The sequence below is a fragment of the Podarcis raffonei genome, chromosome 1 (assembly GCF_027172205.1).
Source record: "Podarcis raffonei isolate rPodRaf1 chromosome 1, rPodRaf1.pri, whole genome shotgun sequence".
NCBI lineage: Eukaryota > Metazoa > Chordata > Lepidosauria > Squamata > Lacertidae > Podarcis > Podarcis raffonei.
In genome coordinates this window covers 105903221-106116439 of record NC_070602.1, presented here as the reverse complement: position 1 = coordinate 106116439, position 213219 = coordinate 105903221, and the positions used below count along the sequence as shown (strand labels likewise).

At 41.2% G+C, this 213219-nt stretch overlaps 3 protein-coding genes and 1 non-coding gene across 14 annotated transcripts; 1 reads left to right on the top strand and 3 right to left on the bottom strand.

Annotated features, from left to right (window-relative positions):
* Positions 1–306: 306 nt before the first annotated feature.
* On the top strand, positions 307–43546 carry WDSUB1 (WD repeat, sterile alpha motif and U-box domain containing 1). Of its 8 annotated transcripts, none has more exons than XM_053407647.1 (13): positions 307–519; positions 2059–2175; positions 3683–4098; positions 5568–5752; positions 11688–11780; positions 14255–14348; positions 15745–15778; positions 17505–17545; positions 17819–17925; positions 18824–19003; positions 24259–24399; positions 27821–28042; positions 43462–43546. In XM_053407647.1, exons 3-12 carry the CDS (start codon positions 3701–3703, stop codon positions 27997–27999), a joined length of 1452 nt encoding a protein of 483 aa, XP_053263622.1. In that variant the 5' UTR covers positions 307–519; positions 2059–2175; positions 3683–3700; the 3' UTR covers positions 28000–28042; positions 43462–43546. The 8 variants fall into 8 exon arrangements, with proteins under 8 accessions (XP_053263622.1, XP_053263595.1, XP_053263604.1 ...); XM_053407620.1 differs by lacking the exon at positions 43462–43546 and adding an exon at positions 40573–40653; XM_053407629.1 differs by lacking the exon at positions 43462–43546 and adding an exon at positions 38480–40653.
* On the bottom strand, positions 29533–156652 carry TANC1 (tetratricopeptide repeat, ankyrin repeat and coiled-coil containing 1). Of its 4 annotated transcripts, none has more exons than XM_053407574.1 (26): positions 156251–156652; positions 110563–110644; positions 90828–91028; positions 73335–73439; positions 64786–64916; positions 63389–63578; positions 60453–60713; positions 56546–56671; positions 55142–55426; positions 53576–53724; positions 50611–50842; positions 49553–49719; positions 47868–48475; positions 45140–45248; positions 44476–44598; positions 43443–43679; positions 42861–43043; positions 40557–40635; positions 37929–38062; positions 37395–37518; positions 36972–37147; positions 35378–35510; positions 34532–34623; positions 33154–33300; positions 32685–32785; positions 29533–32124 (listed from the first exon to the last, which is right to left on the bottom strand). In XM_053407574.1, exons 2-26 carry the CDS (start codon positions 110621–110623, stop codon positions 30705–30707), a joined length of 5574 nt encoding a protein of 1857 aa, XP_053263549.1. In that variant the 5' UTR covers positions 110624–110644; positions 156251–156652; the 3' UTR covers positions 29533–30704. The 4 variants fall into 4 exon arrangements, with proteins under 4 accessions (XP_053263549.1, XP_053263548.1, XP_053263565.1 ...); XM_053407573.1 differs by lacking the exon at positions 156251–156652 and adding an exon at positions 155726–155761; XM_053407590.1 differs by lacking the exon at positions 110563–110644 and having other exon boundaries at positions 156251–156651.
* On the bottom strand, positions 68683–68758 carry TRNAE-CUC (transfer RNA glutamic acid (anticodon CUC)). The gene has a single exon. It is a non-coding gene; the product is annotated as a tRNA-Glu (tRNA).
* Positions 156653–175873: 19221 nt separating the features above from the next.
* DAPL1 (death associated protein like 1) lies at positions 175874–188460 on the bottom strand. Its single transcript, XM_053407572.1, has 4 exons — positions 188286–188460; positions 184113–184200; positions 181534–181594; positions 175874–177160 (listed from the first exon to the last, which is right to left on the bottom strand). The coding sequence occupies exons 1-4, from the start codon at positions 188344–188346 to the stop codon at positions 177047–177049; spliced, it is 324 nt and encodes a 107-aa protein (XP_053263547.1). The 5' UTR covers positions 188347–188460; the 3' UTR covers positions 175874–177046.
* Between the last annotated feature and the right edge of the window lie 24759 nt (positions 188461–213219).

Below are 213219 nucleotides of genomic sequence, written 5' to 3'. Positions count from 1 at the left end.
AAAAATATTGTCCTATATTACCCGGAGATGACAAACCTCCGGCAGGCTGCGCGCTAATTGGGTAGGAAATTGACAAGGAATGCAATATTTGGCACGTGCGTTAGACTGGGAGACCTTGCATCCTTCTCTCCACACCACCGGAGCCCCAGCAACAGGCGTGAAATGACGAGGTGGGGGCCGGAGAGAGCAAGGAAGGCGACATCCTGGGGGGGGGATGCTATTCCACCAACACCCTCCTTGGCCGCGTTGAAAAGGAAGCAGCGGTGACATCACCGCGCTCGCCAACTCTCTCCCCCCCCCGCCTCAGTTTCCGCCTTCCAGTCGGAGGCGTGTCGCGAGGCCGCAGGTGAGCCGGCGTTCCAGACACGGAGGCGGCGGGGGCGTGGAATTCCCCCTGCGTCGCGCGCGCGCACGTGACCTTCCCGGGCCACAACGTTGTTGTTGTGCTCCGTCAGCTACAAGCTCGCGCAGGCTGCAAGAGGAAGACGCGGAGCCCTCGGCGCAGCCGCAAGACAAGAGGTAAGGAAAATGGGAGAGCGGGCGGGAGAAGGGAGCGGGGCAACCTCCAACCGCCGCCACCGAAGGCTCAAGTTTGAAAAGGCGGCTGGCTGCGCGCGCGGCGTAATGACGGGGAGCAGCGTGGGGTGTGTTGGGGGGGGGGGAGAAGCCTGGCGTCGTTTGCGCAGGCGTCGCCTCTTTGATTCCCCTCAGAGTAGTTAGGGGGCGTTAGGCAAGCGTTGCCTCACTCTCGTCTTCTCCGCCCCCCATTGCCAGGGAGAGGGGGAGCCGGAGGTTTGCGCCTCAGAGTCTCGGGGAGGGGGCTCCTCTCAAACGGATGGCTGTTTTGAGCCCTCTCAAAGCCTGGCCAGTCAGGCTCCAGGTGTGGGGGGTTTTTTTGGGGGGGTGCGCGGTAATGTTTCTATTGGGGTCTCGCCGCTGACTGATACATACACTGAATATAAAGAAGTTGATTTGAGTATCAGCGCGCGTCGCAGGTGCTCAAGGTTGGTGAGAACAAATAGCCAGTTCGCATAAAGCACGCTTGTTAAGGAGCTCAAAATGTAGAATGAAAAAAAAAACGCATATGAAATGAGGACACTAGTAAAGCTTTACCACAACCGGCACAAAGTTTTGTCGCTTGAGATTGTGACAAGTGGAAATCATAGGCTGCAGTCCTGGCCCCACTTATCCCCACGGAATTCAGTAGGATTTCCTTCTGAGTAGATAGGGTTAGGATTGGGCTGTAAAAAAGTTGCCCATCAGCAGTTAAAACCCGGACAGCAGGTTGAAGGGGAACAGTCTTCCCCCACTGTGGTGGGATGTGTATTTCTGCTTGAATTGTAATGTATTTCTAAATTTTCATCCATCCATACAAACTATCATATGCACAATATATGGAACTCAGTACTATCTTTTTGTCTTTTTCTCTCCGTGGTATATGGAAATAACCTTCCAAAGTTACCTTTAATGTAAGGTTACCCGGGACAGTCCCTGGATTTACAAATCAGTCTCTGACAAAATCCTATCATTCCTACTGAAGTTGAAGAGTGTCCCCGAATTGGGGGAAAAAATCTGGCTCCTGTAACATAACGGAGGAGGAGGCAGGCTTAGGTGCCATGCAGTGCAATCCTAAGTATGTTTACACAACAGTTAAGTTCTCAGAGTTCCAATTGATTTACCTCCTGGCTAGCAAGTTTTCTTAGTTAGCTTCAAGACTTACGTACTTTGTCAACATGCATAGGACTGGGCTTAAAAAACTTTACTCACAGGTGAAGTTCTTTAAATGGTAGGTAGATGCAAATGATTCTATATGGATCATAGCTGAAACCTAGTCAGTATTCATGATCAGGTGGTCTGATAAGTACTCATCAGAGTTTGGTATTCTGGTTTTCAAGTTCGATGGTATTACTGTGCCATCTAAATAATTGTTGATAAATGACTGTACAATTTCATCAGACATACAAGACATGTGGAACACATGATGAGTATATGTACAACTGGGTAAGGAACATGAGCCATAATTTGTTTTGAATGTTTATTCTATTTTTATTATTCCAGCAAGGCTTCTGTAACTAGATTTTAACAACATACCAGAAGAATCCAAGCCAGTATTTAATAATTATTTAAGAAGTGTGTGTACTTCAGCTGCTTAGAGGATTCCATTTATTGTCACAGGTATTGAAAATTAAAGCTGTTCTTTTTTTGTTACTGTTCATTATTTTAGACTCTTTTAAAATAAAAATTGTAGAATTGTGTATAGCCATAACTTCAATTCTACTTGCAGCATTCCTGTAAAGTGACTCAATATTATTCCCACTTCTACAAATACGGAACTGAGAGAAGACCTGGTTATTTTTAGACAGTACCATTAAGGAATGTAAGTGGGAGGGGCTCACCTGATTAAACACTCTTTTGTACAGAAAAAGGGGTGGGGGGACTAGTATGTGAGGAAGAAGGCTGGGTAGGCAAGAATCCTTTTCCTTTGAGTCTAGGTTTTTATGTGGAAGGATTTTGGTGTAGATGCAGCAGTTAATCATGGCACATCTCACTCAGAATGAGAAATTGGCTTGAGGAAGAACAGTTCAGCTTCTGCCAAAAACTATATTATTCATGTTACTGTCTGTTATGGTTGAATTTAATGTAAATAATCATGTCCTTAATGAAGTCTTTAATTACATAATTCTACACTGTTTCAATGTAAAGGCAATTTATTTTGATGGAGACAAAATTACAGAAAATGGGGGGAGGGGTGGACACAGTCGTTAATTATGTATCATTTCCAGGCTAAAAAATAAATAGTCAATACTGATCATATTCACATGCCTAATATGTGTTCCTGACCACAAACATGCAGACTGCTGCAATTTCTGCTCCTTTGTCTGCTTAGAGTGGAATTTTCTGCTATCCCTATACATGATACAAAATGAGGAGGAACGCAAGCAAATTCAGTTACCAGCTCTTGAAATTTCATACTCTCAGCAATACGATCTGATCTAGGCAGGTAGTACAAATGCATAACCCAGCAGCCCTTAGATCAGTGTTTCCCAAACTTGGGTCTCCAGCTGTTTTTTAAAAGTTCAATTCCCATCATCCCTGATCACTGGTACTGCTAGCTAGGGATGATGGGGGTTGTAGTCCAAAAAAGCTAGAGACCCAAGTTTGGGAAACACTGCCTTAGATAGATCCAGAGTGTTCTTTCCTTCTGTTCTGTAATCTCATGGCAACTGGAAGTTGGAGCTGAATGTTTTTTTCCTGGAGGGGAAAGTAAATTGCTTTCAGCTGCTCCTTCTCTGCTTGATAAATGGGACCCAGCTGGTCTTCCTTTTGCTGTGGTGTTCCTCCTTGGAGGCAGGTGGTATCAGCGGCCTATGGATAGGGCAGGAGTGAGTTTCTTTTCTGCACTGCAGTCCCAAGAACAAGGGTGTCTTTGCAAATAAATATTCTGCATTGGTGACAGTGTCTACATTTAGGAAATACGATTTATCCTGTACACCTTTTGGAGTCACATGTTCAAGATTCCTTGGGCTGTAAAATACAATTTTTAAAGTGGTTTGTATCTTCATCTTTTTGAATTTTTTGTGGTAAAGATAAATATTTACCTTCTAATCATAATGTCTGATAATAAAAGGGAACATAATCTAGACATTTATGAATGCTTATAACTTTTTCTTCTTTATTTCAGGTCACTTTATATGACCAAATGGTGAAGTTAATTTGCACCTTGACAGATCATAGTGATGATGTCAACTACTGTGCCTTCTCTTCTTCTTACTTGGCTACATGTTCCCTGGATAAATCTATCCGTCTGTATTCTTTAAGCAGTTTTGATGAACTTCCTTACTCACCACTAAGAGGCCACACATACGCTGTTCACTGCTGCTGCTTCTCTCCTTTTGGAAACCTTTTAGCTTCATGTTCTACGGATGGCAACACAGTTCTGTGGGAAACTCAAAATGGACTGAAACTGGCAGTGCTGGAGCACCCCTGTAGGCATCCTGTAAGAATTTGTCGATTTTCCCCTAATTCCACGTACTTGGTTTCAGGAGCTGCTGATGGAAGTGTAAATCTTTGGAATGTTCAGTCTTTTAAAGTATACCGGTGAGTACGTCAGGCCCCAGTAACTGGAAAAGGAGTAGCTAACCTGTGGCCTTCCAGATGTTGCTGGACTACAACTCTTTTCAGCCACAGCCAGCTTAGGCAATGGTTAGGGATGATGCACACTGTAGTCCAACAACATCTGGAGGGTCAGAGGTGAGTCACCCCTGAACTTGACAGACATCACACAAATTTTACATTCTTAAAGTACTTTTAGATACATCTCTGTCTTTGGAAGAAGCCATTAGGCTTTATACTACAGTCGTAAAGATGAAGTAGATATAATTTCTGTTGTTAATAAAAATGGTGATAACTTATTTTCCTTAAATAGCAATTTAGATATCCGCTACCAGAACAATTACAATAAGCATCCAATTGTGTTTATTGATGAGACACTGAAATTCACAGAGCAACAGGTTTTGGTTTTTTTGTGAGGGCTAGCAGAGCCAGAACTTGGGAAAGTGTTTCTAATTTTTAGCACCAGTTTGATGTAGTTATTATTAATATGTTAGGTGTAAGTTCTGTATAGATCCAAAAACCATCTCTGATTCCTTGGTATCCCCCTCAGCTGCTTTCATACTATACTGTCTTGTAATTTGTTTCTAAAGCCACAAGTCTCAGTACCTTCTGGTGCTTATGGGTCCCATTAAAATATAAATTGCTAGAAATTCTGCATTTTGGAATAATGCATTTATGTAGTTGGCATTTAGCTCGAATCTGTTTTTATTACGCAAAGAATGATATTAAAGAATGATCAGCTCTCTTCTATAGCTCATGTGATTCAGTGGTCTTGTTTAGATATGATGATAAACCTTGGTTCAGCATTATGAGAACAAACCACAGTAAGCCTCACACTTGCATGCTTCCTTCTTCTCTTCTGATGCACTTCCAAATAAGAATTAGGAAGTTTTCCCTTTTGTTTAGATTAACCACAACTTGCTATGTTACCTGACTCCTTAGTTAGTCTTAGGTATGATTTCTTGAAAGAGGACAATTTCAAACCATAGTTTATAAAGTTGGCTTGTCTCATTTAGCTGTAGCCAGGATTAAACAGTCTAGGGAACAGACAACATGCTAAATTGGTTGATTTAAAACTGAAGTTGAAGCTTCCAAAGTCCTTCCAGCTCTACCTGAGAAGGAGAGAAGAAAGGTGAAGCAAGCTCAAGGCTAAGTGAAGCTCATTCTTGTAATACTAAATCATAGTTTAATGTTGCAGCTAAACACAGCCATACCCTGCTGCAAGTAAATAGACAACAGGCAGGTCTTGATATTTTGTAGTCAGATGATTTATCTGTGCATTTATAGTATATTTGTAGGTGCATGAGGTGCCAGCAAAATTGCTTTGCATTAGATTGTTTATATTCTCCATTTCAGAATTGGTTTAATTCATGCTTATCTTACTTTATCAGGCTTGTAATATTTTATGTGATTTGCACTTCCAAAGTTCATGATCCTTTATTCTTGTCTTTCAGATCTGGCAGTGTTAAAGATGGCTCTTTGGTAGCCTGTGCATTTGCTCCTGATGCAAGTTTCTTTGTGACTGGATCATCATGTGGAGATTTAACTGTTTGGGATGAGACAATGAAGTGCTTGTATAATGAGAAAGCTCATGATCTTGGAGTCACCTGCTGTGACTTTTCTTCAAAGCTGGCTTCTGGTTAGTTAACTTGCTATTTAAATAAATCCTTTTAATATATTTTCTCTCCTCCAGCCCTACGTCTCATGCAAATTGGTTTTGTCATCGAGGCCTGTAGTATTGGTGCTTCAGATTTCCCCCCTTTCTCTTCAGTTGCCCTTTTTCTAGGCATGATAATGGGGGTAGGCAGGAGATGTCTGGGAAGCTCTGGAGAACTGGCATAGAACTGGACCATCTAGGCTCTGTGTGAAAGAATGTGATAAGGAGAATTAATCTAAGAATTTACGGAATTTCTCATAGTGCTCAAGTTTAGTGTCCTCTATCTCAACATTAATGTTGCAGTCCTCTGGTTCCTGGGAGAGCATCCCAGAAGCCAGCGAATCCATTGGATCTCTCTGTGTCTCTGAGGCTGGAGAGAGATGTCTCCCACCAAAGAGGGAGATCAAACACAGGATATCTCTTCTGTGAGAATGCAGAAAGTTCAGCAGTCAGTTCCTATTTGGTATTGCATCTTAGACATTGGGGAGAGTGGGGATGTGAAGAGGAGGCAATTTGAGGGCATGCCAGAAGACCTCTCACTCCCCCAACATGCTCCTGGAACTAGGGACAAATTATGCCAGTTCTGTAGCTGGCACAGTTTAGATTCCAATGAGAAGGGAATTGCTTTAAGGGGGCGGGGGAGGAACAGAATAAAAAAGGGGGAAATGCTGCTGCCCTTTCTGCCCTACTGGCATGAGCCCAGCATGGCATAGGAAAGGTGATTCATCATATTTTGTTCTCCCTGCAACCCCATTTTAGATTGCTCTCCCTGATTGCAGTCTTATGTAGGCATGCTTGGGAGTAAGGCCCACTGAACTTACTTCTGAGAGGTGTGTGTTTGTGTTGTAAGGCTGCAACATTGTATACTAGTATATTGAGGTTAAGTTACACAAGAGTACAGAAGCGGCATCTCCTGACACTGGAATCTTTTGTGTACCTTTGTGGTATTAATAACATATTGAAATTCATGATTGCTAGAACCTTTCCTTTATTTTTTATTGAAATACTCTTCTGTGAAAGAATACCATCTGCCATATTTAAAAAAAATGCTGCAAACTGTAGTGCCGTGATAGAACTTGAAGTTAATGCAGGAATAAGTTGACTTGAATCTTGCTTGGTCTGTTTTGTTTTTTAGTTGGAATTTTCACCAATGTGTTTTATATTTACAAACACTTATTTTAACCATAACTTACCTGTATTAAGTGATCCTGAATCTACTCATGTTTAAGACTATAGTAAGTGTCATTCTGGGGTTTGGGCAATGTGAGGGGTAGCACAGAGGATTAGGTTAATAAATCAAAGAACCTAGGAAAAGAGAGAGAGAAGAATTCAGAGATTTAACTATACTAGAGAACAGGCATAGGCAAACTTGGCCCTCCAGACATTTTGAGACTACAATTCCCATCATCCCTGACTACTGGTCCTGTTATCTAGGGGTGATGGGAGTTGTAGTCCCAAAAAACATCTGGAGGGCCGAGTTTACCTATGCCTGCTAGAGAGGGTGGGTGATGGAGAAACTCTTCAAGTGTTCATTGTGAGCCAGGGTTTCAGGGATTAGAGTGGATACCAACCTTCTTGGGGCTTTTTTAAAATAAACAACAGGTACTGTGCCCAGTCTGTACACAAAAAAGTATGGTGCAATCTGGATTCTCCTTGAATACTCCTTAATACTCAGTGTAAAGTTTAGCTGAAAGGGGACAACACAAAGTTGTGTGTACCCTTTTAGAAGCCTTACAAAAACAAACACTGAGATGAGGCATTGGCATAGAAAAGTGTGGATGTAAGGATGCCTGTGGTTGCAACATCCTGGAAATCTTAAAGGTTCTGTTTTCTGTAGTGGATGTTACGTAGAACAAAGCAATAGAAAATCATAAACTCTAGGATGTTTAAGATATTTTAAGGTGAATTCCTTAATCTCCCATCTGATTTGAACCTTGAGAACGCTTCATTAGTTTCTACTTCAATATTCATACTATTACTGTTTTAAAATGTTGGCAGTTTATCATGGGATCTAACATAGAAATTGAACTTACTATAAGTGAAGTTTGCATATATCCTGTTTTAGATCATATTGAAATGGTAAATTGGTGTAAAGCGGACCCTGTCTAGATTACACCCCCTTCTCCTTCTGGTTGGGAAGACTGGAGACAGTGCTTTTATATGCCAATGAAATGAATCTGCCTGTTCTCAAGGCATTGGATCAGGTTGCTGCCTGACCCAGCTCTGAGCAACTACTTTTGTGTGTGATGCATAAATGGTGAGGAAAGGAATAAGCCTCCGCTCATCATGTGTTGTAGTCCTAATGCAAATTGCTCCCCTCACCCAGGATTGAATAAAAGTATTATTCGATCTAGTTTGGCCCTCGGTCTCATTGCATCTGGGGGATATACTTCCAGGTAGTTTGCATCAGATTTCAGCTTTGATATTCTGTTATTTTACAAAGGATTGCTTTTGTCATCGTGTAAAGTTTTATAGTTCTTATAATCTAAAATAATGCAAATAGAATTGTTGGCATATTTACCAGTTATTAATTTCATAAATGCAGTGGTTATCAATGTGCTAAAAACATATAAGGTGTTATTCAAGTAAATAAATGCACAAGCGGAATGACATCTGCTTGTGCAATGGGACTTCCCCCTCTTCCCTGCATGCACACTGTGTACCACCCTCAAATCTGCGCCAGAGAGTTGGAAACCCCAGAACATATCCAGACCCCCTAGTGTTCCTATTTTCCAGGGACAGTCCCGGATTTACATGTCCCGCTTTTCCTTAGGACATCCCTATTTTCATCAGAGAAATGCTTGTGGGTATAGAGTTATGCGACCCCCAAGCCAAGAAGATAAGTAACTATGCAATCTTTAGAAGACATCTGAAGACAGCCCTGTATAGAGAAGTTTTTTTAATGTTTAATGCATTATTATGTTTTTATATATGTTGGAAACTGCCCAGAGCGGCTGGGGCAACCCAGTCAGATGGGTGGGATGATGATGATGATGATGATGATGATGATAATAATAATAATAATAATAATAATAATAATAATAATAATAATAATTAATAATAAATTATTTATTATTTAATAGGGCATTCCTATTTTCATCAGGGAAATGTTGGAGGATATGCATATCTAGGGAGAGGAGAAGGGGGGAAAGTTCTATTGTGTGAGTGGAAGTTGCGCAAAATACTACTTAGAATACAACCCACAAAACTGAACTTCTATTTAAACTTTTGATTCAAAGTAATACGAAGATAATTCTTTTATATTATTTTCAATTTAGACAGTTTCCCCATAGTATTTAAATTATGTTAAGTACATATTCTATCCACTATCTTTCCTAGAAGATGAATATTTTAATTGCTTTAAAATACTATTTGGGAAACTATAGTAAGTCTGCAATTGTAATGGCAGTGCAAATCCTGCTCTGCTACTGAAGAGGGAGGCCATTCAACAGAAAGGCATTTATGCTACATGATGTCCCCCAGTTCATCCACAGAAAGCTCTGAAGGCCTAGATATACTACCATCAGGTTTCTGGTGGTGGTGGTGGTAGTGGAGGAGGGGCAGCCTTGGATCTGCGTAATCCAGCACCCACTGACATGAACATGATTGGCATGAAACCATGGTACAGCTCTAGAACTGTAGTTTATTTCCTTCCAATTGGTACCATATCCATTTGACTGCTCTCTAAGTCAGTTAAATTATCTTTATCATGTTTCATTATATTTGTTTGAAGACTTGTGTTGTAAATATATGATTTATTATTTTTATTGTAGCTAAGAATCCCTGTATAATAATAGACAGATTTATTCGAGACAATTTTCTCTTGGATCTCCATTTTCTGTTGATAGGAATTTCTTGCTTTTTGCTTGACGTGTATACAGTCATTATATATATTTTTGCCTTTGATTTTGACAGTGATGCACTCACTAGAGATGTGTTTTTCTCACCTTTTGGGAAAACTACTAAAAGCTATTCTTCATTTTTCCATCTTGCCAGCTACAGCAAATCTTCTCCTTTCCCTGCAGTTGTTTACTAATTGGCTTTTTAGAATTTAATGTGTTCTATAAATAAAACTTCTTTTCATGTCAAATGTGTTGTGGTTCACTTGTGAAACCGTGTTTTGTTTATGGTCAAATATCCTCTGAAAAAATCAGAAGTGAAGAAAGGGTGGGTTGCAAATTGATTCCAGAAGTGACAAGAAAATCTGCAGAATAGGGCTAGTCACAGCAATTTGAGTACTGATAATGAAAAGTGTGCATAATATAGCCTAAACACCCCAGTTTTAGCTGCTTTCTAATTTGTTTTGGAGCTAAGAGTTATTTCCCATGGGGGATTACTGGAATGAAGTCTGTTTGCATTACAGACTTTCTGAGGAATATTTAAAAATAAACGGTAATCTCTCTCTAGTTGCAACTCTGTACAAATTCCTGGGATATTTTAACCTACAGAGGTGATTCCCATCCCAGCACACTAAAACTACTGAGTGGTACCCAACTAAGTTTTACTCAGAGGAGGATCATTGAAATTAATGAACGTGACCAAGGAAGTCTGTTACCGTATTTTTCGCACTATAGGACGCACTTTTCCCCCTCCAAAAATGAAGGAGAAATGTGTGTGCGTCCTATGGGCGAATGCAGGCTTTCGCTGAAGCCTGGAGAGCCCCACCGCCAGCCCCACAAGCTCGGGGGACAGCGGGGAGGTGGAACGCCGCTATCCCGCTGTCCCCCGACTTGGTTAGAAGGCTGGCGGGGGGGAGAAGCCTGGTCCTCCCCGTCGCCAGCCCCGCAAACTCGGGGGACAGCAGGAGAGGCATAGCGCGCCTTTCCCGCTGTCCCCCGACTTGGTTAGAAGGCTGGTGGGGGGGAGAAGCCTGCTCCTCCCCGTCGCCAGCCCCACAAATTCGGGGGACAGCGGGAGAGGCGCAGCGCGCCATCCCGTTGTCTCCCGACATGGTTTGGAGGCTGGCGGAGGGCTTCCTCCTCCCCCAGCCCCGCAAGCTCCCAGAGCGATGCCAAAGCTGTGCGCAGCTTCGGCATGGCTCTGGGTCCCGTTCTGGGGGAGGGGGAAGCTCGGGCTTCCCCCGCCCCAGCCCCGCGCCTGGGGGGGGGAAATAATTTTTTCCCCTTTATTCCCCCCCCCCCCAATCTAGGTGCGTCCTATGGACCAGTGCGTCCTATAGTGCGAAAAATACGGTAATTTCAACTGGTCTACTCCGAATCAACCTTAGTTGAATGCCACTCATTGTGTGCTCCATACCTATTTTTCTACAGTAGCTATAGGGCTATTGCAATAACCCATTGCTGTTAGGCAGCTCTGCTTTCCTTCCAGGCAATCCTCCCAGTTGATGGCAGTGCTCAGTTGCACTGGTCTCTGTAACTTCAAATTCTCAGAAACTGTAGGAATCATGCCTATATAGAACCAAGCCTCATTAAAACTAGAAGGTATTTCTAAGTGACAATGGTTAGGATTCGGGTGAATGACATCTCTTTGTTCCTTACCACTTACTACTTGTTCTGTGCAATGTCAATAGTGTATGTGTGGGGGCTGGGAAGTTATATGGGTGAAGTTTCTGAAGATATGCTGAGCCCATATGATTATGGGCAAGCAGTTGGTATGACTTGAATTGGGCACAACAAAGGAACTCTCCATATTCTCCATACAGATTACCACCCTTTGCATCGTCATATACAATTTTCTAAGAGCATGCTTTTATTTGACTACAGACTTTAGGGTCATAGTAATGGTACATATATACAGAAGTTTTAGAACATATTTTTTATTAATACCTAGGAAACATTTTAAAGAAATTCTAATTGTGTATGTCCAATTTACATGTAGACATTTTTTTAAAAAATGAAATCTTGCTTGCTTTGCTATGTTTCTAATACATTTTTTTAAAAAACATATTTTTAATCAGGTAATAAGCAAGATGTTAACTATTTCCTAATGGCATCTTCTGGTCAGGACAGCACAATTAAAATATGGCTTATTTCACTCGCTGATCATACAGGTATGTATAATAATGATAACAATAATATTAATCTTCTTACACTAAATTGCTAGCTTTCATACTGTTTTGCTTTTAAATTGTTTTCTGCTCAAACAGTAAGAAATATTCAGTTAACAAAAAATATCAGTTTAACATGCTGTGTTATGGGATTTCCATGTTCACTCAAGCGCCAAAATGCTGGGAAATTACTGCAATTAAGGGCCATGCCATTAGGCAACATTGATATGGTATGGTATCCTGTGGTTAGTTCTAGCTTCACCACAGACTTGCATCTCAGTAGCTGACCTGAGTTACAAATTTGTCTGTCTGAATGGAATAGATGCATGCCGTCAATGCAAATGAAGCTAACATTCCTAGTTACAAGTATCCAACTGGCAACCAGTACCATCCACATAGAATGAGAGCACTGGAAGGGACCTTGAAGGACATCTAGTCCGACTCCCTGCTTAGTGTAGGGTAGCCACAGGTGACTTTGGCTCTGTAATTAGAGTTATGATGGAGGCTACTATACGCACAAAGCAAAAAGGAAAGAAAGGGCACTTCCCAAACAATGGAAAGTCACTTTCTAGTGAACAATGAGTGCCCTAGGAGCAATTGAAGCACTGACTGGGAGTAGTTGGATGGAACTGAGGTGTGACTCGGTGTCTGAAGCCCTGCTTCTCATTCCAGCAAGTGGAGGGGGGGGCAGCCATATTATGCTCCTCTCCAGGAAACAAGCTGGCTTTGGGTTCAGCAGCTCCATTGCTTCCCCCATAATGTCCCATTTGGGGGTCTTACTGTGATTGATTACTGCCACACTTTTAGTGGGTACAGCAGGGGCCTCTATGTTGGTGGAGCCCACTCCCCAATTCATCCAGCATGGATTGCAGGTTACATTTCTGGCTGTTTACCTGGAAAAAAACCAATGCTAAGTATACATTTCCTTAAGTAAAGGGAGTTTGCTTCTACTGTATTCAACACCCTTCCACTGTAGCCACAGCGCTCAGGGCAGCTTACAGTGATATAAAGGTACAAAATAATACCATACACCGAAAGCAGTAAGAAGCAATGAAAACAGTAAAATAGGGACAGCAGGTTAAAAACATGGAGGTCTTTTCTAAAGCTGTGTGTTAATGCTGCACCGTGTACAATGACTGATGGAGTAGCATAATAGTCATTGTTCAGTGCACGATGTCTATTCTGTTGTTTCATATTGTATGAAGATAATTTGAGTCTAAAAAGCTTTCTTCAATATGTTTTCATATATTAAAACAGCTTTTTATATGTTGCATAAACATTAGATTTATAGCATGTGTATAACCATGGTTTACGTATAAAAGCATGCTGAAAAGCATAAATCTTGTCATAACACAGTGGAAAGCAGGAAGTTCTTGAAGCAAAGATTTGAATGGCTTTGTGCAATATAGTGAAACACATTCAGCTAAACAAAGGATTGTTTGGGTTGTTGCTAATGTAGCTTTGCAATCTGCCCCATATATCCCATACGTTCCTGCTTTCTTTTCTTCCAGCATACTGAAATGTACCATGCTCTGCAAATATTTGCATATTGTTAATATTCTGATAGCACAATATGATTTTCATACCATAAAACTGGGTGTCTTGTGGCTTTAAAACATGAAGCAATAAAATATTCCACAGTAATTTAGTGAACAGTGTTAGTAGTTTCTAGAATTGCAATGTGGGAGACTATTAAATTTTACTGTTTTGAGACCTTTGATGTGGACTTTTACAGTGTTTTCCCCTAGAAATAAATACCTGAATATTGTATATTCCTCAGTCTTTAAACTATGGATACAGTGAAATAAATATTGTTCCAAGCAAAACCACTGTAATAGTAAAACCCACTTGAGTGAATCTTTGTATGCTCTGTGATACTGTGGAAACTTGTGAGACCTTAGTCACAAATAATGGCCTTTACAATTTGTTTAGCTACCTTTTTAATGGAAAATGTGAAGTGTTACAGGCATAATAATGCTCTCGCATGTCTTCTGGATATGTCATATTTCCTTAGGCGATGAACATGCCCCCTCTCTGTGTGTACTAACCCAGCCCTAGAGCTTGCTAATGTACCTCAGCCATTAATTCTGGAGAATTAAATAAGAGAATTTTTGTTAATGAGGAATCATCATTTTAGGTTCCTGCTAGCATTTTCCCTATGGTGTGGGGTTAGACTGCCAATCCAGCACATATGCGTGCCTCTATTTGTTCCTTCTGTCATAGGGGTGTCAGATCCTTTTGGGTGAATGAAATCTGGTATTAAAGTTGGAATAAAAGGCTGCCTTCTTAAAATGTACTGTTTCCTTCCTAGAGGGGAGACTTGTTGCTTGTCCAGGTATGTGGGTCGAGACACAGAACATAGCCAAGCTGTCATAATTTTAAGTAGTTTCATATTGAAAGGCCGGGTGAATGGTAGTATCAAATGACAACCTTTCCAAACTTGAATTAAAAAATTATGTTCATTTTTAAATGTATAGGCATTGAACTGAAATGTAAATATACATTAAAAGGACACACTGCCCCAGTTCTGGCTTGTGCATTTTCCTGCGATGGACAGATTTTAGTCTCTGGGTAAGAATATTTGTTTCATTTTTATGATTCAGTTTTACATTCGCTGTGCTCTGTTTACTTGTTTTCTTAGTTTATTTGTGTCTGTAATTATATAGAAGCTTCCTATATAATTTAAAATCCATTCCAAATTAATGAAGATGGGCCTATATATGATGTCATAATGGCTACAGTATCACTTTATGAAAATGTAGGGATCTGCATGGTGTCCCTGAGCGCAGTTCGTTTTAACGTGCCACATTTTCAGGACATACACTATTTAAAATAATGGAACTTGCCATTCTCAATGTGTAGCATTTATACTGCCCTCACAACCCACAATGGGCCAATTCCCCTACATTTTTTAATAGGTTTGTAAGCTATACATATACATACAAATGCCACATTTTTTCTGGAGCTAAAGGCCACATTTGCACGTCACACTTAAAATACGTTGTGTTGGATGCAGTCTCAGACTCATGCGCTCCCCCCGCCCATCTGCAATTGAAAGGAGGAATTTAGAAGTGGATCCACAGTTGTGGTTAGCAGTAACTTTGGTTAATTTCAACAAGCTATCTTCGAAGTTGACTTGTTTAATATTAACCATAATGTTAACCACAGTTGATTGCTCTGGACAACATGGCAAACCACAATGAAACAAAAGCGAAAACAAAAAGCTGCTAAACTCTCAGTCATGGGAGTGGGGAGGGCTGTTGCTCTTGCACATCATGCAAAACTGAAATTTAGTGAAACGTGAATTCAGTCAACCTTGCTGCTTGAGCTACATGGGGTGATATTTGCCTTAAGCAAATTTTTCGAGCTGTAGGTAGTGGATTCTTTAACAAATCACATTCATTCATGATGAAACATCATTCTCTATGCAGTAGTTCTGCACACGGTGAATTCCTATTATGAGACATTCTGTAGTATATTGAGTTGCTTTTGCCAAAATTTGGAACACAGACAGCTCTTTCACTACTCCTCTTCAACTGAGGATTAGGTCAAAGCTATCCAGAATATAAGGCTAAATGTGAAGCTGAATAGGCAAAAGCATTTGGGAAATGTTGCTTTGTGTAGCAGAGGTGATTATGCTTTGCTGATACTCAGTTGGATCCTTAAGGCATTGGCATTTAGAACAGCTTGCTCCCAACACCGTTCTTATTCTATCAGCCTTTTTTCATTTTCTTGAAGTTTCAAAGGAAGACAGAACTCCATATGTTAGCGTAAGGTGAAAAAACCTGAATCACTGTCTTGAGTACCACAGTGAGTTCTAATATGAGTGCTAGCATTGCAACTTACTGAGTTGGTAGACGTAAAAGCTGCATATAAAACTGCTGCTTATTTCTGTTGCAAGGCAAATGTTGCTGTATTTCATTTACATTTCTCTTACATATACACAATTTAATTTATTTCTTCCTAGATCTGTGGACAAAACTGTAATGATTTTTGAAACTGTAAGTATGTAAGATATTAATCATAATTTTGCAAGAATAGCAATGTAGTAAAGGAATTGTGAGCTTTTTCAGTGGTGCAGGACTTCTTGCAATTATATAGAGGCTTTACTCTTGGAGACAAAACAGGGCATAAGGTTGGACTGTTAACATATTTTTATTATTTTGAGAAGCTAAGCAAACATAATAAAATGTTTAAATTACAGTAATAGCTCACTGTCTTGTGTACATCTTAAAGTCAACATAGTAAATGGTGCTATTGTGCACCAGCGTATCAACCTCTGAAAATTATCAGTATGTAATTTCAGGTTTTTATTTCATAATTTTGTTTGAACCTGAACAATAAATATGCTAAAGGCACTTCTTGTAATAACCTTGACCCAAAGAAATTCAAGTGAGGCACCTGATTTTTTCATGTGCTTTCCGTGGAGCTGGGCTCCCAAGTATCTTCTAATCCAATCAACACTTGGAAAGATTGAGTTGGAGAAGGAAATAACTCTTTTTTTTTTTTACTAGTTCACATGTCACATTAAACCATAATTTTAAACTTTTACTGCCTTGCTGTGGACATAACAAGCTAGAGTCTTGGGTTATTGTGTTGTCTGACCCTGGGCTCATGGTTTAGAATCAGAATTGGAGAGAAACAAACAATGAGTAGCAATTAAGATTTGGTCTTAATTGGGAATATGACCCTAGCACCCAGCAATTCAATTATGCTGGGATCTGCTTCACCAGTGCATTCCTTTGCTGAGAATATGGTGGCAAAGCAGATCCCTGCAGCCAGGTGCATTAAACTGGTGAGTGGAGGGTTCAATTCTGCTGGGTGCTGCTTCACTAGCATGTTCTCTATGGGGAAAAGCAGACCACTTTCCCCACAGGCCAACTTTGACAGTTAGGTGGGACTACCCATCTATCAGTCACCTGATGCCATCATAGCATCAGATGATTGACAAATGGGAGACCGCCTATCAAAGTTGATCTCTGTGGGTTAGAGGGAGATAAAAATTTGGCTTGCCTGGTCAAAAATGTTTCCCACACTTGTTTTAGAGGGTATGTTCATTAGTCTGTTACAGAAATAATGTTGGGCATATGTAGCAACTTAGATTCACAGATTTATTGTGCCGTAAACCTTTATGGTTAAAAAATATGTGAAGGCATCACTTAGGGAGGTATATGTCCTATGTTTCTTTTGGGAACTGAATCTTGTGACTTCTGAAAATACTGCTTAGAGATACTATTTTTATTAAGAGGAAGGTAATTGTTATAAAACAATGTTAGATATGTTTGTGAAGGGTAGCATCTAGTGGCCAAGTATGCTAACCACAAGGTCTTTATTCTGTAGCATAATTCTATTAATGTTCCAGTTCCTGCTTTTTCTCATGTGTGGCTAAATTCTAGATAAATAATCTTCAGTGATAAAATAAAATAAAATGTTAAGTGATCAGTTCATCTGTAATATTAAGTGGTAGAATTCTTAAGTGGGAAAATGAGGGATGTATATGCATTTATAAAAATTTTATTCTGCCACAGCTAATTATTCTATTGTAATTTCAGGAAAATTGTTCAGACTACCTTGTCCTTAGTTGTAAACATCTGTAAATACATTCCTTACATCTGTCCTTTTGGGACTGTGAAACTTTCAGTAGACATTTTCCAGTAGAAATTTAGATTATTGGTTATAGTTGTATTTTTGTTTGTCTTAACATACACAATATTTTGTTGTTGGCAGAACACTGGGAACATCTTACACATTTTGACTCAGCATACCAGGTAGGATATTAGCATAACAGTTTTCATTATATTAGCCAAGGGGAATAGTTAAAAATGTGGAGGGAGGAATGTTAAGGTATATAGAATTGCACATATGGTTGATTTGAATATGTTATTATTGATTATGTATACCCAATGTATCAGCTGCCTGGGGCGGGGAGGATTTCACTGTTTGTTTCACTGTGTTTTGGTGATTGGTAAAAAAATAAAAAAAATTAAAAAATGTGTTATGTAAAATGTGAAATATATCTAACAAGCTACTTTTGTTTCTAGATATGTTACAACTTGTGCCTTTGCGCCAGATATGCCACTATTTGCTACGGGGTCAATGGATAAATCTGTGAACATCTGGCAGTTTGAACCAAAGCAACATCTGAAAGGTTAGTAAAGGAATGCTTTTGTCGTGTGCTTTATAAACTTTACATCACCATTTGTTAATATACAATCTATATGAAATGTGAATAAACTTATATTGAGTCAGATAATTGGTCCATCTTGACTAGACTACTTTGGCTGGCAATGGCTTTCCAAAGTCTCAAGACAGGTCTTTTCCATGGTGCTGAAGTCCAAGAAATGTAGATTGCAGAAAATCCTTATAAATGTTAAATAAATTACCAATGCAATTCAAGTATAACTGTAATGCGTTATATGTAGGGCTGCCTCTGAAGGAGGTTTGGAAACTTCAGCTTGTGCAGAATTCAGCGGCCAGGTTGCTCACTGGAGCAAGACAGTTTGAGCATATTACTCCGATCCAAGTTCGACTCCACTGGCTATCAGTTAGTTTCTGGGCCCAATTCAAAGTGCTGGTTTTGACCTTAGATGGCTGAGGGCTGCAATACCTCAATGAGCACCTTTCCCCATATGAACGTACCCAGCTCCTGAGATCATCTTCTGAGGCCCTTCTTCATGTGCCTCCTCAAGAGGTATGGAGGGTGGCAACACAAGAACGGGCCTTCTCTGCAGCGGCTCCCCATCTGTGGAATGCTCTCCCCAGGGAAGTTTGTCTGGTGCCTTCATTATACACCTTTAGGCGCCAGGCAGAAACGTTCCTTTTTAACCAGGCCTTGATTTGATTTAACCAGGTTGATTTGATTCACATCCTATGCCCTTTTAAAATAAAGCAGCATTTGTCTTCTAACAAGTCAAGGACACTATGTAACACTTTCTAAAACGTGTAAATGTACACTGAGAGTCAAGTTTAGAGCAATGTTTAAAGGCTGGGCTGTTTCACCTGAAATATGTTCTTCTTGTATAAAATCTTCCTTTGATTTGCTCCAGAAAGGTCAGCAATAGAGGAGCCAAAGACATTTGCAGAGAGCTGGTCAGAAGAAGAGGTTTCATCTTGGCTATGCACACATGGCTTACAAGACGTAGTTGGGATTTTCAAAAGGAACAACATCGATGGGAAAGAACTTCTTAATCTTACAAAAGAGAGCTTGGCTGATGATTTAAAAATTGGTAAGACTGTTAAAATAAATATTTGTTAATACTTTTAAGATTTTTGTGCTAGCCTTCCCCAACATAGTGCCCTGCAGATGCTGTTGGACTCTAACTCTCAGGGCTAGTAGTCAGGGATGGTGGGAGTTGTAGTCCAAAATATCTGGAGGGAACCAGGTTGATTAATGCTGTTTATTCATCTTGTGAATATCACTCTTGAAAAAATATTTGGCAGTACTAGAGATAACATATATTTTCACACTACTGCATACTATAATTTCACGTTAACATGAGATCTCAAAAAAGAGAAAAAAAGTTTTTTCTCCTCTCTTTAAAAAATATGCCAAGGAATCAATCCTGCACAATAACTCTGTGCTGTGCTAGCCATGTGGGGTTATTTTATTTAGTAAATTTGTATTGCAGTAGTGGTTTGACTCTATTAAGCCCAAGTACACAAATTCACAGCCCAATTCATACGTTTAGTGCTTTTTGTAAAAAGAGGCAGAGCTGTTTGGCTCTGCTCTTCCTCTCGTCCAGTGGTTCTCAACCTGTGGGTCCCCAGATGTTGCTGGACTACAACTCCCATCATCCCTGAGCTCTGGCCTTGCTAGCTAGGGGTGATGGGAGCTGTGGTTCAATAACATCTGGGGACCCACAGGTTGAGAAAGGCTGCTGTAGTCAATAAAGGCAACAACTGTTTTAGGTGTGTTCAATGCATGTGCTCATTGCCACAACCTGGAAGTGGCCAGAAAAGGGGATGAGGCTGGCTTACACGTGCTCCACTGATGTGCGTGTGGGTCGGGAATGCAACCCCTGCACAAAACAGTTGTTGCCTGGTTTCCGGTGGCTCTGTTCTTGAAATGACCATATAAACTGATCTTATCCAGGCTGTAGTATTAGAAACTGATTCAAATAAATGAGCACAGAGCTCAAAGTCAGGAGGCTTTTAGCTTCTTCATGAACCTAGGAGTTCATTCCCTCTATTCTCTTTTTCCGAGTCAATGTAAATAGTTTTGCTTTAAATGGCCTACTACTAAGTGAGATTGTCTGAAGAACTAGGAATTTTTTCCCTTTCCCTAATTTCATGTGAGTGGCAAGGAGTGGGGTGGTGATGGGAGAAACCAAGGCAAGGTGGGGTAGCAGAAAGAGAGGAAAGGAGGTACAGTGGTACCTCGAGTTACAAACACCTCAGGTTACAAACTCCGCTAACCTGGAAGAGTTACCGAGTTGAGAATTTTGCCCCAGGATGAGAATGAAAATCGTGTACCGGCGGCGCAGCAGCAGCAAGAGGCCCCATTAGCGAAAGCACACCTCTAGTTAAGAACAGTTTCAGGTTAAGAACGGACCTCTGGAACGCATTAAGTTAGTAACTAGAGGTACCACTATAGTAGAAAAGGAACGGCGCCACCTTTATGGCTCCAACCCTGCATACATTCAGCTTTGGTCTTGCCCACTGCGATCATGCAGACTCCCATCAGATTACCACCAAGGGAGTATGGCTATTGACAAGCGGGGAGGAGAATGTTGTCCACTCAACTTAGAAGAATGGAAGATATATATATATTGAGGACCATTCCTCATATACACACTGAGTTCAACATGGTTTGTATATGCAGCAGTGAGCTACAGCTGACTGCATGTTTGTAGTATTAGATCTGTATTTTCAAACACCCTTTTGTCTCTAGAGTGTTCAAGGAACATTCTCCAGTCTTGTGGCCCGTAAGTTTCATCTTACTCTGCAGCATATGATTTGTTTTGCTTGCTTGTATAACCTGTTTTGAATCAGGTTCCTTTGTCATATTCTACTTTAAGAACTGTTCTTCGATTTCCACTCTTTAAGTTTTATGAAGTAGATTAAATTATGCGTGGAGAATTATGCCATAGGGTACAGCCTTCCTCAACCTGTTGTCCTCCACATGTTGTTGGACTACAACTTCCCTTGGCCCCAACCAGCAAGGGACAGCTAGATGGGACAGGGGATGGGCCTATATGATTGCAAGTTGCTTTCACTTCTACTGTGCCGTGAACATGAGGGTGGTGGCACAAGTTAGCAGACTGTTCTAATGTGCCCTTTTCTTCAGTGCTATAACTGTATGTGTGTACATAGCCTTTCAATGGTCTTGCTTATCTCTCTGGTTTTTGCTCTGCCTAGTAGTGGTGGCACAGCCACTGCCTGAGTGGGAAGCACAAAGTTGTTTGAGTGAATGATCTCATTAGCCTTTAAAATTCACTATTAATCCTTACCTTCTTTCTGTATGTCACCCAAAAGTTGGAACCCATAAAAAATTACATGCTGTATCAAACTTTTTTTAAGAAGTGGAAGAGGAATTGCTTTTGTGTGCATTTATTTATTCAAGGAGGCCAAAAGTTTCCAAGCTTATCAGTTGAAACTAATAAGATAATGCTGATAGTTGGCTTATATGAAAATTAAAAGCAGTGAGACTGAAGATGAAGTCCCTAGCTGGGCTGCCCTCTAGCGTACACACTACCACTGTGGAAAAATCAACATAATAGCTTGTTGCCTGAGTACTAGGACTTTTAATGACACCACTGAGAACTAATTATAAGCTACAAATAAGAAAATAATAGATGTGGCAGAGCATATCATAATGAGACGAGTTATGTGATGTACTGGGTAAACAAAATTTAAAATATTTTAGTTAGCAGAACTCACTGTCCTCCATAATTCATACAATATTAACATAATAAGACAATAGCAGATATTACTTAATGGACTTTCCCATAATGTGATAAATACAGTGTAGAATGTATCACAGGAAGATACAGATATAGGCACATATTTATATGTGTGTGTGTTGGGAATGGTGTTCTGCCCAACCAGATGCTTAATGAAGTATCCAATTAATTAAGTTCTACCCCACATGAAAAAGCTATTGTTATAGCGTAAATTATTTGTTTTAAATCACATATATGCCACCTTCCACATTCCAAAGTGGTTTACAAAACAACAACAATATAATATAGACAGCCATAAGCATTAGGCAGTCTCCTCTGTGGACTCTAGTGGTGTTTGGAAATTAGCAGAGTTGTGCAGACCATCTGCCTCCTGGCTTTATGGTAGAGCAGGACACGTGCTGCTGTCTCAGGTGCTCCCTGAGCTCATCTAATGACAAGATGCTGTGGATAAACTAAAAGCTAAAATTCATGTGTGGTCTAACCTGCCTAGAAGGTGCACCATATTAGCTTAGTTAACTTTATTTATAAGAAAAAGTATATACCGCTTGTAAAAAGACCTCTAAGTGGTTTACAAAAATATTAAGCATTAAATATCTGTTTTAAACCATTTAACAAGAATTCTAAAGATGTTCAAAAGATTCTTAAAATCAACAGTATATAGAGATAAAACATGTGTAACTTCTACATGTTTGGCTAGGCTCGTCCTGTTACATTAGTTTTTTCTTTCTTAATTGAAAAGGTGACCAGCAGATGGTTTACATAGCATTTCATTAGTCTGTTTGATTGTTTTTGACACTTCTTTGGAACAATTTTTTATTACCAGGCAAATAGAACCAGCCTCTCTTCTAAGCTAATTGCCATGTAACTACATAAACATTAGTTAAATTAGGACAGCAAAGGCCATGGAAATAAAATACAGGATTTTCATATTCATTCAAATTCAATGTGGTTACACATTAGAATTAAGAAAAGGTATGTTAATACACCCACCAGCCACTATCTCTACCTCCTTCTACCTGTTGTTTTCTTTCTTTCTAAAACATCACTAGAATATTAATTCCTGTACAAACATAGTTAATGAGTCCAGCTGCTCTTCTTTTGCACATGTGAAGGAGAATCCACATAGAAAGTAATACAAGGTTCAAATAATAATGATTGTGGTGGGGCATCTAAGCAGTTTGGGAGTTCGTTAATAGTTTGCTGACTGAATTCTGAGCATTGCTAATGAGTTGTAATGACAACTTTGAAACAGGCTTGTTTTTTATTTGCTTGAATACTTTTATACTGCCGAAGTTGACTGCAATGTGATTTAAAAGGCTTTCCTGTCAGGTTCTTCACTGGTTTGATATTGGTTGAAAATAGTGTTATGCTGCTGCAGTAGCTACATTCACTCTTACAATATTTCAGCAATAAATCTGCTGGGGTGTGTGTCTTATTTTCCCATCTGCAAGTAGCCTTATAGTCTTTGCAGTTACATTATTCCCCTACAATTACCGCATTTTTCACTCCATAAGACGCACCTGACCGTAAGACGTACCTAGTTTTTAGAGGAAAGCAGGGGGGGGGGAATTCTGTGCAGAGCGTGTAAGCGGCTCTCACTTTTCTTGCTTTAAAGCAAGCAAAGCAAGAGCTGCTTACATGGCCTCTGTCCCGCTTTGTGCAGCTCTCACTTTGTTTGCCCATCCCTCCTCCTGCCTCACTGTAAAGCGCGGTGACTCCGGAGCAAGGAGGTGGCCACACTGGGACAGGTGCTTTGCTTGCTTTACAGCTTTGCTGTGAAGCCAGAAGAGCAAGAGCAAGAGCTGCGCAGAGCCCCTTCCGTCTCTCCTCCCGCCTTGCTGTGAAGCCAGCAGAGCAAGAGCCGCTGACAGGCTCTGCACAGCTCTCGCTTTAAAGCGACAGATGGAAGCCATGGCTCTGGCTGCGGAGGCATCCCTCAGCTTGCTACTGTAGTGGCAGCCAAGGGATCCCTCTGCCGTCCAGTGCATTCACTCCATAAGACGCACAGACATTTCCCCTTACTTTTTAGGAGGAAGAATATGTGCCTCATGGAGTGAAAAATACAGTAATTTATGGGAACATGAGGTGCATCAGAGAATGACAGAAAAATAACTCCAGCCTACCCCTACCCTATCCGCACTCTGTAGTCTCAGGACATCTTTAAAGACTATACAACAGCAGCATTTGGGCCATTCTTCTAATATACCATAATGTTTGAAGGGGCAATGTGTGCCCAGGTATCACAATTGGTACATTTAGACTTTTTCAGTGTTACAGAAAAAGAAGAGATGAACTTATACCAGAAGAGCTCCATGGCCTTTGTGGAAAGAACACTTACAATTTGAATTGTAATACAATAAAATACAATTAAAAGCATACAGCATCTAGCACAGTGCATTACAATTGCTAACAGGCAGAAAAATAATTAAATTGTTCACCAGTGTTTTTAAAATGATCCAGGGGGCGAAAAGTTTGGGAGCCACTGCTTTATGCAATATATGCATAAGATAAGCATTTTCAAGTTTGATTGTGGCACCAAGAAGTCTCTAAAGTGGCCATTATTGTGAATTCCTTTCCAGAATCGCTAGGTCTTCGCAGTAAAGTATTGCGTAACATTGAGGAGCTGAGGACTGAAATGAAAACTGCCAGTTTGGGTATCCCTGATGAATTCCTATGTCCCATAACAAGGGAGCTTATGAGAGAGCCAGTCATTGCTGCAGGTAGGTGTGATGAAAGTGATTTATATGTTTTTATTATTTCAGTTCAGATAAAAAGGCTCAGGTATTAATAATTTATCTTTATGATATAAAACTACTCAGGAAACTTTTAGTGCTCAATATTTTTATAGCATTGCCCCAAACAGCAAGGGAAACCTTTCCTCTGGTAAATACAGCAAAGTCTTGCATGCAGGCTCTTTATGGCTTTGCATAGTCCCTGTGCCCAAGAATGCCATTTTATCTACACGGTTTAGTGGTTGTTCAGATGGTCAACAGCTTGCTGGATACAGACATGTCACAGGACACTGCCATTTTGTCTGTTTTTGCAATCTACTTTCCAGACAAAATGGCAGCCCCAATGAGTTATCCAGAGGCTGGGTTTTGATTTTGCAACTAAACATTTATGATGATATGCAACAAGGCGTATCTTAAAATGTTCCAGAGAATTCATTGCTGTGAAGTTTATATTAACAAAACAATTGTGGAGCTGCATGTGAAATTGAAAAAAGGAATAATGTGCTCAAATTTTCGAAGTGCCAGCACAAGTCCCTACAGAACACAATTGCTCTCATTTAAATGGCCATCATATAACAATATTTGGGAATAATGGGACAGAAAATAAGACATTTATTCTTCTGTTACCAAGTCTAGTTCACAAACTTCAGCTGCATTCCCATATCCACTTGCTTTGGAGTGTTATTGAGCCCAATTGGACTTGCTTCTGAGTCAACCTATAGAGAGTTGCACTATAGGGAGTGCATATGCTTGATCATTCTTGTGCTGCTGTAAGGTTGCGATTTGATCACTGGTAGATCTCGATGGCTGAAAGAGGTTGTTAGTAATATACTAACATGTTAGTAATGTTAGTGGTACCTCGGGTTACAGACACTTGAGTCGTAGCTACTTCTGGGGAGCAAAATTAGCTACTGTAAGTGCTTCAGAGCAGTATATTTCATGGTATCTTGCAATATTTTATGAATTATCACTTTGCTCTCAGTTTTGTTGCCCCCCCAAAAAAAAGTAGTTGTGGGAAATAAAGGTATAGAAGTGAAGCAGGCTGCTACGGTTTGAAAGCATAGATGTGAACTCTTCCATACACGCCTGCTTTCCCCGTTGTCACCTTTCATTTCTCGCACAATGGGAATTACTCACTGTCACAGAATGCATTAGATATTACAGTAAATGTTTGATTAATATTTTAGTGCCTCTTACATTTTCTCACATTGATATCAATCTTATGCTGGAAAGTGCTGAATGCAAATATTGTGATTCATTTCTTCCTCTTATTTCAAAAAGGAAGAGGTAAAGGCAACCAACACACATTTTTTGATGAGTGCTCAGCGAATGTCCAAATAAAACGATGTTCATGCTTCTGGGGAAAGTGTATGTGACTTAAGCAGAAGTAAACAATGGCTTTTACAATAAAATGGCAATGCGTACATTTTTTTTTTAAAGCATCAGTATTGAATGAGGGCTATTAAAATGCAGATTGTCAATGGCAATTTACTGCCTAGTCACGTCACTGTTTCGGTGCTTCTGTTTTATACATGAAAGGCAACGGGCACAAGGGACCTTGCATAGCAGCTCTGATGATTCTTTTGACAGTTTTGTGATGAACTTTGGGAAACCAATTTTAAAGCTCATATTAAAATAAGTAATATAATAGATGTGCATAGAATCCCAGCTTTCATTCAGCAAATGTTTGGAGAAGGTTGGTGGGAGAATGTTTTTCTCTACCAACAGAAAACAGTGTTCAGTCTTACCTTTTTATTTTAATTGTTACCCCTATGAGGAGTGCAATTGCAATCATGGTTCAGGCAACATAAACAGTGGGTGTAAATGTATCTAGTTATTGATCTTATAAAATAGCATTCATATTGCTTTGCAGTATAGTGTCTCAAATGCAAAATGAAAAGAAAAATCTAAATTTTACCTATACAGTGGTACCTTGGGTTAAGAACTTAATTCGTTCTGGAGGTCCGTTCTTAACCTGAAACTGTTCTTAACCTGAGGTACCACTTTAGCTAATGGGGCCTCCCACTGCCACCGCCACCACCACGCAATTTCTGTTCTCATCCTGAAGCAAAGTTCTTAACCTGAGGTACTATTTCTGGGTTAGCGGAGTCTGTAACCTGAAGCGTCTGTAACCTGAGGTACCACTGTAGTTGAGACAATAGAAAGGGGGCAAGAATAAGGAGTGGGGTCCATTTTACAAGAATTGTGACTTGGAGAAGTATTTGCAAAAACATCAGAGTTGCAAAGAGCTCCACTGCCATATTCAATGTACATGCTGAGGTGATTTCAAGTGTGCCTCTGCCTAATGTTGGAAATACGGTGAGGGAGTTCTGTATTCATGCTTACATTGTTTACAGTAGCCAACATGGTTCCCTCCCAATGCTGGGAACTACAGCTTCCATCATCCCTGGTGATTGGTCATGCTGTCTGATGCTGTTCTTGGTTGATTGTGTGATCCAGTTCGATCACCCCCCCCCTCAAAAAAAAAGCTCAACAACTTTGGTCAATCAGTGGGTAGATCACTGCCAGTGTTTTTATAGTGGTGGTAGATCGCAGTCTCTTGGAAGGTGGACATCCCTGGTCTACAACAATCTGGAGGGTACAATATTGACCATCTAATTAATGTATGTTCAAGCAGATAGACCCAAGTGTTGTTTTCGCTGCACGAAATAGCTTCCAATGTTCATACAGTAACAATCACGGGCTCCAACTAGCCCAGGATACTCTACTGCAGAGGTAGAGAATTATTAGCCTGCAGGGCTTCCCTATTAGCTCTTTCCCTGCAGTAATTAAGATTTGATTTTTCAAAACCTCTGTGGGTGTAAGTGGAAGCTTTGTAAGGCCTGTTGCTGGGGGTTGTAGCTGGGGCAAGATCATCTCTTGCCTTCCTTATGTTCTCCAATACTTCTGCTACAAAACCCCCTTCCTGTGCAGCAATTGACTTGGAAGAAAGCCTTCCACTAAAAGCCTAGTTGCTATGTGAGGATTGCAGCTTCCCTCCAAATGACTGCCACCTTGCCCACGAAGATTACCCTTCTGGTACTTAAGCTTGAAAAAAGTTCTGATGCTTTTTTAAAAAAGTCTAATTCCTGCACGAGGAGAGGCAAGAGTCTGGATGCATGTGAGGGTTGGCCCTGGCCACTGCAGGCATGCAGTCCCTGGATGGTGATCCAAATTGTAATGCAGCCCTTGTGCTGAAAAGGGAAAAGGGATTTTCTTCTGCAACTGGCAGTAGCTCTTCAAGGTTTTGGGCACCAACGTTGCCCAGTTCACTTACATATCGGCCTTTTAACTCTGTATTCTGCCAAGGCAATTTTCTAGAATGTCTTTAAGGTTTTATTGTTTGTTTTTTTTGTAGGACATGCATGCATATACCCTTTTCCAGTAAAGTTTGTACTTCTCTTTTCAGATGGCTATTCCTATGAGAAGGAAGCAATGGAAAAGTGGATCACCGAAAAAAGGCATTCCAGTCCCATGACAAATCTCCCTCTTCAGAGACTTATACTTACCCCAAACAGAACTTTGAAAATGGCTATCAATCGCTGGTTGGAAACTCAGCCAAAATATAATGAAAAGCAGTCTCCCTAAACAGTATGATTGTTCTTTCAAATAAGTGGGAATGAAGCTGAAGGTAGGTGAATACAACAGTAAACATCTTTGTGCTGTGGTCTCTCACTGTACCTCTGTATAAATTCAGCCCCTTAATTTAATCTGTTCAGAATTCAAATTGCTACCTAACATGATTTATACTTGCATCTATAAGTTATGTTTTTTTATTTTAAGCATGATCAAGTTGAAATTTTATATATTTATCTGGTAACTTCCATTGATACTTAATGACATGCATGTGGGACATCCACATGCACAGCATTGTGTCCCATTAATTTCAGTAGGAGAGCCATGCGTATGCTGGATTATGTTCAATAATAATTTAAATATAATTTAGAAATTATGCTGCTGCAACAATTAAGTATTTCATTTTTGGGCCAAATGAGAATTATTGTAAAGAACTTTGTCAACAAAAGTTTAATTTTGCAGCATACAGCTAAGTATACTGAGCACTGTGGGGCTTAGTACAAAGGCTTTTCTAAGAGTTTGCATGCCCTGATTAGATGTGGCATGGGTACTGGTCAGCAGTGAATGGCAGGATCATTTTGGCTAGGAGCCAACACTGACATCATGCTTTCTTAATTAGCAGTTGACTATTATATTCAGTGAAGCATGGTCCAAGAACTAAATGGCAAACTTCTCAAACTAGAAAGCCTTTTTTAGTTTGGGTAAAAGTTTTAGTTTAGTTTTTTAGTTTGGGTAAAAGCCTCAGCGCCTAGGGCTTGCCGATCGAAAGTTCGGCGGTTCGAATCCCCGTGGTGGGGTGCGCTCACGCTGCTCGGTCCCAGCGCCTGCCAACCTAGCAGTTCGAAAGCACCCCCGGGTGCAAGTAGATAAATAGGGACCGCTTACTGGCGGGAAGGTAAACGGCGTTTCCGTGTGCTGCGCTGGCTCGCCAGATGCAGCTTTGTCACGCTGGCCACGTGACCCGGAAGTGTCTCCGGACAGCGCTGGCCCCCGGCCTCTTGAGTGAGATGGGCGCACAACCCCAGAGTCTGTCAAGACTGGCCCGTACGGGCAGGGGTACCTTTACCTTTTTATTATATTCAGTGAAGCATGGTCCAAGAACTAAATGGCAAACTTCTCAAACTAAGGCTAATTAAATAAGCACATCATCTTCAGTGCTATTTTGTACAATTCTGATGTTCATAAATACTCCAAGGGGCTTGAAGATGCAGCCATGTGTATGTAGTAGGTACCTCAGTGAGGACTTCTGGAGAACCATCATTGTTAACCGTAGTATTTGGACATGTCAATAACTTTTTATGATATACCTTTGGTGCAGAGAGGTACCCATAGAATAAGGGTGTACTATAGGTCTTCAGATGCTGTTGCACTCCAACTCCCATGATCCTTGACTGTTAGCCATGCTGACTGTAGATGATGGAACATTTGGAGGGTCAGGTGGTTTCCTACCAAAACCTTATTGAAGTTGCATTAGTGATGACTGACTGGCACAACAGCTGGAGAAGGTAGATCAGTGAAAGGGTATGTATACTACCCAACCAGAAATTATATTAATAGTCTTTTATTTCATATGGGAAAATACAGTAGCTGTGCAAAAAATAGATCTACAGAACAAGAGAATAAAATAAGATTGTACAAATACCAAGATAAACAATAAATAAGCTAGAGTAGAGAATAACAATTCATTTTTTAAATTGCGAGTTTTTTAAAAAATCACACAAGAATGCTGTTATAATGTACCTACATACTGTACACATGGAAATCACTGTTAAAGGGCAACAGAATACTCCAAGCTTGTATAACTCCAACCTCACAGGAATGTCCTTACAAACTACCCATCTTGAAAACATCCTTGAAATTGAAAAGAAAGCTTTTCCACTGTGAAACACTGAGGAAAGTATTAGATGTCGTTCCTATAAAGTAAATGCACATGCTATACTCCTCAGACATTTGTTGAGTGTTCTGTAAAAACGCTAGCAAAGCTTGTATTCCTCTTTATCCTCCATCTTGTACTGACATAGCACCTCAAAAGGTGTTTGAATAAACTATGTAAAGTGCTGTTATATGTTGTTAACATGTCATAATTATATACTCAGTGCAATAACCAGGATGTTGGACAAAATTCATGCAAAATATCCTGTAATTTACCTCCTAAATTGCAGTAATGAAAGTCAACCTCAGTTGCACATTGGCTGCTGAATGATTTGCACAGAGGTGATAGTTTACACCTGAATCCTTATGAAACTGGAATACTACTACTAAATCTTCCTGATAAAGAACATTCATGGACAGATTTGGATGTTCTGTGGATCCCACCACCTTGCAGGAATTAATTCATTTCAAGCAGTAACAGATATACATGGCTGTACAAAATAATTGTATTTGCCTTTCTCAAAAGGACTCAGCTTGATTTACTGACCAGTCTAGTTAAGCAGGCAAGCCTGTTTAAATCCTCTCTTAGAAAAAACATATTCTCCTACATAAACAAATAGCTTCTTAACTCTATGGTGGCCACTCATCTCTTGATTAATAGTCACAGGCATGCTGTGGACAGTCTTAGTGTTAAAGAAGTGGCTGGATGATCTGGTTTCTGTTATGCACCCTGTAAAATATTAGTGATTAATATCAGTAACTTATATGCTACTATGCACTAAGTTTAACAACCAGGGAGATGGTTCATCACTATTATTAGTTTGTAATAAAATGGCTAGCATTATTCAGACATTAGATTCTACGAAAGATCGCTTTGGCTTTGTAGAAGTCACGTGACTCAAATGAATGTCTTTATTAAGCTGAGTGTGCTGTTTAGAGAGAACTTCCTGGTACAAATGAGCCACAGGCTTACCTATCCTGCTATCTTGTGAGCAGGCAGATGCTTGGCACTGTAGTTCCTCTAGTTCTTTAGGCTGAGTTCCGTTCTGGATGCTCTCTCCTGGTATTGAAGAGCAAGCTGCAGGATTGCCATAGCTGCCTGCATGTTTGGCAGAGAACTGCTCACAGCTCAAAGTCAGTGTCGTTCCAGCACTTTTCAGGAACCCTTCTGCAGCTTGGCCATGCCAACTGCGATTTGATAGGTTCATCTGCTGCTGCTGTTGCTGTTGCTGCTGGAACCGCACAGTTTTATCCATGATCCCCATGAAGGGAGTATTCCGAGGCCTATGTTCTGCTGTTCCACTCTGACATTGACTACCTTTGCTTTCCTTGAGCCGAATATCTGGACTTTGCCCTTTTACACTCTCGCAGAAGCTGCTGCTTGAGGACAGGCTGCTTGTTGAGCTGGAAGCTACCATGCTAACAGAAAGCAGACCAGGGCAGATAGGGTTTTGCTGCCTTAACTCACCAGTTCCTTGAGATTGTAATGGACCTATGTTTTCGATGTTTGCAGGAGTGTGGACAGCTAGCCTCTCATGCGTTTTGGACTTACTCATGAAGGAATGAGGCGATCCTTTATCACTATGCTGCAAGTAGGGAACCTGGACTGCTGTCGGTCTTTCATTGAATACTGCTGAGCTGTTATTGCCCGTGGTGATATTTCCTGATAGTGTACTTGTCCCATCCAAATGCTGGCTTTTATTGTAGCTTGGATTCGTGAGGTGCCTGGAGGTCACAGGGCTTGGAGGAAGATATTGAAGAGGCTGAGTCTTAGTGCTGGACTGACTAGATCCAGTTCTTGCCACAGACTGGACGGAATTCAGGTGCTGGTTGGTTTTTACTATCTGTGCTTGTTTTGTGGGCTGCATAGTTAAGCCAGGCTCTCTCAGGAATTTACTGCCTGCTCTGTTTGGAGGGGATATGGGTCTAAATTTCTGCTGGCTGCCTTCCTGAGAGTTTCTGCTGCTTGATGTATTAGCCTGGGAAAGTGGCAGCCTCTGCCCAGATGGACCAAGCTCGTCTTCATGCAAAAGTTCCTCCTCTTCTATCTCTTCCAGACTGAAGTGATCCTGAACAAGAGCTTCCCCCTCATTGTCAGAGTCATTGCTCGGTTGGGCTGGCAGAGGACACTGCTGCTTTTGTTGCTGTGTTCTCTGGAGTTGTTTGCACTCCTCTTCAACTCGAGCTAGCAGCCTCTTTATTTCTTGGTTTCCAGGGCACAACTTTATGGCTTCTCGCAAGTCACCAAGGGCTGCATGAAATTGCCTAAGAAGTTGGGGAGGAACCAAACACATTTTTTTTTTTCAACAAAAGATTACCTTTGGGGGAAAGTAGTATAGATGACAAAAATGCAAAAACTGTTTTTAGCAGAACTAAACGTGGTTACTTCATGGCCCTAGCAGAAGGACTGCTCCCTTTCTTCTTTTTTAGCACACTTGCAAGCCATCTGATGCGAGGGGAAGGAATTGAATTTAAGCTGAACACCATAGACAATGTGCTGGTCACAGTAATTGTTCCCTGTTCTGCTCTTGTGGAATGATACTTGTTCGTGGCATTTTTACCAAAAGCCACCACCTTGTACAAAATTATCCTATTCCTGCCCCCTATTCTATCCAAAATTAGTGTTTAGGTAATCGTGAAGTTACCCCCCCCCCAGATAATCATTTAATAAATATCCATATTTGTCCTACAACTGCAAACCCTTTCCTGGTATCCCACAAGACTGCAGTTTCCATTACCATAAATATAAACATATTGATTATACAATTATCATAAAGAGAATGTTATTATGAAATAAACTGTTGCTGCATAGCAACTGTCAGTACCTGCTGTTCCTCTTGGCTCTTGCTCTAGCATAATACGCTTCATAGGATGTGGGTTTGAGATCAAGTGCCTTGGTAGCAAACTCCTCTGCCAAGCCAAAATCCTGCCGGAATAACCATAAAACAGTTTCAATTAAAAAAATTACTGCAATGAAACATTACAGTGCAGAGGAACTGCCTGGCCATTTCACTTTTGCACTGGGCAAGAGAGTCCTCATGGTAATATCCTAATCAAATTTCTGCTAACTGCTCTTGAAATTTGTACTGCTGACATGTTTTGATGATGTGTAGTATTAATATTGCTTATTCACATCACTTTTAAAAAAAGTTTAGTCATGATAGCACACACTGACTGAAAAGCTATGCAAGCACTCTTTAGCAGATCTATTCACCTAAATTGGTACCATCAATTTTTCCTACAGTCTCCATGTAGTCAGTCACAATGCATAAAAACTTGGACAAAAGAACTTACATTTGTTTTTCTGCGGCACCTTGAGAGGTTTAGATATAAGGAAACTCTGAGCTCATTGAAAGCTTTCATTTCTTCTCCAAAACTCTCTCGAGGAAACTTCCGTAAGGCATACTGGTACCGCTGTGCTGCCTCTTTCATCTTCCCTTTCTGCAGGGTGAAGAGCATAGAAGTGTGACAATTTGATTCTTAAATGTTGCTTTCAAATGAAAAATAAACTGACTTGTTAACAGATGCCGCTGGCAAGAAGATTAACAAATTTGAATGTTGGATTTCATGGTTAAATAAAAAGAGCAACATTTTATTCAGCTATTTCCCTATGTTAGATCCGGCTCTTCTTTTGCCAAAAGGACCTGCCCCTCCTGCCATAGCATATACAATGCATAACAGTTTCTTGAACTGGGACTTGGTGTGGAATGTATATCCTGGATACTAATTGTATATTCGTTTACTAGTCAATAATAAAACCTAGTGCCTGACTCTGTGTAAGCGAAGATTTGCCACATCACATATATGGACCATGAGGGATATAGGTAAATGCAGAAGACGCTAACAGTGTTCTGGATTTTCATGAAATTTACCTCATGCCGCAGGTTTATTTCTTTGCAGTTTAGGCAGTGTCCTGTCTTGCGCCTTACTGTTAAATAGCAATAATACACAATCCCCTAATGTGCAACTTCCCAGTAAGATAATGTCAGAAACTACTTGGAATAAAATTTAAAGGAACTGTGGAAGTTTAGTTATTTAATGTCTCTACTCAGAAGTAAGTCCTACTAAGTTCCAAGAGTTAGATCCAACAAAGTTGCCCTGTTCACACAGGAATTTCCACTTCTGCAACAGAACTCAGTGCATAATTGTCCCCAGTAAAGATCCACAAATCAGTAGCTTTATAGACATTGAGTAAGTTAGGGGGTTCATGTGAATGTATGTATGGACAGGAACTGGTAACAAGAGCTAAACCTGAGAGGAAGTGTCAGGGATAGCATACAGTATTCCCTTTCTTATTATTATAGTCTAGAACATTATGTTCTGTGGTGTGCACCTGAACAATTGTAGCGGTATCACTGCAGACACCACTACATGAACAACCATTACAGCAAGCAACTCTGTTCTACTTACACATGAAAGTTTGTTTTCTTTATTTACACCCTGCCTTTCCTACATTCAGGATGATTTACAAATACAAATTATCATTTGCCCAAGATTACAATCATAAGCACACTTACATAAGAGTAATTACCTTCCCTACATTTAAGTAAGCATGCATGGAACTGTGCTGCAAGAGTAGTTTGGCACCTGACGCACTGGTATCTGCCATCATGCAACAGTTCATAAAAACTCAAATTCTTAAGGTTATAAGCAAAAGCAAGGATCCACTTACTTTGTACATCATGTTTCCTTCCTCAATTAGCTTTTGTAGTAGGATAATCAAAATATCAGGTTTCGAAGTAGCCATGGCCCATGCTGCATTTCCTGGAATTAGAAGGGTTAACATTTAATGTTATACTGGACTCTTCAAATGATATTTAGCTGTGAACAACCAGATAGTTAATGATTTGGACTGAATTTCTCTTCTGTAACAGTGTCACTTAAATATAAATCAGTATTTATTGTGGCAGCACCTACACTTTGGAACTCCCTGCCTATTGATGCCAGGCAGTTGCCTTCACTACACTCTTTATGGTGCCTGCTAGAAATATTTTTGTTTAGACAAGCCTACCCAGATATGTAGAAGGTTGATTTGTGTTTTTAGTTTATTGAGGATTTTAATTTTTTTAAATGTTTTAAATAGTTGCTTTTAACTATTTTACTGATCATTTTATTGTCTTATTTTTATAAACCACTGTTAGGTTTTTTAACAATCAAGTAGCACATAAAATTTAGAAAATAAATAAATACATATTGTTTGTTTTTTAATAACGTGGAAGGATTTGTATATTAAAAGGTGAGCTATAAACAAGTGCAATAGAAAAATATTCTGTCTACACTATAGCTGTTAATACTTCAACATCTCTAAGTAAGCTTAAATTACTACAATTTTAAATAAAAACCAGTTTTGCTGGAAAATGTCAATGTTTTTAGATGGCCATTTTTATTAGCACTAAAATGAATTTATATATTATTAGGATACAATGGGACTTTTAATGTGGTGGTTTAAGAGTCAGCAATTGTTTTCTTCCCAAATAAAACCATTCTATTTGGCCAGTACAAGTTATTTTCCACTAACCTAATTTGGCTCCTTTTCGAAGCAGTGTGACCACCACTGATGTATTTCGACATCCAATTGCTCTGTCCAATGGGCGCATCCCACTATTGTCAACATGTTCAATCACTGCACCCTTCTCAACCAAATACTGCACCTATAAATGATCAAACACAGAGAAATTACATTTAAAAATAAAAAACATGTTTGTGGCAGTGGCTGCAGCACACCAGGAACTTCTCTTGCACAAGCTCTACTGCAATAATACACCCTTGAACTGCTCTTATTTTCCAGCTGATGCAGACGTTCCTAATGGATTATGTCCATTCGTATACCATCAATGTTTAAAGGCTCTTAGTGCAGCTCTTGAAATAAAAACATTAAGAAAACACCACCTTCAAAGATATACATAAATTCATACAGCTCAAGTATGAAATCTGGGAAATCTAGTACATTTAACCTATAAAGGAACCTTTCAGAATAGAGGGGGGGTGCTCCTGCTTGGCCCCTTGGCAGTTGTGCTGTGTATGGCAGAGTGCCCATTTCCAGCTGTGGCCATTCCTAAATAGAAATAGTCTGGTTGCAGAGATCCATGCTTTAGTAACTTCCCACTTAGATTTTTGCAGTTAGTGCAAAATGCAACCACTTAGGTTTTAGTTTTGACATCAAAAGGCCACATACTTCCAGCTCTTAAAGATACGCACTGATATTTCCTTTGCAATCAAGCCAAATTCAAGGTTTGGTTTTCGCATCTAGAGCAATAGCATTCCAGCTGTGCAACACACTTGCTGCCCAAAATAGCCTAGTGTTAATACCATACAACTTCAGGTGCTGGCTGAAGACTGTTCCTATGTTAAAAGTTTTTTGGTTTTTTTAAGTTGTAATGCTGGGACTATATAGTGGGAAACAGGTTCTTGGTGTGATAATTCAATATTTCCTTAGTATGGGTCTCACATGTTTAGCATTTTTCACATTATAATTTTAATTATCCCAACAAGTGACATTCTAGTGCAATTTAAATGCAGGCCGTTGGGAATCTATTCATTAAGTTGTAAGTGAGCACATGTGAGACTACAGTGTAAATTATTGCTTATATAAGGTGCAAGGTAAGCCCAACTGACGGATCCTGTTCTACTTTGAGACAGAATCCATTTATAAGAGCTTTTAACTCTTAAACCAAAGATTTCTTACATTTCAAAGTATATTAATACTTATCAGTGCTGAAACATCCCTTTACCTCTCACAAAGTAAGGCAGTAGAAAAAGCCATATGCATCTATGCTAGATTTTGATAAATTTAAATAAAAAATGTGAAAGATTTTATACTTTGACCAAGCATTGGATATGTTTGTTTAACAGAAACTATTTAGAATCAAAAGGATCCCCCACAGACTCTTTCTACACAGTGAAGACGAACAGGTACCCAGCATTAGGTATCTCTTACATTAAAAACATAAAAATAGTTTTTTCTTGGTGAATCATCTCTAGTGACGCTCTCAAGTGCATGAAAAGGGGAGCTAGTTTGCTTAATTAGCATTCTAGTTGGCAAGATCTCAGTGCTCTGGCTTAGTTTCAGAATGTGAAAGCTTATAGCAAGCCCAGTATTTGACTTGACTTACAATATCCGAGTCTCCATAGAAAGCTGCTAAATCCAAGGGGGTTCTTCCATTCTTGTCCGTCTGGTCTATTGTGGCATCTTTCTCAACCAAATACTGGACCACACTCTTGTGTCCTTTGAGGCAAGCCCAACTCAGTGCTGTCAGGCCCTCCTTGTCCAGCAATGAAATGTCTGCACCTAAAACACAAACCAAAAATACATTATTTTGAAGGGGGAGACTTAAAATATGCCCCATGTTAAGCCAAAAATTATTGAACTTTCTCTTCAATACTATTGAGATGGTGTAATTTCAGCATTAACTCATAAAACTTGCATCACGATACTTTCAATGTTGAGCTGTCAGGCTCGCTTATCTATCTTAAAAGGCATGAAAAGTGAATAGGGCAAGTTAAAAGAAAAAATTCTTGAACAGTGTGTTCGTTACCTTTGGAGATGAGAAATTCAACAGTGCTCAGATGTCCTTCACAAGAAGCTACCATGAGTGGTGTCCTGCCTTGCTTGTCACTTAAATTTATATCAGCTCCCTTTTCCAGCAGAAGTTTTGCAATCTGAAAAAAGTGAGTATATTCCCATCACAGTACTGTAAAGTCACAACCTTAGAATAAATAATGGCAATATGTAACCTGATCCTTATAAGAGCAATTCACACTTCAACCATACTCCATACCTAAGTCCCAATAACTGCAGGAGAATGCTTGTGGACCAAATGCCCTAGGGATTAATAGCTTTTTCAAAACAGTTCAAAAACGTCTGTTGCCATCTAAAGCAGAGATGGCAAACATGTGGTCTTTTAGATGTCATTGGGACTACAGTTCCTATTATCCCTATCAGCCATGCTGTCTGGGTCTTACGGGACTTGGAATCCCACAACATCTGGAGGCCTGCAGGTTAGAGAAGTGTCCTTCATTTAACAAATTAAGCTGAAACTGGCCATTTTAATCATAAAGTTTCATCCTACCTGCCAATGTCCCTGACGCACAGCACAAAAAAGGGGAGGGATGCCTCTCCTATTAGTTCTCATTACTAGAGCACCATGTTGAAGTAATAGTTCACATGCTTCCAGCTTTCCTCTCCCGGCAGCAGCAGTCAAAGCTAAAAAGAAATAAAAGGTTTTAGTTTATCAGATTTAAAGAGAAAACAAGTTTGAGAGAAGACATTAAGCTAAAAGCATTCTATGCATTCCTCCCGAGAGTTATCAGCAGTTAGTCCAACAACCAATAAATGTTTCCTCTTGTACAACCCTCCCCCCTTTGTATTCCCAGATACTAACATTCATTAAAATGACATGGTACTGGATACTCAAAATTTTCCTACAGAGTCAAGAATGGCAAGACGTCCTTTTAAGAATGTAAGAATAGCTCTCTTGAATCTGACCAAAGGACCATCGAGCATCCTTTCTTGCCACCACCCAGGGCCACATGCCAGAGCAATGAATGCAAATTTTACCCTTGTGCTACTTCGTGCATACATAACACCCACCCACCCACTCCCTCTCTATTCTCCACCTAGGCAAACAAGAAGCAAGATCAGTTCAAGGGTGCATTCCAGCCAAACAAACCCTTGAGAGCACGAAGCAGGGTCACTGGGAGTCTCAAGAGCCAGGAAGAGAGTCCCATAAGACTACATCTGACCCCTGGGCCTTAGGTTCCCAATCCCTGGGAAAGTCTGCAATATGCAAAAATCCCCCTAACTGCAACCTGTAATGCTAGTTACAGCAACGGTTGAGAATTTCTTCTCTACTCTCACAACTGTTAAAAAAATAATGTAGGTTACAATCCGTCATGGATGCTTTAGTTTAGATTTTTGCACTGCAGGGTGTTGAACTAGATGGACCTTGGGGTCATTTCCAACTCTACAATTCTATGATTCTACAATTCTAATCTCTTCGTTTCACTGTAACCCCGGCAGCAAAGGCAGTCATCTGCTGGTCCACAGGAAATAAGATTTTTGTTTAATGGCAACTGACACACAAGGTAGCACCATTAATTTAAGGATTAGGTTGAGCATGTAGACCCAAACAAGCTGACAGTTTTGTTTTTGTTTTTAAACAGATTTTTTATAACTGCTGGGAATATAACACGAAGGTTATAGCTGTGTTATAAAAACAAAAAACAGCCCTGTGCCTTATCTCACTATCACCCACAGCTCCTGGGGTCACTTAAGATACAAAAAGCCAGTGTGTCTCAAGTATACCATATTCGGAAATAAGCAGGACTGAAGAATAGCCTGCAGTGGGCTTAAACAAACAAGATCCTCAGGAAAGCTATGTTAAGGAATGCTGACCATTCTGAAAAGGCCCATCTCTGATATGTCTAATGTACCCAACAATAGCTTGCCCCCACTTCTAACTTTAAAAAGTAAAGGGGGAAAAACACTAAATGAACAGCAAAACTACTAATGGAAAATGGAAAATATGAGGCCGGACTACTACCCTATAGGAAAACTAATATGATCTTTGGCAGATCTTTGGTCTATTGTCAAAGATGTTGAGGAAAGTGCTAACTGGGGAAGAGAAATTTTGGAAAACAGGGCAAACAATGGTTGGAAATGTGTAACAATGTAAGGTGGCTAATACATTTTGCTGTGCACAAGGTGACACTTCTAATGTGATTCTGTGCCATAGGCACTTTGTCTTTTGTGCATTGACATCTGTGTGAAGGATTTCTGTAAATCCAAAACACACAGTTTAGGAATATAGGAAACAGCCTTCTACGGACTCCTAGCTCCATATTGTCTGCACTGACTGACAGGGACTCTCTGGTTTTCAGAAAGGAGTCTTCCCCGGGGATTGAATATGGAATGTTTTTGCATGCAAAGCATCTGCTGCACCACTAAACGGCAGTCCCTTTCCAATCCTAGTCTATGATTAAAAATGTAAAGGGGGAGGGGAAACAGAGCTGCCTTCTGAAAAATCTGTCCCCAGATTGCAAGGCACAAATCTGAATTTATCAGATTTTAAGGACTTGTAGACCATTTTTGACAACGTGACAATTCAGCCCAAGCAGCTCTGCTTAACTATAGGCATTGTGATCTCAGTGCAACCCTCAACTAGCAATCTCTGCACTCAAAATGCCACTGTTGGGAGGGAAAGCGTTCTGTCCAAACTGCCAGAAGGAAATGGCAGCTCAAATGTGTAGCTAGGCATGAACAATCCACAGAACAAGGGGACTACTAGCATTATAAGCACAAGAGGGGAAAACAGGAATATGCCAACAAGAACAACCAGAGAATGTACAGAGTTAGAGTAAGGCAAGAGCGCAACAAAAGGAGAAAATGCAAAGGAGTCTACTCTGTATTAATGCATCAGAGACAAAGGGTGGCATCTAATGTTGCACAAAGGGTCGTCTTTGCGTGTCACTTCTCCCTCCTCTTCCCAGTGCAGCTCATTGTAACCTCTTGTATGCTTTGGCCAGAAGGGTAAACTGTCACAGAAGGGGAGGGATAATACAGAAGCCTCTGAAAAGGGCTTTATTTCTGCCTCCAAAGAAGAGGAGCATAAAGATACCCCACTTGGTGATGTCCTTGTGCCCCCTGAGAAACCCCCTTCTGATGAGTACCAAAAGTTCTCTCTCTCATACACACATACCTGTTTCTCCCCACAGTGTGTCTGTTTCATTGATGTCAATTTTAGGCTCCTTTTCAATCCGCATCAGAAAATGAATCACCTACAAAGAGGAGGAAAATATCAATCAGCTACCATTTAAAAAAAGAAACCCATCAAGGAAGAACAAGCAATTACATAATTATGGACTTGATTTGCCTTAGCACTCTGTTGGTGGTGCACAATACATTTGTAAACACAGTAAGTTTCAGCTAAGAAATTTATGGTATGTCAAACTGTATGCATTGAAGTTACCAGCACAAGTTGGCATAGGAGAGGCACTTTGTTATGTACAAGTCCATTTCTCTTCAATGATCTAACAAGGATATATCCAGGTTCTATGGAATGGCAAACTATAACTAAATGCTTATATATGCGCATCTTCTGAATGCATCAATACTACTAGACTATTTTGGATACAAATTAATTTTCTGTCTCACTCAAGACAAGAGATTAAATGAGTAAAAATGTGTTTCTGTCGGTTTCATTTTTTTTGTCGCAAATTATTTTAACAAGCCGTTACAAGACCCAAATGTGGTTGGGTAAATCAAGGAAAGTACAAGCCAACAAAGCAAGGCAATTCATATGAATCTTCTCAGAACTGTTTCTTTAACTACACCCAGTAAACATTTCTAATGTTTCAACTGAAGCTGAGGTACATGAATGCATACTTCTTCCATACTCCATTTCTATGAAGAAAAACAGAGGCAATGTTTAAAATGTTGAATTGTAAAAAGGGGGGAATATTCCATTTATACAGGAATCCCAATCTGCCTTCATACTAGTATACAGTGCAGAATTTAACTCCCCCCCCCGAAACTGCTTCAAAAATGGCAGTAAAACATAATGGAGGCTAATGTTTGCATGCCAGGATTAATTGCATAAACAATAAATACATTAAGAGAGCTGCTGCAGTCTTGTGAGGCAGATGGAAAACAGTACAAATGTGGTTTCAAGGAATAAACCATTTTCTTGTATTCTATTATGGCCATATAATCCTTTATAGCCACATTGTGGAGACAGAAATCCTACTAGCATTTTTCATCTTAAACAGAGCTGCACTTGGCACGAGTACAGAGTATGCTAAAGCTTACAGTATCATCTTGTCTCAAGTACATGGAGTGCAAAACACCACCAAGCAAGTTGGGACCATTCAACTCCTAACCCCTTACAAGTAATCTTTTTAGTAGCAACAAAGGAAAGAGAGATTGGGAAGCGGTGTTTTTTTCAAGAAAAAATGGTCCTGGAACTCACGATGAAATTGTTAACAGTTAATTCGCTGGGTGACTTGATGCAGCCCTGAACAGATGCCGCTTTGACAACAGCCGCGATCACCGCCTGCAGAGGTGCTAAAAACTACAGCAAGCTGTCTCCCCAGCTGGTTTGGGGGTCACCACTGGTTCTGGTGCAGGTCAAATAAATGTGCCCCCGCCTCCCTCGTTCTCTTAAGATTCAGGCGGATGGCATGGGCAGCTCAGAAGGGCCCTCACTCAAACATGCGCACGTGCAACGGTAGAGGCCTGGTTGGAAAGCTTAAAGCCCGTTGCCATTACATGAAAGATGGATTGAAGAAAAGGAATTATGAACTGGCCCCACCCTGTATCATGGCCAGGAGCTAAGTGGAGTCATAGATCGGAGAAAAGTGTAGACTTGCACACATTTCCGTTTTGACTTGAAATGTTCATTTTGGGCTTCTCAGAAGTATGTGAAGGCTATAAGTGGGCAGTGTGAGTGCCAGCCCGCAATGGCACCCACCTCTGAGGTGTTGGTACTGAACTCCAGCACTCTCCAGCTTAAAAAAAACCAGCACTGTTGGAAAGTATATGGCAAGTGCCACATAATTTGTGTATTATAGTGTAAGGGGGTAGCTATTTTGTCTGATTTCCCAAGAAAAGTGACATTTTCCTGAGTGGCATGATACAGCTATTCCCAGCTCTTTGGGAAAAATACATGATGTCTCATTTGTTTGAAAAGTACTGCCTGGTGGCAGTGAAATTTGATCTTTATTCATATACTCGCCTCATGTTAAATGGGCTTGTAATAGCCTGACAGACTTTGTTATTTATTAATTAAATTTCTATATTGCCCTTCATCTGACAGGGTGGTTTACAATATAAAAACACAAAAATACACACTATAATAACAAATAAAAGCAGTATCACCACCACCACACAGTTTAAAAGGCCATCACTTAAAATGTAGACCTTTTTAATATCAATTGGAGAATAGCAGCGTAGAAACCATTGAATTATTCTAAACACTTTCAAGAAGAGAGGTGGAGCAAGCTACCTGACAATGTCCCATGCTTGAAGATGCTGTCAGAGCCTGCTGAAGTGCCTGTCGCTTTGTCAGTGAATTCTGCTGCTGGGAGGTGCTCCAATCCATGTTCAGCAGATATTCAAGAATATCAGAATGGCCCCTTAGGGCACTATGAACCAAAGCACACTGTCCCTTTTTATCCAAGTGATTGATCTAAAAGGGGAAGCACAGGGAGAGAAAAAGAATATTCATGATAAGCAGGCTCATTGCACATGCTGTTACACCAAAGCTTTTTACAAAGTACCAAATTGGCAGATTACTATATATAATTTGGTGATACTTAGTGTGATTCTGCATAACTATGTATTACCTAAAATCAAAGCAGATTCTGGTTGGTTTGTTTTTTAACTAAACCTAGGTAAGGTATTTTAGTTATGTGTTCTAGAGTATTAAAGCACAGGGCACAAGGAAATTTCATGTTTAACTGATCCAGGACATGCTTCAGTGTCTGAGCTGCATCCTCACAGAGAAAAGAGATAGCCTTTATTTGGATCCCCCTGTTCAGCTCTATAGCACACAAATGCTCCATACTGAGTCTGTTGTCAGGCTTACCTTTGCTCCTTTCTTGCAGAGTAGTGAAACTATATGCATGTGGCCTGCAGCTGCTGCACAGCAAAGTGGGGTCATCCCATTCTCAGACGCACCATCAATGGTGGCACCAAATTCGAGCAGAAGGAGGACCACTTCTTCATGATCAAGATGAGATTGAACACACAATATTGGAGCATTGTTGAGAACTTCTGTCCTGTAGTTTACATTTGCACCACCCAAAATCAGCAGACGACTCACCTAGAGGGATTTAAAAGAAAGGAAATATAATTCACCTTCTTGTTTAGAGACTGAAACAGGATCAGTTTGTATCTCCATTATGTAACAAGATTGTATGGATGTTGTCAGATTGTTTCTTAATTTACATAGAAAAACCTGTTTGCTCCATTCTAAATTATGAATACTTGCTCTCTACAGAGATTACATGTGGCTATTCACACATTAAAGAGAGACTTAAAAACTAATCATTTGCATCTCCCCTTGCTGATACCAACAGCCCTCTTTAAATCACCCTTAACAAATGTTTTGGGATTTTCTTAGAGACAGTGGCAGAGACTGACTATTGGATTTTGAAAGTTTGGGGACAGCACCATGAATTGACATGAGATTTATAAATTGCTTTGAGATTCCTTCGGGTAGTGATAAAGTGGGATATCAAATCCAAACTCCTCCTCTTCTCTTCTTCTTATGAATGTTATTGGCTAGTTTTTCAGTCCTTACATTCAATGGCTATAAAGCGCTTTTGGCTAATCTTGATTGGACAAGTTTTCAAAGCAGAGAAAGAACACAGGAGATTCAAAGAGAGTGAGCATTTCCCCGTTTGAACACATTCTTGCCACTGTCAAGCCTCCTGCTTTTCCTTTCTTCCTTGTTCTGGAACTGACATGCTGTTGTCCTTAAGAGGAAAGTTAGTTCCTGCTGCCAGCATATAAAACCCCACTTGCCCACAGCCTGTAACAGTGTGGAACTGCTTTCTCTTAAGTTTAGAACTACCACAGTGAAAAAGTGAAGTATAGCTGATACTTAGTTTTCTTACCTTTACATTGGGTGTATAAAGATTTCTCAAGGATGCAAGAGCTGCTGACAAACCATCAGTGCTATAGCCAATCCACAAGGCTTGAAGGTGGCTGGAAGAAATTCCAGTCTTTTTGCTGAGCCCCTAGAAGACACAACAAATAGAGATGAAAAAAGAGGAAGCAAACAGATTTTCAAAATAATATTACTATTTGCACACTGAAAATTGTGATAGCTTTTTTCTTTGAAAATTAAAATCCTCAGACCTTTGCTTGCATAGAAATACTTTAGCTGTGTATTTACATCTGCCCAAGATTTGAAATGTCCCTTACAAAGTTCCTGCAGCAGCTCAAAAATACTAGGAAAGTGTGCAGCCTTCCTCCATACATAGTTCTACCTACTGGGCAATGAACATTTTGAGAGTGGCTAGGTATTAAACTCTAAATACAGTGTCATGTGACAGGAGATTAGTTCTGGGTTACTTAAAAAGCTTTAAAACAAGATATTAATAACTGCTGTGAAAATAACATTTATGCATATTGTGAACGTTTTCCAAAGCAAAGTTTAACTTTCCATTTTCTAAAGTTTCTGGATGGGGACAAAAACAAGAGGACATAATGATATTATGGCACAAAAATAGACAAACTGAACACATACCAGAAGGCAAAATAAAATAAAGGTTTTACCTTGAATATATGTGCTTTCAGAATGTGATGCCCAAGCTCCATTGTTTGCTGACGGTTAAGCTTTCCTTCCTGCCTTGAGAACATGAAAGCCAGGAGTGCATGCCCATTCCTAATCAAAGAAGCAGAAAGCCACACAGAGAGGATTTTAAACTGTACTAATCAATGTTATGTCACCTTTTTGTCCTCTGAATACCTAACGTGACAGATTTCATTCTCCTACCCCAAAATCTAAATATCAAAATATGTTGAACTAAGGAAGACAGAAGATATTTGCAATATCTCATTCTCAGACATGACCAATCCTTTTTGTGGAAAAGTGTGTGCTGTTCCTATTATGTTTAAATCAAACCAAGTCATGAGAAATGTAAACTAGTGTCTGGTAAGGTCAACCAAGGTCACAGACACAGAGTTTCTGGTTTTCATTATAATGGAGTACGGGTGGTGATTTATATGGTAAGAGTGCAAGATTTTGCAAAACCACAGTGACACTTCCGTACGTTATTCTGAAACAGTGGGCAAATAATGTGTTCAGATGCTTCTTTTTCTGTACAGCAGTCTTCCCATTTCTTTTTAAGTCAATAATGAACGCATCACCCTCACAAACAAATACAGTGGTACCTCAGGTTAAGAACTTAATTCGTTCTGGAGGTCCGTTCTTAACCTGAAACTGTTCTTAACCTGAGGTACCACTTTAGCTAATGGGGCCTCCCGCTGCCGCCGTGCAATTTCTATTCTCATCCTGAAGCAAAGTTCTTAACCCGAGGTACTATTTCTGAGTTAGCGGAGTCTGTAACCTGAAGCACTGAAGTACCACTGTATAAAATAATTATCTTATGTTATCACGGTAACAGGAAAAAAGGTCAGCTTCTAATGCTTTTTTTTTTTTTGGGTTACAGATGCTTCAGGTTACAGACACTTCAGGTTACAGACTCCGCTAACCCAGAAAGAGTCCTCGGGTTAAGAACTTTGCTTCAGGATGAGAACAGAAATTGCGTGGCGGTAGCGCGGTGGAAGCAAGAGGCCCCATTAGCTAAAGTGGTACCTCAGGTTAAGAACGGACCTCTGGAACAAATTAAGTTCTTAACCCGAGGTACCACTGTACTATGTTTTTCTGCATGTTTGAAAATGTAAATTAAAAACAGTGCACGTTATAATACTTTGTACACTAAAGAGCACTGGAGAAATTATTAATACTAAAAATTACATGATATAATTGTAGGTAGCCAAAATAAATCTACCCAGCACAACTATTATGTATCTTTGGTTCTTTCAACAGGGATATTCTTACATGAGTTGAACCTTACCGCAACACTGAAGGGCTTTTTATTATTTATCACTTTCTACAAAAAAATAAAATAGGCTCAAAGTGATTTACAAATCCATAAAATACACAATTGCTTACAGATATTTAAAAACATATGCATTAAAAATGCAATAAAGCCATTTTTATTTTTTGGTAAAAGTGTGTGTGATGTTGAATCCAGCCCAGTAAATTAATGGATGTACATGTATCTTGGTGGCTTACAGGCATAGAATGAAAACATCCAAAATAGTTTTAAATACAGTACAAAAAAACCTGATGAAATGTGTAAAAACAATACAAAATGAACAACTAAGCGTGATGGCACTCAATGAAGAACAACCACATAAAAAGCCTGTTAAGTGCTTTCATCCACTCGACGAAACTTTCATGGTTTTCCATTGACCAATAACCTCCTCCCCAAGTCACATTACAAATTGCTCTTGAAACCAGCCTGTGTTTCAAAAGTTGCTCAAGTGTGCTGTGTCAGTCAGACTACAAAAGTCCAAAGACCCACTCAGTGCATCAAATCAGTCCAATTATTCTCTAGCTGACTGGTTTTCCATTAGTGGTCCCCCCTAAAACTGGATCTCATTCTTCCCATACTCCACTGGTTTTAACCAGCTCCTGCATGCAGTTGACATCTTGGCCTAGCACAATAGCCAAGCACTACAGCAGATGAAAGCACATTTCCAGCAGCCAACGTATTCCTCTCCCTTGATTAAATTTTGAACTGGTTCTAATTTTAGAATGTCAAACTGCACGATTCCTTAAGCCTCAGATGCTGAATCTCTTTTTAAATTATATGAATGTCAGTGTAAACAGCAATAATCCCATTACAGGACCACTCCCATTTCTACTTATAGGATTCCCAAATGATTAGTGGGGCAGGATAAAAGACACAAGTTACTGTTGAACAAACAATCTGAAATTTAAGAACATAATAGATTCCCTATGGGTTCCACCTACCACGTTATCATGTCTCTAACAGTGCCCATAATCTCTATAAGCCTGAGAAGGATTTGTTGTCAAATAGGGAGGAATAAGAATGTAAAGAGTTTCCAGGGCTGGATAGTTAATTCGTAAGGTTGCGCCTGCAGAATTATAAAGAAGCTTCATAGCAGATAAATAAAAAGTCACATTCCTCCATAGTGTACTCTCCTACCAAAGTAATGAAATGCTTAGCCCAAATGTTACTGAAAGTAGTAAATTCCGCTTTTTAGATATGCAGTCTCATTTCTGATTTTATTGTAAAATTTATGCTTCAGTGCCTAAACAAAATGAAAAACCTTGGCTCTAACAGCATTTTTCCCTTAGCAATGACATGTCCGGTATCAGTACCATCTTCCTCATGTAGCACAATAAAAGAAACAAAAACCATCAGCAATTATTAGCACCCACAATATAATATATACAGCTTCCATTTACCTTGGTTCACACAAGAAGTCCGTGTTTTCACCCTCTGCTCTCCAGACCAGCCACTCCCTGAAGGATGGATGGCAGAACATTCGTGTTTTGTCTCGTCTTTTTATCAAAAAGCCTGAAAGGGACTCCATCCTCTGATGGAACTCTTCCCAGTCCTGTTCACCATATATCTGGCCAGCATTGATGGCCTGGAAAATCTGGTCATCTGTCATTGGGTGAAGTGATGCTAGAGCCACATTCAGCACCGGCAGAGCCCTTTCAAATGATGAGTTCGTCATGAACTTCATGTTGCACTGAAGCAAATAGAGCTCAGAGAGCGAGACCGGAACTACCTTGTAGCTTGCACTTTTGATCACTAGGTGACCCTTCTGAAAGAGATCCAGGGTCAATTTCAAGTAGAGATAGGATCCCATGCTCCTCATGATCAGATGGTTGCTCACTTTCCCAATTATAGCTGCATCAGCTTTTCCATTCAGAGATATATTGTTTACAATATCCTGGCTGGCACCGATCCTGTACTGAATGTACACATTCAGATCAGCCTGTATTTCTTTATTTTCAGGGAAATCATCCAGGGAGATTGTAAAGAAAGGATATGAGCTGATTATTTCCTGTATTATAAAAGAACAGAGAGAAGCACTTTACAGTACAAATGCCATAGGTGTACAGATGAAATTTGAGTTTGCAGGAACATCATATTAAAGGTGGATCAAGCTGGACTAAGAGCCAGCATGAATGAAACCTTGGTATAGATAGGTATTTACAGAATGAACAACGTAACTATTTGGTCTAGATAAAGGTAGTAAAACTGCTTCTGGAGAGTTTTGTTTCAGATTATAACCTGGGGTAAGGGGTGGAATTGCCCAGCTGAATGCTTCTCTCGTGTGTGTGTGTGTGTGTGTGTGTGTGTGTGTAGAACAAATCCCCTCTACATATAAAATTAGTACACCAGGAGGGGAAAAGCTAGCCTAGAGCTTTCCTCCCTGACATCTGGTTTTCTATGTGCAGATAATATTTGTAATACGCAACATTCAACCATACAGTCCCCTACCTGTGCTCTGAAGTAATAGACTTTCACTTAGAAGGACTTTATGGTCATTACTGAATTTGTCCAGACATGGCAAAACGTTTTCTAAAATGTTGGCCAAGTGTCCGGCCACCCAGAGATTAAAAAAGAGAGGGGCAGGACAAACAGGGAAATAGCAGCAGAGCCCTTCTGTTATTCACACAAGTAAATAAGTCTGACCTGGTGGCTTTTATAGGGGACAGAGATGAACTGCTCTGGATACTCTCTGTTTTGTTCCCTCCTTTTGCCAGAGCTGGGAAGTAGTGTAGAGACTGAAATGCTGCCTCCAGTCTGGGCCTGATGGATCTTGACACCAAGTTGTGTTGGCTGACAGTGGTTTAAAAGAGTTTGCTGTTGCGGCTGTGCACTTTTACACCACACATATAGTAGAGCTGCCGCAGGTCTTCAGAGGAGCCTCAGATTACTACTACTTACCTGCCCCCACCCCAACAAAAATGTTTTATTCAGGTTGGTACCCCTGCGCCTGTCTAAGCCACAGCACATTCTCCAGACTATTCTTTTGAATTAAAATTAAAGCATAAACAACTCCTTGAGATTCTTTCTCCTCAATGCAGCATTATTTCAGAACAACGTTTGAAGCTATACGTTTTCAAAACATTACCTGGAAGTTCGTTCTTACAGTCACAATCAGTTTTAGCCAGGGAGGAAATTTAGAAATAATATTTGTGATGAATGAAGAAACCGTGTCCCCATAATCAGGTTTATGAAATTCAGCCTCATTTAGGCCATCTATCAAAATGATATATTCCTCTTCTGGAATTTTCTGTTCTGAAGGGCAAGACGATGAAATACCAATGAAGTATACATTACACACACACACAGCCCAAATCTGAATTTATAAAATGGTTTACAGGAATTGAATAGATAAACATAACCTTTCACTTTGTAATTTGCTTTGGATAACTTTTTGTGAAAAGATGACTAAATGCAATATTGCTAATAATGGTATTAATAATGACCCCTGTATTATCCTAAGAAAAATAAGGATAATAATGAAGACTAACAACAAAAGCAGGAAAATAGTGAACAATCTGATTGTGTAAAAAATTATGCAGTGGGAAGGTTTAAGTCCAGGTTTCCAGACCCATAATTGCTACCAAATGTCTAGTTTCACCTAATAAGTATTCTGAAATGCATGGATAGCAACTGCAGTTCATTATTTCTAAATAGATGCTACACTGCTGAAGTCACAGCTTGTGTAGAGCTGTTTATGTTGTTACTGAGCAAACAACATTTGCCATCACAGCTTCCATTAAAAGTTCCATTTTTGCAAATGGATTCACATTGCTTCATGATTAATATATCGTATTATAGAATGCACTACAGATGACTTGTAAGTATATCAGTAAATGTGTACGATTATAACCTAATAATTTTTATTTTATTTTTTTAAAAATGGAGCAGTTCATTATTTATTTAAGGAAACTACTTCAATATCTTAGCTTTTTCCAAGTGTGTTTTTCATCATACATATAAAATACAGTTGGATTAACACTAGTTTGCATTATTTTATTTTATTGGATGGCTCTGATACCTTATTTTAAAACAAAACGGCAAAACACACCCTGGTCTGCAAGCTAACTTCTGCTAGGCACATCTAAAACACAGACCTTGTCTTGTAATTGAAGTCACTGTAGAGAAATTTTATTTTTGGCCTACCTTTCCTAAGATTTGCAAGTGGTTCCAGCACTCCTCTTCTGAATGCTGCTACTGGATCTTGAACGCAGGACCTAAGGCTAAGCATACTTTGTAGATGTGGTTCCCTTATCAAAAGTTCTCTGTATGCTGTTAACTGATGAGACCGGCAAAGAAGAGCAGCGATACTATGCACAAATTCTGGGACAAGGCATGTATAAGTGTTGTCAGCTTGACAGTAGTGATAGGCAACAACCTTTTTGAAAAAGAAAAAAGAAATGTTTAGTATTTATAGTAGATGCTTCCAGTTACATGAGTAAAAATAATGGGGTCTATTGAATCATTGTAGATTTAGAGCAGGTATGGGTAACATCTGTGTGGCATAGTGGTTAGAGTGTTGGACTAGAACCTAGGCGACCAGGGTTCGAATTCCCACTCCTCCATGAAGATCACTGGGTGACCTTGGGCCAGTCACTCACTCTCACCCTACCCTACCTCACAGGCTTGTTGTGAGGATAAGATGGGAAGGAGGGAAACTATATAAGCCACCTTGAGCTCGCTGGTGGAAAAGAGAAAAGAGAAAAGAGGAAAAAAAAGAAAAGAAAAAAAAGAGAAAAAAGAAAAAAGAATTGTTTTTTTTTAAAAAAAATGTTGACAGACTGCAATTCCCATCCTTCCTGACCAATGACCATGCCAAACTGGGCTGATGGAAGCTGGGAGTCCAACAACATCTGGAAGGCACCAGGTTCCTCACACTTGTAAGGTAAAGGTAAAGGGACCCCTGACCATTAGGTCCAGTCGTGGCCGACTCTGGGGTTGCGGCGCTCATCTCGCTTTATTGGCTGAGGGAACCGGCGTACAGCTTCCGGGTCATGTGGCCAGCATGACTAAGCAACTTCTGGCGAACTAGAGCAGTGCACGGAAACACCATTTACCTTCCCGCCTATTTATCTACTTGCACTTTGACGTGCTTTGAACTGCTAGGTTGGCAGGAGTTGGAACCGAGCAACGGGAGCTCACCCCATCGCAGGGATTCGAACCACCGACCTTCTGATCGGCAAACCCAAGAGGCTCAGTGGTTTAACCCAGAGCGCCACCCGCGTCCCCTCCTCACAGCTGTACTAGAGCACAAAACTCAGGACATGCTAAGACTCAGTTGTGTCAGTCAGGGCTGACACTGGTGAAGACGTAATGAAAACTTCAAAATGGAGAAGGGAAGAATTGGAGAAATTCACTACTGGAGAAAGAGAGAGAAGCAAAAGGAGAGTATGATCCCTTTGTAGCTTCTGATATGCAAACCATAGTTTACAGAGAACCTCCCTATCCTTACAAGGTATATTATACCTTCCCAAATATATCTCCCAGCACCAAACAACGAATTCTGGAAATAGGTAAACACAGATGTACAAATCCTGTAATTCACATAAATATACCCCTCTCTCATCAATAACTATATCACTGCCATATGCAAAGACTGCTGCATATGGCCAAAACTGGTGACTGTCCTTTGACAAACACAATGCTAAAGACCTTAGAAGACCCAGCAGTTCCAAAGCAGACCAGTGTGACACTATACAGTGGTACCTCGGGTTAAGAACTTAATTCGTTCTGGAGGTCTGTTCTTAACCTGAAACTGTTCTTAACCTGAAGCACCACTTTAGCTAATGGGGCCTCCTCCTGCTGCTGCGCCGCCGCTGCACGATTTCTGTTCTCATCCTGAAGCAAAGTTCTTAACCTGAGGTAATATTTCTGGGTTACCGGAGTCTGTAACCTGAAGCGTATGTAACCTGAGGTACCACTGTACTGGCCTCAACAGAAAGGATTCCTGCCAACATGGCAACGAAACCACAAAGTTTCAAGTCCATTTGTTAAACACAGGATGCTACAACAGTGCTGCTTACTCTTCTAAAAATACATTTCTTTAATTTAAAAAAAAACCCCAAACCAGAATTTGTCCCACCTTGCTCCTTTTCTTTCTTTCTTTCTTTCTTTTTGCAGATTCCCAAACTGTCTGGCTATATGGAATAATCCAACTATGAGTTCTAGATCTGGAATGTTGACAAGTTACAGATCTGTATTTTATTTTATATTGCACTAGAGAGATAACTATCATGTTCCTCCTCTTGTAAAAGTTAAGTGCACTGATGAATGGGACATCAGGCTTAATTTTGGCAAATTGAGCATATGCGGAAGTATGCACCATCAAGCTCTGTGCAGCTTAATATTCAGTAAGGATTCATAATCTTAAAGTGGTTAGCGTTGACTTAATACATCTTTATTCTATCATGTTCTAAAAATAATAACTGCTTTGATGACGACAACAATATTAGGACAGTTCTTACATAAAGACTGTACCAAGTAATACTTCAATACCAAAGCAAATCCTCTGCTATTTACAACACTCGGCAAGGCTTTCCTTCTTTCACAATCCTTCCTGCAAAAATAAATGCATTAGAATGTCCCTAGTGCAATTTGCTGGTAATTCCAGCTTATATAACCGTTAGATACATCAGTGACGAAAACACTGTAAGCTGCCTAGATCAAATGTTTGATCCCACTCCCTCCTCCTTGATACATGCGCTGCAGGAAGGTACGTTAAATAAACGAGCTGATGGAGGCAGTCATTTCCTTTGGAATTAGAGATCGCCATCTGCCAAAGTCGGACAGGGGAAAAAATATTCTCAAAATTCAAGTAAAACTGCATCTTTGCCCTTATGCAATCGGGATAAAAAAGGGAAATAAAAAGTGGCAAACAGAAAGAAATCACCACAGATGATGCAATGAGTACCTCCTCACTGGCAATGTGTAGATCACTGAAGTGAACTGTACCATTTATTAAAAGCTGAGAAAAAGAAATTAGTGGCACAGAAGCCTGGCCACTTACCCAGTGCTTCTAAATATTCTGAATTCTTGTAAGGGGGGTCAATACACAGGTAGAATGCGTGTGATTTGGATTATGATTAAGAGCTGTTAAATATTAGGGTGTTACCTTTGACGCAAGGCGTCTAACAGATTCTGCCATTTGGTTCGGATGTTCCTGAGCTGGGGGGCAGCTGAATGTTTTGCTTGTACTGGTACCCGCCGAGGCAACAGAAGCAGGTATCTGGCTGAGAGGAATCTCTTGACAGGGGTCGCTGCCTGTGAGGAAAGAGACCAGCAGACACCAGAGTTATAACCAGCAGTGATCCATTTTGTGATATAAATTATGTATCTGCAATGTTGGTGATGTTTAGTCTTCCAGGGAAAGTTAAAACACTGTTTGAAATCCCACAGCCTGCCTGCATGTGTTACCAGTTATGACTTCATCCATGTAGCTGCACATGCTCATCACTTTGAAGATCTGCTCGGCTAATTTAGAGATGCCGTAACAGCAAATGCCCAAATCAAAAACAGAAGAAAAACATTTAAAATTCCTTTGTAGTAATAAACACACCCTTCCAAATGTACCCCAAGGCTATATTTCGTTTCATGGGCCTATGGTAACAAAACGCTAGCATGGAATGACAGTAGGTCAGGATCTCCAAAGGGTTTGGTTGGGGTGAAAGCACCATAGACTCATAGAACTGTAGAGCTGGAAGGACACAAACATACATTCCTTCCCAATTTCAGTACAGTAAGGCTATTAATTTTGAGAATGGGCACACACACATCACCTGTGCGATAAAATGGAACTCATGGAAGAGGACTTGGGGGAAAAGCCGTGGGGCAACAAAGCAACAGAGTGTGAGTATGTGGGCGAAAAACAGAAGCTGTGTAAGTTAAAGACATACTTACTGCCAGCATTGACGTCAATATAAACATGGAGAATTCAGCAGGGGTAGCCAACATTGTCCTCCAGGTCCACGCTCGCCACCATGACCAATGGTCAGGGGGTATGGGAGTTGTACTACAGCAGCATATGGACACCATATTGGCTACCCCTGTAGCAAATAAAAAAAAAACCCAAAACTTTAAATGCAGCTGATTTTTAATCACACACCAAGTATCTGTTGAAACATGAAGTTCTCTGCAATTATTAGTAGAGTTTACTTATAGATTGCTTTGTCCCAAAGTGGTGAACATATTGGAACCATATGCACAACAGAGTAAAATAAAATGCAAATCAGGAAACAAAACAATGTAAAACAGCAAAATTAACAACAATGGTGGGGGCAGAGAATAGCCTTTCCAAGATAGAGGGTTAAATGGTGCTCTTCTCAACCCTACATCTAACGCACTTTGAAAGATGCCTTAGCATCTTTACCGCCAAAACTAAAGGAGTCTGATGGAGCTTCTGAAGGGTATTCATTCCATAACATTGGCAGCACTACCACCAAGGAGGCCCTGTCCTTTACACCTCCAATAGGCCCCTTGTAGGAACTGTGCTACCAAGCAGCTCATTTCCACAGTCTACCAAGAGAGCAACTTGGGAGTGGGGAAGAGGTGCTACCAATGTTAAGAAAAGCTAATGCAACTTATTTGGCAGTTCGTGTAGCACATATGCATGCAAATACATTGTTGTTTACACTTTTCTGAATTAGCAAAAATGATCTACAAAAATTGTTTTTAAACCTACTTTTGGGAGAAGAATTAGAGCTGGTGGAAGCAATCTGCCTCATGCGACTTCCATGACAGCTAAGTGCCACAAGCTTTGAAATAATAGCAGTCTTCCCAAATCCCACATTTCCAACAACAACAGCTCCCCTGGTTTCTGCCTGCTCTTTATTATTCTTCAACTTTTCCTCTATTGCCTGAAACAGCCAGTCTCTTCCGACAAACACAGAGTCCGTTGTTATGCTTGGCACTTCAAACAATAGTGGCTTAAGCAGAATGTCTTGAGGCTTATAGGGGACAAAACGTGCTGAGAGAAAGGAAAAAACTTGTTAGAAGACAATATTTTAAGCAACGAAAGATCAATTTAAGGCAAAAGCACTCAAACTTTAGAAAATGCAACTAATCTGTTTTCGAACAATTTATTGTAAACAAAGCCTTGAATCAATTTACCGTAAACATGGCCTTGAATCATAAGTACATCAGAGCAGAAGCACACAGCTGATTTCATAAAATCAGCTTCTAAACTTTAAATGGCTTCCATTCAAGATTCATACACAGCAAGAGTGTGGGCTACTAAAAAGAAAAATCTGCATAAATACATATTTTTAGAGCCTCAAAATCTGAGATAATAAAGGTAAGCCTGTGGAGGCATCCTATAAGACACAGACAGCTTCCAAAGTAAAGTCCTGGGGAAATGTTGTTTCTAAAAAACCAAAAGGCAAGCAAGAAAGTTAAGGAAATTGCAATGCACCCTACCTTATACCATGTCCCACTTGAGCAGAATGTTAAATGCTCTGAGTGGAATTATTCTCTGCTTCCAAATCTGTAGGACTTGCTGGGTAATGTGAAGGGGAAGAGCTGTCTCCTTCCCCACCCTAAATGTCCTGGGGCTGCCACTGTCCCCAAAGCCATCACACCGTACTTTGGAGACACTTTGATCAAGGCTGAACAGACATAATGGTTCTGTGAGCCCTGGGAGAGAGGCTGTATCTCACCAGTAGGGCATCTGTTCTGCATGCAGAAGGCCCCAGATTCAATCCACATCTCCAAGTAGTGGATTGAGTATGTCCCTTATCTGCAACCTTGGGAAGCCACTGGCAATCTGTGTTGAAAACAATGAGCTAAATGAACCAATGGGCTCCACATCTCTGGAGAGCTGCTGCTGGTCAAGTATAGTTGCTAACTAAGGAGCTCTTCAAAGTGTTCTATAAAGGCAGACAAGCCTCTAATTTCCACTAAGGAAGCACCAAAACAAAACATTTGCATTTTCCACTAAGGAATAATGCCATCTCCAGATCAGGTCAACACAACATTAGTTATTTATTTCATAGAATCGTAGAGTTGGAAGGGAACCACAAGGCTTATCTAGACCAAACTTTTGCTCAATGTAGGGCTCGAGTCCATGAGTCTTGTGCTTTACCGATACCTTTTATTTCTTGCTGAACTCTCCCTCCAGCAGTATTGTGCCACGGTAAGCGAATTGAGGTCCTCAATGGTGTATTCCTCTGACCATCCAAATAGCTCAGGTCTTCTAGCTTGGTGGAGCTTGTTGCTGTAACAACAAAGAACCTTGTCAGATGGATGGGCTGCAGGAGGTTCAATATTATGTCTCAAAACAGTAGCCAGTCACAGCTGAGTAACATGGAACAATGCAGAGGTGCACAGCAGAAGGTGTGCCTCTACAAAGCAAACTGTGGTGAACTTAAAATGCTCTGCCGAACTCATTGGAGACAGAATGCGGTACAAACATAGTAGAGTTTTTCCTTTGCAATGCCACACTAGCTCTTACTGCAGCCCCATCACTTTAAAAAACACAGCATTGAGCTGCCATAAGCTTCAAGTTAGTTAAAAATTAATTTACTTTACCCTCTCCTTTGGATGTGTTAATCACTACACCCTATGGCCATAAAACGCTAATGATTGATTATGCTTCATGTGAATATTTCCCCCCATTGTTAAACATTGAAAATATCAACTTTTCAGGACACTTTCCAGTGTTTCTTAGAAATTCTTATATGAACGAAAACATTATGCAGTGGAAAATAACTCAGTGCATAGAAACAACCCTAAAGTGTGTGTGATTTTGTATTTCAAAAGAAAGACAATTTTTTGAAATATCCTCCCTTCACCATAAACTGCCTGTCTCAAGGTTCCAGTCCTCCAATTAATTGTCCTCCTTTGTGATGTATATATATATTATATATGGGCAACATTCAGAAGGATTTAAAACTGCTGATTTACTGTTGGGTAGTAGATAAGAGAGGACAAGGGTCACAATGAATTTTTATGACCAGTTTGGCAGCCAATTTATTTATTAAAGCTTCAATATTTCCATGTCAAAACACAGCAAGGTAGCTAGCATGAATCTTCTGCCCCAATGATTTCATTCAGAGTTATTGGCAACCCAAATCTTGCAAGCAGACACTGTCCAAATCTTGGAAGGAGACAAGCAGGCACTTTGCGCAGTATTTCACAGCATCCAGAACATCAACAATCACCCATTAATGGCAGGATTCTCAGCCTCCCTTTTTGCAAAGATATATACATGACTAGCCATAAAAGCATTTAAGAGGCTGTGAAATGTACTGAAAAATAAATCGGTCATCTCCAGAATGCATTAACAAGCGACACAGAAAGAGAGCTGAAGTTAGAAACAGTAGTCCTAATACAAAACTGATGTGTAGAAGAGAACCATACTATAGTCAGGAGTTTTGCTGATGTTTTTAAAGGCATGATCTGCAATTTAAACTAAAAAGTGGCTTGTCTCTTCAGTCCTGTGAGCTTATGCAATGGACACATAGAAGAAACCTATTGATATATTTATCATAACCAACCAGGAAAATCTCCCCAACATAACCCACCGAAATGCAAGGAAATAGGGACTGAAATTTGTGTGTGTGTGTGTGTGTGTTTGTGTGTGTGTGTGTGTGTAAAAATACCATACTTTTACAATACCTGGAAAGGGCTGCAGAACTGTCTACATTACTTTAGCTGGTTTTGAGAAAATGTGTACTGAAATGGGGGTTTTCTCCCATTTAGGCCTTTTCCATGCACCCTACCGCTCCACATACCTGGCAAAATTTTATTTCTTAAAAATGTGTCCGATATAAAACCAGAAGCAAAAGTTCATGAACTGAAGAGACCTTCCACAATTGTATGGACACAGGGCTCTCTACATTCTAGTATGACTACCTTAACACAAAGTCTGGGTTCTTATGGCAAGGGCAAATTCCAGCATCCAGCCATTAGGCAAATAAATATTTGAACCGAGTGATCTTCTAAATCTAGAGAATATTCCCCCCCCCCCAAAAAAACCACACACATTATTCTTTTTATTAGGATATTGCCCTTTTGAGTCAAATCAGTCATTTTGATCAACGTTCTGAAGATTTATATACTGCTTGATTGTAACAAAAACCAGACAAACCTCAAAGCAGTTTACAAAAAGAATAAAATGAATGTTAAAAAAAATTAAAATAACAATTAAAATTAGTGATAAGCTGGTCACTGATTAAAATACACGTTAAAAGTTTACATATCTGGATAGGCTTATCTAAACAAAAATGGTTTTAACAGGCACCAAAAACAGTACAGAAAATGCCTGTCTGATGTCAACAGGAAGGGAGTTCCAAAGTGTAGCTGCTGCCACACTAAAAGATTGATTTCTTACAAATGTGGAATGAGTATTATGTTGCATCTGTAACAGTACCAGTTCCGCAGCTTGAAGTGCTTCAGTGAGCACATATTGGGTAAGGCATTCTCACAGGTAAACTGATCCCAAGTGGTTAGGGCTTTATATACTAATATTTCATATAAGTGTACACATATAGTACACCTGTAGGCAATTGCACATGAACATAGCAATTCCCTTGATCACTGAGGTGCCATTGAAGGAGAATGCCATGATCACAGGACTAAGTTTCACCCGTCTCAATAACCACCCAGATCTCACTGGCATTTGAAAAAAGGGGTTGTTCAGTGTGTACTACACTTTTAAATAACAACCAGTTGAGCCTCCACAATGAATTCCTGCCATCCAAAAATAGAAATAGAGAGAAAACTCCCTAAATATACTGAAGAAGAAAAACAGAAGTCACTCAGAAGAAGAAAGCTAAGTAGGCAGGTAGTTGTCTATTCTCTCAAGGTATTTGCAGACAGGGACAAATCTCTCTGCTTAATAGGATAGCCAGCAGAACTTGGTCTCTGACTAAAGAGTTCTAGAAAGTTACAGTGGTACCTCGGGTTACATACGCTTCAGGTTACATACGCTTCAGGTTACAGACTCAGCTAACCCAGAAATAGTGCTTCAGGTTAAGAACTTTGCTTCAGGATGAGAACAGAAATCGTGCTCTGCCGGCGCGGCGGCAGCAGGAGGCCCCATTAGCTAAAGTGGTGTTTCAGGTTAAGAACAATTTCAGGTTAAGAACGGACCTCTGGAACAAATTAAGTACTTAACCCGAGGTACCACTGTATACAGATGCTTTGTGCAGAGACCCAAGTGCAGGACTGCACAGGGACTACGAAGAATAACTGTAAAAATCAGCACCTTCCATACAGCAGATAATTCGTTTGGGTTATTAATAATGGTCTTACTACCAAAGATCCATAGAGAGCTTTTCCAGATTTTTTCCTGCCACATAAGAATGAGTGTCTATGGAATATGGCTGTGCAAATATCATGGGGCCCCGAATGGATTATGTTCATCAAAGCAGTAGCAACACAACTTCCCCTACCCAATCCCCATGGGTTATGTTCAATGCTATGGTGAAAGTTCCATCAGCACAAGGATTTCTCCATGCACAATGGAATGTTCTCCCCGTCTCCCCCCCCCCCCCCGCGCCCATGCACCCAACCCCCTGGAACAGATTTGGAGATGGTGTCAGATGTGTGTGGGAGACAAGGAGTGAAATCCCATTGTACTGGCTCAAGTATTTAGTTGGACACTGCCCCATGTCTGCATCATTGTATATGCATTTAGAAGCTTAATATAGAGGCTGAGTGCTTCCTGCTATAATCCTTCAAGTCGATGGACTTATATAGCTCTTTACATAAAAAAGCAATGAGCACAAAGAACACTACACTGTCTCTGCACAGCAACATCCCGATCGCTTCGCAGACCTTTGTGATTCAACTGCTTCTAAAAATTACTTCTGTTAAATTTCATGCACTCCCCTTAACCAGTGCTGGCTCTCTAGCTTGCATTTCCATTACGTGGCGATCAGACACAATTTGATGGGAACTGGTCCATGCAAGAACAGTGCTAAAGGAAAAGTGTGTATTAAAAAAAAGGGCTGGAGCACACACAACACTTGCTCCCTTTGGTTGCTCCTTACCTGCAACGGAATTGGGCCGAGGCATTACTAATGAGCCAGAGCTTTGAGTGTAAGTCACAGGGCCATCTCCAGAAGATGCTTCCACTTTTGGCAGACTTTCTGAAGACCCCACCGTCTCCTCTTCTGCAACTGGTGAGCAATTATCTGTTCTCCGTTCATGAATAATTCCTTGATGTGCACCAGCTCTGAGGCTTCCGTCTTTGCTCCACTCCAAACTGGATCCACTACGGTCGTCGTTTTCAGATGAACTTGTTACTGTCGCTTAAAAACAAATAAAAAGGAAACCAATGAATTCTAATGGGAAGAATGCTAGAATAATAAACTGGTTTGCAGTGTTCTTAGACTGAAACTTCGTTCAATAAGGTGATGAGCTCCTCCTACAAGACACACTAAATTAGTGTTCCCTGGGCTGGTTTTAGCGAGAAGACAAAAACACTCATTGGGCATTGTAGTACAGCTACTACTGTTCATGTTCTTAGTTGCAACTACGTATGTCTCTCAGAGCATGACCTCCTTGCTTTAAGAATACTGACAACTTAAATAACGTAAAACGCCGTAAGGATTTTGATGAAAGCCTTGTAGTGTGCTTCCGTATGGCCAAATGATTAACGTTGATTAAAGGCAGGGGGCAAACTTGGGACTTTTGATGTATCATGAACTAAGAGTCCCTTCTGATTTACTCATTGAGGGGAGTGGGAGGACCAGGAAAGATTTCCACTCCAGTTTCTAATAGCGAAAAGACAGCATGTCACCAGTCTGCCTCCCCCTTCCTCATTTTGGCCACTAGCCCAGACCTCTCTTACTTAGCTCACCACAAATGATGAAAATCTGCCCTCACCCCCATTATGTCAACGGAGGCAGAGACAATTTCAACTAAGGCAATAAAAACTTTTTTAAAAAAAGAAAGAAAGAAAAGAATAAAAGCCTGACCCAGCAGAAAGTGCGGGTGAAGGAAAGGGAGAGGAAGGGCAGCTCTCCACTCAAAAAACCTACTGGCCCAGAATAACGTAGCAGGGATGGAAATTACAATGGAAGCCTACTTAAGTAGCATGGAATAACAAGCTATTTTCACGGTTTGGCAAAGTCTGCCAAAAACAGTTACACAAAAGATAATACTTGCCAAACTGTATACTGAATTAGCATTTAATACTCTTCATATATTTGCATGCACACATTGAGTGTACACACACACACACACACACACACGTTAAGGGATGCTTTAGGAAATGCAGTACGTACGCCTTCCACACTTAAATCCTTCCAAATGAATGTAGAATGATTAGATCTATAAATAACTTGGGGGACTTAGGATACTTAGTAAGATACAAGTTCATTTTAATATCCATTCCATTCCCACCCCCCTTCAGTTGAAGACAAATTTGCAATGCATGTGTACATGCTAGCTTTCAAATTAAATGCTGTCTTTCAGGATTTGAAGGGAATGCGTGGGAGGGAGTGTTTTATTTTAAGACGAGCATGTTGCACAACAGAAAATTCTATACATTTTCACAACAGCCTTGAGAACAGAAGACACACAATTTCCAGATCCGTTATCATCCTAGCTAATGGGTTTCCCAGCGGTTTTCTTCGGTGTGTCCTCAAGTCTTCATTTTACCCAGCTCTTTGAGGCTTGATTTCTCCTGTTCTAGTTTTCATTCCCAGTTATGAATTAATCATTCAAACCTCCACATAACACCATCATTAAACTGCAGTTATGATGAAACTTATCAGCCTTTCTTGGTCCAGAACTGAAAGCATTTCATGAATACTTCCGATGTTTGCCCTCACTAGCATAGCTCCTTCACCCTAACTGCAGTGGATCCACTTCCAGGCCCAATTTAAACTGTGGATCTTAAACTTCAAAGCTCTTAATGGCTTGGAACCAGGTTATTTGAAATATTGCCCTTTCCTGCATATACCTCATCTGATCCTCAATATCTTTTTCAGAGGCCCTATTCCAAATGCCCCACCAAGTGAAGTGCGTTGGGTGGCTATTAAGAAGTAGGCCTTTTTAGTAACAGCACCTCAGCCTACTTGGAGAAAGTTATTTGGAACCATTTCTGTGGTCCTTCCAGTAACAGGTGAAGGCCTTATTCCCCCACTTGGGCCTCTCAGTGTTTGACTTGCGATTTTCTCTATATCTCTGTTGCCAACTGGAGTACAGCATGGATCCGTTACTGTTGACTGAAACTCAAATAGCCTCGGTGGCTCTTTCTCTCACTCACACCCCCCACACCAAGTTTGCCTTCTCTCCTCACACTGGAACACTGTGTCATGAACCTGTTTGCAATGATACAAAAAACTGACAACTTTCCAGGCAGGGATCTTTGTTTACAAGGGGTGGAACACTCCCCCCAAATAGTAGCATAATATAAACACTCCCTGGTCCTTAACAAAGTTCTCTATATGCGTCACATGCATTATTTCAGTAAATCTTTAGAACAACCTTGTATGGTCGATCAGTACTGTACTCAAGGATGAGAGATAAATGTACTGCCTAAAGCAACCCAACGAATTCATGACTGTAGTGAAATGTGGAGCGGAGGCTTTATGATCAATTGCTCCTGCTCTTAATCACTGCATCCCATTAGCACTGCTATTCTCTTCCCCAGCAGAACTTCCCCAGCAAATATACACTGTAGTGCAGTGAAGAAACTCGGGGTTCCAGCCCTCTCCCAGCCTATGACTAAATGCCCACAGGAAAGACACAAAAGAACTACTGAGAACGACAAAATTATTTCAAGCGAAAGAGCACTTTAAAAATTTCTGGAGCATGGAGACTTTGGAATTGAAGCCAAGTACTAACAGAAATTAACACAAGAGAGTTTCGGAGCAAACTCCCTGAACGCCTAGTGGCTGTATCGGCTGATGCAGAGAAGCAAGATGCAATAGAGACAGCAGTAAGTCAGTGCATTGCTATGAATTAAACTGCTTACCTATAATTCCACTATCCTTGCTTTCCAACGTAGAGCTTGGGCTGCTAATGGTCCCACAGGGACTACTTTTGTTGGCCGCCGTTTTGCCAGCACAGCTATTCAGAGTTGAGCAGGGGCTGTCGGTGCTTGGCGACGTGGTGCTGCTCGTCAGGGTAGAGCAGGGACTGACTCCTTGGCTAGCTATGGTGCACTAGAAAACGAAGGAAAGGAAGGGTGAATACACAGAGCACAGCGCTATCGGTCCATGGCGGAATCAATACTAAGCAGGAAATCAAACAAGCCTAAAGTTAACACAACTTTCCAAGGCGGCATCGTAAGAGGATTCATTAAGCCCCTTTCAAGAAAGAAGCAGCAGCAACAGCAGATTATGGGCCCTTAGTATTTTAACTTGGACCTGCAAAGTTCACTGTCTTATGCCTGGAACACTGTTTGTTGAGAGGCTGCAACACAAAACCCAGGACTTGTTTGGGATAGTGATCAAATATGCTTCTCTGCAGATTCGAAAAGGAAAGGCGTGGACAAAATTTGGTTTAAAATCTTTTGCCACAGGTGGCTAGAATTCTCCTAGAATAGGTGCCCTCCTGTACTACAACGGAATGCACTGTCGCCTCTAAGCATCTCGCGAGAGTCATACAGATTATTTCCCACGTTCTTATGCCTCATAAACCAAGCAGTAAGGAATGTGCAAGCCAGAAGTGCCTATGGGACAAAAGGCATCCAGTTAAAAATACACATGTGCAAAAACAGATAGGTACAAGTGAGTGAGCCATGGCTGCTACATTAGACAACAGAACGAGAGAAAATGTTGTAACAAAACTCAAATCTGATTCCCAAGGCCAAAAGTAGAAAAATGATCTGCTGTGAATTTTCACAAGTGGGAGATTTTCAGCTCTTCCCTGTATATTGATCAAGCGAAAAGCCACATCTTCAGTTCACTGTGGTGATCTTTATTGCCTAAGACAGAAGTGGAAAACATGTGGCGTTCCATATGTTATTGGACTACAATACCCATCAGCTTTGATTACTGGCCCTGCTGGGAGTTGTAGTTCAACAACATCTAGAAGGACAAGGTTCCCCTACCTTAGGAGAAAATCCAAAAGTTGTTTTTAAATAATCCTTCCAGGTTGCAACTGCCTGAAGCAGCGGGTGAAAAATAACCACTCCATGATTTTCTCACAACCCCATCCAATGTAAAGAATTTCCTTGGAACAGTGAAGATTAAGCCAAAGCTCTTTTTCTTTCAGTGCTTCCTACAAATGTGCACTGTGTACACATTTATGTAAGTGATTTTTGTTGTCTATTAGCATGTTTGCTATTAAATATATTGAAAGCACAGTATTTGTTGGCGTCTCTAGTTTTAACAGATTACTGTTTACAAGTTGTTTCCATTAGCATACCATAGCTTCGCGCTTTTCTTCCACAGAGATATGGGCAGACGTTGGAATCCCTTCTCCCAGTAAAAATCCCAGTCTTGTCATCAGTTCCTGAGCCGCTGGTGAACAGCTTGATTCTTTCTCTGACTTTGTTTCTATGCAATAAAAGAAAATACTGTATGAAGGAGTACAGTGACTTGCTGTGCAAGAGTAACAACAAGTTACAAGAAAAGAGATTCCGACTAAACACCAGGAAGAAGCTTCTGACAGTAAGAGCTGTTCGGCAGTGGAACCGTCTCCCTCAGGAAGTTGTGGACTCTCCTTCCTTGGAGGTTTTTGAGCAGAGGTTGGATGGCCATCTGTCATTGATGCTTTAGCTGAGATTCCTGCACTGCAGGGGGAGGACTAGAGGAACCTCAGAGTCCCTTCCAACTCTATGATTCTAGAAGAACAAGGCTCATTCAAGTCTGAATTCATTCTTGGGCCAATAAGAATATAGATTTCAACAGAGAGAGAAACAATGAAATGGATTATCAGGGTATATAATACTAAAGTTTTAAAACCTACGACACAATCCTGCCACCGTGGGGCCCCTTTAGGTCCCACTGATTGCAAGGGAGACGGAACAGCACACATTTAACTTTCTCATTGAAATCAAAGGGTCAAATGAGATGTGGCATGTGAAATGCGATCTGGTTCTCCGGTTATTTTCTTTTAAATTAAAAAATTAGAGTAGGGCTGCTTTGAAGATATGGGAAATGGTGCTTGAGAAACTTATGTTCACTTGGAAATCTTGAACTAAAGCATGCAGGTAACACATACTAGTTGAACAGGTTCTCAATTGGTGGTCTGTGGAGCCCAGGGGGTATGCGGAACCCACCAAGGGGGCCTGTTGCACACACTCTGCCAACAGTCTAGGACACGCTGCAAACATCACACAAGAGCACAGCGCCCCCAAACACACAAGACTGTGGCACCCAAAAATACTCTTGCGTGGGTCAGGTGACTCTCCTGGAAGACACTCGTCCTGGTTTTGAGCTGGGACATGTTGGAGGGTATAGTGGCACCATTCACATAATAAAACCTACTACAGAGATATCAACATTTTCAAAAATAGGGGGTTCGTGGCTTGGATTTGAAAAACAGGGGGTCTGGCTAATGGGGAACCAGTGGAATAGGGGATGAATATGACAAGTGCCTAAATAATACCTGCAAAAAAACAAAAACATTCCACATGCAAATAGCAGGATAATTTAGATAGAATAAATAGCATGGGAAGAACAGGTAAAAATACCTCCTCCTCCAGTCCCATTTTCTACAAGGCTATTATTAATATGTTTAAAAATGAAACACCTGGGATCCATTCACAAATCTCCCATATTGCATCTAGTTTGTCCCTCAATATACTTTTCTCTGGATGATTTATGTCCCAGGTATTTTCAGAAAGCTATGAAATAGAACAATCTCAGGGAAATGTATCAGTTCCTATACAAATGTGGTACAGTATTAATTTTACTGTTGCTTATGACTGCCTGTGCAACCATCCCAATTATCTCCCAACTTTTCTGCTTTTATGTTGCGTCATATACTACTTTTGTTGTTACTCTTATAGTTATTGAAAATTCAGTAAGTATTTTAAATTGTAAGCTGACTTGAGAACTTTTTGTTATAGGATAGCCAATATAAATAAATAATATTGTTCTTTCAGTAGTGCCTTTTCCCTTTCACTTATTTGTGGGTGAGGGAACCTCAAGAAAAAAAAAGTAGGAACGTCAGTTTTTAAGAACCTGTAGCAAAGAACAGAGGTGCCCTTTAACAGGACAAGTTGAACTGCAAATACATTTGAACAACTGGCTCAGAAGGAATTACCGAAACACAATTCCACTAGCTTGTAGCAGACAAGACATCTGCTTAATCTTGAGCTGAACTAACAAACAGCCGGGGTCTTTGATAGAAAAGATTTAAGTGTTTTTTCCAATATCCTTCAAATGATGAAAACAACTCTGTATTACTCTTCCAATGAGGTCTTCCGTTCAGAGATTTGTTTTCACGGCATCTAATCCTTAAAAGAAAGTAATCTGCCATTTCTTAATGTGACTGTGATAGGGGATATTTGCAAGGGAACTATCATTCAAGTATCATTTCTCTATATTAAAGTTATTTGGTTCATACAAATAGCGGTAGCTGGCACTACATTACTCTTAGCAAATTTTCATCCACTTGTCTTCAAGAATATCTGAACAGGAGCAGTGTGTGTGTGTGTGTGTATGTATGAATGAGAATCTGAATATGATACTTGAAATTTAATTTCCATATGCACTTTTAATAAGAGCTCTGCTATCTTCACAGATTTATAGCTGCTGGATATTCTGCAGTAATGACATTTCTAACAAGAAAAGCTTGGGTTCACCTAAAAAGGCGATCGTGAATCCATTATTAATTACACACAGAGGATGAGGTGAACTGGTAGCTCATTTTTACACTGCTGTAACTTTGGCCTGTTTGTAAATAAAGACACAAGAGCTAGGGCATTTTATTCAACTTGAGTAATTGAAGACACCACAAAGTAGTTTGTCAGAATTTCCATATCCAAGCTTGTTTTCTTCCCTCATCCCAGTTCAGGGAGTTGGACTAGATGACTACTGGAGTCCCATCCAACTCTACAATTTTATGATTCTATGAAATAAATATGTGAATGTGCACAACCTGCAGTGGCACAGAGCAGGGCCTTTAGTGTTGTGGCACCCATTTGTGGAATTTCCTCTCAGCTGACATCAGACATGTGTCGTCATGCTAAAAACTTCTATTTCCCCAAGCATTCCTGGGCTGGTGATTTAGTCACATTTTACTTTAAGTCACTCTGTCATTTCTGGCAGTTTTAAATTGCATTCGAAATAACTCATTGTTTACATTGTTGGTTTTTGTACTTGTTTTACAAACGTTTATGATTAAGTAGTCTATTACTATTGAAAAAATAAAATAGCATCTATATCTATACGCACACATAGAATTGGCAACCCTTGTTTCAGTAACGGAAGCGGAAAGATATCTCTCTGGACTTCTATAAAACTGTCAGTCATAAACTGAACAAACAGGCACTTTCCCTTTCTTTGTGATGGCGAAAACGCTAGTAAAAAGGGGAGGGTGCTGTCTACAGTCTCAGCTGTAAGAGCAGCTGTCAAATCATCCACAAAAAAATCATTTTATAATCAAGATGCTTCGATTCAAAAGCATTACTGTAAATGGATGTTTCCCAACATTGGGAAGATGGATTCCAGGGTTTCTGCTACAGATGAAACAGTCGAGTGGAGTATTCCTATTCTATTCTTCAAACACACACACACACACACACACACACACACACACAAAAACTACAATACTACAGATGTTTACCTGGAGAAAGCCTTATCGGGGGGGGGGGATTCTGAATCAACATGAAAAGTAAAGCATTCTGGGTTTGGGCTAGGTACTGTTACAATACTCCAGAGATTTTGTTCAGGAGGAGGCTGTGAGGGGGCAAGTGGAAGCTTATTTGCATTTGTTTGGGAACCACAAGCATGTACATTGGTACCTCGGGTTACATACGCTTCAGGTTACAGACTCCGCTAACCCAGAAATAGTGCTTCAGGTTAAGAACTTTGCTTCAGGATAAGAACAGAAATTGTGCTCCGGCGGTGCAGCAGCAGCAGGAGGCCCCATTAGCTAAAGTGGTGCTTCAGGTTAAGAACAGTTTCAGGTTAAGTACGGACCTCTGGAATGAATTAAGTACTTAACCTGAGGTACCACTGTATATGACAGGCAAGGGCAACTGCATGAGCCTTTATAATGTTTAAATGTATGATTTGCCTTCATAGAATAATAAAATTGTAGAGTTGGAATGAGGGTCTTCTACATCCAACCCCCGGCAATGCAGGAATCTTCTGACCAATGTGGGGCTTGAACCCACGACCTTGAGATTTGAGAGTCTCATGCTCTACCAACTGAGCTATCCCTGGTCGGCCCTGTGTCCCCCCAGAAAAAAGCACTGCTTAATACTAAGATAAGCCTAATTCCAGAGACAAAAAGGACATGGCAGCTGAGCAGCTAAGGAGTTCCTTGTAACTCTGAGCTGATGTTCATGCATGTTTCTCATTTCTCCCTATAAGTACTAACAGCAAACTACTTCACCAGACTACAATCCACACCCAAAACCTAAGCTTCCGTTTGGGAATTATTATGTTAGACTATTGAACAAAATTAATGTACAGAGGACGTTGGAACTGAAGCCTTTTAAGTATTTGAAATTTCAGATATTCAAAATACACATATAGGAATCCTCACTATATAAGAAATTGATACTTCCAATAGGATGTGGAAGAACAGAAACTACAGTTTGTTACTTTCCAAGAGCACTAACCCTTTGGGAATTCTGCCACCAACTAAGCAGAGAGGTCCAAGAAATTGCTTTTATAGCTAACAGTAGTAAACAACTAAAGAGCACTTAAAAAAAAAAAGTAAACTTCTTCGAGTTTAAAAAATGTTCAGTACACACAAGTGATTATCTTAAACCGAGCTCAAAACATGAAACAGATGCTGTCACCACATTAAGAGTCAAATTCAGCATTTATACTGGTGATTTCTATATAAACAATTGAAAACAATGTGATTTAATGCCTTCAGATACATTACTGGAGTAGTTAAAGAGTTCACACAATACACTCTTGCCCAAGTCCCAACTTTCCCTACACACACATATGAAGACAAAGGTGATGCATTATGAAAGCCAGTGCAGCGTAATGGTTAAGAGTGTTGGACTATGACTTGGGAGACCAGGGTTCAGATCCCCACTCAGTCATGAAACTCACTGGGTGACCTTGGGCCAGTGACTATCTCTTAGCCAACCTACCTCACAGGGTTGTTGTGAGGATGAAATGGGGAGGAGAACCATGTACACCACCTTGAACACCTTGGAAGATGAAGGTGGTATATAAACGTAATAAGTAAATTAATAATAATAATAATAATAAATACCCTGCCCATCTGGCTGGGTTTCCCCAGTCACTCTGGGTGGCTTCCAGTACATATAAAAAACATAATAAAATGGCAGACATTAAAAACTTCCCAATACAGGACTGCTTTCAGGTGTCTTCTAAAAGTTGCGTAGTTCTTTATCTCCTTGGCATCTGATGGGAGGGCGTTCCACATGGTGGGCGCCACCACCGAGAAGGCCCTCTCTGCCTGGTTCCCTGTAACTTCACTTCTTGCAGTGAGGGAACTGCCAGAAGCCCCTCGGAGGACCTTAGAGACCGGGCTGAACGATGGAGGTGGAGACGCTCCTTCAGGTATACCAGGCCGAGGCCATTTAGGGCTTTAAAGGGCAGCAGCAACACTTTGAATTGTGCTCAGAAACATACTGGGAGCCAGTGAAGATCTTTCAGGACCGGTGTTACTATAGTCCCAGTGGCCACTCCCAGTCCCCAGTCTAGCTGCTGCATTCTGGATTAGTTGTAGTTTCAGAGTCACCTTCAAAGGTAGACCCAAGTAGAGCGCACTGCAGTTATCCATGTGATTACGGATATGGCCACCAAGAGACTCCATTCTGGAAGGCTTTCACATTATAGAAGTAGGAATTCTCCCAGCTTTTTTGACATCTGACTCTCCCATCACTGTATCCAATGCAAGATGACCACAGTGTATGAGGATGCCAATAGTTTGAAGAGCCACATGCCCTCCCCCAATACAGCTAAGAAAGAGGTACAGTATGAATGAACCAAGAAACCACTAAACATCAATTTGTTTTTCAGTATAAATATTAATATTTACCTAACCTGGAAGTCAGAATAATCTACTTTCTTGTGGCAAAAACATAGAAACTCTTAATGTGTGATATCAGGGTGATGTTCTGGGAGAATGGCCCCCCCTTCCCCCCATTGCTAGTCATCTATTTGTGATCACTGCCACATCTTTCTAGTTATCTTTTAGTGCAGAGTATCCGTTCCATGTTGTATTATTAAAAATACAGATAAAAGGTTGAGCAGTTTAAAAGAGAAATCCACACATTTCACTTTTTGCTCCTGCAAGAAAACAATCATGTCATTTAGAGACCAAAGGAAGCTAAAGCTGCTCCACAGAAGCGACTTTTTAAGCCAATGTTTCTATTCACTCCCACACAACCACACTCAGCCTGCAGAGACAGCCATTTGAACCTCACACTCTGATCAGCAACCATACAGCAAACACAGAGAACATAGCCTGCCAACAATGAGAAACCAGGGTGACACTTTTCTTGACAGATGCACAAGGCACGACAGTCTTTTTGCCTTTATTGGCCTCTGTGGAAAGGGAAAATAAAATGTGGGCTTTGGTAGCAGACAGAAGGGCCTCAAGTACATTCTCTACCTCATTAAGAGGATACTGTAGCCTCTTCCAGCCTCTTCATGCAATTGTAATTACGAGGAGGAGGAGGAGGAGGAGGAGGAAGGAGGAAGTAGGATAGTGGCTGCAGATCCTGCTCCCACCAGGCAGGGCTGGACTTACCATAAGGCAGAGTGAGGCTCCTGCTGTAGGCAATAAATATCCCGCCTAACCTGGCTCCTACTGCCCTCAGGTACAGCGAAGGATGCTGTCAAAGTAGCATTCAATTGCCTGCCTGGCTGACATTTGTACATAGAATCTCTTGTGCCTGTCACTCTGCTGATCATCCACAGTGGGTGGGGAACATCTCTCAAGGGAAGCCTGCAATACGGACATGGGCTTTCCCCCAATCGGGAGAATCTATGTGCTTGCAGCAAGGTCCCTTTTAGAGAGGTCTCTTCTGCAAATGAAGGTAAGGAACCTGTGGAAGGAATGCCTGGAAAGAACTTGTGTGCACATTACATCACCTTTGAAATTTGATGTATGCCATGAAGGAGTAAGCTGTGGCCTTTCTGCTTGTCTGCGACATGCCACAGCATCCATACAAATGGTTGCTGCTGTGCCCAAAAATACCACTTATTGATACATCTGCCATCTCATCAGTTTGCTTTAATCCATTCAGTAAGGATCTCCCTTTAAAATTAGAAATAGTCTACTCCTTTCCTTCTGAGAATGTTGATTACTGTGGAATAATCAGTTTTGTAGCCAAACAAGAACTATTTATTCACATGAACTCCATACCTAGAGATGTCATTTATTTTATGATTATATTTAGGACACTAGTGTCAAGAAAGGGCTTAAAACGTTAGGCAATCAGTTTCTTTACCATCTCTGATGTTATTGTTTTAATCATTATGGCGATATAGTATGTGCAGACTAATGGCAAAATGGCAGTGAAATTTGCCGCCATATGGGAGTGAGAGGATGGAGACTTAAGCCACCCAAACCAGTGAACAATGATCAGTATTCTCAGGATTTATAACCTCTCTAGCTCAGAAAGCCTAGATCCACTTTGCTGAAGAGAGAGTTACTAATCAGTGGGTCATGAGAGGTGATGGATGTATAAAGCACCCCTATGCAGAAACAAAATGCAACCTTTCCACCACAAAAAGGGGGCTTCCCTATTAAACAACAATACTGTAGCAATATTTGACTGTCAATCCTGCATGACCAGTATGCACATGTCTGAAGAAAATAACTGAGTGAAAATAAAATGTTGGAGGAAGAAACCATCCATACAACATGCATATTGTTAAGTGTTCAGCTCCTTCAATTTGAAACCTACGAGAGATGGAACATACTTGAACTTGTTGCTTTGGAATTTGAGGAGGGGGGGAATGAAACTGCAGAAAGACACAGAATTTAAGCTACAGAAGTTAGACTGGCCTGTAGAAGAAATAGCGCCATACACTTTTGTGTATATCTGAATCAAGATATGCACAAAAATATGGGAAAGGTGCCAGGAAGGAATATTCCTAGAAACTTTCTGCACCTCCAATAAGAAGAGATGGTGAGAACTCAGGTCTTAAATTCAAAGCACAAGAAAAACAAGGGAATATCCAATTTAACTTGATGTTATAGGTTGTTTCTGTTGGTGTCAATTAGGCTGCAAATCTAAAACATCACAGTGAATATGAAATCCTCATTATTATACAAATACTTACACAGCATGTTGATTGTCATTTTGCCCTGACATTCTCTGAAACTGCACTTTGTTATGTGGTAGTCAAATTTAATGAACTAGGAACTTTTCAAGAATACCAATTAACTCCAGGGTCGGGCTGCTACCAGCTTTGCCAACACAGTCATCTATTGTTATTGCTGTCTGATTTAGCAAGCATTTTAACGGCAGTGGCAAGACACAGCACTTCAACATGGCATCAGCATAACGTACTCCGTTGTTAAAACTTGAAAGCAAGTCCAGAAACGGAATTCAAACAGGCCTCTCAATTTAAAAGTGACCCACAACTCTCACACTTAATTTTGCTTGAAGACTGTGTATACATCGTTCAAGAATTTTAGACTGCTAGACATGGCACATAACGAACCTATCACAAGATCTGCAAAGCCAAGATCTGCACAAAGGGCTCAATTCTTACTTGTTTTTGTAGCCGCTTCGCTTTCAAGTCGAAGTCCAGTCATTAAGTCGAAAGGAAAGCACTCCGAACACACATGCTTACCATTCTGGTTGGGATCTGTCGGCTCCAACACTTTCCTCATTGATACGGCGACTGCATCTCCTGGTATCCGGGGACTTTCTACATACTTGGGCTTCCTGATGGGACCTGAAATGCGGAAAGATCTCAAACTTGCCTTTTTCCCACACAGAACACAAATTACAGAGGACCAGCACAACTCTAAAAGCAGAAATGCACGTTGCAGACGGAGACAATACACACACAACACATGCTATAATAAAGACAGTGAACTCTCGTACTTCCACTCTCGCTGTCTGTTGTCAGGGGGAAAAAGCAGCAACAGCAAGCTTTAGTCAGGCTCACTTTTTGGAATGTAAACTGTGCTGTGGAACAAAAGCAGTTTCCTTGCTGCGGTGCTCTTGAATCAGCCTCCAGCCTATGTAAAGAGGGTGACTTTGACATGGTCAAAACTCACACAGCTCTGGAGTTGGCCTCTCTGGGCAGAGCCTCTGTTTTTCTGCTTCAATTCGAAGATAACCCTGTTTACTAGTATAATCTTTGCAGCTGGGAGGCAAGGATTACAAAGCGGACAGCTTGCAACATTAACACTCTAAATACTCCAGTCCAGCAGCTTTATATTACTGAGTACAGTATTTTTACCCAGGCGAATGACGCACAACGTTGATTGTAAGACGGTGGGCAGGGCGGGAGGAAGAAAGGAGAGAAATATCTGTTCGGCTGCTACGGTAGCTCTTCAGTATTTTCAATAATAATAAAAATAAAAGAGGGAGAGATTTTGCTAACTGGTGGCCAAAATCAAACATACTATGTAATTTATAAGCGCGTCATTCACTTTTGAGGTTGGAGTAACTGTTCATCAAAGGAGTTCATCAAATGTAAGAGAATGAATTTAGTAATTTCATTCAACTATTTAAATTATTGATAGCCGTGTGCTTTGCTGAATGCAATTGCAGGAAACATTAAATGCACAACAGAATTTCTGGTCACCAAAACACCCCCCACAATGAGAACAATACTGCCATCTAAAGGTTCTTTAGAGAAACAGAAATTGCTTTTAAGTAAGCCAACAGGCCTTATCCTAGGATTCTGCTTTGCTGGGCTGACACCAGGGCCAATACTGTTCTTAATGTATCCCAGTTCTATTCACTCCCAGTAGCAGAGATGACAAGGGAACAAAAACCATCAGAGATAAGATCCAACGCAGCATCAGCAACTACAACCCCTCACACAAAATCCCTGGCATCTCTACTACTACCCACCAATTTTGGCATTTTAACACTGAAAATTCCTCTACAGCACCATGTGTGGGTTTTTTTTAAAAAAGCCACAACCATAGACATAAGCAACAAACTGGGTTGCCATCGCCACATCATGGGTCTCTGTCATAGTCCCTCACAAACATAAAACCCTCCAAGCATGCTGCCAAGAAGATCCACCCCACAGGAGAGGACACAGTTGCTAGCAGACTTGCACGAAGAACCCATAGGAAGAGGCTCTGGATCTCAGTATGATACTGATGGTTCCATATAGCTAATATAGTTCAACAGGGCTACAGAGCACACACACACACACACACATTTCTATCTGTATGTGTGTGACAGAAATAAGCATTTTCCCATGGAGAGCTACAAAGTCGTCTAAGGAAACAGGGCCTGACTTAGATATTGTGCTGCCTGAGGCAGGGACAAAATGGCAACTGTTCCCCATTCCTAACTGAACTACGAACTGAACCTGGACCTCCACTGCAATTGAGACAGCAGGATAGTTTAGGGGACCCAGGACAGGCCATACAGAACCCACAGAGGGGAATAGCCAGATCCCACATTTTCTGCCCTAGGTGGTTGCCTAATGGTTGAGCCAATCTGAAAAGGAAATATGCACGCACCACAATAGCTGCTCACTGAAGACCACAGAAGGCACTGGTAATTCAGTGGGAAAGGGCAGCACAATTGGGAACAAAATGCAGCCTCCACAAATCCAAGCTTACCCTTTTAGAGGAACTGCTGGCAACAATAATTTTAAATGGGGATGAGGGTGGACCATGGGCAGATCCTCCCAGCCCTTATTTTTACGGATTCTTCATTGAACTGCACTTTAAATGTAAAACTCCGTAACTGATTGGTTGTTATCATTTTATTATAATCAATAATGTACATATTTAAAGAAACCAGAACCAAAACAGTAATTTTAGATGGTGAAAGGAGAGGTAGCAGAACTGTAACAGATGATCTCATACCACACAGCAACATCCCTAAGCGCAAAGCCACAGAAGTATACAAAAAGAAAACTACAGAAGTACAGTATACAAAAAGAAAAATAGGATGTGACTCTTCTAGGGTTCCAGCCTCACTCAGGTATTTGTCTGCAACAGTCCTGCCCTAGCACGCTTGCTTCCATTTTGCCCAGACTCCGTTCATTCAATAGATTCCCACAGCTCTTAACAGTGCCAAAACAATTCTCTCTCATCCAGCTGGTGTAACTTGTGGTTTAGATTGCTCTTGAAATAATAAAGATACCCCACTTTCCAGTAAACTGTAGTAATAAAAAATTCAGCTGGCAAAGTTTGGAGAGCACAGCTTATCTTTATATGGCGAATGACGTATTACAGATCTGTGTGGAATTATAAGACAAAAGATAAAATGGAAGCCAAAGGTTTTATGAAGCACATTATAAATGTGTGTATCTATAAACAGAGGGGGGGAATAGGAGAGCTATACATATAGCTAATTACTATAAATCACCAAGTGCCCTTTAACCATTTTAGGTATACAAAGGCATAATACTCCCAAGAACATTTGAGGAACATAAAACCAAACTGGATTTAAGACAGAAGTGGATAAATTTATTAAGGCTACCTTGTCATTTTTATTATACTATCTTAGTTGTGGCTCACTGGATTCAGAAATCAACCACCCTCGTGAATATCACCTTATTCCTTCCACATCAGGAATTAGCAAAGATCAGGAATGTTAGATGATAAAATAAAGGAGGAACAAATCTACCAGTGGTACACGACATCTTATTGTTAAAGTAAGACGAATGGAACAAGAAATGATAAATGTTGAAAATGTGCACAAACCAAAGATGCTGCCCTCCCTCCCGCCCCTGCCCCCAATGTCTGGTTCAATTGATAAAAATATATGCAAATACTATAGCCCATACAATTGAACTAACAGTAGATTATACCCTTCCACAGAGTCCACTGCTGATATTACTGCTGCTGATAGTATGTGTGGTATTCTCTATTTAAACATTTATATCATGCCTTTGCCATTCAAAATGTTCCAGATCAAATCAGATAAAAATGAGTCAGGAATGCATCAAACCACGCAACACAGCAGGTAATCAGGAGCATAATATTCAGCAGCGAGATTGGAGGAATAAAACAAGCTTGGAGGAATAAAAATGTTTTGGTTTTTCATCTAAAGGCTACAAGAGAAGGGGGTGGTTCTGATTTCACAGGACAAGGAGTTCCACAGCCTGGGAAAGTGGACAGGCAGGAACTTATGGGAGGGGGACTGTGCTGTAAGTAACATGGTGCCAAGCTGTTTATGGCTTTAAAAAGATCATATGCAGGGCTTTGAACTGAGCTTGGAAATAAACTGGAAGTCAGTGTAGGTAGAAAAAACGAGTCACATGCTTCATGTAAAACAGATTATTGTTATTATGTCATTTACGTTTAAGTTTGGAATTAATAAAATATGGGTTTTTTAAAAAAAGACTCTTGCTTCCAAATTTTGGACTAGCTTATGTTTTCAAACACTTTTTAAAGGCAGCTGCTTGTAAAGACTGTTAACAGTAATCCAATTCTTGAAGCAACTATGGCATGCTTGATTACAGCTAGGTCTCACTTCTTGAGCAACGGCTAACGGCTGCAGCTGGCACACCAGCCTAAGTTGGGCAACAGCACTCCTAGTCATAGCGGCCACCCGGCCATCCAGAAACAAAGTTGGATCTAGGAGAATTGTCAATTTGTGGGCTCAATTATTCAGAAGTGAAACCAAAGCCAAACCAAACTGTACCCTCATCCCCAGGAGCAGTAGTCTTAGGACTCAGCACCTTTCGTAAAGATAAAGCACTTTATCTGTGACACCACATGGCTCTGTAGAGTCCCGTCTTTCACCAACGGGACTTCCCTGTATGAAGTTTACAAGGCGTTTAACTGAATCACATTTTTTGATGCATCTAGATCCAGCCTCGCTCACCTGAAGTGTCTCTTTTGCCCTGATTACGTCTCAGTTAGCTAGCTCACATCCAGTCCACTACCAATTCTAACCACCATTACAAGACCTTGGCTGCCTTTCTTGAATATGTAGGAAATGAGAGGTAAAAGTTGGGTGTTGACGATGACACCGCACTTCAAAGTCCCTAGATAATCCCCTCCTCCCAGCAGTTTCTTATAGGTGTACAGGAGACAAGATGGAATGTTGTGGGGCGTTATAGGTCAGAGATCATGGTGCCAAGAAATAGACCCTCCAGCATCACTGTCTCAAAAGCGTCTCTAAAGGAAAGACCAAGTCTATACAAAACAGAACCTCTCACCAAGTCCCATTGTGCCCAGACAGTCCAGAAGGATACCACTAGTCATTAGTTTCAAAAGCTGCCGACGGGTGCCCCAGAACCAACAGGGACTTCATCCAGTTCATTGTGTGGCTCATCCACAAGTTTCACTAAGATTATCTCCATCCCAAGACCAAGTGGGAATGAGGCTGGGCCAAAAGTTCTCAGAGGGGCATTTTAGCTAAATCAGGGCCTGCCCACCACCCCGTTTTGCAGCTGTGGTGCTTTGCCTGGTAGCCAGTGGCTGTTGCAGCTCAAACAGCATGGTGAACATTATTTGGGATGTGGAAGCAAAATTACCTGGTGGCTGCAGCACCCTTACTGGTAAAGCAGGGACTGCTATTCACTCCCTTCCTCCGCCCCTGAATGTTCCTTATGACATGGTGGCAATACTTTTGGAATTGGTACCGCTGTGGCAGGAAGGTAAAGAACATTTCCGTGTGCTCTGGTTTCTGTCGCGATGTTCTGTTGCCCCAGAAGTGGTTTAGTCATGCTAGCCATATGACCCGGAAAGCTGTCTGTGGACAAATGCCAGCTCCTTCACCTGAAAGCAAGATGAGCGCTGCAAACCCATAGTCACTTTTGACTGGACTTAACCATCCAGGGGTCCTTTAGCTTTCATTGTAGCTATTTGCCGCATCGTGCTAAATAATCCCTACCTAAATCAGACTGACCATATCTGTTACTCCCTGTTCCCTTTAGCCTGTAGTCTATAGTTTGGCTCAAGAATTTAAGGACTGTCTTCAAAAACAGCCAGTCATAAAATCAGGGTTCTAATATGTTGCACATCAGAGGTTTGCCCTCTGTGGGTTGGAAGACGACTGGAACAGTGAAGGATGGAGGAGGTATAGTTTATTTTCTCCCGCCTCATGTGTGTAAAGGTTGCAAGATATCTGAACTCCCGAAGAAGACTCTGCTATTCTAGCATTCCATAAAGAAGTACTTAATATTCATAGTTCAGCTCAGGAAAAAAAAACCCAAATCCAAAACATAAAAGACAAGCTGGAATTAACCAAAGAGGATTTTAAAATTAAATAATCCATAATCCTCCTGTACTCTGAATTCATATTATACAGAACACTGTGTTCTTACATTCTTGTCTATGGCTTTAAAACACACACAGTGCATGGAGGTTTTATTATAACAATCTTCTCCTGCAGGAACTTAAATGTCACCCCCAAGGTGTAAAATAAAACAGCTTTATTCTTTGGGTCAGCTTAGCAGTCAATACAGCTTTATTAAAAAAAAGCCACCTCCTCATATTTCTTACCCAAGACACTAACTAGTCTAAACATAACAATTGCTTCTTTTCCCCCCGGACATGAAGGAGGAGGATCAATTTACAAAAATGTAAGGTGATGCTGGTCATTGATAATACCTGTCTGCTTTGATCTATACAATTTTTTTAGAAGCTCTATAAAGTAGGCAAACTATTAAGCCTCGTGCTCTCAACATACTAGTTCCCAATATAAAGTGCTCAGATGATCTCAGAAAAAGGTTTCTTTGGATGAAAACTTTTGTATGTCTTGTTTATATTATGCTTCATGCTATATGTAAACATTTCCGTGTTTATTTGAGGGTCTGTTATTCCAGTTGTATTTTACAATGAGTCTATGACAGGTATAAATAAATAAATCTGACCTGCCTTGATATATCACTTCATCCAAGTAAATAACGTATCATTGAAAATATGAGCATCTCTCATCTTTATCTACCGGAACTAGCAGCTGCAAGAGCCACAGTTCTGCATTCTAAGTTTTCCTCTTGAGTTTCAAAGACTGCAGAAACTAAAATATTCACGTAATTTGAACAAGCTTCCTGACTTCACATGTTTTTTCACATGTTAGAATGCTCCTTGAGTCTGATGGTATATTTTAAACATCCATCAATTTAATTTTACTTGATGCAGAAGAAAGAGGAATCTGAGAAACATTAACAAGGAAGAATAGTCAGGGACTATGTTGGGGGGGGGGGAAGGCCTTCAACATGTGGCAGGAACAATATGCCTGGCAATTTCCCAGTTGTACTCCTGGGACAAAACTTGAAGATGTTCTGTATTCTGAAACATTTTAGAGTACTTTTCTCCAAATCAAATCCCAAGAGTGCCATTCATTTAGTAATTAAGTCAAAACACAGTAGCAGAGCTATCATCACCAACATTACTACAATTCAATCTTGGGTTTAAGAGATTTTCAGAAGCATGAGTTGGCTTTATTTTAAAACGACACTTTTTAAAAGTATGTTACTCATCATTCTAAGAAGAAGACATTTCATAAGAGACTTGTTCGGTGTTTCAACTTCAGGCATCTGGCAAGGCGGAAAGGAGAAACAAACCCACCCCTAGGGTGTTCGCATCTCTCATCAAGCAACTGGCTGATGTCTTCCTTCTAGACAGGTGGGTCAGAAGCTATGCAGGCCTGCTTCAAAGGGAAAACAGATCAGCAGGTGTATATACTGGGGCATATGACCCAACATGCACTGTCCACTAGAATTCAGTGACCCAAGAGTCAAACTGCATGTGGCAATACATTGTGTGACCATTTTCTCCAGGGCTGGATTGCAGGAAGCTACCATCCAGTTTGGAAGACTGTACTTTCCTTACGGCTGCTTCTATTATCTAATAGTAAAGGACCCCTGACCATTAGGTCCAGTCGTGGCCGACTCTGGAATTGCAGTGCTCATCTCGCTTTATTGGCCGAGGGAGCCTGCGTACAGCTTTCAGGTCATGTGGCCAGCATGACTAAGCTGCTTCTGGCGAATCAGAGCAGCGCACGGAAATGCCATTTACCTTTCCGCCACAGCGGTACCAATTTATCTACTTGCACTTTGACGTGCTTTCGAACTGCTAGGTTGGCAGGAGCTGGGACTGAACAACGGGAGCTCACCCCGTCGCAAGGATTCAACCTGCTGACCTTCTGATCGGCAAGTCCTAGGCTCTGTGGTTTAACCCACAGTGCCACCCGCGTCTAATAACATGCACAAAATGAGGGTTGGGAATCTTAGACTAGGGGCCAAACGCAGCCCTCCAGATATCTTTATCTGGCCACACCCTCTCTTCCCAGGCCACACCTCTCACTAGTTCTGCTTCACACTAAGTGCTTTTGACTGGCTGCAATATTTCTTTAAACTGAAATACGCCTCTTGATTGTTTCCATGGAGAGAAATGGAGATGTGTATGTGGAAACCTGTGACTGTTGTGTGGGTGGACTGTAGCCCACTCACAACCACTACCCTGTCCACCTTTTTCTCAGGCTTCACCCAGGATGGCTGTCAAGAAATAATGCAGCCTTTAGGCTGAAAAAGCTTCCCAACTCTTGCAATAACCTAAAGTAGCTTTAGAAGTGATTGGAAACCAGTGATCAAGGAAGGAAGCACAAAGCACTTGTGCCATTAACATTTGATGGAGAACATCCCCAGAACAAATTTCATGAGCAACTGTCAGGTCTCCTTCAGGCTCCAGGTGTTCCAGATCTAGAACCAGAATGGGGAGACATGGGTATACATCCAAATGGGCCAGAAACAGGTATAAAGGGTGTTCAAAACAGTCAGGGATTGGGCTTCAAGATAGCAACAGAGGATCAAGAGGGGCACAGGCTAATGGGTTGTCAAAAACCAAGCAGGGGAGAAGATCCAACAGAGTAGCAGCTTAGGTAGCTTGCTGCACAATCTGAGATTGTTACTTAGCTTTCAAAGTGGAAACTCAAACTCAGTATTATTATTGTTTTTGCTTATATTTTGCATATAAATATGGAATAATTTGTACTGTATAGCTATTGGAGAATTTGTATGGCATCCGGTGGTTTAAAGCAAATGGCTTGTGTTTGTTTTCTTTAAATATTAATAACATTCTTCTTTAAAGAAAAATAAGCCTAACTGTAGAATTCATGGCAGGCAAGGACCCGGAAATTTAGATTTGCATTACCACAGTAAGGGGAAAGGGCTGTTTCATTTCCCCATCACTCAGTGTTAAGGGAACTGGGAAGATAACAGTACATAAAGAATGAGTTTCTGCCTCAAGCACAGTCCTACTCTGGCTTACTGCATCCCTTCCAGCTCAGGCGTTGACATCATGTTCCCCCTCCTACATGATGAGTGTCTGATGCTGATGGTACTGTTTATATATGGCCAGATTCTTCAAGATAATAAATCAAGGTGAGCAAATAAGTCTTGCGTTTGATTCTGCTCAGCAAAATTATTTTGCCCTTGGGTTTACTCTTTGATCGTATAAACAAAAGTTCAAGCTACACACATAAAGGTTTTAAAGCAGATAAAACTTTTCACAGAAGTGCTCCTTCATTTCGTAATACTAGAACTGTTTAAGTTAGCTGAGGCAATTAATGCCACATACACACTATCGTATGTTTAATCTCCTGATGCAAATTATAATCCCCACCTTCATCCAAAAGCATACACTCTGTGAGCATGAAAGATTAAAAGCTGTTAAGAGGCAAGTAATCTGCACTGAGAGATTTTTCAGTTGCGTATTTTCAGTATTTGGACATTCTGATGCAAAGAAAGATCAGTAAGGCAACTCGGCTTTGATCTTTGTACATTTTGCAATGCAATGAAAGACACATGCGAAAAAGACAGGATTTTATCAGCATAAAAAACCAGCAGAGGGTGCTATTCGATACTTATTAGAACATGAATAAAAAGCAGCAGCAAGGCCTGTTTAGAATAAAAGCAACTCCAAAATGCACTCCCTCTAAAATGCAAACCACATCCTTTCAAAAGACAATCGTTCTGGCCTATGTACGGCAAGTAATGCTATAATTAGATACAGTACACAAGAACAATGATGGGCAACCATTTTAAAGCAGGATTACATTAATAAGCAAGAGATGGTGAAAAGGCAATTCTAAAAATGAAAGAGTTGTGATTCTGTCATTTGGAGTTGCGTAGCTTCCCTTTACATGTTTTTCATAGCTGCAGAAACAGAGGAAACGCAGTGCTGAGGTCACATTTTCCTTTAGTTTTTAAAAGCAGCCACTAGCATTCTCAAAGGAATGTATAAACACACCATACCAAGAGCTGCACATACTTGGGGACTTCTCAAAAACAAAAAAAGCAACTGAGGAGGCCACACTCTCACAAATGAAAAATCTGAGATTTCAGAACAATGAAACAGTAGTGAAGGGACCTGAATATACAAAAACTTCCAGAATCAGTCATTAAATTCCACCGCTCAGCTAAAAAGTAAACAGATCATTATATCCCATGTAGGATGTGCAAGCAGAGAAAGGTGAAACTTAGGAGCATCATGGCGACTTTGATTAAGCCATTTACTGTCAAGAAAAACTGGACATGTTCATAACTGAATGAGCCCTGAGGACTCTTGGTCCTGCACTCTCCCCCTTCTTATGTGGCGATTCTTGACTTCTGATTCTGGTTGAGTGACAACTCAGTTTCTGCTTGCACACAGAGCAATGAATCGGCACAATTCAGTTCATCAAAAGGAAGTATCGGAAATCAGGAAAAGCCATATAAAATGACGAGAGGTGCAGGCAAAGAGGGAGCACGCAAGCACAGCTTAAGAGTTACGTCTGAACAGACCCAAACACCACCCTTCACCAGAATCAATCTTTGTGGACTCCTGAAATTGGGAATGTAAAGACCAATGGAGTGTGGGGAACTTTTGGCCCTTCAGGTTTTGTCCGAACTGCAACTACCATCAACCCCTGACCACTGGTTATGCTTTTAGGGCTCATGGAGTTCAGCAATATCTGGAACGCCAAAGGTTCCCTACTCATGCTTTAAAAACACATTTACTGTATTTTTCCGTGTATAAGAGTAGGTTTTCCCCCTAATAAATTATGTCAAAAATAAGGGGGCATCTTATACAGTCAAACCTCTTCTTATGTCTGCCTCCTCTTGCGTCCATTTCGCCCAACATCTACAGCAAGCCCGGAAGTAACCCGGAAGTTTGCCGCTGTTCGCACAGGAGTAGCGATCGCTGTTCGCACATGCGCAGAAGCGGGCAATCGCCACCCACGCCTACGCACAACAGCACCTCTCCCAGCGACCCATTTCAACCTCTGGACAGACCTCCAGAATGGATTATGGTCGCAAGTAGAGGTTCCACTGTACAAGGATAGTGCCGAGGCCATTTTCTTAAATCTGAGTCCCCAAAAACAGTTGGAAAAATATGGTAACTCACTGTTTAGAAACAAAGTTAATGGCCTGATTTTCACACCATGGTAATCCAAACTATGGGTTACCAGGTAGATAGCATGAATGTTCAGGTTCTCAGAAAGGGTCTTGCAGCTGCCTTGCTCCTTCTCAGTTTTTTTTTTTGTTTTTTTTTTTACTCCTGCTCCATGCTGAGCTCTGGTTTGGCTTAACTTGTCAGCAGAACCCTGATGCATGGTTAAGCTCTCTCCTCAACTAACCATGAGTTGGAGCCAAGGAGCAAATTAGCTAAGAAATCCTCTCTGGGAATCTGCATGGTGCCTAACAGTGACTTGTGAACCACATCAATGAGACTTAGAAGTACTGTACTTAACTTTGACTTAATTAACAATGGGGCTTACTTCTGAACTCATGTATAGAACTGCACTGAATCAGTAAAGATTCAAATTAGGATTAAGATAACCTTACCAACATGGTGAACTGGTCATGTGATACATGTTTGCTTATGCATAGGAATTAATGCAAATAGGATGCAGACATTCTATCTGGTGCAAAGAATGGGAGATTTATCAAGCGGTAAGGTTTCTCCGCATTTTTCACTTAGAAAATAAGCTGTCTGTTATTAATACAGAGGAGACACTGAATGTGAAAGGTGTTCTATAAAGTACAGTCGTACCTTGGCTGTCGAACAAAATCAGTTCCGGAAGTCCGTTCAACTTCCGAAAACGTTCGGCAACCAAGGCGTGGCTTCTGATTGGCTGCAAGAGCTTCCTGCACGTAATTGGAAGCCGCATCAGATGTTCAGGTTCCAAAGAAGGTTCGCAAACTAGAACACTCACTTCCGGGCTGCAGCGTTTGGGAGCCAAAACGTTTGAGTTGCACGGTGTTCAGGATCCAAAGTACGGCTGTACTTAGCTTTATAGCTAGAGCAGTCTTTTTAGAGACTGCTCAGCTTCCCTGCTTTTTCCTCATGATTTTCAAACAAGTATTCAGGTTTTGGCTAGGCAGACAACAAGTTTTACAACTTCTTTTTCTAAAGAAAAAGTGGCAGCTTGTTTACTTCAGACTGCTTGACAGGTACTACTTTCTGAAGAGTACACGGAGTGTCTAGTATATTATTTAACGTTTTAGAAATGTTTCTAGGTTCTTGTTGTCCAGTCATGCCACATTAAATGCAATGTAAATATAGTCTGAAGCTCCTAGTGTCCCTTCCTTGGAAGATGAGTTGGTTAGCTACAAGAGACAGAGTCTTCTCTGTGGCATCCTAGTTGTGGAATACCCTTCCCAGAGAGGCTCTTTTATGATATCTTTTAGGTGCCAACTTAAATACTATTATTCTCTTTGGGGTTTTTCATGAGTGATAGACATAGTATTTTTGTTATTTTGCTGTAGCTGGGTCAATTTCTATCTTACTTTTTCTTTTTTTTACAAGTTGTTAATTTAAATGTTTTTTATTGGATATCATTCTATTTTGTTGTGAGGTGTCCTAAAGGCTTTGTAGTAGAAAAGGAGCAGTTTGGGTTTTGTTACGAAGTATATCTTATAGCAACACTTAATAACGCAAATCCAAATATTTTGTAGATGAAATTCAGCAAGGTTCAGAGACTTCGCCTTTTCCCGGACTGTGAAAGTATATCCTCGTAAATTTAACTACATGCACATGAGCAGTCCCTAATTGACAAAAAGGCTGTTAAGCCATGGAAACCTAAGTGCTAAAGGAAATATTTGCAAGGATAGGAACCCATAACACCCTGCCCGTTATGTGGGCTAGATCTCTCACATCCTGTTTGATTGCAACACAGACCAGTACTCCAATAAAAGCAGAAACAATTTTATCTTACCCATGCGGGAAGAAAGGAAGAGTGAAGACAACATCTTCCAAGCCAGCAAATGGGATTCCCCTTATAACCAACCCCAGAACATTGCATACATTTTAGCCAGAAGAGTTGGCCAAAAAGAAAAGTTCAGTTTTGACTGAAGGCTTATGCACACAAGCATGTCTAAAAAAGAATATTCAAAAGCTCTTCTTTTCAGAGGTCTGATGCAGAAATAATTCTGCCAATAATGTAAGCTTCACAATTAGCTAAAGTTGGTGCAATATTAAGCTGGGTGGGGAGACAGCATCAGGATTATTGTTGTTGTTTAGTTGTTTAGTCATGTCCGACTCTTCGTGACCCCATGGACCAGAGCACACCAGGCACTCCTGTCTTCCACTGCCTCCCACAGCTTGGTCAAACTCATGCTGGTAGCTTCGAGAACACTGCCCAACCATCTTGTCCTCTGCCGTCCCCTTCTCCTTGTGCCTCTGCTTTTTAAGATGCTGTCTAGGTTTGCCATTGCTTTTCTCCCAAGATCAGGATTGTAGGAACTGGAAAAGAGAATTTAACTCCTTTTCTCCCTTCTAAAAATCCCCCAATCATCAGGACCACAGTGGGTAGAGGGGTGCAGGAAGCCCTGATGCAACTTTCCCTCTCCCAGCTGCTACTCACATTTCTAAAAACATGCTCATGAATTGTGCCTTCTCTAGTTTGGCCTAAAAGAGCAGGAAGCAGACATGAACTCACACACTCTTTCCCCCTCTGTATTATGAATTTCCTCCTCCTTAACAGCTGTCCACTGAAGTCTGCAAACCCATTTGAATGGCTGGTTTTAAACTATTCTACTTTAAATTATTATTCTTCAGGAAGAATTGTGTATTATGCTATAAGTGCAGGCAATGTAACTATCCAACATTTTGACTTCACCCCAAAGGCACACTCCTCTATAGTCTCCCGAGACAGACGGATGCAAACAATGAACTCAAAGTGAGCGAATTAAAATACTACATAAATAAGATGGCATCTTACCCAAACTAATATAGGTTTTTAAAAGACAAACATTATATTTAACTTGTAAAATACACAAGATGAGACTCCAACGTTGCACCAGTGGATCTCCTAGAACTTGCCTTTCTCCTCCTTCCCCGACCTCCATGTCCCCAAATCTACTCCAGAGGGTCCCCTAATCCTCTGGAGCATATTTTTGGGATGCATGAGGGTTGCAGGGGAGGAGCAGAGGAAGGGTAGGTGCAGTGTAGGTGGAGGTATGTGGTGCAAATGGAACATCGCAATCAAATAATATCTCTAGTATTTTATTATGGCCTAAATATAACAAGAGTCAGGTATACTAAAACTCATTGCTTTAAATAGGTCTAATAAGCTTACCTCTGCGCTGGATTTAGGCCAATAAAATTAAGAGAAATAACAGTAAGGGTGATTTTTTAAAAAAACACAAATTAACAAGAGGTGGGGGGGGGGAATCAAATGTAATGCACTTTCTCTTGGGTGCACACATCAAAAAAGAGAGAGAAAGAAATAGCACAAGTTGGACTTGTCAATACTGGCACCTCAAGGGTGTTGGGATCTGATTTCATCACAGCTATAAATTCTTGTTGACAAGGCCAACTTTTCAAAAGCCAGCAGTTTTCCCCCCACTAAACCGCACCTAATTCAAGTGGGACACTAAAATACAGGTATTAAATATAGTGCTTCCCTTTCATCTTGACTAGAAAAGACCACTTTTATGTTTCAAAACTACATACTTGAATTTTAATATTTTTAATATAAGTGACATTTGCAAAAGTATGCTGATGTAGTTTGTTGGGAAATGCTGTAGAGAGAAGCACTACATGTCCAAAAGAAATAACAACTTATTTATTTCTTATAATAAGTGGTTGCTTAACAGAAATCAGATAAATGAAAATTCAGGACTATATTATGTATAGAGTAATGACAAAAAATTATGCAATCTTGTTAAACAGGGTCCTTGACCCTGGTTGAAAGTGTGAACAACATGAGACAAAGACTTTCAGGAAATCCCAAGTTGTTGGGTTTTTTTAAGTGCTTAAGATACAAGAAGACTCAAATAAGGTCAATAAATAAAATTGATATATGTATCCAAAAAAGTTTTATCGTTAGGAAAAGTAACCAGGGGAGTGAAAATATACTATTGTTAGTGCTAGCCGAAATACAATCCACAAACAGTGAAGGGGAAAAAAAGATTTAAAAGGACATGAAAAATATATAAAACACTATTTTTGAAAAGTCACCTACAGTCTCTTCTATGCATCCTTTCTCCGGTTTCACAATATTTTAATATGTATTGGCTACTTCCTTTCATCAAAACGAATTTATTAATCAAGCAACAAAACAGGTTGCAGCCAAACAGAAACATATGGGCATAAATTAAACCTAAGAATTATACACGGGGAAAAACATGCATAAAAAAACCAGAATCTTAGATCTTGAGGGAGGCCACATGGCCTTGTCTAAGTTGAGTTGCATTCACCGTGAATATAGCCAGACAACAGATATCTTATCCCTATCTCGGTGGGTAGCAACCACTACTAAAGATTGCTTAAAATATTTTTGCCTGTATGCTTCCTGCCATTTGCAGAACATCAAATAGCTTATGGTATCCTCTACTCACGGGCTACTGCAGACACAAAAGTGCAGACCTCTGGGGATTTTCTTAAATCTCCCCAAAATTAGACTTCATAGTCTGAAAATACGCAGAGAGTTGTGGGCACTTTGCAGAGAAAATGTGCGTTTAGCTCAGATAAGTGTTTCTCTTCCCCATGGTGTGATGATTTCAAAGTGGGGAAAGTGCTGGAAAATCTGTATAAAGTAATGGCATCCCTTCCTGTTCTGCAACAGATTTTGGAGCACTGCTTTAATATTTTGTCGGCTAAGTGGGATTTTGGTAGTGAAAAGGGCCTCTGGATCAAATCCATATTTCCTCGATAATTCCTCGATAATAGTTTATTGTTAGCTAGCTAGGTGTTTGGGGAGGATGATTGAGAGTGTTCCGCCATACATTATTTTACCAGTTTATTTACCAAATATCTCCGTTTAAAAAATAAGAAGATAGTCCTTGAAATGAAATATGAAATTGGCACTAATCCCGCTTCTCCCCACAGGTACGCTGTGGATGTTACTGGTGGGAGACCCAGTAAAGCACAACTATACTACTTCCAACTGTGTGGACTCTGAAATGCCCCCAGATTTCTGCCTCATATACCAACCTTAGCAGCAAAAGCTTTTAGAGCTGGCAGCCCAAGATTCCCCACCCTTCACTCTGGCAAATTTCAACACCTACTGCATTGAACTTTGGGCATTCAGTTTATTTTCCTGCCAATGACTGTTCCATAGGCCATTTTGGGCAAACAAACCTCCAGATAATTAAATCTATTAGACTTCTCCAAGGGATGACTGTCTAATTGCCATTTGTTTTTATCTGTTCTGTCACCAAGCACCATTACTTTGGGCTCAGAATAGTTGACACATAACTGTTCCTTATTACTTACTTCCTTTCATTGAAAAAATTCCCCAAGGCTAGATCATTTGGAATAACCAAAACTACTTCATGTCTCTACAGATAGCACACACTTGGCAAAGTTCACCAGATACTCAGGTCCCAGGCCTGGTGGAGTCAAAGTGATGTTAGTGTACTGGAATGAGTTGCGCATAGCTGATAAAAAGGAAAGCAGTAGTCACACCTTATTTAGTAAGATATGTACAGAGACATTTGCTTGTTGCTACAAACAAAAGCTTTCAGGAGGTGTTATCACAAAGTAGAATAGCCTTTCCCCTCCCTTCCTATATCATATTACATTCAGCTAAGATAATAAATGTAAATCAATTCATCTTCAGAATGAAAACAAAGTCTTGAAACCATCTGTAAAACTACAAAGGGTTCAATCTATTGAGCAATGATGCTTTGCAGAGTTTGCATGATATCAGACCTTAAATCAATAGGCCAAATATGACACTGAACCACCATGTTTCCCCAAAATAGCAATCAATATTTTAATATGTAAAGGTCCTACTCTCTGACGCTGCACGCATTCTGTGTTGCAGTCACAAGTTCAATTATGTTCCCCAACTAATGGTGTGAAGGTAGAGAAGGAAACATTCAGGCACTATCAGGTAAGCTCATCTAGACAATGGCCTGGTTCACACATCATGCTGAGCCAAATCATGGCTTAGCATGAGCATGTGGTCTCTGGGAGGGACAATTTCAGCTACTTTGCTCTTGATTAACTGTTCTGCTGCTAAGTTGAGCAAAACTATAGCTTAGCTTAGTGTGTCACCTGGGTTCATGGTTTAGCAATCCCCATACAAACCACGAGATGTAGCCAAGGTTTGTCTCATGGTTTACAGCTCACAGTTTGTTCAAAGGAGCTAAACCATGTACCTGGGTTCAGGCAGCACACCAAGCCAAGCTTTGGCTAAGCGCGGTGCAATACTACACAGCAGAATGCCTGGGCAGGAGCCATGCAATGTCTTCTCCACGTGTCAAATTCAGCCCTCCAGGTCTCTCCATCTGGCCCCCAGGAACCTCCCCAGGCTCCTCAAGTGCTTTTGCTTGGCTGGAATGTGCCCTTGAGCTATGAAAATGCCTCTTGCTTGCTTGCCAGGATGAAACATGGAAAGGCATGTTTATGTACAGAAACCTCTGTCTTTTTGTTTGTGTGGCCTTCTATACAAAGTAAGAATCACATCTATTGCTCCACCCACTTTGGTCTCTAATCCCACTCAACACCTGTATGCTGTTTCCCCAAAGGTTGGAAATGTGGCCGACCGTAATTTGGCTTAGCATGATGCTGTCTCCTATTACTTAGAGGTTACCCACATAAGCCATTTGATCAGTGATACTGTGAGCAGGATATCAGGGAAACAGTTGTAGAAAATGGAGTCTAGAAGGAAATTTATCACTTGACAAAGAACTAGTCATTAACCAAGTAGTCTTTTACTGTACAAACTGAGAATTTTTTTTTTAACTTACCTGGAGATTTTTTGCTTGCTCTTGATTGCATCAAGTAGGCGTGGCGAGGCAGCAAAGGTGATGATGGCAAAGACATTGAAACTCCTTTGGCCAAGTTCATTCTGTAGACATCTTCCGGTGCAGGCTGGATACCACTGGGGAAATCTGCATGGTGGCCAGATGTGGCAATTATCTGTAGTGCACTTTCTGAGCACGAATCACCTTTAAAATAAATAATAAAAAAGAGGGAAGGGGATTAAAGTTACACAGCAAATGAACAGAAAGCTGTATGAAAATACGAGAACAAACTCCATTGTATCAAGCTTTGCTGTGACAGCAATGGAGCAAAGGCTGGTTTAAGTGGCATTACAGACATTTGTTACAGAAAGGAAGCACAAACAAAAAGAGGAATAATGGATAAAAAAAGCACAAATGTTATTTTCAGTTATAACGCTACTGTGAAAAGAGCTGCTTTTGGGCTATTCTATGTGCTACTACGTCACCTCAAGTCCTTGTCTGGTGATTTGATATGTGGCCATTTTTTAATATTTTTTTTAAAATGGCTTTGAAAAGGGAAGCAAGCAAGTTGTCAGTCTGAGTTCCCTACTGGGAATAGGGGTCTATGGCCCAAGAATAAAATAAATAAATAATGAACGACCCTTTTCTGCTGGATTCCTATCCTGTTCCACTTTAGTAGCCTCTGATGGAGAGAAGGGGAAATATTTAAAGATACAGTAGGGAGAAACAAGTGTAACTTGCTATAAAATAAAAGTTGTAGATATTTGCTGGACCTTTAAATAAATACCAATATTTGCTGCTTTAAAATAATCTTGTTCCCAAATAGAAAGCCCAACTTTAGGCATAAGAAGTTTTATCCAAATATAGCATCTCGTATCATGTCTCCCAAAGTGGCCAAATCTGTGATCTCTCATAAGAACTCATGATGGTGGAACCCTGTACCTGTACCTATTGCTGCCTACTTCTGGCAGCTAAATGCCTCTATGTTCCCATTATCACCAGCTACATGCACACAAACAACTCTGTTTAACAAACAGTTTATATGCTTTACATCCTGTACAGTCTGTAACAGGGAAGTCAGACAAGGAGGGAGCAGAAGTATAAACAAACAATTCTCTTAGGAGGATTACATGTTATCCTCAAATAATTCACACATAAATACTACCAGAGTCAGGCCCTCTGCAACCTTTCCCAGGTCTTTCTCTAGAAAGAACTACTATTAAGAACTCTAAAATATCCTCATATATATGCTGAACATGATCCTGCTTGAAGAGGGGGATGTGGGAAACTGTAACTCTACATACAAAATATGCATCAACACTACAAAAACAGTTTTGAAATATATGCTTGCGTTTGAAGAACATAGCCCGAATCACATAACACTGTTCACCTTTACTTAATCAGTTTATTTCTACCACTTCCTTTGAAAAGCAACATGCACTGACAAATGAACATGTAATAAGATTCTGCTGTTGCAGTATGTCAAAAAAGGGTGGTTTTGAAGACTATCACCTAATTTGAGCCAGTTCACACACAAAAATATTGTTCCGTTGTTTAACAATGGTTAAGGAAACAGGAGCAGCCTATGAGATCTTCCCCAAAAGCCTTCCCCTCTTCTTTTTTTTTTTTTTGGTAGCAACAATATTAACAAGTTTAAACAAAGTTTACCAAACAAACAACTAGTTTTGTTGAAGAAAAAAAGGGAGTAAGATAAAAGAGGTGTATATGAGAGGTGTAACACCAAGTTTTTTTAAATGGCTTAGACCAATTATCCAAACAGAGCTGCTGGATTCATAAGAAGGTATTTGAGTAAAAACCAATGTGCTTTGACTATTTTTCAAGTATCTGATATCAATTTTGTATAAAGACTTTGAATACACAAAGTACCAAAGATAGAAGAAAATTGACTTTTCCAAGTTTGAATTTAAGTATTAAAAACTTAAAATACTTCAGAAGTTAGTATTAAAATCCTTCCCCTCTGAAGGAAATTTCATCCATTTCAAACTTCAGATTAGGACATTCCTGTTTATCACAGCAAATCAAGACAACTGCTTTTTCAGGCTTTTTCAATAAAGACCAGCCATACATTGTCCACATTTATACAATATCTTAATAAGCTGTGATGTGAATGAGACATTTGTCCATGGATGCAGCCTCTTCTCTTCCCTGCATACAAAAACAAAATCTGGAAAACTTCAACTCAACATAGTTTCCCGTTTTGTTCAAACCAGGAAACTATGGTTAGCAGGTTCAGAACATGCCAGGATCATAAACCATCTCGTAATTATAGGTTCCTTGCATGAATGAAACGGAAAAGTAGTTCCTGGCCGACTGCGGCACAACGATGAACGGAATGAAAACGGGAGCAACACAAGAATGGAGCACATGGAAAAATAAGCTTGTACATATCTCAGCTTATTAAGCAAAGTTGTGATCATTCAAATAGGGCCAATAACCCTGACAGCTGCAAGCAAGCATTTTATCTTCAAAATATAAACAGTATAGCTTGGTGAGATGTATTATTCCGAAAGAAGCAATAAGCCATTAAACCTACTGCAGATTAAACTTTCATTTCAAGTACAAGCTCAATAGACAGCCTTAAACAATCCTCCATTTCCCAACCTGAAAAAATCCTCCATAACTTCAGGACACTTGTGCTCCATGTAGGATTGTTGAACTTAACACGTAATGCATTTTGAGCATCACTGAAAAGCGCTATGCGAATATTAAGTTTATATGTGGGGTTTATATGTGATGACTATACTCATTAGAAAAAACCCTAAATTTGAAAATACTGGCTCACACAAATGAAAGCGGCCATCCTATACAGAGCAATCCTATACATACTTCCTTGGCTGCAAACTCCCTGAGTTTTTGATGTTTCTGGAGGTTTATGTCCAGTCCTTCCACTACAACTGCAACTGCAATTAAAACAACTGCAAAAAATATCTCACAAAAAAATTACAGGTCCAGGATTGCAGCCTGAGAAATACATCAACAATATATTGTCTAATCTAATTTATTTACTTCCTTTGTTTGATATGAATGCCTTTGTCCGCACCCAGTTTTGTCTCTGCTTGTCTGCCAGGGGATTTCCTGCAACAAATATTCACATGCATCTGTATTTGAGATGTTAGAAGAGCCTCAAAACCAGACAAAGGCATCTAAAATATGCCTTTCTCAGTATCTAAAATCACGTCCCTTGTTGCAATCCCCCTCTCGAGCAGGGGTCCAAGTGAACAGGCTATTTTCTGTCCGAATGTCATTTCTGTCAGTGACACTTTTAAATAAAGTGCTGAGAAAGAAGCCAGCTAGATTTGCAATTCTCAGGAAACAAACAGGCAGATTTAGCCGAAGTATTTGAGGGGAAGAGGGTGTTTGTATGTATATTTAATTCATTCAACATGTCTTGAATCTGGCTGTGCCTGAGTGCAGAAAGGCTCCTAATCCAGTGGCTGTGTCTACTAATGGTGAGGAGGGAAGAATTTTTTAAACTGATTTCCCCTTTCTCCTTACAGGTTAGCATGCCACACTCCTCCAACAACCTGGAGACGGTTGGGAGGGGGAATGTGGAAAGCCAGATCCAGCAAAAATCGCCTCTCCTCCTCTTCTGTTTGTGGAGACACTCAATTGAATTAAGTCCCTTGTATCTCACTCTTTAGTATTATTCCATTAGCATTCCTGTGGGAATCCCTTGCAGACAACCGCAGTGCCTGGAGACAAGTCAGGATGTGTATCCATAGCACTGACCATAGGAGGAATGACTGCTGGGAGGAGCACAGAGAGAGGGAAATGCCCTGGTGGGTCTGCAGCAGTAGAACTAGACGCCCCGGCTGCAGCAAAACATGTCTCTCCTGTATCTGTCTCCGCAATTGCTGCAACCTTCCAACAGTTTGACTTTGCCCCCGGAGGTGCACACCTCCATTGTCTCCCGAGACAGTCGGATGCTAACAAAGCATCCCGTTCAGTTCAATTCAAGAGACTGATCGGGTTGCTTAGCACCAGCAGTACTAGAGGATCACAATATTCTGAGACCACTCGCTATTTTATGGGTAAAACTAGATATAAGTTAATTAATTAATTTAAAAAACAAAACCTGTTCCTTGTGGGCAACGAGAAACATGCAGAATATTTTTATATTTGCTTTGACCTCCACTCCAAACACACACCCAGTTTCAGCCATGACACTGCTACTGCAATGATGGGGAAGGGCTGCACAAAGCTGGACCCGGGTTCAACCCTCAACCCTTTAGCGCTAGAGAACATCTGGAACATTAAAAAGCTTACGAAGAGAGCAGCTGAGCAAAGGTGAATGGAGGCCAGCAAGTATGACACAAAGGGGTGTTGCGTGTATTCCAAGCATTAAAAACACCAGTGTTTGTACAGTATAACTTTCTAACTAAATCATCACTGACATGGGTTGTGATAACCCTAGCAACAATACCAACACTTTCACGTTACAAGTAGCCATATTGGTACAGTCATACCTCTACTTACGTATCTTCGGGTTATGGCCACGGCAACCCTGGAAGTGCATACTTCCGGGTTTCATTGCGCACACATGCACAGAAGCACTCTGCACACCACGCACGTGCACAGAAGCACACCACTATTAACGTTATTTTCGGGGTGCGAAGGGACCCCCGGAACGAATTAAGTTCGTATCCAGAGGGTCCACTGTACACTGCTTACTTGCATGAAAGGGAAAAAAAATACCTTAATGCAAGTTGGGTCCCCCCCCCCCTTTGGCAGGAAATACATATGACTGGTCTTAAAATATGCAGGTATTTTAGCTAAAATTGCTGATTAAAGTTAGTCTCTCTCCAAGATCAGTTTTGTAATGGTTTAGCAGCAGGGGTGGCTAGTCGCTTTTTTCTTTTCCTTCCTTTTGCTCAAGGGCTGCATTTGCCCTTGGCCAACCCTACCAGCAGTGGGTTGGGGCCACCCAAGACACTCATACGGGTGCAGGCAGAAAAGCCATCAGCCTTGACTCATGGTCCATGCAGATCAGGTGAGGAGGGAGGGTTATAATGCTCTTTCTGATGCACTAGTGACAACAGATGCTGAAATACTAGGTGTAATACAAATCATTTAGCAACAATATAGTTTTTCAAATTTGCAGATTGCTCCATCTGCTTATTCTGTCTCAACTATCTTACTAAACACATCCCTCCAAAATACAATAATACTCTTGGAAGGGCTGCCACCACAGGACTACCACCCCATTCTCCATTCATAAAATGATTAATCTGATGGCTGGGGAGTGAGCAATTTGCATCCCTAACGACAGTAATGACCTCCACCCAACACAGCATAGTGTATACAGTAGTCCCTCGGGTTACAGATGCTTCAGGTTACAGACGCTTCAGGTTTCAGACTCTGCTAACCCAGAAATAGTACCTCGGGTTAGGAACTTTGCTTCAGGATGAGAACAGAAATCGTGCTCCGGCGGCGCAGCGGGAGGCCACATTAGCTAAAGTGGTGCTTCAGATTAAGAACAGTTTCAGGTTAAGAACGGACCTCCAGAACAAATTAAGTTCTTACCCGAGGTACCACTGTATTTTTGTTTTCATTTTGCTGCTGCTAGAAAAACCAGAGGTGTCTAAGGCCAGGGGGGGAAGGGGGGGCTATATCAGGCTCCCAAAATGGTAGTTAGCCACCCCTGATTTCAGCACATTTAATAATTTAGTTACACATTAAAAAGCTGCAAACTGAGGAGTATTTCCCTGTCATTCAGTGTTATATGATCCTTCTGAACCAATAATGAAGTGTCAGCAGTAGTCATAACAACTACCCTGGATGACTGGTTTAAACAAACAAAGCAGCATTTTCTGCAGGTTTTGCAACTTCTTCTCTGTGGCTATACTTAAATTTTAATTCTACCCCACACGATATTTAGAGGATTGCTTCCTTTCAAACTGGAAAAAAGGACACGGCAACCGGCAGTTAACACCCAGTTGTAGTTTGGAAGCTATAGCTCAAAAGAATATTACTTTAACAATGTTATGTTTTCATGGTTATTGTTCAGAAGATAGAGGCAGTGCTTGAATTATTGACATGACAAAAGCTAATAATAGTTTCCCCCTCTTTTCCCCTAAACAGGCAATTCTATTAATATTCAGAATACTGGGTTTGGTTTGGTTTTTGTCCTCCCAGCAAATCTCTCCAGAGTGTCCCATGTGAAGCTGCTGTTGAAGTTCTGTTTGGTTCCTGTCTTATCCACTGCATGAACCATACCACTGCCAACAGAAGTTGTCCCCTTTATTTTCTTGTTTTAATGCCTTTATTTTCAACAGTTTCTCCAATGAAGGATATTATCAAATGAAATTAAGACATTTTTGCTTTGTGTGTCCCTCTTTTGATTCTGAGTTTTGTTAGGGTTGACAGATTCTCGAAAGTGAAAATCTGGACAAGGTTCTTTAGCTTTTTTTCCAGTCAAAGTTGTTGAGCTTTTGGTATTTTTCTTTGATTTTTAAAGATTTTAAAAATAAAAATAGCCCAACTTGCCATACCTTGCCAGGTTTTCCCAGACATTTTGCCGATTCAGCAAAAATCCGCACAGACACCATTTTTCCTAGCGATTCCAAGACGTGTTCTGGAAAACCCGGACATATCATAGTCCTTGTTTTGTGCTACTGTCTGTCTTACTGCAACTAGGACGTCGTATTGGGGGTCCAAGTAAAAATTTTATATACAGTCATACCTCATGTTGCGTCTGCTGCAGGTTACCTGTTTTTGTGTTGCGTCCTGCAGCAACCCGCAAGTACCGGAATGGGACGGGCTACTTCCGGGTTTTGCCACTCGCGCATGCGGAGAAGCGCTAAATCATGCTGTGTGTGCGCGCTGACACGGCGCTTCAGCTTGTGTCAGTTCCGTGTTACAGGCGGGTCTCCGGAACGGATCCCGTCCGTAACACAAGGTTCCACTGTATCTGGGGAAATCTTGCAAGTCTGCCCAACCCTGCTCTGGAGGAACAAGACTACATCATACCCATTGAACTGTTCATTACCAATATACAAGTAAATTTGTTTCATAAAGCTATTATCTATATACACATTTACCTATATACAAGCGTTTACAAATCTCCCAATGTCATTTTAACAGTTTAACAGCTATATTCTCTACTTAATGGTAGGACTATTTTCCACCTAGTCATTCTGACACGCTGGCACCCTAGTTGCAAAATTGAACAGTTCCAAAATACAGACTTGCTTTCATTTATGCTAGATTAAACATACTGCCTTCAGCAGTACTTGAGGGCTGATTTCAAAAAATTCCGCTGGAAAAACACTTATGCCCACGTGGAGATGGCAGTATTGAATCAGTAGCTCATGTGCTGTTAGCTTGTACTCTTTAGAAAGATTTGAGGAGTGAAGTTATTACCCCTCTACTATCCATACCAGGTCGCTCAACCATTGCTACTGTGTCTTTTCTTCTAGCAGATCAGGATAATCAGGTGACAGTAAAAACTGCAAATAAATAAATAAATAAATAAATAAATAAATAAATAGCAGAGGCAATTAGAAAAAGATCTATTATTTGATTATTGATGTAAACCTCTAGAATATATTTTGTATAGCTAAGCCTTTAGCTCTATCTTCAGTACATTCTATTTTGTTGCTATGGCTAGTGATTGGTACAAATAAAGATTCTCCTGATCTTCTACTTAATTTTTGTTTATGCCTGAAAGTATTTCAGATCAGTCACTTACTATCTGGCACAGAGTCCCATTAACCTAAAAGATAAGTGGTGTTAAATGTATTAACACAGAGATTGCTTTATAAGAAGCATGCATAATAACAACCTGCTCAAGGAGTCAAAGGCTTTGGTAGCTACAAAATAAACAGCAAGAGTTGATGTCTGAATTATCTACACATACTCTGAAGTATTATGAATTCAGTTAATGCAAAATGAGTAACCAAGATATACCAACCAAGACGCAAAAAAATTAAGCCCAATATAATTATTGCAACTAAGCCAGAGTGAGCCTTGGCACAGACTGTCCACTTGTATCACTTTTATCTCCTGTCAGTTCACATGCAAAAGGAGAGCAAATCCTCCACTTCTACTTTTAATTAAGCCACAATGCTCCATTATATAAAACTTAGGCATCCATGGTGTGTTTTAAATTTAGCTGAGGGATGGCGAACCTGTGGCCCTCCAGATGTTGTTGGACTGCTGCCTTGGTCACATATGAAGGGCCTCAGGTTCCACATCCCTATTTTAGTTTGATAAAACAAACTATCTAGGAGTTAAAATAAGCCACAGTTACCAGAATTCATACGTAACAGGAAACTGTGGCTTAGTCAAAAGTGAAACTGTGACTCTTTCCTTTGCATGCATGAAGGGATAGAAAGGAGAACACACAAACCTGGGGCTCATCTAGACTATTGTTTAGTGACAATTGTCTAAACTATGCTTCAGAGTTTCATAACATAAGTCAATAACCTGAAGTGCTGAGACCAAGAGTGAATGTCAAATTCTGATTTAATATGCTATTTGAATTTATTTTAAGTGATAGTGATCTGTTAATACTTACATGTATTAAGAAATGTATTAATAAATTAAGAAGTTTCTTGATCATAAACAACCATTAGTAATAGAGATGACTAAAAACAGAAAATAACGGAGTATTTAAGAGAGAACTAGAAGCCTGATTTAGCTATTATTGATCCTCTGAATAAATATAGCTCTCCCACAACTGACCGTACACTGAAATACATATTTGTTGTATTTTATGTACACGCTTATTCAGTCAATTATTTATCTGTAATAAAGTAATTATGAAGTGCCTAACATACTGTAAATCCATTTGAATATTCGCAAATATAAATTTTCATATAACTCCTTTATGCTACAATATTCTTTAAAAACCACTGACCTATAAATCTGATAAAACACCACCTCTCAATCCTGGAGCACCTTGATATTCCAGCAATATCAAATAAACTCCATGCAATCTTGCTTTCTGTTAACTTCTGATTGTCTATACTTTCACCATTTTATCTCTGGCATCCAGCATAACCAGTGAACCAGTGATGGCTCTAAAGAAGGGGCATGTCTTGAAAATGTAACTGAATTCCCAATGGCAAATCGGATGCAGCTAAAGGGCTTAATCAGATTAACATCTTTTAAAGAGAGACAGTATAATGATACTACAAATAATCATTCTGTAAGACATACAAGCTTGAAAACAGAACTCGAATCCCGTATCTAATCCATCAATTGAAAAAGGGATAAGCAACATGAGAAACTCTTAGAGCCTCTGTAGTATATGAAAATCAAACATGATGAAGACAACAGCTTAAAATTCACCACTGTATACAAGACCTGAATGCTGCTCTCAAGTTAAGGACATTAAAAAAATGTTCGGTAACATGCAACTCGAAATGCAACGTCTACATGATTCTATGATTCCAGTTCTTCTAACCTTCAAAGTGGGAATCCAATTTACAGTAATGCACACAATGTCCAACCTATATAGGATTCATGATAAGAATCTATACAAGAGCATTATGTGCTCAAGATAAAATAAGATGGAAGGAGCCTAAGAGCAATATGAAACTGGGACACAGCAGCCATGAAGTTAAAGCAGACAAATGTAGTTGTGAAGCTTGTGGATTTAAATTTTACTTCAGTTACCTACCTCTGCCCCACATAGCTATGAAGTGGAGGGGAAGGGAAGATACAAAACTATTGTGCTAGAGAAGTTAACGTTATTAGCTACTTTGCCTTCATCTGCATGTCACTTTAAATAACAGTTAAACTTAACTATGGTTTAAAAGGTGAAGAATGAAGTGCCAAACCAAATCATGGCTTAAATTCTAGCAGCAACGAAAGCAAAACACCCATGATTTTAGCAGTGTGTATGAGCACAATACAGTGTCACCTGTAAAGCACTGGCTACAAATTAGTTTCTGGGCCCAATTCAAAGTGCTGATTTTGATCTTTGAAGCCTTAAACCGTTAAGGACCACAATACCGCTTTCCATATGAACCTACCCAGACACTGTGATCATCATCTGAAGCACTGCTGTGTGTGCTCCTGCCATGAGAAATCTGAAGGGTGGCAACATGAGAATGGGCCTTCCCGATTTGTGGAATGCTCTCCGTGGGGAGTTTAAGCTGGTGCCTTCATGATACCCCTTTAGGAACCAGGCAGAAATGCTCCTCTTCAACCAGGCCTTTGGCTAATTAACATCCTATACCCTTTTGAATGTGTTTTTTTTTTCTTTTGGGAGGGGTGTTATTCTTTTGTTTTGCTTTTGTCCTTGTTTTATTATGTATTTTTGTCTTGTACTTTGATGCTGAGAACCACCCTGAGACCTACAGATGAAGGGCAGTGTCTAAAAAAAAGTCTAAGAAACACACACAATTATTAAGGCATCAGTTATTAGACATGTGTAAGGATGCACATCATCTATCTTGACCTGTAGTACAACACATCTCCAAATGCTATAATTAAGAGAAAGCCATATATTGTAAAGCAATATATGTCCATGCATGCATAGCTAAAGGCAGGACTAAGCAACATTTATTTATACCACTGAATAACAGAAGGAAAAACTATGTCCTTCCTTTTTATGAGATCCATTAAACACAAACCATATAATGAAAGAAAGACAAAACATTCAGTTCAGTACTCCCAGCAAGACGTTAGGAAATACATCCTTCCTGTGAGATTCTTTTTTAATAAAAACCATGATGTTATTTAAGAATATTTATCTTCTATCTATCTAACTATATCTGACATATGTACAGTGGTACCTTGGTTTATGAACTTAATCCATTCCGGAAGTCTGTTCTTAAAACAAAGTGTTCTTAAACCAAGGTGTGCTTTCCCATAGCAGTGGGGGACTCAGTTTACACATGGAACACACTCAACATGTTCTGCTTCCAAGGCAAACTTCACAAACTTCTTAATCCACGTTGTTCATAAACTAAGCTGTTCTTAAACCAAGGTACCACTGTACAAGAATGCAGAAACAGTGGCCAAATCATTTAACGCACTTCAATGCTCATGATGTGCACACTAACTGTCCGTGTGCATTTTTTTTAAAAAAAAGCTATATGCAAAGTCCAGAAAGCTCTCTTCCACAGATGCAGCAGCTAGAATTTGCCACAACCAAATGTTTCCATTCACTGTGACGTTTGAGGTTAATTTGTTCTCTTTAGTTAGAAAATGTATAATCAGCTTCATTTTTAAAAATTATTCAAGCAGTGTACAGCTAAAGCACAAGAATTTCTGCTTGTGCAATGGAACTTCCCTCTCCCCCACCCTAAATCTGACATAGGGTTCTCCCCACAACCCTCTGGAGCAGACTGGGGGGCGGGGTAGGATGTGCACAGGAAAGGAGAGGAGGGAAGTTCTGTTGCAAAAGTAGAAATCCTTGGGCTGGAAACTGCCCATCACCATAAAAAACAAAGATGAAAAGCTATAAAAATTTAAAACACATGTAAGTAATTAAATCATGCATCTCAGTAGGCTTGTTGAAACAGAAGAGTTTTCAGCAGACATCTAAAACTACATAGTGAGAATGCCTGCTAATGCCAATAGGGAATTCCAGTGCACAGGTGCTGCTACACTAGTGTAACAACTCGTCACAATGCTGAATGGACAGTATTTTTAATGATATATATTTTATCATATATATTTTTTACACAAAAATTTACATTATTCAATTTCCCATTCTGTTGTATTCCTTTATCTGCTGCCGAAACAGCCATTTCATTTCTTTTGCATTATAACTTATATTTCAATCATTTATTCTCTTTCCCTTAATGCTGAATGGACATTATGAGTACCGCAGATCAAAGTCATTGAACAGGCACATATATTAAGTGATTCCTATCCTCAGGAAGAATTTGGGAGGAGGGGTACCGGCAGGGATTTTAAACGTGGGCTCAGCCTACCTAGTTATTATTGCATACTAAGTCAGACCATGAATCCATTGACACCAGTATATTTTTTTTCTCAGACTGACAACAGCTCTCCAGCAACTAACTCAAAGATGTTTCCCTTCATCTGCTACCAGATCACCTTAAGTGGAAATGTCAGGAATTGAACCTGCCAGCTTCCACACACAAAACATATGATCTGTTGCCCAGTCACTCCCTAAAGCAAAAACACAGAGGAAGTTGTAAGGTTGAATCAAATGCGTAGACGAATTCAAGGAAAAAACTAGGGGCAAGGATGGGAAACCAGAATGCTAGCAAGCAAAATATGTATAAGTTAATGGAAGAACATAAACGAAAGGGTTTTTTCAACCCAACAGAAAGAAGTAGATGGAAGATTATTTGTTGTTGTTGTTTAGTCGTTTCCGACTCTTCGCGACCCCATGGAAGATTATAGGAGTTGATTAAAAAGTCACAAAAATCAAAGGTAGCACCCAAGCTATTATAATATGGTATTGTTTTAAAAACAAAACAAAACAAGAATAGTGTAGATATCTGGGAAGTAAAAGTAGAAACTCAGTCTTATTTTGTCTAAGTAAGGAAACATTTAATGTTATTATAAGAACTGCAGCAGTAAAGTTAGAAATATTTGAAAGAACCATAGGTAAAAGTAAGGGATACATCTGCTTGCTAAGTCCTGATGTTATCTACATAATGTGATACTGAAAACCAAATGAAACAATAATTTTAGCGAAAGTGGAGAAAGGGTGAAATGCACAAAGATGATGACCAAGAACATAATCTAATGGTGACACCAACTGATCAAGAGAAAGAAGATAAAAATCCACTAACAGGAACTTCAAAGAAAGCATTAAGAATTAAACCAAGGAAGGACAGCACTTAAAAAACAAACAAAAGGATGATCAAATAAAAGAACAAAGTGATCAAACATAGAGAAAGCAGTGGAAAACTAAAGGATAACAACAGAACAGCAGCCCTATCATTTAGGGAAAAGATTATAATTAGAAATCTTAAGCGGTGAATTTTCAGTGGAACGTAAGGAACAAAAATTGGATCTGTGCATATCTAAGACTAAAGATGTCAGAAACTGAAAACATGCAATTGTTAAAACAAAATCATGACAAACTTAGAAGAAAAATGGGGTCGCTAGAAAAGAATGATCAAGGAATGGTGTCTTAAGAATGGACGTAAATAGTTCACTCCAACAATATGGTGATTTTTTGTAATTACAGTAGCTATATGCTGGTTCAAAGACAAATGGCATTGGCCTCTAGTTAGAAAAACAACACTAACACACTGCAGCTGATACACTAACGTGTTGCAACACACAGTTTGGAAAGCTCTGTTCTAAGTGAAAGACAACACAAAGATAGAACTCTGAGACTTGTCTTGCGCAATAGGGCTCCCTATATCCCCTGAAAAGGCACTTTTGAGGGTCAAATGTGATGGAGCAAAGTGGGTAGCAGAGGAATGGAAAAATTGGGAGAATTTTGGCTTGTCCTGTCTTGCGCAAGCAGAAGTCTTCTCACTGATGCAAAATGTCTCTGGATCCAATGCCATAATTTTGCAACAGTATCAATTATTAGGCCTTCCAGTAGCACTTCAGAGACCAACAAAGTTTATTATTGGTATGAGCTTTCGTGTGCATGCACACTTCTTCAGATACCACAGAAAAGCTCATACCAATAACAAACTTAGTTGGTCTCTAAGGTGCTACTGGAAGGATTTTTTTAAAAAAAATTTGACTACGGCAGACCAGCACGGCTACCTACCTATAATTATTAGGCCATTCTGAAGTAAATAATGCCTATGGTTCATTTAAATATAAAACACTAGTGTTGATACTTAAAGATCTCATTGGAGTTAAAAATATTCCCTAGAAACTGTAATTCCACACAAAATACCTACTGCTCAGCAGAAATGCCACTGTACTGAACTCTTTTATACTAACCAAGAACCACAGAAAAATGGGCACAGCAGCACAGAATAAATCAGAAACAGACCCATATATTCAGTATGAAACAAAGCATCTTCTGTTGAGGAATGTATTTAGAAGAATGACCAAAAGTCAAACTGTAACTTGAAAAGATTCCAGCCCAAGTTCAACATTTAAAACTAACAGATCTGAACTTTTCATGCCAGAAAGTTCTTTTCACTTAAAATTCAAAGTTTATCTGAGAAGGCCTACAAAGCAAAACAAAATCACCAATGGCATTAGCCTATTAAGCCTTAAGATGTCAAAATCTATTTTGTGATTTTGAAAACTAAGGCTTATCAAAAAGCATTGAAAGCATATCATGGAAACACTTACAACTATTGCCTTAGTTGGCAACCATGTCCAAATACCTGTATTTAATCAGATAGCTTCAAAGACATGCAAAGGTCACATCTATGTTTCAAATTAGAAGTCTCAGACTAAGATACAATGCCTGGGTTTGAACACAACACTAAACCATGGCATACCTATAAAAAGGTTAAGGGAGCCCCTGACCATTAGGTCCAATTGTGACCGACTCTGGGGTTGCGGCACTCATCTTGCTTTATTGGCCGAGGGAGCCGGCGTACAGCTTCCGGGTCATGTGGCCAGCATGACTAAGCCGCTTCTGGTGAACCAGAGCAGCGCACGAAAACGCCATTTACCTTCCCGCCAGAGTGGTACCTATTTATTTACTTGCACTTTGATGTGCTTTCGAACTGCTAGGTTGGCAGGAGCAGGGACCGAGCAACGGGAGCTCAACCCGTTGTGGGGATTCAAACCGCCAACCTTCTGATCGGCAAGTCCTAGGCTCTGTGGTTTAACCCACAGCGCCACCCACGTCCCTAGTATGGCATACCTATACAGTACATCAAATCTGTCTTAGTTAACCAGCTACGGTTGTTTGAGACCAACAAACCAAGATCCGAAACTATGGTTTGAAGCTGATGTGTGAATCTTGGTATGCATTGACTGGTTATTTGGCAGTTGCAAACTGGTTTAATCCTAGTTTGTTGTGATGCTCTCCCCCAGATGCCTGCCTGACAACAGATATATGAGGGAAGAGCCTGTAGAAAAAGAACAGCTAATGCAAGAGATGATTGCTGACACTTTCATAGACCTCCCTGTTCCACCATCCTAACTCTGTCTGGCAAAAGGTAAATTTCCCTTTCTACCTCCTCAGTGATAAGCTGTCCCTCTCCAGCCTAGCTCCACAGTAGCCCTTGCATGGATTATATTTTTTTCTTTAGAGATGATGATAATGATGGTGATTTCTATTAGTATATCATTTAAATTTATATACTGTCCTTCTTCCAAAGATCATTGGGCAGCTTACAACATAAAAATATAAAATGAGAAAACAAAATACAGTGGTACCTTGGTTCTTTTAATCCGTTCCATGAGTCTGTTTGACTCCTGAAACCGTTTGAAAACCAAGGCATGGCTTCTGATTGGCTGCAGGAGCTTCCTGCACTCAATCAGAAGCCACAAAAGCGGCATCGGACGTTCCGCTTCCGAAATACATTCGCAAACCGGAACACACACTCCTGGGTTTGCAGCGTTCAGGAGCCGATTTGTTTGGGAGCCAAGCTGTTCGACTACCAAGGTACCACTGTACATAACATATCCCATGGACCAGAAGAGCAAAAGCTCGCTTGAGGTGTAAATGTTAAATGCACACATCTATTCTTAGTCAGCTATACTACCAACAGTTCAAAAGACGCCATTGCACCATTTGATCTAAAACCCTCTCCCGACCACAACCACTGTACTCAGGGGTCAGCAAACTTTTTCAGCAGGGGGCCGGTCCACTTGTGGGGGGCCGGACTATATTTTTTTTGGGGGGGGATGAATTCCTATGCCCCACAAATAACCCAGAGATGCATTTTAAATAAAAGCACGCTGATTCCCGGGCTGGATTTAGAAGGCGACTGGGCCGGATCCGGCCCCCGGGCCTTAGTTTGCCTACCCATGACTGTACTCATTTCCCACTAAAATTTATTAATTAAATTCTATTTCGGCAGCAATTCATCCACTCTCTTTTCTATTCTAAGGATGCAATTGTCACTAATACCTATGCTTTTACTTCCTCTTTGGTACTCATTATTGAAAAAAACAGCTACAGCAAGGAGGAGTTTTGTTTAGGAGGTTTGGGTGGACTGGGTTCCTGTTTTGCTCAGGGACTTGCTAAGAACAAGTGATGATCTCCAAGAAAAACAGCACTCATTTTCTCTCCCCAAACCCTTATATTTTTGCAGATAGCCAGAGGCAATGGAACTGGCAATGTAGTGAGATACCAGTCTTCAGCTGCCCCTTTGGTAAATGCAGGGAAAAGTGGAGTTTGCCATTTATTTTAGGGTATCTACTCCAACAATAGTTGGGTCCATAGACATGAGTGCATACTACACCTGAAATCAATGAAGCACCACAATCGTCATGCTTATAACATGGCAATAAGCATGACATGATTACCAATTAAAAAGACATTTTAAAAATAGTTTTTGGAACTCCCTGATAAATGATAAAATTCTTTTAAGTCTGGTGGTCTGGTAATTAGCAAATCCCATAAATATTAGCCAAGTAACAATTAAGAATTGATAATTTAAATTACAGTGGTACCTCAGGTTACAGACGCTTCAGGTTAAAGACTCCGCTAACCCAGAAATAGTACCTCGGGTTAAGAACTTTGCTTCAGGATGACAACAGAAATCGCGTGGCGGCAGCGGGAGCCCCCATTTGCTAAAGCGGTACCTTAGGTTTCGGGTTAAGAACGGACCTCCAGAACGAATTAAGTTCTTAACCCGAGGTACCATTGTGTTTGAAAAACCGGATCTTATGTAAACCACTTTATTAATGAGACCAGTATCATGATCTTAGGCAATTTTATTCAAGTATGAGATTACCGTGTTTAAGAAAGGGGGAATCTCTTACTTATGGAAGATATTTCAGAGTTCTCAGAATAGCTAGCCTTAGCAACTGTAACTCGCTTTGCTAAAAACCAAGATGGAAATTAGAGACAAAATGATTTATGTTCCGAAATGAACTTCAGACTTGTCGGTTAGATGAGCTACTCCCTCTCAGAGAGAAATGCAAGGCGTAGGTTACACACCTGCTCTGACAACACTTTTAGCCACAGTGGGCGGAAGTAATATTTGACCTACGCCCATATAAAGGTCAGGAGGCCACGATGAGATTAGAAATTGACATCACCGTTCATTTCATTTTCATTTTTTTGTTTTAAATCATTTGAGGATCCCAGAGACAGCTGTGAGGGGCTGCCAAGCAAATTATGAGCAGCTACTGTGGTTTAAAGGGGAATGATCATGGCAAGCATTGGACAATAAATTCTATGAACGGACTTCTTTAAAAAGCAGCTGAATGCTGGACCTTGATATATGTGGTCCAGTTATTTTATGCCTTGTTTCTGGGGTAATTAAAAGACAAGTGTGCTTTGACTTTTGACTTTAAAATTAATAAATTCTCGGTTAATACTTTCATTTAATAAGTAGAGGTAGTCAAAATGGAAGTGCTCCAGTGGTGCCCTCACCATTGGCCAAGCTGGGTGGGGCTAATGAGAGTTGGCAGTCCCAGAGTCTTGAAGGCAGCATGTCCACTATCCCTTTGCTAAGTGATAAGGACAGTAACTTTAACTAAGATATCCTGTGCATCTAAGTGTTAAATTAGTGTATTCTCATAATTACATCTAACTTTCTTAGTCTATTTGAATTTGAATGGTATCATTCTATAAGCATATGTCTGTAAAACACGATTTGGCTTTTAGAACCATATGAGAATTATGTATTACATTTTTATCCCATTCTTCCTCCAAGCGGCTCAGCAACCCCTAACCATGCACCACATTTTACCTTCACAATAGTTCTGTGAGGTAGGTTAGATACAGAAACTGACCCATGCCCTCACTCCCTGTGAGTTTCATGAGTGAGTGGGATTCTCTCCCACCCTAATCTGACACACTAACCCAGGGGTCAGCAAACTTTTTCAGCAGGGGGCCGGTTCACCATCCCTCAGACCTTGTGGGGGGCCGGACTATATTTTGAAAGTAAAAATGAACAAATTCCTATGCCCCACAAATAATCCAGAAATGCATTTTAAATAAAAGCACACATTCTACTCATGTAAAAACATGCTGATTCCCGGACCATCCGCGGGCCGGATTTAGAAGGCAATTGGGCCGGATCCACCCCCCGGGCCTTAGTTTGCCTACCCATGTGTTAACCGCTACAACACATTTGCTCACATTTGTTTATTTGCACCCCTTGAAACTTAGGAAAGTTGTCAAAAATTTAAAGCATTAACACTCCCAAAGCTTGAAATCTGATGTTAAGAGATATTCTGCCTGGAAAGGTCTTGCACAAATATTTCGTCTATGCTGAACATTTCACATGTGCTGCTTTCTGTAACCTGCAGAAGAGCTCTCCCTATGACTCATAATCATGGGACTTCCTATCTTAATTGTTATTTGACATTTTAGACATAATCAGGTTGCTTTGCAATCTGCACTGGTGCCAAAATTCTGTGGCAAAGTAACTCAAATGCTGCTATTAAGCAAACCTGAATTCTGTGTACTGTCTATAAAGTGTGTACATTAAGGAAACATGAATCTGTTGTGCATAATTTTCCTGCTTCTGCAAGAAGCCACAAACAGCACTGAAACCAATTCCCATAAATGCAAATACTTCTTTGCCTGCAATGTTGGTGAACATGGAGCTGGCTTTGGGCGCTATGATGAAGTATGGTTCTTTGTGATGGGAAAAAGCTGGAGTAAACCTCAGGTTTACACACCTCCTTCCCCTCTCAAATAATGGGTCATGAGGTTGGCTTGTTTCAAACAAACAATGGTTAAGATTGCCAGAGTATGTCAGACACACAGCTGTAGTTAATCAAAAATGGAAAGCAAATGTGCCCAGTCTCCTCCTCATAGTCACTGCAGAGGAAGGGAGAAGAGGGGGAGCACATAATGCAAAGACTTGATCCTGCAGCACTGAATGACACAATAACTGCAATGTAATTTCTTTCCTTTGAAACTTGGTGCCATTGTATGACTGTGTACCACTACAGAGTTTTTGTATTACGTTTGGGTTTGTTGAAAATGATATCAAATCTATTTCCCAAAAAATAAATAACTGCTGGGTGCAGTTCATTCCCGTTGGTCATGGGGGTGTCTGAACTAGCCTACTGGGCATGTACATTCAAGCCTACTTTCACAGATGTAAAACCGAGACAATTTTTACATTTATTATAGAAGTGGCGATTCTTATGAAGCTGAATCCTGCCACCATAGTGCTATATCATAAGCAAGGTACGTATAGCCTGAGATATAACAGAGCATTTGTTCTCCTACCACTCCCTTCTACTTTCTCTAAGTCACTTAAACAGAGTTCATTACTGGCACAGTAACACTTATGAAGTGGAGATCAGAAACAATCTCCCACCATCAAATGGATCATCCATTAAAGTAGAAACCAAGACATAAACTGAGGAAATGGGAGGAGCAGAAGGTAAGTAGTGCTATAATGGAGCAGACAGTAGGCAGATCCACACCGTATGTTTAAAGCACACGCAACACACATTTTAAACACATGGCTTCCCACAAAGAATCCTGGGAACTCTGGCTTGTTATGGGTGCTGGGAACTGTAGCTATGTGCAGGGAAACTACAGTTTCCATGAGTTGAGTCTTTGGGGGTAGGTACATGCTTTGAATGTGCATTGGATGTCTTTAATGTATGGTGTGGATCTGCCCAACATTTCTCAATCCAACCCTGCAGGTATTTTTGGAATCACACAGTAATTAAAATTGGTAGCTCACCAACATTTAAATATACCTACCAGATTCCTTCTTGTTTGCCTTTCCACCATCTCTGCTTTTCTTCAAAACGGCTTTTAACATTTTAACACTGTTCTTTTTTTCCTAAAGAAGGGAAACAGAAAGTTCTAAATGACTGTGCATATACACCCAGACACAATGCCAGTGTGTGCAATTTTTGCATGTCACATTCAAAATGAACCTGTATAACAAAATATTAATTCAAAACATGTTCTGGGATCACTTTTACTTTACACAACCATGTTGCATTAGTAAAACCAAACAGTGAAGCTGCAAGGAATGTTTTAATACCAAGTGACTAGGGGTTTACTGTCCTGTTATAAAGAAAAACAGCACACAACATTCTCTACATTCCACATATAATTAAGGTTACGAGGCTAAACCTGGATAAGTTACCGTTAGGCACTCTGGCACAAACATGTCTGGTTTTTGACCAGAGTTCAAGAGGAGGGGGAGATAAGTTATACCACCACAGTAGCTACCATAAATTGAAAGAAATCTGATTTGAGACACTGGAAGATTGAAAGAAAATGCTTGTGTGCTTTAGAACTCCTGGTGAAAAACAGAACTAAAATGCAGCCTGTATTAGGTAAGGATACTTTAAAAAATATATACTTTGGGGGGGGAACGATTCTAGATTCTTACCAAATATGTAACTACTTGCATCATCTGAATGAAAGTCCTGCATAGGAGTGGTCCCTGGCTGGTTTTGAACTAGTTTTGACACCTTGGGAATCTTCTTTTGTTTAAATTTGGAGCTTTAAAGTGAGTACATGCTTTCTTCCCTGTTTGAAATCTTAAGAGCTGCCATTTCCAAGCCTGTGGTATTTTACATAGCTCAACTGAGCCAAGTTCTGCCCATTTTTTCCATGTAGCTTTTACAAATCTCTTGCCTTGCTCACTTCTTCCCCCTTCAATCCACTTTAGCCTGCCCTCATTTACAACATTTCACTTTTCTTTGGGCAGCAACTATGCCAGGGCTATGAGTGTTCACACTTCTCTAACCTACAGACTTTTAACAAGGTCCTGTCCTGTATAAATTCTTCATATCTCTAAGTCTTTAGACCTGGGGTGGAGTGAATAGCAACACCATGGTTGCTATTCAAGACATCAAAATAAAGAGTGCTTATCTCCTCTCAGAATGTAGAAAGACATAGGATTTAACGAAAATGTCCAAGCATTTATTAAAACTTTCACTCTTAAGCATGTTTAATAAAATGAGTGCCTTACATTCATGAGTACAGTGGTGCCTCGCAAGACGAAATTAATTCGTTCCGCAAGTTTTTTCTTCTTGCGAGTTTTTCGTCTTGCGAAGCACGGTTTCCCATAGGAATGCATTGAAAATCAATCAATGCGTTCCTATGGAGACCGTCCGGGGACAGAGGGGAAGCGCCGCGCACCTTCCCCTCTGTCCCCGGACCTGTTTTAAAGCAAGGGGCAGCGGGGAGAAGATTGCTTCTCCCCGTTGCCTGCCCCGCAATCTCCGGGGACAGAGGGGAAGGTGCGCGCGCCTTCCCCTCTGTCCCCGGACCTGTTTAAAGCAAGGGAAGGGGCAGCAGGGAGAATCGCTTCTCCCCGTTGCCGCCCCTTGGTTCAAAAGGGGTCCGGGGAGAGAGGGGAAGGCGCGCGCACCTTCCCCTCTGTCCCCGGAGATTGCGGGGCTGGCAAAGGGGAGAAGCGATCTTCTCCCCGCCGCCCCTTGCTTTAAAACAGGTCCGGGGACAGAGGGGAAGCTTCCTTTTGCAAAGCAAGCCCATAGGGAAATGCGTCTTGCGAAGCGGCTAAGAAAACGAAAAACTCCTTCGTCTAGCGAGTTTTTCGTTTTCCGAGGCGTTCGTCTTGCGGGGTACCACTATTCACAAAATCCGTAGTATTGCTGCAAAAAAACAAAAAATGAATGCGCCACAACATCTGGTGGGCACAAAATCTGCAACCATGCCATCGTTACTCAAATAATCAATTTTCTCTGAAGCCAAGATATTAAAAGTGGGTAAAACCAACATGCGGGGAGGCGAGACTGTTTTGCCATACAGAGAAGACAGCACATGGCTAAAGCTGTGCTGCCAGTGTGGTGTAGTGGTTAAGAGCAATAGACTCATGAACTGGGTTCACTTCCACGCTCCTCCACATGCAGCTGCTGGGTGACCTTGGGCTAGTCCCACTTCTCTGAAGTCTCTCAGCCTCACTCACCTCACAGTGTTTGTTGTGGGGGAGGAAGGGAAAGGAGATTGTTAGCCGCTTTGAGACTCCTTAGGGTAGTGATAAAGCGGGACATCAAATCCAAACTCCCCTTCTTCTTCATAGGGAAAATATTGGGGGGTGGAAATAATGTCTAGTAAGAAGAAGAGACCTTGACCTTGAATCTCAACTAGGCTGGCATTAGTTATTTACCACAGAAGAATTCCACCCATGTGTTGCCCAGAAAAGCCAGTGAACAAAAGGAGTAGAAAAAGGACATACATTCCATTATGCCTCAGGAGTCACCTATACATTGGCTAAGACACACATTTAAAAATGCATATGCATGTACCCTCCTATGGGTGTTTGCCAACCTTAGTATTCTTAATGTACTTTTTGTCTTACAATTATATGTTTGCAGAACTCATATTATATATATTATAATTCTAAATTACAAGAGAAGACCAAATTGTTCCATGTAGTGCAGTGCATATGTTCTCTGCCCAAAGTAGCAGCAGGCTTCTTTGATGTTTTCAAAGTCCCACAGCTGTGCAAGTACTGTAAGTTCATGAGACAGCTGTGATTTACATCTCTTACATTCCAGCCAAAACTACTAGAAGCCTTCATTGTTGCTACTTCCTCTTGCAAACACTGCATTCTTAATCCCCATTGTTCTCTTTTCCATGCTCCTGAACAACATTTGAGACTGCATGGTTCTAATTTTAGGGGGAAACCCAAGGCCCTTTTCACAAGACAGCACTTTTAAGTCAGTCTTTGCATTTTCCCACATCTGTAATCTGAATACAACCCCTACAACAGCCAAAATGCATATTCTGTGTTTTTGTTTTTTTAAGGATGTCTACCAGGTACAAAAGAACATTTAGCCTGCAATCCTAACCTCATTTACTTGGGAGTCAGTAAGCCTACTGAATTCAACAGGATTTACTTCTGAGCAGATTTGGAAAGGATTATCATGTGCAAAGGCAAAAGCACCCTAAGTTTTACTTTTGCACTGTGCAATATGAACCCAAGGCAGTACACTGTCCTCCCTCAGAAAAGTAGATTTGCTCCTAACGATTTCCTTCATCTCTCAAACAGCATTTGCAGGTTTGAGCTGATAGAGCCTCCCGCCTCCATTACAAATTTTTCACATGCTTCCAGAGGATTTTTCAGGTATCAGGTGAACTGTACCAGTCCCAGTGTTACTCCCTGCTAGTTCAAATGGCAGACTGGAGATTAGAAGGATCAGTGTGGGTGGCACCATCCAAAACAGCGACTTGTGCAAAAATCCCGGGTAAATCTTCCCAGATGGATTTAGCATTGCATCATGAAAACCAGAAGTGAAAGGGAGCGACCGCAAGCCCTTAATCATCCAAAAGTAAACAAGGGGAAGTTTTGTGCTTTGTGGAAAAATAGCTGGACTGATGACCTTAGAACTGCAAATAATGCAGAAACCTACACAAATTGCAACCAATTGCCTTGTAAAACATTTTCCTGTTGACTTGCTGGTGTTCAGTTCTAATTTGTTTCAGCCAAAATCTGTAACAATCTGTAACACTATATATATTACCGTAGGTAGATAGATAGATAGATAGATAGATAGATAGATAGATAGATAGATAGATGATAGATAGATGATTAGATATAGATAGATAGATAGACAGATGATAGCTAGATAGATAGATAGATAGATGGATGGAAACTATTAGTATGCAATTGGTACAGTCAAAACCACAGGGTCTTGCCAATGAATTACATGGTATACAGAAAAGCAAAATGAAAGACTTATGGTTGTTCTTGGGTTATGAATCAGACTGGAAGAAAAAAGGAAGATTAAAGATGGCCTACAGGTTAGCTTTTTGTCTTCCAATGCTACTGATAGAAAGGAGAGGAGCAACTGCAAAGCATAAAGCAATAAAGAGACTTTATGAACATCAAACTTCCAATAATCATATCTGAAAAGAAATGGGATGCCAAGAGGGCATGTCCTAATGTCTGGAAAATTTGAAGCAGGAGGAGCAAACCAACTGGATCTGTAATGATATATCATGTACCGTATCAGCAGCCCTTTAAAATGCACACACAGGATATTATTTCCCATCTTTCCTTTTACTATTAATTTACCACAGGTCCAAAATTATGGGCATGATGGATGTGCTCTATTGGTAGAAAAATCTTTGGCAATAAATAGCATCTACAGTAAGGATATTTTGGAACTGAATGGGGCAGTGATTTATAGTTTAGCATGGAAATATTAACTGATCTGCTGTGAGATCAGGACATGTGGTGAATAATTAATTGGTATTCTATGCAGTGTGCACACTTGGAAGGTGACTTTGAAATAGCAGATGACAGCTCAGAACGAAGCACTGAAAAAAGAAGATGCCCAAATAAAGAAAACTTGGAGGGAGAACAAATATATATTGAGAGTTTAATATAAACAATAGGATAGTAACACCACTGTTTCAAAATGCATACCATAATAAATATTTTGGTGTTTTTTAAAGGAGTGTAAAATTATGCTAGGCAGAAGCTAAAAGTTAAATTAGAAAGCAGGGGTGTACTTATTGGTGCTCTGAACATTTAAAATGGTCTCTCATCCCAAGCGCCCCTTTTTTTCTCCAGGTTTCACTTCTATCGTTTGTTTTCCTGCTGTGAAAAATCATACTCTGCCAACCCGGTGTGCTGGATGGTGCTGATGAGAGTTGTAATTCTACAACTTGCAGCAGTCCTTTGCTGTTAGGAAGAGAACTGTCTCCTTCAGAAATGCCAAACCTTAGAAGTGTTCCAACTAGGGCAAAGCTGCCCTCATTTCGAATAGCTTTTATACTCCAAATTCTTAGTACAGTGGAAACTCGGTTGTCAAACGTTTTGGAGGTCAAACGGTCTTCCGGAACGGATTACGTTTGACAACCAAGGTTCCACTGTACCAAACTATTCCCCCATCATCATGACCCACTACCACCACTGAAAGTTTCTTCTTCCCCCCATAGCTAACTGCTCCCCAGAGCGTAACTATATTAATAGTATGTTTTGTATATTTTATTGCTGTATCTACAGGCTTAGACTTTTTCTTGAATAAATAAGTGTTCTGAACACCACAAAAAAGAACTGTATTTCCCCAAACTCCTTTGCACTCTCACTCAGTTTGAAGCAATTTCTCCTACGGAGATATCCTTGGTACTTCAATCTCATGCTTCAGTTCTCAAACAGCATCAAACACATGCAACCTTATCACCAAATATAAGCAGGGACCAGAGACATGCTGCATCCACCAGCTGATGAGCCATGATTGTGCTGACTGCGGATATATCAGGAATACACCACAAAAGGTAGAAGTCCCCAAAAGCACTTCACAACTATTGGCCATTGCAAGTTACCTTATGAGGGTCCCCCTCTTTTCCCTTCAGTCCTTGGTTTTACCTAGTTGTGGTTCAACTTGACATCCAAATAGGCAAACTATGATTAGGACTTCTAGAAAATGACACTGACCATAGTTTGTCTATCTGAATCGCCGTGGCAAATAAAAAGCAACCAACACAAGAGAGGGGAAGAGGGAGAGTATAAGCCCATGGTACATTCTTGAGCCTCCAAACCAGTATTTGGAGGATTAAGTTCCTATCACCTGAATTAGGCCTGTATGTACTTCATCTATTGCCAAAGGCTCCATAGTTAACTCCAAAAGGGGATAATGAGGGCAAGCATAGTTACAAGTGTGCTTATATTAAAAGGTAAAGGTACCCCTGCCCGTACGGGCCAGTCTTGCCAGACTCTAGGGTTGTGCGCTCATCTCACTCTATAGGCCGGGAGCCAGCACTGTCCGCAGACACTTCCGGGTCACGTGGCCAGCGTGACAAGCTGCATCTGGCGAGCCAGCACAGCACACAGAACACCGTTTACCTTCCCGCTGGTAAGCGGTCCCTATTTATCTACTTGCACCCGGGGGTGCTTTCGAACTGCTAGGTTGGCAGGCACTGGGACCGAACGACGGGTGCGCACCCCGCCGCGGGGATTCGAACCGCCGACCATGTGATCGGCAAGTCCTAGGCGCTGAGGCTTTTACCCACAGCGCCACCCGCGTCCCTAAGTGCTTATATTAGCAACTAGTATTTATCTCTCTTGATCAAAATAAGGATTTCTGCAAGTTATATGTGCACTGTAAAATCGTGGTGCTGTGCTGTCACAGAAAGGAAGATGGAGACAAAGACATTCATCTTTAATCATATTACCCCCATACTATTTATACACAGCATTACAATATTTACAATTTATATGTGTGCACGCACACCGTCACTGCAAAGAAGTATCAGAATAAGAATGCTTTTGAAGAGAAAATTAACACAGAGAGAAATGAGAGGCTCTTCTGCTCATACGTATATATATACTTCTTCAGAGAGTCTTGACTATAGGTGTTTTAGCAAATCTACAAATGTTTATAATTGATCAAATAAGGTGGCAGTCTCTCTCAAGTTGTCTTTTCAAAATAAATGCCCAACCATCATTGCAGCTCTATTTTATTAAAAAAATAAGAATAATAAGGAAAACTCGCTAGATAAACTGCTGGGTTAGAAGTAGGTCTCTATCTGTCACCAGATCAAACTGCTTATTGGATGCCTGCCTAGATATCACTTATCACTTGGCAAACCAGATTGAGTTTAGCAGATCTAAGACTATAGTCTACCACTGACAAACTGATTGATCAATGTTTCCCATTTGCACATGCATGTGGGGAGCAAAGGGAAGTCCTCACTCTATCTAATCCTCTTTTCCAGTCCTATGTATGCTAGTGCAAAATGCAAAGTGGGTATACGTACGTATCTTTACAGGCCAGTGCTTGTGCATGCCTAAGTGTAAGTGTGTGCATACATCTTGTCCGTGTGTGTGTGTGTGTGTGTGTGTGTGTGTGTGAAATGGGAGACTGCAGGCCCACCCCCCTCAATGTGCTCTTTTTCAATAGACAAGCATAAAAGAATTAAGGAGGCTGGGCAGTAGAAGATTTGGAAAACTTTCCCCTTCCTATACCCTTTGCACAATTGCGTTTTTTAATATTGTAATGTCCTCTCTTGCATCCCTATTTGCTCCAGCCCTTTGAAATTCAACAGCAGCAATATTTCGGGCAAAGGAGTGACCATTATATTTTATTCATGTTCTCAAAAGAACTTGGAAGAGCTGCTGCTGCTGCCACTGGCCTCTTTTCACATTGCCTTTATCAAGAGAAAACTGGCAACAGGCCAAAACAGCAGTTAAACATTAAACATTCATACTAACCCCAGAAAAGCAGCAGTTTTACACTCCACTGGGAGAACCAGAGGGGGAAAGTAAAAAAACAAAAACAAAACCCTGCTTTTTTCTTTTTTTAAAAGAAAAAGTCTGCACCCCCTACAAGACAGCTGTCTTGTGGCTTATCAAACCATTTTTTAAGAAACAAAAACAAAACCCCAAATAGGGAAAGTCTAGTGAAGCCCTGGAAAAGTATACAATAACACAGAGGGAGCATCCATAAAACTGTGTTACATACTTCTGAAATCCTCCTTACTCTGTGCCACACATGTTGCCCTTTTCAAACAACTGGCCAAATACTCCTTTGGCAGAACTTTTCTACCCCATCTGGGCATCTTCTGCATCTTTCTCTGCAGCAGCCAGTCATGGCATCTACCCTCCCCATTACACTGTGACTCCAGCTGAACATCATCTGCCAATAAATGGTCTTTAATTAAAATCAGAATGATGCTTCATCAGGGTAATGATGAGAACCTTCATTTTTTAAAAGTCTGGTGGCTGTTGGAGGAGTGAAGGGGGGAGCAAGTTGGAAACCAGCCCCCTTACAAAATAAGAAAGCACGTAATCAGTACCCTCAGAGCTATTTCTCGAGACAAAGAGGTTCCAGAATTCACCATGAACGCCTGAGAGGTTCCAGAACCCACTTGAGAGGTGCAAGAGCTGCGTTCTGGTAAGTTTCGTCTGGGGGGGGGGAGCCCTGAATACTCCCATTTAAAATTAATAATGTATATGTAGTTTGCATGTGGATACATGACCTTCCCACCCTTCACTTGATTTATTCTGAAAAGAAAGTGCAAGTGGGGCGGGGGGGGGGGGGGAGGATCAGCAAAGCAAAAAAAAAAAGTGCAGAGGACTTTATTGCAAAAGTCAAAGCAGTGGCCTTCAACTGGTAGTTCAGCACCCAAGGTGGGGCAAACAGAAGTACTACCACCACCACGCAAATATACAGTAAAACATCGGTAGGCAAACTAAGGCCCAGGGGCCAGATCCGGCCCAATCGCCTTTTAAATCTGACCCACAGACAGTCCGGGAAGCAGTGTGTTTTTATATGAGTAGAATGTGTCCTTTTATTTAAAATGCATTTCTGGGTTATTTGTGGGGCATAGGAATTCATTCATTTTCCCCCTCTCCAAAATATAGTCCAGTCCCCCACAAGGTCTGAGGGACAGTGGACCAGCCCCCTGCTGAAAAAGTTTGCTGACCCCTGTTAAGTAAAAAGATTAAGCACTTGGTTGTATGTTTAGGTTAGAAGTTGGTCCTGGATCTGAAAAGGTTAAATAAACCTGCTTTAAAGGAAATGGAAAAGCGGTAATGCACATGAAAAAGGGAGGGACAGCATAAAATGAAAAAGTTTGCTATGTAAATGGTATTAAGTTTTTAACTTATGAAAGCTCAGATATATAAGCCACCCACCAGTTTTCAAAGAAGGCTAATTTGGGAAGGTTTGCAACAAGTAATGGGTTTATTTAAATGGTAGTCAATGATGGGCTGTCCAGATATTTATTTATTTTTTAATTTTCTAGGCTACAATTCTCATCATCCCCAACCATCGGCCATGCTGGCTGGGATTGATGGGAGTTGTAGGTAAAACACTGGCCTGGTTTAATAAACCATTATCATTATCATAATCAGAACCCAGCAAGGCCTTTATCATATGCTGGTTGATGGCTAAAGAGTGCCTGCCAAGGCTTTCTAAGACTGCCTGAGGAGTAAGCTTCATATGGAATCTGTCTCATTACTGAGCAGGTGTTAAGAGTGAAATATATTATTTCACTTTCCAGCACATCGTTCCCACAGTAGATATATGCCTGAAGCAGCAATTTTGAAATAGTATAGCAACAGCGATGATATACTGAAGATAAAAATCTGCTAGAAAAGTCAACATTCAATCATAGGTTGTTTGTTTCAAGCTGAATTCTCGGGTTTATCAACATCTTGTATGTTGCCTATTGCACTGTTTAAAACTCTCTGGGGGAATTTTAGGAAGAAGAACACTAAGAATAGCTCCACCAAAGCAGACAGGCAATATTGTTGCTCCAGACCCTTCGCCACCACACCCAAACAATTTAATTACAGTGGTACCTCGGGTTAAGTACTTACTTCGTTCTGCAGGTCTGTTCTTAACCTGAAACTGTTCTTAACCTGAAGCACTACTTTAGCTAATGGGACCTCCTGCTGCCGCTGCTGCACGATTTCTGTTCTCATCCTGAAGCAAAGTTCTTAACCCAAGGTAATATTTCTCGGTTAGCGGAGTCTGTAACCTGAAGAGTATGTAACCCGAGGTACCACTGTATTGCCAGAGCTGACAGTCCCAATAAATGGGCAGATATAAATCTAAATTTGGTTCAATGCTAAATGAAACACAAGGCATCAATATTATGTTTTCATATGTGAACCACCCTGAGACCTCCAGGTATAGGGCGGTATATAAATTCAATAAGCAACAACAACAAGGATATGACTTCAAAGTGTGACTAGGTTGCAAAAGGAACAAAACACACATTATTCTTCAGAAAAGATACTGTATAAATGCTATTTCCGATTTACACGACAAATGTTTATAGGATTAATTGACAGTCTTTGCAGGTCTATTATATGTAAACTAAAATTGTTCTAAGTGGTTGTGTGTTGGAAAACATTCTTACACAGATTTTTAAATGGGTTCACAGATTAGCTCTTTTGAAATTGTTCTCAGTATTCGCAATTTCTGTAATAGCAGATACTAAAAATAAGTCGTAATTCATGTCAAAGCTATTTCTTCCTAGCAGGGCTTGCATCTTTCATATTACACAACATAAAATCACAGGACAGGCAAGAGAATATTTAACTTGGCCAAAAAAAGTGGTTGAACTGGTTAGGCACATTTCAACAAATTGTTATCTAAAAACAGCATCACTTTCTGAAATGCAACACCATGTTAAGCAGCTTTATTCTACACTTAATATATCAGAGGTCCAATATAGTAACAATCCATTCAAGCTTTGCTCTTGCCTAAACTAGAAGTGAAGGAGTTCCACTAAGTGGGTCATATTCCAGTTTCTAAATTTTACTATAGATTTTGTTTATAGATTTTCTGTCTTGTTATTACTGTCTTTTGTTCTTTCTTTGATCAGACACTTTTAAGGGCTCAAACAATTGTTCCCAAACACCCTCAACCTAGTCACAGAGTCACATCAGCTTCCTAGTACAGTGGTACCTTGGGTTACATACGCTTCAGGTTACAGACTCCGCTAACCCAGAAATAGTACCTCAAGTTAAGAACTTTGCTTCAGGATGAGAACAGAAATTGTGTTCTGGTGGCGCGGCGGCAGCAGGAGGCCCCATTAGCTAAAGTGGTGCTTCAGGTTAAGGAAAGTTTCAGGTTAAGAACGGACCTCTGGAACGAATTAAGTACTTAACCCGAGGTACCACTGTATTCAGAGGCGCTGATAGTGATGAAAAAGGCTTGAGCAGAAATGGCTAGTGATTTGCAATAAATATGACCTAACACAGTTAAGAATCCAGCTTCTGTCTTATTTTGTGGTAGCGGCGGCAGCAGAGAGAGATCATATTTCTCCATCACCATTGTGTTTGCTCAATGTCGTGATACAGTGGTACCCTGCTAGACGAATGCCCCGCTAAACGAAAAACGCGCAAGACGAAAGGGCTTTCCGATATTTTTTCCGCTTCGCAAGATGAATTTTTCTATGGGGCTGTCTTGCAAAACGATTTTTTTTTTCGTGGTCTCCCGTTTTTTTTTTTGCCTTTTCTGAAAGGCGCTAAGCCGCTTATCTGCAAATTGCCGCTTATCCGCTAATCCACTAAACCGCTAAAAGCCGCTATGCCGCTTATCTGTCAATTACCGCTTATCAGCTGATCAGCTGATAAGCGGCGCTCTGCAAGACGAAAATCCCTGCAAGACGAAGGCACCCGCAGAACGGATTAATTTCGTCTTGCGGGGCACCACTGTATAGCACTTTTTCCAGGTGGTGAAGCTTTTCTTGGACCTGATCCTGCAATACACTGGACCCTTAAAAGGGAATTGTGACCAGTATGTCAAGACACTTTGAAGATATCTACAGCAGCATGTATGACATCGTAGTGACAGATGGACAGAACCAGTTCAGGCCTAATTGTTATGGGTATCTTTCAGCTTACGTTGCCTGAGGACATGGACAAGCTGCTTGGAGCTCTGAGGCCTAACACCTATCCTTTGGACCATTGCCTATTGCTGAACCTCAGGGCTGGATACATTATTATTATTATTATTACTATTATTATTATTATTATTATTATTATTATTTTATTATTATTTTATTATTATATGTGTATGTGTTTTTATGTGTTATATATTGTGTGAGCTGCCTCAAGTGACTTTGACTCATAAAAGAAGGCCTATCAATATTTCAAATAAATATTTTCTCCACAAGTGATTTTGGGCATCAAACCTCAGACACCTCTTTAAAAAGCTGCTTTTCTCCAAGATAGGTTTTTGGCACAAGGAAGATAACAGAAATGGCATTCAGATGTATTTAGGCATCGTTTCTAGGACACGAGGCAGAACTTAAAATGCTCTCAATTTGTGGTAAAACAGTACTCATTTTCAAAGTTAAAAGCATGGTTCCACCCTCGTAGTTGGTGTGGCAATATTTTGAAGAAGGAAAGCAACCAGCAGATTACAGGGTTACCGTACCAAAGTACTAGCCACTAATAACAGACTTGCAAATTATGGGGGATCCCGATACTGAAAAAAGGTCAGCTAAATAGCAAATCTTTTCAAATGATCTTGTTACACAGGCATGTTTTGCTCTACTCAGCACCCACAGATTAGTTCAATCTTTCCTTCAACTCAACAGCACTCAAAACACCAAAACCCTACAGAGACTGCTTTACAGACTGGTCATTTCCTTAAAGGATTATGGTTAGGTAATACATTAATCCAGCACAATGCTGAAAATGATTAGTCCAAACACAAAATTATAGCCTACTCCTACTCCCAATATGATAGCAATGAACTGAATGATTATTTTACAAACAAAAACAAAACACAAATTATTTACATAGTTGAATTAGCCGGCAGTGAATTTAAAAGTTGTGGAAGCATCAGTGATAAAGCTGGCAAGTGTATCAACATTAGAAACCTCATTCCCATGCCCCAGCCTCTAACAGTTAAGACCATATTATAAATACCTTGTACTGCTTGCACAAAATGTCCTGGTTTGGGTTTTGGTAGACTTTCAAAAGGAGTTCTACGGATGGTGGACAGAAACCAAAGGAATGCTTTATATGACCTACTTGAATTTGGTGCACTCTTAGGAAAATGTGTTCAGTTCCTCTTGGCAAAATAATGGGAGGTAAGAGAGGAGGCATTTGGTGTTTCTTTTCCTTTTCATATTTTTAGGAATCCACTCCCATTTATTCCCAGTAAGTAACAGGGTAAGAAATTGAATAGTATCAGTAACTTTTAGAAGACTCTAAAAGAATACTTTGGCATAAATGAAATTAAAACAAAGAAACTGGGGGTACTTTTACAAATTAAGAGACTTATTGTCACAGTCTTTAGCAGACTACAGCAATCACTGGGGCAAGATGGTTTGAGCATATTACACTGATCCTGGTCCAACTGCACTGGCTACCAATTAGCTTCCGGGCCCAATTCAAAGTGCTGGTTTTGACCTATAAAGCCTTAAACAGCTCAGGGCTGCAGTACCTCAAGGACTCCCTGCATCCATATGAACCTACCCTTCTTCATGTGCCTTCTTCATGAGATGTCCGAAGGGTGGCGACACGAGAACAGGCCTTTTCTGCACTGGCTCCCCATTTGTGGGGTGCTCTCCCCAGGGAGGCTTGCCTGGTGCCTTCATTAAACCTTTAGGCGCCAGGCAAAAAGTGCCTCTTTAACCAAGCCTTTGGTTGACTGACATTCAATGCCCTTTTTAAATATGGGGGGTGGGTTATTCAGTTGTTCTTGTTTTTATTTTGTTGATGTATTCTGTGTTTTTATATCATGATTTTGTCCTGTGAGCTGCTTCGAGACCTGCAGGTATAGGGCGGTATACAAATTTAATAAATAATAAAATTTGACAAATACATGAAGTTTTATCCTTGAATGGCAGATTTTTCACAAACAAGTACTGTACAGAAAAATGTGTGTCAAAAGTGGGTAACAATGGAGCGAAGAGACCTTGATACAGGAGGTCTGCAATATTTCTATGCAAAACACATGTGGGCTGAAGAAATAGGTTCTACTCCACAAAAGTTTATGCTTTCTGTTAATCTTAAAAAAGGTGCCACAATATTCTGCAGGGGTTTTTTGATGCAACAGATTAAACATGGTCAACCCAACAGAATCTACCAGTTACAGACTACATTTTCCAACATAATAATCCATTTATCGAGATGGATTTTTATTGTGCTCGTTCCTCTCTTTTGCATCAACACCACAATAAAAAAGACTTTCCCTTTTATTGTCTATTACCTGATTACATAGAGGGCTCCTACATGAAAAATTTATTAGAAGAATGATGCTCTTGCTCGCTTGTCTAGACATGGCATTTACTGTAAAAAGTGGGACATACTGTAGATACAGGAAAGAGCAAGGAACCCATACACAGTACATATTCAAATTTTTTTTAATTTAAAAAATAATCTTAATGGAGACGTACATGAAAAGAACATTTTTTATTCCTTCCATCACCCTACACCACCACACTGCTAGTAGAAGCAGAAAGATAACTCCATGGACAGACAAGAGAAACTATTTGCTTTAGACTGGAATGCACATTCCACTTAACCCATCCTCCACTTACAAAAACATCTCTAAAACTACTCCAAAAGCTACTTTGAGCTTTAAATGGACTTTCTCTGGATTCAATACTTCTCTCTGATCTAGGCGTACAAGGCCATCATACAAATTGCTAGATGTTTGTGGTATTCTCAACAACAAAGGTATAAAGATTCAGAAGTTGAACTTCTGGCATTTAAATCAGGAAAAAAAGAACACAGTACATCTATTAAAAAGCCACTTCAGAACTGTGGCACAGTGCAGCTTTCCCCAGACATTAATGGAGAAAAAGCACCAGAAGAAAGAAACTACAGACAGATAACAATAAACATTCTGGCTTTTTCATGAGTGATTGTGAATAACAAGAAAGTTCTGGTGCACGTTCCCAAATTGCCTCCACTTTGCTCCTTCCTCACCATGAGCAGCCTAAACAAACCAGGATATTTTGGCTCTCCATTGCTAGCCCAACTTGAAGCCATGGTTTGTTCTCAGCTTGCTGACTATGGCTTGTCAAAGAAAGGGACAGAACATGGTCACCAGTTTGAAAGTAACAGAAAGCCAGGGCTTCCTGATTTATTTATCCCTCGTGCCAAGGGAAGAGCAAAACAGGCACGAGCATGCTGCTCACTCACAGTATTTAGTATTGTGTTAATTAAATCATTTATCTATGTATTTATTATTTTAAAGAATAAATATCTACGAATATAAACCTCTATTATATATTTATTATTTTGTTTATTAAATATACCACAATAAGCCATAATGTCTTGGTATTAGACCTATAACATTAGGTCTTGGTATTAGACCTATAACAGTTACAGGCTCGGGATGCCTAAGACTGGAATATAGCTGCAGAATTATTTATCTGTTTATATTTGGTTTTTAATTTGCATTAAAATAATAATACAGTCATACCTCGGCTGTCGAACAGCCTCGAACTCAGACGTTTTGGCTCCCAAATGATCAAAACCCGGAAGTGAATGCTCCAGTTTTCGAACATTCTTTTGGAAGCCAGATATCTGACGGGGCTTCCGTGGCTTCAGATTGGCTCCTGCAGCCAATCAAAAGCTGTGATTTGGAAGTCAAACGGACTTCTGGAACAGATTCCTTTTGACTTCCAAGGTACGACTGTAATAATAACAATAACAACAACAGTAATAATAATAATGCACTTTTGAGAGGAACAAGACAGCTTATGTCCTTCAATTTTACCCAGTGAAGAGTTGTATGTAGCTCAAAACATAGCAGGCATATAATTCTATAATAAGTTTGCCTCTACACCCCAATACTGATATTTCTTTGATCTGCATTGTTTTGAGTTTTACTGTATTAATGGACAGACAACTCACTGATAACAGATCCACTAACAACTAAGATTTAGGACTTCTCCTGTGTTGCACGTAATCCCAATGGCACCACTGAAATTGAAAAATGGCTTCTAAGTCTTGACTGCTGCAGTTTCAGTCAAGCTAGAGATGAAATGGCATGAGAATACAGGGTTTTAGGAAGTAGGGCAAGATCCAACATGCAGACTTATATACAATGAGATTTCATGGTGGAAAGGGAAGAGTTGTGTGCAGAAGATCTAGTAAGTCTGAGATGATGAAATTCAATACTTTTGAAAAACTCTTCACACAACCTGTATTATCTGAGCACCATAAGCCCCCAACACATCAACATTATTGGACTTTAAAAAGCCATCATGTATATAAAAAAATAAAAATCTATTTTAAAGTAATAACAAATTGATTGCCAAGCAACTTATACTACAATAGTGTAACAATAAACTCTCCATATATTGAAATTTGAGAGGATCTACTAGACCTAGTGATTATGGAGCAAGAAGTATTCAAGAGAAAAGCTGCTACCATTAGGATATAATGTGTATGGAGATTTTAGAGCGCCTTGAAATGTGATTATGCTAAGACTAGCTCACCACATTGTTTTCTCTATTTGAGCATATTAGGTCAATAAGGGGAAAATGGCAAGACAGAAGACAACTGGAGAGCAGGTGCTGATTTAGAATTGTTATGGATTTTGCATTAAATGGGAAAGAGATTTAAAGATATGTAAAAAAAAAAAGAAGTTGAAGTGATGCAGCTCTTTTTAAAAGGGATCTCTATGTTCTTTACATTTTCCCCCCATATTATCTTTTCCCTGAAAACAAGTTAAGATTGAAGGTATTCAAATGAATGTCACTTTTCAGAGTTTTGCAAAGTCTTTATTAAGGGAAGGTTGCAAAATATAGTCCAACTTACAGTTAAGGCAGAAATAATAAAAAGGAAGAAATCACAGTAGGCCTCTCTGAGTGATGCCAACTCAGATAATGTTGGGGGGGGGGGAGAAAATCTGAAAGCCAGCTTCTTTCTGGCTTAACAATTGAATAACAGATGTATGTAGCAACAAACTGAACACTTGTTCATCCATCAGTAAGGCTTCAGGCAGGCTGCTCATTTATTTTTAAAAAATAAAAAGCATTAAAATGAATATCCATTTATATATCTATCCTTCACATTATATAAAAGTACGAAAGTTCCCATAGGGAATGGTAAGTGTATGTATCCTACTGACATCACAGGTAAAAGTTCATCAGCAGGTTATGACTGACAGCTTCTCCTGTAAGGTTTCAGAATTTTCACTGTTTTTCAGTACTTGGGCCTGGAGAAGGAAATGTATGCTTGGACTGACCGCAGTGAGGACGCATTCAAACAGATCACGCTACTTCAAAACAAGGGAGAAAAGGGTGATTTATTTCTTGAACAGACTTTTAAAGGAGGGAAATATTAAAATAACCTAGGAAGATGACAGAACACATCAAATGTATAGATTAACCCACCATTTAATCAAGTCATTCATTAATTTTAAATGTATCACTACCAACGAGCATTCCAGACTTTTATCCATTCCTGTCTCTACACAAGGATGGTTGATAAGCTCCAAAATTAGTTTTCTAACATGCTGGCACAGAACAGATTCCAAGCTCCTACACCTGGCTTGCATTATAGATATGGGGGTATACTTGATTCCTTTGAGAAAACAAAACTTCAAGCGCAATTGGAGCATTAAATCAAAGAAAATTTGACCAAAAGCCTGTTTTTAACCACTTACATAGACCTTACAGAGACCTACCACAACCCTTTAAATGAGAGATCTTCATAAACAAATGCCATATTGTTTCTCAACTCAAAGATTAAATTAGCCAGAAAGATAGCGTGAACACGTGAACAAAATTACTTTCTCTAAGCAATGAAGGCTAGTTAATAAAAAGATTTGCCATGAACTCCAAACTAATCAGAAATGCCCCTAATCAGAAAAACTATCTCCAACTACCTAGCCATCAAGGAGGCATAAATAATCTTTCATAAACTTTTGCAAGCTGTGACTGAAACTGCAGACTTGCAATAAATCAAATTAAATGATTCAGCTTTATATAGCCTAGTTAAGCTACTTTTAAACAAGAAAAATTCAACAGTTGAGCATGATATTTTTGACCAAAGGCGTGTGCACTATATCAGTTCCCAAGGCCAAGATGGTGAAGATACCACATTCCTGAGCATTTTGTTACACAATGAACCTCCTCTTCTAAAATGTGAAAAGGAGAAAGAACAAAATCTATTTAGAGTTTAAAATAAATGATTTAATATAGCATGGACCACAAAACCTATGTTGAGTATTTTGACCTATAATATTTTAGTATTCTTTGCCTTGACGTTTTCTCAATTGGGGTTTTAATAAACGACAAACCTGTTTGCCTTAAACGTTTCATTCAAATCCTAACATGTCTTTATTGAAATCTTAACGTGGCAAAATGGTGGGGGAGAAACTTTATACAGGCGATGACCGTTTTGCCTGGGAGCTCTGTTCCTGGCCCCCACACGCATTAGCAGGCACCCCACACCCCTTCTTCCCACGCCACGCATCAATTGGACGCGCCTAAAATGGTCGCTGCCTGCACCATAATGTTCCCTTTCCAGGAACAGCAACAAAATAAACTTCTTGTGTTTCTAACTTCTTTGCTCAATACATGGGCATACCAGGCTGAACTATGGCTTGCTTGCTCTGAATCACATAAAGCCCATTGAATTTTTACCCTTCTGTCTAATGCCACTGTCCCACTTACTGTTTTTAAAAAATCACAGCAGTGCAGGGATATTCAGCTTTTCTGGTAAACACCAAGATAAAAGCTTAAACAGAAGCTCTTGGCGATACCAGCCACCTGTTTCAACAACCTACTCTTGTTCTTTAGCAGCCCACTTGTCCTTATTTTTTTACATATTCATGCTTTACGATGCGGTTTTAACACGGCAGCAGATACGCAACCACATTTTATCTGTTTGGAAAAACCATTTTGTTTTTAAAATGATAGTGGATGCCATAGTGCACACAATTTTCTGTGTCTGGTTTCATGGTTTCATTTTTGCAACTGGCCTAACTAACTAACTAACTAACTAACTGTATTTCAGTCACAGACCAACATAAGAGATAACATACGGATAAACTGAACACATAAGACTTAAAACAGTTAAGGGATAAAAACTAGTAATTAAAAGGTGATTATATCACACATACTTAAAAAGAAAGAAACAAGGACAACCAGTTAAAAGCAACTATAAGGGAGGGAGTGTGAAGGAGCACATTTTGGGCCTAGTTTGTGGTGCAAACCATCCTTCTCAGCCTTTTGGCTACGATCAAGTGCGACGTGTGTAACTGTGTTCATTAAATTTTGCTTCAGTTCTGGCTTTACAAAAGAATTATTGTGAAGCAGGAGACAGGGGATAGGAAAGCATTCCCACCTACTCCAACTACACCACTGACAGTTCTAGCCTAGAACCAGTGTTCGAAACTCCCACTGTCCTAGGAGCATTTTGCGACAGGGAATTTCATTAGCGCGAGCAGTTTCTGAGCTCTGGGGCACAGCACTGTGCCTAAGATTTCAGATTAAAACTGCAGAGTGGAAGGACTCTGCTACTCTCTGAAGACTGGAGAAGAGACCCTCTTAAGGGTATTAGGGGGGTGGGCAGGGGAAGGACTAGACCCTGTGAAAAATGAACGTATTATTTTAGCTGCAGTTTATTCATTCATTCATGTGTTCTGGCCTTTTTTTTTTTTTTAAGGCTTATTGCCATGAGGGATATCAGCTTTATATCCAGCTTATCAATGCACATGATCATTCAGGCACACTCAGTCCTAATTCCTACTCTCTCTCTCTCTCTCTCTCTCTGTTCTCCTTCTATTACCCTCCCCCTCCTGTTACATCTACTATTCAGCTTCCCACCACCAGAACCAAATGAAACACTAGCTCCTCCAAAGCATATTGAATTTGGATTAGATTTACTGTTTTCAAGCCCTCTCCCATCAAGTTCAACCCCCTCCTCCCCCTGGTCTTTACAAACTACCAGATATCCTACAATTCTGCGAAATTTCAACCACTCCCTGACTCCCAACCCCCATATTCTTCCTTATATACTTATATGCTATCTGATCTCATAAAGGTATAATGCAAATTCTGTGATACAATGCTAAAAGCAACAAAAGCGCCCAATGGGAAATTTCACAGAAACTTCCGCTATTTAATTAGAAGTCGTGTGTGTGTGTGTGTGTGTGTGTGTGTGTGTACAGTATAGGAAGAATTATTGTATGTTCTGACAACACCTTGATGTTTTTCTATTGCTAGCAATTCAACTAAAGAACCAAGGGATGCTTCTTGGGTTCTGAATGTGGTGCCATCAATAATGAATGGTGAACATGCTTAAATGGTTGGGCTTCTCTGAAAGAAAATGTGGAAATGGAACTTTGCTCCTCTCCTGCACTGTAACATCATTATTAAAGATGCAAACTATGAAGATGGGGAAGATTAATTCCAGCACAGGCTGACCTCAGAGAAAATGTTAAAGTGCATTTAATAGTTAGAAGGAGATGGCACAATTCTTCTCACACTTGTTTTTACAGCAATTTTGCCGATATAGAAATGAATTTGTGTGCCTATGTTTCAACAAAGTATATGAGTGCCATATTACATTGCTGCTCTGGACAGCCATGTTTCCTCAGATACTCTCCCTGGTCATCCTTGCATTACCTCTACCAAGAGTTTTCAAGGTCCTAGCTGCTTCCAGAGTCTGAAACAACAGCTGGCCAAGAACAGCAGCATTATCTGAGCTGTATGCAGTATATGGGCAATGGTGCCAGATACCTTGCTACTGGCAATCTTACTTTTTATTCACTCAGTAGTTCTGGTCCCCCTGCATCCCTTATTTCTAAGCCTTGTCCAAGTACAGGTCCCAGAAGCACTTGACAAAACAGAAGTCTCTTTGTTGGAATTGCTATAGGAATCTCAGACTTCTTAAATAAATTTTCAGGAAGCCACACACAAAATACAGTGTAAGAGAAAAATCACCAAACAGTGCAGAGCATACCCCACCCTGAGCATATTATTTCTCTAATCTAAACAAACTTCTGGTAAAGTCTCTCTCTCTCTCTCTCTCTCTCTCTCTCTCTCTGTGTGTGTGTGTGTGCCTGTATCAATGGTTTTGCACATCTGCTGTATATGGCATGACAGCTTGACAGTCCTGCTGAATTATTGCGAGGAGCAGCAGGTCTGTTTGAAGATGCCATGACAGACATCTAGACTGTTCCAGTATAAACCCCTTGTTGAATTGCCTGAATCGAAATAATCTTGTGGCACCCTGTCACTATTAATCTCTGTGCCGAATGGGTATCCCAACTAGTTGATATAGAATATTAAAGTCAGAGTTACAATGTTGTCTTCTTTGATCTTCATCAATTTAAAGTGTGCAGAAGGCAACCGAGTAGTAAACACCAAAGACACACACAAAAGGAGTGGGGCGGCAAAATCCTCAAGAAATTAAAGGGGGAAATGCTTGAGCCAACAGAAATGGAGTATTGTTAATTGTTGGAAACATACGTTGCTTCATTTCAAAACGAAACCAGATCCACCATATTGTTTTTGAATAGCACTGCCATTGTCAGGATTGCAGAGTAGTCCTCCATCAGTATAGCCTCTCTTCATACTGCATTCTGGGCTTCCTCAACAGGGCTTTGAAATAAGCCGAAAAGGATTTCTACACAAAAGTCTTTTTGTGCACCAGAGGGGCAGAGAGAAAGAGAGAGAAATGCAACAGCAAGCATATTCCCTCCCAAAAGATGGGAGAAAAAGGAGAACTGGTATCAATGAGGGATGTAAACTCCCACATTCATTTTGGTGAATTCACAAGTATTATACTGTACTGTAATTTTAAGCAGTAAAACTTGTATCCCAAACATGTGAAGTGCCATTCACTGAAGCATGCTCTAGAATGTGGTCTTTGTGCGCATGATGTACTCATTACCTTGCTGAAGCTAAGTAAGTTTGGGCCAGGTCAGTATCTGGATGGGAGAATGGCTGAGAACTCCATGCACTCTACTAGTATGAATTTCCTAATGGGGCAAAAGGCAGTACTAGATAAAGGAAATATAAATCTGTGTAAAGCACTTTCATTAAAGCCAGAAGCATCTCAGAAGCTGCCCTTCGCCGAAAATTATGGAACTGGCAGTGTAACTGGCTACAAGTTCATGTCAAGGTGCTCAGTGGCAAATTGCTGAGAGGCAGAGAGAGAGAGAGAGAGAGAGAGAGAGAGAGAGAGAGAGAGAGGTGCTGTGCTCTTTAACCACATATGAAAATCTCTGCTCTCTTTAACTGTATATGAAAACCTTTGCATTTAACCAAATTTGGACCTGAAAACTGTGACCTCAGTAATATGTACATTATTAATATTCAATGGGGAACTGGGGAACTAAAAAAACAGGGTCGAGAATGACTCAGGGATACATACTGAGGACAACAGATGGGAACGGTCACTGATTAAGCCTTCTCTTAAAACTGACCTCAGGTAAAATTCAGGAGGTGATAGTAAAAGCGATGCAGCAGCACTCACACTAGACATCAACTAAACTGCATCATGTTAACAACTCTATGTCTCCACAATGTTGGGAGTGGCTGTAATGAGGAGTGGTCCTTTTATCACATGTGGTGGAAATGTGCTGGGAGTTCTGGGAGCTGGTGTTTGCTAGGATTGTTTAAATAAGGGGACATCTTGATCCAAATTCAGCACTGGCATGGTTATCCTTAACTGCTGAGCCTGTTACCAAAGTGATTCATAAAGAATCTCTATGTTGGTGATGGCCAGCATGGAAGCTGTACATCACTGGAAGACCCTTGTAGAGTTGACAGGGCAAAGGCGGTTGGAGAAGTCTGGGCTACTGCTCTGCCATAACTTCTGATTCAACATAGTAGAGTGATAAGGTTCTTGGGGAGGAATGAATACTTTCAAAGTACGGTACCAATTCCTTGGCTATATGAACAGAAACACTCTTCATCTATTCTATACACTGTTCATTAATTTCTCCCGTTAATGTTGTTAAAATTGATATAATATTCTTTCTAAAAACACAAGAACAGAGTCCTGGGGCAGCTTACAACTCCCGGCACAAGCTTTCATGGACTACAATCCACGTCATAAGTTACAGATGCATTTTTACCCGTATCCCAATCTCTGAGCATTGAGAGATTTCAGAAGTGCCAGAATACCTGAGGTTTTGTTTCCTTGGAATGAATGTAATTTGAGTCAATGGTGTCTTTGTGATATATGGTTCCATTTACCCATATATACACAGGCTGAGCATCAGATGAAAGGGCTCGGGCATTAACACCCCAACAGATCTTCCTCCTTCATTAGGTTTCTATAAGAGATCTAATGCCATAAGCTTTACACTCAGCACACAGAACATCCTAGGCTTCTGTGGCTTGCCCAGCCCCACAGGAAACAAGGCTAGTTCCTGGCCTGTTGTTTCCCTTTTACTCAGGATGAGAGGACTGCTGGCCAGATGAGGAGCAAAGTCCTATCTTCTTCTTCATTTATTTTATTTGTATGACGCTTCTCCACAAACACAAAAACCATGCTCAAAGCAACTTACAGCAAAGAAACAGGGATGCATCATCCAATAGCAAAAATAGCAAGGAAGCTTCACAGTTGCACCTTAGTCCCAGAAACACCCCTCCCATGAAGTTTGCTCACAGTCCCCCTCCTGCAGTAACAAGTTTTCCAAGAGCAAAATGTGAGGTAGCTGCAAACACCCCACCCATGAGGTTATTCCATCAGGAACCATCACTAGGCTAGTTGTTTCTATGGCAACACACCTTAGTGGACAACACTTTGCTCAAGAAACTTGTCTACAGCCAATATCCTAATAAAAAGAGTGGGTTGACCACTTCAGCAGTTCCTTCTACCACAGAATCCCATTTTACAGAAGGGTGGTAGAATGTGGAATGCCCTCCCCAGGGAGACTCGTCTGACTCCATCATTAAATATAACTGGGCACCAGGCAAAAAACTTTCCTCTATAACCAGACCTTTGACCTCCTTTAACTATCTGCGGCCTTTTTAGAAGTGGGGGGGATGTTTTTAATGCATTTCTGTTTCCTCTTGGTTTTAATGTATATAATTGGGGGGGGGGGTTGTCTGTTCATCTGTTTGGTTGCAAACAAGCTTTGGGTTGCCTGGGCAAGATAAACCGATGAACAAATTCAATCAATCCAAATGATATACAGTATAGACTAACTCTCAGACCCACATATCACTATGTATACACACACACACACACACACACATTGTGCTTTTGTGGGAGGGGTGGCGGCACTGTAAACAGTGAGGACAGAGGAAAATGTAGAATGAAATGCAGAAAAGTACAAACAGTGATCATTTACATAACAAGCAGTGATAAGTCACAAAATGGTAGTTGATAACACAGAAAACTTGGCACTAGTAAGCCAACTAATACATAATGTGTTAAATAACATTTGTCTCAGTTCGAACTACAAGTTTTCAAATTCACTCCCCATCAAAATAACTGTGTTTCTGTGTGTGTCAGACGCAACTGACAGTGGCTCATGAAAGCTTCTGTGACCAACTTTGCCTATTTTCTACAACTGACTGATACCCCTCTAGAAATTACTAAAAGTACAGAAAGCGATGCCCAGATGGCAGCCAATCTTGTCCTACTCTCAAAGTAACCATGTAAAATTCCTAACATATCTTTTTTCCTGATGGAAAAAGCAGCGGAAACAGCTCCAAAAGCTTACAATGACTATTTTGGGGGGAGGTTTCCCCCCCCAAAAAAAACTCAACAGTTTTGGTGGCTTTCTTAAAAAAAAAAGCTAAACAATTTTGGTGTCTTTCTAAAAAATTTACTTTTAGAAATATGGCAACCCTATAACTATGACCTGCTAATTCCCAGGACGATGTTAACTCTCTGTTCTTCTTCCTAGTCAGTCATGCTCTGTTAGGTTTTAGGCACCATGCCAAACTAGCTGCTTTTGTTTTCGGGGGAATGCTAGGACAAGATTGCAAGTCACAAAGCACTGACTATTCCCAACTGCAACCAAGTCTAAGCACGTGTAATTTGTTCATGCTCATCCTTTCCCTCTGTTTTCTTTCCAAATAGAGGCTTTTAATTAAATTGGAAATTCCTTGGACCAGGGACCTGCCTTTTTCTTTTCTGCTTATGATATAAAAAGCACCATGCATACCAATGGTGTTTACACCTGTCATTTTCTGAGTCCATCAAAGGAAGGCTAGCAAACTCATTTGAGGTATGGAGAATGTAATGAACCAAAGATAACTGGTATGTCCAGCTATTCCAGGACACAGCAGAAGTGGGAAATGGGATAGCAGTCATGACCTACTTCAGGGGATGAGGTCGGAAGAAGCAAGTGGAAGAAGGAATTGCCCTCAGGGCCGGCCCCAGAAGCACCTGAGCAACTGGAAGCACCTCTGTAAGACAAGCTTGTGGTACTAGCACTCTTCCAGCCAGAGAACATCACATTGCACTTTTCTGGCTCAGAGGACTCCAGCTCAGAAGCTCTAGTACAACCACAGTGGCCTCCAATTCCATTGGAGTCAATGACTGCTAAAGCAGGCTGAGTCCCCCAACATTACAAGGCCCCACTTCAGTGGAAGAGCAGCTAGCTGCTGAGACAGCGCTACAGCTAAAGCAACATCCAAGTACAGCTCCCATGAAGCTTCCGGCCAGAACCCTGCATGGAGTTGTCCAAGGTACCCCGAATAACCTCTGCTGAGGTCAGCGTAATACATGTATATAATCTCCTGAAGTTCTGCAGTTGTGCAGTTCTGTGCCGCCACAGTCTCTACCTAGCTTTTTTTGGGATGGAGGATGCAAATGAAGAGTTGAGAATGTAGAAATGAGCAGGATTAATTCTCACTGCGCTGGATCATCAGAGACAGGTAGTAAGCTGAACTTTTATTACATGCCTCAGAGCACACTTAACTATTCACTGCTATTGGGGGGGGCACTGTATTTTGGAGCACTGTTGCAGTGAGACAAACCAGGTAAGCCTGGCTCTTGTCAACAGCTACTCTTCCACGTAAGAATGTACACTACCTGACATAATGATAGGCATTTTACTAGTAACAACCAGCAATGAAAGCAGACCCCTCTAGAAGATAGCTCAATATGTACAATACCCTGAAGTGCATTTGTAGAGAACAGCAGGGTTGGGCAAGACAGACAACTATTTACCCAACATAAAACATTCTGCCACAAAGATTGTCAACCTTTCAGGAAGGCTGGCCCATCTTTGCACACAAAAATCTGGCCCATTAACAGAGACAGAGTTTTTCCTTTTTAAAGCAAAACTGTTCAGAAAAACAGTTGTTGTTTTTTATAGTACACAAGTGTTGGTGTTTTGACTGCACTTTTCATTTCAGGAGTTTAACAAATCACACCCAGCTTTTTACAAAAGTTATCATACGGCATTTGTTCTTATATTCCAAAGGCAGACTTTTTGGTGTCTAACAAATCAGAGCTTTTTATAAAATTTATCATATGAAATTTGTTCTTAAATTCCCAGGGTAGGCGGCACAGGTGTACCTTCCTTTAAATAAATATTATAACTGCATTAACACAGTCTCTCTCAAACACACACAGCAGGCAAGTTAAACACCCAGATATACACAGAGGAAAACCTGTAGATTCATTAGTGGACATACGATTATGCTCTTTATCAGACTTCGAAATTCTTTTTGAATTCTTTCAGGGCCTAAAATGAGTGATGCAGTCCAGCCCAACATAGGCTATGATGAATTCTCAAAGGAATCTGAAGGTGGAAGGTACCATTTATGGGAGCAGATTTTACAGTAAAAGAATCACACTTGATTCTACCCTATGGAGCACTTTCAGTACTCGTAATGAAGCGTGTTCCAAGCACTTCAAACATATTTATCACTCCCAGATTGCATTACTTAATGTCTTATTTAAAGACATTACCCAATACTAAGCACTCTTATCTCTGTGCCCATGTTATTTCCCTCCTTCTGTAGAAAACTGCATACATCTATCCTCAACAAATTCTCTCCAAAAATAATTTTGTTCATCAGGCTCTTGTCGGTGATAGAATGAGACATTAAGCAGAGCATTTTCTTGCCTAAAATTACAAGTATTCTCCATGCCTTGCAGCAGAAGAGTCAAGTTATAAATTTTATTTAACATTCTGCAAATATTTCACACAAGAGACATTAAGTCAAAACCTTTTTTTCTCCTGGGAAGGGACTCAGGCTTATTTTGTAAATGTTAAAGTTCAGTGTACAGAAGAGGCTGGGATGTGGATTCTTCTTTTCTATTTTTCCCCCTTCAAATTCAGCTTTAGATTAAGACCTCAACAGGTATATATGACTTTGCTCTGTAGAACGCTCAAAATGTAAATAAGTCCCACTACAAAAATTAAACTAAGCCCTCAAAACACTACTTTGACACAATATGAGAACCCAGATCCCTCCTTCAAATGGAATTGGAAAGGAAGGGCCACAATCACAGCAGAAGCTGACCGTTTATAGAGAACCTGTGGTTCTCAGGATATTGTTGGACTCCAACTACCCTCAGTACAGCCAATAGTCAGAGATGATGGGCACTGGAGTTAAGCGGTTTCTTCCGACTCCTGCAGATTCAAAAAGTATTGCTCATACAATCAGGCAGCTGTAGCTGAAAGAGGGGGTGAGGGAACCTTCAGAAACTCTTTTGCATGCACCTAAAAGGAATTCTTTGGATTTCAGCCCATGCACTGGGCCAAAAAGAAAAAGAAATCATAAATATATCAAGCTAATTTCACCAATTTCACTTTTTTAATTAAAGCAGCATTTGTTTTGTCAACAGCTTGTTCTTTGTTTTTCCTTGCACAAGCTTTGCCAGATACGTTGAGACACCTTAATTAAGTATTTCAAAGCAAAAAACATATAGCTGCATATGAAACTTTAAGAGGTGCCTGAAGGATATTATTATTATTATTATTATTATTATTATTAATACTGCCCTTCAGCTGAAGATCATGGGGCAGTTCACAATGTAAAAATACAAAACGAGAACACAAAATACATAATAAAAACAGAAACAAAGACAAAGCAAAAACATTCCCCCTCCACAAAATATTTAAAAGGACATAGTATGTTAATCAGTCAAAGGTCTGATTAAAGAGAAACAGTTTTGCCTGGCGCATGATGATATGTAATGAAGGTGCTGGGTAAGCCTCCCTGGGGAGAGCATTCCACAAATGGGGAGCCACCACAGAAAAGGCCCTTTATCATGTCACCACACTCTGGACTGGAGCAGACACATAAAGAAGGGCCTCAGATAATTATTATAGCACAATCCTATTACGTTAGAGCAGAAAGGCATACCACCATTAGGCTGGCAGAACCAAGCAGCTTAAGCAATGTGTCCCAGTTGAGGGGGACACACACACACACAGAGCCAGAAAATATAAAAATGGTATAAAAACAGTAGACCTATCTAGAGCATACCTAGAAACTCTGCCAGTACCCACCAACCAGGAACTGTGCTGACACCAACACCCATATGCTGCCTCCACACAGACAGCAACAGGGACATGCCCCCCCCAGCACAAGTCACTGCCCATACAACATACAAGACTACACCACAACACCCTCCACTCACAAGCGCCTTCAATCAGTAGACTTTGACGGACTTTTTTATTATTTCTAATATGCAACTCACAGTTGAAAGTATACCCGACTTGGAAGGTACAAATTTTGACAGAAATCTGTTGACGTTATTAGTATAGAAATAGGATACAGAGGATACTTAAATGGATTTGCCTGGATCCTTTATACACCGTTTACTATACACCTCCCCTAAAATAACAAGTCCGAAGTCCAAAAGGGGTGGTTGCCAATTCCATAACACGCAAATAGCAAACCTATCCGAATGTCGACATAGACACACTTCATCACAAGTAACAGAAATGGTAGAACATTAATCAAGTAATCTTGGCTATACTGGTTACAGAAAGTAGGTGGAGGATAAAGGGATTGTGGATAATGTGTCGTTTGTAGGTGTGTGATTTGTGGGGGCTGCTAGATTTCTCCAGCTTACTGGGAACCCAAGCAGTGAGAGTGGCAAAAAGATTTTCAGATATCTGTGGATGGAAGTCAAAATCTGATGAATTCCTTTTTTTTTTTTCATTCCAGGAAAGGGTAAAATGCTTCCCTACTAAAACAACTGGCTGCTGCTCACCTTCTGAGCCTAACGGTTTGGATCCTGCTTACTCTGGTGTGAAACTTTTCACCTACTTAGATCCTGTCGAGGGACTCTCCTCCATTCCAATTCAAAAATAAGACTGGAGACTATAAGGCACAAGGCTTTTTAATGAAGTGTTGCTTTAGCCAACCCAGGTAGTGCACTTGTCACAATCTGCTGTCATCCTTAGGAGGTCTGTGAACATGCTGGGTGTTGCAATTTCAGTGTTTTTATACTATGCTATAATGAAGAAGAAGAAGAGGAGGAGGAGTTTGGACTTGATATCCCACCTTTCAGTCCACTTAAGGAGTCTCAAAGCGGCTAACAATCACCTTTCCCTTCCTCCCCCACAACAAACACTCCGTGAGGTGAGTGAGGCTGAGAGACTTCAGAGAAGTGTGACTAGCCCAAGGTCACCCAGCAGCTGCATGTGGAGGAGCGGGGAAGCGAACCCGGTTCACCAGATTACGAGTCCACCGCTCTTAACCACTACACACTACGCTGGCTGAATACAACAATTATGTTTATAGTGTTGTAACTAATGGCTGCTTTTATAAATTGCAATCCAAGTTTGGATCCACTGGCCACATTCACGTATCACAATAAGCCAGGCTTTCTGGCTAACCATGGTTTCTTGAGCACAAACACTAAACTGTTGCATGCTGCCCAACTGCTCCCAGTTCCCTTCCCCAGTAGCTCAAGCAAAAGAAAACAAAACAGGAAGCCACAATGAAGCTTGGTTTCTTGTGACTTCCAAACCTAGGATCATTATCGGTTCCCTAATAAGCCACGATCAGTAGCCAGTTTGTTGTTTGCTTACATAACCTTACTGTGACTTGAGAACAAGGCCAATATATGAAGAAAGGTAAATAAAAATGTTAAATTAACACCTGGGTTCCTAAAACTAAGACTGGAAGTCGAATTTTATTTTTCCATTCTTCGTCTCTAAACCCCATCTCCAAGTCCAACCTTCCAAGGGAACTGGCAAAGAAACCACACACTACTGGCTGTTTTGAAGGCACGAAATCAGCCACTGGTGGCAAAAGCAGCTTTCTCGCAGCTCAGATGGGAACATGACAGTCCAGCTGACATGTGGGTGTTCTTGACAGAGCTGTTGAGGCAGAATGCAGCCTTATGTTTCTTTATGTTCATTTTTCTCCCCCTTACAACAGAATTCTTTTTAAAATAGGCACACAATGTACCATCTCAAGTTTAACCACAGTTCATGGTAATTAGAAAATATGCAAACCATCTGAATTAAGAGATGCTGTAACTGTTCTAACTTGTAAGCAAGAAACATAGGACCAGAATGGTGAAATTGGGGCCTGAATCTCAAGGAAGTAGCAGCCAAAACAATACTCCACCACCACCTTCAGTCTGATTCTTCATCTCCTCGGTAGCATATGTGGCTGTAAATTATATATGCTTGTGGCTGAACATGTTCCTTCCACTAAGTTGGCAGTGAGGTAAGGTCCAGTGCTGTCTGAGAAGAAACTCTGAATTTACAGTGACTCCACATAATTCCCACCTTTATACAGTACTGAGAAGATACGGGATTGTACTATTTGGGGGAGCTCCTTCTCTTTCACCACTATTCTATCTATTCCCACCTAGAACTCAATCTTGAATTCTGTAGAACTGACTCCCAAGTGTGCCTTAATGCCTTTGGTCTCAAAAATTCTCCAGGAGGCAGAATCTTACCGCAGAGGGAAAAGATTCCAGATTTCATGTATCTAATCTACATATATAACTCACATTCCTAGCTTCTGTACTGTGAATATCTCCCAAAGAATAGGAAATGGAAAAGTACTCTGTTATTCCAAAAGCAAGTAGAGTTTAATATTTATTTAACATTTCCCATCATGGTGTTCGGAAAATAATAATGTAAGAGTCACATACCCAACTAGAGGAAGGGATTAAGTGTTACATTACAGGTTTGACTAGAAACTTGAAAACATCTGAACCTGTTCTTTTAAACTGTATTTATCATCTCAAGCACAAGACTTCACCCTCAACATTTCCACATGTCACTCTGTAGGCTGGTTCAGACAGTACTTTGGGCTGGATCCAGGCTGCTGAATGGAGCGGAGTAATATCCTGCCCATCAGCTCTGCACATTCTACATGGGTCAGCCTACATGGATGAACACAAAGGCATAGGCATGTAGTCATTTACCTGGACTTTACGGGGAAATCAGCTGAGCAATTAAAAACTTGTGCATGTTGGATTTTATGTATGTGGGACAACTTACATTCCCATATAAACAGCAGGGCAAGAACAAGCAAAACCTTATTCCATTCTATGGGATGGCCCCAATCAGCCCCAAAATACTGTCCAAAATCTGTATTTGAAGCAAAAGTACATTATTTGTGGTTTATTAAATACCTCTTCTAATCTACTGATATTATACTTTGAGAGAGCTTCCTTTTCACATGAACACTTACCGTATTTTTTGTCTTATAGGGCGCACCAGCCCATAGGACGCACCTCGGTTTTTTTTGGGGGGGGGGAATGAATAAAAAAAAAATCCCCCCCCCCCAGCCATGGCTGCCGCCCCAAGGCTTGCGCACACCTGCCCGAAGCCTTGCGAGCCCGGCGGGCCCTCCCGCCGGGCGCACAAGGCTTGCGGACACCCGCCCGAAGCACAGGGAGCCCTCCAGAAGCCTGGAGAGCGAGAGGGGTCGGTGCGCACCGATGCCTCTCGCTCTCCAGGCTTCAGCAAAAGCCTGCATTCGCCCATAGGACGCACACACATTTCCCCTTCATTTTTGGAGGGGGAAAAGTGCATCCTATGGGGCGAAAAATACGGTAACTTATGTAAGAGGATAAGGGAGGAGAAAAAATGGTCAACTCTTACCATATGACAACTTAGATGCTCTCCAACCCTTTTGTTTCAAAGGCCTATTAAACCTTTTATTTTAGCCAAAGGCAGAAAAGCAAGACTTCAGATTGGAGAATTTTTTTAGAATTCAAAGCAAGCACCACAAAGCTGAAGTAATTCATACCTAATCAAAACCAGCAAGTCTTTCATTTTTTTAGTAATTAAAAGCTCTTCACAGCTGGCATGCAAAATAAGATACAGACCTATACTGGCAGTGACTTTAAACCGACTTTTGATGTGGAATTGTTTTCTCCTCTAAACTGAGGTAGACTTCCCTATGTTGGAAATGCAATGAACACACCTTGAATCAGGTTGCAACATGCCAGAGATGTCTATTTTAAGTGTTGACAAAATGCAGTGAGTGCTATACAAGTAAGAAAGTTGGAGAAACATGTCTCTTGTCTCCAAGATCCTTGTGACAGGACTTGTGCTAAAATGTCATCACATACCACACTGTATGGCAAATTTGGAAGGCACATAACAATGCAAAATGTTTCGACCTAATGAAGATCAACACCACGCATGGAATGAGAGGCCCTGTAACTTCATCCACATTCCTTCTGACCTTAGAGGTGCAAACAGAAGACTCACAGCAAGCAGCTATGTAACAGAATGCCATTACCAGGGGTGGGCATTCTCTTAGTTGTCAAAAACCCAGCAGGGTGGGTGACACGAGGGAGAACCCAGAAATAGACAGGCAAGGCTCAGACAACTCTGCCCCCTCCAATTTCACCTTCCTCTTCCTCCAGCAAGTTGAAATTGCTGAAGAAGCAGCCTGAATATGCTACATACTTACATGAACAAATTATTGTGGGGCATGTTCTGCTATATACACTAACTGGGAGCCAGCCAGAGCAATGAATTCAGGAGGTGCTCCAGAAAAAGGTTCTGAAAAATATTTAAAGGCCTGCATTTTTGCTTGTAGGTGTTGGAAGCGGTAGGCCTCAAAGGAGGGTTTCTGGCAGTCAGTCTCCAATGTTACAAGTTCTGCACCACTGCATTGTGGTTCCCTAAAAGGCAAGGCAAACCAGGCCTTATGGCTGAAGGGTACCTACCAAGCTGGCTGCAGTTCCAGCAAAATCCAGGTAACAGCAAGGTGGGTGGCACATCTACAGGATCCATGCCCTGTCCCTTTGGCCCAGCACAAGGTACAGACCCCCAGAACTTGTGCCCAAACTTAACTGGGCTCTTGCTGCAGCTTGCCTGTTGACCTTGCTTGGCCATTGCGTGGGTGTTGCGAAGGGCCAGTTTCTGTCGGAGAATTTCAAAAAGGGAAATGTGGATCCTCATGCATTTTTCCCTTCCCTTTAAGGCCCTTATCAAGGATGCTTTTCATCTTACTGCAGCTACTAAATCTGGTTTAAAAATAGTAATAATAGAAGAAGATGCACCATTTGAATTTCAGAAGTAACACAGCAGCCCCAAAAAGTCGCTCATAATGTAGCCAGAAGTGGGTGCCTTCAGATCACCATTGTAGACTAGACACAATGAAGGAAAGCCATAGCTGAGTGAGCCTAGGAAGCTCAACCTTGTTAGTACTTCTGCTGAGTTTTTCTATGAAAGAAAAACAAACACAACATCACCAATGCTGAAACCTAAATACAGCAACAGGTGGACGCTAGCCAAGCACAGTAGTGAAGAAAACTTTGCAGATGTATTTTTAAGGCACATCATTATGGCTGTCAGTGCTTCCAGTCTGGAATCGCAAGGCAAATAATCTTTTCTTCCAGCACACTGCTGTTGAGAACAAGGAAGCCAAAGAACAAAAGTTCATGTTTGCAAAATGCCAGAAAACTTGAAACAGGCTACGTATATGCTGCACAGCCCATCCTGGCCTCAACTACCTACCCGATGGGGCACGGACAACGACCATGGTGTGAATATTCTGAGAAGTTGGATTGGGAGACTGGAAGCACTATGGGCACATTACATAACAGACGTGAGATGTTCCTTATGTACACAATATACCTTTTACTGCTTCCAAGGTGACTTGGAAGCCTCCTCCTCCAAGTACACAAGCCACTAACCAGTCAAACCAGACTTGTACATACTTGCCAAAGGAACCAGAAAAGTGGCTAAGGACTGTGTCTAGAATAGGAAGCATGATAAAATAGGGCAATAGTTGATTCTTTTTCTCTAAGAATTTTAAAATTTGGGCTTATTAATTTCACTTACATTAAGTATCTCTTAAATGCAAACTAATTCAAAATAGTTGACCATAATACAGTTACAGTGGTACCTCAGGTTAAGAGCTTAATTCGTTCTGGAGGTCTGTTCTTAACCTGAAACTGTTCTTAACCTGAGGTACCACTTTAGCTAATGGGACCTCCCGCTGCCGCCATGCGATTTCTGTTCTCATCCTGAAGCAAAGTTCTTAACCTGAGGTACTATTTCTGGGTTAGCAGAGTCTGTAACCTGAAGCGTCTCTAACATGAAGCATCTGTAACCCGAGGCACCAATGTATACTGCCAACCTACTCACAAGTTGCAAACCTATATTCACTTACCTGGGAGTAAATTTCACTGGACTTATTCCCATGTAGATATGTATAGGACTGCACTATCATTCTCCTAAAACCAAGTCCATAACTTTCTATAAAATATATTCCCGCTCTCATTGCACATGCCTGCCTGCATTTAGATGTGTATCCAAATGCACATCCAATTTAAAGTAATGCACATAGATAGGCAGCATTTACATTCAGATGAAATTTCCTTCCAATTCGTGCAAGCAGATGCCTATTCATATGCAAATCTTACTTCACTTGCCATCAGTGCATTACTTTCAGCCAGATGCAGACCTACATTACATTACTGGATATATTACTTTCAACACAGACACACGGAGCCAATAACAAACTGTATTCCAGCACAAATAGACATGAGTTCATGCAACCGAATTAGAGCCTGCTTTGCTATGTAAAACAAAGCAGGAACAATGTTTTGAGTTCGGGTATTATAAATTTTGTGCAAAGTATCAATATTTAGTGCCAAGTGGGTTTTTTTAATTAAAAAATCATCCCATCATAAGGTGCATCTGGCCAGCCACTTTGTGGGTCTGACACTACCACAACCTCAGCTCTACCAGGAGGCTATATAGGGAAGAGGGCCTTCTTTGTGGTGGTACCCTGACTGCCAAAGACCTTATTTTATCAAGCTTTTAAATCTGACCTGTTTTATCTCAGCTGCCCATTCTTATGCTACTTTGTATTCTTTATACCACTCTGCATTTCTTGTATCTGAAGCTGCATGTTTTTACATCACACTTCAAAGCTTTTAATGTTTTGGCTTTAATCCGATTTCATTTGCAAACCACCCTGAAAACTGGTTAAAGGCATGCTGCTAATTTATGTGAAATTACTGACAAAGCTGCACCCAACATTCCACTGAAGTAAAAATGAAACCATAAACTGTACTAATTCAAACATACCTCCTTCTTGCTCACCTATCCAATAGATGACACTTCGCCTGTGTGTGCTTGTATTATACATGCATACACACACGCGCACTTTCTTTCACAGATGATAGTATTTGGAGAAAGTGCACCAGAGGAAATTTCCCCCAAATATGTATCTTCAGAGGGTAATATTACCCATGTGAAACCAAAACTCAGAGGAGCAGAGTTATCACATACTTATATGAGGAGGCTAATCTTCCCCTACACAAAATGCAGAGGGTAGATTTAGGAGCTGCAGTTTAAGATGTCTCTATACAAACACAGCTGTATCAAAAGGGTTAACAAATAAATTTTTAGAAACAAAGGGCTGACAACATGTTTGGCACCCTTCCAATGTGTTTACACTACCTATAGTGCCTACCCCTATTAACAATAGGGAATATTCTCTTGATCTGGTAGACAGTTTAGTAGGGCCGGTTTACACAAATAAGTGATATTTAATTTCTCCACAAAATTGTGCACCCACATGAAGCAGCTTTAATATGGACCCAACACTTATACACACACAGCCACAACCATTTCTGAGATCACAGCTACAGTGGTACCTCTGGTTACAAACTTATTTCGTTCCGGAGGTCCGTTGTTAACCTGAAAACATTCTTAACCTGAGGTACCACTTTAGCTAATGGGGCTTCCCACTGCCATTGCGCCACCGGCGCGCAATTTCTGTTCTCATCCTGAGGTAAAGTTCTTAACCCAAGATACTACTTCCGGGTTAGCGGAGTCTGTAACCTGAGGTGCTTGTAACCCGAGGTACCACTGTACTGGGGTTGGGGTTGAGGTTATGACTACTGTAAAAATACATAGGGGTGCCAAGGGGAGATGCACCAATTGCTGCATTATGATGTCACCAAGCCAAAGTATAGCTTATTTCACAAATATCTGCAGTGCCGGAGAACAGATTAGTCTATAAGTGGGGAAACCATTATAAAGAAATTACTTATATTTGGCTATTTAGGCAGCCAATATCAAAAATGTAAAATTGCAAAGCATGATTTCCAGAGCCTGTCAAAACTGTGAAAGAGAAAATCAGAATGTGCAGGCTGTTAAAGTAAGCTATGACTATAAAATTCTGAGATAAGCAGATCAATTGGGGGAGGGGAGGATACAGGGTTTTTCTCTCTCTTCTGAATCAGCCCAGAAGAACAGATAACCTGTCATAACATTTTGTGTCATCACTCACATAAAGGTGCAATTCTGTACTTAAGTTCTGCTGGTTGAGGGGCTGCAGGATTTGGCAGAAGCCCCATAATGCCAGATAAGCTGATGTCACGAAACATACACCAACAAAATACATTATATATGCTGGCAGAATGGCTGAAACGGGACATGGGCAGCCCAGGACAAGAGTACATTTACACCAAATCCAATGCACCTTCAATCTATGATCACACACAAGATTTATCCCACACCCAGTTCTATGCCAACTAGGAGGGAGACCCATCCTGTGACCAGCCGCAGTGGGGATGTTGTTCACAGCTGTACCTCCGTGGTGTTGAAAACCTATCTGCTCCAGACAGGCTCTGGTACTTTACAAGCTGCATGAGTTATACAACAAATGAAAGGGCCCTAATATAGCACTGGTTCCTTTGCTGTGTGTTCAGCCACTGTAGAAAGTGCTTGTATGTTAGATTATGGGCTGTGAACCCTCACCTGGAGGAATACCTGGGCAGTAGCAGGGTCATTACTGATTGCGGCACTGAGGGGGCTGGAATGACAGCACTGTTGTCTTGTCTGTTGTATGCATGTTGATGTAGGTAAGACGGGTGGCACTGTGATCTAAACCACTGAGCCTCATGGGCTTGCTGATCGGAAGGTCAGTGGTTTGAATCCCTGCGATGGTGGTGAGCTCCCATTGCTCTGTCCCAGCTTCTACCAACCTAGCAGTTCAAAAGCACACCACTGCAAGTAGATGAAGCGGTACTGCTGTGGCAGGAAGGTAAATGGTGTTTCTGTGCGCTCTGGCTTCCGTCTCTGTGTCCCATTGCGCCAGAAGCTGTTTAGTCTTGCTGGCCACATGACTTGACCTGTCTGTGGATAAACGCCGGCTCCCTCGGTCTGAAAAGCAAGATGAGCACCACATCCCATTGTTGCCTTTGACTGGACTTAACCATCCAGGGCTCCTTTATCTTTTACCTTTACTGATGTAGGGGTGCATCCTGGGGGACACATTTCATGACTTCATTGACTCCTTTCATGTGTGGGTTTGCATACAGGCATCAGTGATGGAACAATCCTCAGTTCCAATGACATTTTAACAACAATTCCTTAAGGTGTTGGCTTCCCCTTCAAGACTGGAAAAGGACGGGATATGGCAGCCGTTATGCTAGCATAGATAACATTAGCTTATCTCCAGTTCCAGCATAAGGCTAATATAGGATTTCTCTGTGAACTCTGTTTTGCAATTCCTCCATACATTGGTATGCTTAATGTTGGACCTTTCAGAGTCTCCAGCCATGGCTCCCAAACTCCCCATCACCACACAAACACACAGATCACTTGCAAATTGCTGTGGTCTTGGCAGACCACTTAATAAGCTTTGTTGTTCTACAAACCAAAGGACATACATAAATCACATTTTAATAACATTTCTTCCTTCAGCACTAACATCATTGTCAAAACTAGTGCCACATTATTAAAATCATTGGCCCTAAGCCAGCTGGAATTGAAAGCCCTTCTCCTAATAAATTTTTAGGGGAGAATTTGGAGACTGTACCAGTTTCATAATATAAAAACCACAAGACCTTTATCCTGTTTGATAATCCATCCCTGATCAAAACTGCCTCCTTCCTTAGAAAAAAAAATATTGTTCCTTTTCATGGACCATCTGAACACAGGATTACTGTCTAAAAAACTCCAGTATACCCGAATAATTTAGATTATTGAATCCTTCAGTACAAAAGAACACTCTATATTGTAATGATACAGGTGTTTTCATTGAAAACTTTATGATGAAAGGGCTGCATCCATCAAATGAAAAAAAAAAAGGGAAAGGGATAAAGAGCCTGGAGGGGAGAGAAATCACACACTTAGAGCAGGACTGTTATAGAGGACCATTATTAATCTGAAATTATTAAAGCTGTCAACCAGTTAACAAGGTTTAATCGAATAAATCCCCTGCTTTGAAAGTTGTTCATACCAAAACCACAATACAGTATAGGTATTTCAGATATATTTAAGGAAGTCTGAAATGTATTAAATATAGAATTTAATAAATGAACTCTCATTCATTGAAACAACGGAAAGCCATCTCTGCCCTCATCAACCAACTAAAGCTTTAGGTATTTGCAGCACAAATGCCTATTTACTTTGAAGTATTACATCCAACAAAAGTAACTCCCAAGTAAGTGCGTTTAGGATTGGAGCCTTTGGTTATTTATTTATAAACTTTCTATCCTAACTATTTCTTCAAAGAAATGCAATGTAGCTACAACACAATCCCCACTTACCTGGGAATAATCAATTAGATTTCCTTCTGAGTAGACATATACAGGCATGTAAAGGACCCCTGGACAGTTAAGTCCAGTCAAAGGCGACTATGGGGTGCAGCGCTCATCTCGCTTTTCAGGCCGAGGGAGCCGCCGTTTGTCCACAGACAGATTTCCAAGTCATGTGGCTAGCATGACTAAAACGCTACTGGCGCATGGAGTACCGTGATGCGGTGTTAATCAATTAACTATTTCTGCCTTACAAATCACGTACATCCATTTAGAACGGAACATTAACAGTAAGTTACGTTGTTATCTAAATACCATTTTTAAAATTACGAAACAAGTCACATTATTCAGCAATGAGCCGCTTGTTCAACAACTGGGCAAACACCAAAAGGATTTTTCACCGAGAGTATTTTGATATTCAAAGCCTGTATTAAATCTGCCTATCATCTGCAGGAACACAATACGGGTGGCAACCATTTTAGATGTGTCCAATTGATGCGCAATTGTTGACACGCAGGTCATTTGGACCCAGAAGAGGGTGGAATGGGGCAGGCTTATGTGTGTTCCGCCAACATGCACTTTGACCTGGAATGCAACCCCTGCAAGAAACGGGGAGTTGCCTATAGGTCTCCTACGATAATCAGTAATGGTTAACTCCAAATAAATAAGCACCATGAGCAGCACTCTGTAACAACTGGATATTTTAGCACATAGTGAGCCCAACTACGAAGCAATCTTTCTCAGACTTCACAGACATATAGGGATAGATCCGAAAGTAAGTTAAATAAGTTCACAGAAGGAAAATTTCCTGTGCCCCCGTCCCCCACTTGAGCTCCTTGAAAAGCTTTTCTGAAGGTGCTATCAAAGGGCATGGAAGAGAGAAGACATACACCTGATTTCAGGAAGTTCAACAGACCCATTCCAGGAGGAGTCCTGAGACCCTCTGGAGAGGATTTTCAGGGGGCGACAGTGCAGAGAACTGGATAGGAAACTTTACTACTTCTGTGAACTTCCTTATTTTAGGAACCAAGGCCTGGGTATAAAATAAACAAGGACCAAATAGGCTTATTATATTCACGACCACGAAAACTAGAAACTTTTCATTTTGCATGCTGTGCTCCATTAGAAAGGCTTTCCACTAGGCAGTCATAATACGCAAAAGCCGCTAACTACATCTCCATCATGTGATATTACACTGTATGGCATATGATTATGCTTCCTTAGGCTGATGCCTACAAACATCAGCTTTCTGTACGATGCTGCAAGCAATGCCTTTTAAGATAGTCTTGGGAGTTGATCTCTGCAGCCAACAACTTACTTCATTTCTGGGCAGGATAATGCCAGAGTGGCGGAGGGGGGAGAAATCTGTGGCTGCTAAATACCATGGCGGGCATGAACCCCCTCCACTCTTCATTCAGCATAAAGTATTTCAATCCTAGCATGTTCAGGATTGGGTGGCTAACTTTATACCATGTAAGACAGGGATAGGAATGATGCTTTGATATCCAATTGTTTTTCTTTTTATTTCTGAGTATTTATAACCTGCTCTTCCTTGACTATTTTAATCCCACAGCAGGGATCAATGAAATAAAGCAATACTAAATTACAGAATCCATAAAAAGGTCCAATCAATAACAAATTATTGCACTGTTGTTCCTTCTGCTGCGAGCCACTTTGGGCACATTGACGCAGCAAAACAGCATACTAATTAATTAAGAAACAACAAGAGGGACCTGAAATAAAAGGTTGCAGTGTGTAACCAACAGGCATTTAGTTAGCATTATGTGGCTATGAATCATGCTCAGTCCTCACTGGGCTGTTTGGGTCTTTTTTCCTAAGGATACTTTGTGCTTCTGCAAACCTTAAGCTTCCGCCAAACCTGCTAATGCCTCCTATTTGCAAATGGATCATGCTGTTTTTGGTTGGATTGGCCTTTATATGATGAGTTCTCTATTAATATATATGTGATAATATGTAAATGGATGTCACTAACTTCTATGCAAGGTAAAATGCTGTACCAAGAGACACTAGAAACAAGGGCAGACACTTACCCTCTAGGCCCAGCAATGACAGGGCAATCCTACAGAATGTCCATATTTGTGCAGAATACGCAACATACACACTATCCCTGGCCCATGCTCCTTAGAACATACACAAGTTCTCCCACCTTTACAATAACTGCTAGCCATATACAAAAGGTTTGTTTTCCCATTTGGTCACAGCTGCAATGACACCATCACCTATAAAAGTCTAATGGAACAGACGGTCTTTTTTAGTCCTCTCCTTTCTAGACTGCCTGTGAAACAGTGTTTAAAACGTAGTTTTTTAAAAATAAAAATAAAAAGTCATGCTCTATTGACTAGTAAATGGCTTATCCTATATAACCCAGAAAGAGAGATTTACACTATATTAAACTCCATCTTAAACACACCCATCAAGAGTTCAGATTCCTCAGCTGACTTTAAAGTGATGCCCTCCAATTCGGAGTTGCCATGGCATCAACTGTACAAGACTCTAGTTAAAGACACAAAATGCCTCTTTTCCTAAAGGCAGTTATGGGAAGTTAGCAAGTTTGGAAAAGAACCAAGTATGCTTTGGCTCTGCAGTGGACCTAATTTATCATCATTTGGACATTCCAGTGGTTAGCTAAACCAAGAAAGCAGAACAACTGGCACTTTATAACGTCAAGCAAAGTAAAGCTCCATAGGCACTGCCAAAGTTATAGGCTTGCCCTACATACCAACAGCAATTTTCACAACTGGCCATTTGCTCTCCGATAATAGATTTAAATAAATATCATGACACCCAGTTCCCCACCACTGATACTCAAATCTCCGCAGTTAGGAAAGACTCGGCATAGTTATGTACATGGAAAGAAGAAATAATGTTATTTTTTAAAAATCACAATCAATTCTTCAGAGGAAGTTCTGAAGGATGTAAGATACCATATTTATTTCCTTTACAAGCTGGATATTATGCTAGGGTTTTATTGTTTAAAAAAATGCAAACAAAACATCTGGCTGACAGAAAACTGTGCAAACAATTGACGTTCACTGTCAAATCTGCTCCCAAGACTTTTCAAATGGACTTGTTGAGTAAAGCATTTTAGGAGTACTATAATGAGTACCTTCATAGCAACTGCAAGTTCCTTTGCTCCTAGCAATCAAAAGAACCCTACTATTAGAAAGAAATGTCAACTATCCTATTGGTATAACAGAAATACTTTTGCCAAGCAGCAAAGTTTTCTTCTCCCAAATATATTACTGAACTGCTGCTTTGCCAGCTGTCACATGGCATAAAGAAATGGGAAGACAGCAGCAAAGGCCACTGAATTAGTCAGGGGTATTTCTCAAGCTTCAAGGCTATTTGAAAATCTGCATCAGTATCACAGAAGAATGGTTTATGCACCAAACTGTGTTGTTTAATGATCCACGACAGTTGGATCCATAACGCAGTTTGTACAGATTTTGCACTGTTGTCTAAAAGAAATTTAAATTTAATTTCTCAAAATGGGTTTTTTGGGGATATGTAAAGGTAAAAGTAAAGGGACCCCTGACCATTAGGTCCAGTCGCAGACGACTATGGGGTTGTGGCACTCATCTCGCTTTACTGGCCAAGGGAGCCGGATTACAGCTTCCGGGTCATGTGGCCAGCATGACTAAGCCGCTTCTGGCGAACCAGAGTAATGCACGGAAACGCCGTTTACCTTCCCGCCGGAGCGGTACCTATTTATCTACTTGCACTTTGATGTACTTTCAAACTGCTCAGTTGGCAGGAGCAGGACTGAGCAACAGGAGCTCACCCCATCGCAGGGATTCGAACCGCCGACCTTCTTGGCAAGCCCAAGAGAGTCTGGACCACAGCGCCACCTGCTTTTGGGATATATATTCGGCCTAATATTAGCAAGTTTATGGTGGTAAGGAATATGTTGTCTGCCCTCCTGGTTACTATCTTAGGTTTTAGGATCAACCTTTGGGTATCAACAGATTTGGATGCAGCAGGTTGAAGAGCAAAACTAATTCCCCTCAAATAGCCTCAAAACTTGGGAAATCTGTAAGTAAATTGCAGTCCCCTTCTTCTGACCTTCATTAACTTCATAGTTTTAGATACACTTACTTCATATACAAATTAATATTAGGAAACACCCCTGGTGGCTATCTGCCTCTTAATTGGCATGTATACATAGACAAGTCAATGAATGGAGTCATAGTTACACACGAAACAGCCCTATTATGTATGATCACTGGTGATACACAGCATTAGGCAGGGGAAAATTCCCTTACAAAGGTTAATACTACAGGTGGTATGAAAGCTAGTCACAGGCTGCATTCAGACAGCACTTTGTTCCATTCTGCTGGCATTTTCTTACCCGGCAATCTTTGGGTTTTATTTGATATTACACATGGAAGCAAAAGACACTTCAACTTTATTCTCCTAGAATTCCAGAAGTTTAGCACTCATTCCCATGTTGTTCCCACAAAAAAAAAGTTTGCAAACCCATTTTGACTTCGCTGTAAACTGCAAAGTCTCCTGTTAAGCTCTCACTAATGAATTCATGAGGTAGCCTTACACACAAACCATTTCCGCTCAACTCAGACCCTCATCTGAAAACTAGAAGCAGTACTAACCTACCCTTCAAGAGCTCATTTAAGGATTACTCAGGTAATAGATGGGAAATGTTTTAAAGGTTCAACTTGTGCAAACACAAATGCAAAAGATGATTATAACCTGTTACATGCTGCTCATTGGCTACTAATGGTACGCAAGCACATTTGGCTGTGAAAAGTTTTCAAATGTGGTTCTTACTATGTTTCAAAGTGGTTGCTACTTGTGTGATGCTCCATCGTGAATATGTACACAGAAGAATTTAACAACACTAGTTTTGTGTTTGTGCAACAAAAAGCAAGAATGGCTGGGAAAGAAATCCTCTGCAAGATAAGGCTGCCTCTCCCTTTCCCTCTGGCAAAACAGAGAAAACAGGAAGCAATGTTCCATTTTTTAAAAAAAGATCAAAATGAGTTACGAAAAGTACAAATCAAGTCAGCACATAAAATAATGTTCTTCTTGTTTTATCCAATGGTACTTGAGATCTTTATACACCATACAAATAAGGGATGAAGCACTAGGCAAAGAAGGCTCATAGGGTCTGGAAGAGGCCTCAGAATTATCTTATTCAACCCAGCTGTGTGCCACAAGTACAGGGAAAGATTAAACAAGGTGGACAATCTACAGCAGAACTACACATTCAAATCATTCAAGGAAATGGGTTATTCACCACCACAGAAGAGCAAATTTTCTAGATCAGACCTGGAAGAAAAGAGAACCCACCAACCAGTTCTAAGCCTGTGAGAGTGACTAACTTTTAACAGCCCACACCTTTTTACAAAATGTCCCAAAAAGTCTACCTACCCTTTTCTGGGAAATTCTGTCACACCCAATCCTTCCAATTGTTAAGAAACAAATCAACCAAGGCAGTAACATGTCATCTGACTCTTACACCCTGTTTTTACCTCTCTCTTTCAATTACAAATGACATGCACTTGATGAAACCAATGCTAAATGGTTCATGTGTCGCAAAATGAAGTTTCTGTCTCTCATATTTCCACGCCCACCAAGCCCTCATTTCTGCATCAAGTTTCTTTCATGCAAAAGTTATCCGGGACATTTTTTTAAATGCGCCCAGCTCCCCCCAATTATTTTTCCCCATACAAAATTTTCAACTATTTCCATTCCTAAGCGGTACAATAACTTAATACTTCCCTTCTTTGGGCAATCTAGTATTAGCTCCCCAACTACAGCAAGCTTGTGTTCCTCCAAATGTATATTTTTTTGAGGATAGATAACCCCATATTCTTTCTCCAGGTTAGATGGGCAGTCCAGAACCCAGCCACCCATAGGAGCCAACTCCTAGGGGCTAACGGGCCAGCCCCCCCAATTGATATGCATGGTGTGTGTACCGTGTCATGTGATTGATTATGTGGGGTGGGGCTTACCTCCCCCTCCCATATTTTATTCAAGTTGACACCCCTGCAGCCACCAATGTTCGGCTCTGAAGCTTCTCTCACAGATTTTAAAACCCTGCCCCTTAACCCTGTCTTCTTCTTTTTGGGTCTTTTCTACACACACGCCATTGCAGTCTTGAGACTGCATGTTAACTAGTGAAAGGAAAGACACTCTGCACATGTTCAGACAATCTTTGCAAATTTCAGCACTGAATTAAAACTATTAAGACGATATGCAAACTGGTTTTTCACTATAACAAGACATCCCTCCTGTGTCCAGGAATACACATGCACACGCACCATGTGTGATCCACACACGTCTATTTTTCCACAGGTATACCTATAGCAAGAGGCCACACGCGCGTCTGTCACTCCCGACTGTATCCCATTTTCCTACAGAGAACCGTCGCCCATGCCTGAACATCATCACCACGTGTGAGGTGACCCATCCTCAAACATTACATACTCCTCCCTTTACTTTCCGAACAAACACATTCCCAGACCCAGCGGCACTTTTTAGGGCTCTGGCCGCCCCTGACAACACCCTCCTCCATTGCACCAGCCTTACCTTAGGCCTCCTTGACAACATTCAAAATTCCCCCTCAGAGTGACCCTCAGTTTCACACGATACCCGGTGCGTGCCCTGTCCTTCCCACCAAGGCACGACCCCGGGCTGCTCTCTCTTTGCTCCCGAGTGGCAGGCAGGCTCTCCCTTGCCCCTTCGCAGGCCCTTTCCCCCGCCGCCTATGCCAGCCCTCGGTGCCCACGACCGCCTTCGACGTGGCTCGGGGGCAGCCTTTCCCCCACCTCCTCCAGCACCAACACCTAGCGCCCCCCACCCGCCAGACCCTCAGTGGGAGAAGCAGCTCGTGCAGCAGGGAGTCAAGGCTCCTGCGCCAAACATGCCCATGCATATTCCCTAGGCAGAAACTTCCGTCTCGCACTTTTGTTTCCTCTTGCAGCGTCCTTTAAAAGACCAAAGGGGGGGGGGAACCCTCTGCAAAACCCAGGGCAGGCGTGTGTGGGGATGCGGCGGAGGCAGTGGGGGGAGACTACTACCACCACCACCTATCTTCTTCCCCGGTGCGCTTACCGTTTCTCCGGGAGTCCAGCGCCTCCGAGGCGCTTCAGGGTCTCTCGGTGTGTGTCCCGAGCGGGACTCTTCCAGCAGCGCCAGCCAGGCAGGATGAGCTCATTGGAAGCAGGCGGGCGACAGTCCCCGCCTCCCGCATTTCTCCCCTCAGGCCGCCTTTCCCTCGGAGCAGCCAGCCAGGCTCGCGCGGGGGGAAGGGAGGGAGCTTCCCAGGTTGGTTGCAATGGATGCCTGGCAGTTTCGGCCCGCTTCCTCCCGCTCGCCCTCCACGCACGCCGTCTGGTCTGGGCTGAGCGTCCTGCAAAGCGCGCGAGCCAAGCCCTGGACTGGGCGCGGCCAACTCACCGTGGCAACCTCCCCCCCCTTCCCTTCCCTTTATTTTTTTGCTTCTCCTCTCGTGTTCCTGCCCGCAGCTTCCAACAGCACCACCCCTCCTTCTCTCTCCCTCCGTTTCCCTCCACCCCCTCGAGTGGCCGAAGTTCCTGTTGCTTTGGAAAGAGGCAAAACCATCTGGGACCAATTAGCGGGAAGGGGGCTCAGCAGGACTGCAGGGCAAGCCAGGCTGGGGAGACCCGGCCTTTGGCATTCCCGCGATCGACAAAAGCAAACCTGGAGTCAAAGGTGGGGGTGGCGGGGGAGGGTGGAGTAAAGGGCATGGATCAGGCCGCCTCCGCGCGGAAGTGATCGGATAAATATAGTTGCAAACGCCTGGCGGACAAGTGCTTAATCAATGTTGCCTTGCATGGCTGCTGCTTTTTTTATGTTTGTCCCTCCTGCTTTCCGTGCTCACGAGAAAGCTGCTCTCATACGGGGCTTGTTGCAACGGCGTCCTCTCTTGCATCTGTGCAGTATATTGTTACCTACTTGGGTTGCGTGTTGCAACCGGTAACGTGGCTTGCATGCTATATATGCTGCTGCTGCTGTTACGTGTTAAGAGTTCACTCCTTTAGTCAGTCGCAGGATTGTTTGTTGCCTTTTTTTTTAACCTGGGGGGGTTTACAGTATCACAGGACTCTGTAATCGTTGGGATTTAAAAGCAAAGGGTTTTAAAAGGTTTTATTGATATATAATACAAAAAATAAAATCTTTATTTGGTGAAAGAGGGATCTTCAAACGTTGTCATAACATTAAGCTCTTATTATTTTTGTCTGTGTTAAGTGATTGATGGCTGTTGGGTTTCTTGTCCTTAGGCTGCTGAGCTAGGCACACTTGCTTGGGAGTAAGTATTCTTCAACTCTCTGAAGAATACACTGTATTTTGAGTAAACCTGCACAGATTGTTCTGTTATTACACTTTTTTTTAGAGAAGGCACTTGTTGAAATATTTTTGAATGCAACCTTGCAAGTGAGCAGTATTTTGACACATTCCCCCGCCCTTTTAATTCTGTGTCAAAGCAACCATAAAGTTGTTCCTTACTAAGCCATACTCAGAGCATAAACTATTGATCTCAGTAGGTCTGCTCGGAGTATGACTAAGGCTGAAATCCTAACCCAATTTACCTGGGAGTAAGCCCCACTGAATTCCATAGAACTTACTTCTGAGTAGACTGTTAGGATTGTGCGGTTTGTTTGATATGACTTATACATCTTATCATTTGTAAAATTGGAGGTGCTGTAACTTACACACATTTTCTGATGAATGGAATGCTCATCACTTATAACAGCAATGGGAACAATACTAGTGCCTTGGTATTTGTTGAAGGTTTTAAATTCTCTTCCGGGATACAAGGTCATACACATCGGAAATAGCTGATTACATCTTTAAAGTGAAGCCATTATCCAAAATGCCTATAAAAATTATAGCACAGAAACGTATCCCTCCTGCATTCAGTTACTTCCTCCCCTCAGCTCCCAATAATTTTTATTACAATTCTGAATGCAAGTCTAACAGCACAGTTCTGTCCATGTTTATTTGGCTGTAAGGCCCCCTTGGGATTAATAAGGCTCACTCCAAAGGAAGTGTGCCTAGGATTGCAGCATGAATCTCTTAGACATAGAGTTCTGAATTCTTAGGCCTATTGAGCAGTACAAACTAAATAATTTGTACATTTAAAAATTCTATTGCCACAATTTGCCAGATATTTAAAGCAAGTTTCTGGGCTTGGTCACTTTGCCACACCTGATAAGACCCAAACAGTCTTTGGTACTCCTTGCAGTAGGAACAGCATCAGCTTTCTACCATCAGCAATGACTCACGCCTTGCTGCAGGCACTTCATTTTCTAAGAACTTTTACCCAGGGAATCTTTGCCTCCCTGCACATCCTATGTGCTGCTGTTGGAGAGACCCTTAACATGTAGTTCCAATGTTGTTATATTGCATGGGTAGGCAAACTAAGGCCTGGGGGCCGGATCCGGCCCAATTGCCTTCTAAATCCGGCCCGCGGACGGTCCGGGAATCACTGTGTTTTTACATTAGTCAAATGTGTCCTTTTATTTAAAATGCCTCTCTGGGTTATCTGTAGGGCCTGCCTGGTGTTTTTACATGAGTGGAATGTGTGTTTTTATTTAAAATGCTTCTCTAGATTATTTGTGGGGCATAGGAATTTGTTCATTATTATTTTTTTCCAAAATATAGTCCGGCCCCCCACAAGGTCTGAGGGACAGTGGGCCAGCCCCCTGCTGAAAAAGTTTGCTGACCCCTGTTATATTGTTATTTTAATTGATTGTAAACTACTTTGGCACTCTTTGGAGTAAAAGGCAGTATTGCAAATAGTTTTGCTAATAAAATAAGTAAGCGTTATTAAAAGCAGTTTGAACTCAGAATTCCAAGAGTATCAAATTAAGTGTCCGCTTACAAGATAATTTACCTTGGAAAGAGAACTCATGCTAACTTCTGATATGCTTACATATTCCTAGGGTTACTTGGGTTGAAGTGAATTGGAAGAAGGCAAGATCAGAAGCTCCTGACTCATCTCCCTTTCATCCTGTGCTAATAGACCATGATGTAAACAAAAGAACTGTTATCTCAGGGTGGGAGAGTTTACATGTCTGTAGACCAGTGAGGACCAAAGAGACTGAAATACTTGGGAATTTCTTGTTCCTGTAATCAGGGAGTGGTAATCTCAGGGTAACCCTGAGATAGCAGCTTGTTTCATGTGAAAGGGTGTTTGACGGAGTTTGGATTAATCTATCAAGAACACCATCCACAGGAGAATAATTCATTTCTCTGTTGTCTGAGTGATCAAGACAGTGTCTGGGTTTCCTTGCATTTTTACTGCACAGACTTTTGTCTCTGACACCTGAGGCTTGTTAACAACAGTGTTTCAAACCCAGCAGACAGATCAGGAAAGATCCTGTAGGTAGGTACCTCTCAGTAATGAAAGAGTCTTCATAAGGTGTCTAAACAAATGAGACCCGGGGGTATTGTCAGTATACAAGACATCAATTACATTCAGATCCACGGGAAAGCAAGGAGTCTGGATATTTTTCACTATAAATGAATTCTGCCTTCTATAGTACTTCAGCACTTTCAATGACATCAAGTGGAGGGGGGGTGTTTACTGTCTTCAGCCTCTTCCCCTTGGGAGGAGCCAGATCCACAGCTGTTCTTTCACTTAGGATTTCCCCCTCTTCTCCCTCTTCCACTGATTTATTCAGATAATTTGTCTGAGCCAGAAGGCTTTCTGAGCTTTCTTTAATGGGAGTCATGTCTGCTTCCAGATTCTCAAATTTCCCTTGCAAAGATTGAAAGTTTTGAGAGATCTGTTCAAGTTATCAACAGACACAGCTTAAGCTAGAAATGACAGCAGCAAAAGGCAGCTCCAGCTTTGGGAATTTAGAAATCTCCCCCCTCCCCTCCCCTGGCAAGATCTTTGTTCCTGGCCATTTATTTTCACTAGTTTCTACTGTGGTTTCTGGTTACACAACTATAGCTGCTCTTTTAACAGGCCCTTGTTAGGACTATTTCAATTAGAACTAGCCATTTGAATGAACCCCTCTTCTTGTGCTGAACAGTCTGAAAAAATCTCCCTTTCTCCAGTAGAGTGGTCACTTTAATCAATTTCAACTAATAGCAAATTACTGTCCATTTTGGTCCAGCATAAGCAATTGCTCCTATAGCTGCTGTGGGTTTTTTTAAAAGAGTATAATAAGTAGAGATCATAGGGACGCGGGTGGCACTGTGGGTTAAACCACAGAGCCTAGGACTTGCCGATCAGAAGGTCTGCGGTTCGAATCGCTGTGACGGGGTGAGCTCCCATTGCTCGTTCCCTGCTCCTGCCAACCTAGCAGTTCGAAAGCACGTCAAAGTGCAAGTAGATAAATAGGTACTGCTCCGGCGGGAAGGTAAACGGCGTTTCCATGTGCTGCTCTCGTTCGCCGGAAGCAGCATAGTCATGCTGGCCACATGACCCAGAAGCTGTACGCCGGCTCCCTCAGCCAATAAAGCGAGATGAGCACTGCAACCCCAGAGTCATCCACGCCTGGACCTAATGGTCAGGGGTCCCTTTACCTAAGTAGAGATCATAGCCTGGGGCTTTCATTAGATACTGTTGCTTCTTGGAGCGTGTTGGCATAGATGCTCGCCATACTCCTTGATTTGCTTCTCTGGTATACAACTGAAAAAATGGGAAAGAGTAGCGAAGAGAAACTTTGGGAAGGCAAAACATTGCTGGTTCCCCGCCGCTGCTGCTACACAATCTCTTTTTATCCATGTTGAGGCTGTGATTTTGCACTACTGTTTTGTGGACCACTTCTAGGGATTGATATATGGAATGAGACCCGAAGAAAGACAAGTCTTGAAGAATCATGCTTTTTTACTCTTGAGATATGCCTGAAACGGAGCCCAAATCTCCACTATGTTTTCACCGGCAGGGCCGACCCTGGACACCTTTAAATCTTTAGCAGATAGATATTCATGTGACAAATTGCTACAAATTGTGGCAGAACGTACCACTGCTGTCAGATCATTGCAAGCACTACATTTTCCCTACACAAATAGGGGGAAAGCCAAGCTCTCATGAACATTTTCATGTATGTGGGAAACACCCAAGGATATATTTTGCTACAGCATGCATTTGGAACAACCAGGGTCCTCTGTACCACCATCAAATCTGTAATTCCCATCTCTGGTAGGGCAGTGAATCTTACCGCTGGTCTCTGAATCAGAGTTCAGGAAGGGAAAGAGCAGAAATGCCACCATGCCATGACTCTTGGAGCCACTTTGCACTGGCAAGGCCTGTAGCCCAGCTTCTGCTACCTTCCTTGGTCCTCGTAACCCACGAAGCAACTGAGTGAATAGTTCCGCAGCAGGAGCGGGAGGAGGAATTGCTGAGCAGCGACATGGATCGCAGGTCTTTGGTTCGCTAGGTAATTCCAGCTGTCATATTTAATCTCTTCTGGGGCCTCCAGCTGCCCTAAGCCAAACAGTGACAGGGAGAGAGCACTTTACGGCTTGGTGAGTAAGCAGGCAGTGAGGATATATATTCGCTCCATGTCAGAATTCCACAAAGTGGCGGAAAGACATTAGCTGCACTTGGAATCTCCTGGCCTCCACTCCTGAAGCTTCGGTTGGATTTAACTTCAGGCATCAGCTGTCTTGGATCAGCTCAGCCCTGCATTTAGCAAATAGCTTTTCATGAAGAAAATATGTGAAGAAGTGGTCTTGGTCTTGCTGCAAAAAGAAACCCCCACAGAAACTTAGCTGCTTGATTTTTGACTGTCATATTAATGGTAGAAATGAGCAGTTTTCCTTAGAGAAGTAAGGAGCTGCTTCAGATATACGCAGTTCTTGTCATATGATCTTCCTCCCAAGTAGTAGCAAGAGTACATTTTAAACCACTTCCACACACACACACACACACACACACACACACACACACACACAAAATGCTAGGGAGTTTATTTTTCACTTAATTTTTCCTTCTGCCTTTTTTTTAAAAAAAACTCCCTAAGGTTTCTATTTTTTATCTACACATACCTCTCTATTTTCAGTAGATATAGGAACACAGGAAGTTGCCTTATTCTGAATCAGACCGCTTGGTCCATTCAGCACAGTGTTGTTTATACAGCACTAGTCTCCGCCAAACAGGTGCCCTCTTGATGTTTTGATGTACAGTGGTACCTTGGGTTACATACGCTTCAGGTTACATATGCTTCAGGTTACAGACTCCGCTAACTCAGAAATAGTACCCCAGGTTAAGAACTTTGCTTCAGGATGAGAACAGAAATTGTGTGGTGGCAGCGTGGGAGGCCCCATTAGCTAAAGTGGTGCTTCAGGTTAAGAACGGACCTCCGGAACGAATTAAGTACGTAACCAGAGGTACCACTGCAGTCCAAAGGAGCTTGAGGGCACCAGGTTGGCAGTGGCTCTGAGGCATTTCCGGCAGGAGTCTCTCCCCCTACCTGGAGACAGGACCTCTTGCTGCCACTGAGAGCTGCAGGCCTTCCACAAACATACACACAAAGAGAGGGTTTGTGCATCATCCAAGTGAAGCTTATGCTTTCCTTCGCCATTACCACTGTCATGTCATTTTTAGTTGAGAGACGCCCTCTCTGCACTGTGCTGGAATCAATAGCCAGTTCCTTCTCTCTCCTCCCTCAGGCACTGCTTCTAATATCCAATCTCCATTTTGCAACATTTAACCAGGACTGGTTTCCATGGTTTGATTCTTCACTGCCCTGGCCCACAGCTGAGGCAATCAACAGCCCCCTGTAGCTGTGGCCTTTTCTTAAAGGCTCAGATGACTAGCGATGGCCAGGCAAGAGCACCTTGCACATGCCTTAACTAGCATTTGTTGGCATGGCAGCAATGGTGGCTTGCCCATTCTCTCGGATTAGCTTCAGGAGATCCCTGGAGATAGGTTATTTCCTGGAGAATCTGGGGCAAACCTGGATGGTTGGCAACCCTGGTGGTGGGGCAAGAATGATTTGGGTTAGCAAAGGGGGAGAACGGTGGTATTAATATGGCCATGCATCTTTTGCAGCGCACTGTTTGGCTCATAGCCATTATGCTATGCTAGTTTAAATTGTTTGGTGTTCAAATATGAACAGATCCTACTCATTGGCTTTTGATGCTCCTAAAAGCATCTGCAGTTCTTGTCTACAGTTCCTGCTTCCCAATGTGGGTTCAGCAAAGCCAAATGACTTTAATTAGCAGGAAATTTCAATCTTTCCTTCCAGAAAACCCACAGATGTAAATAATAATGCCGATAATCCTTGATGTTTCTGCCAAGTTACAAGAAATGGAAATGCTGATCTTATGGAAAACTGTCCTTACAGTAAACAACTTTGTTAAAGGGGACAATTCTGCCTAGGGAAAATTGGCTGAGTTGCTCATCTTCTTTTTACTGCTAATTTGCAATTAGCTGCTGTTATGGCCTAGGCCCATGTGGCTGTGGTATGTCTTCGCATTTTTGGAGAAGTCTGCAGAAAATAATCATATATATATATATATATAAACTCTAATGCTGCTCAGATGAATTTTCAATATCCTGACCTAGGAATTATGTGTGGGAAGTTGAAAGTGGTGCTACTAAATTCCCAACTTTAGAACAAAGAAGGCTCACAAGATCTTTCTTTACTGTCCAACTTGGGATAATTGAGAAAGAGGGACATTTGAGACTTATGAACAGAAATAAATGTTAGGTGAACAGGAATGAGTTAGTACACTAAATTTTAAAACATCCTCCATTTAATTTCTGAAGTGCCCAGCAATAAGAGCAAATTGCACCATGTAAGAAATCATTTGTCTCCAGCACCAGAAACCCACAACAGGGTAGAATTTTTTAAAAGGTGTGTTTGTGGGGGAGATAAATTTATTGTACATAGAACACAGGGAGGACAAACTGCTGGTTTGCTTACTTCCTCCAACTAGGCTATGCTTTGATGAATGAAATCTTACTCCTAGATAATTAAGTAGGCTCTGGTCCGTGGAAGCTTATGCCACAATAAATCTACTGAGTTTTTATGGTGCCACAAGGCTCTCGTTGTTTTTCTAGCAAGAGCGTAAGTGCTTGCCTCCAAGGGATCATGCCCTTAAAGGGGGCAGGGCCACAGCTCAGTGACAGAGCCCATGCTTCGAATGGGCCCAGGGTTCAGTCACTGGCATCTGCAGTTAAAAGGGGCCTGTAGCAGGTGGTGATGGGAGCACCCTCTGCCTGAAACCCTGACGAGCTGTGGCGAGACAGAGTAGACAGCCTGATGTGGTTTAAGGCAGCTTCCTATGTTCCTGAACATAATAATTACACTACAAAGGATCGTTGGTGGTGCCCCAGCAAAGATGGTTGTGATCAAAGCTCCATTCTTCTCTACACCTACCCTAGGCCTCTCCAGTCTGTTTTACAACCTCCTGGTTGCCCAAGGACAAGAGACATGCACTCACATCACAGACAGAAGCAGGCCAGACTAATAGTTGAATCTTACTTCCAACACTGGTGACGGAGTGGTATCCTCCACTGCATCTGAAAGCAACAGGCCAAGCCAAATGGCACAGAGAACTGTCCTCCAAAACCCCACCTCTGCTCCCTGCCCCTAGCATTTGCTTCCGGAAACAGGCTTTGCCTAATGTTTGGACTGCCTTGTGCCTACTCTCTCCTAACTCCAACAAGCACCTTCTTCGCAAGATTGCTTTCTAAGAAAAAGTGTTAGGGGGAAAAAACAGGCTTTTCCAGCAGTATTCTTCAGTGTAACTCAAACTGTGGTGGACTATCACAGATTAAAGGGATGCGGGCGGTGCTATGGTCTAAACCACAGAGCCTAGGGCTTGCCAATCAGAAGGTCAGGGGTTCGAATCCCCGCAAAGGGGTGAGCTCTCATTGCTCGGTCCCAGCTCCTGCCAACCTAGCAGTTCGAAAGCACGTCAAAGTGCAAGTAGATAAATAAGTACCACTCCAGTGGGAAGGTAAACGGCGTTTCCGTGCACTGCTCTGGTTCGCCAGAAGGGGCTTAGTCATGCTGGCCACATGACCCGGAAGCTGTACGCCGGCTCCCTCGGCCAATAAAGCGAGATGAGCGCCGCAAGCCCAGAGTCCGCGACTGGACCTAATGGTCAGGGGTCCCTTTACCCTTTATCACAGATTAAATCCAGCTTCTTGCTCACTCTCATTTCTGCAACTGCCTGGCTGTAGGTAGCAGGTCATATGCTTGCTGTTCAACATTAGGGCACTGCTCCTTTTAATCAGGAGAAGGGAACCAGTGGATCTCAAGATGCTGTGGATTCCTGTTCCCACCAGTCTTGAACATTGGCCATCCTGGGTGCTGGAGTCCAACAAATTGTGGTGTTCCAAGGGTTCCTTCTGCTTTTAATATTTTCAGACACAGTTTAAATCACACTGCACTACTATGTGAATCAGTCTGGCTGTTCTTAGCTGCTTTTTTAAATTTATGCATAGCAGCACCTGCTGATATTTCCAAAGTCAGACGAATGAGCAATACGGATTCCTGGTACTGGCACTCATACTACTGAGACCTCTAGCCCCTCTCTCTTTCCTTCTTCCTCTGGCGCTAGGAAGATTCTGGCCTCTGGCACAGTTGCAACATTCTACCTAGCAGAGAAATCTTTAACAGCAGAGCATGAGAAAGATTTTCAGTACTTTCAAGTTTTTGCAGAACTGTGGTGCTAAAGTGAGGAGGAGCTGCAATAAGCAAAGCTGACTCTTTTGTGAAGTGGCGGACTTTCAAACCCTTGCCAGCTAGAATTATGAGCACTGATGGCTTCACAGAGCTCTCTTGATGATAAGACGACTTTGGAGGCTGAAACTGCAAACCCCACAGCCTGCATTACAAGAGCAGCACAATAATATTCTTGTACTCATAGTCAGAGATTGTGCGATGGTCTGCTGGAGGGGAATGGCTAATTTATCTGGAATCCTTTGATGAAATCTTCAGACGGTTGCACGAGTACTTCCTGAAACAATTTAAGTCTAAGGACTATCCTTGGATCCCTCCATCGCTTTCCTTCCTTCCCTTGGTATTTGTTATCTTTTCTTTTCCCCTGCCCCCAACTCAATGAATTTAGATGCTTGCATTTGAGAGAGAACAGCTTCTTTGCTGGTGTGCAATCAGTTCACAATAAAACAAAAAACTATAAGTATATGCACAATTATAAGTAGACACCACAGACATATCTCCCTTACCCTGAAAACCTTATCCCTCTGCCATTAACTTTGACGTGCTCCGGTTGGGTAGCATTGCACCTCCGATCTGATAAGGCAAGGATTAACTGTGCCAAAACTGGACTCTGCTACTTAATAATTACCCAAGGTGTGTAGTTTCAGAGCATGTGAAAGGCAACCATTTCAGAAGCCAGGCTCAGACATACAACAAATCCATAAAGGTGAGAGGAGAATGAATAGGGAATCACAATTCATCCTTTCAAAAACACATCAAAGTAATTTATGGCCGACCACTTTTTAAAAGGGGAAGCAGTTTTTCATCTTTGTCCAAACATTAACCTGATGTACTAATTGCTATGAGAGATTGTGACAGCTAATAGTCATAGGCACCAAAGATTATTCAAATACGTGCTTAATGGGCCAATAGTCTACTAGTCAGGGTAGGCATCACATTAATACTCACTCAAAATATCACACCATTATCTTTCTTTTCTTTTCTTTTTTAAGCAGGTAGGATGGGACAGAATATCAGTCTATATATTCTCCAGTTTATGGGATATTTCAAGTGATGCATCTGATCATAGCCATTGACACAGAAGGCAGTTTCTGAACTAGGAAAATAGTAGCCTGTAAATGCTTATGCTTGGGAAATAGTATGGTATTAAAGACCCTGACACAATAAGACACAGAAACAAAAGTTCATAACGTTGGCTATTTCAATATTTTCCAAAATCCTCATACAACACATTTCAAGGCAGCACTTACCGTTTTACTTCATTAGACTGTTGCGGGGGACAGGGACTGTGGCTCTCCTCCTGTTGCTAGAGGCCATCTCCCATCAGCACCAACCAGTATGGTCGATATCAGGAATGATGGGAGTTGTAGTCCAGAAATATCTGGAGGGCCACAGCAGGTTTCCCAACCCTGATCTAGGGTGGGCAGATGGAATGCAGGAAACACCTTCCAATACCAAGTGTGTAGGAGAGAGTTTGCTGTTTACTATGCAGGGTTGAGAAAACATTGATATTCACTATTTACAGATACGTTATGGGTATGGTAGACCTGGCTCATTGCAGCTGGTCACCTTAGTTATGATGGCTTGGGAAATGTTAAGATATCCGTTCATTTCTTCTGAGGTCCTATCATTCCTAAAGTAGATGAATAGTGCACACGCTGCTCTGGTTCGCCAGAAACGGCTTAGTCCTGCTGGCCACATGACCCAGAAGCTGTACGCCGGCTTCCTCGGCCAGTAAAGCGAGATGAGCGAGCAACCCCAGAGTCAGTCACGACTGGACCTAATGGTCAGGGGTCCCTTTACCTTTTTAAAAGAGGGAGAAGCAACTCATGCATGGTCACAAGGCTCTTCTACTTTGTATGTGCATCACCTAACTCTGTCAATAAAAAGGAAATCAGAATATTGTTTGGTAAAACTGTAAATAGTGAATCCCACAGAAAAGCAGTAAGGCAGATTGATTTAACTCGAGCAACGTTGAACAAAAGTGCACGATTGTACTTTACTAAGGACAACACACTCACTAGATAGGACAAAATTGGACATATTTGAAGAGCTGGATTCTTGATTTAGAGTAGGATAAGAATATTTTCCTGTACGTGATTTATGAGGGTTTTTTCTGTTTTTGTGGCCTGCTGCTTGAGGAAAATTGCTATCTGCTTTTGATTATTTCAGGCTGCTGGCTGTCAGAGTTAATTTATTTGTCAATCAGTTCTGATGCTGCTGGGTGGTTACTGTGAAACTAATTATTGTCAGGAAGCTCATGGGATTCCACAAAGACACGTTTTTTCAATGTCACTTTAAAAAAAAGCAGAAGCAGCATATAGACAAGATTGAACCTGGCCACACACAGCATGGAAGGGAAAATATGCCATGCATTCTTGATTGCTCTCTTATTAATTATATGGATTTTCTTAGAGGATGTCATATGAAGTGTGTGTGTGTGTGTGCGTGCGTGCACATGTGTGTTGAGGGAGGGAATCTGCATTTGAATATAAGGCACTTTTGCTATCTTCCATATGATGATACCGAAAGGCTAAATATGTTTGTCAAGATCACTTTTGTCCTTTGTAGCTTGCGCTTGTCTGTGTTTCCATTCTGCCTGTCTGCACCAGCCTATGATATGAACCAGGCATAGGCAAGCCTCTGCCCAAGGATGTCAGGTGTTGACGCTAGATCTGGTATATGCTGCTCTGAGGTACCCCAGTTTGCCCTCCAGATGTTTTGGGACTACAACTCCCATCACCCCTAGATAACAGGACCAGTGGTCAGAGATGATGGGAGTTGCAGTCCCAAAACATCTGGAGGGCTGAGTTTGCCTATGCCTATTATGAACCATACAAGAGCAGAGTTAACATGGTCACAGTGCAAACTGGGGTACCTCAGAGCAGCATATACCAGATCTAGCGTCAACACCTGACATCCTTGGGCAGAGGCTGGGGCTGCTGATATCTGCCCCAGACACCCCTTTTCCAGTACCCCTGTGTGTACTGTGGTGCTTAGAGCGTTGTTTAAATTTCCTACAGTGCCCTGGAGTGCTCCTGATACAGCGTCGGTATAGTGCACTATGAAAAATTTAAATGGTTCAGTCATTCAATCAATCTTTCCATGGAAAAAAGTCCTGAAGCGAATTACAGCCAAAGTAAAAAATACAATAAAAACCACATAAACGTTATTAAAAGCAGGTTTAACAGTGCAATATAATGTAACGGGTTTTGCCCAAGATATCTGGAAAAGCAAAAACATTTTTGGTGCCAAATCAACGGCAAGATTGGTGCTAGGCGGGGCTCCCTAAGGAGATTATTACACAAAGAGGCTACTACAGGGAAGGTCTGTTCTCTTGTTGACACCGTCCAGACCTCCCTCAGAGGTGACACACACAGAGAAAGTCCTCAGATTATGATCTTGGGGTCTGGGTAGTTCTTATGGCAGTCCTTTTCATATAGAGGTATAACGTTTTAAATGTCAAAAAGGGCTTTGAATTGGGCCCAGAAACAAAACGGTAGCCTGTACAGTTGGGCCAAAATCAGCGTTCTATGTTCACACCTTCTTTTTCCAGCTAATAATCTAGACACCGTATTCTGCACTAGATGGAGTTTCCAAACACAGCCCCATATATAACACATTACAGTAGTCTAACCCAGAGGTTACCAGAGCACAGACGACAGAAGAAAAAGAAGAAGAAGAAGAAGAAGAAGAAGAAGAAGAGGAGGAGGAGGAGTAGTTTGGATTTGATATCCCGCTTTATCACTACCCGAAGGAGTCTCAAAGCAGCTAACATTCTCCTTTCCCTTCCTCCCCCACAACAAACACTCTGTGAGGTGAGTGGGGCTGAGAGACTTCAGAGAAATGTGACTAGCCCAAGGTCACCCAGCAGCTGCATGGGGAGGAGCGGAGACGCAAACCCGGTTCCCCAGATTATGAATCTTCCGCTCTTAACCACTACACCACACTGGCTCCCGAAAGCTTGACTATCCCAGCCAAAATAGAGTTGCAGCTGGGCTGCAACCAAATAAAGATGGTAGAATGCATTCCATGTCACTGAGGAACCCTTGTGTTGAATCCACGAATACATCAAAGATGCATACCTGCTCCTTCATGTTGAGTGTAACCCCACCCAGAACAGAATTCCTTCCTCTCGAGTGGATAGAGGAACCACCCACTCACAGTGTCTCAGTCCTATCTGAATTGAGCACTGCAGTGTGTCAAGGCGAAACTCATTAGAACATTGCTACTGCTCCCCTCTTCACCACCACCTGTTGCCACGTTAAGTCATGGAGGGGAGCACCGACATAGGAAGGAGACCACCAAAGGAGGACACACCATGCTAAGGAAGCCTTCAGACCTAGCGCCAGCCTTATGAAGGTTCCAACAATCCCAGATTCCTTGTATTCCTTGTTTAGCACACAAGCCCTGAACTGAGAGCCAGGCACACAATCTCCAGGATCTTCTTTATGCAGGAACTGCAGCATCTCCTTAATCACATTTACACTGCCAATCCATTGTTGAAATGTTCTTACAAATCACATCAAGCTCCCCCACAGCTTTTCATTCCAGGCATGCTAGTGTTTCTGCTTGCATATGATATCCATATTGATCTATGTAATCAACAGTCCCTTGCCTATCTCTCTCTAGAAAAGGCTCGGTTATCTCTAGCTGCTGTTTATTGTTCTATTGAGCCAAAGCTAGGGGTGGGTTTATTAATTAAGGAAAGGGTGACCCTCTGAGTTGCTGACACTGGCCTTCTAAAGTGATCATGTGTGTTACTGTATGCATATTGCACCGAGATCAATACAGTATTCTCCCCAATTCACCCGTGAAGCCTTTAAAACCACTGAACTGGAATTATTAATCCTGCAGAGCATATAAAACCCTGAGAATTTCACCACCACTTTGCAAAACAGAGGAAACAGCTGTCCTGACCTAGGAACTGACTATGTAAATAATCTCTTTTGCATGCATTTAAGCAGCTCTGCACATGCAATCAATCAAGAAGTTAAGGTGCTTGTTTTACAGGCACCTGCCCCATAAAGCCAATGTATCTGCATTTATTACTTATTCAGTTCCTTATCTGCTTTGACCATTAGGCCCAGGGCAATGAACATTTGTTTAAAAATACCAGCAATGCAACTTGTGTGCAAATTTAGCATGTGCCAGTACTATCAGGAAGAGCCATAGCTATGGAGGGGGGTCCCTAACTGCCTCCCCCCCCCCAGTGAAGCCTTCAGGGAGGCGCCATTGAGGCTGCCAGCCTGTGTGTGTCTGTATGCAAATGTGCATGGTGTGTGTGTGCTAAACTGGGTCTTTAACCCTAGGTGAAATAAAACCTAGTTTCACCCCTATCAGGGGATGTGTCAGAGCTTCTGCTACCAAAATCAAACACTTACTGGAGCTCACACAATCTCCAGAATCTTATATTATTTCTCTACTATCACCACAGTGGAGACAGAGGACTGGCCAATACACGGCCTTCTCAGATCCTTCCTACCTCCTTAGGATGAGTTTTCCTTCCCAAGTAGTAAAGTTGAGCTCTGCTTACCATGTATCTGGTTAGTCCATCACAGGGAGAGGTCCACCTAATATCTCCCTTCGGACACCAGTGCCAAAGTGCTTAAACCAACTTCTTTATGAAGCTGACTGGTCCCGGTTGTAATCAGCTACCAATATCCCCAGAGCACCAGAAGTCAATTATGCATCAAGGTCAATTATGTTCTCACATTCTCAGGATCACTTCATCCCTTACATCACTGTGCTCTGCAAGAGAAGGCCTTCTTATCTTATCAGGAGGTCCCTTCAGCATAATGTCAGAATTGAGCCTTTAGTGAACAAGTCTTCTAAATGGATATTTTTCCCCCATGTCAGAATCTATATTAAGAGATGAAATTGTTTGTATTGATGCCAACAAGATCATAGGAACTAATTCATAAATGAAATAACATCACCTTTTCTTGCTCTCCTATCCCTGGCTTCTGATCCCTCGGCCCAATCCTCATTTCATATGTCTGCATTCTGCTTCTTTCAATTATTAGCACTTCCATCCACTCTGGCAGCTCCCCCAGATTTGAACCCTGCTGGATGAATAGGAACAAATCCAGCTCGGACCTGGATGAAATCACTTTTCAGAACATATCTTGTTCTGGGCTGTGCATATTGTGTTTGAGCACATATACTTCATATAACATGCATATGCTGCATCCTTTATGAAGGGTGCACACATTTTCAAATGCAACTTGTGTTTTTAAAATACAAGTTAATGTGCTGAAGCATTCCCACTCATCAGAATTACAACCTGAATAGTCCGGTATAGCGAGAGAGTCCAAAGCTGTGTATCCTGAGTGACCAGGAAACACCATACCTTGTCAGTAACAGGTGCCCCCTTCTAAAGGGCATTTTTACCTGTAATGGCTGCCATCGTTTTTAAATGGGTTTTTAGTGTTGTATATTTTACATACATTTATTCAGTGCTTTTTTTTCCTCTAAAAAAATGTTTAGGGGTACTTTCATTTTGACTCAAGAAAATCATAATTTTATAGTTCAAATTGGGAAAAATAAATACAGTAAATGGACAAAAGTACAAAGAGTCACAAAATGTTTAGGGGTATGTGGCCCCCTGCGTCCCCCTAGAAGAAAAAGCACTGCTTTTATTGTTCTATTATTTGTACCTCCCAATATTTTTATTGTCCTGAGTGGTGCATAGGTGTTAGAAGGGTGGCATAGATTTAAAAACAAAACAAGCAAACAAATAATATATCAGATCACAATGACGGCTGATCATATTTAATTAAGCTTTGTTTCGATTCCACTGTAAATGGCTATACTTAACCCATTTTTTTTTCATTTCAGTATGCAGCCTAATTAAGATAAGCATCACATTTTAAACTATTGCAGACATTGTAGGAATTATTCTGTGTATTTCACCGTACCTGTACAAACTGTGAAGTCAAATAAGTCAAATTAGGGTGCTTGCATTTAAGCTGATGTAGTTCTGCAAGGGCAGGGAAGTGGTGAGGGTGAGGAAGGGCCTGCCCTATACACTGCCAATTCCCATTTGCTGCTATAACACTAACCTGGGAGTGGAGCAACAGCTGTTTCATTTGTGGGTTGACAACAAATTATAAAGAATGCATAAAGGAAGGAGCATCTCCAGCAGGCAATTTTAGCTGTCTTGAGACTGTGTATGTATTGTAGATATATACTACCCTCTGCTGGCAATAAAAGAAAATAGCCACCACAATAGCCTATACTGTACTTAATTCTGAAGAACCAAAAAACCTACCACTGCAAAGATAACTAATCTGATCAGTCTGTCCCTCAAATAATGGTGCATTGTTTCTTGGCTGGTTAGAAAGGAAGGCTTGGTAAAGGTCAGATGTTTTAAAACTGAAACGAGCTTTAAATGAATGAACTGGGATACCCTTGAATTTAATGGTGCCATGCTAAAAAAGAAGAAAAAAGAAAAGATAAACTAAACTGAAGTATGTTTTGATATATTCGCTTTCAAAGACTTGGGATGCATTCCAAAAGATCTTGAGTCCAGATGTCACTCATTATCATCACATATTTACATGCTGAACGTATGACATCTATGTGGCAATTATGAAGTGCTGTGGGGAAAGCGTTTGGCTAGATATTTAGATATGGTGAGTAAATACCACTGTCCTTTCATATGCAGATACTGTTCAGTTATTCAGTGGAGTGCAGCCTCTCTTCCTTCATTACTTACTAATTAGACGGTTTTTAATTAAACTGGCAACAAGCCATAGAGAAGCCACATTTCAGAATGTGAAATATGATCTATTTCACAAGCGTGTAAGGGCTTTTCTTAAACTTTAAAGATGGGTAATATTCTACTGATTGACTAATTACCAAGTAAGACAGTTAGGACTATAAATGTGGTTAGTCCAAATGTTGCAATTGCTGTAACCCACACTGGACCCTTAGGGTGAAGGGCAAGTAATAATTGAAAATAACAACAACAGCTTTTGTATAGCATGTTTAGTATTAGATGTTCAACCAGTTCTGTACAGGGCATTTCATCTTTTGGACGGGGTTCGGAGCTCTGGAGGAGCAAGTGGCTTCAACTACACTTTACATTTTACTAGGTTTTGTTAGTAGGCGAGACACACCTCTAACTTTGCTTCAATAGTCTGATTAATCTGTGGTTAGATTACTGCAGTGCATGGGGCTGCCTTTGAATACTTTGAAAACTGCAGTTCCTGGGAGAATTCTGCAGCTGGAGCAATAACTATCATGTAACAATACTTACTGCGGGACGTGGGTGGCGCTGTGGGTAAAACCTCAGTGCCTAGGACTTGTCCCCGCGGCGGGGTGAGCTCCCGTCGTTCGGTCCCAGCTCCTGCCCACCTAGCAGTTTGAAAGCACCCCTAAGTGCAAGTAGATAAATAGGTACCGCTTTATAGCGGGAAGGTAAACGGCGTTTCCGTGTGCGGCACTGGTGCTGGCTCGCCAGTGCAGCTTCGTCACGCTGGCCACGTGACCCGGAAGTGTCTTCGGACGGCGCCAGCTCCCGGCCTCTTGAGCGAGATGAGCGCGCAACCCTAGAGTCGGTCACGACTGGCCTGTACGGGCAGGGGTACCTTTACCTTTACCTTTACCAATACTTACAGCCCAGTTTCCAGTATATTCCTGTGTCTTATTATGCTCTTGCAGAGAAGCCCATGGGGCAAAGCGGTTAAGCAACTTGCTTCTACAGAAGCTAGAGATGGACTGAGGTCTTGTCAGCATTTGTCTCCAGTCCACTGCTCCTATGTTCAATCCCCTTTTTGACTTGCACAATTCTTAAAATGGTCAATTCCCTGGCCAGCCAATGGGCATGTTTTCTGAGCTCCCTGGCCTCCTGCCGGATGCTTTTGAGACAAGGGAAGGTACCCATGAGACTCCTGGCCTCATCTCTATTGGCCCTGATAATCGGCAAGTAAACACCCTCAGTCTGGAGTTCTCACAGCTAATTCATGCTTCAGTCTTCCTTGTACTACCCATCCCCAAGAACACCAATATATCTTTGTTTGTTAGTAACTGTCAGTTCAGACACCATTGGCATATTTATGAAGTTAGATTCTCCACCCCAATTCTTCCCACTGACTCATTACAGCAAATGTCATTTTGTTGCCCAGTCATCCAGTCTGGAGAGAACCTTCTAGAATTCTTTGCAATCTGCTTGGAGGAACAGACTTCTTACTTACTTCTACTGTAACTGCTCGTTTTCTGCTTCTTATTTTACCAGACAGCAATCCGTACCAGGATCCGTCTTCTTATCAAGCAACTGTTAAGTTTAATTCTTTCGTGAGGGACTTTTGCCGAAAGCTTTTCAGAAGCCTAAGTATTTAAAGTCACACCTGTTGACGTTCCCCTAGAACTCCAGAAGATTGGGGAGACAAGACCTTTCCTTTTAGAAATCATTACATCCCCAGCAAGGCTTGTTATTTCATATGGTTGCTAATTCTGTATCTAAAAATAGAATTTTAAGCTAACTGGACTGTAAATTTCAGGATACTTTATTCCCCCTTTTTAAAAAATACCATTATGTTGGCACTTTCCAAGCCTATGGTATGCAGGCTAATTTTAGGGGCAAGTCACACTTAGCTGTTTGAAGATCAGTAATTTTATGAATAACTCTTGAAGGATGCTATTCAGCTTTGGTAATTTAAGTTTTAAACCAAATTTACCATTGTCATGTACATGGTAGGTCACAATACATGACAAACCAGGCCCCTTGTAGTAAGTTGTATAGGGCTCCTACTTTTCCTATAATATACTTCCTTTGTTTAAGAATCACCAGTTGTGTCAGGATCAGGAAAACATAATGGTCCAGACATGCTTATGCAACAGTTTAAATACCAATAAAGGAAAAAGGAAAAACCAGCTTTGTTATTGAGCCTAAACGTATCTATTTGTTTTGTCACCTCTGTTTCAGGTTTGTTGAAGACAGAAGAGCGCTTTTATCAACTTGCACAGATCAGGTCGGCTGCAGGCTGCTAGTAAATTAAGTAGCATGTAGCACTGAAAGCAGCACAACAAACCAAGTCTAGAAACTAAGGAGTTAAGTAGATAAGTAAATGTTCTTTATTGCATGTGAGTATTAAATTTACAGACAAGCGACAGTGATGGATGTGTCACACAGAACCCCAAGATTCACACCAAACTCTTCATGCTGTAGATGTTTCTATAGCTTGGAGGTTCTGCAATGGTTATGTCAATTAATTGTTCCTCACAAGACAGCTCCCATACAAGGCACTATGTAGCTGTTACTGGGAATAAATTCAGCTCCTAAAGTCTGTAAAAAACAAGTCATTGGCTTTAACAGTATAGGAAACAAGTGTTACCTTGCAAGCACTTAACGTTGAACAGAACAGAATTCTTAATGGTCTCTCTTCTATTTTCTAACACTGCTGAAATACTAGAAAACAAAAAACATAGTGTCATCCCAGATGGATAAGTATTTATCCATCACTGACAGCAAACTGCATTCTAGTTGGCTAATGCAATGGCAACCCCCCCCCCCAAATAAAAATGTAGCATTACAACTTCAACTCAAGAAAAGTTTAAACACACACCAGAAGAAAAAAGAAATACAAAATTGACTTAACCCTATATTAATGAGCCAGTGCTTCTTCACTGCTATCCAACCACAGGTTGTCCTCACAAATCTGGTATTAAGATGTGCTTTCAAAGGCAGGTAGGGTGGTTTTCCAAAACAGGACTGAACTCTAGCATCATTTTTTATGGGTAAAAATGACCCACTTTATCTGGGTGCTCATTAATGTATTGTACCAGCAAAGATCTGCTTCATCAAAAATTCTAGTCAATTGACCTACAGAAGTTAGGAAGACAGCAATCCTACTTTTTTCCAATGTGTCCACATTCCCAGGAGTGAAAGGATAAAGAGGCAAATAACATGACTACCTTGTCAATGTTATGCCTAGAGAAAAACTGCTTGTCTGTTCAAAGCAGTAACTGCTGTGATAAGATGGTTTGGGAATGTTAAAACAAGGGTATTGTGGCCAATCAGAAGCTATGCAAAAAAGCAAAGAAAAGTCAAACAAAATTTCAAGACATGGGTGGGATGAAAAACTGAATATACACAGTTTTTATTGCAAGAGAAATACAAAGTAGATATTGCTGGAGCCATTTGGTCCATTTACTGCTTCCTTAGCTAAGTGCTGTTATGTTAAGAGCAAGTCTGTCAAATATATGAATATTTTACTCTACATCTTTAACATTTACGAGGCTGTTGAATAATGCACAGTCTTTTGGGCAGTATAATCTTCTCCAGAGTGGGCCGCGGCTTTTGATGTTGTGAGGCTCTTGCTGGAAATTTATGCCTGAGCTGTAAGATTGAAGAAAAGGGAAAAGTTAAGAATATGAACGAAAGAATACCTGACTACAAACCATCAACATTAAAATTCAACCGGGCAGAAGTGGCTTATTAGTTCTGCACAAACACCCCCGCTTTTTTTTTTACGTCTTACAACATTAATAAAACACAACCATTTCAGCAGAAACCTTGCAATTTAAACATCAAAATGATAAAAGAAATAAAGACCCATTAAGAGAAAACACGGGTGGTGGTGCTGGGAAGAATTATGAAGCTAACAGATTGAAAAACAGAATTTTGATACCGAACAAAAAACACACACTAAACAAAGAAACTTCCCACACATGAAGAACATTTAGTTCCTTTAAATAACATATGGTATGGAAGCAGCAGATGATGAGGGGAACAGACATGTGATGGTCTTTGCCTACCCTCCCCCCTCTCTCCTAGTTTTCCCCTTTCAGTGCCTGATACAAAGGCACATAAACACTACCTCCCATCCTAGACCTAGCGCCAAGGTCAACAATAGCAAAGGAAGCCTGGGAGATGGCTGCTAGCCTAAAAGATGCATTCACACGGCAGTTTATTCTGTTTCCCCAATGTTTCCCCACCTGATTCCTGAAAACTATACAATCCATTAATCTGATTCCAGAAAAAAAATCTGTTTGAAGTGACAAAATTTGGGGCGGTATACCAGTATGCAGTTCTTCCCTGCCATTTTCATGAGGGAATCATGGGGGAACATAAGCAAGCATGTGCAGAAAGTGTGGGGGAGTATCATGATGTCCAATGACATTCATTGTTGGGTCAAACCATGCCCTCTGGTGTGAATGAAATTCAATGTGATGCACCATTATATCAGTCAAAAAGTCACATTTCTATAAGACAATAAGTCAGAGGCACCAAATTGTGCTACAGATGGGGGGGGGCCTGCAGCATCACGACACACATGTATGACATCACATGCACGACAATGCAATGGAGCTGGGGCCTCTTTCCACGGCAGAAGGAGGAGACAGCCACAGAAGCTGCACTATGCTTGGCTCTGCAATCAGCCTCCTCCACCCCCTGATCTCTTGGAACATTGGAGGGACCTGCCCCCCCAAAAAAAAATTATTGGGGGGGCCAATAATAGCTTGACCCTCATGAGATGGTGCCCCTGCAATAAGTACTGCAGTGTGAAAGGAACATTAGAAATTGGGACAGAGCCACTAGCATTATAATCAGGAAAACTAACACAATGTTCACCACATCTAAAAGCACCCTTAATGTTTTCTAATTCTTTTACTATGCTCTGGCTACACTGTCAGCTAAGTGGTATCCAACTCCGAAACCAAAAACAAGTGGAGTTAGCTCCTGCTATCACACTTCTAAGGAGAGGTACTTGTTTGTTGTGTGTGCCTAGCAAAGCCCACCATAATAACACTGGCAAAGGTTCCCCCCACCTTGCTTTTGACTTGCGACCAGTCAAGGTTCAGCTTCCTTAAAAGCCCTTTATTTTCTAGCTAAGCACAAGTGTTAGGGTAAACAAACAAACAATAATAATAGCAAGGAAGAAGATACCTGACAACTCATTTCAGATAGCCCTCCAAGATCAAATGATTCAACTTCTTATGGGAAATAATCACATTTCCCCAGGAAAGTCAGTGCTATTTTTCTAGAAAAAGAGGTGCCGGAACTTACCATGAATGCCTCCCTTGTTCTCTTATAATGGCAATGCCACCTACTTGCGAGGTGCCGGAACTGAGTTCCAGCAAGTTCCGGCGGGGGGGGGGAGCCCTGAGCAAAGCTATTGCTCCCTGAGCACTTAGAAAAGTGTGATATGACCAGAAAAGATTTCTAAGTGAAGGTGAGTAGATCCTGCTCAAATAATATGTAGCAACTGTGCAGCAAGACTGCTGCCTAGAAATGTTCTAGTCATTTCAAGTCCGGTGAGCGGAGTAAGGCAGTAGAGCAAGCTGTGCCACTTCAAACTGCAGGTGGGAAAACAACGATTTTAAAAGTCACCAAGAAAGAAAGAAAGAAAGAAAGAAAGAAAGAAAGAAAGAAAGAGAGAGAGAGAGAGAAAAAGGACTACACAGCAGACAGAGAGATGCACTACAAACTCTCTTCCTTCTTCTGAAAGGATGCTTTAAAACCAGCACATCCTTCCTGAAACATATGCAAATGATAGATTTATGTGGTACACTGATCACTAGAGCATGTGCCACTGACCAACCCCATAGCAAAAAGACTTACTGCCAAAATACCAGCCTTCAAGCTGTACTGAACTTTCTCATTTGTAAAAAAATGTCAAAAAGAAATTGTCAAAAACACACAAGGAACTTAGCTAGATGAAAAATGTATTTGCTGTTTGAAGCAAAACAAACAAACAAACAAAACCCCAAACCCAAATTAACCCTTTTATTTATGTATGCTACTACTGCAGCCCGTGTTTTGTTAGTCCCAAAATGGAAAACGAGTGAGATCCCAACTGAAGAATGACAACTTAACTCAAATCGCAGACTTAACATATAGAATAAGAGAACAAGAACATATATTTAAAGAAGATTGGGAAATGTTGGTTGAATGAATATATGGGAGATAATTGTGTGCAGCTGAAAACGCTGGCAGCATAAAGATAAATTCAACAGTGTAAACAAGTTTTGATGCAATAATGGAATACTGAATTGTATAGTTTTTGTAAAATATGCAGGGATTTATGATATGTAAAATGAAGCATGGAAAGAGAAGGAGGGAAGTCACTGATATCTTAAAAAGGTAAAGGGACCCCTGACCATTAGGTCCAGTCGTGACTGACTCTGGGGTTGCAGCGCTCATCTCGCTTTATTGGCCGAGGGAGCCAGCGTACAACTTCCAGGCTTCCAGGTCATGTGGCCAGCATGACTAAGCCGCTTCTGGCGAACCAGAGCAGCGCACGGAAACACTGTTTACCTTCCCACTGGAGCAGTACCTATTTATCTACTTGCACTTTGACGTGCTTTCGAACTGCTAGGTTGGCAGGAGCAGGGACCGAGCAACAGGAGCTCACCCCGTCGCAGGGATTCGAACCGCCGACCTTCTGATCGGCAAGTCCTAGGCTCTGTGGTTTAACCCACAGCGCCACCCACGTCCCACTGATATCTTAAGGATGTAAAATGAGTATTTTAAAAACAGAAAACTTAATAAAATTATATACAAATTAATCCTTCTTGCAATGTACTAAGGCTTCAAATGGCCATACATACACAAAAAGATCAGTTTGTTCATATTTAGCAAGCAAACATCATGCAGTGGGTCCAAGTGCAGAGCGCAGTTTGAGTGGTGCCATAATTATTACCAGTCCTGTCTTCTCAGCAAGTTCTCTCCATCTGATGAGACCACATTTTGCTGTGTTTCAGACAAAAGAAGCCATGGGTAGAAGGGGCAATCCTTGATTCTCCCCCTCCCCCCATTCAGCACCCATTCAAGATCTAACAAGCAGCTTTGTGATGTTTTAAAACCCAACGTATTTATTGTGGCATAAGCTTTAATGGGACTAGAGTAGACTTCATCAGATACATGAAGAGTTACCCTCAGTTGGAATTGTATGTGCATGTGCATAAACCCCAAAAAATGGTGAACAATTGGCCCAGTTTGCACATGATGATATATCAAACCATATCTAAGTGTGAACAAGCATACAGGTACTCACAAAAAGAGTCATGACCACTCTGCTCCTCCTTTAGCCCTGCTGCTGACACACTCCCCAAAGCCTATCCATAGCCTGGAATAGTGCTATGTTCAAACCCAGACTCCTAGTTTGTCTTCCCTGGACAAACCATGAACCCAGGACTGGATACAATGCTAAGCCAAACCATGGCTTAGCTCTGGGAAGTTCAGCAGCAAGACTGAGGAAAGAAAAACGTTGCTGAAATTTTTGCCACATACTTGCCTGTTCACATTCACCCATGGTTTGGCTTAGCAATACCATGGTTTGGTTACAAGCGCACAAGTACAGTGTCCATTCACAGCAGCAGTAATTCACGAGTACAAATTCCTGGCTAGTGCGTATTTGCAAATAATCACTGTACCTACCATGTATATGTTTAAGCTTTACAAAGAATTGTAAGAGAGTATACCTTCCCTTTCATGGCCATTTGGTCCCACTGCTTCCTCTATACCCATGTATTTTATATATCTGCCAGTTAAGGACAACACTTCATGCATCTGGTGAAGTGGGCTCAAGTCCACAAAAAATCTGTCATGCTTTAAAGGGTCTCAAGGCTCATGGTTGATTTTGCGACAACAGATGAAGACTGCTACCTTTTTTTTGAAGGTTTATTTTTTAAAAATAATCATTGAGGTATAATTAATGAGAAATCTTGAAGGCAATTTTGCAATATGTCCTTTTCATGTGTACTTACTTTATCCAGTGCATCTGAAAGCAGAATACTCATGCTTTGCATTTTTATGACATTGAGAGAGCTGTGGAGTAAGGAAAAGAAAGTTAACCAGGGCTTTAATCTTCCCAGAACCCTTCATGCTGTTTGTTAAATTCTCCCCCACCCAATCCTAACCTGCAGAGCACTTTGCTCTGCTTATATTAATTTAGCGACAACCTAGATGTTGCATTAAGCGCACGTCTGGTCTTTGTGGGCTTGTATCCTGTTTACTAAATAGCAGCTGCAATGTCCACAATCCAGAATGAGACTGATGGTAAGGAAAATAATTTAAATCCCTCCTTCCTGGTCTCAATCCAGACCCCCACCCCACAACAGCTACTACATTGCAAACAAAAACCAAGCACACAAGAGCTAACCTGTTGCTAAATTTGACCCTCAATCAAGTCATTGCTAATCTTGCATAGATCACAGTGTATTGACTTTGGATCAAATAGTGCCAGAAGAGCATGGGGGAAAGATAGGTAACATATTCAGCGCTCCTTTGGATACAATCAAGGTCTAAATCAGAGGACTGATCAAGCTCTGAGATGAGCAAGTCAAGATACAAATACAGTTTTTCACCACAGGCAGGACGCAACCAAATCTATACTTCTACTGCAAGTGTGTAAGAACCAAAAATCACACGTGCATTGTTCTTACTTCCAAGTATTCTACATAATTTATATGTAATATTAACCGGTTCTTACTTATGTAGAGATGGAACAGACAAGTACAAGGTGCAGCTGATCTCTCGTACATGTGATTGTATTAGGGCTGAATGATTTCTGGGATGCTATTTATTTAAAGCATTTTTATCCTGCTTTTCACCCCACAGCAAGATACAAATGCCAGTGATGAGACAGTTAGGCCCTCAATTTAAAAGACACAAAAGGAAAAGTAACAGAGTAATGAAGGGGGGGGGGAAGAAAACACAGGCACTGTCTCACTGTTAGGGAATTATTCTACGGACAAGCTGGAAATCAAAGGTTGCAAGAGGAGGAAGGAGCCTGAAGTTGCTGGTCTTTCTGCAAAGTTAATGGGAGAGGCTCTGCAGAACCATCTCTCTCTCTCTTTCCAACAGTCCAGTGGAATGGCTGGGGTTGTTGTCCCAGGATAACAAATGGTGTAAACAGGCTCCTTTTGTGCTGTGAAGCCAGAAGATTAAGCTACAATTGAGCCCCTGACAGATTTCAGCAAGCACATCTTAAAATAGTTTCCCCCCCCCCCAATTTAATAGCCACTTCCTAGTGGCAGCAGGTTGTTTTATAGGCTTTATGTGCAGAGGAAGTGAACGTTATCAGCTCAGTTCCAGGAATAGTGTTTGCAAGGTGAAAGGAAGACCACAATGGGGCTTTTTTGTGCATGTGTGGTTTTACTATAAATAATAAACTTTTGCCCCAGACGGAAGTAAAAAGACGATTTTCTACACAATTGCATTACTGGCAACTTCTCAAGGCTGCCAAAGAATTTTACAAGCACCTATTTCCAACTTTCTATGCACCTCATTTTAGATAAAAACAAAACTGTATGAATTTTGCCTCATGTATCATATAAGCCTTCACTAAGCTATCCCACCTTTGTCACAAAAGTCTGCAGGGCTAGTTATTTATTGTGCTATTATTTGAAAGAGGAAAATGCAAAACAAACCAAGAGACTATTTTGTATTGGTTCTGGAATTTTAGGCAACAGGCTTCATCCTGATGCTAAGGCTGCAATCCAAACTCCTTATTTACTGTGCAGAGGAGAGAGGAGATGGGATGTGGCCAAAGTCTCCCTCCACTAGGCCTAAAACAGCTCCAACAACCTCTGTCTGTGGAATAATGCCAGTGTCACTCCTCTGGAACAGAGCTTCCTGTCCGTCAAAATGGCATGTGTGCACAAGTTTGCCAGTTGGATTCCCACTGGTATGAGCCTAGAAGATGCCCCGAAACGGGGTGTTTGGGGAGCATGAGGGTCTGAACTGGCCTGAGATCCATTAGATTCTAAGCTGCTCCCACCGTCATCACTTAATAGTATCAGACCTCATTGCTATTGCAGCTCCAAACTATTGTAACACAGAGCAGGGTTCTTGCTATCCCCTTCTACCCCAGTCACCATGAAGAGCAGGACTTCAGATACAGATACACAATTCTGCCATGCTTCACTGCTTCCTGGCCAGGGTTAGGATTGCCCTACTCTGATGTAAGCCTCTATTGGCTGTGCAGACACAAAGTCCTCTCAAGAATAAAAGTTGAACATGATTTACACTGTTAAATTTTTTTGGGGTGTGTGTGTGTGTAAAACTTCCTGTGCATGATTTTTCAGCACTGAATATATTTTATTTTTTATCAGGTTTTCTTTGCTTTACCTTCATTGCTTGCTTCGACAGTATTGTTGCCAGTAATACTATTTATAATTCAAGTTGATATATCTGATATTTTTATGATATAGTTGTATATTCATTCATTTTTAAAAATAGATAATAAATAAATAAATGGACATCCTCTTTCCCACAAACCTGAAATTATTCACTCCCTAGTCATTCTAATTAACACCGTGACAAGTCACCACCGCACACATACCTAGTCTTGTCTCTCGCTGGGATTTTGGTACTTTTTTCAACAGGTGCATTCTCCAGCTTCTTGGCAACTCTCATACCTCCAGCTTTGACTGTAGACGAAAGCAGTGATAACATGTGTGACTGGCAGATAACCCCAAAGCAATTGGTCTGTTTCACATTATGCAAGACATACGTTGCCAAATACATATTTAGAATGGCGGGCAAGATACAGATTTTAATTCACAAGGCACTTACTCCAGAGCACTTGCATTCCTCAGGGACACAGGAAGTAGCCTTGTACCAGGTTAGACCACTGGTCCACCTAGCTTGGTATAGTCCATCACTGACTGTCCAAGATCTTTCCCAGCCCAATCTGCCTATGTTACAGAGTGAACCATCTAACCTACATGTACAAACCATGTGCTCTTCTTATCATTGAACTATTGCCCAGGTATACAGTGGGTCTTAAGCTACACTGTTAACATGATCACTTTGATTCTATGAACAGAACATTCATGAATTTGTTTGTACTGCTGCCAGGTTGGTGCAAGCCGAGATGTTTACATGCCATTCACAGCTATGATATTAAGCCACTTTTACACCCATGCACAAACAGAAAGGTGTTTCTTTTTGTTTGTATCCCACACAGCTGCAGTATGGGTCAATACCATAGTCACTGCTGTCCCACACATTTGTATTGCGGCTCCCATACATCTTAAGAAAGGGCATGTTGCAGTTATTTAGAAAACTTAACAGTCCTTGCCATCAAGCATGGAAAAGTTAAATCTATCCTTGAAAGGGTTTGGCTAACGTTGCAAAATATGGAGAGAGAAGATTTATCTTTTAGTGTTTTTGCCTTCAGTCTCAAAGTTTCTTTGCAACCACAGGTTAGATAAATCATATAAAAAGTAGTAGTAACCTGGAGTCTTCGGGGTTCTAACAAAACCTTTTGTAGTCTAGATTTGGCCTCCAAGTAGCCACCTCTGCCCATCTCAGATCTGAGCATAACCCACAACAAATAATGTTTGCATTTATCTTTCACCAATAGTTCAGAATAAAGAGGTACTTCTTGTGCTGGTATGATGCATTTGACTGTCTGCATTCTCCCAAGTAATAATTATGCTCTGTTAACGTGCCTGTCAATTATAAAACCAATTAGCAGTAATTAAAGCTGAAGATGACCTGGCAACAATAATTTCAATGTTGAGCAACGTCAAACAAACTCATCTTTAAAAGAACTTAAAGATATTTCAGATATAATTGTTGAAATAAATTACTGTTTTCCCATGTCTTACAAGGCATTACATCTAAAAACTGCCAGATTAAGCAGAGACTTAAATTTAACTTTGGTTAAATGCCCTCACATGAAGGCATATTTGTAACCTTGTAGCTCTGCTGCCTAGACTTGTGTTTTTTGGGAACCAAATAAAGTCCTTTTCATTTGCCTTTTTTTTTAAGGTGTCTTATCTGCACTTTTCAGTTTTAGTTTTAAATGGAACCTATTTCATTACATATTTTATTTGTGTGAGTCACCGCAAACATTTCTGTGGAGAGGCAGGGTATAAATTTATTAAGTAAATAGTACCTGGGCTGCTTCAGAAGAAAGAGTGGGAAATAAACTGAATTAACAATAAACAAAGAAACAAAATAGTCCTGGATATGAGCTTCAGGCACAAGAGTGGTTAAAAGAGGTGAAATGCAGTTTTCATTAGACATTCAGATATGGAAGACTTAGATTGATTAGAAAAAAACGCTGCAATTTTTACAAGCTTTGATCGATTCCTGGTGCAGCTAGGAAACTAATGCTTATTTTCATCGTCATAACAACCCTGCAAGATAGGTCAGGATGAAATTTATCTACTGGCTCAATCTTCATTCTTTGAGCGGGGGTTTTATTTTATTAAAATATTTTATATTAAAGATTTTCTTCGGTTACAAAAGTACTGTATGTGCAATTGTCTCTTTTTGAGATTGCCTTGCACCTAATCCAGTCTTCTTCACCACCACAATCTCACGCTCTTGTTTTCAATCACAGCCCCATTATTATTATTATTATTATTATTATTATTATTATTAATTGAACTGATATACTGCCCTATACCCTGAGGTCTCAGGGTGGTTCACAGAATAAAATCAAAATATAAAACCACAAACCACATAATCAAAATAAACAACAACCCACTAACCCCCCCAAACCCCCACAATCTAAAAGCGCATAGGATGTCAATCAAAGGAACCAAAGGTTTGGTTAAAAAGGAACATTTTTGCCTGTCGCCTAAAGGTGTATAATGAAGGCACCAGGCGAACTTCCCTGGGGAGAGCATTCCACAGGCGGGGAGCTGGTGCAGAGAAGGCCCGTTCTTGTGTTGCCACCCTCCAAACCTCTCCAGGAGGAGGCACACGAAGGAGGGCCTCAGAAGATGATCTCAGGGTCCTGGTAGATTCATATGGAAAGAGGTGGTCCTTCAGGTATTGCAGACCTGAGCCATTTAATGCTTTATAGGTCAAAACCAGCACTTTGAATTGGGCCTGGAAACTAATTGGTAGCCAGTGCAATCAAACCAAGATTGGTGTAATATGCTCAAACTGTCTTGCTCCAGGGTGCAAACTGGCTCACCACTAATTGGTGGGAACCAAGAAAAGTAAAAACACTTAAGACTTTTTAACTGCTTAGTGCTTTGATTCTTAGCTAGAGGAAACACTGGTTTTTACACACAGGGCAAAGTGATGACTGGGCAGCCTCGCTTTCATATTTTTATCTAGGACGTTTTTGTTAACCACCTTGATTTTCAAACACCTCATCAACAAGTCGCAATACCATTACAGTGGTACCTCAGGTTAAGTACTTAATTCGTTCCGGAGGTCCATTCTTAACCTGAAACTGTTCTTAACCTGAAGCACCACTTTAGCTAATGGGGCCTCCTGCTGCTGCCGTGCCGCCGGAGCCCGATTTCTGTTCTTATCCTGAAACAAAGTTCTTAACCTGAAGCACTATTTCTGGGTTAGCGGAGTGTGTAACCTGAAGCGTATGTAACCTGAAGCGTATGTAACCCGAGGTAACACTGTAACTAATCACTGTTACAGGGAAGCAACAAATTTCAGGAGTCACTGCTGTGTCCACTACACTACAGTACTAACCAGGAATAACCAGTGCTATTTTTCTGGAAAAAGAGGTGCCAGAATTCACCATGAATACCAATGGCACCCACCTGAGAGCTGCCAGAACCCACTTGAGAGGTGCCGGAACTGAGTTCCGGCAGGTTCCCCCTGAAAAGCCCTGGGAATAACTACAGTACAAGTTTGTTAACTACAAACAACAGGCCAATAACTCTGAAGCCTGAAGGTTTCTACGTGTGTTAGAGAAGACGTCTGAAGTTTGAAGCAACTCTTTGAGGGGTAAACAAGCTCTGTTACAGCCGAGCTTCCAAATGGGAGCAGCTCTAGAAATGCAGAACTGCCTGTACTGAGAGAACACCACGCGTGCACGTTCCACTGTTAAGGCTTGCTAGTTTAAGCGCTCTTTAAATCACACTCGATGGGAGAGCCGCCTCTTTTTTTCGTAGATCGCGCTCTGGAGGCCGAGCTTTCCATGAAACTCGCCTCCGCCTAGGCGCATTGCGCGCCGCCTCCCATTCAGCGCAGAGGGGAGGGGACCTGCCGTAGTTTCTAACGACCCACTTAGCCTCGTGCGCAGTTCGGCCCTCGTACGCATCTGGGGAGGCGGGGAATAAAGCTTTTACCACAGGCTGACATAACAACTACACTTCCAGGGCAGCGAGAGAAGCACACGCCCACCAGGGTGGGCGGAGAGAAGGAGCATTATTGCGCCACTGTTTACAACCTCGAGGCTCTCATCTTTTCTTCTCCGACATTTATTTTTTTGGGGGAATAAATTCCAGTTAGGCGACACACAAAAAGATTAGGAGCCAGTAACACCACGCCTCATTCCTAGCTATTGGTTCAAGAAAGCTATGGTTGTTGTTGTTGTTGAGGGAACAAACACCTCCAAAGAGGGCGGGATTTTGTGCTGAAGCGCACCGTCCTAGCCCTGTTTACCTAGCCCTGCAAACCCGAATGCATTCACTAGCCCCCTCCTGAGTAAGCGTGGTTGCTATATGGCTCTCCAGCCACAGAAAGGTCCCCGCCAGCTCGCAGCTAAGCTTCCCGCCCTGCCTCCGAGGACCTGCCTGCTTACCTGCAGGGGAGCGCCCCACTTTCAACGGGGAGGCCGGCGCGGGCATTTCAGGCTTGGTCATGATGGCTAAGCAAAACGCGCACTACGAAGCAAGCGGGCGATGCTACGGACTACGAACTGCGTTCTGCTCACTCCGTCGACGGCTCCTCCTTTATGGGGAGGAGGCAGTGCGAATAAGAGGGGCGTTGCTGCCAGCGGTGGAAAGGGGCGGGGAAGAGGAGAGAGAGCTAGAAAAACTTTTGCCAGCTTCGAGTCTAGCGGCTGGAAGAAAAAAAAAAAAAAACAAGAGAAAAAGGAGCTGGGGTTGCTCTGAGTTTGGCCTCGAAGGGCTCTAAGTCCACAGCCAAGTTGGTAGCGCGCAAGCTCTGAGAGACATAAAGGGGCGTGTGCGTCATGCATCTCCCCTCACAAAGGAAAAAGAGAGAAGCACAAACGTATCACGGCAGCTTAAGTGTCAGTGTAATGGAAATATTGGTGTTAGTTGTATTATTTGTGCTTGGGTTTGTCTCTCCAAGTTGCCCTTCCCTCCCTCCTGATTTCTGTTCAGAGTTGGAATGCCAGCTGTGGTGGGCCAGTTCAAGGCCACAGGCTTCTGGCATGACTCATTCCCACACTTTCTCAGAGAAATGTGTATGTGTGTAGACAGATGAATAGCCACCAGCATCCAGCAGTTGTTGTTTTTTAAAAAAACCAACCACAAAATAATTTTATTAATACAGATTTTCAAGATAACCTACAAAAGATAACCATAAAACAAATATAAAACAACAGTCTTGTGTGAATTTATTCCCCCCAAAAAATAAACGTCGGGGAAGAAAAGTCTTCAGTTTGTGTCTCTTACCATTTTGATCATGGGCCTAGCCGGGGGGGGGGTGCAGCTGCACCTCCTAAATCAGAGGTTGGCAACCTAAGGCCCATGGAAGAGTTTGGATTTGATATCCCGCCTTTCACTCCCCTTCAGGAGTCTCAAAGCGGCTAACAATCTCCTTTCCCTTCCTCCCCCACAACAAACACTCTGTGAGGTGAGTGGGGCTGAGAGACTTCACAGAAGTGTGACTGGCCCAAGGTCACCCAGCAGCTGCATGTGGAGGAGCGGAGACGCGAACCCGGTTCCCCAGATTACGTGACTACCGCTCTTAACCACTACACCACACTGGCTCCACACTACACCACATGGGCCACAAGCGGCCCACAAGGGTCATTTAACCGGCCCATGAGCTGCCTCCGAACCGAGCCACCCGCTCGGCGAGTCCCTGCGCGCTTCGCTAAACCAGCGCAGTGCAGCATGGGGACTCGCTTCCATGGTGCCGGAAATCGCATCTGCACAGATGCCAGAAATCGCGCATGTGATCCAGCCCATGGAGGGATCTCCACTGGAGTGAACCGGCCCAGGCGAGGTAAACCTTGCCAACCCCTGCCCTAAAACAAGTAAACAAATAGAAATAAATAACTAACCAATCGCATCACAAATAACTCGGTTCTGTGCCCCCCCAACATAAAACCTGGCTACGTCCATGATTTTGATTACAAACTCCTAAGACCAGGTTCGTTATTAGTGTATAGCTTATGATGCATGAGCATCTCTACATTCATGTATGTAGTGTGAATAATTGTCTTGTGACTCAAGGCAATAAAACATTTTACTTTGAACCATGTGGGCAAAGAGTTTCTCTTTACTGCCAACTCTCCAGTGGCTGAAGGGCGAAGGTCCTGGAGGTGTGTTACTCTGATTGTGTACATTGCTATTGGTATGATCTTAAAATGTTTTTGCTAAGCAGACAAAATAGCCAAAATAAATAGGAAATTGTATAAATGAAAATTTGGTAGCATCACTGTGGCCCTTATTTTAATGGCAGCCACTAGAAATTTTGCTATATTTGCTGTTACCAGTTTATTTTGCTCCCCCATCCCTGAAGTTTTTATTGTTGCTAACTTTGCTGCAGTAAATGTGCATTCTGTAGCTGACCTTTTGTTTTGAAATCTTTACGATAATATTTTAGTTTCCTGTTTATTATGTTGCTTTAAATGCATACTTTCTTGAGTAATGTTTTATTCTCAAATGTTTTACTTGATGTTTTAATACAGGCTGTAAATCGCTTTGAGGTTTTTTTTCTAAAAAATATAAAGCAGCATAGAAATGAAAGGGGGGAAAGTCACCTAATAATAAACTGGATGCTCTGGATGAGGTAACAATAATGGAGAAATAACAGTAATTAACTCTTTATGCAAATATCTGTAAAAAGTGAGCCAATGTTTTAGTGTTGTGATCCACACACACAAAACTTCAGAATGGAGTTCTCTTGAAATGACTCCCAAGGACTTAAGGCTGTGCATTCAGTTGTGCAATTGATAAAGTTCTTCTATATTTTAGAACAGATTTTGTAGGCAAGATGCCATTGTGTCAAGAGAACTGCTTGGAAAACAGTCATACCTGTGACACAGTTTTCTTACTGCATTGAGAACCACAATACAGTATTTGGAATAGGGGGAAGTGCTTATGTGTTTCAAGAGGCTGAGATCCAGACAGGCTCCCCCTCCTTTTCTCCAAGGAGCTCAAGGTTTTGTGTATGGTTCTAATCCCCACAACAACCCTGTGAGGTAGGTTAGGTTGAGAGTCCTGGAATATTTGCCCCCTGCCTTGCAGGCCTTTCCCACCTGGTCAGGGACAGCGGGACCCTGACTGACTCTGGCTACAAAAGCTGAGGCTACTGAACAGACTGTAGGGATGGGGAGAATTTTTTGTTATCTTTATTTTGGATCTCACTATGATTAATGTGGAAATTGCTCAATTTGGTTGTGCATTTTTTTTTATGTTTGTTATGTTGTAATTGTTAGGATATTTCCGTTCCACCTTAAAAGGGAGCAGGATGTTTGTGTCACAGCCTGCGCATTTCCTGTTCACAGGATGTTTATGTTTTCTGTTGCTTTCGTTTTCTCTCTCTCTGTGTCGCAGACACTGAAGCAGGCAGTCATGTTTTTTTGTTCTGATCAACGCTGAATAAAACTTGTAAATAATGCTCTCCTGAGTGCGACTTCTGCTGTGCATTATCTGCTGATAGAGTGTGCATGAGCCCAGGAATGTGGCAATCTATTTTCTGGAGCTCGTGTTGCTAATTGCTGACACTGCGTGTCTACGGGAGATTGATGGACGTCCGGAGACGACGTGGAGTCATGATGGACTTTATCTTCCTGGCAGTATCCCAACAGTAATCATGTTGTGAGCCACCTTGAGCATGGCTTGAACTATGGAAAGGCAGCATACAAATAAAATTATGTCTGTATGTCATCCAGTGAGCTTCAATAGCTGAGCGGTGATGCGAACCCTCATCTCCCAGGTCCTAGCCCAACACTCAAATTGGTACTCCACACTGGCTCTCTGTTAGGGTTGCCATACGTCCAGATACATACTGAATACTGCAGCTGCAGTGTCCATGCCAGCAGTATCGTTTTTGCTCAACAACTTTTTGAAATATGGTTTGGTTTAGAATTATATGGAAATTGGTTGAAATAGTTTGTCTGTTGTCTCATATCCTACTTCATTCTTGGGTCCTCGTTCAATTCAAGCAATTTCCTTTCATTTGTTTTTCTTTCTCTGGTATTTTTCTCTTTTTTCTCATCTCTCCCCCCAGAGCCTCTATGCAATTCTTTTGTAATTTGTATTTCATGGGAATTATTTGGAGAAGAGAGTCAAGTTATGCATATTCTCTCTCTCCCAGATCCCTCAGAACTTTTCCAAGCAAAGCAACAGTCTCACATGGATCCAAATGCAAGCTGTCCTAAAAAAATTGAATAACTATGTGGCACTCATATGCTCCAGCTGCTGTTACTAATTAATTGGGGCTTTCCCCCGGTGAATGACTGCTCTCTCCTTTGGGGACTTTTGAGAATGCTTCAGAAACACAATGCACATCCCCTGCATAGCTGCCATCGAGAAAGTAACAATTGCTGCGTGTGTTTGAGTGGCAGATATTCTATAATAACCACAACTAGGTCTGCTATGAGATTCAGCATTCTTAATTTTTTAAAAGTGTAAGGCCTTGTAAAGCACATTCGTACAAATTTTAAGTAAAAAGCAAGTTCCACTGGGTTCAGTGGGACTTAATCCCAGGTATATCTTGTATGGGAATTCAGCTTTAAGGTGCAATCCTATACATGTCTACTCAGAAGTAAGCCCCATTCAGTTCAATGGGGTTTACTCTGAGGTTAGTGTGTACAGAGTTGCAGCTTTAATTGTATATTCCTACTTATAAAAAGAAAATTTTCTCTCTCCCACTGGTTTGATTAAGGAACCTAAGATCCTCCATGTGCCTTTATAAATATAAGTCTAATGCATGATGGCAAAGCAGGATACAACCTGCTTTGCACCCCACCCCACAGACAAAGATACCTCACATTGACACAGCCTGCGGGTGCTTGGCTCACCAAACACATTGGAGGTAATGTGTAATCGGTGCGTTAAGGTATGTGAAAATGGGATTTAGGATAATAAATAATAGCTTAAAGTTACTACAATCCTTTTATAGCCAGGGAACAAATAATGTTCATGCTGAAACAACCCCCGCCCCCTGTAATTGTTATCTTAATTAAAGGACAGCATTTTATGGTTACTGACGCCCTGGCTTTCTGCCAATTTTGCAAGCAAATGGCTAGTTGAGAGATTGTTTTAGGATTATCCAGTAATTCTTGTTTGAGGAAGAGCCTTAATAATTTAACCTAGCAAGAGGAATCTCAATGCGTTTTTGTCGTGTCAGTACCTGTCCTGTGAGTGCGGTAGTTTATCCTAATTCTGAAAAGTTATACAGCGGCAGGCGTTAAGCACCACAGGAATGCAAGAAAAGGCAAAGAAGGCTTGTGTGTGTGTGTGTTTGTAGTGTACACATGTGCAATTTATAGGTTCTCTTCCTTCCCCTTCCACTGTACATAGTTGAGACATTATTTACCGTAAATAACTAGTGGGTTATAGCCTTGTTGCTTTGCTTTTATCTATTTACAGTGACACCTCAGGTTAAGTTATTTAATTCCTTCCAGAGGTCCATTCTTAACCTGAAACTGTTCTTAATGTTCTTAACCTGAAGCACCACTTTAGCTAATGGGGCCTCCTGCTGCTGCCGCCGCACCGCCGGAGCACAATTTCAGTTCTCATCCTGAAGCAAGTTCTTAACCTGAGGTAATATTTCTGGGTTAGCAGAGTCTGTAACCTGAAGCGTATGTAACCTGAAGTGTATGTAACCCGAGGTACCACTGTACTTATGTTTTTACCTTGTATTTTATCTTGAGGTAAACTGCCCTGAGATCTTGTAATGAAGGGCGGTATATAAATTTAATAAATAATAATAATAATAATAATACCAGTAATTTAGGAAAAAATAAACTCAATTGAAATCAAGGAGATCTATTTCCATGTAAGTGTAAATCTGTAAGACTTATTACCATGTAAGTTTTATGTAGTACTGGAAGGTTAATATTTTAGCAAAATTTATTGATTAAAAACTTTTATGTTTGTGTTATTTTAAAGTTCAAGCCTGTCCATGCTAATTCACTGGGTCTTACTCTTTCTTGGATGCTGCAATTATAACCCCTGGGAAACAGAAAGAGGGCTCTCTATCTCTGTGTCTTTTTCTCACTCTCACACACTTCACTTTTCCAAGGAATCTGGGCAAAAAGTTGCCTCTAGTAGAATCAGAGCTCTGAAAAGCACATACAGTAGAGATCAAGGTGTCACTCTCCTCCCCTTCCTCCTTCTGCTTTATGTACTTTTTGAGAGACGTAACCATTCTCACTCCCTCATGACCTAGGGAGCAACTGAAGAGACTCTGTGGCTGTCAGAGGGGAACGATTTATTGAAGCTAAGAGCCTCATCAAAGTGTATATGCTGCTTGTCTTTCCTTCTCTCTCCAAAACAGGGCCAGCTCCTGGTCCCCCTCCTTTGTTGATAAGCTTTGCTAGCCTTACCTGTCAGTAATGGTGAGGAGCAAGGTCCAGGTACCTTGGGCCTTGCCTGTCATTTACCTTTTCCACAGTGCCCTGGAACTACACTGGGGGAGGGGATTGGGGGAAGTGAAATAGCCACTAGGCACAGAGGCCCCATGCTGCTGGAACAAATTTAAAAGTGGGGTGAGGGCGGGGATCAGTAGGTTCTGCTAGTGTGCTATGGCCCTTGCAGCTGCCCACGGATACCAGATGATGATGCCAGCTCTTCTGTAAACACACATATTTTTGGGGTGGTTTAACTTCAGTCTAGTAGGGCCTACTTTTTTCTTTTACCCAAATCTCTATGGTCCACTGGTATGATTTAAATTTACAAAGTAAGAGTGCATACTCCCTTGCGAAGCCATATCTAATCTGTGTCAAGTTAGCCTGCATATGTTTGATTGCTTAAAAGCAACAGGGATTTTTTTGGACCAAAAGTCTGTCTTTTTCCTTTTTTTATATTTTTTACAAAATGTCCAGAAAGTATTGTACTGTAAACAGTTATCCAAGTATTCTCTTGTTTCAGAAAACATCTCTTTCTATATGGTATTCTTCAATCCCTGAGATAGCAGGGTGAGGCTCTCTGTTCGGTGTTGTGTACACCCAGTCAAACAATTAAGCTTGCTTTAGCAGAAATTGCTCAACTTAGTGAATACAAAATACTCTATACCCACACTGAGCCCAGAGAGGTATTTAGCTTTCATAGCCAAATTCATAGAATCATAGACCTGGAAGGGACCACAAGGGTCATCTAGTCCAGCCCCCTGCAATGCAGGAGTCTTTTGCCCAATGTGGAGCTCCAGCAAACAACCCCGAGATTAAGAGTCTCATGCTCTACCAATTGAGCTCAGAGTCCTTCTTTGAACAAAGTCCACAAAGCAAGTACAAAGTCCATTTGCCAAGCTCCACAATTCTTTAAGTCCAGTTCTCCAACTGTCTTCAATTTTTAACTTATCTCCAATTATTTCTCTCCAGCAGTTTCTCCACTCTTTGTCTTCCATGTTTTGTCTCCAGAAGGAATGATGAAATGTGGGCCCTCTTACATAGGCCAGCGCTGCGTGCCAGGCTGCATAGCAACAGAGATAAGGAATTACGAGCACTTTGCAGCTGCACATTAGGGAAGAATATTATTTCCAACTTATGGAGGAATTAACACTTTCCTCAAACTCTCCTCCATATTTCATCATTTGATCAAAGCATGTCAGTGTGTGTGTGTGCGCGTGTATAAAATTTCAGAATTCATTTATTGGTGGTTTATATTACAGAATATGCTAGTTATATGCAGAGTTAAAAAAAATTGTTTCCTGCTTTAATTGTGGTACTAATTTTTTATCATTGATTGTTGGTATTAGTGATTTTATTGTCTGTGTTTATGGCTGGTTTTAGTGTGTCCACTTTGGTGAACTATTGCTTGTTGTTGTTGTTGTTATTCTGTTTTGGTATTTAAAAAAGTTTTTTTTTAAGAGGTATCTGTTTTTATTTTTCTTCCCCTGCTGCGATGTGTTTAGACTGTGGGTTTTTAATATTGCACCAGGTGCCTTTGGGCTAGGATTCTATTACTGTCCTCCTTTATTAAAGTTATCAAACAGACATATGACTATAGTGCCTTAAGCTTGTCAAGTTAATGAAAAGTCAAGAGCAACACAGAATCAAGCATTCTCAGTGTTAATGACTCTTCTCTCTCACAAAGCATGGTCACATCCACACCATACATTTAAAACACTCTTATACCACTTTAACAGCCAAAGCTTCCCTCCTGAGAACCCTCGGAACTGTAGTTAAGTATGCTGACTTCACATAGCTACCGTACATTTCAGCCCTGCCCACTGCTGGTATTTGGCCATCTGAAGGTGGGGCAGAAGGGACTGTGACCCCTTAAGATATTTTGGGTTCTCCCTAATGTTTTTATTTTATTTTATTATTTCTGCAAAACTTGGGGGGGGGGTCAGCAAGCCTGCAAGTCTTATATGTACATCAGAGCTTTCCAAACTTTTCATGTTGGTGACACGCTTTTTAGACATGCATCATTTTGCAGCACAGCCTTTCAGTTTTACTAGGAAACCAGAGGTTAAACTAACCCCTTTCCAGCACTAGGAGGAGTGCAGGGAGTGTTTGCGCGACACACTGCAGCTGACACACTAACATGTCGCGACACAGTTGTGAAAGCTCTGGTGTACATGTTATTTTGGCTACATAAATATATATACACTCAGAATTTTTTTTTTGTTTGCTGTTAGTATGTATCCACAAAACCCTATGCTACAAAAGTGACATTTGGTGAAATGATTCTGATGGATTTTGATTCCTGCATTTCAGGGGGTTGAACTAGATGACCCTTAGGGTCCCTTCCAACTCTACCATTCTGTGATTCTATGGAATAGATTTTTCCTTGCTTAAAATGTAGATAGTTATGCTTGTGCAGGAATAAGATGCAAAAATATTCATTTCCCTGAATAAGTGGGAGAATTTGTTTACTTTTTAGTAACTAGATGATATGCCGGTTGGACATGTCCCATTAATTTAGACAAATTATCCTTAGTCTTCATTTAGATATGACATAAATGTTCCACCCACACATTATTTATTGCCTCAGTCTTGGTCCAAAGAGTTTGTTCTCATTTAAGCTTCAGGCTATCTAGGTTGAGTTATTTTGTTAATTTAACCAGATACAGTTACTTCTCTATTAATTGCCTAGGTTTTACATCATGTCACAGCTAGAAAATTATCTCTGTGTTCCTGTCAAGTAAACAAATCTACAATTATCTTCTGGAAGGAAGAAGCAAGGATTCTTAAAGGCATCTAGGTTCCTAGGTTTTGGGGACCTGAATAGAATGAATCACTGCTGGGTATGTTTTTACTTTTTATAAAAAAATCTTTCCATTAAATGATTTTCAAGGCGACTTACATCCAAATGAAACATAATCCTACAGTCACCACACAGAATTAACAGGAAGACATGTCTCCTCATAAGTAAGCCCTATGGAGTTCAGTGGTACTTTCTCCTACTTAAGACTGTATAGAATCACAGCCTAAAACTATTTACAGACAACTCCCCATTCAAGTGTGTTCAAAGCATGCACAACCGCGCACACATGTATTGCTACAAACCCGGAAGTAACACAAAAAGGGGCAAAAACTGCAAAACTGTGAAAACAGCATCTAGCAATCCCATGAGCCCTTGCACCGACCTTTGAGGATTGTAGAGTTTGAGCAAGGAGGTTTGGAGGGAGCGATTGTGGTGTTTGCAGGCATTTTCAATGGTGTTTCCAATATTAAATGTGCAGTGACCCCCATGTAAATGAGGAGTTGCCTGTAACACATCCCAAAAGGCCCTGTGAAAAAGTCTATCACATTCAACAGCACATTGCCATCTAAAATAAATAAATAATAGTAGTGATATATTATTTTGTTATGTACCGAGATTGTATATTTCATATTTATATCCCGTCCTTTTCCCTGACAGGGACTCAACAACTCAACAAATGCATCAGCAAGGAAGAAAGCCAAGTTTGTCCCACAGAAAGTTCCACAATGGAAGCTGCCAGGTGTTACACTATTTCAGGTTTCTTCTACAGCTGTTGCTACTCTGCCAGATGTTTAAATGACTAGACCAGAAGGACTCCAGCACTGTGGATTTCCACTTGTGAGTGGCCCAACCATCCCATTCACCTTCCCTCCCTCAGTGGAGCATAAATGACTCCCTCATCTGCCAGCCTGGGGAACCCAAGGAGGAAGCTAAGATAACATTGGCTAGGGGACAGGGCGTATCACCTGCCTCTACTGCTATAGATACTCCAGGGAAATAGTGGGCAGAGAGACTTCACCATCTTAGTTATAGAATCACAGAACTGTAGAGCTGGAAGGGACCACGAGGGTCATCTAGTCCAACCCCCTGCAATGCAGGAATCTTTTTTTGTCCAAAGTGGGGCTCAAACGCACGACCCTGAAATTAAGAGTCTCATACTCTACCAACTGAGCTATCCCAAGCTACTAACATAGGATGCTTATTTATTTTATTGCATTTAAAAATAAGGAACTCATGTAAGCATTCTGCCCCCTCCTTGTCTCTTCACAACCCTTTAAGGTAGGTTAGGCTGTTAGCCAGTGAGCTTCATAGATTTGAACACAGGTCTCTCCAGTCCTAGTCTGATGTTTTAATTGGAAGAGCATTAAGAGGAGCAAGTGGAGAAGCAAGGGTATAGCCAGGATTTATGGGGGGGGGTGTCAACCTCAGTTAAGTATTTTTGTTTGTTATTGATTTAGCGGGGGGCAGGTCCCCCCATTGGCTATGGGGAGAAGCCAGCACAGCGCTTGCTGTTATGATAAGGCCTTGCTATTCAGAATTTAGCATTATAGCACTGCTGGTGAATTCAGTTGGGCTTACACCCAGGTAATGTTGAGAAGACATTATTTTAAACTTATTTTAAACAGGGCATTAGCTATAGTTTCTGTCCTAAACATTGACTTGATACCTTATATAAAAGCATAAATCCTTCCCATAATGATTTGATTCCTTGTTGAAATGAGAGATATTAAGAAAGCACATTTAAGCTACTCTACTCTAGGTGAAAGGGACACGGGTGGCGCTGTGGGTTAAACCACAGAGCCTAGGGCTTGCCAATCAGAAGGTTGGCAGTTCGAATCCCTGCAACGGGGTGAGCTCCTGTTGCTCGGTCCCTGCTCCTGCCAACCTAGCAGTTCGAAAGCACCTCAAAGTGCTAGTAGATAAATAGGTACCACTCCGGTGGAAAGGTAAACGGTGTTTCCGTGCACTGCTCTGGTTTGCCAGAAGTGGCTTAGTCATGCTGGTCACATGACCCAGAAGCTGTACGCCGGCTCCCTCGGCCAATAAAGTGAGATGAGTGCCGCAACCCCAGAGTCGGCCACGACTGGACCTAATGGTCAGGTGTCCCTTTACCTTTACCTTACTCTAGGTGAATGTTATAAGAAAAAACTGAAACTGTGGACATTAGTTTTAGGAGAAGGGGAAGTGTTCTTTACTCAATAATTTTCCTGATATTGACTCCTTCTACTTATTCCACATGACAGGAGAAAGTGCTGAAAATTATACAAAGTCAAACACACTCGTGATGCAGGTCTTTACTTTGAATTCAGCTGTTCCAATCAATTGGGTTGGATCCTGGATATTGTGCCCTGCTAAATATTTATAAGACTAGGCCCTGGTCATAACCCATAGAGCTTTGCAATCCAGCAGAAGTGACAATACAAATCATTTTTGCAGTTTAAAAAATTGTTTGCAGAGGTTGTGGCTGGGGAGGACAGAAGCATATCAGAAAGAAAGACTACATACACAGTTCCCGCTTAAAATGTGGTGAGGTTGTTTTTCCTTGTCATGTTTCAAGTCACACACCACAGAGGGGGCACCAGTGTCTTTGCCTGATGCTACCTGATTTTTTCCCCACCCACCCTAAACTCCTATTCAGTAGCTGCCATCTGCGCACCTCAACTTAACCACAGATTACATTTTCAAATCAGATGGAAGCTGGTTTGAGGGGAAATGCATCAGTTCTCAATAAACTACAGGATATCTATGGATTGTGGCTAATGCCATGTGTGTTTTGGCTTAAAACACCAGCCATGGGAGTGCGCTGGAGCCAGAGTAAATGGTAATGTGAACATAGCCAAAGACTCAAAAGTCCTGCTGATGCAGACTTTTCTGGATCTTTGGGATTTCCAATTTACACGGTCAATGCTTTACTCAATTGTTATTGCTTTAAAGGTAAAGGTATCCCTGACCATTAGGTCCAGTTGTGGATGACTCTAGGGTTGCACGCTCATCTTGCTCTATAGGCTGAGAGAGCCGGCGTTTGTCCGCAGACAGCTTCTGGGTCATGTGGCCAGCATGATTAAGCCACTTATGGCGAACCAGAGCAGTGCATGGAAACACCATTTACCTTCCCGTCGGAGTGGTACTTATTTACCTACTTGCACTTGACATGCTTTCAAACTGCTAGGTTGGCAGGAGCTGGGACCGAGGAATGGGAGCTCACCCCATCGCGGGGATTTGAACCGCCAATCTTCTGATTGGCAAGCCCTAGGCTCTGTGGTTTAGACCATAGCACCGCCCGCGTCCTGTTATTGCTTTACTACAGAGCAATTTATAATGCAGTCTCACTCTCCTATATTGCAAGCAATCAGAGTAAAAAATTAGAAAAAATAGATAAGAACAGTTTCTATAGTTTGTTCAGTTTGTTTGGACAGCTGAACATTAATAATAACCAGTTTAGATTCATAGCTGCTTGCATGATGATGAATTCAGTAGCAGCATTTCCCCAGTTTTGACAGTAACCATTTCATACATTGAAAAGTCTATTGTTTTGAGCTCGGAGGTGTGAGGGGAGGAGAGTATTTTACATATATTATGAGTAATTAGGTGAGAATCACAATCACATTATAAAATACATAGAAATGAGAATGCACATTCAGAGACAGTGAGTTGGCATGCCATTATATAAAATACTGCTGTGAAATATGGGCATTTCTGTGCTCTGTTATAACCTAGAATAATAGAATTATAGAGTTGGAAGGGACCCCAAGGATCATCTGGTCCAGGCATGTCCAACAGGTAGATTGCGATCTACTGGTAGATCATGGGGTGTTCCTGGTAGATCTTTGGCTCCTCAGCAATATCCTTCCCACTGTGAGTAGATCACAGTCTATTGGGAGTTGGACGTCCCTGGTCTAGTCCAAACTTTTGCAATGCAGGAATAAGCAGCTTCCCCATACAGGGATCGAACCTGCAACCTTGGCATTATCAGCACCATACTCTAACCAACTGAGCTATCCAGTAAGTGTGGAGTATATTGTTATTTATACTCAACTCCCAGCCCAAGTCAGCATGACTAACCAACAGGATGATGGGAGAAACTCTCATCTGCCCTAGCCAACATGGTGAATGGTCAGGAATGATAAGAGTTGTAGTTTGGCAACAGGTTTCCTTTCCCTGTGTTATATGAACAGGTATGTATGAACCAACTATTAGATGGGCAACCTTTCAAATTTCACAGTGACTTGGAAAGACTTGTGTAGCTCTTTTTATCCTATTTGTACACTGCGTAATCTAAAAGTAGACAGTGACTATTTCCATCAGAATTAATGTTTGTGTGTGTGTGTGTGTGTGTGTGTGTGTGTGTGAGAGAGAGAGAGAGAGAGAGAGAGAGAGAGAGAGATTTTTTTCAAGACCGCATATGTTTTTTAAGACTAATGTACAAAGGCAATCGTTACAAAGGCAATAGAAAGTGTTGGCCTTCAACAGAGTTAGATTTCATGGTTAACGGAATAGAAAAAGTATCCTCTCAGTTGAAGGCCGAACTAGATGTTCTACATGTGTGTGTCTGGCCCTTATTAAATCTGAAAAGCCACTTCTAGAGGGACTATCAGGATTTCAGAAGTGGTATCTAACCTTGTCCTTGTTTTCAGTTTCAGTGCTCCTCAAGCAGATGTCCTGCAAACAAAGTTCCAAATGAGTGGCATCTGAAATTAGGGGAATAAAACCACTCAGGTAGGGTGTGTGTGTATGTGTGTGTGTGTGTGAGTGAGAGAGAGAGAGAGAGAGAGAGAGAGAGAGAGAGCAGTAAAACTGCATGAAGGAAGGGGGGAACCTCTGTTCCCACCACTTCTCACCACCTAATCACCTTTCAGGAAGCAAGCAGTACTTCTGGTTTTAAATAGTTATTGGGAGGATGATACACATTCACACCTAACATCTTTTATCTTGCTCACTTACTTCATAGCCATATATATGGCTAAAACAATGGCCGAATATCCTACTCAATCCTTTAAGTCTCCATTTCAAACATATTTCATTTCAAACTTACTTCAAACATGTGCTGAGTCGGCACCATGTAAACTTTTAATTTCAACTGTGGATATGCGTCAAGTGAAGATTCAGGTGAGAAGTGCCTGTAAAAGAAGTGGCTTGAATAAAAAAGGTCCGCACAGGAACAAGGTTATTTTGGGGGAGCACTTTTACAAGAGTAAAGAAGAATTATAGCACTGTGTTCCTTAGTTTTGCAGCATTTAAACCAGGCATAGGCAAACCTGGCCCTCCAGATGTTTTGGGACTACAAGTCTCATCATCCCTGAGCACTGGTCCTGTTACCTAGGGACCATGAGAGTTGTAGTCCCAAAACATCTGGAGAACCGAGTATCCCTACGCCTGATTTAAACAGAGCTGCAGGATCAACATGTATACTGTATCTTAATCTGTCTTGAGATCCAAATATAGCAAAGGCCTAGTTCAGATAAGCATGAGTTGATGACCACTGGATGTATGAACTGATACCACTGTGTATTGCTTTTGAGGTGCTTTTGAGAGAAAGAGAACATTCATGCTTTTAAAGACTAATTTACAAATCTTTACAATGGCAGTAAAAAAGTGTTGCACTTCAACAGTCAGATTTCATAATTCACACTTTAGTTCTTTCAGCTAGAGAACTGTGGAAAGAGGGGTCACAAGGCCCTTTCAGAAAGGTCAGCACAAACAGGTTTGATGTGACAATTCTGCTCCTTTCATTCTTCAAAAAAATACCACTGCGTCAGCAGAGGTGAGACACTGAAGCTGGCAAATGTGAAAGGTCTTGAAATGTTCTGAGGGATTTTAATAGGAAGGTAGACTTTTAAAAGTGTCTCTTCTGGAACCTGAACTGCAGCACAATTTATTTGCGTACAACAGTAGCATCGATAAATTATGTGAGAACTACTTCCAATGCCACTGTTTTCACTCATGGGAGCACTTCTGCAACGTAACCAAAGTGTGTGGGACCTACAAAAATGTTTCTGTATGAAGTGCTCCTGTTCAGGATTCCAACCAGCCAGCCATGCTCCATTCCACTCTTCCTCCCCCAGGTTTTGTCCCCCCCCCCCGCATAGTATTCTGTGCACAAGAGCACGCTCAGTGCTCAGCTGATAGTTCTCCTAACCTTGAAGCTCCTCCAAGCTGCTTATAAGCTGTTTAGCATGTTATCTGAACAAGGCTATTATTTCTAACGATGTCTGTCTTTTTAGTTCATCCAAATCACCATAGCCAAACCTGCTTACACCAATCCATCTGCATGGCAGCAATGAATGTGGATCAGACTGCTGTTCAAAAAAGGATATGCAGGTTGGAGTCTATGCAATTATATTTAACCATATGCTCAAGCTGCTTAATTGTCGAGGTTGTAAAATCTCTCTCACTAGACACTTTACGGTGTGATCGGTGCCTGTTGTGATAGGCTAAAGTTGCAAAAATATCCCTCCCTCCAAAAATAGTATTACACAGGTACAGAGCAAAGAGCCCCACTTGGCTCAATTATGCTTTAATTGTGCATGGGTTGATGGAGATAAATGAGATTATTACTCTTAAACTACATAGAGCTTTGAGAATCCTAGTACATTTGGAAGGGTGACTTATGCCAGCAACATTCCATCTAATAGTTCACACTTCATGCTTATTATCGATTATTTCCTTTGGCTCTATTACACTTCCAGCCACATAATTATCTCGCACGTTAACAGTACGGCAGATCTCATAAGAAAGGCAAGGAACGTAATGAATTTAATTCAATAAAAGCTTAATAAAAGTTTACAATACAGACTTGGGTAATTGAGTCACTTTATTATTATCCAATTGATATATAAAAGTGCAGTGCAAGACTCATTAAATCAAATAGTTTTGCAAGGGACTTCAGTGGGATGTATCTTGCACACATTTAATATTATTTATTATTTTTGTCCTGCTTCTCTGTCCATGGAGACACAAAGCTACTTACAAAACTAAACACAGCTTGACATTAAAGCCTGCATTAAAGCATCAATAGTCAACCATCATCAAAAACAATCAGTTCAAGATACCAAGAAAGTTGTGGAAGTTCTGGTTTCATGTTTCACTAAGATAATACACAGTGTTATGCACAGTTGCTTGGCAGGAAATCCTACTGGGACTCACTTCTTAAAAAAATGCATAGGATCAGGCTGCACATAATTTGTGGATATTGTTATAATTTTTTTGGGAGGCAGACCCCCCCCCCTTAAGCACACTAAATTAATGAATGTCAGACTCCAGCTAATATTTGGAGGATTGAAGGGAAGATTCCAGGCCAGTGGAAAAATAGACTAAGCTTCCTTTCCAAGCAAGGACCTCACTTGGGAAAGAGGTGTTGATGACCCACATCAAAGAGGAATCCTTGGATCTGGACAAACAAGGGCTGTCACTGTGACAGGAGGGGGCAGGCTGTGCTCACAGGAAAAAGGTGCCTCTAAGAAACTAGGCTTGGGGTAGGAGCCAGATGGGAAGAGTTGCTTGGAGCAGAGGGGCGCTGGGAAGGCCATGTGGTTGAAACCATATTGGCTGCTGACTGAAGAACTGCAACCCAGAGATTGGGGACCATGGCTGGCTGCTCTGGACTCAAGCTGGCTGAAGCTAGGAGAGAAGCAAGGAGAGACACTCTGGAAATGTAATGCTGTGAACTCTCTTCCTCTCCATGCAGATCCAGGTGTATATAGGTGTAAAATAAACCATGTATCTTCAAAAGCTGCAGCCTCTGCTGTGCCCTGAATTCACAAAGTAAACAAGCCCCTGGGTAAATGCCACAGACCCCTAGAATCTTGTTCCTGCTTGGCAGAGATTGGGGTGGCATGTAACACTTGGGATTTAACACTTGTTACTGAACTTGTATGAAGGAATATTTGGTTGGGGTAGAGGGGAAATAGGAATGTCATAGAAAATAAGACCATTGCAGTTTTCATGTGTAAACAATGCATGTTTTAAACATTATCAACAAGAATATGTGTGCACACCAGACAATCAAATAAGAATCTAATCAGTTTTTTCTTGAACAACAAGTGGATTTTTCATCTATACCACCTCCACCAAAACTGCACTTAACAAAAATAGAATCAAATTGCAATAACATGGGCCAGTGCTTCCTTTTTCCCCCTATTTCACATTTCCTTTTCAAACCAGAACCTTGTAGATATCTTTGTTACACTGCAAGCAGCTCAGAATAAACCCGTTTGTTTACTTGTAATTGGTTTTATCCAATAAAATTGCAGCTGTCAATATTCTTGTCAGTCTCATGCTGCACAGAAAAACCTCTCTTTTTGCTCCTTGCATTCCCTTCCAGTGCTATATACTACTTGTTTAGGGCTAAAGAGATCTCATTACTTCAGCAACGTAACCAAATAAATTGCAAGCCTGTGGAAAACTCAAACTGCTTATCAACGTAAAGTTGTGGGAAGTGACAAATGCTTACTAGCAAGCAAATGACACCAGTAAATTGATAAATGGGCACGTTATTTAGAGCACGTTACCAGTGGCTTTAAAGAAAAAACCAAGTTAGGGCAGCAGGTTTCTAACAGAATGAGACTATGTATATACAATTTGCTTTTCAAAAACTTGGAGGCAATATTGTAGAGCCATCCTTGCCCATAGTAGTTTCTGCTCAAACTACTTGTTCGGTTTGGTTGGTGGTTTGCAGTGCTTTGCACTTTACTTAGGAGTTTGAAACACACTGCTATTTCTGTGGAGCAATGAGCCACCTTTTCATTTCCCTCTCTAATGAGACTAGGGCTGGTCATGCATGAAAATAAGACGGAATCAGAATTCTCAAGAATTAGTTGTGTGTGTGAAATCTAAGGAAATTGGGTTATAAATAAATAAATAAATAAATAAATAACCCAAAGCTTTGTTGTAGGGGAGTCATAGTGCATGTGTTTTTTTAACATAGTTAAAACTTGGTCAAAGCCTTTTAAAACTGTTCCAGACTCCCCAAGCTGAATCTTGGTAAATCCTGCCCTTCACAGCAATCAAAACACTCTCATTGGTACCAGTGTGGGAATAGCATCAATGTTTCCCTAAAGCTAACTGCTGAACAGGGACAGGAGCGATTTTAGTCATTAACTCCCTATATGCTGCTGACCACTCAAGCCACCCTGGTCCGCTATTAAAAAAAAAACCCCAACCTATGACATAATTGCTAATCATGTTGTTAATGTAACATGTAGTGTTGGGCCTTAGGATAGCATGCAGAAGACAAAGGGTGCTTTCAGAATACGAACCCAAAAGCAATTATTTTGACTAATGCACTAGCTGCAGTGGTCCGATTCATGTATTTCCTGGCTTGCCAAAGCAGAGTTTAGCAGCTGGAAGCAGCATCAGGACCACACAGACTTCCCTTACCTTGGCTCTTTCCTTCCTCAGCATGTTCACCATTTTGATTAGCTTAAACCGGGAATGGGTAAAGCTTTCTCAGCCACAGGGCAACCTTCCTTTTTGGGATTGCATGCCAAGGGTGGGTAGGTGGGGCCACAGGCAAAAAGTTGGTGTGATTCTTATCTTTGTCCAGTAGGCTATATTTCAGCCATACAAAATCCAGAGGTTTATACACACACATCCTCCTGGCAGGAGGGAGGGATGTGATCTGGGCATCTCACAACAAGCTGAAATCAGCCTTGTCAATTGTGTTGGAACAGACTGGCCCACGTGGTCATGGGTGATATTATCATAGGAGGTGATCTTAAGTCTTTAGCTTTTCACTGAAAATACTCCAAGAGACTTCCTGTCGATGACACAGCTGATGTGTCAGTTTCCTCTAGTGCAAGCAGAAGCTAAACACGTGATCTCTCCTACCCTAACAACACCTTTAAAAAATTGATGTGGAACCACAAAATGTAAGACTCTGCGAACCAATACTATTTGTTAGGGGAAGTGTAAAAGTAGGGAATGTGGATGAAATAGTAAAGTAATCTGGAAAAGGCTTATTACTTTCTCCTCCTCCTCTTTCTTTAGGATTTGTAGAAAAATATTACTGACAGATGATGTGGCCTTAGAAATACTAAAGTTGTATTTATATTATTATTTTACACATCCTACATTATTAAATATAATTGTGTGCTGCTGTACACATTTGTATGATCTCATCAATAAGAATTAGATAATAGATAGATAGATAGATAGATTAGATAGATAGATAGATAGATAGATGATAGATAGATAGATGATAGATAGATAGATAGATAGATAGATAGATAGATGATAGATAGAGATGATTCACGTAAACTAATGTTCTAATGTACCTTAAGCAGGAACTTCCTATTCAATGGGACTCATCACAGGATCTTACCTGCTTTTTTCCAAGGTATAAGCAGAGCAATAGTCTCTCCCTCCACCAACCCATACATTTTCTGGACTGTAACTTTCACAATCTTGTTTCAGGATTCCTGTCCTAGCTATAAGCCAATAGGTTTAAAGAGAACTTGAGAGTGTGCACACACATTATTTTTTTTTACCCAGTATTGCCTCTGGTCAAACATAGTTTGCAGGTTATTGAAACAATACATAAACCTGAAAGATGTGTTTGCCAGAGGCAAAAAGTGGGATGGTTGTTACACCACAAATAGTGATATGTCTTTCACACACCCCTTAACTCTCAATCCTACATTGCTGCTTTTGAGGCTGTTGTCTGACACTTTAAAAGTGAACTCTCATTACTGTTTTCTTAAGTGTCAGGTGATACATCTCCCAATGGAACCAGTGCTGAGCTATTCATCAGTGTAGCAGGGATGTAAAGGGAACTACATGTCATTATAGAGATTTGACAAAGCTCACTTTTGATGAACTGATAGCTTGTTTCCTTTCACAGAACATGTTATAATTTAGTTCTGTCTGGTGTGTTTGTTTGTTTGTTTGTCTTAAAAAAGCTGTGCTGTCATCATAATAGTTAATAACCACTTAGCTATATATTATCATACTATACAATAAAAATATAACACTGTCACCATGCTGCAGTTTGCTTGGCCACAGACAGGTGGCACTGCAAACTATAGTGTGACACAAAGTGGTGGAGGGAGAACCCAGGTGAATTGAGGATGGGTTGCAGCAGCACCCAGCTCTGCTGGCTCCTCAGCCTGCCAACCACAGGGACCTTGCCTCCAGGATCCAGAACCCCAAGCCAACCAGCATTGTGGCTGGCTACCCTCTTCCTCCCCAGCCAGCCTGAGGATTCACTACTTCTGCTGCCACTGCAGCGGCTGACCTTGGGCTCTGCAAAAGGTGGAAGCAGACGAGGAAGGCACCCAGTTTACGTGCACGCGCCTACGTCTTCAGCTGCGCCTGCATGGGCTGGGTGATGGGAGCACCTTCACCGACCTTCCAATCACAGGAATACAGGAACAGCAACACAGCATTCCCGAGGTCCTGGTGCCGTGGACTCACATTTGCTCATGTGAGCACCTCAAATGTAGCAGAGTAACGGAAGCAAAGCTATGGAGGTTTTGTAGCATGCCTAATTTATTTCTACTGATTAAACAAATAAAAGAACATAACAAACATGTATGGGAGAAACAGCTCTCATACTGCCATTCTGCCTCTAGACAGATCAAAGAAAAAACCTCACAGTACTGGAGACGGAAGTCTGGAAGAGTAGCTTCCGCCCCCTCCTTTCTCACAGACAGAAAGTACAGTGGTACCTCGGGTTACATACGCTTCAGGTTACAGACTCCGCTAACCCAGAAACAGTGCTTCAGGTTAAGAACTTTGCTTCAGGATGAGAACAGAAACCATGCTCCAGCAGCGCAGTGGCCCCATTAGCTAAAGTGGTGCTTCAGGTTAAGAACAGTTTCAGGTTAAGTATGGACCTCCAGAATGAATTAAGTACTTAACCTGAGGTACCACTGTAAAACAAACATGATCTGGTGATCCTTGCAATGGGAGGGATGAAAATACTGACACCCAAAGGTGGCCAGCCACCAGCGACGGCAGCATAAGGTGGAAGCAGACAAGGAAGGCACCCAGAAGAGGTGGCCAGCCAGCCTCTGGATCCATAGCAGCAGCATGAGGTAGAAAGAGTCCAAGGTTGAAAGAATGAGAATTGTAAGCCTTCCAATGTCTCTACCTACACTCTCCCGTGATTGCTGCCACTGGCATAGGGGAGAAGAATGAAGAGGGTAAGGAAGCTGCTTCTTCTCTGTCCCTGTGCCCCTGCTGCCAGCATCACTGCTGTTGTGGGAAGCCCAAGCTATGGTGGATACAGGTGGAGCGTGGGAAGGCGTACAATGCCTGCCCTGCACTGATTCTCTGAACATCAGATGATTCAGATCCTCAGTTCAGCCATTGGTGCTACTGGCCACCTTCCTCCTCCTGCCTGGCTGCTGCTGCCGCCAGCTGGCTTATTAGGATGAAAAGCCAGGCAGGCAGGAGGAAGAAGAGCACAGGAATGAGAACGGCAGACAGAAGCAGGGGATAAGTAACGCACTGCTGTAGTTGCTGATGCCCAGGCCAATTGGGCCAATGTTTCTGGCTGCCTTTCTTCTTCCAGTGCGCCTCCTCCTGCTGGACTGATTTTTCATCCAAATTGGCTGGGCAGCTGTGGCAGCACAAGAAGGTCTAAGCCTTTGTGGTCCTCCCTGCCCTTCTCTGACATGGCCAGGGCGGTGGGGCTGTAAAAGGCTTTTGGTTAAGTTCTAAGTGTTGGGAGAGTTAGGCACGCTATAAGAAGAGAGTGTTGGTTTGGGGGAGCTCTAATGGTGGTTTTGGTGAGGGGAACAAACAGGGGCAGCAGTCCTTAGTATTCTTAAAAACTCCTGCCCTCTAATCTGTTTTGGGGGATTCCACATGTGAAGGGAAGTCCTCTCCTGCTAGCACTCATTCTTGCACTAGGTGCAATCATTTACTGGAATACTGCCCTCACACTTTGGTATCAAGGGGACTCATGGGAGCAACATCCTCCTCATTAGTTGCTTTGACCTCTAAAACAAAAATAAAGTTGATCACCCTTCACTGTTCCATAGGTAGAAAATGCATACGGGAAACCAGCAGCAAATAGCACCGATAGGCCATTTTTACCCTCTCCACTTTGTTCACATTTTTTGTGTGAAAAAATCAAAACTTTCCACAATTAGGCATAGCTTACACATCAACTTGGCATGCTGTATTTCAATGTGATACACAGACTGGATCGCTGTATTAAAATAACTTACTACAGAAGGAAACCAGTTTCCTGACATGTAAGTAATGTGACATTGCCCAGGATCATGCCAAATGATCCATAGCTAAGAAAAATAAACGTCAAGGAAGAAGAATCCTTGAGGGCTGTACATTTGAAGCATGGCTTTTCAGCTGAAGCAACAAAGAAGCCCAGAACTTTACATTACATGCAGATATGCCCTGTCACTAATACTTAGCACCGGCTAAACACATGAAGGCACATGGGAAAAGCCCCAGAGCAGTCGAGCAGGCACTCAATTACATGCATTCATGAGTAAGCATGGGATGGAGTGAGAGCGGTGCAAAGCACCACGATGAAACTCCCAGATGTGAGACTTGGGTGCTGTAATAATTATGCTGAGGGTTAATGCCTTGCCTCATTAAAGACAACAACTGAACAGCTGGTTTTTCTAAACTGTGGTTTGCCACTAGAGGGCATGGGATCGCCTACAACTCAACGACAGTGCTTAATCATGAGCCTTGGAGAGAAATAACATGCACGACAGAGTAATCATTTGTGATAGGTACAAGTGGTTCCCAAGGGGCTGCAAATGACAAAAGACACTCCACTATTTCTTCTGGTTTTGGGGACAAATCCACCGAACACATCTGACTATTCAACCAAGTCAGAACTATTAGGTGAGCTGTGCCCTTTGACGCCCAGCAGATCTCTGCATTTCAACTGTATTAATCCTTCTTAGGCAAATGATATGTTTATGTATATTTTATATAGTTATAACACTATCCCATACCTGACTGAGCATTAATATTCTCTCCAAAGAGACTCACTGTTACACAGTGAAGCTTTTCGCCAATGAAAACTGAAGTCTGATGTTTCTGTGCCAACTTTTTGCAGATAAAAAAATGCAGCACATTATATGGCCAGACTGAATATTCCCCAGAAAACCCCTTCAAGGGAGGAATGTAATACCGCCTCCCTCTGCTAAACGGGGAGAAGATTTCAGATGGCTTGAATTCATACATATTCCTCAAATAGAAAAAAAGGATAAACAAATAAACATTTTCCCCTTTAGATGCTGCAAAATGTTTAGGAACATAGAAAGCTGCCTTATAGTCTGCCAGGCCATTGATTCATCAAGCTCACTAGTGTCTGCAATGACTGGGAAAGGCTCTCTGGGATGTTTGATGGGAGCTTTCCCCGAGTCATACCTGAAGATCATAGAATTGTAGAGTTGGAAAGGACCCCAAGGGTCATCTAGTCCAAGCCCCCTGCAATGCTGGAATAAATAGGTATAGGAATAAATAGATATCAGGGATTGAATTTGGGACCTTCTGTATGCAAAGCAGATGCTCTACCAATGGAGCCAGTGTGGTGTAGTGGTTAAGAGCGGTAGACTCGTAATCTGGGGAACCGGGTTCGATTCCCTGCTCTTCCACATGCTGCTGGGTGACCTTGGGCCAGTCACACTTCTTTGAAGTCTCTCAGCCCCACTCACCTCACAGAGTGTTTGTTGTGGGGGAGGAAGGGAAAGGAGAATGTTAGCCGCTTTGAGACTCCTTAGGGTAGTGATAAAGCGGGATATCAAATCCAAACTCTTCTTCTTCTTCTTCCCCTAATTTTTAGGGGAAGCTATTTACAAACGTTAGATACTAATCAATGTGTGCTGTGATAAATCTTGGGAATAATGGGAATACTGTAACACTTCTCCCCCCCCCTCCCCAATTAACAAGTTCATTTATTTCTATTTTCGGAGGACAGAACATCTCTACATTTAAAGAAAGGAAGAGCATCTTACACTAATTATAAGCCAATTATAAAGAAATGTCACGACAAGAAAATACTATTACCCTCTCACCACTTTCATGAGAAGTCCCCAGGGCAGCACCACTGGGCTCGGTTCTCTTTGGACGAGTGAGCACTGGAGTTTCAAATCGTGTTTTTGTAGTATTCGCTTTATTTGCAAACAAGTGGCGTGTTAACTGGAGGCAAACAGCTCTTTCTATCTCTGTATTTCTGGATTCAAAATGGCAAAAACTGCTATCTCAACTTTCAGACACACCTGACAAGCATTTGCTCAAACCTCACTAGGGAACAGGGCGAAGTCATTAAGGAGGACATTAATTTTCTTGATCCAGCATCAGATTCTGGACTGCAATTGGGCAACATTTTCAGGAAAACCACAGACTGAGTCACAGAAATCAGAGAGAAAGCTCAAAACAATATAGCAAGTGGCCAGCTTTAACTGAAAAACTAGATCATGATTATAAGCGAACATGCTTATAAGCGTTGTGTTGTACCAAGCTGGAAAAAGAATCTTCTAATTTCAATCCAGACTTCTGTTTTTACTTTCAACATTCTACCCTGGGACAAAATGCTCTTACAATCTTCTTGCACCTTTAGAGCATTCTTTAAAAATAAAATTAAAAAATCATACCAATCTTTCACTTCTCAAAATAGATGGATTCAGTTTCTTCAAATTTTCTAACTGTTCTTACTTTTAGAGAAAGGCTGAGTTTGGCTATCTTCAAACTAAGGGTGAAATACAATATGTGGCAAATTGGAATTTCTAATGCTTATGAAAGGTGGGACAAAGATAGAATGAATGTATCAGTGAATGATAGCAGAGTCCTATGCTGGTCTATTGAGTCACTGAGTTTAATGGAGCTTACTCCCAGGTAAGTATACCCAGGACAGCTGCCAAAATAAATTAACAATGCACTGTTTTTCTGTGTCATTAGAAAACTAGACAGATTCAGTCCTATGTGAATTTCTGACAGCAGATAAATGACCCAGTGGTTATTTCATTGCAGGCAATTATAACTGCAAAATCTGGAATTAAATAAATCCTCACCTGCTAGGACAACTCAGTTACCTATCTGAAAGTGATTGACAGTTTCAAATAGGCTCAGGATCAATAAGACTACCAGGGGGAGTGGATTTACAGCTGAATAAAGAGGAATATGCATTTTGCTCCTATGTCAACCACTCATGATAGGATTGATTTCCTCCCCCCTTTA

Bases quoted from the DNA above. Each gene is read 5' to 3' on its own strand.
- WDSUB1 (XM_053407647.1), top strand. From the start codon at position 3,701: ATGGTGAAGTTAATTTGCACCTTGACAGATCATAGTGATGATGTCAAC. The intron at 17,546-17,818 runs GTAGGATATTAG...TTTTGTTTCTAG, and splicing joins ATTTTGACTCAGCATACCAG to ATATGTTACAACTTGTGCCT. The intron at 17,926-18,823 runs GTTAGTAAAGGA...GATTTGCTCCAG, and splicing joins ACCAAAGCAACATCTGAAAG to AAAGGTCAGCAATAGAGGAG.
- TANC1 (XM_053407573.1), bottom strand. From the start codon at position 155,746: ATGTTGTCAAGGAGGCCTAAG. The intron at 55,427-56,545 runs GTATCGGTAAAG...CCTTTCTCTCAG, and splicing joins AGTTCAGCAAGAAATAAAAG to CACGTTTTGTCCCCTATAAG. The intron at 32,786-33,153 runs GTAAGTTCTTTT...TTATTCCGGCAG, and splicing joins GGTGCCGCAGAAAAACAAAT to GATTTTGGCTTGGCAGAGGA.
- DAPL1 (XM_053407572.1), bottom strand. From the start codon at position 188,346: ATGACCAAGCCTGAAATGCCCGCGCCGGCCTCCCCGTTGAAAGTGGGG. The intron at 184,201-188,285 runs GTAAGCAGGCAG...TTTCGTCTACAG, and splicing joins AGTGGGGCGCTCCCCTGCAG to TCAAAGCTGGAGGTATGAGA. The intron at 177,161-181,533 runs GTAAGTACACAT...TCAATCTTACAG, and splicing joins TTTCAGATGCACTGGATAAA to CTCAGGCATAAATTTCCAGC.